The 262,544-nt window shown below is 41.6% G+C and overlaps 5 protein-coding genes across 6 annotated transcripts; 4 read left to right on the forward strand and 1 right to left on the reverse strand.

The window, feature by feature from the left end:
• Positions 1-3,161: 3,161 nt before the first annotated feature.
• LOC311000643 (neuropilin and tolloid-like protein 1) lies at positions 3,162-14,885 on the forward strand (the record flags this gene model as incomplete). The annotated part of the gene is made up of 10 exons (XM_083991383.1): positions 3,162-3,189; positions 3,362-3,427; positions 4,530-4,664; positions 4,740-4,988; positions 9,385-9,426; positions 9,923-10,050; positions 10,965-11,193; positions 12,613-12,726; positions 12,836-12,980; positions 14,360-14,885. 10 exons carry the CDS (start codon positions 3,162-3,164, stop codon positions 14,883-14,885), a joined length of 1,662 nt encoding a protein of 553 aa, XP_083847509.1.
• Positions 14,886-15,861: 976 nt separating this feature from the next.
• LOC311000335 (ATP synthase subunit C lysine N-methyltransferase-like) lies at positions 15,862-18,943 on the forward strand. Its single transcript, XM_083991016.1, has 4 exons — positions 15,862-16,336; positions 17,643-17,780; positions 17,970-18,020; positions 18,152-18,943. The coding sequence occupies exons 1-4, from the start codon at positions 16,022-16,024 to the stop codon at positions 18,371-18,373; spliced, it is 726 nt and encodes a 241-aa protein (XP_083847142.1). The 5' UTR covers positions 15,862-16,021; the 3' UTR covers positions 18,374-18,943.
• A 659-nt stretch (positions 18,944-19,602) lies between these two features.
• LOC311000683 (E3 ubiquitin-protein ligase MARCHF6-like) lies at positions 19,603-46,032 on the forward strand. 2 transcript variants are annotated; one of them, XM_083991442.1, is made up of 26 exons: positions 19,603-19,845; positions 21,431-21,530; positions 22,204-22,277; positions 22,376-22,519; positions 23,116-23,188; positions 23,414-23,594; positions 24,192-24,447; positions 24,938-24,999; positions 25,174-25,206; positions 31,560-31,611; positions 32,195-32,253; positions 32,362-32,442; positions 32,754-32,822; positions 32,978-33,052; positions 33,540-33,674; positions 33,774-33,893; positions 34,746-34,846; positions 34,974-35,111; positions 36,044-36,239; positions 36,993-37,062; positions 37,183-37,364; positions 37,481-37,615; positions 38,932-39,021; positions 39,230-39,362; positions 41,454-41,589; positions 43,374-46,032. In XM_083991442.1, the coding sequence occupies exons 1-26, from the start codon at positions 19,827-19,829 to the stop codon at positions 43,456-43,458; spliced, it is 2,799 nt and encodes a 932-aa protein (XP_083847568.1). In that variant the 5' UTR covers positions 19,603-19,826; the 3' UTR covers positions 43,459-46,032. The 2 variants fall into 2 exon arrangements, with proteins under 2 accessions (XP_083847568.1, XP_083847569.1); XM_083991443.1 differs by having other exon boundaries at positions 24,941-24,999.
• Positions 46,033-53,919: 7,887 nt separating this feature from the next.
• On the forward strand, positions 53,920-64,284 carry ankrd33bb (ankyrin repeat domain 33Bb; the record flags this gene model as incomplete). The annotated part of the gene is made up of 5 exons (XM_083992196.1): positions 53,920-54,414; positions 56,972-57,101; positions 61,405-61,545; positions 61,873-62,036; positions 63,631-64,284. The coding sequence occupies 5 exons, from the start codon at positions 53,920-53,922 to the stop codon at positions 64,282-64,284; spliced, it is 1,584 nt and encodes a 527-aa protein (XP_083848322.1).
• A 7,190-nt stretch (positions 64,285-71,474) lies between these two features.
• On the reverse strand, positions 71,475-214,185 carry ctnnd2b (catenin (cadherin-associated protein), delta 2b; the record flags this gene model as incomplete). The annotated part of the gene is made up of 24 exons (XM_083991674.1): positions 71,475-72,667; positions 75,502-75,578; positions 76,540-76,668; positions 80,840-80,966; positions 81,158-81,242; positions 82,991-83,249; positions 85,672-85,822; positions 86,886-87,059; positions 94,772-94,954; positions 96,499-96,616; positions 104,318-104,504; positions 119,226-119,439; positions 123,243-123,375; positions 134,003-134,059; positions 137,478-137,790; positions 140,994-141,125; positions 142,404-142,648; positions 144,064-144,209; positions 145,897-146,070; positions 146,430-146,581; positions 153,454-153,570; positions 156,445-156,479; positions 188,698-188,810; positions 214,054-214,185. The coding sequence occupies 24 exons, from the start codon at positions 214,183-214,185 to the stop codon at positions 72,404-72,406; spliced, it is 3,717 nt and encodes a 1,238-aa protein (XP_083847800.1). The 3' UTR covers positions 71,475-72,403.
• Positions 214,186-262,544: the final 48,359 nt, after the last annotated feature.

A 262,544-nucleotide genomic window follows, 5' to 3' on the forward strand; every position in this document is an offset into this window, starting at 1 on the left:
GAACGGTACTTACTGTTGTTATGGTCAGTCCTTGTCCTGTGTGATGTCACATGTGGTGCAGTGTTTGGTGTCTCTGTCTCTGTGGTGTGTGTGTTCTCTGCATATTCAGTGGTGTGTACGTTGGGCCTAACATGGTGATGAAATCTAAAGGTGCCAAAAGATACAGTATAAGTTAGACAAGCCATCTGTGTGAACACACCCAGTTTGTTTACATACAGAAAACAGTGCACACAACCACTACACAACCACTACAATAACTTACTTGCGTAGTGTCTCCCTGTATGAAACAGTTGGATTCCCGTCCTCTCTATAATACCCTGCCTCTAACAGCCTATTACTTCTTCGCGCCATGGCTGGAAAATGGTTGAAGACAGAAGTCAAATCAGCAGTGACAGTGACGTCGTAAGCAGACAAGTTTACAACAAGTTCATATAAATAAAACAAGTGTCAAGTGCTGCTCTGTTGTTAACTTACCTCAGAATTACTGAAAATCCAGGTGCTGCTCAAAAAATGAGCGAAATATCATTCTAGGGTGAACTATCCCTTTAAGAAAAGCTGTGCGCTCTACCAAGTAGCTCAATGTCTAAGAGGTGCAGCCGACTGATTTGCAGCTGGAGCCTGTTGCTCTGTTCTGATGCAGGATTCCCTCAGTGTCTTAATGAGCCCGTGGAATGTTCTGTCATTCTATATGCAGGTTAGCTTTACATCACACAATTCAACTGAGCTATGTCTTATTACTGAATTGGAAATATAGTACACTGATCAGGCATAACACTATGACCACCTGCCTAATATTGTGTTGGTCCCTTTTGCTGCCAAATACACAACACACTGTGATGCACTGTGTGTTCTGACACCTTTCTATCAGCAGCATCAACTTCTTCAGCAGTCTGAGCACCAGCAGCTGGTCTGATGGATCGGACCACACAGGCCCATGTTGGCCCTGACCCATGACCCTGTGGCTGGTTCACCACTGTTCTTGGACCATGACCACTGCAGACTGGGAACACCCCACAAGAGCTGATGCCCTGACCCAGTTGTCCTAGTCAAACTGGATCAAATCCTTACAGTCATGTCCATTTTTCCTGCTTTTACATCAACTTTGAGGACAAAATGTTCACTTATACTGCCTGATATATCCCACTAAGCTAAAGTAAGGTATTCCATATTATATTTTTAAGTTCTGATACAGTACTCTAACATGAGGCCTGTTCTGGGGGGATGTACAGGTGAAAGAACTGTTTCAAGATGTTTGCCTTTAGGTTTTTATAGATATTACAGTACATTTTTGCAATTATAGCAATGCTGTTTGACTTTACAGTAAAAGCAACATCTATGGATTTTTATGGGCATATTTGTTCAGTTCTGGTTTTGGGTTGGTTTTTGGACATCTGTCTTTGGCTGGTTTTGAGTTGCTGTCTGGCTGCTTTTGCCTCGTACCTGGCAACCCTGGCTGGCCTACGAAATACAAAACAACTTCTACTGGCTACTGATAGATACCAGATTTGTGGAGCTGATAGATTTAATCAGTGTTGTGTTACCTCATCTATACAGACAGTAGAATGTATTTGCGTTTACATGCACTTCCCGAATTTGTGTTTGCGCATGTAAACACCATTTCCCGATTCCAGAAATCGGGATAAGCTCATATCCCGATTTTGAGAAACCCGATTTGCTGCCCGGAGAACTCCGAAAGAAACCAGGATACTGGAGCATGTAAACACAGTACATCCATGATGTAAACACACTAACACAGTACCCCGATATCTGAAAGCTGCTCGGCCAGCTGACGTAACCGTTACCATAGATACGTTACGTAACAAAATGGCGGCGACAACAAGAGCGCATTCTGGAGCAACGAGGAGACTATTACGTTTGTTTTGTTTGTTTTTTTCATGCGAGAAAGTAACTGTTTAGATCCCCAATGTGCGGCCGGTTTATCCACATGACGGCTGTGTATACGTTTGCTACGACGTTTTTGGGAGGAGTGAAGCTCCGTGTGTGTGAGCTGTGACCGGGACATCACAGAGACAGCAACCCCGTCTCCTGACGTGCTGAGCCGGCCAGAACACTCCGTCACCTCGGGGGAGAAAACCATCGCTGATTAACTTACCCGTAGGTTTTTAGAGGTTAACAGCCGGCTGGTTATATTCTTTTTAGGAGATAAATGCTGGTTTCATTGATGAAATCTAATAATTGTGGCAGTTGCCTTAGTTTGTTTGAATGAAAAGTGAAGCTTCATGTGTATTGGAGGAGCAGCGCTGCTGGAGGCTCTGTCGCCTAACGTGTGGACAGAAATCACCACTTTTACATCAATAAAAGCATGTTTTACAATAAACCGATCAGTCTGCATTACATTTTCTATTCTTTTATTAAGTTATATAACATGGCAGCATTTTTAATTTGTAAATTTTCTGACCTACATATTTCCTAGTAGTTGCGCTTCCTGTTGTAAACAATAAACATGAATGAAACACACATACGCACGTAAGACGCAGTAATCAGAAACCGGGATACTGTATTTATCATGTAGGGATACTGAATAACCGGGTTTCTCTAAGTCCATGTAAACACCCGATAAGTAGGCTACTTAAAAAACCCGATTAAAACCGGGATACTGAAGTGCATGTAAACGCATCAACCACTGTGGATAAGAAAAAAAAACCCACCAAAAGTTAATTGTTTATATAATTTATAGGTATATTCTGAAATAATAGATTTTTAACGCTTGCTGGAATCATGCAGCTGAGACTTTTGTTCCTCGGTAAAAAAAAAAAAAAAAAAAAAAAAAAAAAGTTCACCTTTTCTTTGGATGATGGACTCATCAGCAGCAGTTACACACACACACCCACGCGCGCCTGTGCAGCGGGCGCAGCTTTGTCAATGACCGTATGTATCTTGCGAGAGGATTAATGGCTGCAGACTAAAGGTGGAGCAGAAACTGTGGAGGTTTGTGGCGGACGGGAAGTCAAGTAATCCTCTGAGCTGCGGGGCACACAGAGGGACGGAGAGGGGACAGAGGGACGGACATGTCCAACTCTTAGCTCTCGGATTTGGCGCTTTTAGTAAGGAAGAAGAAAACCTCTCCCCTCACACGGGACACAAACTGATGGACGAGACAGTTTGATGGAGACAGAGCTGCTCATCCTCAGGAAACCGACATGGTGCGCAAACTTCTGCTGCCCTTCGGTAAGTTTACTACTGTTCATCATGTTTCATAACGTAGCTACTGTTCATCACTCGTGGACATGAACCACAGCCCGTGTTAAAGATGCACTTATCTTCAATACCCATATCTTTGACTCACTTTTTAATATAAACTTCTCTCCTCTCCTCTCCTCTCCTCTTCCCTTCTCTTTAGCTTTAGCAGCCAGCCTCATCTCACCTCAGCTGTCTGGTGCTACAACTACCAAAAAAAAAGCTCAAGGTATCACACTGTCATCCCATACACTAGTATGAACATGTGAGATGCTGTCTGTAAGGACACAAGTACAAGTAGCTCAGGAAATTGTATTACACAGTTTATGAAACATATGATGACATTAATTTAAAGATAAAGCATACAAGTTAACCATATATTTGTATATGTATGTTTATTCAAACAGCATACATTTAAAAATCTAATATGCTTATAGGTTTTTCTTATGTAGTATGTGTAAATATCTCTTTCTTAGCATTCTGGGAAATTAGTCTCAGACTTTTGGACATTAGATAATATATTCACAGGCTTTAGAGTGGATACTTCGTCTAACAGTATGTAACACATAAGCACACGTATGTAAGACATTGATGGAATTTCTTTATAGCTCACATAGATCTCTCTTGTAAATGAGACACTGGTAAATGAGACCCTCAATGAGATTTTACATGTACGTATAAATAAAGGTTATACAAAAAAAACATAGACATTCTCTTGGACTCAAGGGTGGTTATATTTTGGGGTCAAAGATCAAAAGGGTCAAGGATACAGTGGCCTCACTCAATGTGATTTTTGTCTTGTGAATGTGATATCCCTGTAATGCCTTGAGGGAATTGAGTCAAGTGTCGTATAAACATCCACCTGAATCGTGGGTAATCTGATGAGAGTTGGATTGTCAGAGGTCAGTGGATAAATCACTGTGAAAAAAGTGAAACATAAATATGTCAAGACAGATAAAGTGGTGCTACAGATTTTCCTACATTAACACAAATCATAATAATCATAATAATCTCTTCTATATATTTGTCTCAGTAAAGGTGAAGTACAGAAAGCATCATTCCCATGACAACTGTGATTCGTAATATCATCATAATGTAATTTTCTGAAAAGATGACTAGATCATGTCTAATCCAAAGTACTATTATTCAGTGATATAATAAATGAGAACTGATCCTCTCACACAGGCCAAATGTCCCATACCAGACAACCAGATTAGACTGATAGATCAGCGTGTTGACAACCGTCTAATGATCACTCACCTGAGGTTAACAGCCAGTCCTCTTTACTAACACCTGCCTGCCTGTCCATTCACTTTCTGTCTGTTTCCCAGTGAAGAACAACTCCGGTGTGACCCCAGCTGGGAAGTGCGGGGCCTGGGTGAAGGAGCCTGACGGAGGGTATTTCACCTCACCCAACTACCCTGAGAAATACCCACCTGAGAGGGAATGTGTCTACATTATAGAGGGTAAGCCTTCCATCTTTTTCTCTCTCAGCCTCTGACTCACTCTGCTGTTTTTTCTCACCTGTTTTCCTCTGTCAGCCTCTCCTCGACAGTGCATCGACCTGTTTTTCGATGAGAAGTACTCAATTGAGCCGTCCTGGGAGTGCAAGTTTGACCACATCGAGGTCCGCGATGGGCCCTTTGGTTTCTCACCCATCATTGGCCGCTACTGTGGGCAGGAAAGTCCGTCCTATGTCCGCTCCAGCGGGAGGTACCTGTACATCAAGTTTGTGGCTGATGGAGAACTGGAGGCCATTGGTTTCTCCGCTCGGTACAACTTCACACAAGGTGAGTGACGGAAGTTACGGCCAGACCATCTAGAGAGGAGAGAGTTCAACATTTTGGCAAATTGGCCCATTGCCTTTAATCGTTACAGTCATAGGTTCGTTACCTTTATTTGCCTGTGCAAGCTATTTTTAGAACGGCGGAGCAGAGCTGCAAGCTGGTCAGAGCTACGCTACAGAGGCTCATGGGATTTCTTGGTTTCCCTCATCAAACTCATCAAATACACAATCCAACAACTCCAAAACACTCTGGTGGACAAGTTGTGACCTGCACATTCACCACGCTATGAGATAATAAAGGGACGTTACCAGACAGAGTTGTTTTTGCCAAAATTTGCCAAAATGTTGAACTATCCCTTTAAGGCTGCACTAATAGTTTTATATTAGATGACACATATAATATCAGAAGTGACTTGCCAACTTCCAGCAAATGATCACCCAACTCTCCAGTTCTTGATTATAGGGAGTGTTTTTTCATCTGTTGTGGTTTTGGGTGCACAACGTCAGGCTCAACTTTGTGTCGAGCACCAAACAGAAATCAGAGTTAGTGACTAGCAAGTGAAGTGACAGGTTCGTCCTGTGCCTGTTCAAAGTGAGGCTATTGATAGTGGCCTGATTGCTTGGCCTGCATCAATCCAGCTTACAGCAAACTCACACTGGACGTTGTACATCGTTGGGTCCACAGTAGTGTGTGGTCAGTCAATCTCATTTTGTTACTGATGGAGTTGGCCGCTCCCCTCCGACAGTTGTCTGGGTGATGACGTAGAAATTGTAGTTGTAGTTCTGCCTTATCCTTTCACATTAGTGTTTATACAACTTCCCTCCTGCAGCGTTTAAAGTGGATACTGACTAAATACATGTTACAGAATTAAGCTCTGTTAACTCACAGTAAAAGCATCTTGCAGGTTGGCCAGTGAAAGGTTTTCAATGTAAAACAGCAAAAAATGGTAACGGTTATGTGAAGGTGAAACTTAACTCCAAACAACAGAGGTTCTGCCAGACATAACAGAACTAGTGAGACCTGACAAAGAGAGACTTTTCAAACAGCGTTGTCTCTAGTCCCCAGGACAGATAAAGTGGTGAGGACACAGCTGAGGGGAGCAGATGTCATAAAAAATCATACTCTGCCCTGCAACCCATAGGACCCCAGCAGTGGACATGGCAGTGCCTTGTTGTGATGCTGCTGTTATCACAACTTGGTTTAGACGTGGCTAATGGAAATGTCCTAATAGTTTGGTGAAATAAACTGCACGCAGTTTGGACTGTTTTATTAAATTTATTTAATGAAGCATCTTAAAGTGTAAGGGATAGTTCAACATTTTGGCAAATTGGCCCATCGCCATAATCCCTATAGTTTTAGGAGTAGGTTTGTTACCTTTAATTGTCGGTGCAAGCTGTTTTTAGAACGGCGGAGCAGAGCGGCGAGCTGCTCAGAGCTACGCTATGGAGGCTAAAGGAATTTCTTGGTTTCCCTCATCAAACTCATCAAATACACAATCCAACAACTCCACAACGCTCTGTATGTATGTTCCGTTATTATCTCCTAGCGTGGTGAATGTGCACGTCACAACTTGTCCACCAGAGTGTTTTGAAGTTGTTGGATTGTGTATTTGATGAGTTTAAAGAGGGAAACCAAGAAATCCCATTACCCTCCATAGTGTAGCTCTGAGCAGCTTGCGGCTCTGCTCCGCTGTTCTAAAAATAGCTTGCATCAACAATTAAAGGCAACAAACCTAATAGGGATTATGGCTATGGGCCAATTTGCCAAAATGCTGAACTATCCCTTTAACAACATCCTTATAATTTACCATGCAGTTGAATCAAGACCTGCCTAAACCAGTTTCGGTTCAAACATTATGATGCTCTTAGCAATTGAACTGCATTTCTTCTATACTACATAATTAACCCGCCACTGTGTTCAGGCCTTTGTGTAGAATGATTTGTAGCTGTAGTTACATGTAGTCCAGCTCCTTGGATAAATAAGGATTCCAAGGTAATTGGTTGACACAGTTGTAAGAAATCAGTGGTCTCACATGTTTAAGTCTCGCTTGTTGTGTAATTTTGTAGTCCGGCTATATGTTGTTATTCTCATCCCAGCTGCTGCGCTGTCTGGCTGGGTGGTGGTGGGGGGGGGGTTTGGAGTATTACTATGTCTCTAAGCCTTCAACTCCTTTCCTTGGCACTCTCTTCTAATCCACTACCCTGTTGTGAGTTTGACATTGTGGGCTGCTACATATGAAACCAGCCACATGTTTTTGCACACCCACTCTTTCTTTTTAACCCTCTGTGCCTCATTGATCTGGTCAGCCAGAGACCATGTTGCCATCGGATTGCACCACCCATGATGCCCATCAACATGTTGCCGTTCACAGCCAACTTTGCCTTTATTCTCATCTCAAATACACACTTTGTGACAGTACTGTGCTGACAGGTGTCTGGATGACCATGTATTACCACCACAAATACACACACCATGCAATCACTGCAGGCAATAAAAACACACGTTAACACATTTTTGCGCTTACAGTGGACACTTGTGTTTCCAGTGCCACAATATAATATACACTTGGATAAGATCAATACTGCAGAAGAACCCTACAATCCCTAATTGGTATAAAGGTGCAGGACGTTGTATAGTGTGTACTATTTAACTCTGCATGTGATGTCATGTAGTTGCATGTTGCAACTTTAATAATGGTGTGGTTGCATGCTGCTGGGGATGTTCCCTAATTTCCATTTGTAGTGCAGGCACACCAGCTGCAGCTGACAAGGGAAGAGGAGGGGAGCATTGCCTCCAACACACACACACACACACACACACACACACACACACACACACACACACACACACACACACACACACACACACACACACACACACACACACACACACACAAGCGCTTGTTTCCTCTAACACACAAGAGTTAATGAAAGCTTGTCTTCAGGGGAATTCAGCTTGTCAACGCTGAGCTGCAGTAGCAGCTTAAGGGACTCCAAGGCAGAGGCTTTATTAACAGCAGATTTTATAGGCCACCTACACAGAAGAGGGCCAAAGATTAATCTGCATCCCTCTGTCCACCATCCACCCTGCCATCTTTCTTTCTTTCTTTTTTTCTTTGCATGTCATATTTCTGTTTTGTATTTGCATTCCTCAAAGGACTGCTGCTAGACTACATGGACTGTTTGTCCATCCGACTCACCCAAGTTTTTTAGATTGCTGTAAGGCAGAAGGTGTTTGTCTTGTTTCATACAGATCTTTTATTTCATGAAATGTTACTGTGTTTTCAGCGCACCTTATTTACATACTTGCATTCACACACAAAGGATGAATGTGAATAATCTGTCCGAGCCTGAAGTAGAAATGTGAGGATTAAGTCCTTGTTGATTTGATTTGAGCCTTGGTTGAGTCCATCACCTGCTCCTCTTACATCACACCTGCTGATCTATAAAAACATTGTTTCTTTTTTTATATACTGCTTTTGATATTCCATTATTCCCACTGAAGTGCGGCTTCTTCCTTCATAACATACCAACCGTAGAGCTTCACAAATAATTTAGAAAAAAACAAACAAAACATTGACATGTGACGTTTTTATCACTAGGTTGTCATTGCCCGTGGAGTCTAATCTTCCCTGAACTAAGCCGGTATATCTGGATTCATAATCCACCTAGCAAGTAGAATCATCAGCACAAAGGTTTAGAACACAATATCTCTTAAATTTTCTGAGTCCAAGTGTGTGTGTGTGTGTGTGTGTGTGTGTGTGTGTGTGTGTGTGTGTGTGTGTGTGTGTTTTGATGAAGGGCATCAGGGTTTCAGGGGAGTTTGAATGAGGGCCCAGGGAATGTGCATAGATTATAAGGCTTGGCCAGCTGTGTCTGTGTTATTTTGTCTTGCAATATGTCTTTAAATATTGTTATTTTTATTGTGTGATTAATTTTCTCTTGCACTCACAGAAATCTGAGGTCAGAGATTTAGTTTTTATCTCGACCTCTTTTCTCCACAATTTTGTTTTGTGTCTTCAGTCTGTGAAAATGGGCTAAAACTGTATTTACACGTGTACTGTGTACATAGAGAACAACACATTCTGGACACATTTTCTATACTATACTATGTAGTTCTATATGTGTTAAACATAACAGATATATAATGTTGGTATACCTAGAACCAGATAAATGGTAGAAAATGTATGTAATCAACATTTACGCCAACTAGTACAAATACTTTCTAACCAATTTTGACATATTTTTTTAAATATCTGTTTTGTGGCATGGGTTATCTTTGCTGTCTTTCAATACATTATGTAGAAAACAAATTGTTTTATTAAAAACATGACCTCTTATTGTTGAAATTATGTCATATCGATACATTTATGTTAAGCAATATTATGTTCTGCTTTTAGACCCAGAGTTCAAAGATCTTGGGGAACTGGCAGCTCTGCCATGTGAGTATCGTACTTACGTTGATATCAGCACATATGTTTGTGCTTTTATGTACATTATTATTATTATTATTATTATTATTATTATTATTATTATTATTATTATTATTATATGTATGTGCTTTTATGTACATACAATTCATCCAGTTTTTTAGGTAGTATGATTTCCTTAAGCATTTTCATGTGTTTTTTTTGGCTTTTTTTTTGCCTTTATTTGATAGTGATGACAGTAGAGATAGACAGGAAAGGGGGAGGCAGAGAGAGGGGGAATGACATGCAGGAAAGGTCTGCCCGACGCGGGATTCGAACCGGGGACGCCTGCGTTGAGGACTATAGCCTCTACATAGGGCGGCCGTCTTAACCACTGCGCCACGCACCGCCCCAGACCTAATTTTTGCTGAAGAGATAATATTGCCAAGGCTCTTTACAGGATCACATTCAGTGACACGTTACAGTGTCAAAACTACGGTAACCTTTAACAGAGAAATCTTCTCCACAGATTGTGAATTTGAGCTGAGTGGTCCCGAGGGCTTCGTAGAATCGGCACAGATAGCCAGGGAGAGCCAGGCGCAGCAGACTGACGCTGTGGACTGCAGGTGGTACATCAAGGCTCCTCCACGAGCTAAGGTCTGGATGCAACAGTTTTTGTTTTTATGGTGTGGTGGTGGTGTTGCTTAACATACTCCTATTTGTTCATAAAATGTTGCTTTGTTGGACGATGACATCCAAGTTACAAACATGTTGTCAAAGAATTTACCCAAATGATTACACGCCGTTGGGTGCTTCTCCTGACAATTTCACAGAGCAACCTTAAAGGGATAGTTCGACATTTTGGCAAATTGGCCCATTGCCATAATCCCTGTAGTCATAGCAGTAGGTTTGTTACCTTTAATTGTCGTTGCAAGCTATTTTTAGAACGGCGGAGCAGAGCCGTGAGGTGCTCAGAGCTACGCTACGGAGGCTCATGGGATTTCTTGGTTTCCCTCATCAAACTCATCAAATACACAATCCAACAACTCCAAAACGCTCTGGTGGACAAGTTGTGACCTGCACATTCACCACGCTATGAGATAATAACGGAACGTTACGAGACAGAGTTGTTTTAGAGGTAAATTCATGCAAAACCACTGATGCACGTTCCCGTCAGGGGCATTTTTTCAGCAAGCAGTCTCTGCATCTGCATCCCTTTAAAACAAAGAAAACAATAAGAGGTTTCACTGATTCTTGAGTCCAGTGGGTGAATGCTTTGGATCAAATGCTGTGTACCAACATTTTTACAACTTTCTACTCAAAAATGCGATAGTTTCATAGCTAAAGAAGACATTATAAGCTGTGCAGCTGCTGCAAGTTTGTATGTATTTCACTGTGGCCTACAAATAGGCAATGCCAAAATACTTGAGTGTTTGCATCAGTCATCATGGTCATTTTAACCTGGATAATTGTTGCATTTGTTAACACCACTGATGATCAGGGAGCTGGATGTGTGAATGCAACGCTCTGCCTGATTTGCTGCAGCTAAACTTGATTCCACTCCCCCACAGATCTACATGCGTTTTCTGGAGTATGAGATGCACAACTCAAATGAGTGCAAGCGTAACTTTGTTGCCATCTATGACGGCAGCAGTTCGGTGGAGCATCTGAAGAATAAGTTCTGCTCCACGGTTGCCAACGATGTCATGCTAGTGTCTTCTGTGGGCGTGGTGCGGCTGTGGGCGGACGAGGGCAGCAGGAAGAGCAGGTTCAAGATCCTCTTCACAACCTTCCACGCACGTGAGTGAAGTGTTGCATTCATCCGAGTCGCAGCAAGCTCTCATCAGCAGGTGTACCGTAACTACCAGTGACAGGTGAAAGTCACAGTTATCTCTGTCTTATTTATGGCTATACATAAACATAAAAGTGTTACCATCTTGAAAAGAAGATAATCCAAATAAACTAATATGATTTTCAGTTGGCATGTCTTTTGATACAGTGGCCAGTGATCACCTTAAAATATCAACTCTTGAATCAAAGCAAATGACAGATGATTGGTAACAGCTCTGGGTTAAGGGATAACGATATTTATCAGGTCAAACCTGCTTCATATTATCTGAAATAAAAAAAACCGTTGGTGTCAAAGCTGAAATCACTGAAATCATAATTTCAATTCAATTCAATTCAATTTTATTTATATAGCACATTTCATACGACAAACTCAATGTGCTTCACAAAAACAAAACAAAGCACATTACATAAGCAATACACGTAAAATACATATAAAAGCACAAAAAGACAAAAAGAAGGTAATGTTGCAAATTAAAAATAATTAAAAACTAAAAGCTTGTGAGAAAAGAAATGTTTTTAGTCTGCTTTAAAAAGATACTGTTGTAGCAGACCTGAGTTCATGTGGTAGGGAATTCCAAAGAGTAGGACCAAAATGACTGAAAGCACACTGAACTGACACTGAAATGAATTAATTTAAAGCAGAAGTCAGTGATCCGGTCGTTTTGGCTAACTTTCCGTCAGCCGATGGAGTTAGCAGTCCCCGCCCTCGTCATGGATCTATTGGTCCTCGTCCCTACGTCACCACATTCACGCGCATCCCTTGGCTGCACACACAGAGAGGACTGCCCCTTTATGCCGTTCTCTCTCCTCATTGGATAAAGGTTGTAGGATACAAGGAAAGTTTTCTCCTGGGCTCAGAGCAGAGCAGAGTGACTGACAGACCCGTGTTTCAGACCAAACACTCTATAGAAGTGATTGCTGTCGGAAGATATAACTATTTAAGACTTAGATTAACACAAATATTCCGCTTACTTCTGCTTTAATTTCAGTCAATAAATATAACAGCTAAAATGTTCTGATGACGATGAGTGTAAAACAATGGTTCATGTCAAATGGAGTGACATAGTGACAAACCCTTGCAGAATTAAGCCCTGACTCTCCAACCCTGGCCTATCACCTCTAAGTAATTGTTTTGCTAATAGCCCATAACTTCAAACTGCTACTCTCAAAAGTTAGCAACCAGCACATAAACTCAGTAGTTGTATTAATATGTCAGTTGGTCAAAGCATGACCGCAAATTAGTGCTGATGTTGCTGTGTGTCTGCTTTTTGCTTTGAAGTGACCAAGAAATCAATTGTTTGTTGTTTGGTTTCACTTTCGGTAACTTCATAGTACAACATTTAATGGTTCTTTCCTTTTGTTTTACAGCTCCATGTGAAAATGATACTTTCTTCTGTCATAGCAACATGTGCATCAACCAGACCCTGGTCTGCAATGGCATCCAGAACTGTGTTTACCCCTGGGATGAAAATCACTGCAAAGGTACCAGCACCCAGGCTGAGGAGCTCACTTCCAAATACATAATGTTTTTGCAAAGCACAGCGGTGGCTGAACCTTCAATCTTTTTTTCCCCGTCTTTTTCCCCGACTAGAGAAGAGGAAAGCCAGCATCCTGGACACACTGGACAACACTAACCTCACTATCATTGGAGTAACCTGTGGCCTGGTCGTCATCTTGCTCATCATCTCTGTCATCATCCAGATCAAACAGCCTCGCAAGAAATACATCATCCGCAGGTAAGAGCTTTAACATGGAGCCTGAAATGTAATTCTCACTGTAAAATCCCCAAAGAGGCTCCAAGTCCCAACATGTCAGCCACCTGCAGCTACAGAACAAACAGGGCATTTCTTATTCATAGAGTTGAGATAGATAGGAATGAAATCACAACAGCAAGGTTACATATGTGAGGGGAAAAGCTACAGAGGCTGTGAGGCCATATCCAACCACAATACATAGAGGGACAGTTAATTAGAAAATGATTACAAGCTACAGAAGAATCTGTTCTGATTAAGGATATATTGTGATTTTTTTGCAAGTGTGGAGGAAATAATAAGGTTGTTCAATATTTACTGTGAGGTACTGAAGATGAGAATGGGAATTACAAACACTCTCCCTTATTTAAAGCTGCATTAACTCTTCTTAGTGTCTTAGCCTCTCTCACATGATTATTTAGTCTAACTAAATTAAATTGTCTTTGGGTAGATTAAACCATCTGTTCATTTAGTTGCTCCACCAAATTAATTTTATAAGATCTTTTCCCCACATAGCAGGTTAACAGTGTCAGGAAAATGTCAAAGGGGAGTGACAACATGATTTTTCTAGGATTTAAAAAATAAACTGATATAAAATAAATAGTCAATCACTCTTGAATTTCAACACTAATCACATGTTGTAGGCTCAAAGTGGGCATCAATAAAAAAGCACAGGACACACTTAATGGGAATGTTTTGTGGTCATTGTAGACATGTCCTGTAAATACATTGTGTCAGTGCAGAGTTACATACATTCATATTTAAAGCAGAAGTAAGCGATCCGGTCGTTTTGGCTAATGCTGCGTTCCAGGCAGGCTTTTGAAACCGTAAATTACAGCTTCAAGTCACAACTTACGACTTTGTAGCGTTCCAGGCAACCCACTCGTGTTTCTCCGACCTGTTTTACCTGTGAAAGTCACTATAACGGCCACTCGTAACTTCCGACCGGTGAACTCGTACCAGATCGAACTGGTACGACTTCACAGGTCAGAAAAACACGAGTTACGGGTTGCCTTGAACGCACCATAACAGTCCTCGTCCCTACGTCACCACATTCAGGCGCATCCCTTGGCTGCACACACAGCCCTGCATGCCGTTCTCTCTCCTCATTGGATAAAGGTTGTAGGATACGAGAAAAGTTTTCTCCTGGGCTCAGAGCAGAGCAGAGGGACTGACAGACCCGTGTTTCAGACCAAACACTCTATGTAAGTGATTGCCGTCGGAAGATACAACTATTTAAGACTTATATTAACACAAATATATCACTTACTTCTGCTTTAATGTGGGATTTTAGAAAAGGTCTCCTGTCTTTAGCTTCTTGATGTGCTTTCCTCAACATTAACTGTTCCTCTTCTTATCCTCAGAGATGACTTCGACCCTGCGCTCCTCCACCCTGGTTTCGAGCCGCCTCATTATGAGCTCTGCACTCTGCGTCGCACCCCCTCCGGTGACCTGACCGACGCCGCCCTGGCCGAGGACTTTGAGAAGTTCCACAAGCTCCGCCGTTCTTCAAGCAGATGCATCCGCGACCACCACTGTGGGTCTCAGCAGGGGAGCGTGCACGGCAGCCGCAGCAACCTGAGCATGAGGGAACCCAACACCGTCAGTGACGGCGGTGCTCTCGCGCCTCCGTTGCCCCCGGTGAACCAGCAGTCGCCGCGTCTCTCGCACCACACCACCACCCCGACGGGGCGACGCAGCATCCTGGTGATGAAGCACAGCTACTCTCAGGATGGGGCAGAGAGGTACAGGCAGGAGGAGGAGGAGGATGACTTGATGATGGATGATGGTCCCACCACCAGCCAGCACCACATGCACCACCATCAGATCCACCACGGCATGACAGGACTGGATCACACGGTCCACCGTACACTGTCTAATGACTTTTAATGTAAGGCAACATGGAATTAAGAAGATGATAATAATGAAGAACTGCACTCTTCTTAAGAGGGATAATGGTGAATTAACAAAACAGTGGCAGAGATAATCACCTTAATTCTTTATGTGGAGGTTAAAACCTGGATTTTAAATGCCTTTTTAAAATTTGATTTAATTTAATTTATTCAAATATATGCTGGTCGTCACAGCTTTTGTTTGTGTTTCTTGGTCACATCTATTTCACACTAAATTCAATTATTACATTGCATATAATTGTAATAGAAATACCCTTTAGCCAAAGAATTTAGTGCAATGATGATGTGAAGTAAACCCTGACATTTCACAGGAATGGATCAAAGAAGGATTTACACACTGATATATTTCCCACCCTTCCTGCTACATCACAGTTTTCCTCTTCTGTTCCTTGTGTAGCTTGAGTTTCAGATTTTCATGATCATATCATATTATTTTGTGAATGAGTGACAGGTTGCAGTGTTTGCTGTATGGATGTGCTTTTAACATTTATTATTCATTAAAAAAATCGGTCCAGACTTTATTAGGGAAACACTGAGCCAGACTAAAGACAGAAGATAATGGGAAAATGCTGGTCAGCGTCAGCACACAAAGAAAAAGAAAAGGAAGAAAGATAACTTTTAAGGAATCAAAAAAAAAAGTTCTATGTGGCTCTGGGAGTAAATGACTGCATTATTTAATTATTTGTTTTGCTTGTTTCGATTTATCTTAATCCGTTTTTTTTCTGGCTGATTCATTTCTGTTTATTTTCTGGCTGGTTTTACCTCTATTTATTTCATTAAATATTTTTCCCTTTTCCATTACCCTGCATGCCATTTAATGCCTACGTGTGTGCATTTATTTTTAAGGTTTATATTTATTTGTACCATCAACTCACCGAGGAGGGAGGACGAGGGCGGAACCATTCTCAGCTAGTTTCTGTCATCCACTCGGGCCCGAAGCGGTGGTGCACAGGTCATCTGTCAGAACAACCACGGGTACTAGGGCAACAGGACTTTTCTTCTTTTTACTTGTTTACCTTTTCTTAGACGCTTTTTAACACAACATAATGGGGAGGTGTGGTTTGTTCCAATAGTTTGACAGAATAAAAACATTAAAAAAAACAACCAAGCGTCATGTCGCAGCACGAGCTTTTCCTGGACTCAGCAGCACAGAGCGGTGCCCAGGAGACCCAGACCCAGGAGACCCGGACCCGGAGCAGCAGAAGCCGGCTCGGGCTGGTCGTCACCGGGCTGGTGGGGGGGTCTCTGGTCGCCCTGTACGCGGGGGCCGCTCCGTTTGTTGCCCCCGCGCTGAGGAAGGTCTGCCTCCCGTTTGTTCCAGCCACCACGGCCCAGGTGGACAATGTGCTCGCCGTGCTGCGGGCCCGGGCCCGGGCGGGCAGCACGGCGGGCAGCCTGGTGGACATAGGCAGCGGAGATGGCAGGATAGTAAGTGAGGGTTCAACATAATGCTGCCCTTCATCCTTTTGTGTTCGCTGTGACTGTGTCCTTTTCTGTTTGTTTATATTGTCGTTTTCCTTTGAATTGAATTGAATTGAAAACTTTATTGAACAACGTTAAACAAGTGTTCAAAAGGATTAAAACACAATAAAGCCCAAAGGCTTATTTCCATTGTGGTCCTGTTTGATGGTAGACAACATGGATTTAAAAACAAGGAAGACAACACACAACACATGGAAAGACACTAGGGCACATAGACATTGAAGAAAAAGAACAAGACGAAATAGATAAGACAAGGGAATTAGGTCCTAAACAAAAACAACAAAACATTTGACAGACATACAAACAAACAATACAATAATCTAGTGCTACACTGCTCTTTTGATTTAATTTATCGATTGGCTAACCATTTTTTTATTGAGGACTTATAAAGAAAGTAGGAGGAGGTAACAGTTTTAAGGTTTAAAGGAAGGCCATTCCACAAGACAGCTGCTGAGTAAAGAAAGGAAAACTTTCCCATACAGCTCTTAAAATCCTTGTAGTTGTATATGCATACTAGTATAGCCTATTAGGCTACTAATTGAGTTATTAAAAGTAGTAAATTCAGGGAAGTATGTAAGTTATTGTACAGGGAGAATGGATGGGACTAGATAAGCTTAGACTTCTTCCCACTTCCTGAACATGTGTTGACCTTTTTTATTATTATTTTGTTGTTATTGTTTATCTGTTGTGTTATTATATATATATATTTTTTTTCATGTTCAAAATAATAATAATAAATTTAAAAATCAATCACCCAAACACAACCTCTGCTGAACAAGTGGTGGTGGTGATGTGGCCTCTTGGTTTTAGGCCGACTGCACACCTCGGTTTGTAGTGTGTCTCAGTCTGTTTGGGATGCGATGGACTCATGTAAGCGAGTCCCTTCTACTCCACTGTTGCTTCTTTTACTGTTAGTCAACTTCTGTTAACCTCTCTGCTGTGCCAGAATTAACAATATTTCCAAGTTTAACAAAAGGTAGCGATGCTTAAGGTTCTTGTCACCTTTATTTAAACATATTACAAGCATAGATTACAAGTAGCTATCTGTTCATTCTATTCATTTCACCTCTACAGTAGTTGAACATACGTTTCCTAGCTTGTGCTTTGTTATTTTCCCATAACAAATCACACCTTTTTTCCTAAAATAAAAAACAAATTCAAACTTACTGGACAGAAAACCTAAAAAAAAAATGCTGCTACAGTTGCTGTTGATATGTTGATGTTAATAACTTGTATCTCCTTGGTCTGGTAGGTGATTGCAGCAGCCAAGCATGGCTTTCAAGCATCAGGCTTCGAGCTGAACCCCTGGCTGGTGTGGTACTCTCGTTACAAGGCCTGGAGAGAAGGAGTCCACCGCTCCACCTCCTTCCACATCTCTGACCTGTGGAAGGTCAGTGATACCTGATTACTATGATTAAGTGCTAAGTATAATATTCTGGAAATCAGCTGTGACTCAGTGAACTTTTGGGAAATTGTCTTGATAGAGAGACCAGCTATTTCTTTGATGTGAGAAAATGTAACCATTTAACATGTCTATGTCTTCTCACTGTCATTCTATTGTTTCTCTTTCTTTTCCCAGGTCAGTTTTGCTCAGTATTCTAATGTTGTCATTTTTGGAGTCCCACAAATGGTGAGTTGTTCTGTTTGTGCTGCAGAAATTCCATTTTAATTATCATAATTTATTATTATTTTTATTTTAAAATATTATAATTATATTATAAATAATTATGTTATTTTGTTTTTTTCTTTCTGTATTTGCAGATGGACCAGTTGGAGCTGAAACTGGCGAAGGAGTTGCCAAGTACAGCCAAGGTGGTGGCCTGCCGCTTCCCCTTCCCTACCTGGGTCCCTGAACATACCGCTGGAGAGGGCATAGACACTGTTTGGGTGTACGATGCCAAGGCATTTCAATCACAGCTGCAACAAGGAATGACAAGAGGGACAGTGCCAGAACAAGAGGACACATCAGATAGAAGCACATAAATAACAACATACTGTATGTTGTCATCGTGATGAATAGGTTTCATATTTTTAATCAATGCAATTTCTACTCCAGGATGGAGCTGGAAGATCCTCTTTGATTATCAGTCTGTCTAGGTTAGACAATATTTAAACCTGAGCCTGAAGTGGCCTGAAGAATTCAACAAACATGTCATATGTACATGTATGTGACACATGTGGTGATGTTGGTGGAATGCAGGTGGTGATGGCCGGAGAAGATTCCTAACTGTAAAAAGTGGTACTGGCCATGAATATGATTGCATTGCATGGTACAAATGTGTCAAGAAATTCTGCAATGCAGGTTTCTTTTTATACTGTGTATGATATCACTTCGCCCTTCCTTGACAGACAAAAGTGTTGCTAAGAGGCTGGTGAATATAAATGTACATGCAGTATCGTATGATGTGAAGTTATTCACGACATTGTGTTGAAGAGAGAACTGCTGTTGTGTGTCCTGCTTGTATGCTTGTGTATTTATTACAGTTTTTCTTCATTGCTAATAACTAAAATTCATTGTCTGAACCAAATCCTCACTGTTCTTAACCAATTTACTGGATCAATCACTTGTTCTATGAAGCCATAAACAGTTTTTTGCAGTAAGACACAGTTTCCAGATCTAACTTCACTTTTTTTTTGCAAAACTAAACACATTTTCAAGTAAAACACACTGTGCACCGTGATGTATAATGGTAAACTGAGGTTGCAAAAGTTAAACACAATTACAGCTTGAACTCAATATGTATACAATTTACAACTGTTCACAGCAAACAGGTCAGAGTGCTCAAGATGATGAAGGTTGAAGTTTGGGGGATATATATATATTATTTTCCTACAATATATACAGTATATATATATATATTTTTTATAATATTGTGAAGTGAAGTAGGGAGAGGAAATCCAAAAACGGTAATTTCAGGAGAAAATTGAGCAACTGTAACAGACCATGTTTTTGTTAATGAGGGGCCTTTTTGTGTCTCACAACCTTATTTTTACAGTCTATGCTCACAACACAAGTCAGAGGTTTGGTGAAAGTAGTTGAGTTTTGTTTATTAGATACAGTTTTGAGAAAATCATAGAAAGAAAGGGGTCAGCAATGCTGTAAGACTAACAAAATGAACATGAAACTTTTTATATACAGTGTATTTACATGGCATGAAGTCGTTCAGCTGACTGGTTGCTCGCGGGTGCCATCTAGTGGTGGAAGCACTGCAGCACAATCACATGTTGCATTGACGATGCCCTGGCCGCTCGCTGATGTTTTATGAATTGAAAATGTCTCTGTTAAATTACGAACTAAATGGTGACACCAAAGATAACCGGAACTTGAACTAAACACAAGCTGCAAATGTTTACTTTTAAATAGATAGCGGTTTTGCTGTGACTGCTGTGACTGTCCTGGGCTGGTCACTGTGGAGCAGCTGTAGCAGCAGTCAAGATGGACACCGCTGAGGAAGGTAGCTAATATTAAAACCTGATTGCCCTAATTGTTTGCGTTAACGGGCAAAAGCGCTTATACTAACTATGCTTGTGTCAAATTTTAACTCACTTTCTACTGCTGTCGCTGTCGGGGACCGGTTCTACATGTTCTCAAACTATGGCCCAAGCTTCAGTAGAATTAAAGAGACCGTTAGCCAATTAGCGTCAGCTAGCCTGCTAACTAGCATTAGCCCACGTCCTTTAGCTACAGCACCAGCGGCTGCAAATAAAAAGAAACATCATGTGGTCTCTGTTGTTAAGCGTTCATAAAACTAACATTATGTCTACCAGCAGTGATTTGTGGTGCTGAAAAATGACAAAGACACCCATGTCACGTTGAAGTAATTTGCAACCTGGCCAACAAGCTAGCACTGGATAAGTTTAATGCAACCGTTATCATAACATTACATCCAGCATGGGAACAAGCTAACGCTACGGTGCAACACCGGTCAGCCCTGCAACCGGACAACACTGGTTTATCACAGTGCACTGATTTATAATCGTTACTGAGAATAGCATCTTCAGTCAGCTCTACTCCTGTTGTTGACATAAATCATGGACCAGTGTTAATGTAGTAATGTTGGACGTGCTGCATGCGGCGTCAGTGTAACGTTAGACTGCTGCAGTTTCCCTGAGCCTGTTCATACTGCAGCTTAGAGAGAGACTGGCCATGAGCAGAGTGGTCAGGTTTCACAAATAGTGCTATTCTTTTGTATATTTCGATCATGACTGAATGTTTATATATATATATAAAAGTCGTCAATAAGTAATGTCGGTATCCCAACTGGTGTTGTGCCTTCATATCCCGGGCCAGTAATAGTTATTTTGGTCATTCTGTGCCAGGTAATCCAAGATTATAGTTTGTCATACAGGCAGAACACGACCTGTGTGTGCTCTCTCTCCACACACAAATCTCTGCGTGTTAATATTTTGAAAGGAGTTGATATGTCCGCTGTGTCATGAGAAGCTAGGATAAAGGGAATACTATGCCTTTACAGAGGCAGCATTTTAACCCCTTTACTTTTTTCATACATTCGAATGTATAAAACAAACAAACAATTGATTTACCACATAAGGACTGTGCAAATTAGAAATTAAAACATTAGGCTAAATGTTTTATTCACAAATGTATTCAGACACTTTGGTGTGCCTCCTTTTTTGTCCTTCCTTGAAACACCACTGGGAGTGTCCAGAACTTGTTTCGGTTCCTTCTGTTGAACACTGACCTAGTTGGAACCAAACACGTGTACATAAGGTCCCACAACAAGTCATGAAGCTAGAGGAACTCTCAACAGACTTCTCAGATTAAATTGCAGCGAGGACAAGGTTAAAATAAGAAACATTTCTAAAGCTTTGAGTGTTGTTTTGAGCACTGTAGCCTCAATAACTGTGGAACAAAAGAATTGAAGTTTGCCCAACAGCAACACTTGAGGACAAGGGCCAAGTCAAACCAAAGTTCAGACTTAAGATGAAAATGGCAGTTCACAGGCATTTGAGTGCAGACTGGTATGCATCATGAAGACATGCTTTTCTAAGTGATGTTATTGTGTTCCTTCTGTGCAGCGGACATCTGCAGGGTCTGTCGGTCGGAGGGGACCCAGGACAAGCCGCTGTACCACCCATGTGTCTGCACCGGCAGCATCAAGTTCATCCATCAGGAATGGTGCGTTCAGTGGCTAAGTTGTTCAGATCATGTGTGCTTCCATTACCTTGTCAGGCCTTTCCCATCAATGTTTTAGCTTTATATTTTTAGTAAGACTGGTATCTGTCTACCTCATCGATTAGTTTGCTTGCTGACATGTGTTGCAACACTTAAAACATTCTCAGCAGAAGTTTGGATTTCTTGGTTTCCCTCATCAAACTCATCAAATACACAATCCAACAACTCCACAACGCTCTCACAGACAAGTTGTGACCTGCACATTCACCACGCTATGAGATAATAATGGAACAATACGAGACTGAGTTGTTTTCGAGGTCATAACTTGTCTACCAGAGCGTTTTGGAGTTGTTGGATTGTGTATTTGATGAGAGGGAAACCAAGAAATCCCATTAGCCTCCGTAGCGTAGCTCTGAGCAGCTCACGGCTCTGCTCCGCCGTTCTAAAAATAGCTTGCACCGACAATTAAAGGTAATGAACCGACTCCTAGTCCTAAAACAATAGGGATTATGGCAATGGGCCAATTTGCCAAACATGTTGAACTATCCCTTAATTTTAAGATGACAAACAATGTACAAACTGAAATTGAGAATATCTTTTGGATTTTTGAAGGCGTGTGATTGTGTGTGATACTGTGGTATATGAAAACATTAAGTTATCTGATTTGTTTTCACAGCCTATTGCAGTGGTTGAAACACAGCAGGAAAGAATACTGTGAATTATGCAAACACAGGTTTGCATTTACACCAAGTAAGTTTTTTTTCTCAGTCTAATAACATTAAGCTTTAATTAGTTATACACTCCTGTAAGATAAGTATCTTATGATCCTCACTCTGTCTTCTCTTCAGTCTACTCTCCAGACATGCCCTCTCGCTTGCCTGTTCAGGATATCTTTGCAGGCCTGGTCACCAGTATTGGAACGGCCATCAGATACTGGTTCCACTACACACTAGTGGCCTTTGCCTGGCTAGGTGTGGTGCCTCTCACAGCATGTAAGTCCCATCATTTCATTGTAATATAGATTAAACAAAAGGAGATTTGATCAGTAGCTATCCTTTTGTTACCTCTGTGTGCTCATTACATAATCCCCAACAGAGTGTGGGCAAAGTTATAGAGAAAAGAAATGATCAGCAGTATTTTACATTTTTAAAAGAACTGAAATCCTCGAACTTGGTATCCCTAGTAAATTCAGCATAGTGTGCACCAACAAATTGCATGTTTTAAGCCACAAATGACTGCTTTTACTGAAGTGGAACTAAGCTTTCATTTGCTTACAGGCACAAAATATTGTTTTTGACAGTAAATGGAAGCAGCGTTTCAACAATTAGTAATTCAACTCGAAAGAGAATATTTGAGTCGACCTGCTGGTTTTCCAGTCAGAAGATTAACTTTTAAATAAACTAGCAACTGAATTTGTTTTTGCTGCCAGGCTCTGCTATCTCAGGTACTATGATAATGTATTCGCTTATGCTGTAAATAAATGATTTAATACAGCATGACATCCAGTAACATTCACGTAAGAGTTGGGAATTTGAAGCATCATTTTTTGTTATTGACATAACCATTTTCTATGTTGCTTTGCTAACAGGTCGTATCTACAAGTGTTTATTTACCGGCTCCGTGAGCTCTCTCCTTACCCTGCCATTAGATATGCTGTCAACGTAAGTTTGCTCTGTCTCTCTCACTGCTCCTACATATCCTAGGTCTCTCTGTTTTCTGTGTCTTACATCTAACTGGAATTGGCTAAATAATTCATTTAAGATTATACTCTGTTTATTGATATTAGCACCTCCCTTCCATCTGTCATCTTTCCCTTTGGTTAGTTCTTTGTATTGGGAGTTGTGTTAGAAATGATTGTGTTTGTGTTGTGTCTTCTGTTCTTTCAGACAAAACCTACTTGCAGACTGTCTCCAGGGTTGTTTCGTGGTCACTTGCACACTGTGCGCCTTCATCAGCCTGGTGTGGCTGAGAGAGCAGATCGTCCATGGTGGTGCCCCCCAGTGGTTAGAGCAGAACCCACCCCCTTTGGTTCCCAACCAGCCCCCAGGCCCTGCACCAGCTAATGAGGTGGGCTCAGTTTTCGTAAACAGACATTAGCTTCCTTTTTGTTTTGTTTTTAGCTGCACATAGAACAGCACAGGTACTTTATTAGATCCCGCATTTATTCTACCACCCGTTGCACTCTGCCACATTTGGCATATTGACAGGTTCCTATCTGTAAAAGATAAGCTAATGGAGTCTATAATTTAAGTTTACATAAGGCGTTACATTTTAGTTTGATTAATGAGTGCGCTGGTATATTTAAAAGGAGACTATTATCACATGAAGTTTGATTATAATCCGCTTTTCTGATTTAGCGAAAAATAATTATAGGAAGTTTAACTGCCTCTGCTCTTTGCTCGTTGCCAGTTTTGTTTTTGCCTGTGTGCTCCGGCCAACATTTCAATCTGAAAAGAAATTCAGGACTGTGAATTTTTATGATAGAGAATGTGTTTGCCCAACTGGTAATCACATTTGTCCGTGTCTGTCAAGCCTGTCCATGTTAACTGCCAAATCCAAAACCGAGTATGGTTTATGAGCAAATAAAGAGCTGGGATATTACCTCATGTCACCAGTTGCTGTAGGGGAGGAGGAAACGTAAAGTCCTTCATTATGACTCCGCAGGTTCCAGGTGGTAACGCTGCCGCCAACGAACAGGCCGCTGCGGACGCCGCCGCCGCCGCCGCCGCCCAGCAGCCTGCAGACCCCGCCGAGCCCGGCCTGGCGCCCGCCAACCCACAAGAAGCCGGCAACCAGGGAGACGAGGCCGAACTCGACGACGATGAAGACGATGATGGAGAGGACGACGAAGAAGAGGACGAGGAGGAGGACGAGGAAGGCAGGGAGGAGGGAGCCGCCGATGCCAATAATGGAGGACAAGGTCAGCGTGAGCATAAAAACTCAGAACTTTGCTCCACTTTAAAATAGTAGTTCTCAGGCTCTTTATACATCCTTCCTAAAGTGGCAATCTTGATTTTCATTTAGATAAGTGTCTTTTAAGTCACCTTTTATCACCAAATGAGGCGGCACAGTGAGCCTATGACCCGCTGATGAAATTATATACAAGTCCTTGCATTTTGCCATTTTATGAACCGCCTGTCTGGTGTGACTCACTCGCGAAAAAGTCACAAGGAAGATAATTCTAACACAAAGTTAGTGGTGTGTGTGTAAGACACTTATTCAAATTAAAATCTCCAAGATTGCCACTTTAAAGATTTAGTGCTTGTACAGCTTTTTAAAAAACTAGCCATTTTCATTTTTCTATACTCGAGTGCATTAACCTTAACCTTTGCGAGAGAAAGCAACCCAAACAGTACTGGAACTGCAGAGGAATATAGGAGTTCTTACACTCTCCAATTCTCCTTTTTCAGAAGACTTGAACTGGAACGCTCTGGAGTGGGACCGTGCAGCAGAGGAGCTGACCTGGGAAAGGGTGGGAATCTGTTTTGTATCTGTTTCCTGCCCTATAAATGTGTGTGATGTAGCTAGGACATTGAGTCTAAGGAAGGTGACCGCTGGTAGGCAGATACATTTGGGCTAAAAGTCTCTGTTACAAGTAATATAAGTATTATAAGATGTAATTGACACTGTTCTCTTCATCTATCAGATGTTGGGTCTGGATGGATCCCTAGTCTTCTTGGTAAGTGACAATCTTTCTACCCAATGTGGCTAACAAGCACTTAATGAGGAACAACTGTGCTTATTCATGCAATAGGCTTTATGCACAGCTCCACTACTTCCTGATCTTGAGCCAGCTCCTTTATTTCCTGTTTTACATTATTGGACAAACTGATTAATCCAGTTGTGTCTGAGCTGTGCATAAAGCCAATTATCCAGTCAGCTGATCATGTGGCAGCAGTGCAGTACATAAAGGTCACACACTCAAACATCATAGGGACTTTTGACCAGGACATGGATGTTGGTATCAGACAGACTGGTTTGAGTACTTCTCTGTGCTGTAATGATGAAGAGTAAGCTGAATGAAAAGCTACAGGAGTTCTCACAGCTTCCTCATACCTGCTTTAGAGTGGGACGAATGACAGACCTGTACACCTACACATCTACACATCTATACAGCGTGGACATGTGTCAATGGATGGAAGTGAACACAACTATGTAAATAAGCCAAAATAAATTAATTTGAAGTTGAGGAAAATGTCAAAACCACATGTACCAAACAACCAGCTCTCCTTACAGTGAAAATAGTAATTAGGTTGTGAAAAAAGTTGTTTTATGCAAATCCTTCCTCCCACAAATGCGTACAACAGAGGTGCCAAGTTAAAAGTGAGCCACGGAGAGTGCGGCTAGTGATGCGGAGAGAGTAGGAGCGCAAGAGCGGAGCTCTCCAGAACAAACCTAAAATTAAACATTTTGGGATAGTGAAGGTGACCAAAAAGCACACAATCGAAGAGGGAATGTCATTGCGTGACTTCTGGACAACAACACCAAGGATTTTGAGATCCAGCACCCGGAAAACTCGGACTCAACCAACGGCGGCTAGTGTAGCCGTAGCAGCTAACATGGCGGAAGACGACACAGATGCCCTGGTAGCCAAGATAAGTGAGGGGGTGTTTGCAAAGCTCAACTCCTGTCTAGACACAAAACTCGACCAAATACTTAAGTCGGTGAACTCAGTGTGCGAAAAAGTCAAAGTGGTGGAGCAAAGGGTAGTAAACGCCGAGGACAGAATTTCTGACCTGGAAGACACTGTGTCGCAGCTCCAAACCCACATTGACCAGAGCGACGCTCGGCTGAACGACGCCATCAACAGGTTGGAAGACCAAGAAAACAGGTCAAGACGTAACAATATAAAGATTATTAATCTACCAGAGCGCACGGAAGGTGATAACCCCAGGGACTTCTTCGAGACGTGGCTGCCAAAAATCCTGAATCTCACGGTGAAAAACGACCGGATCAAGATCGACAGAATGCACCGGACACCTGCTCAGCGACGCATGGATTCTACCAGAGCTAGAACCATATACATCCGTCTCCACAACTTCGCGGACAAACAGAAGATAATGCAAAAGGCACGAAACATGGGCGAGATCACCGTCTCCGGGAGCCGCATCCATTTCTTTGAAGATTTTTCCCCGGCGGTGGAGAAGAGAAGACGCGAGTTCACGGAGGTGAAAAAATCTCTCCAAGCACTCGGGGTGGAATATCGGATGCTGTTCCCAGCTACGCTACGCGTCGCGTATGCCAATAAGATACAACTTCTCAAATCTGTGGATGAGGCACAGAGGTATGTTGAGGAGATGCAAAAAGAAAAGAGATGAATACTAAACAAGAGAGGTTAATGGACACAACATTCAGGTTTATAAACTGTATCATATCCAGCTGAGAGCTGTGATCATATTTATTTCAGTTTTATTTTGAAACAGTGATAAACCAGTTACGTGTACTGTTATATATCACCATATATCTTACACTGTAACAATTTTATTATAGCCTATTTAATTGAGGATGAATAACCAGTATGTGCTTTAAGAACTCCCTCCCTTTTTCTTTCTTTTTCTCTTTTTCTTTTTTTTTATTATTGTTGTTTACATAAAGTAGCGACATTTTGCTATCCCAGGGAGACTATAGCATAGATCTGGAGAGCTCTATCTCATCCTACCAGTGATCTGCCAAGTGCTTAGAAGGAGGAAAGTTAGGTTAGTGATAAGGAAGCTTCACATGCACCCCATAGTGATGTTAAGTTCACAGCAGGAGTGTTCAGTTCTCTTTGTTACTAATCCTGCTGTTAGTGTTCAGTGTTGTTTTTTTTTCACCACCAGAGAGAGATGTCTGTTTGAGCCAGGTAGAACAAGGTCAGAGGATTCATATACTTGGAGTGATACCAGAGGGACAGTGCTTATTAGTGACAGAATAAGGCAATGGTAAATGTCAGATCCAAACAATGTTAAGTTTTGTACATATAATGTAAAAGGGATCCACCACCCAATTAAGCGGAAAAAACTATTAAGCTTCTTAAAAAAGGACAAGGTGCAGATAGCTTTTTTACAGGAAACCCATTTAATAGATAAAGAGCACATTAAACTAAAACGAGATTGGGTTGGCCAGGTTTATTATTCATCATTCTCCTCCAATAGCAGAGGAGTTGCGATTCTGATTCACAAGGCCATTCCATTTGTGCTTAGTTCATGTAAGCAAGATCCTGAGGGCAGATACGTCCTTGTCCATGGTACAATTTATGGCATGCATATTACAATGATGAACATATATGCCCCTAACCCACCTCCTCCTTCATTTTGGACCAAGGTAGCAACAGAACTGGAGGAATTTAGATGTCCTATTACATTGTTGGGTGGTGACTGTAATTGCTGTCAGGATGATAGCAAGGACAGATCCCGAGCAGAAAGATATAGAAATAAGAGCTCAGACACTTCCTTAGCCAAAATGCTAGATGACATAAATCTGATTGATATCTGGAGAGTTCTTAACCCAACAGCAAGGGACTTTACATTTTACTCTAATCCACACAAATCCTATTCTCGAATTGACCATTTCTTCATACCACCACATATTACAGGACAGGCGACCTCATGTAATATAGGTTCTATTCATATTAGTGACCACGCCCCAGTCTATTTAGAAATGGCTATGAGGTGCGATATAGAGGGCCCGCGGAGATGGCGATTCCCTTCATACCTTCTCAATGACAAAGATTTTAAGAAAAAGATGAAGGAGGAGATGGCATTATTTTTTGATAAAAATGATAATGGGGATACAAATCCAGAATTTTTATGGGAAGCTGCAAAAGCTTATGTCAGAGGAATCGCCATTTCATACATGGCACGGCGTAAAAAAGTGTTATCGCTTAAGCAAAGGGAACTAGAAGCGGAATTAAAAACAGCAGAATCCGCTCACAAGTCCAGTCCAACTAGAACAAATCTTATTAAAGTACAGACTGTTAGAGCAGCGCTAAATTCAGTCTTGAATGAAAAAGCTTCCAGATCATTGTTCTATCAAAGGCAACGACTGTATGAATATGGGAACAAACCTAGTAAATATCTGGCACGCTTACTCAATCAGAGACAAAATCATAACACAATAGGAGGAATTAGAGACACAAGGGGGAAAAAACATTTTGATAAAAAAGACATCAATTCTGTCTTTGTATCATTTTATAAAACATTATATACATCTGACAATAACTGCACTAAAGAGGAACTTGATAAGTTATTTTCTAAAATTAATCTACCAACTCTGACAGAGGAACAGCAAAGATACTTGGGAAAACCCATCCAGGAGGCTGAAATATTACAAGCAATATCTTTGATGCGTAGCGGCAAGTCCCCAGGCCCCGATGGGTTACCGGTGGAGTGGTTTAAGGCCTATAAAGATAAACTCACGCCATACCTCGCTAAGACCTTTAACTATAGCTTAAACATAGCTCATCATCTGCCTGAAACTATGTCATTAGCCAATATTTGCCTAATCTTGAAAAAAGACAAAGATCCCGAAGATCCGGCGTCATATAGGCCTATATCACTTATAAACGTGGACGCAAAAATTTTAGCTAAGGTATTGACTTTGAGACTTGAGCCACTAATGCAGACTTTGGTTAGACCGGACCAGACAGGTTTCATAAAGGGGAGGTCCTCCTCTAATAACATAAGAAGGCTTTTAAACATAATTCAGATGGCCAGTGATGAAGAAATGCAGGGCCTGATAGTTTCATTGGACTCGTTAAAGGCTTTCGATCGGATTGAGTGGCCGTATCTTTTTTATGCAATGGAAAAATTTAAATTGGGGACAGGATACATTGATTGGGTAAAACTACTATATCGGTCACACAAAGCAACTGTAACTACCAATTCCTATTGTTCGAGTCCTTTTCCGCTGGGACGTGGGACACCACAGGGTTGCCCGCTGAGTCCCTTAATGTTTGCTCTTGCCATTGAACCTTTGGCTGAGCTAATAAGGTCTACACCAGCTATTAAAGGCTTCTTGATTAATGGTAAAACACATAAAATTTCTCTGTATGCAGACGATGTACTTTTGTATCTGGTCGACATTGACACTTCAATTCCGAGCCTACTTGATTGTCTGCAACAGTTTGGACATATATCAGGCTTTAAAGTGAATTTAACTAAAACTGAAGCCATGCCCGTGGGAGCCCTGGCAGGCTCTGCCCCACCTAGTGGCTTTCCTTTCCACTGGTCACCTAAGGAGATAACTTATCTTGGAATTAAAATCGGTCCCTCCCTTAGAAAATTGATCAAGCTTAATCTTACCCCAGTTACAATGCGCATCAGGGAAGACTTGCACAGATGGGGGACTTTACCTGTGTCCTGGTTGGGCAGGGTAAGTGTGCTTAAAATGAATATTTTGCCTAGGTTGTTGTACCCACTACAAATGCTGCCAAATACAATTCCTAATAGCTTTTTTAGCAATTTAAATAAATTATTTACACAGTTCCTATGGCAGGGCAAAAGGGTCAGAATGAAAATAGGCAGGCTGCAGAGAAATAAAAAGAATGGTGGTCTGGGGGTCCCAAACATATGCTTTTATTATTGGGCATCGCAAATGAGGTATATATATGAATGGGTAAACCCAGATGTAACTAATACGTGGATTGATATTGAATGTAGAAACTGTGGTATGTTGACGTTGAAGGACTGCCCCTTTGTGAATCATAAAAAGGCAAAGCAGGAGGTTCATGATAATTTCATTGTTTTGAATACATTGAATACATGGAGCAAAATCAAGGTCCATTTCAAACTTAAAAACAACTTTTCACCTCTGGCTCCTATATGGAGAAATCCAGATTTTTTACCCTCATGTCAGGACCCAGTATTTAAGGTATGGCAGGAAAAAGGGCTAGACCAGCTTGCCAAATTATTTACAGGAGGAACAATGGAGTCATTTGAGAGTTTGAAGAGTAAATATTCTCTGCAACAATCCCATTTCTTTCGATTCCTACAAATCCGTCATTACGTAACTAGGAATATGCAAACCTCTAGCTCATCTTTCTTGGAAAACCTACTTGTTCAACCTCTACCAAAACGATTTATTTCATGCATGTATGAAGCCTTTGATGTAAACTCAAACTATTCCACTGACCACATACGAAGGCAGTGGCAAATTGATTTAGAATGTCAGATAGGAGAGGATACTTGGACAACAATCATAAAAAACACATTAACCATTCTGAGCTGTAATAATGACAGAGAGAGACAATTTAAAATTTTACACAGACTCCACTATACACCTCTGATGAGAGGCAGGCTTGGTCTCAGCTCTTCTAACTGTAATAAATGTGACAGAGAAATTGGTACCTATGCACATATGTTTTGGAAATGCTCGAAGATACAAATGTTTTGGAATGAGGTTAAGAAAGAACTGGACACTTTGATTGGACATAACTTGGATTTATCACCTCTTCAGTGTGTTCTGGCGGCCAAGTTCCCGAGCGCAAGGAACAACCACAACGCAAAACTCATTGGAATACTCTTGTATATGGCACGAAAAACTATTCTTAAGTTTTGGATTTACAAAGACACTCCTACATTGGATGATTGGTACAAAGAGGTAATGAGTATAATCCCTTTGGAAAAATTGACTTATAGCCTTCATGATAACTTGGAGGGCTTTACAAAGGTATGGCAACCAGTTTTTGATGCTGTGGATCCCTCTGGACTGAGCTTTAATATCCCTCACTGAGTGACACAACATGGATGGTGGTGTATTTATGTGTTTGTTTGTATGTTTGTAAGCTGTTACTTGCTTTGTTATGTTTATTCATAACTGTTTAGTAGCCTGTGCTACAGAAAATGCATGGTTCTGTGGAAACCATATGTAAAGAACAATATGTGCCCTGATTGAACCTTAATAAAAAGAAATTAAAAAAAAAAAAAAAAAAGTGAGCCACATAATCACACGGGTCACATTGATTAGACACATTGAAATATACCAGCATTTCTCTTTAACTACCTCAATGTAATGACTGAAATTAGTGAAACTGTGTGTGTGTGTCCTCTCTAGGAGCATGTCTTCTGGGTTGTGTCTCTCAACACACTCTTCATCCTGGTCTTTGGTAAGTCCAACCTGCTGTGTAGTGAGAAATTGTTGAGCTTTCAGTATATTAGTGTTGCACAGAGATGTCATTATCTGTATCTTTACCTATTAAACCCCAAAATGATATAGATTTTCTACCTTCTCATACTGTGCTTTTCATCAGTTTTTTTCTCTCATTGTTAAAACTACAGACTTTGCACTTCTAACCTTTATTCTAATATAATTTACAATCAAAATCCTCTTGCCAGACACACACTGCTATTAATTAACTGTTAATTAATGCCGCCTCCACCAGAGTGAGACATTAATAGACGAGACATGCCGCCAGACGGAGGCAAACTCATCAAACAGAGATGCTGCAGTGAGGAAGTGTAGAAAATAAAAATGGGCTTTCCTTTATTTTCCAAGTAATAACGAGAACATTCAGATATGAAGAATACTGAGCTCCATCTCATTATCTGTGCCTTTCTCAACATATTTAGATTGGGACACACCCCTGCTGTATATTATTGTATGAAGACTACTTAGTTTAGGTTTAGACATGTTTTTCTGCAGATCAACCACACGATCAGTTCTGACCCAACCTCAATATCTCCCTCTAGCTTTCTGTCCATATCACATCGGACATTTCTCAGTGGTTGGACTGGGCTTTGAAGACTACGTAAGTGCACAGCAAGGCACGAGGCAACACTTGAACTGTCTGATTGTTACTAGCTCTGGGGTTTGTCTTGCAGTTTTGGAATTTATGTGATATTTTATTTTGTTGCAGGTCAAAGCTTCACATTTTGACGGCCTCATCACCACCATACTGGGGTACATTCTTCTGGCCGGGGCTCTCATGGTCTGCCACGTATCCTCTGCAGTGGTCAAATCACCCACAACATTTCTGATAGCTCGTGTCCCTAACCCCTCACCCTGATGTGGTTGTGTTGTTTGAAGCTGTATCAGGATAAGCAGTGTCTTTTCTCTGTAATCCAGTACCCAAAGTAGGTCCACCACTTTATTCTTAATCAAAATGTAAGTTGTCTTCTAGTCATACAAAGAACCTCAAGAGGAAATTTGCTCCAAGCATTGAAATGTTAGGAAGGCTAAATGAGCTAAATGACAGACTGGGTTGTATTGATCTCACAGTTTGTCGGTCCTTAACTGTTCCTCCTTCAGGCTCTGGCTTCGTTAGTGAAGTTCCAGCGGTCGAGGCGTCTCCTGGGTGTCTGCTACATCGTTGTCAAGGTAAATTAAACATTCACGACTGGGATGTTTCCAGAAAGTCTTGTTTTGTTTTTGTTAAACCATCAACATTCAGTTGAAGCAGCAATTAGGCAAATTATGATTACTAGGCAAATTATGAAAATGGAAACTAAATGGTATTTTTGTTTCTCTCACAGGTGTCCCTGCTGGTTGTCATGGAGATTGGCTTGTTCCCACTGATTTGTGGTTGGTGGCTTGACATTTGCTCGCTGGTAAGATTCTTCTGCAGCCAACTGACGCCGTCACTCCAGTTTAATGAAACAGACTGAATGCAGCACACACAGATTTGATGAAAAATAACACATCAGTATTTACAATCATCACACCAGTTCATAAAAGTTTATTTTTAGAAAGCTATTTCCATTAGTGTTAAAACTAGTTCTGGGCATAGATGAATTTTTCCGAAGACACTCAAAAAATGCGTGAAAATAGTATTCAATAAGATTTACTTTGGTGTTTTGTTTTTTATTTTGTTAAACACGAAAAAAGTTGGGCAATCTTACACAGGTTCTGTCTCCATGTGGACTAAGTTCTTTCCTGAACTACCTCGCCCAACTTAGTGAATAGATTAACGTGCGATAATAATGATCTTATAGCACGATAAGGGTCTGGCATTAACGCAGCACGTTAACGCGGTTAATGGCCCGGCACTAGTTAACACACAGACTGACAGAGCTCCTGTCCCTTTGTTCGTTGCAGGAGATGTTTGATGCAACACTAAAAGACAGAGAGCAGAGCTTCAACTCGGCTCCCGGTACCACCATGTTCCTCCACTGGCTGGTCGGCATGGTCTACGTCTTCTACTTCGCCTCTTTCATCCTTCTGCTCAGAGAGGTAACGTAAAGGACTTGAGCCAGTCACAGCCGCTCAGTGAGCTCACAAACTGCTCATCATACTCTTAACTGTCTTACCTGTGGATGTGTTTGTGTGCAGGTGCTCCGGCCCGGTGTGCTATGGTTCCTGAGGAACCTGAATGATCCAGACTTCAACCCAGTCCAAGAGATGATCCACCTGCCCATATACAGACATCTGCGGAGGTTTATTCTCTCTGTGGTGAGTCAGCCGTTCCTCCTCTTCTGCTTTTCATCAAGCCTGACCTTCAGATTTCTGTGCACTAAAAGTTAACATAATCATATTTAGTGAAAATGATTTAGCTGAGACAAAGAGAGAGTTTGAGAAAAGGAAAAACAACAAAAATAATACAAAAGGTCTAAATTAATTAGAGTACATGTAGCCTGCAGGGGCATGTTCCTGTTTAAAGGGTCAGCTCACCCACGTTGCAGATAAATCCTCTGTGGTTTCCCCCTCCAGAAATCCAGCCACAGAGATTGTTCAGTTTCTGCGTTCGCCAAGGTTTCAAAATATCCATCTTTGTCTCCATCCGAGTACAATTGAGCTGATCAAATTGAATTTGTGCTGCTCATATGCTCATATTTATGATTTCATATTTTAAAATGACATTGGAAATAAACTTGTCTTTCCAAAAACTTTCCCAATTCAGTCTCTGGATATCCACATAATGCAATATGTACCGGATCTACTTTCCATTAAACTTATTTTGTGTAAATATATTTGACAGTGTGTTTGTGACTTAGAGTAATGGAAAAGTGCTTCTAGAGAAATATCACTGTTGAAATTTAAAATTTCCATGGTCCCATAAATGCGTGGCAGAGGAAAGTGGATTATGTATTTTACTTGACTTGGATAAACTAGGCCTTAAATTTACTTTAGAAAACTCTAAATAAAGGGGGAAGGGGGGGCACTGATGATTATTGATTATTGTTGAAGGGTAATCTACTGCCTGTTGTGTTCACAGCACTGCTTCTTGTAACTTCATGTGCTGTCCTATAAGAGAACAGGAATTCTACACTTGTGTGCCAAAATGTTATATGTGTGTGTTTCCAGGTGGTGTTTGGTTCCATCGTTTTGCTGATGCTCTGGCTTCCTATCAGAATCATCAAACTGCTCTTCCCAACCTTCCTTCCTTACAACGTCATGCTCTACAGGTACAGATGACAACAGCTCAAGTTACCATTTAAATTGTGTTTAAACATGTTGCATAGGAATTGAGGTGACATTTAGTAAAAACTGAATTGTGTCAAGCTGTGTTTTTTTATTTTGTTCTCCCTGCAGCGATGCACCGGTTAGCGAATTGTCGTTAGAGCTGCTGCTGCTTCAGGTCGTGCTGCCAGCGCTGTTGGAGCAGGGTCACACTCGCCAGTGGCTCAAACGGCTCGTCCATGCCTGGACATTCACAGCTGGATACATGCTGTAAGCCTGAGGCACACACACACACACATACAAGCTGCAAACACATACATATACAAGCTGCAAACACATGCACATACATATACAAGCTGCAAATTTAGATTTAAAATAGCATGGAGCACGGAGGCAACTTTATAGATAAAGTTGCCTTTTAAAGGGGTTGTTCAACATTTTGGCAAATTGGCCTATTGCCATAATCCCTATAGTTTTAGGAGTAGAACGGCGGAGCAGAGCTGCAAGCTGCACACAGCTACGCTACAGAGGCTCATGGGATTTCTTGGTTTCTCTCATCAAACTTATCAAATACACAATCCAACAACTCCAAAACGCTCTGGTGGACAAGTTGTGAGCTGCACATTCACCACGCTATGAGATAATAATGGAACGTTACGAGACGGAGTTGGCGCCGATAGTGGCCGATGGCTGCAGTTTTTTTCCACAGCGCCATAAACTGCTTCTTCGGAGGTAAATTCATGCACATGCATGTTCCCGTCTGGGGCAGTTTCTCGGCAAGCAGTCTCTGTATTTGCCTCAAAAACAACTCTATTACGTTTCGTTATTATCTCATAGCGTGGTGAATGTGCAGGTCACAACTTGTCCACCAGAGCGTTTTGGAGTTGTTGGATTGTGTATTTGATGAGTTTGATGAGGGAAACCAAGAAATCCCATGAGCCTCCGTAGCGTAGCTCTGAGCAGCTCACGGCTCTGCTCCGCCGTTCTAAAAACAGCTTACACCGACAATTAAATGTAACGAAACTACTGCTATGACTAATAGGGATTATGGCAATGGGCCAATTTGCCAAAATGTTGAACTATCCCTTTAAGACAGTCATCATTTCATAGAAATAGAAAAATCCTCAAATCATAATTGTCCCTTTGTGCCCAGTGTCATGTTACAATGATTGTGACGTAATGACACAGCAACTGCCCCACAGTGACCTTCACTCGTACCTACTGGGGGACCATGACGACGAGGACAACCAGCCAATTAACAATCCTCCCGGTCGCCATAACAACAACCGGATCCCTGGCCTGGGGGAGGGGCTTCACGCTGCTCACCAGGCCATTCTGCAGCAGGGCGGTCCGGTGGGTTTCCAGCCGTACCACCGCCCGGTCAACTTTTCCCTCAAGGTGACCACTGCCCTACAGCTCTATTACCCCTGTGCTGTCGTCTCTCCACTGGCTTCCTGTTTGTTTTAGAATTGATTTTAAACTTTTATTGTTTGTTTTTTATGCCATCAACGGCCTGGCTCCCTCCTACCTGTCAGAGATTTTAACTATCCGCGATCATGGCAGGGCCCTCCGTTCTTCCGGCCAGCTTCTGTTAGAGGTCCCAAGCTCTAGATATAAACAGTGGGACGATCGTTCGTTTGCTGTTGCAGCTCCCAGGCTGTGGAACAGACTGCCACCCGACATTCGCACCATTACTGACCTCAGCCTTTTTAAATCGAAGCTAAAGACTTTTTTAGATTAGCTTTTAACTCTGACTAGGGAAGTCCTGCTCTTAAGTGTACTTATTTTTTACCTGTTTTTATTCTACTGTATGCACCTTTAGAGGGCTTTTAACACCCTGCAGCACTAGTAGCACTTTCTTGTGTCTTCTTGCAGCACTAGTAGCACTTTCTTGTGTCTTCTTGCAGCACTAGTAGCACTTTCTTGTGTCTTCTTGCAGCACTAGTAGCACTTTCTTGTGTCTTCTTGCAGCACTGTGGCACTTTCCTGGATTTTTATGTATTGTTCTTTATGTATTATTTTTATGTATTATTTTATTGCCTTGATGTAAAGCACTTTGGGTACCGTCTGGCTACTGTAAAGTGCTATACAAATAAATTTTGATTGATTGATTGATTGATTGATTATTGTTTTGTGTGTTCTGTTGTGTAGATCGTTCTGTTGGTTGTCTTCATGTGTGTGACGCTGCTACTGGCCAGTCTGATCTGCCTCACATTACCTGGTAAGTTGTGGCCGCGAGCAGCAGCTGCTCTGCTCTAATCGTTCTTCCCGCCTCATTCTTCCCGTCCTCCTCTCCTCCTCTCCCTCCTCTCCTCCTCTCCCTCCTCTCCCTCCTCTCCAGTGTGTGTGGGTCGGTGGCTCATGTCCTTCTGGATGGGCAGCGCCATGGTCCATGAGCTGTACACGGCGGCCAGCGGGCTCTACGTGTGCTGGCTGTCCATCCGAGCCGCCACGGTGCTGCTGTCCTGGATGCCGCAGGGGCCGAGCGTCATCATGCTCAAAGTGCAGGAGTGGACGCTCATGGTAACGCAGATCATGTCTCCGTAGTCTCCGTAGTCTCCCAGTGTGTCGAGAATAAAGCTGCTTCCGTCATATATGGCAAACTGTTTGTTTTTATTCTGATGTGCCGTGGGAAACAGATCCTGAAGACGGTCGTGGTGGCCGTCCTGTTAGCCGGCGCGATTCCTCTGCTGCTGGGTCTGCTGTTTGAGCTGGTCGTCGTCGCTCCTCTCAGAGTCCCACTGGACCAGACGCCACTCTTCTATCCCTGGCAGGTAGGACCATGGAGTGTGTACCGTATTTTCCGGACTATAAGTCGCGTTTTTTTTCTAGTTAGGCTGGCCATGCGACCTATATTCAGAAGCGACTTATATATAAACTGTCTTCACAGACAGTCCACAAAGGGTTTCTGATCACAGGGTTTCCCGCAGCGCTTTCCTAAGAAAGAAAGAGCTGCCGCCTAAACTAACGTGTTAAAAAAAAAAAAAAGTAGCGATATTCGCCGCCGACGCCCCCCGTCGGACGATCGCCTTGATTCATCTCCGCATCCTCACACACACATAGTACACACCACAGAGAAGCACGCATGCATAACAGCAGCGCGCTATAGGTGCCGGCCTTTCGTGTAAACAAAGCCCCGGCCATTATATGAGACCCAGCTATTAAAGCAGAAGTAAGCGATCCGGTCGTTTTCGCTAATGCTGCGTTCCAGGCAGGCTTTTGAAATCGTAAATTACAGCTTCAAGTCACAACTTACGACTTTGTAGCGTTCCAGGCAACCCACTCGTGTTTCTCCGACCTGTTTTACCGGTGAAAGTCACTATAACGGCCACTCGTAACTTCTGACCGGTGAACTCGTACCAGATCGAACTGGTACCACTTCACGGTCGGAAAAATACGAGTTTCCTTGAACGCACCATAACAGTCCTCGTCCCTACGTCGCCACATTCACGGCGTTCCTTGGCTGCACACACAGCCCTTCATGCCGTTCTCTCTCCTCATTGGATAAAAACTGTAGGATACGATAAATGTTTTCTCTTCGGCTCAGAGCAGAGCAGAGGGACTGACAGACCCGTGTTTCAGACCAAACACTCTATGTAAGTGATTGCTGTCGGAAGATATAACTATTTAAGACTTATATTAACACAAATATATCACTCACTTCTGCTTTAATTAAATGTTTGAAAAATAAATGCGACTTATAGTCTGGTGTGAATTATATATGTTTTTTTCCTCTTCATGACGTATTTTTTGACTGATGCGACTAATACTCAGGTGCGACATATAGTCCGGAAAATACGGTATGTGCTTATCATACACGGCTCTTGATTATTTACATCTGAGAAATCATTCTGTTCATTTAGTATTTCATCTTATCAGAAGGACTGGATATCAAACCTTATTATTATTCTGGAGCAGTAGTGAAAACTTACATTGACATCATTTGTTTTTGTGCGCAGCAAAACTCACCTCTACTGTCAAAACTCTCCGTTTGCTCTCAGTCTCTCGTTGAAGGACATAGAAACAGCTTTTAGAAACTTGATCCTGACACTGTGTCTTTGGTGTTAACTGTGTGACGTCTGTGTGGCAGGACTGGGCTCTCGGCGTGCTCCATGCTAAAATCATCGCTGCCATCACACTGATGGGGCCCCAGTGGTGGCTCAAAACCGTCATCGAGCAGGTCAGTGACACATCCCTTGAGCTTTGTAGGGTAACTGTCGAGTACTGAAACTCACCTCTTCCAAACTGTCATTTAGAAGAATATTCAAAGAGCTGATCCAGGTTGTGCTGCAGGTAGTTCTTTATTGAGGACTGAATCGGGCTGGTACAGGAATGTGAAATGATGATGTAAAATCAACCTGTCAGCGTCTCCCTCCTCCCTCCTGCAGGTGTATGCTAATGGAATCCGAAACATCGATCTCTATTTCATCTTGCGGGGGCTGGCGGCGCCGGTCATCTGCGTGCTGCTGCTGTCTCTCTGCGTGCCCTACACCATCTCTAAAGGCATCACACCGCTGCTCGGTGAGTCTTAACGTGGGGTTATGTGTCTGGTAACGCTCCCTAACAAGCACCAGCTTTCAAAGTAATGGAGATAAAAGGGGGCAGATTCAGCCCCCCCCCTCCCTCCTTTTCCCCTATTGCCCTCTTCACTTCTCCAGTTTCTCATCCATCACCCACTCTCTGTGAGGAGGGTCACAGAAAACCCTAATGAAGAATAAAACCTCTCAGCTTTTATCATCTAGAATTAAGGATGTTTCATATTCATTGACCAGTTGCATTAATACTGACACAATAGACCATTTAACCAATGGATTTGTTTGACTTTGCTTACATACTATTTAAGCTGCATGTTTTTAAAGGACAATTCCGGGCTAATTCAACCTGGGGTTATAGTTTCCTAATATTTTAGGTCTAAAAGAAGGATTCTGAAGATTTTCTGTTTTGCAGTAGCTCTGTCTGTCCCCGCATCGCCACGGCAGCAGTGAATGGGAGCTGACCGATCTCACGATGTTTAGGCTGTTTACATCCCTCAAAACCGCAATTTTCCCACAGACAGTGTCATGGCTATTCCAACATACACTAAGGGGTTTGTTTACTTCAAGTAAGCAGACATGTTTGTAAACAGAGCTGTAATGCAAAGTCTCGCGTGAGAGTCAAGTTGACGGCTAACGATGTTTACAGGTCGTCTGAAGTGTTCCCGTTTGTTTTATCAACAAAGGAATATCAACGTGTTCGTAGCTGTAAGAGTAACACCTCGTCCTGACGTACAGCGAGCAAGCGAAGCGGCAACGAAAACTCGCGCGAAGGTGTCCTGATGCAGCGTGACGATTCTGTCGCGACTCGCGAGTATATTCTATTGGTTCAGAATCCAAACCAATCCAATTATCGAGGGACGTAAACAAACTTGCGGCGCTATTCTGAGATTCCTGGCATCTCCTGGTTGCCGTTTTTCACATCTTTGAGTGTTTGTTCCTCCTCATATTCTCCTCTCTCTGATAACTTGCTTGTCAACAGGAAGCAGCGTGAACTTATCAACCAATAAGAAGTGTTTAGGGGCGGGACACCGCCGCGAAATGTCGTCCAGATAGAGACAACGCGAGCGATAATTTCAGGGTTGAGCGACATCACTGGACGGTGCGATGTCACTCGCGGCGTCAGGACAGGCTGAAGTAGAAAAGTAGCTACGCATTCTAATCACTTTTCCTCGCTCGCGTCGCTGTCGCATCGCTGCATGTCAGGACGGGGTGTAAGCCTCAGTATGTTTACAGGTAGAATAAACATAAAAAAAAATCTTCAGATTCCTTCTTTTAATATTAGGAAACTACAGCTCCAGGTTGAATTTGCCTGAAAATGTCCTTTAATCTATCCATAGCTTCCTTTCAGAAATACACTTAATTCTTAAACTTACAAATAATGCTTTTATTGGAATACAGGTTTTTTTTAATGCTAATTATGTATCTCATTCAACTCCATAACATTTCAAGACAAATCAGAGAATTAAAGAAGACTTCCATCATTAATAGTTGTCAGTAATAACTAACTGTAAACTTGCCAAATTAAAGAGAACTTGTAGCTTCAGGTTTACTTTTAAACATGAAACGAGTTTGTTTTGCATACAGATTAAATTAGAGACTGTGGCAGATGAGATTCAGACGGAGGTAACAGACACTCTTGGATGTCATCATGCCACAGCGCAGCATACTAATGTTGGCACACGGCTCATCTGAGCAGTGCTTTTTATGCAAATCCGACCCAAGGCACCAATTTCACTTTGTTTTCGATGCCGACTAGAACAACACTCGCATTTAAACAGCAAGTCAGTTAAGAGTTTCCAGCCTCTGTGGAGATGAGGATTTCAGGGTTTCAACCAGTGCCCATGATTGTTTTTTTTGTCTTTGAATCACTCTGTTCCCTGAACTCTATTCTGGACTTTCCTGTTAAATAAAAGTTATTAGCTGTCCGTCATCCTCCTGCTCTGTCCCTCTCCACTCCGGTCTGTTAGCTCCTAGAGACAGGGCAGCACAGACAGTCATTGTTCCACTCATTATTCTGTTTTCTCTTTCCTTCCTTCACCCCCCCCAACCCTCCCTCTCCCTCTCCCTCTCCCTGCAGGTGTGCAGCCAGAGATGCAGACCCTGGTGGAGAGGAGGATCTATCCGTTCCTGCTGATGGTGGTCATACTGTTGGCCATCCTGTCCTTCCAGATACGACAGTTCAAACGCTTATACGAACACATCAAAAACGACAAGTCAGTGCACCACTACATTCTGTCCTTTTCTTTTCAATTTAAAGACAGTAAACCTTGATTTTACAAATGATTTACATTCAAATTATCAAATAATATTGTGAAAAATTGGGACAATTACTACAGTACTAAACAGATAGTACAAGCTGTAGATCAGTTGGCATTCTAGTAAATTATCAGCAGTAGGTGGATGGGGGGTGCTACTGATGGCATATACAGAAAACAATGGTAATGTCTCACTTTCATAGCTCTTGAGAATAAAATAAGCAACAGAGTGTTAAATACATTACAAATCGAGTTACATCTACAGCTGCCACGCGGCAACTTCAACTTTAGCTCTTTTTGTCATTTTAGCCATTTGGAAATGGTTTGTAATAAACATTGATGTGGAGCAGAAAGAGAGTCTCCCCAGTGGGACATGGGGCAGTTGAAGGAGAGGCAACGATGCTGCATGACCTGAATGTGAGCCAAAGCTGTGCTCAGAGTCATAACTCAGTTGAATGTTAACACACACATTAAAACACTGAGCGTATCCTGCACTTTCAGAGGATATCATTAACTCCGATTGATAGTCAATAAATCCATTTAGACGTCATAGAAAAGAGATGCTTCAGAAGTGAGTTTTCCCTACATCCACTGGGTACCGTTAATACAGCATACGATGCTGACGGTCATTATTAGCGTCATTATATTTGTTCCCTAGCTGACCTACTGTGTACTGTATATTAGTGTTAACTGTTTTCATCTGTCAGAAAACCCACTTGACTCATTTTAACACTCAAATATTTAATTTCTCACTTATTTGTTTATTTAACAGGGGCAGTGCACAGCTCTCAGCCATACCAGAGTTAGCTACTAGCTCATTTTCATCTGTAGTCCTCAGCAGGAACAGAGAACATGACGTGTTAAGACAGAAATCTTAACACTATCTAATAAGCACATATGAACACAAACAAATATAAAAACATTGTCACAAAAACAGCCTTTTCAGACAACAACAATAACAAAGTTATCAGCTGAAAGTAACTTTTCCTACGGATAAAATCTCAAAGATCCACTTTACAGGATTTAAGTTCTAGAAGAATCAGTGAGTTCACAAAAAAACAACTTTCAGTCATTGTGGCTGTAATTATTGTTGGGGCTGGGAGAAAAAGACATATTTATTCTTAGAGCATAATTATGTCAAGATCATCCCACCTCCCCTAAAGGTCCTCTCTAATGTCTGAAGTAGGCGTCTTTCACTGATTTGTTCTATTGTTCATAGTCAACTCCATGCTTAGATATTACAGCAATAATTCATGATATGGCAATAGTCTGCTGTTTCATATTCTCTTGTCTCACTGGATATTGTTGTTGTTTTTTCACACAAACCTAAGAACTCCTTTATGAGGAGACAAAATGTGCCATTCCATTATACATGAAATCATTTAAATTTCTCCATTGTTGTGTCTTTGTAGTAGTTGATTACCCTTTAACAGGCACAACACAGAGGGAATGACACATGAACACAGAGTACCACAAACTACTGAGTTGCTGTGCAATAAAAAGAAAGAAAATATCCAGTTTTTGGGGATTTGATTGAGTAGTATGTGTAAAATCCTGGTGTCGGATGGAGATGTAAGAAAGCAAGGAGTATAAAAAAGCAAAGAAATGGCCAATCGCCCTGAGGGTGAAGCACAGAACGAGCCAGACCTACAGAACTATAAGCACTGTAGAGTTGTGTAAATAATGAATAATAACAATAAAAACTGCTTTCTAAAGAGCTGTCTTCTCTGTTTCTATTGCAGATACTTGGTTGGACAGAGACTTGTGAATTACGAACGCAAGACAGGCAGGAGCACGTCCACCTCCTCCTACAGCACCTCCCCGTAGACCTGACACCGCTGTTGGATCAGTGGAGCCGTCTCGCTCGGCCCGGCACCGGGAGCTAAGATCAGCTCCTGCGGTGAAACTCTTTTTGTTTCCTCTCTGCTCGGCTGTCGGCCTCAAACACAGTCTGTAAACACCCGACTGCTCTCTGGTTATTCTTATTCACCGACATCCACTGCAACCACAGGGTGGGACACAGAGGCCACGAGGAGCGAAGACAAAAGACAAGAGAGTCTCAGCTTAATTTCTCAACCAGGTTATTATCCAGCCTGTACAAACTGTCAGCGTGACAGAACAGCAGCACAGGTGACTGCCCATCCTGTCTAATGTGTCCATGTCGGTCCTGAAGGCGGCTGACATTTAAATTGTAAAGGTTTGAGATGAAGTCAGGTCAGTTGAGCATAGCTTTTACCTCAGATTGTGCTTCCCTTTGAATGTTTTTTTGTGAAATGTTGTTTAGGTCACACTGAGTGTCTCTTAAAGGGGACATTTTCTAAACTGCGGGGGAGATAGTTGAACTACAATGAGGACTCCTGTGTGGTTCTGTTCCCATTGTGGATGGGAACAGAATTGATTGAGGTCGTCAGTGTCAAAGAGGAGCGCACACGATGTAGCAATGTGATTGTAGTTCTGTTTTTATTAGATGTGTTTTCCATTGATTTTTATTTTCAGTGTTACATTTCTGGAGTGAGCTGTTAGATAATCCCTCGAGGATTCCACTGAATTTAACACGTAGAAAAAGATGAAGAAGAAAGTGACATTTGAGACACTCTTCATGACACGAGGCTCTACCCTCCTGAGCTTTAAGAACACACAAATCCACCATCAGCAGGAGGAGTGTAATAACCACAATGAGGCGAACTTGTAAACTGGAAAAAAAAAAAGCGTTTCAGAATTTCAGAATGTGTGTGTAACACTTTTAGATTGACATTGATTATTTTATAGAAATGTTAATTCTCAATGAATTTTAAAAACGGATGGGCCGCCTGGTGGCCGGTGGCCTGTTGACACTCTGACCCGTCTTCTTGTGCATCCCAGTAACTGTTTGAGACAGCAGCTCCAAAAAACTGAAAGTGACAAAACTCAACTCCTTTTTATTTGAAAAATAGTAACTCGACTTCAGAAATTTTTATTTTATTTATATAGTAGTTATATCTGGCTGCTTTTTTTTTTACAACTTTCTTTTTTTATTCTTTTTTTCTTTTGCTGTTGCCTGCCGAAACGTCTTGGTCTTGGTTCCATTCAGTCCAGCATGATTATTTGTTTAGCGTTAAAAATGGGATGTGCCATCGATATTGGTAGTAGTAGCCAATAGCTTTGAATGCACGTCATTGTGGGTAGCTGCTCTCCTCACTTGCCCACCAGGATTTATAGGTAAAAATACTAGAAACAATTCTAATTGCATGCAAAATTAGGAACACCCTTAAGTGCAGGATGAGTCATGGAACATTTGAAATTTACTTTTTTTTTTTTATACATTATAATACTCAGATTTTTAAAATGCTCAGATGATAACCTTTTGAAGTGGATCTGGCAAATATCAACAGACAAGTTTAGAATTAACAACATGGGGAAAAAAATATGTTTCATTTCATGGGGCCTTTAAAATAAACTATGTCTTAGATAAAACTGTTTCTAAACCCATATACACAGGTGTTTACTGTCGCACAGCTAACAAAGCTAACATTAGCATGCTAATGAACCATTGAGACTGAAGAGTTGAAGAGGTAATAAGAAGCATGGTGGACGTACCTGTAATAATGATGTACACTGGGAAGATGTTATAAGTTACATTTCACAAAAATACAACACTACACCTCAGATTACGTAAAGTATTATGTTAATAATGTTACTAAATGAGCAGCTAAATCACATTGCTTAGATTAGCATAATGTGATGTCTGCTGCCAAGAGTGCACACTCTGAAATATGTTTTTCCATATATGGAGTTTTAAATAAGTCAATACCACACTTATATTTACAAAGAAAAATCAGTTCAATTAGATTTAGATTGCCCCTTTAAACTGTTGTTCAGCTGTTATGCTCAGGCTACGCTACAGTGACTTCCTTAGCTGGCTGCTGTTAATTAGACCGATCTGCAATAGATTCATGGACATTTCTTATGTCCAATCCTGCTCCTTCTCCCTGCAGGTTAAGGTTGTATTTCAGAGTGATTTCTTCTGATTGCAACAGAAGTGCTTTTATTTCAGGCTGCGCTGAAAGAAACAAAAGGAATGGGTGTCTGTCTGCGCCTTATTATTCCTACAGCTCAGAGCCAAGTGAAGAACAATGTAGAAGTGACAGTTGACTTAAAGAGACAGCACATATCACAAGAGAATCACCTCTTGTTTCAAATAAGCTATAGTTAGATGATTAAAATGAGCTTAATAGTCAAATCAAACTAGCAGAGGCTGAAATATCAGTGAGCAAGAAAAACATATTGAAAAAAATGACCGACAACATATTGCATGTGCGGAGTTTTCAAAATGTAGTTTAGATACTTAAAGGGATAGTTCAACATTTTGGCAAATTGGCCCATTGCCATAATCGCTATAGTCATAGCAGTAGGTTCGTTAACTTTATTTGTCGGTGTAACCTATTTTTAGAACGGTGGAGCAGAGCCGTGAGCTGCTCAGGGCTACGCTATGGAGGCTAATGGAATTTCTTGGTTTCTCTCATCAGACTCATCAAATACAAAATCCCAAAACTCCAAAACGCTTTCGTAGACAAGTTGTGACCTGCACAATCACCACGCTATGAGCTAATAATGGAACGTTACGAAACGGAGCCGTTTTCGAGGTAAATACAGGGTAAATACAGAGTCTGCTTGCTGAAAAACTGCCCCTGAAGGCAACGCACATCAGCGGTTTTGCATGAATTTACCTCTAAAACAGCTCCGTCTCGTACCGTTCCGTTATTATCTCATAGTGTGGTGAATGTGCAGGTCACAACTTGTCCACGACAGCGTTTTTGAGTTGTTGGGTTGTGTATTTGATGAGTTTGATGAGGGAAACCAAGAAATTCCCTTAGCCTCCATAGCGTAGCTCTGAACAGCTCACGGCTCTGCTCCGCCGTTCTAAAAATAGGTTACACTGACAATTAAAGGTAACAAACCTACTGCTATGACTATAGCAATTATGGCAATGGGCCAATTTGCCAAAATGTTGAACTATCTCTTTAAGTTTCACATAATTAAAATGACTTAACAGCAGTGTAGACTCCATATTTCTTCAGATAACATAATGAACTGAACCATTTCAGTCCGATCCAGATTGTACTGTTGAATTCCCTTCTCTCTAAACCAGGCGTTTTGTCTTTCAGTCACTTAACCGGGTTACAATCACAGCTTCAGCAGTCAAAAGGTTATGTTTCATGTTATGTTGGAAGGTTTGATTTTCAGTAGTGCAGGTAGCATTGTATCTTGTGCACACGGTGAACAGGAGTGCTAGTTTTAGGTCAGTTGAGGAGAGATGGGCTGGGAGAAGAGTCTGCTCCTCCATCCTTGTTTGATCCTTGACTGGCTGTTGTGACTCCATGTGGGAGCTGAGTAGGTAGTTGCACCCTGAGACGCTCACTTTGATCAGCTTTGTTTTTCTACCGGGGTCGAGGTTGTTAGTTCTGGCTTGTGCCTGGCTTTTCTAAGGCACGGTATCTGCAGCTGTTTCTCAGGATGAGAACAAGTGGGGTAGCAGAGTGTGTGTATCCTGTCTGGAGGAGTGTGAGGTGCACTGACTTCTGCTCTAAGTGGATACACTGTGCTCTGTTTAACTGAAAGCATAGCATTGTGTTGGCTCTTAACCACCTCTTATTTCCAATCCTCCACTTAGAAAATTTGACTTTATGAGCAATAAATATGAACCTTTCCACATTTCAGTTATGCACTTTTACAGCCACAGCCTCGCCTGCTCAGTAAATGTCCTTATCTTTTCATTCTCACTTAGGTTGACTAATGATGGTTTCTACAGTAGTGAGAGTTCAGGGAAGTGAAAAGATGTTTGATGTGCCATTAACCTGTAGTTTGACTTTTGGCCACAGTGGCAGCTGTTTAGCATGAGGTAGATATCTTTGACTAAAACAGGACTTATTATATCTCACTGATACTTTTTAGATTATGATTTTATAAATATGTGTTTTTAAGATCAACAAACTTTCAGGATTACAAATACATAAGAACAGGAAGTTAGAAGAAAATCTTGGTCTTCAGTGGTTTGTTACACCATGAGCAGCACAGTTCAAGCCAAACCATAATATACACCAAGAGTCCTCGTGTCCTTGTAGATGTAGAACAGATCTGCATGTTGGTGTTTCTGAATCCAGCAAAACATATTAGTACAAGATGAAACATAGAAATGAGAGCATGTTGTAATTAAACTTTGTTTCGCAAAGTAACACAATTTACAGGAATACTTCACATTTCACAAATCCGTCATTTCACTGACACTACTGTCTTATCTGTGTTATAAATATTACAGCAGAACCACGAGATGCTTTGCTTAGCTTAGCTTAATTTAGCTTAGCTTAGTTTATCTTATCTTAGCTTAGCTTGGTTTAGAAACTGGAACTGAAACTATTGAAACAACTTCCCTGGTAAAGAAGTGAACTACCAGGTCCTCTGCAGCTCACTAATTAACAGTCTGTCTTTTTTTTTTTCTAACTAATTGTGTAGACAACAACTGGTAGTTTCACTTGGGGTTTAACACTGGAACTCAGTTTGTCAGACAACCTCAATGAGAATGTTTTTTTTATTTTATTATCTCTCTGTTAATGCGCTAATTCCTTCACACAACCACTACAATTCAATTAAAGATGAAGAACAAGAGTTTGTTCTGAAAAATGTGGGTGGTATTACAATATTAATTGTGACTGAAACAAACAAACTCCAGCCGTTCTGTCAAACTACTTCTTGCTGCCAGCAAAAACTGTCAATCATATCTGTGGTGGTCAATCTGTGATTTCAAATGTTTTCAATCAATTTAGAAAAAAAAAAAAGTAATAGAGGGATTAAGGTGTTTTTTTTTCATGCAAATGTTTTAATGTGCTGCACTTTATTACACAGTTTGCAATCATTTCAGGATCCATTGTGACACAGTCAACCATTGCTTGATTTGTGTGTTGTTATTTTCCCCTCACTGACACTAAGAGATGTCAATATTTCACTGTGGTGACTGCACAATGGGTGTCACTGAACTCAAGTCTAGCATCTTTTTTTGTGTGTGCGTGTGTGTTCTTTAAACACCAGTGTTAGAGGTGTTTTCATTTGGAGTTTGGTTAATATAACTGCTTTTCTATTGATAAGGATTGTGAATAACAGTAACTGTAGTGCTGACAGCAATAGTGCTGCTGTGTGGAATGCTCACATGATACATATTATATATATATATGATGCTATAAGTGACCTTGTAGTATCTTCTTGAACTGAGCTGGACACTTCTGATTTTGGTCTTGAATTTCAATTTCTAAAAGCAAATGATTTCTATTTTTATATGTGCAGAAAGCAGTGGCATGTACTGTAACGTTAAGATACACTTTAAGGTCTATTAATTGTTGGTTCATTAGTATGAAACAATAATAAATTGTTGTAATGAATTATCTGAGTGCCGTGTCTGAACAATTTTCTCTACCAATGTAAAGCGTGTGGGTGTGTGCGCGTGTGTGATAATACTCCCATCACAATAGGTTTTTTTCCTTAATTAAACTTCTACACATTAAAATAAACCCATGACAGTGACTGGTGACTGACTGGTGTTTCATGAGTGTGTGACGCTGCCTTTTGTGTGTTTTGTGGAGCAGAGAAGATTGTCTTGTCAACAGATGCAGTCATCTGTCTTACATTTATCCGCTCAAACAGATGCAGATGCATACAAGTTTTCAGTTTTCCGGTCTGTCAGGTTTTCTGGTCGTCTTCTCCTGGCTGTAGGTTCAGTCAGCTGACCATGAACTCACACTACCTGAACTTTCTTCTTGGCTCTTCTGCCTGTTTCACTGAACTGGATTCAATAAAGTAAATGACTGTACCTGAAATATTTTTTTGTGTTCATTACAATTTTTGGAAAATGTATGTGTTGTTTATTATTCCATCCAATTTGAATGTATCAATATTACAACATTTCCCTAGAAGTGTTTAAAAAAAAAAAAAAAAAAAAGCATCAGAGACCTCTTTCAACAACATCTGGGGAGTCAAATATTTTGTTCTTATTTTTCTCCATATCTGGGTTTTACAAAGGTGTGACTTGGCGTAGTTGTACTGATCTTGGGGGTTGTAGCTTGAATCTGCCGTTTTCTTTTGTTCCTCACCAACCAAAGTGTCCTCCTGTTCAAAGTCAGTCAGTTTCCTCTTGTGTTCACAGTGAGGCAGGTTGCCCCCCCGCTTACTTACTGCTGTAAGCAATTCAGTGGCTGAAAAGATTCAGTGTAGATAACTCACATTCAGTTTACACCGGTTTACACTTCATATATCTGATGAGAAACTGACCACTGATATTTAAATGTAATGTGAATATGTATGTCACTGTAATGTCAGTGTGTTTTGTCTCATAATTCAGCATCAGTTGCTTCAGGCAGCCTGGTTCTGAACTAGGATAATGTCTGGTATGGATGGAAAGTCTACCAGGAAACAGGATGTGGGGTTATTTCTGCTGAATCCAATTACTCCTCAGCTAATGCACAGTCTTAACAGTTTGGGAAGCCAAGTACAGATTAGGAGCATATGCAGTTGAAATAAGATTTCTGCTGTCGAGCTGAATCTGATTTTCCAAACTGTGGTTCATTTTTCACAAGCACAAAGAGATAAACCTCTTCATAGCGATCATATCATGGATCAAATCATGGCTGTCATGTATCCCTCCTTAAGGAGCTCTGAAGAGATTAGTGCTGTGTCACAACTAGTTCTGTTTCTTCTCCTACTCTATTGCGAAACCAGACTTCAAAAAGAGTGTAATTCTACCCCATGTCTCTCAACAACAGATTACTACTTTGCATAATAACTTTCAGACCTTGGACTTGAATAATCATTTACCTCCTTAAAAGCACCAGTGAAGTGACATTTCAAGCTACCAAATGGTGTAATATTGTTCAGGAAAAGCAGAATTTAACAGCTAAAGAAAAGAGTTTCTGCTTTTGAAAACCTCATGTGGCAAACTGTACCTGTTCAAGGCAGTCAAAATAAATAAATGAAATTAAGAATTGAAACAAAAACACATGGAATCAATTCAAAACCCATAGATGTTCAGGCTTATGCTGAGGTTGTGGCAATGTGAACTAGTCCAACTTCAAACCAAGAGAGAATTTTTCAGCAGTCCATGAAAATTCTCGTGATTTTTCAAAGAAAAATGTAAATGACCTCCTTATGGTGTTGATGACTAAAGTCTGTAAGGTTCATCCTCTGGCCAACACGATTATCAGTGAAAAATGGCACATCAATCTATCCAAGTTGGTGATATATTTCAGTCTGGTGGACCGACTGAGTAAAAGACAAACAGCTTGACCAGCAATAAAAACGGATCTTTAAGAAGCTTAAAGGTGTACAGAAAAGAAAATTTAATTTAAGCCCACTCTGGGTCATAAAATGAGTGTAATAACTCATCTATTAGACGATGTAGGCCAAACTTTGTGCAAAATTCTATTTTTGAGTAAATCCGGGATGAAAGTGTGTATTTTTTTTTTCGCATTGGATAATGCAGGCGCACGGATTATACGTCAGCCTGTACACGATTCACCAGCCACTGATATTGGATCCCTAATCCGTCATTCAAGCGTCTGAGACACGCACACACACACGGAGCTCGGCCTCGCCCCAAGCTTTGAATATCCCGCCCGCTCGATAACGACCAATCAAATTCGTTTTCCTTACTCGGGTAAACTCGTGTTGCAGCTCGTGACAACTCGGAGCGACCGGCGCGACAAACAGGACAAACGGCCATTTCTGTACACCTTTAAAGGGATAGTTCAACATTTTAGCAAATTCACCCATTGCCATAATCCCTAGTCATAGCAGTAGGTCCGTTACCTTTAATTGTCGGTGCATGTTGTTTTGAGACTCGCGGGGCAGAGACGTGACCTGCTCAGTGAACACAATGGTCCCCTGTCCCTCAAAACTAATCAAATACACAATCCAACAACTCCAAAACACTCTCATGGGCAGGTTGTGACCTGTAAATTCATTCACACTATGAAATACTCATGAAATATAACGAGACAGAGTTGTTTTCGAGGCAAATGCAGCCGGAACTACATTCCAGACCTGGCTGCTGGGCGGAGTGATTTCAAATGCGCAAGTAGTTATATTATACATGATTATGTCATAGCGTGGTGAATGTGCAGGTCACAACTCGTCCACGAGAGCGTTTTGGAGTTGTTGGAGTGAGTTTTGAGGGACAGGGGATCATACTGTGTTAGCTGAGCAGCTTGCGTCTCTGCCCCACAGATTTCAAAACAACACGCACCAACAATTAAAGGTAATGACTATATGGATTATGGCAAAAAGGAGAATTTGCCAAAAATGTTGAACTACCCCTTTAACAACCAGATAGTTCTTGAACAAAATTCCCCGTCCACAGGAACATTTCAGGTGAAAAATAAAAATAAAACACTGCACACTGACATTACTTTACTGAGATTTGCAACTGGCTTCTTCAGGTTCACTCTATTTCTATTGGGAGTTAGAAGATGTCAAAACTAGAGCCAGAAAAACAACTCCAAATGAATAAGTGGCTGTTTGCCAACAATTATCAACTAATTGACTCCACGGCTCATCTGACCCTAAACGAGTTATTGCATGTTTGCATTTTTAGATCAGAATATAGGACATTTGGATTTTCAGATCTATATGAATGAACCCTAAAACTTGAACATAAAACTTTTAAATTCACTGCTGACCATTTTCAAAGATTTCTATTCAAATTCAAGCCACATAAATTAAGATAGATTATGAAATATTTCACGGCCATTGGATTTGAATGGAAACATTTCATCATTTCATTTGTAGGTAATTGTTCAACTGCTTAACATTCATGTTGATAGGACTTTTATTTATTCCATAAGTACACAACAAGATACTTCCCATCATTCCATCTGATATCCAGTTCAATCCATACAATTTGCTTTAACTGATCCAAAAGTCACTTACTCGCTTATCAAAAGGGATCAGGTGTCACAAGTCATACCATACATTTGAACAAATGCATTGTGCACAACACAAAGTATGTCTCAGACAGTCATGAAATTAGGTCTTGAAGTCTGTGTTGGTTGAGGGCGATCCTGACTCCTCCACTGTATCCTGTAGACAAATGTAGTCACATGGGTGAGGAATCCAATTTGAAACGGCACTGTTAAGTGCAACAGCAGATTAAAGCAGAGCGGGGGATGGGGTCGGCCTGACCAGTTGCACTAATGACTTTAATTCTTTTAGAGAATGAAGATATCTATGTCAGGACAAAACTGACATTGATCTTTCGGTCTTTGTCTACTTTGTTGCATTGATGTTATTCTCTGCATTTGGTTTAAATAAAGCACTTGTTCACTTGCTCATCTTCTTCCATTGTCCTTATGTAGAACATCTACAGATATCAAGATAGATTTTCTTTTTCTTTTTTTCAAAAGTTAAGATATTCCCTCTGAGCTTGTACCGTTCAATTTTACAGTTTCTTGTATTCCAACAGAAAACATTCAAACTCCGCTGTCACAGGGGAGAGGAGCGCAACAGAAGAGTTAGAGCTGGAGAGAGAGCGACTAAAGGGATTATCATGCGTCAGTTGAAGTGAATGTCTCTCATCCCATTGCTGGCCATCATCAAAGGGAGACTAGTGTTTCTCCACAGGGAAACACGGGATTAGTTTCCGTTACAATTTCAAACCAAGACGGCAGCCTGCTCTACTTTTCCGGAGGACAACTTCCACTTTAACTTCTCATTAAGACTTCAAGGATTCAGGAATTCACACTGTCTGTTCGATGCCTTGATTATTCGACGTGACAGGGGCTTTTGATACCGCTGTGGAGACTCACCGTGACTTCTGCAGTTCGTGGATCATGGATACTCAGACTCAATTTGTCAGAAAATGTGACATTGATGTTCTCATTGAAGAGGAACTTCCACATTTTATTGACTATGTTTGGTAATTTCATCAGTACGGAGAGATCATGCATATGATCAAACCTTTTTTGGTGACGTTGTCTTGTGGATATCTGGGGAACTATAATGTCTATAGGAAGCTGAAAATATGTATTTGAATATGACAGATGAATGGCAGCAAGTGGAATGAACTCAGACTCACCCAGTGCTGTTGGTGGCCCTTGACTCTTGGGAAACCAGGCAGAGACAGAAAACGGATAGAACAGCATTCAGTTGTCTGTCAGGTAGGATGAGATACTGTGTTGTGGCGGGCCGGTGGACGTAAATTCTAGGTCCTCTTTGAATTCTGCTGACACCCCACAGGCATTTTTTGGCTTGCTGGGGTCAGGTCGGGTTTAAATGGTGTTAATAACAGAGGAACAAGCTGAAGGTTCAAAGGTACAAAAGAATGGAGTGGCTGGAGGAGTTGGACATTGCAAGACTGAGTTCAGGACCAGTCAACCAGCGCTGGGCATGCCAGTCATGTCCATCTCTATGGTCGACGAAGCTGAGGATGAGTGCGAGGACTCACAAGAGGATGATCACGAGGACTACGAAGTTGATTACACACGGAACTACTGGGAGGATGAGGACGATATCTACCAGGAGTTTGAGGAGCTGGACTTCGAGGCCCTGTCGGACCGCTCGGACATACGGAGCATTGCCTCTGATGATTCCTTCTATCCCCTCGACAGTGCGATCGCCGCTCAGTTGTACCGCTCGCCGAGCCCTGAAACCCCCGAGCCCATCTCCTTCTTCAAAGCATGCTGTGAAAACAACGCCATCATTGTCAAGGTTATGATCAGACAAGGAGTGACCGAAGAGGAAGTGAAGGAGACAGATCGAAACAGAAGAGTAGGTCGCTCAAAGCATTTTGATGAATGTTTGGTTTTCAGCAACCAAGACCAGAGAGGTCTACTGAACCTCAGTGAGCAAAACCCAAGTTGCTCACACTGATTATAATACTTGAAGATACATGATCATTCCTGACTTTTAGTTACACACAATTGACTGTGTGTGGTTTCAGTTTTTAAGATGCATTTGACTACTTAACAGATAGTCATTGTTTTGCAGTCATTTACCTATGCAAATGTTATGAAGTCAACTAGTAATAGGTCTTAGTTGGCTGCACTGGGCTACTTTAAAATGCTTTCATATTGACAGTATATGAGCCAATGAAATCAAACTAAAGTTGGACTAAACCCAGTTTGGAGTCAGTTGATCTTCATACCTCAGAATAGGAATCAGAAGAACCACTGACATCTACTCTCTAGTTGTTGCTCACCACAAAGTCTTGTCAGATCAAAATTCTGACTTGATCTTTAAACACTTGTACTGACTTTATTATTAAACTCAAAGGTCAACTTTGAACCTTTTGAAAAATGTATTCCAAATAAATCTGATGTGTCTGTGGTTTGAAAATATTAAGCAGTGATGTCAAGTTGAGGTACACACACTAAAACATGCCATCACTGGTGTGGTCCTTTGAAGTTTGATTACTTATTTTGATAGCATCATTGGTTAGTGTGATTAGAGTTCAGGTACAGCTGTGAAACCGATGTGGACTCACAGTGTTAGTGCTATAACACTGTTAACTGTGTTGATATAATGATGTGAGTCAGGACACATACAGTTGTGGTTCAGAAAACAAAGAAAAAGATCTTTATGTCTATAATGTAAGCCCTACAGTACGTCAGTGTTTATGATGCATGCAAAAAGTAAGGCATGGTTACGTTATGTAATGAAGCATGAGCAACATGTTGACCCGGTGTGAAGTCAGCAGTTTTTTTCTCACCGGCAGCCTCATCAGGTTTTGCCGAGAGGCCAGCTAATCCTGGTGCAGCTCCACTGAGAGTCAGATCTTGAAAGCGGATTCAGAGCAGTTGGTTAAGGCTCCAGCGACAGATGGGGAGTGTAAACTGAACAGTGACAATGTCAACAAGCAGCTTGTCAGCAGGGCTCAGCTTCTAAAGGGCTCCCTAAGACACTGACCTGAGCACTGGCTAAAAGAGACACTGGATGCTAATAGAGCTGAGGCAGACAGAGGGATTGTCCTGGAGGACTTGTGACAGTAATGTCTTTCAGGACACCTGCTGTTACAACAATGTATACGTTGCCAAGACATCAGATGTTTGCTGTGATACTGAGGAAAACACTGACCTCCAGCCTTTCAGTGGTGGTTTCTATGAAAACAGCTCTGACCGCCCATGCTGGGTTAGAGGATGGAGCAGCCAGCTACATGTACCCTCTTCAGTGTACAGTCCCTGTGGGGAACAATCGACTGGCAGCTTACTCCAAACTGGGTGCCGTATCTAATATCTATTCAGTTAGAACCTACAATAGATGCAAACCTTGGTATTCATGTTGTCAGTGTCAGTGTCAAGAATTTTTTTTTGCAGAAATAAACCAGCTAGGAAATGTAACCTTTAGTCCTAGGGGTGTCTATTGATTTGTCACTTCATCAGGATTTATATTGACATCCTTGGCGTAGTGTCTGATAGAAATGTATTTACTATGAATATGTTTGTTTGAGAGGTTCAAGCTGAGGCAGTGAAATGGGCTACCCTCGAGCCTCTCTCAGTGAAATCAGAGTCTGCATTCAAAGTTTGGGTGAACTGTTTACTTCAGTGTAATAGCTGGTTTGATGATAAACTCTGTGATCATAAGACCAATGTTCTTATTTTCCTCTCTGTAGGCTACTTGTAGTGACACCATGTTGATGAGAAACTTTTGTCATTTACACGACAGGAATTACAAGTGACTGACCTCATTTTACTTCACGTTGGCTCCAAATCAAAGGTGTAAACCACCAGATCCAGTTTGTGTTGAGCTGTGTCCTCAGGCTCTCAGTGATAGGCCTACAGCTTATGTGTCCAAAATACCCCCAATTACTTTCACTGTGCTTTTATCTGCATGTGCTGTAGCTAGATAATACATTAAGCTACGTTCTGCATACAGATTGGTGGGATAACTAAAGCTAACAGTGTGAAAATACAAGCCCTGACCATTTTCATTGGTTTCTGTGGTGACATACACTCTAACTCTGATGTAACAGTCATTACCCTCAGATCAAATCAGCCTGTTACAGTTTGGACAGTTTAGTGTTTGGCCACTGGCCACTCCAGCTGGAAACCCACGTTAGTTTGAGTTAACAGTTTATTACGGTGTCTCTATGTGTTTCGCACACACTGTTAGAAGCGGCCTCTTACCACGCTCCCAGGCAGGATGGCCGACAAGCTTTATTTCTGCTGCAACGGTTTTCTCTTGTGTGGAAATATGACTGTGTGAACCCATAAAAAAAGTTTCACTGTAGCCCGGAGACACAAAAATACTGGTGTTTCTAAAAAGCCGAGATCAATCAGAGACAAAGAGAAAGGCAGAACATTTAACCACTCTTGTTTTTGTGTTTCAGTCTGGCCTCATTGTGGCATGTTACCATGGCTACGTGGACGTGGTCATCGCCCTCTCACAGTGCCCGTATCTGGATGTCAACTGGCAGGATAATGAGGGCAACACCGCTCTCATTACCGCAGCCCAAGCAGGTAAACCCTCCCTGTCCCTGAGCACCTGTATATTCTCTTTAGAGTTTATTCTTCTGTTGCTATAATTATTGTAAACAAATTACACAATCAAGCAGAGCGTCCTTATTAACCGCTGTCTTCAGGGTCATTTATCAGCCCAATTACACCTCTCCTTCAACTGTGTTCTGTAATTAACTGAAATCATTTAGTTAAAGGAAGAGTTCGACATTTTTGGGGAATTGCACTTGAAAAAGCAATTAGATGGAAAGATTGATTCAACTTTCTTGTTGGTAGGGTATAAAACTAAGCTTTTATCAACAGCCTGCTAATTTAGCTTGGCAAGCACAAGCAATCATCTGATTCTCAAACAGATCATAGATTTGCCAAGAGTTTAGCCTGATTAGCCACCACTTTGTTGTCTGTAATCACAGAAGTGAGACAAAGGATGAAGCAATGAGCAAATGATGAGGGATTTGGAATATAATAATGGACACATCTGACCTTTTTTTTTTTTTTTTTTTACTGATTTTACTTCGTTTTGAGACTGAAGCAGCTATTGGTGACTACAACAATGTCACACCTGCTAAAACCAATGATTTGAGCAATAATGTAAAACCAAAAATTCTGAGTGCTGTTACAGCCCTGGAGCTGCTGTTTGTAGCTGCTGCTCAACAAGTATAATTTTCCTTAAATGGTGTTCTGATTGAAGTGGAAAAACTTGTCCCGGACAAAGTTAAAATTTGAGCAGCCTCATAAATAAAGAAAAACACGAGAGAGAAAAAATCAATTCACTATTTATGCACTGAGTGAGTGAAATCCCTGCATGCTGAAGGTAAAAGTAGCAACTCAGTCAAAGCTAATGAAATCATCTGCTGCAAGTATCTATGTGAGTGAGACCATCAAGCAGATGTGCTCTGACAGGGATCCATAAAATGAGATGTGTGGAGATGATGGAGAGTTGAGCTCCTTCTCTTTATCCTCCTTTTTCTAGAATGTGGAACCGTTTTGTTGTTAAATCCAGGAGATACGACTGCACAGACACGAGTTACATGATCCACTGTCAGCTGTTACTGTATCACTGAAATAAGACTGTGTTTTATATAAGTCTTGGTTTTCATAAGAATATATAGATATATTTGTGGTTTTATGAACCAAAAACCATCTCAGTGTAGTTTTACATCTCTCTGGAGCTCTTGTAACACCAAGCTGGACTGATTTCTGAATCATTCAATTAAAATTCCCGGAGAAACCAAATTCTGCAAGGCTGAATGGTAGGTCCAGGTGGGTGGGGCCTGGGTCATGGATGTGAGCGGCGACTGCGTTGTTGTGACATCACAAAGTTACAGAAGTGGCGGCTGGTTTTATGGCTCAGTTTGTGAATACAGACTGTGTGCATTTCTCTGTGGACTGAGGCTCTGATACTTTTAGAGTCTTAATATAGAACGTAAACCTGCTTTATATTCAAAACATGCACATCTGCCGTAGCCTTTTTACCTTACTGTATGTCTACGAGCTATATAAAGGTAACTGCATTTGCTTGAAGTTCTTGAAAGCATTTCACCTTTCATCTTCAGTGTCTTCAATAACCTCAAACAAATCCAGCTGTCTTGAGAGCTGTCTCTGGCCCCCAGAGATACCATGACCTGGACGACTTATGTAATATTACTCATAATCTAATGAGCCAGTATCTAATTTCTCTCCCACTGAGGCATTTTGCCTTGCATGCATTTATATTTCTCTCCCCCCTCTACTTTTGATGCATAATTTACAGTGGTAGAAATTTTATTGCAGAGAGTTGAGTTTCCAAATTGGTCCAAATTAAAGCTCAGAGCGTATTACAAGGTCTGGTGCTCGCAAGAATCACTGTTATTTACACAGCATTGGAAAGTACCATCATAAGTAATTTCATAATGATGCAGCCACGTGTATCAGACACAGTGCCCCGGCCTCTCATCTGCTAACGATGATGAATGGCTCACTGTGGCCTGTGATGAATAGCTGCAGACTACTCTTCATTTTCTGCTTCATTAAAAGAAGTATTGATCCTCTCTCTTGACAAAGTACTTTGCAACACCTCAGGGGAACAGGTGACCAAGACTCCGAGTCCACACACGTACACACACAAAGTGGTCAACTGGTTGAGAAGAAAAACTTTCCCTGAAACCTTTCACAAGGTAGAAAACGTTCAAGACCTGGGGCTTATCCATCTAGGTCAGGTTCAAGAATTAACCGTCTCTTCGCCTTTCCATTCGAGCGTGCCTCTGTCTCTAACAGTGTCTGCATAAAGAACTCCTGGTGCGTGTTAAAATCCTGCATTATGCTCACTTCAAGGAATTTCAGGAGATCAGACTGTTCCATTAGCTGGATTTAGACGTTATTTACTCAGTCAGGTCAGCAAGGAACTCAGGTTGTGAACATTTAAGATGCTGTGCTGAATGGTAAAAAGCTGCACTTTGACTTCAAGTTCCATTAGTCACAAAGTGAAGTTACTCATCCACTCCCCAAAGTGGCTGACAAATTGTGCACCTGAAATCAGGCTGCAACTTCGGCACAGAACTAGTGTGATGGTGACAGTGGCACTAGATGTTATTTAAATTCCCTTAAAGGTTACTGAATGATTGTTTTCACGCATAGTTACATGCATCCTCAACAGTTAGTGCTATTCGGCGATATAAAAAAATATATTTGAGAAACAATTTGTGCCTTCAAATTCAGTTTGCATTCATAATATTACAAGCTGTGTGCATAAAGTTCATATTGATTACACTTTAACCTTTGTTACAGTAATAGGACGGTATAATCATAACAAAATTTTGTTTTAAGGTCTCATTTCCATTTTTTTATTTGACATTTTCATATCCATAGAAAGATATATTTGTGTGCAACTGTCCACTCCTGTCCAGTTGTCTGTATGTGCGTTATTTCAGCAGACACTCCCATAGGTCATAAGAGAGGGCTGAAAAACACATTTTCTTTTCATTCAGGTTGGATGACATATTGATATGTGGTTTTAAACACAAAAAATATGGTTTAACATTTCCTCTTAAAAAACAAAAGAGAATGCACGCACATCCCAAAATCTAAAGGTTGGGTGCCCGACAAAAAAGACCAGACATTTCCTCTTGTCATTATATTAGCTTTCAGAAACCAGATCCTGGTTGGATGGTTGGATGTTGGGTCCTGGCATGGCTGGCTGCTTTGTTGTGACATCACAAAGTTACAAACGTTCTGACAGCTTGTTTTAAGGCTCAGTTTCAGAGTACAGGCTGTGTTGCAGTATTAATATAAGCGTGGGACTTTTAACATGATACCAAAGCGAGCAGGTTGGTGCTTATTACACATTACTCAAATGCTATTGTTAGCATGCTGACAAAGAGTGCGGAATATGTTCACCATCTTAGTTTAGGGTGTTAGCAAAATATAGGCAGCTAATGAGCATTAAGCACAACACATCCTTCCAGAACTTGTGGAGATATTCTGTCTGGACCAAAATAGTGGACTAACCCACTGACACCGACATTACCATCAAGCTGCACCATTGGCACGGATTCAACATTCACTGCTAAAACCCGTCTGTCTTCATGGAATTACGTATACAACTGGACCACAAAGTGGCACATGGACACTATCTCTAATAGGAACAGTAGTGGTGACTGGTGAGATGAATAGTTTGGTTTCTATATTGATGAATGTTTAAAAGGAGGTAAAAAAAAAAAAAAAGGAAGTTAAAGCAGAAGTAAGTGATATATTTGTGTTAATATAAGTCTTAAATAGTTATATCTTCCGACAGCAATCACTTCTATAGAGTGTTTGGACCGAAACACGGGTCTCTCAGTCCCTCTGCTCTGCTCTGAGCCGAGGAGAAAACATTTATCGTATCCTACAGTTTTTATCCAATGAGGAGAGAGAACGGCATGCAGGGCTGTGTGTGCAGCCAAGGGACGCCGTGAATGTGGCGACGTAGCGACGAGGACTGTTATGGTGCGTTCAAGGAAACTCGTATTTTTCCGACCGTGAAGTCATACCAGTTCGATCTGGTACGAGTTCACGGGTCAGAAGTTACGAGTGGCCGTTATAGTGACTTTCACCGGTAAAACAGGTCGGAAAAACACGAGTGGGTTGCCTGGAACGCTACAAAGTCGTAAGTTGTGACTTGAAGCTGTAATTTACGGTTTCAAAAGCCTGCCTGGAACGCAGCATTAGCGAAAACGACCGGACCACTTACTTCTGCTTTAAGCCAATAAGAAGCTTTACCCGTGACATTATATGTAGAACCTCTTGCTTGCATGAGACTGACTTGTCCATGTTTCTGTCTGGTCTGCAGGTCATATATTCATCTCCAATTACCTGCTGAACTACTTCCCTGGGCTGGACATTGAGAGGAGGAACTGTCACGGTTTCACAGCTTTGATGAAGGCTGCCATGCAGGGCCGGCCAGAGTGTGTCAGGGCTCTCATGTTGGCTGGTATGTGTAACTTAAGTGAGATTTTACAGAAGAACATAAACCACTGATGTGTTTCATGTCCGGAAATAAATGGGCATCAATTCTAGAAAACACCATTTTGAATGAAAACCTTTATTCTGATTACAAGCGACAATATTAGCGATGAGAAATTTTGTGATTCATGATACAGGGATATAACTGACTTGACTTGTTCCATGTATTAGATTTTTGTAATGCAAGGGTAGAAATTACTTGTTGTTAAATGTATTCAATCAATGTGTAAACCAAGCAGATTATAGTACAGCTGCAACCACAGACTGTCCTTTAACTGTCCCTAATCATCTTCAGGAAGTGATATCCAGGCACGGGACAATGGTCGCAAAATGACACCCAGGGAGTGGGCTCTCTTTACCGGCCGTCACGAGACAGCCAACCTGATACAAGCGCTGATGTTGAGGCCCTGTGCTGAGCAGTTCTGTGATACCTTCAGTCTGGAGTGGCCCCTGTTGGAGGTAAATATGTTCATTACATCTACAGTCTTAAAGGGATAGTTCAACATGGCATATTGGCCCATTGCCATAATCCCTATACAGTCATAGCAGTAGGTTTGTTACCTTTAGTTGTCGGTGCAAGCTGTTTTTAGAACGGCGGAGCAGAGCCGCAAGCTGCTCAGAGCTACGTTACGGAGGATAATGGTATTTCTTGGTTTCCCTCATCAAACTCATTAAATACACAATCCAACAACTCCAAAACGCTCTCATGGACAAGTTGTGACCTACACATTCACCACGCTATGAGATAATAACGGAACATTACGAGACAGAGTTGTTTTCGAGGCAAATGCAGAGACTGCTTGCCGAAAAACTGCCCTCGGCAGGAATGCACATCAGCGGTTTTGCATGAATTTACCTCTAAAACAACTCAGTCTCGTAACGTTCCGTTATTATCTCATAGCGTGGTGAATGTACAGCTCAGAACTTGTCCACTAGAGCGTTTTGGAGTTGTTGGATTGTGTATGATGAGTTTGATGATGGAAACCAAGAAATCCCATTAGCCTCTGTAGTGTAGCTCTGAGCAGCTTGCTCCGCCGTTCTAAGGCCGTGTTCAGACTGCCAGCCAAAATCCGATTTTTAGCCCATCCAGATTGGAACTGGATGGCTCTTTTTAAGTCTGAACAGTCCCAAATCACATGAAATCCGATGTTTGCAAAACGGATCGAAACCACCTCCAGGAGGTAGTTTCAGATCGCATTTGGACAGATGCGTCTCAGTCTGAACAGCTCCAAACACTCAGATCGGTTTTGACTGTCCGTGACGTCACTCTACGCGGCGCCGTCACTGTGTTACACATAGACATATATATACAGTATATACGGTATATATGTCTATGGTGTTACAGGTCCCGTATGGTCCCGTGAGCTCCAGTTAAATATCAGTTTCCTTCTTGTTACTTTTCTTTTATGCAAACTACCGTGTTGTCGGCGACAGGAGTGACGGCGACGTCGCGCTCCCAGCTCTAGGGTGCTGGAGTTTCCCGTCTCTGTGGCTACACACACATACACACCAGTCTCTGGTACACGTACACACACACACACACACACACACACACACACACACACACACACACACACACACACACACACACACACACCAGGCGGGCTGAGGTTGAAACTAGCGGGTCGTGCGGCTGCAGCACCGAGCAGATCACTGTGCTGCAGCGAGAGTAGCCGCTGCATCCGCGAGGCATCGCCTGTCACATACGGCGTAGCCTCCGCTCTGACGTCGTTGCTACAGCAACCTGTCAGATGGGTCAATAACGTGGCCCAGTCTGAACAGAGCCAAATGCGATTTGGACACTTGCTAAAAACAGTGTGGACAGTCAGCCCTAAAAATCAGATATGAGAAGGAATCAGATTTGAATCAGATTTGCCTGCAGTCTGAACGCGGCCTAGCTTGCACCGACAACTAAAGGTAACGAATCTACTCCTAAGACTAAAGGGATTGTGGCAATGGGCCAATTTGCCAAAATGTTGAACTATCCCTTTAATACTGAATGTTCTTTATCTCCATGAAATACAGATTCAAAGTGGTGTTTCTTCTCCTGCAGGAACTGTTGGCCGAGGCCCAGGAACCAAAGTCGTGCTGGAGGCGTTTGCTCAGCCTGTTCTCCTGCTGGCCCTACAGGTTTTACATGAACAACAAGGTAAACCCTGTGGATGAGGGCGTCCTTCAACACATGGTCCAGGTCACCACCAGTATCTCCAGCCCGTTCATTGCCATAGCTTGCCGCACGGTGTCCCCGGGCAGCCCGCCGGCCGTCGGGAAGCGTCGTCCTGCCGTGCAAGAGATTCTGAGGAGGCAACGTGTGGCGGAGCTGAAGCGTCTGGGCCCGGACAGACTGAACAACTACAAGCTGTTTTTCCAGAACTCGCGGGTTCTTCTGGTTCCTAAAGCGAGGGACCGGAGGGCCAGCCTCCAGCCTCAGCTGCTCAGCGAGGTGGCAGCAGCATCCTCAGTGGCCATGAGAAGGGCCAGCCTCCTCCCACTCAACATGCTGCGGAGGAGCAGTGTGCGGCCGGGCATCGTGGTGCCCAAAGTGAGGCTGTGCAAAGCCCCTTCTCAGATCTTTGTACCAGACAAACTCAGGCGGAGCAGCAACCACAACCAGCTCCAGATACCCAAGTGGGATTACAAGATGAAGAGAATAGAGAGGAAGCAGCGGGAGGAGAGGCAAAGACTGTTACTTCTGTGGAGGAGATGAGGGAAATAGAAGATGAGGACAAAGTAGGACATGACAGAGTACATTTTTCAAAGAGCTGGGTGTGTGGAAACCACGCACATGGTTCTTGCAATGCAGTGTTGAAGCACTTGAAAGACTGACCGTATCAGCTAATTTTCATTTCTGTTTTGTTGACTTTGTTGGATTTATTGCCTTGTTCATTGCCGCAGGAGATACAGGATCTCAGGAAAAAAAATCCATGCACTGTACAGTATTTATAGGTTCTGCTAGAATGCTGGCAGAAAACATTGTTCCATGCTGGCAGCTTAAATGTATGTGACAATGACATGTGGCCAAATGACAAATGAAAATCTGAGGCTTTCAGTATGCTTCAAATGAGGTGACAGAGCTTGTCAGATTGTGCAGTGCAGAAATTCCACTATGAAACAATATAATTTAATAAAGAAGCTAAATATTAATTATATGACTTTTTAATGCGAAAGACTTAAAGCAGAAGTAAGCGGAATGTTTGTGTTAATATAAGTCTTGAATAGTTATATCTTCTGACAGCAATCACTTCTATAGAGTGTTTGGTCTGAAACACGGGTCTGTCAGTCACTCTGCTCTGCTCTGAGCCCAGGAGAAAACTTTTCTTGTATCCTACAACCTTTATCCAATGAGGAGAGAGAACGGCATAAAGGGGCAGTCCTCTCTGTGTGTGCAGCCAAGGGATGCGCATGAATGTGGTGACGTAGGGACGAGGGCGGGGGCTGCTAACTCCATCTGCTGACAGGAAGTTAGCCAAAACGACCGGATCGCTTACTTCTGCTTTAATGTATTCCATGTACTGTGTGCTGCATTCACACTCACACTCACACACACACTCAAGGTTCTGCTTGTACACTGGGTGTCTGCATAAACCAGCAAACACATGGGCTGCGCTTGCTACTCAGCTGATTGACAGGTTGGTTTGGTAGTCAGTCAACCATATGTCAGACACTTCAGAGGAAACATACTGATGTCTTTAATATGGTTATTTGGAATTTGCATTGACACTTTTGCTACTAAAAACTGAACCACTGAAAATCATCATCTTTTGCAAGAGAAGGTGAGAAAATAAAGAAATCAGGAGGGAACACATGAACAGAGAAGAGGTAGGGATTACTACATCCATCTCTCCTAGAAATTAAACTGCAAATGCATTATGTTGGAAACATAATCACTGTCTGGATTATGTTCAGCAGCAGCAGCAGATTTTTTGAATGAACGAAGCATTGCATTCATTACATTCAACAGCAGAGGTGCCAGGAGCTGTTTGGGGTGGACGTTGACCTGGGTTCGGAGTCCTGAGTGCTTTTCAGGTTCTGGCAACAAAATTACTTCAGTAAACGTTAAGGCATACATTTTGTTCTGCATTGTATCTGAAGTCATAGTGGGTTGTTTTTCTTCAATAAACTAGACCATGATCTTTCCCTAACCTCAACCAAGTGCTGTCAAAGTCTAAACATAACCAAATGAAACTTCAATGCTGAGGTCACAACAAGAGGATAACAATTCTGGATAAAAATATACATTAACCCATATGAAATTTGCCAAATATGTAAATTAGCAACATAAATTCTCAATACATTGAAAAAGCATTTTTGCTTTTAGCTAACATTAGCATAAACACCAGTCTAGATGAAACATTGCATGTCCTTTCCTCCCCAAGAACTGTCTCCTGAAATGCAAAGCAATCTTCTTGCTTTTGTATTTCCATCACTTCTTCTTTTCTATTGAATAGGATGCTAATTTGTGTGTCCATAAGTATTCAAGGCCCAGTTAACTCTCTGTAGCGTTCATTTGCCCTGGAGAATGGCACAATAAAATCTTGTCTTTTAACTCTTTCGCGACCATTGACGAGTTAACTCGTCAAAACCGTTTTGTTTTTTTTACAGATTATAATGACTGGTCCCTTTAGCTATTTCATAGCTGTAGGGATCAGTGCCCGGTGCGATGGCCCGTGGCCCTAATTATCCTGGTAAAAATAGCAATAGATAACAAATATTTGTGTTACCCCTCCTCTCTCCATGAAATGTGCGTTTTGGTATGGCGGCCATCTTGATAGAGAAAAAAAGTAAAGTTCCCCCCATGCAAACCCATCACATGACACATCACTGGAAAGCCCAGGATGTCCTCTACAGAATACTATAGAGCTCGATAGGGTAACTCCAAATACTTAAGGAAGATACAGGTGAACAAAATGTCCAGAGGACACACATGCATGGGCCGGGTCTCAGGAGGATAAACAAGAGATGCAGGTTACGGTGCGCGTTTGTGTCACGGTGCCACCAAGACGAGATCTGGGACACCCGGTTGGAGGCTCTGATCTTACAAGGTTGGTTTTCAGCCAAGAGACACTAGATGGAAGTCAGTGAGCCTCCATTCTCCCTGTAACAAATTACATGTAATTTATTTAATCGTCACAATCACACCAAAGCTGTTTAATTAAGGTAAAAATGTAGCATAGTTAAAGAAAAAAAACTTGCATAGTTCCTCTTTAAAAAAGCAGGAAGGTGATGGCCAGTCGCTGGGATGTAAACACAAGGGAGAGAGGAGCTGCGACTGCATCATGGCCAAATCAAGATGGGTGACGGGCTGTCCCAGCAGAATGCCACAGGAAAGAATCACCAAGCGAGAAGCCAAGGAGCTATTAACGCTGATGCAAAGTGCAACAGGTATTTGTGAGGGATGGGAAGGGAAGTGCTGAGCTGAGGAGCCAGCTCGCTCAGGCTTTGTAAGGGCTTTGTGGAGAATTTGAAAAACAGAGCCAAGAATAAACAGCTTAGCGCTTAACTGTGTCTAGTTGACTTCCAAAATAATCACGTAAGATAGTCCACTGTTTGGTGCTACTGCTGTGTCCTGTATCTCCTGCTCTGTGAGTACGAGGGCTGTCATACTCCACTGTGAAGTGGAATTTTGCATTGTAATAAATTTCATGATTGTAATGTTAGTGGTTGAAATAACATTGAGAGGTTTCTGTTCTCCACAACAACAGGTTTTTTTTTTTTTTTTTTACTGAAAACTCTCTGAACAGTGTCATCAAACTGTCTGATGGAGGAGCTGATGAATTTGCTGATGGACTCATCAATGTTGCCTCCTCTTATTACCATCTACTCGGGTTAATGAGCAGTGGATATGTCACACTACACCTGCAGACAACATTCAGCACTGAAATACAGTAAGCTACACCCACATGAAAACAAAATGAAAATTTCAATTTCTTTAAAAAGAAAAAAAAAAAAATCCAAAAATATGTTTGAAAACAAAATGAAACCAAGATCTTTACCAAGGATTCTAAACATGGTTTAAAGCAGGGTTTCTGCATCACCAATGCTGCAGATATATTCTGATAAATGGAAAATGCAAAAAACAATCTCAAGATTATTTCTTAAGATAGAATGATTTAAATGTAACCGTGACTAAGGATACAGGTTACATTTTATCCACTCAAAAAACATGCATCATAACAAGGTAGTACAATTATTTGGAGTGTGTGTGTAATTGATAATTACAAAAGTAAAAATACTTCATGATACAGAGTAGAAGGAAGATATTTGTGACCAAAAATGTATGTTTTAGCAATGACACGGTAAATACAAAATGATTTACTGAGCACTGCATCACTACAAGAATCTCCAGCTTGACCTAAACCCTGGCTGCTGTCAGCTCAGGCCTTTAGAGATGTGTGTCTTGGGAACTGCTCTGACCTAATCCAACCTCGCACAGATAAAATCTGAACCTGTGGTGAGGTGATCTATCTGCACACAGCCGTGTACAACAGGGCAGGCCTCAGACTAAAATGGCTGCCACCCTGACCTGTGCTGCAGTTGCTCTAATGACCAGCAGAGAGCACTCATGGCCCTTTAGCAGCTAATACAGCTGCATGCAGCAGTACACACATGCTCACAGGTTCATACAGGCATGCACACACCTGTACACATTTCTCTTCTCTTCTCTTCTCTTCTCTTCTCTTCTCTTCTCTTCTCTTCTCTGATGAGTTAGGGTGACAGACCATGCTGCCGGCCTCTGCCTCCTGGGTTGGTGGATTGATTCCTGGCTGCTCTGGACCCAGGATGCATCTGAAAGGGTATCCAGTGTAAAGTCTGTTCCAAATTGAATATATGCCAGTGGTGATCTGCTGTGGAGACGACTCCCTGGAGCAGCTGAAAGACAACGCCAACAACAAATGTATCTGATGCTGAGCTCATATCGATACATCGTGCAAAGGAACCCACTAGAACTTGGGTATTGAAACCCAGCTTTGACACTGCACATGGTTAAAGATCTGCTGTTTGTCAGCTCTCAGCAGGGCGTTGGGGTGTACAGTTTCTGTTGGACCATCAAGTTCCCAGCTCAGTACAGTACACAAAGTATAAAATAGAAGATAGATGTCAGCCTCATTATATTTTGCACCGACCCAAAATGCTGCAATTAGGAATCTAACCCTGGAACACAACCTGACTCCACGTTATTTCTAAGAACCAGATCAACTTGTCTTTGAAACAATACATATATTGGAACTAGACTTCAACAAATTGTGACTTTATAAGACAATGCTGCCTGATTGCAGAACAATTCATGCCCCATTTGATTCTATCCTTCACCCAAAACACATTTGCAGTAGTAAATGACAATAAGCCAAAAATCAACTGATATAGTGAAACAGGGACTTGTGGGTCCAGACATCTGGGGGCCTGGAGCAGTTGCCCTTTTGGTGATGCAGTCTTGGTTCCCAGTTTCCAACATTTTCAAGTACAGGTGCTTATTTCCTAAGCCTGAATTTAACAGCTAAATGTCCTCATTATAGACATATTCATACACAAATGTATAGATATACTGCTCTCATAGTTTTGTTGTGTATCATTAGCTTTACTTTGTAGCTGTGAAAATAAAGAAATCCAAACAACTGTAGAGTATTGAGTAGGAATTCGGTGCTGACTCAGACTCAACCTCCTTGGACTCAGACCTGTCTAGGATCTCATGCACATGTGGCAGTGCCAATGCATGTACACATACTTGGATGGTTTCACACTGTTTCCCTGATGGTTTATTCTCCACACAAGGGACTTTTAAGTCACCTTGACTGCATCTGAGCTTTGAGTTGGTGTCTGACTCAGAGGAGTTTTGAAAAATGGTTACTCTCCTTAGAAGAACAACGTACGTACACCAATAACCTTAATTTGACTGAAAAGTGACAGTTCGCTGTGATGGATGAACTGTCTAATTTGAATTTCAATTATTTGTGAGAAAACTTGCAAACTGTTCTTTAGGGGAAGTAAGCGAGGAAGCAAAACAAATTGTGAACATAGAAAAACAGCAGCACTCCTGTTAATATTTGTAAAACATGCACAACCAAAAAAGAAAAAAGAGAGAAGAGAGAGAGAACAAACGACTCCCAAAATCAGAGGCTCTTTGATGGTCTGTTTATATTTTTTGGAGCAGTTGCAATCTGTTTGAGGCAATAGAAAGATTCACAATTCTCTTTTTAAAACACGTTTGGTCTAGCAACAAAAAGGTTACCGATGTTATATCTTCATACAGGTCTTACAGTCAGGTTTTTTCTGCCTAAGGATCACAAGGACATACATAACGTTGTCAGTTTCCAGATGCTCACTAACAAATACAGTACGTCTGTTTTTCATCCAGTGTTTTTCGTGGGGACAGTTGCATCATGAGTCGTTTTTCAAGCATCAGAAGATGACCTCTAGGACTTCTAAACAGCAGTGGGTAGGGAGAACCAGGGTCTGTTGTCACATTTTACAATTTAGCCTTTCTCACTTCAAAGATATAAAATACAAAATAAAAAAAAGATCACCATTTAGTTTTAGATTCATGACAACAAATACTCATGCATTCATGGGTGCAGATTTCGCTCTTTAGCATCATAGGACCAATTGATCAGAGATGGGAGTTTCATGCACGGGAGGAAACAAACCTTATCATTGTTCTGTTGTGTGATTCAAACGGTCACCTGTGACATGTATATATATAGATATTTATAAAAAAAAACCAAAACGGAATAGCTGATAATCAATCGTTTAAAGGGGTGGGACAAACATTTTGTGCACAGTTAAAATACAGACATGTTGGAAACACTTCTCACGGATGTAGCACCTTTTTGGACTTCTTTAGTGACAACGTGGATCCCTGGGCCCTGGTCTACTCTACTCCACATAGCAACAACATTACTACACAAAGTCGACAATTTAGTGTGTTTGACCAGAAAATAAAAATGTGAACAAAATTCCTACATGTAGCTGTTGTTTTTTTGTCTTTTTTTTTTTACAAGTCTTTTTCCATAATGTTGCTGCTATAAGTGACATCCACATCTGCACATAAAAAGTATATATTTATATTTATATAATATATATCCATAACTCTATTAACAGTTTTGTCTACCATGAAGTTAGAATTGCCACCCATCTCTCAGAAAAGTTTTTTTTTTCTTTTTGTACTTCAAACATTGATTATTTTACAACACAGAAATCAACTAATTTTGTACAACTTTGGAGGAAGCGAGGTTCAGCCTGGTCACAGCCCCTCCGTGGGTTATCTTTTTCTCTCTTTCACTCTCTCTCTCTTTTTTTTTTTAAGGTTTTCATTTGAACTTTTCTCCCCAGTCCTGGTGCAGTTAGATGGGTTTCATCCCAGTAAAACACAGTTTAGAAAAACCAAAGCATTTACAAACTGGCATCGTTAGAAGCGTGAGGACGTTTGGCTGAGAGCTTCAGCTGAACTTGGACCCTTTAACACATCCCCTACCTCCTCCTCCCCCAACCCCCCGATGCATTTGTCAGCTGAGGGGAAATAACCCTTGTTTGGCACGGTTATATACATAATGAGCGCAGTTCACAGAAAGGAACGGCTCATGGGAACAAAAACAGGGGGGAGTTGTGGTGTTGATGTGGAAAGATAGCCTCCGAGAAACCAAAGCCGACATTTTGTCACTGAAAGGCAGCTCAGCTGATTGAGCCTCTCTTCAGCGACGTTGGCTGCTGTACCGTCTGAAATCCATCTGAAGGGCAGTATAAGGAGCACCGTGACCAGAAATGATGCTTCAATAACCAATTCATATCCAGTGTTTTACATTAACTACATGTTGACATCCCTCTGTAGCTGTGATATGAGCTCTACAAGTCTGAGTGCAGATACTGTTGTGTATTGGTGTGGATCTTTGGGGGGGGGCAGGGTAAAGTTAGTAAGGAAGTGAGGTCGACCCAGTGGCGAAAGGCCTGACATGACACAGAAAATAGTGCAATGTACAGTACACAATGCTTCTCCGTAAATGTACAGTGTACATCAAATACTATACAACCAGAATCGAGAATTAAAAAAGTAGAAACACAACAAAAGAAAAAAATAAACTGTTACAAATGACAAAGTCCAGAACATCCTCCCGAAGAGGAGGATACATCACGCTGAAGCCATAGAAGAAACAAAAGTTTGTGTGACAGACGCTCTACATGTCCTACAGCTCTGCTTCTTGTGCTTCACATTACTAAAAGCCATGTTGCTATACCACATATGTACAGGTTTCCCCGGGTATCTCTCACACGTTCCACTCACGATCCAAAACCTTTTCCGTCCCTGAGTCCACTGATCTTTCATTTTCCCTTTCATCGTCCTTCTTCATCTCATTTTCTTTCCCCACTTCTTCTATCACACTTTTCCTTCCTTTTCCCTTTCACCACGTCCGTCTCTGTTTCGTATCCAGAGGCCTTCAGGTGCATGAGGTCTTTCTGTCCGCTGGACGTTCTCCAGCAGTTGTTGATCACAAACTAAACACAGAGAGAAAATGCGTCTGTCAGTTTTGTTGGTGGTGTGCATGCACATGCATGGCCGCTCCTCCGTTCGCGTATGGTCTTCGTCCCCCCCCCCCCCCCCCTCCACCCTCTCCCCTCTCCATCAGATGTCTGTGAAAGGAGTGTATTGTCTTTCTTGCGCTCCATCCTCCCCCTCTGCCATCCTGCTACCTATGATGCTACTCAGGAACTACAGGGGAGGATGGGGAGGGAGGGAAATTGTCCTCTTATCATCACTCTTCCACCTTTTTAACTATCCCCTCATCGTCCTATTTTCCTTCATCCGTTCTCTCCTCCTCCTCCACCCTCGTCTCCCCTTACACCCAGGAGTCCGGTGAAGCTGGATAGTGACTGGTCTCATAGTTGAGCTCGCTGTAGGGCCGCGAGGCTGAGTAGAAGTCTACATAGTTGCCAGTGGACTTGAGGCCCTGCAGGTGCATGTTGAGATCACCCTGTGGGGGGCGCCCTCCCACGTGAACCTGGTTCTCATAGAAGGCCTGGTCCTCGTAGGGGCCGGCGTCGGGTGGGGGAGGGTTTTGGAAAGGAGGGTAGGGCTCCGAAGGCAAGCCTTGACAAGAGACCTGTAAAAAAAACATGTCAGAAAGAAGATTAAAATAAGATCATGAATATCCACTTCAATAAGTACAATAGCTGCTAGGATAAAGATAAATAAGGGGGCCCTTAGACAATTTGAGCATTTAGAAGTAATCCATTTAAAAGGGATAGTTCAACATTTGGCAAACTGGCCCATTGCCATAATCCCTATAGTTTTAGCAGTAGGTTTGTTACCTTTAATTGTCGGCGGAGCAGAGCCGTGAGCTGCTCAGAGCTACGCTACGGAGGCTAATGGGATTTCTTGGTTTCCCTCATCAAACTCATCAAATACACAATCCAACAACTCCACAACGCTCTGGTGGACAAGTTGTGACCTGCACATTCACCACGCTATGAGATAATAACGGAACGTTACCACACAGAGTTGTTTTAGAGGTAAATGTATGCAAAACCGCTGATGCGCGTTCCCGTTTTTCAGTTTCAGTTTTTCGGCAAGCAGTCTCTGCATTTGCTTTGAAAACAACTCTGTCTCATAACGTTCAAAATATTGGCAAACTATTATAATGCTCATTACTCTGAAGCAAAAGTAGCACATTTCTGCTGTTTTGGTAAAGGCTAACTGTTCCCCCTCCAGTGTCAAACTAAGGTAGCCAATCCAGACGCAGAGTCTCTGAATGGAATTACACTGATAAAATGTGAGCTGCTGTTCCAACATATTTTTGGTTGTAGACAGTGATCAGCTCTAACTAGCAAACCTGACACATGACATTCCAGTGACCAGCCAGTTCGACAACCCATCGTCCACCTCTGTCAGACCCGACGCAACGGGTCGGGTCGGGTTCTCACCCAAACCCCATGTATCTATCACATCCATTCCTAACTGGAGCTGTTGGCTACTTTCTGCTTCTTTTTCCCATAATCCCTTGCACCACATGAAACCAATTAATGCAGATGAGAGGTGGCAATTCAGTGTATGCAGCTTAAAGCAGAAGTAAGTGATATATTTGTGTTAATATAAGTCTTAAATAGTTATATCTTCCGACAGCAATCACTTACATAGAGTGTTTGGTCTGAAACACGGGTCTGTCAGTCACTCTGCTCTGCTCTGAGCCGAGGAGAAAACATTTATCGTATCCTACAGTTTTTATCCAATGAGGAGAGAGAACGACATGCAGGGCTGTGTGTGCAGCCAAGGAACGCCGTGAATGTGGCGACGTAGGGACGAGGACTGTTATGGTGCGTTCAAGGAAACTCGTATTTTTCCGACCTGTGAAGTCGTACCAGTTCGATCTGGTACAAGTTCACAGGTCAGAAGTTACGAGTGGCCGTTATAGTGACTTTCACAGGTAAAACAGGTCGGAAAAACACGAGTGGGTTGCCTGGAACGCTACAAAGTCGTAAGTTGTGACTTGAAGCTGTAATTTACGATTTCAAAAGCCTGCCTGGAACGCAGCATTAGCGAAAACGACCGGACCACTTACTTCTGCTTTAACAGTTAACAGAGCTCTAACCATGTTATATAAAGTAAGTTATCTCCTGTAGATAGCATGTTTACAAGACCATTAACAGGCAGCACAAAACCTTTTTATACCAATGCCAACATTCTTGCTGTTTGCCAAACAGATATACTTTAGATAAGATCACATCAGATGTCTATTAAAATATGTAAAATTGCAATTGCCCTGATGTCATTAGGGCTAAAACAAAGATTTCAGTCTCCATAACACAGAAATATATATGGGACTGTAAAAATAAGACCTTTTAAGCAACAACTATGATTTATTGTGATGCAAATATTTTTTTGTGGCATTGAATGGACCAACAACCAAAAACAGGGCGGATTAATAGTTAACCAGAGGATTCATGCTCCAAATTGTGATTTATTTTCCTCATAAAATGAGATGTAACAAAGTGCTTCCAGCCGTACTCATACTCAGCCACTCTTTCTAAGCCTTAAATTACAGCGAGTCAGTTCAGTACTATTATTCTGTACAGGTAAGTAATACCGATGTAGTTCTAAATATATTTTACTGCCAGGCAGTAAGTGTCCTTAACTCAATAAGTTTTGGTTTACAGGAAGATGGCTGGCTGACCAGATAGTGGTATCTATCAGTAGTGTCTATTAAATTACTGTGAAACTGCCATGTCTTTAACCAGCCTCTGATACCACTGCCAGAGGATATGTTATGAAAAGCTTTTACTGACAACAATTTAGGACCAAATGCTTGACCCAGAGAAAACCCCACTGCAGTATTCCAATAATATTTAAATGGGTTTCTGTGCAGGTTTATAGTTTGCAAGTTTACAGTGACCTTTATGGACTTAGTACCTTTATGGAATCATTACTAAAAACTATGCAGTTCATTTCAGGCCTTTAAGTTTTGTTGTGCTGTTTCATCTCCATTTAAATATAGAGCAGTCCCCTCTCTTAAAGGTGATATGAGTCACAAAGAGGTAAAAAAAAAAGAAAAAAAAAAAAAGAAGTGATGCAAATGAATGCAATGTTTTTCTTCAGAGAACCTGGGATCACTAAAAGTTGAAATGTAATCACTGACATGCCTTTGGTGTTTTCATTTCTTTCCGTTGGTTACATTTCCTTATTTTGTTACATGAATAATGCCCTCTCCTGGCAGCTAATAGTTCATCTATATGACAGCTAGAAGTGGTAATTCATCACATAAAGAAAGGGACGTCTTTGAGATTAAAGTTATGACATTTCTGCCAGCAGTACAATAAGACAAGTGCTTTGTAAACAACTTTTGAGAAACACAGCATTAGTCAGATACAGTTTGTACACAATGTTGTTATGAATATATTGTCTAAGGTAAAAATCCATAAGAAAGGGAAGGACTTGTTGTACCTGATTATACTTCAGGTCATCAGTAGGTGACACGTACGCTCCTCTGTGTAGTGTTGAAGACCCTCCAGAGATTTGACCTATAGAGACAATGAGGACGAGGATTTCAGATGAATGTCTGCTCTGAATATTAATGTCCGAGCACCTGCTGTGATTATAACAGTAGGAATGATGATGATTAGCTAGAGCTTGTCTGCAAGAATCGACACAATAAAGAACTGAAACCCTCACAGAACACGCAGGATAACAACAACACTGAAACACCGTATTGATCAAAATGTCACTATATAGTGGACTATTTATGTTACGAGCTTGGCAAAGCTCCTAGTGAAGGAGCTCTCTGACCACACTTAATTGATCCTCAGTGGATGTTTGTCAGACTAAAATCTTCAGACAAATACTGACCTACTCAGATGTGTTTGGTCCACATTGCATTTGTTTCTTGTCCATCTGTTTGTTTTGTTTAACTGACAAATCTGAATATTACGTAGGGTGAATTGAACACAGCATTTATTGTTTGTTCACATCAGTAAGATTCATTTTAAAGAAACAGTGTCGACACAGTTTGCTCTCAAACTAAATATGAAGCTACGCAGGAGGCAATAGCTAGCCAGACTATGTCCAAAGTAACAAAATCCATCTGCTCATGAATAAACTTGCAATACATATATTGATTATAACTAATTTTAATTAATCACACGGCAATAAAAGAGTGAAAACCATTTGTTGTTTTAATGAGGGTTACCAGCAGAGTAATTAGTGACATGTGAGGAAGTTACTGAGCCTTTATCCCTCCTCGGTTTGAAGGAAAGGAAATCTATATACAGTATAATTGTAATTATCGAGGTTAAAAGGTTCTGATGGACTGCTTTTGTCATATTTGGAAAGAGCTACGCTACCTGTTTCCACATGCTTCCAGTCTTCGAGCTAAGCTAGGCTAACTGCCTCCAGCCTCCACTCAGATTTAATTGGCTCAGCTACAATCAACAGTTTTATGTGAAGTTGTGATTTGGTGTCAGACATGTAGTATAGATTTCTTACTTGTCATGGCGTCCTTCCGGGATGTGTGTTCGCCCTTGCTGCCATGGTAACTGGCATTGCCAGTTGACTCATAGTCTGCCTTCCTTTCCTTCAGTGCCATCATCTCCCTGGGGGAAGCTGGTGCACTTGCTACACACACAAAGGGAATACCTTTATCCTTAAATCCACCATCAACAGATTATCAATACATGTTGGATCTTTGAGGAGGAGACTAAAAGGAAGGACAAGTATTCGTCCTACACTGGAGTTTCAGAAGGGGGGGGGGCAAAGTAATTGGAAAATGATACCTTTCTGAGCAGTTGAGGCTTCACATTTACCTGCTTGGCTCTCAACAAAAGCACAGCGCTCTGAAGCTCCACTGCTTTCATTATTTCCTCTAACCATCACCCAGGAATGAGAGAAAAATGGGGGCACCGGGTGCTGTTTGTATTGTGGCACTGTAGGTGTGTGCCTTTCTTTACAAATCCTTATCTTTTTGACTGGGGTGTGATTTCAAAGAGGTAAATACTGAGTCATCCCTCCTCCCCACATCTGCTTTAATCTTGCCTCTGTCTTCTCTTTCTCCTACTGTCTGATAGCGTGCCACTCTCTCTCCACCTGCATTTACTACATGTACAGATTTACGCTGACTCTGATCCTCAGTGCCCTCTGTGTTACCATTACTCATCAAAAAAAAAACATACAAAACACAATTAAACAAAAAGATAATACACAAATGAGGGTAGTAGGAGTTCATTCTTATGAGCCATGGTGTAGGAAACCTGGCTATTGTTTCAGCACCGTGTAGCATTTCCTCCAATATTCAACTCATTATCAACAGCCCTTCACATGGAAGCTGCTGGCTATCATGTAGCCTGTTTGTGTGGCTGCATCTGTCTCTTTGTTTCTTCTCAGTTACCCTCTCCATTCTAGCCCAGTCAGCCCTGATCCATAGGCTCATTAATGCCCTGCTAATATCATCTATTTTAATATCGGCACCTACACGGCCAATTATCGCCTGCCGCCACTGTGGAAAACAGCTGTTGTGCACGAGGGCTTTCTACACACTTTCTTTTGTATGTTAAAATTTCCTCAGCAGTAAAATTAGACAAATGGCTTGGTAGACCATCTGTGACTGAGTGCACACTCGTAAACTGTGTAACTAAATTAAACAAAATGTGAAATCAGCTTTCAAACTACAGAATTGATCATTGTTCCTGAGTCAACTGAAAGCCTCATAAATCCATGTTCAGGTGGTGGCACAGGAAACCTATTCAAATACTATTTTGAATGATGCTTTAGTGAGCAGATACATCACGTATCTTTCCAAAGTAAGCTTCTTAGCCATGAAAAGTGTGTGGTCCTAAATGGCAGTTAAAACATCCAACCAACTACTGAAGATCCACAGAGAATGAAGAACATGGTCTTTGTGATCCCCTATGTGATTAATTGTAGCACCACCAGCACGTTGGTATTTTTAGATTTTTGTGAGATCTTGCCAACCACTAGATGGATTGCTATTACAGTTTTTGGTATGAATCATAGTAATTGCTCTTGCATCAAGTCAAAATTCAAACTTTGATTAATTACCGAATATACCTGCAAAACTGATTGTGTCCCCATCAGCCTCAGCTCTACTCTGTTTCGTGCTACAGTAAGTAACAACATGCTCAACGTTATAAATCAGCATTTTAGTGTTGTTATTGTCATCATGAGCATGTTAAGATGGTGATGTTAGCATTTAGCTCAAAGCACTCACTGCCTCACAGAGCCCTGTCTTCCTATTACAGTTGTTACTGTCTGATCAGCAGCAGCAGAAGCTTTCAGCACAGCACACCTCTACATACTGCTAAAATAACTACCCTATACTACAGTATTTATTTAAGTAGCATGCAGGGATGCTAAAGACCTGTTTTGTAAAAAAGTTAGGGTTTAGCTCACTGAGTGGTGAAATATCTTCTTGTATTTCATTTAAAAGTCTTTTTCCTTCGCAGTGGGTAGACAACGAGGCCAATACTTATGCACTCTTGTGGCTTACTTTTGCAATTTCACCTGAAACAGTAATTACAGGGTCAATGCCTTAGGTTTGCCCAGTGAAAGGGTTTTTTTCCTCTGAAAGAAAAAATAAGTATGATTATCTGGTTCACTCTTTAAAAGCTAAGATTATTATTATTATTTTTTTTGCCTTTATTTAACCAGGTCGGTCCCATTGAGACACAATGGCCTGGTCAGTTGTGTGTGGGGAGAACTCCAGGGAGAAAAGTCAGCAGACTTGAATTTACATCTTAATTGTATTTATTTGGATAATTGGAATAAGGAAGTGTTAATTGTTGCCGCATATGGTTTTACTTCAAAACCATCACTTGGTGTCCCTCAGGGACTGAAGTTGCCAACATGATGCTCAGGGCTTTGGTTGTTGACATGATTTTATGGTTTTTATCTCAAGAACACTTTATATCTGAAACATAATTATCTTAACTGCTGAAACTTAACAGCTCAGCGGGCCCACCTGTTGTTAATTAGCTGTGGTTTCCCGACACCTCTACCTGTTAATGATGCAGGTGTTAGAGTAAAACCCAAAGCTTCAAACAGCAAATAAGCTTTTGTCCTATTTTGGGGGGATTTACTCATTTATCGCCTTTATTTTAAATGTCAGTAGATGTCTAACGGTTTTATTTGGTCTTTGCTGTCAGATTAATGTAAAAGCTACAGCAGCACAAAGTAAAACATGCACATCGCGCCTGACAAAAAGCACAGTAATAAATCTATTACATTATAATCTCCTGTCGTCTCTTAATAATCCATTAAACATCATGAATGGCTGAGTGTACAGCTGTCGAAGAGATCCTCCGTGGGTCAATTGGTCCATAAAAGTGACTGAGAAAAGTGGTAGAAAAAACTTTAATAATGGCATTAAGTAGCACTTCCTCCCTACACCTTCGATTTCCATTCACGGCAGCTGCATGGAAGAAATGTTGAATATCCAGCTAAGCAGTTTTCATAACGTCTTGTCATGCTTATGCACTGTTGGCAGCAGAAATTCTCTATTAAGTTATATGAGATTCTTTTATACGGTGAGAAGCAGGGGCAGGGAGAAACTCTCATACCTAAGACGGTCATTAAGTAAGGCTTCAACAGCAAAATAATCCATCACATCACAGGGCGAGGAAAAGGAAAGCACATTTCTTTCTTCCTTCATTTCATTAAACTGTCCAACTACCTATTTCTCTCAAGCACCAATAATAAAATGATACTTAAAATGTTTTATGTACCATGTTTGCAGTGCAGTGTTACATATCTCACATTTGGAGCACGGCTTTTGTTGATGTCTTTGAGAATCTTATCTTATTATAACCAGTGACATATGGAGAACAGGGGTTTACAAGTAAATCTGGCCTAGAACTAATGTGGAGCCATGGCCCATATCACATATAATACACATGGCTGCTTTACTGAACTAGGATTATTTTTTATCATATAGCGCATCATGTGTGTGCCATATTTCAGGTGGAACCACTGAAACTTCCTGTCGGAACCTTTCAGAATAAAAGCTCACAAGATATTGAGATTTATTTTCAGTATTATGATTATTTTGAGTTTTATTCTTCCAAGAATTGGAACTGGGGATTTTCTTTTCATTCTTTAATGATTTATTTTGACTTGTTTGCATATCCTCTTCCTTGTAGCGCTGTTTGATGATGTTTTTGTCCTCATTTCATCTTTTTCTTCTACATGTTCGAGAATAAACTACTACTAAACTAAACCAAACCAGGAACAATAACATGCGACTACCATATGTTATTGTTGGCATGCCAGTTTTGGCCTGTGGGCAGCCAGTTGCCAACCGCTGATATAGATCATGTTCCACGCATGAATGCATGAAAATGAGTCTATTATCATGGTCATCTTTGGTTTCACTGAATGTGGTTATTGCCCCACACTCACTTTCAGAAGCCTGTAAACCCAGCCAAGAATTAGGCTCTTGTGAGCCAACGTCTTTCTTTAGAGTTTTTGGCACAAGTTTAATAAAATTCAAGGATAGTGAACATCAGAGGATATTACCATCAGTCCAGAAATACAGAGGCCTTGCACGGCTCATAGTCAAAGAATAATTTCAGTGATGCAAGGGCGGGAAACTGTTTTAGGAGGTATGGTGCAAGGATTTTACTTGACAGCAGAATAATTTGTCAGTGGCCGCCATGGTGTGAAGGTTAAAGAAGACTTGAGCCGTAGTGAAGAGGTGTTTGTTCGACTGGAATATAGTGATGGCGAGAATTATGGAGGACAAAAGAGAAGGGGAGCGGGAGAGAGGTTGACTCACCTGATCGATTGTTCGGTGAGGTCCGTACGGGAGAGATGGACGGAGTGCGAGAGGAGGAATAAGGTCGCTGCCTGTCTCTCTCTATCGTGGAGGAAGAGCCGACGAAATGGTACTGAGAATATCCATCCTGGGGGAGAGAAGAGAAGACAGGGACAGGAAAGACGAGGGAGAACATATGAAAGATGAGACGTTGTCAGAAATAATGCACTATTTATATGCCTTACAACAACGGCCTTGCTAATTTTCCGTTTCTGTCTTTACTAGCATTTACTGAAACACCAGCGTGAATGAAATAGTCAGTGTGTATATGGCCTTTACCTTTTTGTAGAGGCTGCGGAGGTCTCTGTATTGCCACATGCTGTTCAGGACTTGAGATGCTGCTTTCACCACCTTCGGACTATGTCTAGGAATTCAGCAGAGAGCAAAGACACATGCGGTATAAAGCTCAGGCGTCCCTTTGCTTCGGCTTTTCCTGTGATCTTATTAAACATCACAACTCATAATAATGAAGAGAAAGACACAGAAACACAGACACTAAACCTGAGTGTAAAACATCAGCTCACTGTAAACCCCCTGAAGAGGAAAGACGAGCAGCGACGCAGAACAAAACTTCTTCTTCATCGGCACTTGAATTGGTCTGGGGCCAAATTACATGATTGCTTAGTTGATTGATTGATTGGCCAATATTTCATTCCATGTCCTCCAGGGTTTGACTCAGCTGACTAATGGCTGTGGGTCTAATTGGCTCATGTGGCCTTATCAGTGCCAAGGAAATTAAACTTTATTTCTTCAAGTCATTTTGGCGAACGTTATTGTTTTGGATTCTGCGATTGCAAACCCTGCCCTCGCAGCGATACACAGCAAAGAACTTGTTCTATCCATGGATTTTTTATATTCGGTCTCATTTGGATCGAAGTCGAAAAGCAGATTTATAATTTGACATTCAACCTCGTGTAAGTGGTAAAAATGAGTGGTTAGGACCTGAATCTGAATTTTCGACACCTTTACTATATCAAATATCATGCAACTGTAATGCATGGGAGAAGAGCTTTTAAAAAATGCAGTGGTTAACTTCTAAAAAAGACCTACAGCCTCTGTGCAGTGCTACGTCGAGGCTACGGTGAGTCATTGGAGAGTAATGAGACCGGCCAGGGCTAGCTCGGTTATTGCATCTTTTCTCCAGTAAAAGAAAAGCTGCGATAGAGTTAGTATTGATGTTGCTTTCCACCTCTGGAGACAGCTGCTGTGAGTTGTGAGTAAAGGAGTCAGTCATGGCTTGCTAGCTACAGCGAGTGAAATTCATACAGTTTGATTTGATGAAACCATCTGAAATCAGAAGTAAATGTCTTTAGCATTCATCACATTGGTTTCAATATACATTATATACTATGAATACAGACAAGACACATAAAAACCTTCCAAACTGTAGGGTGATTTAACTCCTATGGAATGTGTACAATCAAAGATTATACTAAACTTTGTAAACTGGCCAAAATGTATTAATCCAGTGTCCAAACTTTACACCTTGTTGCTGCTGCTCGTGCTCGGTGCCAAAGTCTCCCATTTGGGCCCACTGTCGACTGACCAGTAAAACCAATGCTGACAAATGTAGTAAAACAAACTGTCAAAGACTCACCGGTGAACAAACTGACCAAGCTTTGTTATGGTCCTCATTTTCTGTCGACTTGTGACTCACTGCTCCAAAACAAGCTCACTTTCACATTCCTCCGCCCTGTCATGACTGTAGACATGTTCCAGCCATTTCTTATTCCACAGCCAATTTACACACACGCTCCTCTTGGAAAACTCCTCCAATTAGCCTCCACATATTCAGGCCTAAATATCTTTCTATTTAATCCCCTCCGAATTCACCACACGCCACACTGCTCTACTGTCCTTCTATGTGCTAATGCGCAGTGTTTTGTTTCTTATTACTACAAGGTAAGGCACCAAGATGTAAAGCCAGACACTGTAAGGTTTATGGGTACTGTAGTGTAGTCTTTAGATATCAGTTTTTAAATGCCTTTTTATCAAAAAACAGCACAAAAAGAAACATAACTGAGTGCTATCCCATGATGCCACTCTTCCCTACAACCCCTCCTTTTTCCCATAAACCCACTTCCCCAGTCAACACCCTCCCATTCGGCTCACTTGTCTCCTTTGCTGCGGGCGATGCCGATGAGCTTCTCGATGCCGCCGGCGTCCCTCAGAGCCTTTGTGTTCTCCATGTTCTTGGTGATGACCTCGTGCAGCGCGCAGCAGATAGCCGTGATGGTATCGTCCGACATGGTCTTCCCCACCAGGCCGCTGTTGGTGGCGCTGCCTCCGCCCCCTCCTCCACCGCCGGTGCTGTTGTTGTTGTTGCTGCCCCCGGGCAAACGGTGCACCAGGTCCCTCATGGCGTATTTACCTGTGGGCACGGCCGGAGAGAGAGAGAGAGCGGAAATAATGTAAGTTAAAGGGTTTGGAGATGGACGGAGAAGAGGTTAGGGAAATGTTAAGCTACAGTATAGTCTTACAGGGAAGAGATCATTTGTTTTAATATACTTTTTTTTATTTAACTTGAAATCTACAACAGGTTATCTAAGTGGTTGGGACCTTTTCTGGCTCGTGACCTCATTTTGACATCACAAATTTCTGGCGACCCTGTCGATCAAGATGCGCCACCTCGGATATTTTTATATGCTACATTTTATTTGAACTCGATTTAAATTTGAGAAAGTGAAAGTATAGAATACAGTTGTTCAAGACTGTGTGGTGTTTTTAATCATATTTTTTTATCATAGGCTAATTCTTTTTTATGAATTACTAGACCTTTCAGGCGACCCCATTTGAATTCTAGGCGACCCCACATGGGGTCCCGACCCCAAGGTTGAAAAACACTGGGTTAACTATATGACCTTTTGACCTTATTGCAGATTTGCACTGTGCACTCATTCAGAATAGGGCCAGTGGTTATCTTTAGCCTGCAGTGTATCAGTATCTGACCTCCAGGATGCAGATCAGCGTGCATTGGAGGAGCTGAGTGATGAGCTGCTGTGGACGGGCCAACCACAAAAACATGGTATAGCTACTTCAGAAAGTTCACATATCTAACTATCATAACTAATTTAGTTATTTTTATCTTTATTTGGAGCATTTTTTGAAAAGTTCACATATTGGATGGACCTGTCCACAGCAGCTCATCGTTCAGATTCTGTGCTGCTGGTGCTCCTTTCTTCCCGATGATTAAAGGTTAAAGGATCTGTTCTGGCTTCACACCCTAACTACCCTAAAAACAAATAAAAACTGTGTGTGCCTCTCTGCTGCTTGGGAAGTAAAAAAAAAAAAAAAGAACATCCTGGCTCTGTGGCGCTGTCAGACAACTGATGGAAACACGGCCCACGTGATCCAACACCGACTGACTACATTTCCCATGACAGCCAAATACTGCTGTGAGGCAATCTTGTCCACTCTGCTCTCTGCCCCTCATTTCGATTGGGTCATCCCTCTGGGGTGGTGGGGGTAGGGGTACATCCTGCTCCACTGACAGTTCACATCTACAGTACATGTTGTAGAAACCCTCCTGGTGTAGGAAGCATCTACTGTGTTTTTTTTTTCAATTAATATATATGATATCAAATAATACATTAAAACACAAGCAGATTCTCCAACTGATAACACACTCAGTTCAACTTTCTTATTGACTGTCTATGTTTCTGCAATGAACACACAATTATCTGCAGATAATCAAAGCAATTCACACTTAAAAACTAGCTTTTTACTGTAAGCTGTCAAAGAAAACTGAAGAATACTGCTCTATCTAATTATTGCCATGCACTATTGTCAATACAGGCATTATTACACACATGCAAGCAGTGAAAGTGAAGATCTCAATCTGGTGTGTAACATCACAGCAGTAAATCAACAGTTGGCTCACAGTGGACGTGTCTGTGCACACAGTATTGATATCCACTGCTGGAAGCGCAGTAGGCTCAGCTACACAATATGTTGTGTCTCTGATGCGGTTTCATCAAGTAAGGACAGCATCAGTGAGGGCAGGACAACATGTCCTGTCAAAATGTCCGTGCATGTCCTGTGGCTATGCAATGGAAAACTGACATTACAACCTACATAGACTGTACACATGAATGGTTGCATTTACACACACATAGGCCTACATAGCTTAGCTCAGACCCTCGAGCATCAGACAAAGTGGAGGGAGGCATGCGGTTGTTGCTATGGGGACCAACAGAAAGGAACAAAACATCACTTGTCTCCAAAGGAAAATCAAGCATCAAGCGATCAGTCAGAGCGACGGTGCTATCTGCTTAAAGAAGGGAACTATCTGCACACAGAAGACAACCTATTAAAAAGACATTTATCTCTTTTCTTTTATTGCAGACTAAATCCACAAGCCCACTGCTTGTGTGTCGTCCGTAACAGCAGTAATCCTCCACCCAAATGACATTTTAACAGCTGTGTTTAAGGAAAAAAAACAGTGCTGAATGTGTCCACTTTAACAAGTCTCATATTATGCATTAAAGCAAGTGAGTAATTCTGCAAGTGGGTCAAGATAACTGCTCTTGATTTCACTGCCATTATCTTCAATTAAGGCAGAATTAAGCACATTACTCCACTAGTCAAGAAAATAACACTCAACAAAAGTGCCTGAATAAAGTTGATTTGCTTTGGAAATTATGCAATAACCCACTGGCAGGCTATTTCCTATGTTGCCCCCCCCCCCCCCCCCCCCCCACGCCTGACTCTGTGTGCACACGTGTCTGTATCTGTGTGTGTGTTTAGAAATGACAAAAAATGACGATTTCGTTAGTTGTGAACTGACTACTCACCGATGAGCTCCTTGTTCCTGATGTCCAGAGCCATGTTTCTGAGCGCGGTGGCCACTGCACACACCACCCTGTCGTTGTCTATCCTCAGCAGCTCCACTAGGATGGGTAGGCCCTTCTCCTTACGCACCGCAGCCCGGATATACACAGACCACTGGGAGGGACAAGGTCAGGGGTGGAGGTGGGACGGACACAACATCAGAGGTTTGTTTTTGATGCATCCACCAATACTTGAGATTCATATGAGAAAAATTAATTATCACAGCTGCTAATAAACATCACTGCACTTCAAGACATGAAATAATCAATATTCTAGCGTTTGAGGAAAATGAAGAGGGTTAAGTCTTCAGATTAGATCCTCTGGCTCCAATGTACGTCTGTTCACCACTAATCCATCAAGTGGCTGTTGAGATAACTATCTGATTGTGATGAATGTGCTGCTGTGAAACCAAATACCGGTAATAATTTCAAATTTGGATGATGAATTTGATGATTTATTCCTGACCTTTTAAAAAGTGACTCATCAACACACATGTGAATTCAAACAGTGGTACCTGAATTACGTTAAACGTAAAGGTTAGTCTCAAACACGACCAAGATCATGGACTAAGTTGCTTCAAGGAAAACCAAATAAAGTCTGGCACGACCCACGCAACAGGCAATGTGCATTGACTTAATGCAGGCGGTTGATATTTAAAACTGTGTCCTCAGTGACATTTCTGCATGCAAATTTCAATATTATTGAACTAGCAGGCCCTTTTGTTTTGGGGGTGTTTAGGGAGTTGGATTGTCAGTTAGTTTTTCTTCTTTTAATAATTAAAAGTTTCAGAAACACGAACACTGACCTACAGAAAAACATAAGGCTATGAAGCCAGAAAAAACAAATACACATCTTACTGTAGTCTAGTAAAAATCTAATTGTTCTCTGTATAATTATTATCTGTGCACATTAAAACATGATACTGTTATTATAAGGAAGTGTTTTTATTCTGACATCTTTTAGGTTAAACAGCAAAAAAAGTGGTGATTTCAGAGAGATGAGTACACTCATGCATGAGAACATTTTAAAGTGACAGTAGGTGCGATTTTCGATCCCACAGCACTATTTTTTTTTTTGCCCCCTTCAAACTGCCTTTTGGTACCCAGTGGAATTTCAGCACACCTCTGCAGATGCCCTTTAGTATCACAATGATACAGCCACAGTACTGAGTCCTTACCTTCCAGCTGCCAGCAGCCAGGTTCTGCAAAGCCCCAGCTGCTCCCTCCAGGGTGTCTGGGTTGGAACACTCAGACAGCAGAGTGAGGTAGGGCTTGACGATGGTGGGGTGCCATAACATCTGGATGCCTTTCGGGGGCTCCGCCAAGTCTGGAAACGGGCCGACACCGTCCCACTGCGGAAGATGAGACGTAATTCAAGATAGGAAGGCGGTTTGAATTCTGTGCGAGGCGGGGTTTGACAGTGGTGGGGTGCCAGCGCGCTCCCCCTCAGGCAAGAACAGGCAAGAAGCGAGAGAAGGTTTACTATTCATCAGCTGTGTATAGATAAACTGGCATTCATTTATTTGTGCATTTTGTTTCTCTATCTCCTCTGTAATTGAAATCTGACATTTTCTCCTGCATTGATGGTGCGTTTGAAAAAGACACATGCAACAATGTTGGCTCCCAAATACTGAAGGTTTCTTTGTGAACCTGCAATGTATATCATTCATAATTCAGATCAATGGAACTGAAGACTGACTGCAGTGTGTTGAAGAGTAGGCACATTATTTAAAAAATCATTTCCAATGGGTACATTGCAGAGTGTCTTTGAGTGCCTTAGAAAAGCGTTTTATAATGTAGTATGGGCTGCATATTTTCTAGAGACTCTCTGACACTCCTGTCCTTTACATATTCAGATATACAGTGAACATGAGCTACACTTTCACAGGAGATGGATAAAAACGTAATAATATTGTTATATGGAATCATAGATCACCGTTAACATTTTCCTAATTTCTATGGTTCGAATTCATGATCCTGCTCAAGGTGAGATTATGTTTGATTTATAGTTCATTATAGTTAATGATAACTGATATCAGAAATATATGTGGGTTGGCTGTTTTAGACAGAAATTACAATTAAATGTTACATGTCCCTACAGTGAAAAGATTTACTCTCGTACAACAGTATAGCTACTCTGTCGTCCATGATTCATCATACAGTTAGCTATTTCAGCCTAAGTGTTTTAATGTGATATCATGCATGCAGCCATTAAGTGTGCATTTCGGGGCTCTTTATGAGATTCTGTTCGGCTCAACATCAAAAAAACTGGCAACCGACATCAACCACCTGGTGAAGCTAACATTAGCTTAATTAGCTAGCAGGCTACAGCTGTTAAAATCTGTTTGTGACAAGTTTCATCTGGAAAAATTGACAGTTTTGGGCCAGAAATCAATCTGTCTGAATGCAACACCAATGATTTCAATAACACTATGAATTTGTAGCAGTTACTCTCCATTTATTCAAAAGCTAAACTTGGTGTAGCGACATGGGGGAGGGGCAGTTAGCAAACAGTCAATATACAATCTCAACCTACTCCTTATATAAAATAACTTACTGTAAACCATTTTATACCATAAGACACCATCTTGCTTTTTCTTTCTTCGTTTAGCTACATATTTCTTCAATTAGTTATTTATTCCGTGCTTTAGGTCTATCGATGTTCTTGTTGCCATTACATAATTTTATGCAATGTTTAGAAAAAAGCAGCTATCATTCTCTTATCCTCCCTCCATCTGCAGTGACATAATCCCACAGGACAGCTGTCAAGGCCCTGTAACATCACACACTGCATTGAAATTAAATCACACGTTTTGTTCCTCCATTCACTCCCTTCCTTCCCTGTTTATCTTTGACCTTATTATTCTACTACTTCCTCTTTTCCCCTCTCATCCTTTCCTATCTTCCATCCCCCATGTTACCCCCTTATGTTTCCCTCTCCTCTCCTCTTCTTTGCTCTCCTCTGCTCTCCTCTCCTCTGCTCTCCTCTCCTCTCCTCTCCTCTCCTCTAATTACATCACAGTTGATGGAGTTTTGCCCTCTCCAACAAGCTCCCCAATCGCCACTTCATGGTAATCACCCACAGCTGCACTGGAGTGGAGACAGACAGATAGAGGGGTGAGAGGAGGGGTTACGTACTATTATCGCAGAGAGGTTATGATTCGACCTTTTATAGGGTTACTTCTAAGATCACTCATCCCTCTGCTTCTGCCTGGATACACAAAAAGTTCTCTAAGGGTTCACTCAACAAATGGAAGTTAAAAGGCCTGGTTCATCACTACCAATTTTTAAAGTCTCCTTTCTCTGTCTTTGCTAGACATGAAAGAGAGAAAAAAAACAGCATGCAGGGCTAATGAGCAATTCACCCCATCCCCCGGAAGTGTTGGGTTCTGAATCCCCACAGCTTCACTAGAAGTTGTAAAAGACGTCTTCCACTCAACCAGAATGTGATGCTGATTGCTTATTAACATGACAAGAGGTTAGCGCCAACTCCAAGGAAGCTGTTTAGTTTCTGCCAATTCTTCAACTAAAGGAGCGCTCATTTTCTTAACCAAAGGCAGGATGAAACTCTGACTGTTGGAAACAGATGGACACAGCGAGGAGATCCAGAGTGAAACATTAAATCAGCTTGGTATTTTTGAGCCTGAGCACAGGTAGTCATTGTAGAAGCAGTGAAAACTGGTTGAAACGGCAGTTAAAGCCGCGATCCCCTGGTGCTGCTGTCTAACAACCTCGTAGCATGTGTTGATAACATCTAATCTAAGAAGATTCACATTGGTGCCACATCATCAAGCCTTTCTTGATGTACATAATTGGGAGTCTTGGATGTGGTCCTAAATAATCCAGGTGGTAGGTGAACAGCTCTGGCTCTGACATCATGAATATCAAAGAAAGCTGTAGTGCATTCATAAATATTCATTTGAGACTTGAACCGAGGGTGAACTGAGCAAATGTTTTTTAACTGGAAACCTCATAAAGAGACACGGAGGCTGTGTCCCCACAAATACACTTATATTTTACAACACTGAAAAGGAAAACCACACAACGTTTTCGCGCCGTATCAGAAATAATCTCCATCGATACTGCAACACGACCATTCACATTCATGAACACTTTGCATGTGTGTCCTGGAGTGAACAGGAAGCAGATTGTTTACTTTCGGGTAGTTAGCTGAAGACAGTTGTAGCATTAAAATGCAGAATTTAATTGCGCAGCAGGAGCTCGTAAATAAACAGAGTCAGCGTCCCGCATAATTCATTATCCGTGTTGGATTCACCTCTGGTAGTCGTGACTGATAAGACCCAATCAAGAAGCGACTGTGTGTGTCTGCAATGCATTATTGTTTTCAAAGGTCTTTGCTTCTGTCCGTCCAGACTGCAGCGCTATCCCAGGGTTTTCAAATTAAAATGTGGCCAGCTGCGTTTCCAAAAGCGTCTGTTTTAGGGGCTGTGAAGGAGAGTGGATGACAGGCATAAATGTGGCAAAACTAAGCTGTAGCCTGAATTCTCCATTTGGCAAATAAAAACAGATAACTGTCGTTATACAAGTCAATATTTAATGAAAACACATAAAGGTAATAGTAGGGTCTTAACTTGAAAGAATTCACAAGTTAAAAGAGCTATAATTTCCATATCGTTAGATGAATAGTTAATTAGGTTTAATTAGCCTGTTCAGGGAATACCAGCCAATAGCATTAACAAACAAACTATGGCAAACACCTCATAAATTATATATTTGGTGAGTAAACTGGGACTTTTTATGCCATCATTAAAATTATATTAGATGCTATATTGTTGTTAAATGACAGGGAACATTACAGTTTCTGTCTGAACCACATGCTCAGTGACCTGAACCCATTAATTAAATCACTCAACTTTTGGCAAAACCATGAACAAGAACCAAGACCAAGAGCAGCAATTTCAGGTCTTGTTTGTATGTTGTTGTAATGTCTTTTATATGAACATATGTGGGGCCTACAAAAAGATTAAATAGTTTTTGGAAGATATGAAATACCTAAATACTAAACAATTCAGGAGCTACAGGCTCTGAGCCTTGTGTTTTCCATTTGTCTATGCAGTGTGTAATGATGCTCAGTGGTGTTTTATTTTCGATCTGTATGATCTGAAAACTGTTTATTTTGAGCACAAATACGTTTCGCAAGAGGAGACAATTAAGTTTAGTGTTCATAGTTTTGAGAGAAGCATATAAAGTTTCAACAAATAGATAGACTTTCAGAAAGTTCGTTTTTTGTATTAGTCTTGACACTAAATGTTTGTAGGTTTTAATCAGAATTTAGCCAATTAATTTGTTAATAAAACTGAGGACAGTCTCATTTTGATCTGGGCAATTTTAATCAAATTGTTTCCCCCATGCATTTCAAATCTCTAAATTGAGTGTCCTCTAATCATTTTGAAGCTACAGCCATTGCATACAGTCACCATGGTTACTGGTGTAGTTATTGCAAGCTTAGTGGAAAACGCTCCCGGGCTGCATCCTTCAGAGGCTGCATTAGTCCGACTGATTACATCACTGCAGTGTGACCAGGCCGTCATATCTCGAAGACAAATGCTGTCAAGAAATTCAGCCCAACATATCCCAAGATTCATTGCATGCGATGATGAAAGCACATAACCCTGTCAGAGATCCAGAGAATGAGCCTTTTTAAACGTTAGTATTGTGTTTCAGCTTAGTTCAAGAGCTAACAAAACCATGGGCAGGTTTTTGTTGGGAGAAAAGTTAAGTGTTGTCACGGTTGCTAGGCGACAGTGGCCCTCGGCCTCGGTCTGTGACAGCTACAAAGCGCCACATGTTCGTCATTCTGCTCTGCAGGGACACAGCACGGTGACTCTCCCTCTGTAAAACCAGTGCCAAAGCAGCAGAAACACTTTCTCTTTACCATAACATCACCATTCATACTCATCCGCTCAGTGGTTCTCCAAAAAAACACTGTCTCCTCTTCTAAATTTAAGCGAAAGCATTAGATAACTTAGCAAAAACCTTTTTTTCGATGAACATCTAGCAGAAGATTTAGCTGGTGGGCAGCTGACCTTATCCCACAAACATATTCACTCACCAGTGAGTCTGATCTTCTTCCAGCACGGTGCAGCAGTTACATCCAGAGACTCTGTGAACGCTGGAGGAAGCCATAAGCTTCAATGTGTGTTTTATGTAAATACATTTATCCATTTACTTATCTTTCATATCTCTAATTAGTTGTCATTCAGTGGTAAAGTTAGTTTAGTTTTAGTTATTTATGAAGTCTATACTGCAGAAAAGCATAATCAATATGAGCAAAATGACTCAAATGATGCTCGGCCACGTCAGGACCCGTAACACTGAGATAACAACATAACCTACAAGAGCAACAGTTTATCATCCTCCACAAAGACGACGTCCATCTGCCACCTCTGCATCTGACAGCCACGTCCTTCCTTGTCGATGGCTCCTTTGATAAGAGTCGTTCCAGACCCTCTCTCATCTCTCTCCAGCGCTGCAGCGTGCAGGCCGGGTTGAGACTCCAGACAGTCATTTACATGCTTGGCTTTGAATTGACAGATATTTTTCTGCCACTGCTGTTTGCTACACTGCTGGGCAACAAACAGATTCATCTCCTGTGAGATCTGTTTCCATGCATTGTTTTCGTACAACCCGCCGCGACAGCGTGGCTGTAGTTTTCACACGGCGAGTTCAGGAACAACTGCAAAGGAGGATTCTGAGGATACAACCTGCAATAGCCACGAAACTTTACACGTGTGTAGTTGAGATCAAAATGAAGGCCAGGTTCAAAGATGGGTGTGGTCCATCCCATAAAACCTACATTATTAAGAAGGGTCAGCTTCTGAGGCAATACTTTCAGTCCAGTTGAAACATTTCACTTTGGTTTATGCTGCTCATAGCAAACCTGCATCTACTTTTCACTGACATGTTTGAGCCTTCACCGTGGCAGAGCAGACTTACTTTAGTGCTAATGCTGAGCTCGGGATGGGAATAAAAGTATCTCTTCGAACCACAGTCTTAAGTATCCTCCTTGAAACTGTCTGAGGGAGCTCAGGAGATATATGGTATAAATAAAATAAATATTCTTGTAGAGGCAGACAGAGGACAGCAGCCTTCAGCTCAGGCCAGAACCAGTCATGAGCTCAGTAGGATCTTCATCACGAGAATGTTTAAAGAGGACTTTTCCACAGCGGTGGGCACTGCTGCATCTGATGCCAAGTGATGCAGGAACAGATTCACCAATATTGACACCAATTGTTTTATTATTAAAAAGCAGTTTGTGTATTTTCATGCAGGGGAGAGCGGTGTCCTCATTTATCACCCATCCGTCCAGCTGCCACAGGGCGAGGGCGGGGTTCACCCTGGACAAGTCACCTGTCTATTGCTCACATTCACACACACCTAGAGGCAATTCAGAGGTGTCTGCTAACCTAGTATCCATATCTTTGGACTGTGGGAGGAAGCCGGAGAACCTGGGGAGAACATGCAAACTCCACACAGAAAGGTCTCAGACCCGGGGGCTGAATCTCGAGGCAGCGTCGCCCACTGCTGAGTCCTAATATATTTTAATTACTACCTTTGTGAAAGGCTATAGTAATCTTTTAAGGCGTGGCAGATTGCCTAGGTTTGATGGTCAGTGAAGTGCACACACACCAACAGCAGTGGAAAAGCAAATGAGTCCAACATAGAGGGGAGAAATTGAACTTGACCTGACACTGAAATTGATCTCCGCTATGGTATTGATATTCTAAGATGAATCCGCCCACCAATCGTTTTCAGATTCAGAGGCTCAGTAACTGACAGTTGTCTCTCTGTTGTCTGCTAGCAGCAAGGATCTGTAGCTTTGTCATAACCCTGAGCTGAGGGTCACTTTACTTTATTTATCTTATTTTATTTAAAGCAGATATCAGCTTCACGGCCGTTTCGGCTAATGCTGCGTTCAAGGCAGGCTTTTGAAACCGTAAGTTACAGCTTCAAGTCACAACTACGACTTGGTAGCGTTCCAGGTAACCCGTAGCTCGTGTTTTTACCATCCTGTTGTCTGTGAAAGTTCCCTATAACGGCCACTCGTAACTTCCGACCCGTGAACTCGTACCAGATCGAACTGGTATGACTTCACAGGAAGGAAAAACACAAAGTACGAGTTTCTTTGAACGCACCATGAGTTAGCAGCCCCCGCCCTTGTCAGGCATCAATTGGTCCTCGTGCTACGTCACCACATTCACGCGCATCCCTTGGCTGCACACACAGCCCTTCATGCCGTTCTCTCTCCTCATTGGATAACACTTGTATCCCACAAGGAAAATTTTCTCCTCGGGTTACAGCAGAGCAGAGTGACGGAGAGACTCGTGTTTAGGCTGAAATACTTCATGTAAGTGATTGCTGACGGAAAATAGGACTATTTAGGACTTATATTAACAAAAACATTCCACTGATATCTGCTTTAAAGAGACCCCAGGAAATTTGCTTTTGGTTATAAAAGAGTCTCATATTAATGTGGATGAATCTACATTACCGGCCCATTTTCGATAAATATATAGTTTTGTCTTTATAGTTACAGTATTTTGATATTATTATTTAGTGATCGACTCGCCCAGCATTTCCTACTTTTGCTTCCTGGTTGCTAGTTGTCATCGTTTATGGTCGGAACTACGACGGTATCTGATCGTCTCAAACCTCCGATTTTCGTTCTTGATCAATGAAAACGTTCTTGGAAAATGCTTTCGCTTTCGTCCGTCTTGCGTTGGTCCGGAAATGTAGTGTGAAAAGACTTTGCTTTCCGAAACTATTTTTTTTGTATTATTCTTAACTTATTGTTCAGTTGTTGTTGTACATATTTTATCTTTTATGTGAACGTTAGAGAGCTATGCAAATTCCTTGTATGTATGCAGCAGCACACTTGGGCAATAAATCATATTCTGATTCTGATTCATAGCAGGAACTGCGGGGGCTAAGCAAGTCTCTGGTTAGGTACTCCGCCTGGTGGTGGTATTTGGCAAAAAGCTAAAAAATTGAAAAAGAACTGAGAAAGAAAAGAGTTGAAATGTGAAAACACTGCTCTCCTCACCTGGTCGTGTCCCTTCTTTTTCTTCTTCTTCTTGCCCCAGCATCCGGAGCTCTCGGCGTCCTTCCCGCCAGTGTCGCACAACAGCCCGTCCAGCTCCTCCGACCCCCCCTGCTGGCTGTGAGACGTCTCTGCAGCCAGACGGTACGACAAGTTCCTCAGGATGCACACACAGTTCTCTACGGTCTGATGGAGGGGAGGAGAGAGGAGAAGAGAGAAGACAGATAGAGATGAAAAGGAAAAAACAGACGTAGAGATGAAGGAAGGACAGATGGCAGACGGGCGAACAGACAAACACACTTACAATAACACAGTATGCACATATGCACACACAAACTATATGAAGATATTACGCAACCAGACTGTTTATATGTTTCATAAACCCAAAAATACACACACACATCGACTTACACACATCATGTGTGAATTATGTAGACAAACATGCGCACACGCACTAATCCCATTGTTGTTGGTGGCTGTGCAGTCTCAGACTTTGAACTCGTGAAGGATTTTTGCGGATTAAAAACTTCACATCTCCTTGTGAAGAGCCTCCACTCAACACACCAACACACACTCGAGACGCAGCCAAATGCTTACACACACACACACGTTTACACGGGACACACACACAGCATCCAGACGCATGCGCACAAACAGAGTGTGTGCGTTTATGTGGGCCTGTGAGCATCCATGTGAATCTCTCTCTCTCTCGTGATGTTTCTGTGTCACTGGCCATCTGGGTTGAGTAATATATTCTACACTGTAAAAAATGACAGGCCAGGCCAGCTCGGGATTTTAGACTGTGTTTTTACTAATACACACTTTTGTCTTATTTTTCATTACCGTAATTTTCGGACTATTGAGCACACCTTAATATAAGCCGCACCAGCTGAATTTTAAAAGAAAATACATTTTGTAAAGGCCGCACTTGAATATAAACCGCAGGTTTTCATGTTGTTACATGAGATATTTACACATAAAGACGTACACGGAAGATTTCGCTTCTCCGCTGTTTTGGTTACGCTCCTCTCAGCCATGCGCATCTTTAAGACATGCTTTCTTTCAACCTGTGCCTGAAAATCGGCAGTATGGCACCGACACGGCATCAACACGACAGTAAGACACTGCAAAACTAGTGTCTTCTTCGGCGCATAACCTTTCCCCACATGTCTGTCTCACTTATACGCTTCCTGCTAGAGCGCCCCCCGGACGCCCTTAGCCAGTAAAAATCTATAAATTAGCCGCATCGTTGTATAGGCCGCAGGATTCAAAGCGTGTGAAAAAAGTAGTGGCTTATAGTCCGGAAATTACGGTATTCAGATTTTTTTTGCCTCTGTAACTGGTAAAATGTAAAAACTGTAGGCAGAAAAACAACGGAACACTTTAGCTTTAGGTTTTTTTTTATCATGTTTGTGTTGTGTGCAGTTGGAGGTCTCCAAGCTATCATCATTAACATACAAACCCCTGGCAAACAATGTATAGAAATTACTTTGCATATAGAGTATGCAAATACAGTGTGCAAGAGCAAAGATGACTCATGTAAATGTATGTAAATTATAGATAATATGTACTCTGTAATCATTCTGAAACATGTTTGCTTTGGAATAGAGATAAACACACAAACCAGGAAAAAAAAGGGAAACAGGCCACATAGTGTGTGTGTGTGTGTGTGTGTGTGTGTGTGTGTGTGTGTGTGTGTGTGTGTGTGTGTGTGTGTGTGTGTGTGTTACCTTGCTGTCAATCTCACTGCTCCCCAGAGCGGTCTGGATGACGTAGAGCAGAGCGTCTGTCAGGCCCTCACACTCCCTCATCCTCCTGCGGGCCTCCTCACCTGCTGAACTCACATTCCTGTTACACACACACACACACACACACACACACACACACACACACACACACACACACACACACACACACACACACACACACACACACACACACACACACAAACAGAGGAATATGTACCCCTCATTAATGCAGATTCAGAACATCCACCATGCAGAACTTAAATCTTCAAGTAGTTTCCCTCAAGTTTTAAGTGGGTATGTGAGCACATCTGTTTGTCGCAGTATATGGACATGTGCTACTGTGTGTGTGTGTGTGTGTGTGTGTGTGTGTGTGTGTGTGTGTGTGATTGTGTGGCAGAGAGGAGTGTTTATTAAAGATGGGGAGGAGAAGCTCATGCCTTGAGAAACAGCACCAAGCTGCCAAAACTCCATTAGTCACATTTGCTTTCCAGGGTCTTTGATAACAATTATCACCATTTTAGTCCCAAACTAATTTGTGCAATATGACACATCTCAACACTTTATCACAGAATAATGATCAACAAAATACAGTATTACACATATTCATCATCCATTAACTTATATGAAGTAATATCTAAACATCCCATCGGCCTTGTGTTTCTTATCATGTTGATATCATGAGGTGCTGCGGAGCATTAACTGTCAGTGTGGCCGTAATAACAACCGTGCTGTTGACAGGTGTGAGCAAAGGTTGAGGTGTCACATTCACTACATTACTGGTGGCTTCATTAACGCTCGTTACTTCAGCTGAGACATCCGTGCCTTGTCAAGACAGACGGATCGACACAAACAAACACTTGAGCGACTGAGAGGAGGCAGAGCGCCAGAAAACACACTCCAACCCGACATTAGCACGCTGTAACATTTTAATGGCCATATTAGCGCTGCTGAGACTCTGACTCCAAACATGACCTCGTAATCAAACCAGACCATTAACAAGAAGACTGACAGGTCCGTCCTGGCCTCGCTCACACCTTACATTTTACATTGTGTGGAAATAAGAACTTTTACAGTTTTTAGGTTGTTTTTTTGTTGTCCCAGTGTAGCAGCTGACCGTCACTCACGTTGTGTTGTCTCCAATTGTTATCTCCAATTAAATGAATAAGTAAGAACTGGCCAGTATGTGCTGGTAGGCACAAGGTTTAAATGTGGGGAGATTTTCTTCCTGCATAACTAACAAGGTGGAGACATTCATGTAACCACAGTACAATGGTGGATGTGGGGGTGGAAGTCTCCTTCAACTGGTATCTTGTTCTTTTTTTTTTGTGCTGTCAAAGTTAACACAATTTTGGTGATTCATTTTAAACATTTACCGCGTTAAAAAAAATTAACGCAGTTAACGTTGTTTTGTTTACTTCCGGTGGCAGCTGATGCATAGCAGTAAAGCAGCTAAAAAGCTGCTTTAATTCCCGCTGTAGAGCTGTTAATATGTCACTTTATTAAGTTTTAATATTTCTAATGTGAGAAAGTAACCGTTTACATCCCCATATGTGGTCAGTTTATCCACTTGATGCCTGAGAGAAGTAAAGCTGAGGTGATCTACCGGTCAACCTGCGTCATCATCCCGGGGGAGAAAATGAGCCGATTAATTTACCCGCAGGTCTTGAAATATTAAATATTCGTTGTAAGCTTCAGTCTTAAGTGGACAAATGCAATTAATTAATCGATAAATCAATTGCTATTAATCACGATTAATTACAGAAAATTGTGTGATTAATTAGTTGTTGTTTTTTTTATCAATTGACAGCCCTATTTTTTTATTAATATATATTTATTGTGTCTTTGTTGTTATCATTATTATGAATTTATTTCTCATTTTGAGTGAATCAACATTAATATAATGAGGTTGGGTTTTAATGTAACTCCCAGATGGCTTTTTACACATCCACGTCATAAATAATTATATGCAATGTTTATTTCTTCGATTGTGTAAACTGTAATCTGAGCCACTTGTGGCACCTGACAGTGGACACACCTTATTCTTTTGTGGTCATGCATTGGTTTTGCTGTAACAGTTTTAAAGAGGTCCATGGATGCTGTGATGCACAAAATCCAAAAGTGGGGTGACATGTTTAAGTAATAAGATGTGTGTGTGATTTTTAGTTCTATTAAATTACATGAGCATTATGTTTTAAATAACCATTTAAATTTTTCAGGGCATTGACAAGCTCTAGTCAGAGTCTCTGCACTTTTAAATTGAGCGTTGCTGCAAGGTTACCTGAGTACACCCACACACAAACACACAGCAGAGTCCTGATTGAAGGTTATAGTGCTGGTACTGTGCATGCGCTCTATCACAGAGGGTACAAAGACTGTACCAAAACTAAAAGCACTTGAATGATACTTTCCAACCACTTAAGGCATCGCTCTGTCACACATTTCCTCCTATTTGGTTACTACCTGTTAATGGATTCAAATCAATTAACCTCAGTAAATGTGGCATAATTAATCCCTCTGAAGAGTTTCCTTGCAAGACAACAGGGCTGCAGATTATCTCTCATTAAGATCTTTCAGTGTGAAGAAGCTAAATAATGAGGGAGAGAGAGTGGGGCAGAGAAAAAAAATTACACTGCAGGAAAAAGGTTGTGTGTACATGGGGAGCTTGAACAGAAACGGATTAATCCATAGTATAGCACGGCTGAGAGAAAAAGTGCACTGACAAAAATGTCAGTCTTTTGGTAACAACAGGGAGGGATGGTCTGTTTGTCTTTGTGTAATCAAAAGCAGTTCTACTGGACGCCTCCGCATGTGTATGATTTATGTTTTTGTTAGATTGTATTGTGAAGATTTTATTTCTTATGTTCAAAGAAACAATCGTCACACACATTGTCGTTGGCGGGAATAAATATTACCACCACTTCAGGATGACTTTAACTGTGTCTTTTGTAAGTCATTAAGCAGTGTGGTGTCAGGTGCGGTGCACATGCAAAATACTTGTGTGTAAAATATCATGGTGTGTATTTTCCTTTTTGCTCCTGTAGATTTTGTTACCATAGAAACAGCATGGTCTAAGGACAATATGATGGACAATAAAGGAGTGAGTAGCAGCAGATGAAGGAAATTCATATTCTTGATTTCATTCAAGTTAAAGGGCTGAATCGACAATCCATCATGTTACACAAACACAGATGACTTGCATTGTTGGACCATGTTCATAACGGCAGAATGAACCTGCTACCTGGGGGATATAAAATCCTTTGCACGGTGCACAGGTTTCTTTCAAAGCACCCACTACACTACACTTGCTCATTATAAATACGTTTTTATATCCACTGATTTTCCATATGGCTTTGAAAAAAAGGTATTAAATTGCTTTTCTATTTAGTATCAAAATGTTAATGTTAAAAAAGTCTTTGAATGAATTTGATGAACACCACAGAACCTTTGGCTGAAATAAAGAGATTAATTAATAGTCAGGGTAGCTAGCTCTGAGAGTGTAGGCTCAGTGTTCAATGTTACATTCATTCTTTGCAATATAATTAATTAAAGTGTCCTGGACCCAGATAAGTGGTAGAAAACTGACAAATGGATTATCCAATTAAAATAATTAACTCAACTTCCTTCTTCCTCGAGTTTTTTCTAAGGGAGTCTTTACTGGATCTTATGGCTATCCGGTTAAACTGAACTCAGACCAGAGTAGAAGCCTCAGCTGTGAGGCACATAGAAATACTCATGGTCCAGGTGCGGTGTGGGCTCAATCAGCTGGCAGTTCAGTTTTTCTAACCCTAACTATTTCAGAGTTCCAAGACCTTCTTAAATTGAGTGCAATTAAATACCTTTGGCAGAGCTATTTGAAAAAAACGTTTAAGTAAAATAGGTTATGGACGTTTGATTGCACTTATTTTTTCAGGACTTGTTAGTGAATACGTAAGAAAAGAGGTCATCCTTGGCAGTATAAGTAATTAAAGCTACCTGGTCCCAGAGCAGTGTCAGTGACCTTACAGATGGATTACACAAATAAAAAATAATTATTAAGTTTAAGCTAAAATGGACACTACTGCCAGTCAGTAGCAACATGCAGTACATCCAATACCTAATACTGTACTGCAGATAACCTGTTTAGCACATCAGCTAATGGCTGCAGCTGAAAAGCTGCCTCCACCATTGGGAAAGACGAGCTGTAATATTTTGAAATATAGAACATAGAGGCAAAAAAAAGGTTTAGTATTAGGCACCTACAGATCAGTTCAAAAAGCATAACATTAAGCAGTCATGTCAGGTGATCTTTTGATCTGGTAGTGCATCTTGCCCTATGTAGACCTAAAACTAAAACACCTAGAGGTGTGGTTGCTGCTTTCCTTTTGCCATTTTCATGCATTTCCACCTTCTATTGATAGTAATGGTTTTGTGTTTCAGCCTTTAAGCAAAGTAAATAACAAGCTGGGTTAGCCTGCTCTAGTAGCTGCTGATATGTGCCACTCTGCAAATTCAATACGGATCGTTTGTGTTATTCAATACGGATCATATGTGGGTTAGTTGGCACGGCAGCAACATATACGCAAACGGAGAAACAAGCAGCAAGTCAACAAAGGGAGATGTGCATGACGATAAGATGTCCATGTGAAAGTTAGAGACAGCTAGGGGACAGGGCGAGACAGAAGAAGAAAGGGATAAAGGAGGGATAATGTGACTGAGAGAGAAAAAATGAAGTAATAGAATGAGATGAGACGGACTGAGGGAGGGGAGAGTGTCTAAAGGGAAAAGAGGGTGAGAGAGAAAATAAGAAAGTGAAGGGGATAATGGGAGATGGAGAGAGAGCAGGTGGCCGGCGGTATACCAAACCCGCCATGAAATATTCAATCTTTAATCAGACTCCCAGCATTCCCTAACGAGGCGTGAGAAAGATGAATTAGCCCTCTGAGTTTAGGGAGCTGATCCACACAAAGTTATCTCCTGCAACACACACTCACACTCACACATACACACAAACTTAACAGTGCCAGATGTGTGCATTTCCACACACACAGTATTAGAATCGACTAAAGCCTCTGTTAGCTTCCAATATGTCTAGTTTATTCTCACCGAGAGCAGGTGAGGATACATATGGTAGCTGAGATTAATAGACACACATGTCATTAGACAAAGAGGCAAATAGAGGCACAAACACACACACACACACAGGGAGCCAGACAAACCAGCAAACAAGGCTGCACAATTGTCCCTCTACAAAATATGTAGAAATGTCAAACATTGTTCTCCTTTTAAATGTCAAATCAGTCAATGACTGAAATAAAGGAATTGTAGCATAATTAACACAGAGGTTATATTTGACAACATATACTGAAGGTTGGAGGGAATAATAAAGTGACAAGTCTAAATTTGACTTCCTGGCCTTTGAGGTGAGTCACAACGCATGCAGATTTGTTTGTATCTAGGGACACAAAAAATTTACGGACTGTAGAGGCGGAAATTTGGTTCAACGCTTCTTGACTTCAAAAGTTCTGAAATTTAAACCTTTACACATTCCTAAAACGTCTTTGTGCAAAAGTTGTTGACCTATACAGTACAGAACACTTTGCGTAGGTCAAGACACTGGAATAAAAATGTTCACATAGACTAGTAATGAATAGAGTAATAATAATGGAATTGTGGGTAGGTTGGCACTTTCATAGATTGCTTTCAGAGCAACTTCTATTGAGTTCTGCAGAGAGGAAAGTACAGGGGGTCTGAAAAGAAAAAAAAAGCTTTATGGCAGATGGCACGAACACAAAACAATATTATGATGGATTTCTGCAGAATTTCTGCACAAGTTAATACTTCTATACACCGTGAAGCCTTTTCATCTAATTCTACAGAATGGAGAGTTAATACAAGTGACTCTGAACAGTTAACACACATGCTTTCTCTCTCTCTGTCTCTTTCTCTCACACACACTCAGGCTCTATGTAATTATACTGTTAAAGCTGTGAGGTAGCAGCATGATCAAACATATTATCCTTGTTACATTACCCTCAACAAACACAAATAAGTTAATAACGGGCATAGTTACATAAAATATATATTTACACACTCATGTGTTTTGCAATGAAAAGTATAATCAAATGTGCAAACTCTCGTTGTTCTCCTCAACTCTATAAGATTCTTCAGCTCACTGTGGATGATTAACCCCCTGCACAATACCTGCTCAACACCAGTGAATGACCATAGCAGCAAACTGGCACAATTCAGATATTTCCCTTATCTGCACCTTTAGGCAACCGTTTGCTAGCATTTTGCCATATGTTTATATGTCATTATGTCATTGACAGTTTTTCAGCCTAACTGATGGTTTTAAAAGATGAGATGTTTCTAGGAGACTGACTTGGGAGAAGACAATGATGAAAAACAATTGCAATCTCTCCTTCCTGAGTTAAAGCACGTAATAAGGGTCATGAGTATTTCAATAAAACATGTCCATGAAGGTTCTCAGTCATCCAGGTCATCGTAGTCATTAAGTGCTTTAGTTGAAGGCAACTGAAGAAGTCCAGTTGGCTTCAACTTAAGCTCTTAATGACTTTCAATAAAACAGTAATAAGATGTCATAGTGAAGTTGACCTTTGACCATTTGGATATAAAATTATATTTGTGCAAAATTTCAGATATTGTGTTCATGAGAATGCAATGAATCATTAATGTCACCAGTGCAGAAGCTTAAAATCACACTCAAAAACAATCCAACATCAAAAACTACATCACAGTGTAATTATATATACACCACAAGATCATACCCCTAACTACTGAACAGGGCCCACATTCAGTATATTAAAGGGGACATATGGAAATATCACTTTTTGAAGGCTCTTCCACATATATTTGGGTGTTTGTCTTGTCCCCAAAATGTGAAAATTGCCAAATAAATCAGTAATGTGCAGGCTCCCTAGGTTGAAATCCACGTGGTTTTATGAGCTGTTCCCTCAGTTGTCATCCAGTGATGTAAGTAGTTTTTGAATTTGCATAACCCCACCCCTAGGCCTACCTGGGACCGGTAGAAGGGGTGGGGCGGGGCAAGCAGTGGTTCATTTGCATTTAAAGGGACAGACACTGAAACCAGCTGTTCTGAACAGGGCTGTTTAGAGAGGATGAAAAGAGCTGTGATGTTTGATCCTTGGGGTATTTTGACCAAAGCATGTCACAGACATGTCTTTAAGACACCTGGGAACTATTTTAATTTGTGGAAAGGGGGCATATCATGCCTCCTTTAACTGAAAACATCATTGCTCTGGATTGTACAGCCACTGGCTGATTTTTTTCTCATGTCTAACGTGCTGGAGCTCAGTGCCAAAACAGTAAGGAAAAAATATGTGTCAGTCCTACAACTTCCTCTTTGCACTGTATGACTAGCATCATAGCATCATGTCTCAAGTGAGAAAATTAAAAGCCACAGCAGCTCCAAAGCCAAACGGTGAGTCATCTTAAATGTAGCTCAGTCTGTCACTTCTTTGTGTGCGCCGAGGCAGAAATAACACAGGATCCAGACTGCTTTGAACTAAGGGGGACTTGTGGTTGTTAATAGTAGACTGTGAAGAGTGTAACATCTCTGCAAAGTGACTGAGTATGTTCCTCCGGTGGTAGTCGGCCCAGCAGTAACAGTCAGTTAATGTACAGTGGATTGAATACTGAGCACAAAGTGAGTGGTTTTTAAATGTCTGATTTAAAAAACAAGCATGTTGAACGTGTATCTTCAATCTTTTCGTGTTAGATAAATTATTAAATGGAAAAAACAAGAACAACAACAGCAGCAGCAGCAGAGACAGACACTGACCGGAGGCAGCCTGTGGCGTTGCGGAGGACCTGGGAGGAGTGTAGGTGCAGCTTGCGGTCCTCCTGCGTGTGTGGGGAGGTGTCCCAGCCCGAGTGGGGGATGATCACAGCGTTGGTCAGCACAGCCAGGGCGTCCTGGATGATGGGCATTTTCAGGGCGTCGCACGATGATAGATTCCACAAAACACCTGCAGAGGACGGCAAGAAGGCAGAGGTGAAGAACAAAGCGGGAGGCAGACGTGAGGAGAGACAGACACAAAGACAGCTGAAATATTTAGCAGGTTTTAGTGAGCTCCAGCAGACAGGTACTGCTATGTCTTGTGGGGTTTTTGCATGGAAAACATTTTGATATATCACAGTAGAAAAAGCACAGGTGTAAAATAAGAACAGTTTGTCATATGCTGACTCACTGGCTGACTGGGAAACACAGCAATCATTAGTGTTATTAGTGGTCAAACTGGACAGCCACCTAGGGTTCTAGCTTGCCATTCATTTTCAATGTACGCTGGCGACAATGAGCGACCGGAGCGACCGGCGGCATGAGCGACGCAATTTGAGCGACACGATTTGAGCGACGAAAGTCAATTTTATGCAAATGAGCAGCGGCGCGACATACGATAAATTCTGATTGGCTACTCAACAACAGCAGGAAAAACTCTGATTTTAAATTAGAATTCAGCTCTATCAGTCTGACAGTGATTAAAAACCTTCCTATGTGTCTTGGTCACATGGAAATGCAACCCCATCTTGTTTCCATGTTGTTTGGCTGCTCTCCTTCCTTCATAGACACATTTTTAAAGCTTTTCTCTGTGAAGGTGGAGTCACCAAATATCACACACTGAGACTGACACGGCAGTGGTCATCCAGGTTAATAACAACCTCCCTGCAATAGTTTGACAGGCATGAGAAGGGTTGTCAGTTTTCCTGAGAGACCTGGATCATCATGAGATGGTGCAGAGCAGAATCTCTCCATGACATAAAGGTGCATGTCAATAAATTAGAATATCATGGAAAAGTCCATTTCCAGCCGTTCAAGTCAAATAGCCCCAACCAAGTATTGAGTGCATATAGATGGACATACTTTTCAGAAGGCCAACATGTCCTTATTAAAAATGCTTTTTTAATTGTTTTTTGTTGTTGTTGTAATATTTACATTTTTTGAGATACTGAATTTTAGATCTTCGTTAACTGTATGCCGTAATCATTACAATGAAAATAAATTAAATAAATAAAGACATGAAATGTTTCATTCTGTGTGTAATGGATCTATATAATGTATTAGTTTCACTTTAATTTGAATTACTGACATAAATAAACTTTTCCATGATATTCTTGTTTATTGAGATGCACCTGTATCTTCAGCCTGTGGTCCATCAGTTGGCCACAGCTCTATCCGTCTTAAAGACAACTGGTATTATGTGTGCAGATCTCACGACAAAATAATAGCTGTGGATTCCCTGCAGCAACCAGTTAGAGCGAAGGCAGTTGACCCTGCCTGGCCCTGCACGAGTTTCCTGTTAAACCAGGTCAGAAGTCACACAGCATAACAGAGGCCACTGACAGGTTCTCTCAGCAGCTCTAACTACTGGAAAACCAAGTAATACTGATTATATAAACTAACATTTACTATAAGTCAAGCTACAACTTGCACAAACAACACCACCACTGAAGAGGTCGGCTGTGACACTGGGTGCCACTCACCACACAGGTTCAAGTCTTGATGAACCAGAGCAGCAGAGTGGCCGCCGTCCATTTATAGACATGACTGAGAGGATTCTGTAACAGGTCTGCAACATCTCCTCTTCACTTAAAGCCTCACTGATGTTGACCCCAACAAACACAACACAACAAAATCCTAAAATTCGATATTCAGGAGGACTTTGTAAAGTTGAACCTGTGGATTATCCCTGCTGCATGTTTACTGCCTGGCAACTAGTTCAGTGCACTGTTATTGATGGCCAACAGATACAAATATCATGGTTCCATCATAAGCTTACCTTTCAAGACAACACAGAAATGAAATTGAAAAGGCCTGAGCATTTTACCCAACCTTAAAGGGATAGTTCAACATTTTGTCAAATTGGCCCATTGCCATGATCTCTATAGTTTTAGGAGTAGGTTTGTTACAGCCGTGAGCTGCTCAGAGCTACGCTACAGAGGCTCATTATGGGATTTCTTGGTTTCCCTCATCAAACTCATCAAATACACAATCCAACAACTCCAAAACGCTCTGGTGGACAAGTTGTGAGCTGCACATTCACCACGCCATGAGATAATAACGAAACGTTAAATTCATGCAAAAACACTGATGCACGTTCCCGTCGGGGCAGTTTTATGACAAGCAGTCCCTGCATTTGCCTCGAAAACAACTCTGTCTCGTAACGTTGTGTTATTATCTCATCGTGGTGAATGTGCAGGTCACAACTTGTCAACAAGAGCGTTTGGAGTTGTTGGATTGTTTATTTGATGAGTTTCAAGAAATCCTCCGTAGCGTAGCTCTGAGCAGCTTGCGGCTCTGCTCCGCCATTCTAGAAATAGCTTGCACCGACAATTAAAGGTAACAAACCTACTCATAAGACTAGGGATTATGGCAATGGGCCAATTTGACAAAATGTTGAATTATCCCTTTAAAACCTGATTTGAGATTCAGCCCAAGTCAGATGTTACTTTTCACATCTGGACCAAATGTGTCACACACAAAGAACATCTTCCAGCCATGATAACAGCCAGAATCTGCCCTTATGCGGACATAATATGACCCAAGACAGAGGTATCATCTTGCTACTGGGAAGACTGAGCAGACCTACACACCAGTTGTACACCTGCTTCGCCAATTACTGCCCTGCATCTCACACAGTGACACATTTCAAACGTTCTCCTAATATTTCAAAACATAACCTTTCATTTATTGCTCCAGGTTGCCACAGTCTAGCTGTAATTAATAGATAACGAGGTAAAACAAATTTCGAGCGGTGAAACAGTAAATCACTGAGACAACATTCAGCTGCACGTCGCTCCTCATCTTAATCCTCACCTGAATTCAACACACAGCGACCAGCCAACTAAGAAAATGGAGTGAGTTGTCTCTCGCCTGTTTCTGTTCACTCTTTTTTTTTTTGCAGTTGACCACACACACACACACACATGGACAGAGCTCTGTTTGAGCCTTTTGAGAAAAGGACAGTGAGGGTAAGAGGCAAATAATCATCACATTTTGTTGGAAAACACTTCGGCTTCTTGAGTGGTTTGACACACACACGCACACACACGCTAACCTTGAGGATCTATACAACACATTTCTTGTTGACCTTCGTCCTCCAAAGTGTCTACATCCTAATCTATGTACTCCTATAATTATATGTTTGTGTCCAGCGCTGCTCATATCTGCACTTATCTGCCCCGTCCTTTGTTGTAATTACAGCTTCAGCAGCTAAAACATCCTATCCTTATATCTCCGTGTATGTGAGCTATGGTGTCCTCTCTTTAGCGTTGCATAGTTCACCCTTGGCTGAACAGCCACTGTGTAATTACAGCCTCTGTTATCTGCCTTTGCGGGTTTGTATGAATTTGTACTCGTGCGTGTACATGTGTTTGTGTTGTTGTGTTGCTCTCGTGCATCTAAGCCCCCTCGACAAATCAGTCTTAGCTCCGCCAGTGTTTGGACTTGGTGTGTTTCTGTGCAGTGTTAAGGCGGTGGTGTCTGTTTGTGGTCAGAGGGAGTTTCTAAATGACTGGCTTCTGGCCTCATGACGGTAATTAGCTGGGACCGTTGTGTCAGCAGAAGTGTCTTCTCTCTGTCTCGTCTTATCTGCTGCTCGAGAGGCCAAAGAAGGCGTGCTGTGTTTTTGATAGCTTTGACATTCAACGTGACACGTAATAATTCCAGCTGACCTTGAATTCCACATTTGTGAGTCAGCAAATGTTGGTGTCTCTTTTCCTCGCACGAACAGTATCAGAAATGCGATAGTCCAATGTGAGTTTACGTCGTTTTTCTTTCCAGGAATATTTCAGCAAATGAGTTTGTTTGCATTCTTACATGTCTTATCTTTGTGTGTATGCTGTTAGCTTAGATATTTTAGCCTAACACTAGCATGACCCAACGCAGGGGAAACAGGGACAAAGTGCCACTGCTTCAAACTCCAAAAAATGTCTCATTTACACGCTTCTGAAAATACTCTCTATTTTTGTAAAAAAAAAAAAGAAAGTCATCTGGGCTTTGTTAAGTTATGATGAACTGGGTGGGGCGGGGCAAGCAGTGGTTCATTTGCATTTAAAGGGACAGGCACTGAAACCAGCCGTTCTGAACAGGGCTGTTTTGAGAGGATGAAGAGAGCTGTGATGTTTGATCCTTGGGGTATTTTGACCAAAGTCTTTAAGACACGGGAACTATTTTAATTTGTGGAGAAGGGGCATAATATGTCTCCCTTAATGCTGTCACTTGTTTTTGGATGGTTTCACCACACAGCATGTGCTAATCCACTTGCTTAGTGGTCATTGACCTCTTGGCGAAACGGTTAGCATCATCGCCCACGGTGCAGGAGACCCGGATTCGAAACCCGCTCAGGGCAGGCCAGACAACATCAGTCACACACATACACAGACACATTAACTGCTGAATGAAGCAAATTCCACCACCAGGACAGAAATATTGTTCTTGTTCTGATCTTGTAATACTGAGGAAAGTATATGAAATATATATAAAACAAAAATCCATGTGCACTGAGAGAGTTCTTCTCCCCATCCCAAACTAACAGTCAGTTAAAAACATAACCTCATGGAGCTCATTAACACAGACACAACCTTTTTTTTTCTCCAGGTGCTGATTACAAACACAAGGACAGTTTACTATGATGGAAATGAGAAATCTTATCCTACAAATTATGATCTGTTTCTCTCACATTGCCCATATCTTGTCAACATGCATGCTAATGTGTATCTGTCTTTTGTAATATGACCAGAAATCCACCCATTTACTGTCTATACTGTTTGTCTACCGGATATGACCAGAAATAAAATCACCAAAATTGAAAAAATAAAATAAAAAATCCATTACAAATGAGCATATAAAACAAAAAATACATTTATTGTAAATTTATATTCCTGCAAGTAGCCCCTAAAAAGCATTTGTTGCTGCAGTTGTTTTGGTTGCCAGAGTACTGTAAGGAAGTAATGGTGTTCGGTCCTAAAAACCTCAAGTAATAACCATGTATTGTATCTGGCAACATGTGATCTATGAGACATGATGTCATCCTGCATCTGCAAGAAAAGGGATGTTTTTTTTTTATTATGTGGAGTAAAGGCAGCTGCTGTGCAGAGTATGACATCATCTGGTTTTTTATCTTTGATCTGAAACACACACTCACACAGATCATCCTCTCACATTAATGCACACACACACACACACACACACACACACACACACACACACACACACACACACACACACACACACACACACACACACACACACACACACACACACACACACACACACACACACACACACACACACACACACACACACACACACAGCCATGAATGTGTGATGGATGAAGGAGGTTAATTGCCTCAGCCTTACATCATGAATGGCAGCAGGAGGTTATGAATGTCCTGATACGGAGGGAGGGGAAATGAATATGCTGGCTACCTCTCTTTGTCTCTGAAGCCATTGTCCTTCTCCTGTTTGTACTGTACTTTCACTCCCCCGTCATATTTTCCTCCTCTGTGACACTACAGCTCATCTTTTTTTTTGGTCATGATGTATTTTTGAGTGACTCCTGTCCTTGTATGAAGTTAGCCTGGGGGAGTTGCGCTGAGGATCATTGGTGTCACACTGTGACAGCTGTTTCTGCAGCTGGAAATGCCCCCATTCACAGTTTTATTCTGTATATGACACAGATATGACAAGCGACAAGTGAACAGTTACTAACAACTACATTAAACTGTTGTGTTGTTATGTTCTCTGTGATCTGATGGAAAACAACCTCCACACAGTTATTCAATCTACTGATATAGAATAACTGTTTAGTTATTCAGTATGAGGTCAGCATTATGTTGCAGGTGGAGGGGTATTTAAAATAGTCTGCACTTATATATAGCACCACTCACACAAGCCACTCATTTCCACAGCACATCATCCATGCATACTGCATTTTCTATCACACACTCACAATACATTGGGGGCTACATGGAATTTAGTTTTGCCCGAGGATGCATTGACATGCAGACAGAATGAGCTGGAAATTGAACCACCGATCTTCTAAATAGCGTAGGACCCTCTCTTCTCCCACAGACACAGACACAGCCTCCAAACTGTTTTAAGGTCTGTATAATCCTCCTCTTGTATTTCTACAGTGTTACACTTAAGTCTGTGTGTGTAGTCTAAAGGTTTTCACAAAAACAAGAAAATCTTTGTTATCTGGATGTCTATTCAAAAATGACACTGCACAGTTATGATATGATGATACTTTTGTTGAGAGAAACTTAATTTGAAACAATCAGGTTTCTCACTAATTTATTACAGTGTCCTTAAACGAGAAAACTCAGCTCTACTTTTTGTTTTTGTAATTAGGTGACCACTGATCACTTTTAATTGCTTGGTCGACATGGGGCAGCACCTTATATCTAATGAGCTTCAGCTCAGGGTGCAACTATTTTCTTCTTTTTAATCAACTGGCTTGTTTGGTCTGTGGAAAAGTATGTGATTGTTATCTTTTGTTTATTTTGTGTGTGGTTGTTGTTGCATTCATTATAGTTCCCTTCTTATTCTATTTTAATGTTCCATGTCATTTGTGATTGAAATATTTGCATAAATGTTGTTCATAAAACAATAAACTATTAATCATAAAAAAACATAATAATGAGTTTAATTCTGGTGAAAAAAATGTTTACCTGTATTTCAGCAGACGGAGCCTTAAACTTTTTTTTTCTTTTTTGGGGGGGAAGCTGCATTAAAACTCCTTTTTAAATGAAGTGAAAATAAGTTAATGAGCAGAGAGTAACTCAGGGGAACACAGTTGCTCTATGTTTGTTTAATTAACTTTGCTTGTGTAGCTTGTTAGCTTTGCATACTCCAGCCTTTTTAATTTGGTGATGCACAAATGCACTGTCATCTTTTTCCTTTTCCTTAATGTTTTCTTTTCTTTTCTCTTTGTTGTGTGATTTAAAAGTAGACTATCTCTTTCCACATCTTTTGGCTCTGATCACAATTTTTTTATCAGTATTTTGAGCAGACGATAAATGTTTAACTATTGCTTTTAATCCTATTAATCAAATGTTATCAAACTAATTCACCAGAGTTGATGTGGTAAATAACCCACATCTTCATATTTTACATTACTTTTTAACCTTACTTTCCTCTATCATGAGGTCGCTCTCCGTCTCTTTGCTCTCCGTCGGCTGAGCTGAATGAGCATTGTGACTGTGGATCACATCCACACTGTGCAGAGTCACAGTGTGAGTCTGACAACTTCCATATCTGCCTCTGAAAAGCTGACACCGATGTGAGCAATCCAGGCCTGTCACTTACAATGATGTGTGGTGCTGTGACTGGATGAGAAAGTTGCATTTGTAATGACATGTGAAATCACAGCTACTGACAGCTAGTGGGTTTTGAAAAGGGAATAAAGAAGTTCCAGAAAGGCCTGAGAGTCAGAGAGGGCAGATTATCGTGTTTTCTCTTCTCTTCTTCACAGTCACCTTCACACTTGGTTACACAGGTGTCATGTGTGGAATCGACAGGACTTGTCTGTGAGGTCAACAAACTTAAAGAAAACCCATCAAATCGGTTTCTGTAATAGTCTGTGATCTCAGATTATAATTCATTCCTTTATCAGTAGTTTATACATCAGCTGCTGTAAACCAGGAGTAGATCGATGCTGCTGTCAGTGTTTCTGCTGACATCGTCACAGCATCACATAGTTTCCTCCAGGCCAAAACAGTGAAGCCCAACCAGCCGGAGCTACGAGGACGACCTGCTGTATGGTCAGGTCACACACACAGTTTTAAACTCTTGGAATCAGGTGAAACTTTGTGGGAAATCTTGGCATGTCATAAGAATCGTTAATACAGAGTGATTGTAAGCGAGGGCAGACAGGTCAGACCTGAGGTCTCAGCAGTAGGTCGACCTCTCTGCGGAGATGGCCACTAGCGGGCTGCACGGGCCTGGAAATTTAAGCCCGTACCCGGCCCGAGCCCGAGACTCTCAAACCCGACCCGAACCGAGCCCGAATTAATACATTTTACCGTGGGCTCGGGTCAGGTAGCCATGCTCTAATGGCCACGACCTACGAGGTTGGGGGAGCGAAGGAGCTGAGAGCAGACAGCACATCAGGGATTCACAAACTCCCTCCATTATGAAGAACAGAAAAGAATTAGGCTTTTCTTCTCTTGAGCTGTCTTTGTCAGAGTGCTGCTGGACATCATCCTTCACATCCATCCATCCATCCATCCATCTCAAACCATGTATAATGTTTCTGGAGGTGTGTCTTTTGGAAGCACAGTGTCCGTCACAGTTCATTGAAGGAGGAGTGAAGCTGTTCTAGAGGCTCATGGTGGATCAACATGTGACTAAACATCACTGTCTTGACAGCACCGGGCCTATTCTGAAGGGATTTAACTGTAATCTGTCGTTTCCATAACCTTGACACAATAAGCTTGTGAAGCTCCATCACTTGGTTTCTATGTTTCTGAACACAATGAATATCTGTCATTGCAAAGGCAACTTATACTATGTCTCATGACCATCATCAGCAGTTTTATACAGTTTCATTTTTATGTTTCATAACTGCAGACAAACTAGCATCCAAAGTGTCAAACCACATTATGGCACTGAAGTGGGATCTCTTTAGCTTTGCTCCAGTCCCTCTGGATGTCCTCCTCTCCATCACTGTCTCTTGGCTGTGCTGAGGAAAGACGGTGCTGTCTGATTATAGTGATCTATTTTCTTCTGCTTGTCCAGGGTCAGCCTTGGGATCCCCTAGCAACGCTTTTCAGCTCTTCCTGAGGGATCCTGGGGTGTTACCAAGCCAGGTGGGATATGTAATCTCTGCAGTGAGTTCTGGGACCAATCTCTTTCCAGTTGGACGTTTTCAAGAAGACACCCATGAGCCCACCTCGACTGGCTCCGTGCCATGTGAAGCAGCGCTGCCTCTGTCTCTCAGGTTGAGCTCAGCCTTGTTCTCTCTCCTCTGTGAGGACTGGAACAAAGATGGACGGGTTAACGGAGAGCTCTGCCTGCAAGCTCAGTTCCCTCTCCACCACAAAGGTCCAGCACAACATCCACATTTCTGCTGATGCTGCACTGTAGATTCTCACTCACTTGGTGAAATACAGTATCTCTACATCTAAAGAACTGAACTAGGAAAAGTTTTCTTCTGCTGTGTGCTGCAGAATTAATATCTGCTCTTTAAAACCAGCTCCCAATAATCATCTTTAGCTCTGATCAGCAGTTATTAAACTAAATAGAGAGAGAGAGAGAGAGGGCAGCAGCCTTGTTTGTGCCTCTTTTTTTGCCATCAAGCAAACTGTACACGTGAGAGAAAGAGTGTGTGTGTGTGTTTATGTGTGTAGTATGTAGCTGAATCTGTAGCCAGGCAGGCAGGCAGCTTGACTTCCCACTGTGATCCTGATTCAAAATGCTCACCAGAGAGCGAGAGGAAGAGCCAGAGAGAGAGGAGGAAGGGAGACAGAGAAAGGCAAAGAGGACGGGAAGGGACGGGAAGAGAAGGGGAGACCAATTACGAAAACCTACCCACAGAGGGACGCGAGCGTGAGCGAGAGAGGTTGAGAAAGGAAGAGGGAGAGAGAGAGGGAGAGTTATTTCCTCTGGGTCTTTGAGAGAGAGGGGAGAGGAGAGCACGGTCTGTCTGCGTCTGGTCGGTCGTTCAGCTGATTAATTTGTGACAGGAGGGATTTCTGTGCTCCGTGCCTTGAATTGCTGCTCTAATTTATATGGTAATCTTCTTTAAGACTCCAGCAGCATACAAAAAACCTTTTATTTCCATCTCCGCTAAGCCTAAACCCTTATCTAGACTCACTACATACATATAAATATGTGAACGCACCGACCACATGTGGTCATCTGCGGCCACAAAATGTGATTGCGTGTTTGGGGAAATACGAGGACACCTCTCGATTTCACTTTGGCTGATGAGGTTTTCCTGTGCGGGGAGATCGTTTAGCCTGTGTTAGTATTCATGGCTGTCTCTTATTACCACCAACAGCTCTGAAAATGTTTGTGCCTCACCAGAATCTCATGTCACCCTGATAGGAAGTGCTGCTGTAAATAATTAGGGAGAGAGAGAGTGCATGAAGGCTCAAGGGCAGTCTGTGTGGGATACAGGGAGAGTTTGGTTTAGGGAGAGTTTGCAAGGACGGATAAATAATGTGGAGGTAAAAGCTTAGCCGGACACTCGCTAATGCTAAGCCTTTGTCCACCTCATGTGGGAGGGAAGGGTACGATGGAAGAGGTTTCCCTTTTCAAGACAGCTAAAACTCTGCAAATTTAAATACAGCTCTGTAACCGTCAAATTCAGGCTTAATTACCTTGACTTTGGCTGTTTTATCAGACCCTTATGAGAGCTTTTAGGAAAAATCATAATTGCAGCTCTTCTTGAGATTCAATGGCAGACAGGGGTGAGTGCAGATGCTGCAGGTAGGATGATAAGGAGATATGTAAACATGAAACATCTGTAAACTTCCACTGCCCTCTCCCCTTTCTAGATCAGACCACAACCTGGTGCATGTCCCTCCCACCATCGGTCCAAGCAGCAGCCTGCAAGGAGGTGGCCACGGGTAGCTAATGAGACTCTGCAGGGATGTTTTTAAGACCACAGACTCAGGAGATGATGTCAACTCGATGACAGGCTGAATAACAGAGAGCATGAACTTCTGTGAGGACACAACGGTATTTCCTCCAGGACGGTGCAGCGTTTCCCAATCGTGTGGTACCTGAAGGAGCTGCTACTCTTCAGACCCATGAAATGCACTGTAAAAAGCAATTCGCTAAAATTACTTAATACTAGTGAAATGATTTGCAGAGATGCAGAGAGATAATTTTTCTTGACAAGAAACTTTAAAATATGCTGGTTCAGTCTGGAAATAAGTCAACTATGCTCTGTTTCAAAGCTTTGAAACAAGTAGAAAATGTTGGTTTTCTGATATTAGACACGTGACGCAGGCCACTTTGCCTCCTGATGGGTTCTTATTGGTCAAGACGAGCAGTTGTGAAAGCACCATGGGCAATGAATTACAAGTGTGACTGACCTTGTTGTCTTTGCTAGCAGCTGTTGTGAGGTTAACTTCTGCATTTTAATGTAACCACTGCCTTTGTACTTCGATCATAGCATTGTCTACAACAAAGACAACCTGCTTCCTGTTTACAGCGACGCTTATTGTACACGAATGCTCACGTGATATGCATTTTCAGTTGTGTGATCATGAGCCTAAACAGTTATCGAGATCAGGATGGTTTCAGTTTTAAAGTGCTGTTTTAAAATAAAAACCTATAGGGGTGTGGATGTAGCCTGTCAGCATGGAGGCTCCTGTTCCTTTAAAACAACTTAGCCGCCCTGTTGAGAGGAGCCTCTACAATATCTTGGATCACTGACTGCCTGACAGATAGACCACAGTCTGAGGTCTAATTTTGCAGGCATGTGTGTGTGTGTGAACGTGTGGTCAGCACCACAGGATCACCACCAACACATTGCAGCGTGTGCTGCAGTGGAGAGGAGGTAGAGCACACACACCTGATGGACCCCTGTGTGGCTCGGTGTGCCACACAACAACCACCCGCTCCTGACCAAGCAGATGTCTTGGAGGACAGTGTTAAACACAGTTCCTGGTAGAGAAGGTGGAGGTGGTGGAGGGATACAGATACCCTGGAGAGGTACACGGAGGCTGTCACAGGACAGGACAGGGCAGACTCTATTCTTTTACCAGTGTGTTGTGTGCTCAGCTTCAGAGCCAGTGACACTGACCACCAAACTGAACAAACTGATCAGGATGGGGCTGTCTCTGTGCCTGGGGAACTCTCTGGAGTCCTCGGATTTGCTGCTGTCCTGCTGCTCAAGCACTGTGCAGCACTTTCATTGAGAGACTTCTTCACCTCTGCTGATGAGGAAGTCTTTCCTGTCATCACACCATACAAAGGTTCGGTAACCCTTTAATTTACAGGCTGTTAATTGCGTGATATTGTCAAAAAATAGCCAAGAAATAACAATTAATTGCATCTAAAAATAGCCTAAACGGTCTATTTCATAGTAATGTTGAGAAATATAGCAAATAACGATTGATTGCGTAGTAATAGCCCAGAAATATCAGTCAATTGCAAGGACTTGGTGGAGAAAAATGTTGGCCTTACCCAAAAATTCAAAGCATGAATGTGAAATATTTTGCCTTTATAAAAAACATGACATACTATGACATTGACTGTTATTTGTAGGCTATTTCTTGACATTATCACGTACTTAACAACCTGTAAATTAAAGGGTTACCAAAGGTTCTCTCCTCAAACTGGGCCCCTCCTCTTGGGCTCAACTGTGTCAGGACCGCAAAGGAAAGGCCAACAACAGGAGCCTCCAGTATTATGTTGTAATGAGCAGGAGGGCCGTTGTGGTGAGCTGGGAAGATGGTGTTAGCGGTGGATGCTAACAGCTCCCGCTAGCCGAAGTTAGCATTGAGCTAGCTCACCACAACACCCCTCATACTTGTTACCACTCGAGGCCTTTGTTGTCGGTGACATCCGGGTATCCGTCCGCGGCTCCAGCACTTCACTCAGACAGTTTTTTTTTCTTTGCGGTCCTGACTGCTGCTGCTGAGAGAGAGAGACATGCTAGCACTTGCTAACATCCGGGACAGCAGCCCTGAGCCCTCCTACTCTGCTGCACGTAGCTTCACCGTCACTGGAGAGAAAACACTCTCCGCTACATATCTCGCTCTCCACCCAGAAACGTCCCTGACACAACAAAGCACAAGACCAAAGCACAAGACCAAAATACAGGCAGGGGGAGGGGGCGCTGCAGTGCAGACACAGCCACCACCACACAGGACTAGAAGCCCATAGGTGGTGATTAAGACGGATTTCATTTGTATGAGTCTAGCGTTTATTTTTGGGTAAAAAAACTCCAGACTCAACCTTTAAATGCCAGAACTTCAAAAATACTGGAATTTGACACAATCTCTTTAGCTACATTATGTTTATTGTCAACATTGTGGTTGTGTGGAAGTAGACGTGCTTTATCCACACACACACACACACACACACACACCAGCATGACCTCTACATGACCACTTTGTGTGTTGCTACGTAACGGGCGCACTATTTCTTCCATTGGCACTGAATCTTGGCACTGGCCCTGTGTCCTGAGGTGAGGAATCCTTCATTGAGGACATAATTAGTGGTCACTGCTCTGAATATTCTGAACAATTTAAGTGAATATTTACTGTAAAATCTTGAGGACAGTCACAGATTAACAGTGATGAGAGAGAGACTGATTCAAAACTATGTCTCCCTCACACCATGCCTCATTATTTGAAAATGAATTGTATGATTTCTACATTCAGGAAATGAAAATCCTGTCCCAGAATCATAAACAACCAAAATCTTGGTTTCTTATCAAGCATGGACGTGCTCATGCTCCTAACAGACCTCCAGAGGAGATGCTTTCATGGTGTCGGTAAGAAAAATCCATTTTTCTCATCTGGTTCCTGGATTGGAATAAACTCCCCAGGGGATTCTGGACATAGATCAGTTTGAGTGAGAGCGGTACTCCTCCTTTAGCTCTTTCATGTCTCATCCCACTTCAGGGGTGAGAGTTATTTTGCTATGGCCATGTGTGTGAACGTACATTAGAGAAGAACTACATAGTTATACACAGCAAAAGTGGTTTGAAAAATACTGGTGTAGGCTTCGCTGGTGAGTTTACAACCCAGACCTCGGTCCTTTGTGGGTTTAGAATAGATCCTCCAGCTAATGAATCCTTCTCAGTGTTTACTGAGGGAGAACATGAACCTGCAGAGGATACTGTACAATGTAGCCTCATTTGACAAGTCAACAGACAAGTCAACAGCATTTGATGAGTGCTGGGAAGAAGGCAGTGGGCAGAGAGGAAACAATTATCTTCTGTGTGTGTGTTTGTGCTCAAGCGTACATACCATCCAGTGTTTTTTGTGTGTTTGTCAATAGTTGATCTTGTTTATCTGCATGCGTGTGGTTGTACATGGGAGGGACCATGTGTGTCGGATGTGTGATGGAAGTAGACAGTATATGCAGGAATGTATGTGCACATTTGGTCTTCAAGGAACAATTTTTTTAAAGGTTTGCTATTGATACATTAAGAATTGACATTAGCGAGTAACGTAGTTTGTTGTGTGCCAGCAATGGAAATCATATTGCAGCAAACAACGATGACAGAACCTGAAGAATATAAGTATTTGGCTCAAAGATCTCAAGATAACTGATGAGAGTACAACTGTTGAAAAAGCATAAACCTTAAAGGGGACCTGTTATGCTTTTGCAGGACGTGGAAGTGCCATATCATGAGGTACTGTAGGTGTGTGTTGAAGTAATCCCCAGGGGCAGTTTCCAGGAGCGTACTGAATCCGATCGTTTCAGAGCGAAGCAGGAAAGAGCCAGAATGGAGGAGTACACAGACAGCTCGTATGCTGTAAGTATGGAGGTTTTTATTGATCGAAACTTGCAATAGTGCTGCACTGGGCTCCTGAAATGAGCATAATAGGTCCTCTTTAAACATGAATTTGTTAAAAAAAAAAAAAAAAAAAAAAGGGGCCAGAACACCATTCTGATAGAGTTGGTAAGTTGGCAGGTTAGTTTGGAAGTTCAAGGTTGTATGGAGAGGTTTGATTATATTTTTCCTTGGAGAAGAGAGCAGACAAAGGTTCTTTCTTACCTGTGAGCAGCTCTCGGATCTCTACGTCCGTGGTCTTCCGGAGCAGTCGGACCAGAGCAGGTATCCCTCCGCAGTTCTTTAGGGCGATCTTGTTGTCGTCATTGGCTTTGCCGTACACCAGGTTTCTCAGGGCTCCACAGGCACTGCGGTGGACGTCGGTCATCCGGTGGTCCAACAGGTCCACCAGCAGCTGGATGCCACCCTGCCGCCGGATCTGAGGACGGAGGAAGGGATTACTGTACTGTACTGTACGCTGAAGGCAAGAGCCAATTAAAAAATAACAGTGATGATGTGCTTTGGGGGTAGTTTCCACTACAACATGCCTGCTGATGTGTATAGACAGAATGCAGTCGCTGAAAATAAGAGTTTGTTTACTTCTGAGAGAAAAAACAATTTCACTCCTTGAAGTGGTGGTATTAGAAAACCAAATTTTTTAAAGTTATCGTGTAAATATACATTTTTTCACCACAAATGAAAATAAACAGGGTGCAGCAGCTACTGTGGAACTGATGCAAGATTTATTTAAATGCCAGCCACTGCACTTTCTGTCCCTGCGTGTCCCTACTTTCAAACAAACAAAGACAGAATGTAGGGCATGCTGCCTCCTCTCCAGAAAAACAAAAGACATTTTAGGAGAAGGAGACTGTTCAGAGACGCTGCAGTTAGAAGGTCGTGTGCAGAGTTAGATAAAAGCCAATTTCAGCTGATGCACTCCAACTGGATGCTGATTGGAAACTACTTGTTAAAATAGATGTGTGTTATGATGTAACTTCACAATGACTTCACTTGTAAGCTGTTAAACCTTTTCTCTTTCCGCTGCAAAGAATATGTGATCCACCTCCGGCCTTTATCACCACAAAGGTGCATTGCCTGACCATCTCCAATCACACCATCCAATCAGAGGTTTCCCTCTTATGAATATGTTTTCATCCTTGAGCTGCTTTCATCCCCACCTCCACTATGGACCATCCTGCACTGATCTTCTTCCTGCCTAATGTTCTTCTTATTAGACTCTCCTGATTGTATCTTAGTATTTTGTAACAATCAAACTATTGTGTAATTGTAAAATATTGTTGTAAAATTAGTTTATGGAATTACCTAACAAAACAAGAAATATGACTATGCTGAATAATGAAAAAATGATCATTGGGGAGGGTGAAACACATCTCTAGTATTTCATTTATAGTGTTGATCAAGAAGCAGATATACTGTATTTCTGGTTTTAGGAACAATAACCATCTCAATGTCATTTGACATCTCCTCTCTCAGATTGGCTCATCAGATCAATCTAGTGAGCCTGAATGATCAAAGAAAAAAATATGGCAGAGAAACCAAATCCAGCTACCGTAAGTTGAAAGTTGGGTCAAGGTGGGCGGGACTTAGTAATTGATTAAGAGTCTTTATTGCTTTGTTGTGATGTCACAAAGTTACAGGAGTCCTGACAGAGTTTCTCAATACAAAACTATGCCCATTTCTCCCTAGACTGAGCTGCTTCTTCTTTTTTCTTTTTAAAAAAAATTATTACCCTCTAATGTTCCATCACTCTTAACTTGCATTAGTATAAGACAATAAGTCACGCACAACAAACACATAATTACAGTGTATTCAGTACTGGGAGACTCAACAGGCAGGAGCCCATTTATATCTCACAGCATCCAATCTTTTATTTTACCATTCAGACATGTCTCTCAAGGGCAAAAAACAATTTGGCCTATGAGTAGTTTTGGCAGCCTTGCTCTAAATACTCCAATACTTCACTCTCCTACAGTCTCGGCATCACTCATCTTTCTTATCCGTCTCTCTCGCACTCTATATTTAATGCCTCTTGGCTGATTGCTGTTTGAAGAACTTTGTTTGCACTCAGATCCATCGTCTCCATGGGGATTAATAAAGTCGAATTCGGTTGAATTGAGTTGACATTGAACAGACAGACGGAGCAGTCTTCTCCGAGACACGGAGTGATGACGGCTCCAGAGGACAGGAGGGTCGGGCTGCAGGAACAGGCCTGTATTCACGGTCGGGTTAAGTGAGCGTAATGAGGAGTTAATGTCGTCTAATGTGGAGTTTGGTGGAGATCAGACATCTGCACACATGCAGGATGGAGATTCCCTTGAATAAAGACTTGTGAAGCGATTTCACACACATGCCACACACTCAATAAGACCTTCACTTGTTATGAGAAATAAAGTCCATGTGATTGCCTAACATTTTTTTTTTTTTTTTTACCTTTTGTAATATTTTACGTCTTTTAAAAGTGTCGTCCAACCCTCATGGATAAGTAATGTAGCCAATAGTATTTTTCATTTTATGTGTACTGTACTGTTTTCGTTTATGGATTAAAGGGATAGTAGCATTTTTTTTAAGTGGGGTTATATGATCTACAAAAGTACTTTAATTGCAGTAGAAGACTCTCTGGACTCCTCCCGTTAGCAACGCCAGCCCATAATAGCCCTGCCCAGAGATTTACAACATACATTGTTGTGAATGGACCCAAAGAAACGGCCTATTTTCGCGGCCTAAAAGAGGTTTTACGTGAAAAAAAATTCCATTGTTCCATTGTTCGCTATAATATTTATTTATGATACTTTTTTCCAGCCCTTCAAAGTGCAGGAAAAACATAGTTTTTATTTGGACCTAAACAACTCACGTATCCCTCCGCCCAGGGTTAGCGCCCAATGATCAGCAGTTGGTTAGGTCCAAAAAAAAAACTGTGTTTTTCCTGCACTTTGAAGGGCTGGAAAAAATTATATTATAGCGAACAATGGAACTGTGTATTTTTTTTTCAGGTAAAACCTCTTTTAGGCCACAAAAATAGGTTTCTTTGAGTCCATTCACAACACTGTATGTTGTAAATCTCTGGGCAGGGCTATTATGGGCTGGCGTTGCTAACGGGAGGAGTGTAGAGAGTCTGCTACTGCAATTAAAGTACTTGGGGGCTATTTGTAGATCATACAACCCCACTTTAAAAAAAATTAAACTATCCCTTTAAGGAGACAGTGGTTGAAAGCCTTGCAACATCACTTTCAACTGGCTTTCTCATTACGTGATACTGTACATACTGTATATTATATATATATGTAGGTACTATCTAATTTGTGAATTAATTCTTTGTAACAAGGGGTAGACCATATAAGTTCGCTTCTTTCTACCCCCTTTCATTCAAGAGTTACAGTATTGTCACTGTTTATTTTATTTTTTGTTTTTATGTTTGACAAATGAATGAAATAAATAAATAAACTAAACTAAACTAAAACTATTAAGTTATGCTACTGTAAATAAAACATGTTTTTAGATTTTGTTCAAAGAACTCCCACAATATGTACATGTAGTACTTTCCTTCAGTCATATCATTTTATGTTGGCACATAAAACTAAATGTGAAGAACCCCCCCCAGTGTGTTACTGAGATATCTCATTCACAAGAATGAAATAGGCAGAGAGACAACCTGTACACATAATGCCATCAGTCATGGCTGATGGGTGTGTGGAGGCTTAAAACCATTGAGACTATACAGCAGTATTATTGCTACATTTGTCGATCATTTCATCCAGTCACACACACACACACACACACACACACACACACACACACACACACACACACACACACACACACACACACACACACACACACACACACACACACACACACACACACACACACACACACACACACACACACACCCTCTTTATCAAGTCCTGATTCACTGTATGGTTCTTAAAGTTCAAAAGTTCAGTGGCAGTCTATCTCAGCACAAAATATCTGCATGTTCATATGAATACTGTATGAAACCGGGGTAAAGAATGAGTACTATATACTATGTAATACTAGTACTATATACTATGTACAGTATATACTATACTGTGAGTGTACTGTAGGTGGCTAACTTTAACTCTCTGGGCAAAAAGAATTAATGCAGTTTTTATGTCTGTGTATTCGCAAAAGTGCGAGTCGGAGGCCCTTCAAGTCAATCTGACCGTGTTTGAGTGGGTGTGATTTTCCTTCAGGGATCAATACCTCTGATTTGATCTTGTTATCTCCAAAACAGAGGTGCTGGAGGTAGGCAGCAGCGTTGGACTGGACTGATGGGAACTGATGCTGCAACATCTGGATCACCTCTGGCAGCTCTGGATCCCTCCAGCCAAACTCCCTACAGAGACACAAAGAGAGAAAATACAGCGTTGTGATGTGAGCAGCGATAGAGGTGTGTGTGTGTGTGTGTGTGTGTGGATGAGTGTTACTAGGCACCTTGCCTCCCTACTGTGACCCTGATTTAAAATGCTCACCAGAGAGAGAGAGAGAAAGAAAGAGCGATGGAGGGTGGGGGAGGGTAAAAAATGAAGAAGAAGGATAGGACAGTAAATACAAAGATCTTTCTCTTATTCTTTTCTTTAGATTATGTTGAAATTATCTCCAACTCAAAACCAGAAGCTGTTCATTTGGTGTCACCTCATTCAGTATCTGCACAGGTAACTTCCATTATTTTTTGACAAAATGTATACTATTTTTTTTTATCTAAAAAAAGGGTACATATCAAACCTACTGACAATGATCTTCCAAATGTGTGGCAACAGTTCAGGGAAGGACCAAAGTCAGGTTTTCAAAATATCATAATGTGCATGGCTTTGTTAATTACTGATAATCTTTTCTCAACACTAACTCTACTCATATATTAAGATAAACGCAGGACACATTCTTTGGAAAATAGATCTAATATCAGTGTATACTATTTGTTTTATTGTGGCAATTTCCCATCGGCCCTAGGACCAAACAAGGTTGCCAAATCATGCGAGACGTGTCATGCAGAGATTATAATTGGAAAGTTCAAAAAGTGATATTTTGACATCCATTCCCTCTGAGGTCAAATGTAGCATATGTTGCATCTTAAGAAGAATTAACTTCACTGGTAAATTAAAGTCAGCTATTCTCTTTTTGTTAGTTGGCACGTGGCTCATGCACCTGATGCTAAACATCATCAGTGAGCTCCACTTTGCATTGTCATTGGAAGGTGAATCACAACAACCAGCCATCTTGGATTCGCTGTGAGAGCCTCTTCCTGCTGTGATGATGAATCCCTTCTTCTAACTGGCCCCAGCAGCTTTGGCTTTAGTGTGTGCCGGTGCTTTTGCCTCAAGGCACGCCCTGGGCACACGTGCAGACATACACTCTGCTCTCTAACCCTATGAGTGTGTGTGTGTGTGTGTGTGTGTGTGTGTGTGTGTGAGAGAAAGAGAGAGATGGAGAGAGAGTGAAAGAAGAAACACAGATGATTAACGTGGGAAAGATGTGAGAATGGAGTCATGGCATTGGCATCAGATGGAGGGATGAAGGTAGGGAGGCGGAGCTTATTGATGGAGCTTATCAGTTGCCAACGGCAAACTAAGTTTCCTTGACAGCAGTGGTTTCCAAGGACCAACTCCACCTGAGACTACACCTTTTTGTTTTTATTCATCCTTTTTGTTTTTATTCATCTCTTTTTTTTTAAATTTGACTTAGCATCACTAAACGTGAAGGTGGAAGGAAGGAGGAGGGGACGCTCGCTCTTCAATTTTGCTATAATTTTGCTTAAGCATGTTCTGCTGGTTTTCAATACAGTCTCCACATGCACTCCCTGCTGTTAAATCCTCACTTTGCACATTTTGATTTGAATTTTTCTGACAGCTGGGAGAAGTTCAGGCTCCATACACAAGCCCTGTTTATGTGGAAGCCATTTCTCTTTGATGTATCTTATTCTTGATGCAGCAACAGCCCAATGTCCCTGTGGAGATAATTTCAGTTCAGTCTAATCTAACACACACACACACACACACACACACACACACACACACACACACACACTGGCAGGTTTGCACAAACACACAAACACACACACATCGAGAGCTGTAGGACAACTCAGTGCGCAGCTTAGAGCGGCATTAGCTAACGCCAAGCACATACACACACAATCCAGCACACTAATATAGCAGTGAAACACACACACACACACACATGTACACACACTCAGTGACTTGCATACACACCCAGCCATCAAAGGCAGTGCCAGGATTAGAAAGCTTTTGTCTCTAAGTTTCATAATGGGCCAATGGGATAAACCCAGTGTTTGAAAAATGGGGAAATTGGAGACAGAAGGAAGAGAGAATTATTTCAAAGGTTATTTTTTCCTCTCTCTCTTTGAAATCCTCTCTCTTTAACAATTTTCTTTTTTTCCACATACCCTCTTGTCTCAGTGTATCTCTGTGTTTCATTTCTCACCCCTCCCTCCAGGCATTTCCCAACACAAACACACATACACAGCATTAACATAATAATGTTGGGATAAAGCAGCGGCATGTGCCTCAATAAATACCATCAGAGATGACATGACCTTGTGTAGGTCACCGACTGGGTTAATTGAGCGATACGACATCTAAAGTCACGGCTGAGTGAGCTGTCAGATCTCTGTGTGGACATGTGTATTTATATATTTTTCCTTTCACGTTGTAATTAGAGAGTAGGACATCAGCAATAACATTTGTTGACATGAAGCTTCTTCAATCAACACTGCAGTTAAGTGAAGGAGTTAAACAGATCCACTGGTATAAAGAACAAACATTAAACTGTATTTAACTTAATAAAAAGGCATCGGAATGAGATAGAAGTAGGAGACACAAATATTTCTCACAGCATCAATGTTTAGTTTAACATCAGCCTGAAGGTTGTTAATAACTGCTCCAATTATTTTCAGAAATACAGAAACTGGGAACTGCTGATTGGTTTCTTGTACTGACTTGAAACGGTTCTAACTTATCATTTGAAGTTTAAAAGATTTAAGAGCTTCAGGATTAAACTCTCAGCACTGTGGTGAAGCTGACCTCATACCAACATCCTGGCCTGCACAAAACAACATCCCCACCTACTACTATTATTAATGATATTTTACTACTAAGGTTGCTGTGTATTTATCATAAAGGATATAGCTCCATGTTTTTTCCAAGCCTGTTTTAACCCCTTAAAGGGATAGTTCAACATTTTGGCATAATTGGCCCAGATGAAATATTGACGGAGGTTACGAGACAGAGTTGTTTTCGAGGCAAATGCAGAGACTGCTTGCCATAAAACTGCCCCTGACGGGAACGTGTATCAGCGGTTTTGCATGAATTTACCTTGAAAACAACTCTGTCTTGTAATGTTCCGTTATTATCTCATAGCGTGGTGAATATGCAGGTCACAACTTGTCCACCAAAGTGTTTGAGAGTTGTTGGATTGTGTATTTGATGAGTTTGATGAGGGAAACCAAGAAATTCCATTAGCCTCCGTAGCGTAGCTCTGAGCAGCTTGCGGCTCTGCTCCGCCGTTCTAAAAATAGCTTGCACCGACAATTAAAGGTAACAAAACCTACTCCTAAAACTATAGGGATTATGACAATGGGCCAATTTGCCAAAATGTTGAACTATCCCTTTAACACCCACTGGCCCGTCAAGGGCCCAGCGGGTCCGGCATCAATTAGAAGCAACATGACCCACAGGACAGTGGGTGTTCAGAGGTTAAAGCAATTCTTACATTCCTGTACAACCATTGAAAGAGGAATGTCTTGGACTGTGCAAAGATCAGATCTTTATGTGAATCTAATGTAGGAGACAGGATATGTGTTACACAGTTATAGTCAAATCAAGCGTGTATCTACCAAAAATGCAACCATTTGGACAGAAGTCGTGTCCACAGATACAGGAGAAAGGGATTTTGAAATAATTGTAAATATGGGTGATTTCGTCATCTCAGACTCACATTAGGTTTAGAATGGACTGCAGATATCATCCATTGGACTCACACTGGGAAGGAGTTTTATGCTCAATGTGGAACAATTATAATGAGCAGTAACTATTTCAATATGGATGAGTATTTTAATAACCTGAATGTAATCTAAATGTTGATCTAAATGTCTCCACTATTGGGCCTTTTCACAAGTAATAATATGTTAAATAGCAAGCTACAGTAAAGAACAATACTTTCCGTATCACAACCACATTATGAACTCCTCTCCCTTTTATCAGTTGGGTATTGAACCATAGCAAATGTCACTAGAAATACAACATTGTGATTTTAAAAAGAAATTAAATCCATTTAATCCCAAGGAGGCAGAGTCAGCAGTCAGCACAGGTCTTTACAGAGGTGTCGACTCCACACAGAAATCCTCCTGAGCAGGGTTTTTCTGAGCCTGATGGAACAGTCACAGCCTCAGAGGGAAAGTGGTGCATCGCAGCAGATCCCACTCAACACCAGGCCTCAGGCTGTGATGCTCCGTAGGCGCACACGAGAAAAAAACAAACGCACACCCAATGAACTCTACGCACAGACTTGATAACTGCGTAGCACAATCTGATAAACTGAACGTACTGTTGACATGTTGTGTAACATTTTACTGTTTGGGGATTATCTCTGAAACAGACTGACGCTCGAAGAGAATCCACCTAAAGTTGAAATAATCCAAATAAAATGAAGAGACTGTCTTCCTTACTGTGCGTGCTCTGCCCCAGAAAGCTGTGCTATAACGGTTCATTCATTCACTAACTCTACCCTGAAGCCGTACTAGTTTTTACTCAGCATCCCTCCCTCTCTCTCTCTCTCTGTCGCTGTATTTGTGTGTGTTTGACTCGTTCCAGAGAGAAGCGAACACAGGAGGATATGGTGCGCCCAATCCCAAACAATGTGTGACAACATCACAGCAGGATGTGCAAATAGAACTGAGCCATCTGTGAACTTTGGGCAAAAGTGTTCACTGAGGGAATGTTTGCACTGTTTTAGTGTTGGAGCAGAGCGGTGGATATGCAGGATATTTGAATAGCACTGAAAAACAAGACAAACCTACATAGAAAAATGTTTTATACTGGTATGTGTGTATCTGTGTTTCAAAGCTTCTCAGTTTATGTTTAAATGTACTCGTAGGAGTGTTGTGATTATCTCACTATACTGATTAACCTGACAGTTGTAAAGGGGCTACAGTGAGTTACTATTGGAAAGTGATAAGAGAGGCTGGATTTAGCTTGTTAGCATGCTAACTTCAGTAGAATAAAGGTCATTTTTAGGGACAAAGGTTAAAGGGATACTTCATCCAAAATCGATAATTCACCAGTTGTCTACTCCCCGTCATGCCAAGGAAGGGTTTGGAGAAATTTTTATCAAAGCGCTTTTGGAGTTCCAGGGGTGGCAACGGATTGTCATATAATGGCGGCGGATTGTGCTCAGTTCCAAAACACACACTATGAAACATCGAAATACCTCCATGGCTCTCGCACAATGTGCCATTATATGACAATCCGTTGTTTTGATGACTCTGAACCCTTCCTTGGCATGACGGTAAGTAGAAAATTGGTGAATTATCGATTTTGGGTGAAGGATCCCTTTAACACTTACAAAAACCTCTTGCAAAGCTGGGTAAGGCTAGATCTATGTAAACGCATTTACCAGATCAAGTGACTATAAATGTGTTATCCTTAGTAAATTGGTCTATCATGAGAATAAGGAAAGAAAATTTTAATCTAATTCCTGCATTACTAATGTATTAACACCATTATTTCAGTTCCACAGACAGAGAATGAGGCGAGAGCCATTGTAGGTTCAAATGTGTCACTTTTCTTTGGAATAATATGTCAAAGTTACCTGACCTTACCTTTAGCCCTGAGCTCTGAGTCTAGCCTGTATGTTCTGAAACCTGTCACTGCTCACAAAGCCTCCCAATGCTGTGAGCAAACAGAAATGTTGAGCTTTTTTCATCTGGACTTTGGCAGCCGGTGGACTTAGCAGTGATTCAGCAGGTGTTCAGTCGCAGATACTTTCACTTAAGGCACTTGAAGTAAAGTGCTGACCTTAATGTCATCCATTTCTTTTCTTTCTCCATCTGCCACTTTATGTTTCCTATAAATACATCTTTTTCTTTTGTTTACCGGTGTTAATAAGCCAATATAAAGAAGAAAGGAACTGAATAAAGGAACTGAATAAAGTCCTTGGAAACAAATACATTTGCTGATTTCCTGAATTGTGCATGTGTGTGTGGGTGTGTGTACATCTCTGCCATTGTGTATTGTGTGCTACTCTGGAATCCCCCGAGAGAGCTTAAAGTGTCATTTGGCGACTCAGTGGACTGGGACAAAGTACTGACAAACTGTCAATCCACTCGTTGTTTCAAGCCAACCAGGTGGGCTATCTCGTATCACCACTCGTCTAGGCATGTGTGCGGACGCAATGTGTGTTTCTGTGTGCGATAGTGTCATACGCAGCCAAAACATTTATACCACAATGCGACGATACCGGGCTGCAGGCAAACCCAACAATTAAACCTGGTAAATAAATAAACTCTCCTTGAATTGTGTATTCAGAAAGCAGGGCGAGGTGCTGTAATGTGCGGGCTGCAGGCAGATAATGCTCACTTCTATATCAGGGTGAATGGATTTCCTGTGAGTCAGGGTTTTTAGTGGAATACAGCGATTTGAAACCACAGAACGAACTATGCGATTTGTGTCGGGTATATTTGTGTGTGTGTGTGTGTCGCTATCACTGCAGGACTCTTGGGGGTGGGGACTGAGATGTGTCTGATGAGTCATTCCCCGCATGACAGGCGGAAACAGAGACAGGTTGGTAAACCTGAAGAGTAAACTGATGGAGGAAGAAAAGAGGCAGAAGAAGAAGAAGAAAAAAAAGAAAGTTTAAAATAAAAAGCCCAAAAGGGAAATGACTGATTTTGCAGCAGGACATCTAACAACTGTAGGTAGCTGATTAACAACAGAGCTACTTCAGTCCATTTCCAGTAACCGTCAAATACAGTAATAGAACAATGATGCATCTGTGTGTTTCATAGCAAAAACTGATCTCAGACCAGCAGTAGCAGACCACCGGGGATCTGTTTACAATATGTTCAACTGATGGATGCAGTAATTAGCACAGTAACTGATTAATGATGGACAACACTGGTTACACTCAACAGTCCATGTAATTGTCCTTGCAATGATGTCGTAGCATGAGTTCACTCTGTTTTCTTTATCAGCTCATTTCTCTCTCTCACTCTCTAGACCCACAAGTGTCATCTGTTTTTTAGTGCTTCACACTGAATAGACTGTATGGTCATTATACTTTCATGTCCACTATCTACAAACTCAGATCTGACCAGCTATAAAAGATGAAATTTGTTACGTACAAAGATGTATGAAGGCCACCATACAATTGAAAGTAAAAGAACCAAGTAGCAAATCCTAGTAAAATCCATATATTTTGAAAAAAAAAGGAAAAAGAATCATAATCTTTTATGACTGATCAGAAGTTATATGGAAAAGTTATTACGAAAAAGTACCTGTGTGTGGTCAACCATAATGTGTGTTAGGATTGGACAAGATAAAGACAAACACTGAAATAATATTAGATTGTATTATGTCTGAAATATTTTATCAAGTGGTGCCGGATCAATGTCTTACTAATAATTATGATGAGCTGACCAGATGACATGATTCCCGATAACTGGATGTGTTTGAAACAGTAGCTGCAGGAGCTAACAGCATCAAAGGGTTATTAAATGATATGTCTATGTTATATGTCTCATGTCAAAGCAGTGAGTGAGTCTTAGTCTATAGCATGTAGAGGACTGACCATCTAAAGTCAGGGTAAGGGTTAGATGTGGACACAATATCTTTCCTCCCATCTCACAACAGTGTGGTTCTGATCCATAAATTCCCATGAACGACCTGACTCGCCCTACATCGTTCTCAAATCAGTCGGCTTTTGATGGTAATATGTATATTGAACTATACACAGATGTTGAAATTCTGCCTTAGAATATTACTTCAGCAGTTTGCCCCTGAGCGTTATCAGGCAGCAGTCACAAGTGAATGAGTAAATTATCCTGTGATGAATCATCTCAAATCCGTCAGAGTTGTCCTAATAATCACCTTGGTCAATGTGTGTGACGATGAGGAGATTGTACTGTGACACCTCTTTAAATAACTTATAACATATTTATCAAATTTACATTTTTACAAGCCTTTTAGTTCTGTACAAAATACTGTATATACTTCATTTCCTCTGGTGAGGTCTTTCACACTGCCTGAAGGTAACCCATTTATTTCACAAAAGAACCCTATAAAGCCCTTAAAGAATCAGTGTGTATTTTCTCATTGAACTGGAGGGTTTTGTATTGATTGGTCAACACAGAGGTTCGGCCTGTCACTGCTGCTGTGTGTCATTCTATTGAAAAGATAGAGAATGTTCATGTTCACTTTCCATACACCAGAATAATGTAAAAAAAATAATCCCATCAACGCATAGAAAGCCACCTACAGTATACTATCTAGACCTGTGTGTCGTGGTGACACCACCTTGACCTCAATGTGGGAAGAAGGTTAGAGTGACCAATGAATAGGTGGGACAAGAAAATGGAGGGAGCGATTGAAGTTGAAAGAAAATTAGATAAGGAAAAAGAGAGAGAGAGAGAGGGGGAGAGAGGGGGAGAGAGAGAGAGATAGTGTGTGTATCTGTATGCCTGTGTCATCCAGACGGTATGATGGTATGGCTGACTGACTGGCCCACTGAGGCTGGAAGAGATGAACGAAAGGTCAGAAGATGTCAGGCAGAGCTGAGAAACACACACACACATCCATCCACACACACACACACACACATCCATCCATCCACACACACACACACACACACACACACACATCCATCCATCCACACACACACACACACACACACACACACACACAGATTCATACTGTGCTTATGAGCATGAAATAAAATGAGGCACTCTTATGGTCAGGTCAGATCCTGTCTAGCACAAATCTTTCTTTGTGCTTGCAGGAACGTTTCCAGAAATTACCGGCGGCCTGAAGGAGGAAGAAGTGCGGAGTACATAAGAGGCTGTTTCCACAGTAACGTACCTTGATCTTTGATTTGCCAGATTGTGCCAGTGTGTGGCTCGACAAATCAGCTGTCAGAGGCATTCACACAATAAAGGTATTATTCAGGAGCCGGCTGCAGAGAGCATCAATATAATGAGTGATTTTATTCATTTAGTCTTTATCCACTTTGTTTTTGAGTCAGACATTCGAGTGTGTCAGTGGGTCACTTTGGAGTGGATGTCTTCATTTAGAAAACAATAATGAAAAATAACCATTTAACAACAAATGAAGTTGACTTTTGATCACAAAAACTATGACATAATACAGTTTCCTTTAAAGTGTCCACTTGTACGTTCTCTCTGCTGCCAGATGTGGTTGTGCGATACACAAAAAGCTTTTCCATAACTCAGCCACATTCATACACCACTGATACATTGTGGACAAGTTTGGGTGCGGTATCTTGCCCAATGAAATACAGACCGGTGGAGCCGGGAATCAAACCTGTGACCTTCTAATGGCCAAATGAGTCACAGCCATTTACATGACGAGGCGTTATACTACAGATTCTTAGCAGTGCTTTGTCCTCCAGTGATTAGTTGGGCCTTGGCTACCTGGTTAGCAAGGTTTACCATTCATTCCATGTAGTTAAATATGGCGTCCTGTTCTGAATCAATGCACAACACGGTATTCTCAAGTTTCCTTAAACGCAGCAACATCCCACCCACGTGCAGACTCTTCTGGCTTACATCAGGAGGAGGGGAGGTGTATGGAAGATACATGTAGCAACCCTATGGTTAGCATAGTAACTTTAGGAAAAGAAAACGACGATATGATTGATACAAGACTTAACGGGGTTTCTTTAGGTCAACAGCTCCGGGTGAGTGAAGGAATGAAGATTAATGTTGTTGAACTTCCAATCTAAGTAAACTATAATACCTGTAAATGCTACTGTTGGCTATATGGTCATTTACAGTTATCTCCTCAAAATCATAATAATCTGAAACTATCGTAGTATATTCTGACAGCATTCTCAGCTGCTGTATGTTAGTTAGTGCATCCACAACCCTGCTGATGTTAACATATCATTATCATGAGCCATACAGTATGTGCAGTAGCCATACGGTACCTTAATGATATGTTAATGATATGTCTCTACCTCCCTAGGCATCTCTGGTAGGAGTTTACCATCTACCGTTTACCGTCCACCATCTCAGTCTTCCTCTTGATTTGTGCTTAAAAATGACACTTTCTCAAAGTCTGGCAGAGGATTGCCCTAACATTTCAATACCACTAAATCACAAATCAAAATTAACACTGAGCAAGCCACATGAATACAACGCTCAAAAAGCACGTTGGAAAATCACCAGGACAGACGATGGAAACAAACAAAATGACAATACAAATGATATAAATCAGAGTAGAGTAGATAAATGAATGGAGTGATGGATGAAAGCCCAAGGAGAGAATGAGGAATATTTACAATCTGAAAAACAAGACCCTCTGGTGAGCCATGATAGAATAAAATAAAAAAAAGATAATTACTTTAAATTTTAATCTATCTTAAAACGTATTAGACTTTCTAAATAACTTGTGTCTCAGGGTTGTTGGGTCACAGAGGACGTCAATATTATGTAAAACTGTAATTAAAAGTCCTTTTGAAAACCAGTATTGTCATCTAGTGTCGAATTCAGATTCATCCATATTATGCTACAATAAAGATCATTCCTGTTAATTACAGCACTATGCATAAATGGGTGACAATACAAATGTGAAATGTCGTCATGCTGCCTTTAACAGTAACATTAACATCTGCGTCTGTTGGTGTCATATCGAGAAGATGGAGAGATTCAGTGAATGAGACAAAGGTAAGATAGATAAGACAGAATGTATATATGTATAAATAAATAGTTGGATTACTTTGTCATTCTTTGCTCGGCTTGATTTTGATTCCACACAAGGAATTCGGGGTCGTACCTATCGAGGGGGGACAGGCAGAGAGAAACAAGAGAGAGGTATATGTTGGCTGTCTGGCAACAAATTATTCCATAACCAAGTAGAAATCAATATATAGATAGATAGATATATAGCCACTAGACTCGTCTTTCTCTCTCAACACTTGGTTATCAGGCAGCGGTGGAGGAGGTGGGCAGGGTGAAGGACATGCACTTAGAGCAGGTGGTGGGGAGATGGTGGGTATGTCAGGTAAAGAGAGGGTCTTTCCTAAATCCTTTCATACACCAAACTAATCTTTGTTTTTTGTCTTTTTTGATCGCATCAATTTACTTTAGGTAACAAAAAATACACTGTTCTATAATGATACTGCAGTGACATCCCCACTTTGCCTGGTAGTCAACTTAGCTGTTGAATGATAAACAGATGACAACACCACCCGTCTGTAATTTATTTAATTTTTTTTTTCCACGCAATTGAAGGTGAGCATCTTTATCTCAGGAAAGCAGGACTTGTACCACAGAAGCTTAATGGTGAGTAAATGACAAGCTAAGCTGCTAAGCCTGTAGTATGTAGGCTATGTTCGATTTAAACAAGGTAATAATACAATGATGTAAAGTGAGTATTTTTAGTTACTACTTTTCCTTTTCCCTCCACATTAACCAAGGTGCTGGCAAATCATGATTAATACAGTTGCTCTTCTGAAATAGGTTGAATAAGTCTGAAGCTGCAGCTCATCTTCTGCGCTCAGTAAGTCTTATTTTAAAAATCCAAAGATTTCAATCCAATCAATGAAAGTTTTTTCTTTTCCTTAATATGCTGCAAATTTCCTATATTTCATACAATGATAGATTATATACACCTACTGGGGCATACAGGAATAATACAATGCAAATGATTGCACCATAAGCACTCAGCTAAATTGACCAACTATAATCTTCCAACAACTGGGCCCAGATGTGGGGATATTCTACTGTATATATTTTTATAATTGTCAACAAAGTCCATGACAAAAAATAAATAAAAATCAATAATAAAATAATTATTTTCTGTGTAGTCACAACCTGGTGAAGCTAATTCCTTTGTGCCACAGACTTTAATTGTTGTACAGAAACAATTCAATGCACATCACTGAGCCACTGGTTCACATTACAATGAACATGGGCACTGTGCTTTATCTCAGCCGCACATAAACTGCTCCGGTGCTGTAAATACCCACACGAACCCAATGTGTATTAATCCACAGATGAAAATATCTCCAAGTTACAATTATGTCTGCTAAAAACTACAATGCCCAGCTGTTTTAGGAAAGGAACGAGCCAATTAAAAAGAAGAAGAGCAATACAGCAAAACAATATATCTGTGACCAGTTTTTTTTTAATTGGGCTGAGTGCTACAGACACAGTGGGGAGGCCAAAACATTGCTTTTTTATTTTATTTTCTCTCTTTTTTTCATTCTTTTTAAAAATGGGATTTGTTGTCATGAAAAAAACAAACAAACATAACATAACATGTAATAAGATACTCTTTGAGCTACAGGACAGCAGCAGCACAGCGAGCCTGTAACCAGTAAAACTGGACATCGGTTCCTGTATGATTATAATGATGGGGGACCCTCCCTTTAACACAATGTGGACGACAGGCTACTCAAACAGCACTGACTGTGCATGGTGTGAATGTAAAGCAAAATGCCATGCATCACAAGTCAGTCCTTTCAACGTAGCAGTGCAGATGTGTGGATGCTGGAAAAGCTACACAACAACGATGCCAGAGCTAAAGAGTGAACAAACAGATAATGTGAGTGCAATGTGCACAGAGAAATAAACACTTGGACAATGGGTGGAGGAAAGAGTGATGGCAACAATGACCAAAGACATCTACGCTAACAACACACTCCTGTGTTCCCAAATATTACCATATAAATGATAAAGCATTTCAGCACAAAGTGATTTCCTCATTAGAAATAATAAATATGTGAGAAAACATTTAATATATTTATATATCCTGCTTACACCTGAGCTGAAGTGTCACAAAGAAAGACACTTCAGCTTTAATTAGGCTGCTTGTGTCTTTGGCAGCTAGTCTGTGCAGTCATTAGTCAGAAAGAAGTGGCTAACAAAGAGAAATCCAAGACACAATTGGCGTAGTGTTTCCAACTTGATTTTAACTAGGACAAAAGAATGATAAAAGAAAAACCTATTATGCTGTCTCTGTCTGTGTCTCTCTCTTCCTCTTTATGTCTGTCAGTGCCTCTGTCTCACACACTCACACTCGTACACAGAGCTCTCTCGGTTTAAATGCAGACTTCATGCAGACTTTCCACATTAACTGTGTCTTCCTACTGCACAGAATGCGAGCGATTGTCACTGACAGAGAGGTGCTTAACTCCTAACAGCGTTGGCAAACTTTTAAATTGGTGTGTGCAGGCATTGATAGGGTAGAGTGAAGGAGCCCCAAACACCAGGCAAACCAGAGAGGACAGTGAAAGATGTGGCGTGATGTGTGCCTCATACTAAAGCCCAGATTCAGCACCAGACTGTCAAATCCTGACAGTCAATTATCTATTGAGGTGATACGAAATGTTTGGTGTTACCGTGGATTGTACTTAAAGGGATAGTTCAACATTTTTGGCAAATTGGCCAATTGCTATAATCCCTATAGTTTTAGGAGTAGGTTTGTTACCTTTAACTGTCGGTGCAAGCTATTTTTAGAACGGCGGAGCAGAGCCGTGAGCTGCTCAGAGCTACGCTACGGAGGCTAATGGGATTTTTTGGTTTCCCTCATCAAACTCATCAAATACACAATCCAACAACTCCAAAACGCTCTGGTGGACAAGTTGTGACCTGCACATTCACCACGCTATGAGATAATAATGGAATGTTACGAGACAGAGTTGTTTTAGAGGTAAATTCATGCAAAACCATTGATTCGCGTTCCCGTCGGGCGCAGTTTTTCGACAAGCAGTCTCTGTATTTACCTCTAAAACAACTGTCTCGTAACGTTCCGTTATTATCTCATAGCGTGGTGAATGTGCAGGTCACAACTTGTCCACCAGAGTGTTTTGGAGTTGTTGGATTGTGTATTTGATGAGTTTAATGAGGGAAACCAGGAAATCCCATTAGCCTCCGTAGCGTAGCTCTGAGCAGCTCACGGCTCTGCTCCACCGTTCTAAAAACAGCTTGCACCGACAACTGAAGGTAACGAACCTACCTAAACTATAGGGATTATGGCAATGGGCCAATTTGCCAAAATGGTGAACTATCCCTTTCAACTGGTTCAGTGTGAAAGCTTAAAGCTCTCCAAGTTACTGATGTTGCTATGTCTTTGATTTGGTGAATCTGGCCCTCAGTAAGTTCAGTGAAAGTGGAAAGGGAGCAGAACAAAGGGCTTCATCAACAAGCCAGAGCTGAATCCAAGTGAAGTAAGTGCTGTTTCTCCTCACCTTGGATCCTTCTGGATGCTGTCCACAGATGGAGACCTGCCCAGGGCCGCCTCAGGGGGAAGGGCGGGGCCCGACTTGCTGTAAGGCGACTCAGTGGACGGACAGAACTGCAGAGTGCGGTACGGGTTGGCGTAGTCGGCGGCCCCGCCTCCTGTGGCGAAGCTGCCTCTCTGAAAGGTGGAAGTGGCACTCTGGCTTCCCGTTCGCTGCAAGGGGATTGGGTCGACACCGGGGGAGGGCGGGGCTAAAGCAGGAAGAGGAGCGTAGGGACAGAGCAGATAGTTGAGGACCTCTTGGTACAACTGGTTCACCACTGGGTTAGATGTAGCCGAGGAGTGGCCGGGAGTCGGGGACGAAAAAGTTGCAACCAAACACGAGGGTGCACGTACACATACACACAAAATGAGTAAAAAGCAACAACAACACCAGTACCAATGGAACAAAACAGCACAGAAGAAAAAAAAAAGCAGAAAGGGAGGAAGCAAAAAAAAGTAAATAAATGTGAGCTTACCAAATGAATTCAAGATTTTCATTTGGATGAAGAATCACAGACAGACTGAGGCACACATGCATCATTAAAAGAAAGAATTTTTGAAGAAAGAACATGTGAAACTTGAAGGCACCTGTAAAACAATGTACTGTATTAACAGATCACACATATAAAATGTCCCCAACTGCAGGAGCAAAAACATGTTGGCTCCTATGACAACCTCCCTTTCATCTTCAGTATGGTTTTTATGAAGGTTTACCGATAGCATGGTCCATTATATGCAGCTAAAGCCAGGACAGGAGTCACTGCTGGTTGACTGACAACCTCATGTTGGGAGCGATAGACCCCAGAAAGTCACTGTGTCTGGATCACTGATTCAAAAAGGCACAGCATTCATTCCAAGTGGTTGCACTGAAAAAGTTTTCAAGTCCTCGATGAACTTTTGTGGTTTTGAACCCACAGAGCACACGTTGCCCTCCTGTCAGCTCCCTACACAAATGGATGGCATACAGTATTTTGGGAGAAAAAAGGTTTTTGGGTCAGTGCGTGCTACTGTATGTGACACTGTGCTACCCACATAGATTGGGTATGTACAGTATAGTGTGTAGTTGTCTTTTCTGTCTTTTCTACATGTTTATGTAGATTGATCCTAATGAGCTTGACCCTCCATCCACCCGTTTCTAGTGTATTTTACCCAACAACAGCTATTAGGGAGAATTCAAGCAAGTGTATGTGACAAAATGACCAATTAGTCCTTTAAAGGCATTAGCCTTTCAGTTTATATTCTCCTTAACTGTATATGCTATAAACAAATTAGCACTTTCGGTATTACATGAATGTAATTGCCATATGGTTGTCATTGGGGTTCAGGAGGTCTCGAGGGTGTAATCAAACCTCAGGACCAGCAGAAACTCCTTCGTCACTCTCAGACAGAGAGGAGAATTCAGTTGAGGCAACGTTAGGGCAGTTACACCAGCTCTCCGTGGGGGAGGTGAAGTGGGTCACTGTGTGTGTGTGTAACTAGATAACTGCAGGGACCATGACTAGGCCGGAGGAGATTCACCTGTGCGGTGAAGTCGGCTGTGAAGTGTTGTCTGCCTGTTTCCAACTCTGTTTGTCATCTTGAAACTGTTTGAACTGACCTTGAAACACAGCCAGGCTTCAACAGCTACTTTGTGTAGCATAGAAAAAAAAGTGAGAGGCAGATCTATTGAAGCTATTGTGTTATTTTTGACGAGCGAGTTTTTGTGTGTGTTTTTGTCTTTTTCAGAGTCGTGACTGACATTCAAAGACATAAATGTTATTTCGGCCAGTGTGAGCAAGAAGCCAGCAGGAAACTGAAACTTCATACGGAATTATTGGGGTGAATCTCCCCTCACTGAAACAAAACCTTCAGGAAAAAGTGTGAGATTTTCTTTCATATTCCTCCTCTTTGTGTTTTTCTCTCAACCAAACCAGCGGCACAGCGTCAAAAACATTTTAGGACACGGTTGATTTGCTTTGATTTCAAAGCACCCAAGCTAACGCCCGTGGGATTAATTGAGATTAATTTTCAGCCTTGAAACTAATTAGTTAACAGACTGTGACTGAGAGACAAATTGCCATTGAGACCCCAATTGGATTTGCCTACCTGATCTGGTAAATAGCGCTGCGTGATCAGATGGTAAAAGGAAGTCTCTTATGTATAGCAGCCTTTAATATAACGCAGCACTATTACAAAACACCTAGTTTTTTAAGTGGCGACCGAGCTGTGTCTATTTCTCTTCTGCCTGTCTGTACTGTGAAGCTTTTCTTTGATCCATCACTTTACTCTGGGTACCATGTGATGTCTGTGTGTACTCTGATTTTTAAATTTAGATGGTTCAGTGGGTGAGTTACAGCAGCTGCAGCTATTTCTGGTATTGAACCATTTGAAGACTTTTTAACAGTCTCACTCTGATTCTCCACATGTTAGGCTACTAGTGGTTTCATCGTTTCACTTTCTGCACCATCCTCATTCCTCTAACTCCTTCTAATGAGGCACCTTTGTAAAAATCTGACATACAACTATTTATCTTTAATAAGCTTATATAATCCTTATTTAATCGTGATTTATAGGAGTTTGAAGTTTAAAATCCTTGTTATTGTTGTTTATCCCACTTCAGCATGAAACATACAAAGAGCACTCCAGCAGCTTAGGAATGCAATTCCACAAAGTTGTGAAGTAAAGAAATAAATAAATAAAAATGAAATGGTAAGTATCAAAGTTGCTGACGTCCCTTGCTGCAAAAAACGGGATCCTACAATTCCCATAATGCAACCACATAGCATTAGAACTCTGCCTCTGAAATGAAGTTAGCTATAAGTATTTCTATTTCCATACCCATGCCAAGAAAACTCTGATGACATCACTAAGGTTGTCCTAACAGATCCATTCAAAACATCAGAGGAAATGAAAGAAGAGTTGAGTGGCTCTCTTTGTGTTAAAAACAGCAGCATTTGAAACCTTAATCACACATGGTACATTACATTACTGACTACTGCATGTGGAAAATCTGTAACGCTTCATTTATTTAGGACTGATTATTATGACTTCATCATTTAATGACTGCAGGCAACCCATATTACTTACAAACACTAATGTTACTAATACTAGGGCACTCTTCTTCTGACTCATCTCTCTTTCTCATTTTGCTCTAAAAACCTTCTTCTCACTATCATTTAACCAAGTTTAAAGAAGTCCAACCTTCTTGTGTCCACTGCTTGTGTCCATCCTATTCCTCGGTTACCTCTCATACTTCTCCCTCATTTTGTTCCATCCCAGCGAAACACCTTAGTTACAAATCTGCAATCGTCCTCGGTATTTGCTGTTAGACATTTGCTTTCTTCTCTTCCTCTCTGTGAATCCTCCTTTATATTCCCTGTGTCTTATGAGATTCAGTGATTTAGACTCTAGGCTTTTAGATCTCACTTTAACTCCTTAAACAAATAACCTTCCGTTTTATGTCTTTATTTCCCCTCAGCCACACATCTCAATGTCTTCTTACCTTGTCCTCTAAGGTTGGGTTTGGTGTAGACTCTGTCTTCGTAGATGGGGTCGATGTGGTGTTCAGGGGACTGCAGGGGTCGAAGCTCGGAGCCCAGGTGACTGTGCTGGCTGCTGTAGGAACCTCTGGAGCCTGGAACACACCGAGCACGCAGAGGTGAGATACAGTGGTAGGTGAATTGATGGATGGATGGAAAAATCAGTGGATGTATCACAATATTCTCTGGAGATATCAACGTAACCAGTAAGTGCAGGAAACACAGAGAATACAAATTAGAGAGCAAATGAAATTTAGGCCACTGAAGTCAGTATTGTCTTTTAAATGACTTCATAAAACATTTATAGAAATGCTTTCATGTTTTACGCTCTTTAAACTTCAAAATGGCACAAGTATCCATTCATCATCAAAGAGCATCAGGCTGCTTTTTGTTGGAGTTACAAACACCATAAAAATAAAATAAGCAGTTAACCAGTAATTTTACAGGAAAAGCTCAACTCAGAATCAGACATGTTCTTGTAAACATGGCAGCTCAGCTAACCCTAACCCTGAAAAAAGAAATCTATGATGTTTCAAAAAATACAGACAGGTGAATATACAATGAGAATTAGTTTTCATGTCAAGCTAGCCAGGCATGTATTTTGATACATCCATGTACGTATTTTAATACATCCATAATTATTGTTCAATAAATATAAATATATATTCCTATGGATCATTGCATTAACTTCAACAAAACTTCAATTGATTATGTAAAATATGGGACCTTTAAAATAAAGATCATAGATTTTCTTCCAGATACTGATATCACAAAGTGTCAATGCATAACTCTTTCAATGGGCCTGTTGAACATGGATGAATAGCGTCTGCTGTAGAGTAGTTTTAAATAACTTTTTATTTGATAAGATCAACTACATAAGTGACACTTTTCTTAAAAGACAAATCCACCTTTGGAGGAGGCCTGAACAAAGCCAAACTCTGTCCTGAGTTAACTCATGAACTGTTCAGAAATTCACAAGGACATCTGCACAAAGATACATTTTAGATAAAAACTTGAGCCAATTAAAATTCACTCGACCTTTAACTTTCACAAACTAATATAATAAAATGTATGACCCTTAAGAAAACTTCTAATATACACTCTCAATGAAAAATATGTGTTAATAATTGGGAATTTCAATAAATCAGAAAGTGAGTGCACTAATACACTAGAAGACACTATCTATAAGAGTGGTCATGTGTACTCACTCAAACGTATTCAGTGGCAGCTGAATAGTTCTTTTGTTCTTGTTCATCCTGTGACTAGAGAGCACTGCCTACATTATTAACTTAAATCAATTAAATACAATAATAACACAACACTTCACACATTCACACATTAAAAAGTAATAATAAAATGGTCTTGACCTCTACCTGCCAGGCTACCAGGCCTTTGCAGGGTTGCGTTGGCGTACAGCTCGTGGGAAATCTTGTAGCTGTCGCCTCCGATGTGATGCAGCATGCGCTTGGTGGGTGACAGCGTGGCGTAGCTTCCCACCGCCGAGCTGAGCTGGTGGAGGGGCGACGAGGTGTGATTCCCACCTGGGGAGGCTGCCATGGGGAGGGGCGAGGAGGAGCCGGCCGCACCCGATGCTACCATGTTGATGGGCGATGAGGTGCTGCGGGAGGAGGAAATACACACAGGTGTTAGAAATTAAGATTTAGTTTGATTATTGCTCATTGTCCAGCATGAACAGAGTCACAGTCCCATGGATGGTCGGGCAGTGGATGCACACATGAAGCAAACTCAAATATCCCTATGCGTGCTTATTGAGGCATATGGTCAGTGTGCACGGCCATAAACTATCACAGTCTGTGTGGACACGGTCAGGGGCAGATGACCAAATTTATAGTCACACAGATGAACCAATACAAAGTTTGATCAAATACTAGTGCACTAAAGCCTCCATTCTAGAGCTGCAACAATTAATCGATTCATCACACAATAATCGATTATTAAATGAATCGTCAACTATTTTGATAATCGAATAATCGGTTTGAGTCATTTTTTTTTAAAGAAAAAAAGTTAAAATTCTCAGATTTCAGCTTCTTAAATGTGAATATTTCTGGTTTCTTTGTTCCTTTATGGTAATAAACTAAGTCTCTCTTTGGTTTGTGGACAAAACAAGACATTTGAGGACATCATTTTGTGATTTGGGAAACACTGATTGACGTTTGTCAACATTTTTTAACACTTTATTGACCAAACAACTAATCGATTAATCGTAATCGATAATAAAAAATAATCGTTAGTTGCAGCCCTACTCCATTCAGTGCACAGAACAACATAGTTCCTAAATATCTGCAACAAAGAAAAACTCTGGACAGACCAAAAAGATTTCCTTGCTTAAATTCAGTAACTTGTGAGATCACCACATTCAAAGTAAAAAACTAAGGCTTTGGAGCAAATGGTGAAAAGATGGGAAACTATTCAGATGTGTGGTGGTTGAGCCATAGTAAATGATGAATGGACTGCACTTACATAGCACTTTTCTAATCTCATCAACTATTCAGTGCATTATAATACATGCCACATCCACCCAGTCATTCATACATTCATATGTCAGACCCACACACACAAAGATGGAACAACCATCAGAGGGAATTTAGTGTTCAGCATCTTAGCCATTGAGACTTCAAGCTGGGGATCGCACCACTGGCCAAGCAAACAGCATACACTATATCTGCTCTAGTGCTTGTTAGAGCACTATTGAGACTAGCTCTAGCTTTTTTTTTTATAACATAGCAGGCTGAGGCATTATAAAGTGTAAAGTAAAATGTTTTCAAGTATGAGCACAGGGGTCTTACATCGCTAATACAAACACACAGCTTCTGTTCTGCAACAGGCTAGAGAGTGTTTTTCAAAGGCAGAACTCTCAGCACCAGGTGAAGTCACTGTTGAGTCACTGGTATTGATCAACAAGCTCCTGCAAATATCTTCTTTTGAGCTCAGGGAGCAGTAAAACTCTTATGTAATGTGCTCCTAACAATGAGCCCTCAGTGAATCAATTGATGAGACTGAAATCGAACCAACCTGTAGGACTTGGCGAGTCGGCTGGGTGACTGTTTGGGCGAGGACACCCTCTGTAGCGTGGCGTAGCTGGGCATGTCAGAGGAGGCTGATCCTAGGCGCTGCAGCTTGGTAGGGGATCCCACTGCCTGCAGAGGGGAGCTGACACGCTGTAATGGAAGAGTTGTACTTCATTAAAAGGGAATGTCACTCACTTGAAATATTCATCCACTCTACTTATTCATACCATTATTTTCAGAGAGATGAACAACTCCCCCCGGAGCTGGGAAACCAGAAAGCAGAGACTCTAATCTGTGATAACATCGCGATGAGGAGCTCGGAGTTGTTAGACCAAATGTAAAGGGATGACTCCAAACTTTTAGAACCAAATGAACTTGCTGCGAGCAATGGGCCGCCAAATGAAGTTTCCTCAGGATCCTAAACATGCATTTTCATTTGGTTGCCAAATGAGGAAATAAGTTGAAGAAATATTTGCAAGGTCCTGCGGTTACAGAGCCGAAGGTACAATTTTAAACACTCCATTAATTTGTATGAGCTTGGTCAAGATGTGCGGAAGTGAGGATGCTGCCAATTTCTGATACAGCGTAACAGCGCTGTTAAATCTTTTTTTAAATGAATTCAAAGACATGATTAACACGGGACTCTTAAAATCCTAAGCTCTGAGCCTGAAAAATGAATTCATCATGGAGCAGCAAAAGAAGCAATAAAAGAGTAGATCATCGCTCAAAAGGCCAAGATTTCAAACAAGTTTACTGCATTGTAGCTGCACTGATGACTGACCCCATATAAGAACTGCTTGCAAATCACATACAGTATTCCCATTGTACTAATTGCCATAAAGATGTAGGACAAGCCTTTTCCTTCAGTTGCTGCCATGAAAGCAGGGAGTTGATGACATGATTGGATTTAGAGTTGTTTCCACAGAATTGAGGTACCATGTGTTTATATTGTACAAAGCAGCTCTCAACACCACAGCACAGTCGGGAGTTGTAATCTTCTGCTCTGTTAGGTCAGTATATACTCAACAACCGGATTGATTCTTAATTCCATCAGCAAAGCACAAATGAGTCTTTTTTCTATTTATTATTATTTATTTATCTATTCTATTTATTTGTATATTTGACAGCAGCCAAATATCTTCTGGTTAGGATGATTTTCTTGGGTTTAGCCATAAAAGCTATGCTGCATTTATTGTCCAGTAGGGAAATCTGTAATCTGGGACATGAATGTGGGTCGGTAATGGTGTTACATGAACATCCTTTTCAAATCCAGCAGACAAACCGAAAAGATAAATAAAGGCTTTACATTTATTCTATCTTTGCAATCTGCGGATATTATAAGCTTGAGAGACAGTTAGGTAATCACTGAGAAAGTGTTTAACACAACAGGTTTGTTGTATCCACCTTTAGATCTACAGTATGTACAACAATGCTGTGGGTACAGATGTCATTTCAGGATAATGCAGATGTCAGAATGTAAGTTTAACGCGCTAAAAGTACCAGACAAAAAGATGTAAAGACAAATTAACAGTGTGACCTGATGGTGGCAATAGAAGGAAAGTAAGGGATTCATCCTCTGGGGATGATGGGCATCTGAACCAAACAGTGGAACCTAATGGTGATGCTGCAGCAAAACCCAGGGGATCAGTAGAGTAATTCAAAGACAGAATCAGAGCACCGTGGATACTACAGCTGTTGCCCTCCACAATGCAGCAACAGCAACTTTAGAACATTTTGGTCTCATCTGGTGAGAGAAGTGGCGCTACAGACCAGAGTGGATGCAGAAAGCAGCAGACCACAGCTGAGGCATCACAGTAATCTCTTTGAGGATTTGTACCTGCGCAGGTAGAGTGGCACAGGAGTAATACATGGGCGGTCCAGTGGGTGCAGATCCTCCGTCTGTGGGCATATGGAAGGCGCTGCCTTGTGCCTGCTGGGCAAATGAGTCTCTCTGGGACTGGGAGGGAGAGTCTGTCCCCACTAACTGGGCAGCGGCACGGCTGGATGTCACCTTGAAAGGGAACAGAGTGTGGAGAGACATGAGAGAAGTGAGGAAAGAGGAGACCAGGCAACAAGTTAGTAGAAGAAAGAAATGCAAATGGAGGAAGATGGTGGAGGGAGGAGGGAGGGAAGAGCAAGGGCACAAAGACTGCTACAAGAAATGGTCTGGCTGAGAAAGAGTGAGAAGATTAGGGGAGCACAGAATGTGACAGGAGACAGGCATGAAGAGAAGGAGAGTGTGTGAATGGAGAGAGGAAGGATAAGGAAGCAGAGGGGTGGAGGAAGATGGAAATAAAGGAGAGAGGCGTAGACAAGGTGGAGAAAGTGGAGGAAAAAGAAACCCTGCGATGAATTCATGCGTGCTTTTACCTGATTGTAGCTGTGGACTGCCCCTCCGACCTGCCCACTGCGGCCTGTGACCGTTTCCCCAAGTGCCAGAGCTTGGTTACTATGGTAACCGGCTGCTGCATAGGCATCCTGGTTGTTGAGCTGCAGAGCACTTTGGGACAGGAGTCCTTGTCCTTATGCGAAAAAGAAAAAGAAAAAAATGACTTAGAATTAGAGTGTTAAAAGGAAATGAAGACATTAAAGTGTCACTTCTTTAATGTAGATTCATAAATGTTCGATGTGGAGGAGGAAGCTGACTTTGGAGCTGGAGAGATGCAATGAGAGGCTGTATCAGAGTTTGAGACCTGAAATCTCTGATCATTGTCACCGTAAGATTTCGTTTCACTCCTGTCAAGTTGCTTTTGTGTAACTTTTGCCTCTCATTGTGTAGAGTTTGTTTGTTGCCTTGAAAGCCTTTTGTAATCCAGTTTATGTTATAACATGCATATTTTTACAGCATGTTTTTCCTTTAAAGGGATAGTTCAACATTTTGGCAAATTGGCTTATTGCCATAAGCAGGAGGTTTGTTACCTTTAATTGTCGCTGTAAGCTATTTTACGGAACGTTACGAGACGGAGTTGTTTTCGAGGTAAATTCATGCAAAACAGCTGATGTGCATTGCTATCAGGGGCAGTTTTTCGGCAAGCAGTCTGTGCATTTGCCTCGAAAACAACTCTGTTCCGTTGATATATCATAGCGTGCTGAATGTGCAGGTCACAACATGTCCATTAGAGCGTTTTGGAGTTGTTGGATTGTGTATTTGATGAGTTTGATGAGGGAAACCAAGAAATCCCATAATGAGCCTCCGTAGCGTAGCTCTGAGCAGCTCACAGCTCTGCTCCGCTGTTCTAAAAATAGCTTGCACCGACAATTAAAGGTAACGAACCGATTGTGGCAATGGGCCAATTTGCCAAAATGGTGAACTATCCCTTTAAGGGAAAAGAATGAATGTGAAGACAACAAATACAACTGCCTCAGTTTGTAAGCGACCTTGATAGGACGAGAAAAGACTGAAAACTGAAATAGATTGCAACAGAATACCTTGCCCTCCTTTTTCTGAGACACCCATTTGCTTTTTAGCCACTTTGTTATTCAGCCTCTCTCCTCTTTTCCTCTTCTGCTCCACGACCCTTGAATCTCACCCTGTTCCTGACCTCCATTTAAAACACACTCCTTCACTGTCTCCCTTTCTTCCCCTCTCCCTTTCACTTCCCTGACCACTCTCCACTACACGTCCGCACCACTCCATATTTCTTTATATAATTCAGCAGCAGAGGCAGAGAGAGCGTTGGAGTGAGCCCAATGATCACAGACTGTAAATAAAGACGGACGTGGCCTCCGTGACATCACCCGTAGATCTCTGAAGAGAGGTTTTAAAGCTCAGAGTGGACCATCCCACCGCTGCCATCTTGCTTCTTGCAAGGCGGCTGATACTGCTGAACTCACAGTTAATTCACAAATGCGCTAGAGGAGGGTGTAGGTGTGTGGTGCTGGGATGTCAGTGCATGCTGGCTGGTGACAAGCATACCTTCACTCAACAGTGTCAAGCAGCATGTCATGCAGAACTTTTAGATGTCATAAAATGTAAATGTGTGAGTTTTAATACATTTCTCCCCCGAACACTTGTCATGAGGGAGGGAATTAGCCACAAATCAAAACTGTTGCTGCTAAACACTTAGGTTACACTCATTAACATGATGTGTCTCATTAATTTAATCTGTACACAAATTGATGTGTTAAACGGCAACTTTTTGCTGATGTCATCACCTTGACAACCAGTCCAATGCTAGCTTACATGGCAAAACTGAAAAACTAACCAGCCATTCTCTCTCTTTAGGCAGAGTTGCAGGATCCAGTCACACAAGCATCGTTTGTCACTGACATTTGTTATTTGAAAAAGCAATTCTTTTAATGGATAATCTCATGGAAACAAAGTCAATTTGAGCTTTTCATGCAGAGCTAAACTTGGTAGATTCTGCCATTATGCTTCCTGTGGATCAAAACTGGGTTGATGTGGGATCTCCCTCAAAAAAGTGTTTAAGAGTTTAATTTTTTCCCCTTTGACAAATTAAGCGTAGCGTTAGTTCTGGCAGGCCATGACGTCAAGCTCTTAATCAGCACAGCGTAACTGTCTTCACCTGTGCAGATCAGCTGATGGCTCAGTTGACTCCCCGTGGCTGCTTCCTATTGGGTAATTGCATTCAGAGCGCGCTATTTAAACTACTCTAGCCCGACATCACCTCCCTTGCTGCTGCTGCTTTCTCTGCCGGCTTTTTTGCAACCCACCTCCACCCCAGCTCCTCCTGTCATTGTATCTTGTTGGTTGCTCTGCTCTGTCTGGGTTTTCTTTGCTGCTGCGCTCCCTGCTTATGCTGTTCATTATGGCTCGTGAAGGGCAGGGAGGTGCTCTTCCTGCCTCAGGCTTTCCACGCAAGCGTGTGGAAGAGCAGGGGGTCCCAGAACAGTACCATACCGCCAAATTAAACTGTGCAAGTAAATAAATATTATTTTGACATAGTGGTCCTGACAGAACTCCAGTTTGACCAATAAGACCACTAACTACATAACTGTAGCATGTAATGAGTGATGTTGCTGTTGCTGCTATTAGTGCTCTGACATCTCTTTTTACATACAAGTGGTGACAGACAGCCAGCTTAGTATACTGGATGTCGACAACTCATTTCTGTTGACATTGTGACAAAGACACAATATACTCACTTACAGTTTCAGGTGAGCCTGTGTCACAAGAGAGAACTAAAGGAATAAGCCACCACATTTCAACTATAACTATCATGGCAGACACATTTATTAGGCTATTATTATTATTTCACATTTTGTGAAACACAGTATGGCTAAGCCTGGTCCACAGCTCATTAACTACACTTTGGTATATTATTTGTCAAATGTAGTAAAAAATGTGAAGTGTGAGAACCACTGACAAACTGCTGTGTAACGCTCTCCAGTGAAGCTGTTTTTATGACTACAACTCTTCCACTTCCACTTCCATTCAGGCCCTCATCCAAAATCTAACAAGGGTCGGTCGGCCAGACTCCAGCTGGACAGTCAGCGACCACTGAGCAGCAGCCGGTCGGCCATCACATCAGCCGCTCAGCTGACGGGAACTTCTCAGTTTGTAAATCAGGCATCAATTGGGCATTGTTTCTCATTACTCTAAAAGCAAGTGCCTCTGTACTCACCTGTTGAATTTTACATTAGCAGTCAACTTCTGAATGTGGATGTAATTTATTTTGTCTAATTACCTGATGTCAATTTGTTATGAAACTCTACAAATGTTCACATCTCACGATGTTGTAATAATTCATGTCCAACACCGTAACTAATTTACAGCAGGTTCAACGAGGAGCCGATCGACAATGACACACACACACACACACACACACACACACACACACATACAGCCTCATTCGCAGCCTTTTAATTTGCACATACATAATTTCATAATGCAAACAAGCAAACTTTGGCACAAACAGGCCACATGTAATTGAAAGGGCACAAACATATTGAAAAAGGATTTATAGCATGTTTTGCAGACCTGGGAAACTGTGTATTTGCTTGGATGGCACATAAAGTTTGAAGTGAATTTAATTTAAGTTAATTGAATCATTTGAGGCGGACAGGAGGGCGGGAGCTGTTCACCGCGCGGGAGCCAAAACGCTCCCATCCCTCTTATTAAAGTCCTGTTAAATTTTTGATGCATCCTTGATTTATTCACTTTTGGTGATGATAGCAACGATGTGCCTCATCAACAGCTTTAATTACAGAAATAAAACATTTCCCCCCCCAAAAAATGTCACTTTAAACATGACGTCCCCCAGTAACACTTTGCTCCAATAATGCATAAATTTAGCAGCAGTGCATATGCAGCCACTTTTACAACTGTTTGCCTTTTTTCCTCCCTGCACTGGAGAATAACTTTAACTTCACTATACCGGCTCTAAATAGGCCTCTAAGTTCCTAGTGCTTAGCATTGATGCTCTTAAAGGACTTCCTGAGCTGTCCCCCATCAAAACCTTTAATCTCTACTGATGCTAGCAGTTGAGGAATCAAACCAAGAGCAGCAGAGACAAGATGGAGCTCTGCCTGTTTGTTATTGTTAAAGACAAGAGAAAGGAAGACCAAAGTGTGCCAGCGGTCAATATCCACTGCATGGAATAGATAAAAGTCAGCACCTAATGGCAAGCGCAGCCAGTTTTGATAAGAGCGTTAGAAGAAATAAAGCTCAAACCAAAGAGAAAATTCACTTCAAGAGCAGCAAATGGCTCCTGTAGGCAGTGGAGCTATAGTGATCACGCAGTATTGAAAAAACGATATTAAGCTGAAGTTACTGTGAGTTCACTAGGTCAAAGCCTCCGTGTCTAAGAGAGACTCATCTTGGGGGGAGTAAATACAGAGAGAGAGAGAGAGAGAGAATGCAATGAAAGAATCTGTAACTCTAGATGGATTCACACACTGCACACATGCACAAATCCAGATTTATGTGTGTGCGCATGTGTGTGCAAAGCCAAGGGATGTTTTCCACAGTTTCAGTTTGCCACTTTAGGTTTGTTTCATATGGGTAGTAGAGCCTTTAGGGAAGTGAAGGGCCTCATAAATACATTATCACTCAGATGGCAAACACTGAAGGCTCCATTGAGTCCATCTGAGGTGAGTGAGGGAAAGAGTGTGTGTGTGCTTGTGAGGAGAGAGGTAGGGTGTGTGTTGGTGTATAAGAAGGCCTCTGCCTGTGCCCTTATGGTTTCAGAGTTCAATGCACACACACACACGGCTCTCTCACTCCGGCTCAGTGATTGCATGCATGAACACACACCACATCTGTACATACCTGCATGCAGTGATTTATTTCTTCTTAAGCCAGGCCATTTTGCTCACCATTGCTACACTTCAGTTGTACACTAGTTGTCTATTCCTAAATTCCAGTTTGAGCTAAGTGCACTGTGTCTTACACACACACACACAACTGCATGCACAGGCCTCAAATAGCTGCAGCCAACAGAGTCACTAACACACAGATTAACATGCAAACTGGTAAGCAACGCCAGCATGAAGAGTAAAGACACTCAGTGGACTCTGCTGCTGTGCTGCACTAATCTGCTCAGCAGCTTGAGGAAAGGATGATGCTGTGTGTATATGTACCGTATACATAGTGTGTTGTGTGTGTATGCGTAGAGGTGTGTGCATAACCTTAATATGCACTGTAGCCTATGTGTGAAGCTTAGGATTTGTCTTTGCATGCCTGCAATAATATTTGTTAATAATAACCCCCACCCTCAGAGAAAAAAAAAAAATAGAAACTTCAACTGTTGCTGAATATTAACACCTTCCATGAGTTGGTGGCGTTTCTTCTTTTTAACATCTAGTTGATGATTGTGGTTAGAGAGCCTTAAGATGAGTGAGTGTCCTCACAAAGACAGAAGTATGACTGTGTGTGTGTGTGTGTGTGTGTGTGTGTGTGTGTGTGTGTGTGTGTGTGTGTGTGTGTGTGTGTGTGTGTGTGTGTGTGTGTGTGTGTGTGTGTGTGTGTGTGTGTGTGTGTGTGTGTTCATCAGTGCCTCCCCTCTCTGCACTGTGAACAGCAGGCCAGCTGACACCTCAGCAAGGATGGATTAGCATATCAAACTACTGGCATGTCTCTGCATGCCTCCTGACACCTTCTTCTCTCCCATGGGGTCGACTATAGAAAAGACACGGGTCATGCTTCAAGATGCAGCCGGCAACTGCCTCCGAGAAAAAAAAAACATGGTTCAACTATACACGCTGACAAATTGTCGACAAAAACAGAGCGTTTGACTGCTAAAGCGTCAAATATTTCTTTCAGAGGCGCAGGGAGCATATATATGGATTTTCAACATATATATTCCTCCAGTGGACAGAAGATTCTGCTCCATGTCTGTATAAATGTATAAGGTATAAAGGTGGATAAAAAGTTTTTGCTCACATTCTCATTTTGTTGACTGCTTGCCTCTGGCTGGCTAAAAAATTAGGTTGAGACCAATTTAAAGTAATAAGATACAATATATTTTTAAATCATTTTATTTTAACATTAATAAAGTCATTTTTTCCCTTCTTGCTTTGCCAATTACATATTCAGACTATATCCACTTCCTGACAGTGTTTGCATGTAGCCTTCTGAACCTTTCATATCTACTGTAGTAAAAGTGGAGCAGAGAAACGTTGATTTACATTCAAGGTACAGTATAACGTTTTGATGGATAAACATTCACTAAAGGTGAAAAAACAAAGGGCTTTCACAAATTCTGAGTAACCCAGATGTAATGAAAAACCAGTAGAAAATCAATTTAAAGGTGACATATAATGCCCCCTTTCCATAAATTCATAAACCCCTTCTACCGGTACCAGGTAGGGGTGGTATAATGCAAATTCAAATCCAAGTTACATTACTGGAAGACAACTGAGGGAACAGCTCATAAAACCACATGGATTTCAACCTAGGGAGCCTGCACATTAAAGTTTTTTTTGTCAATTCTCACATTTTGGGGGCCGGAAGGCAAGACAAACACCCAAATATATGTTAAAGAGCCTTCAGAAAGTGATATTTCCATAATATGTCCCCTTTAAAGAAGAATCATTCTGGAGAAACTAACAGAGATGTGATACAGATCTTATGGAGTACCACTCCTTCATGTGTCTTAGTTGGTTTGCTTGGTTGTACGTTTGGAAATAGAACAGATGACAACATCAGGTTTCACATTTGAGTAGACCAATCTAATAGGTATGATTACTGAGTGAAGGGCTGAACACACTCCTTCCAAGTCATATTACTCATTATTTTATTGGAGGACCACTTTGTGCATCACATTATCTTGTTGAATTCAAATACATTCCACAAGTTAATTAGCCAAAACCTGGGGACTCCACTTCCCCTCCAAGCACTTAACTTTACCTACTGTCCTCTAAGCTCTGTTTTATCTCAGTCAAGAAAGTAAAAGGTGAAATAGTTTCCTCTTTTCTTTATCATTGCTCTTACTGTCGCCTGTTGAGGTGTCCTGCGAATCCAAGATTCCAGATTCCTGGAGCGATCGGATGCAGGAGTCCACCAGCTCTAGACCTGTTGTCAGCTCCTCCTCGATGTCCTTCTGTCCATCTGCACGTGCACAGACAAAAACAGGAAACAAACCTGAGTGGAGAGAAAGACATAGCTTCTCCCGCTTCCTCCACACTGCTCCTCTACAGCAGTGGTTCCCAACCTTTTTCTTAAGGGACCCATATTTTTAATATTGAAAACTTTGGTTTCTCATTCTTTTCTCATTGTTCCATGCTGTTTTTCAAATTCATTGTGACTGATATTGCCCTGCTGTATATTATGTATTTAATGTTTTAAAACTGTTGATATTCAATCATCTATTGATATAGGCTTATAATTTATTTGTTTAAATACACAAATAAATGTTAAAGTGGCCCTTGAATTTAGTTGATTTTGTCACATATATGAATTAAATGCTTAGCCTACTCATTTATTTAACATTTTAATTACATTAAAATTATTGAACCCCTTAAAATCAAGAGGGCTTCGCGACCCCCCCTGGATCTTTGGCGCCCCCCTTGGGGGGTCCCGCCCCCCAGGTTGGGAACCACTGCTCTACAGTATGTGTCCATAATGTGGGACTCTAGCTACAGTCGTGGTTGGATTAACCCACAAGGGCAGCCAGAGACATAAATGACTTATGGGCCCCCACTGACCCCCAATTTCTCCAGCTCCATATCCATTGTGGATGTACCCATTAACCTTCAAATACCCATCACATATAGCACATACCCTAGATGCTGCAGGGAAGACGGACTATACTGCCACAGGGTTACAGTATGAGGAATGATAACACCAATTTATTTAATAATATGTGTCTAATATGCTCTATCAACTGAAATTTGCATCAAATCATTGCAGTGCAAATATGACCTGCCAGACTTTCCTGGTGCACGTTCAACTAAAGCAAATAAAGGCTAAAGAAGGTCGACAAATTAACTGTGCTCACTATCCACCTCAAGACCATCCAAACATAGAATACAAAATAACAGCGTGATGAAGTCAATCAAATTAACCTTTCAGCTTTTCCCTTTCAATGCGTTGTTTGAAAGAACTAAGGCTCAGGGTGTTTCATTAATGGTTGTTATACAACCTTGAAGCACTAACAAGCTTTACTATCATATTGAAAATCTATGGACATTCAAATCTTTTCAAATGGCTTCAAGCGTACAGCATTGCTTATAAACAATGACATGATGATGATTGTACATCTGGGCACCTATAGGACTTACATTCATAAAACCTAAGGATATAGAAAAGTGAGGCCACGGTTCAAGCATTAAACTTCTATGTTCATGTAGCTCCTTCTGTTGTGGTGACGTATGTGGCACCACCTTGACTTTACCAGGCATTCAGAAAGTATTCAGACCCCTTCACTTCTGTTGTAGCCTTTTACTGAAAAAAATCACCTCACTGATTCATTCTCAATATCTCATTATGACAAAAACATAATTTGGAATAATTTGACTTAATCTCTATTTAATCAAAAGAGGCACATGAGTGTTCAGATTTTTCTGACACTGGGTTTCTTCCATTTCTCTCGATCATCTCTTACATGTTTCTACTACACCTGTGGTAAGTTCAGCTGATTGGACCTCAGATGTAAGGAAAGATACACAAAATAAGCTGCATGGGCTAATTACAGTTTTCCTTGCAAACATTCATTTCAATAAATTAGCAAAACCCCTGTTCTCATTTTGTCATTATGATATATTGTTTGATTTTAGCACATGGCTGCAACATAACATAATGTAAAAGAAAAAGAACTACAGTTGTTCGAAAAGCTGAAGGGTCTTTGTCTGTCAAAGGGGGAAGAGAAGGATTGATAACTTGTCCGGTTCCTTCAGGTTACAGGAGAGTCTGCCTTGGAAGATAAAACTTTAAAAATGAGCAGCATGAATCTCTTATCAAGGGATGGCGAGAGATGGTGCTAGTGGAAGGCTTGGTGAGTGGATTTCGGTGGCTGATTTTACTGACTTGGACTGATGCAATTGCAGACTGATATTGATACTGCTGGTGAAATATTTCCAGTGCTGTCTGCAGCATTACGGCGGATTTACTCTCACCCTCACGCACAAAAGCCAAAACTCATTTTCAAACCCGTTTGATCCTGAAGTGATGGGTTTTTAATGATCCCTGACTGACGACGAGATCAGATGGTCTGATTGGAGTGAGGAAAAGTTCCTCTCCTTCGTGACAGAAGTAAATCTAGTCTCTCTGAGGCAGCGAGGTCGTGCTTAAAAAGGGCTGATGGAGGACGACCACAGCAGATACTGAAAGCCTAAGTTGAGTGTGAAACGTTTTGACCACGAGCCTCGGAGCTGTCTTGTGTTTAGTCACCTCTTTGTTGGCAGAGGTCACCAACCCTGCACCCACATAATCAATCTACTCTCAGCAGCATGCATGTCTCAACGGGCCTGACAAAGAGGGGAGAGGGAGACCTAGAAGTGTCATCCATGTGTGGTGGTTTTTCAGCTAAACTGCTGTCAAAGAAGATGTCAAGCCCAGAGAAGTGTCTTAATTTGACTTTGTAATTGTCTAAAGGCCTCACACTCATTGATTCCTCATGGAGAACACTTCCCATCTGGCACCACAAATAGGTTAAACTAAACACTGAGAATTATTTGCAAATGCTGGTTGACCTTTACTCGGCTGTCAGATGGGATAAAGTTTGTTTGGGGAATTTGAGAGACAGATTTTTTTTCCCCCACTTTTTTTCGAAGAACAAATCTTTTTTGTTTAGGTCTGTGCAGAGAAGGGACTGCAGCAGCAGCCACCATAGTTCTTGTAAAGGATTGCATCAATAAACTCTAAATGCCTGATGTTGGGATTTTTTTTTTTTTACAGTGGCTACCAATGCAATAAACACAGCCGGCAATGCAAACAATAGAGGACCAGACAAAATGTGTGAGAGCATTTAGGAGGAAATATTACCTTGGTTGTTCCAGCGAAACTTTTCATCTGCTGAACTGCAAGAGACAAACAGCAGGAAACAAACAGAGTTAGAAAGGTTGTTTGTTGTTCAGGAAACAAAACTTTAAATTGTAACAATATTTCCTTCATGCCTCATATGACACTGCCTCTTTTTTATCATCAAAGTCCATTTCATAGAATTGCAATAAAACAAAAACAGGATGGGGAAACACTGCTTTTAAATGAGTTGAAAATGTCCTGCTTTGTGTAAAGGTTGATGTGTATTTCTTTTTTGATCATAAATCAGGTTTAGGTTCTATATTAACACTGTGAAAGCATCAAAGCCTCAGTCCATCGACAGACTGTTCAGATACTGAGCCTTATAATGAGCCGTCTAAACTTGTGTAACTTTGTGATGTCACATAGTAGCAACTGCATTCAGCAGCTTCAGTGCTTAATTGCAGTCTGGTATATTTTTTCAATTGGAAAACAAATAGCCAATCAGAAGACAGGCTCGGAGCCTGAAAAACACATTGAGGTGTTTACAGAGTCTAAAACTGCCATATCATTTGTCCAAGTGAATAGGAAAGTAGTCATTTAGACGCCACTATCGTTGTATGACAACTTTTAAAGCCCACTTGCAGATGACAAACCATAAAGTGCTGTGGTTTGTTGGGAAATTTGTTGGAAATTCAGATCCAATTAGATACTTTGCTAGTGAGCTGAAAACAGGGTTGTTTTCCTCATCAAACAACAGTGCTATCACAGTAAAAATAAAACAAAATAAAAAAATCAGGGAGCATAAAATGATTTGAGATAAAACTGTGTCTAAAAGGGCAGTGAGAGCTGCTGAGAAAGAGACAAGCAGCCAGGAGATGAGTCTTTATTTTAGAAATAGCAACAAGAACATGACGAAATACCACAAGAATGCAGTGAGCACACAAGAAAAAAAAATTACTCACACACACACACACACACACACACACACACACACACACACACACACACACACACACACACACACACACACACACACACACACACACACACTGTACACACACAGCGAAAGACACACACGGACCAGCTACTAAAGTGCTCAATAAGTAAGTGACCAGAAAATAAACATGAGACATCTCCTTTGATTCAAGCCAGTGCCCGTTATAAGGAAGAGATCAATCAATTCTTTTCAATTTCTTATCAGTTTTTTGTTGTGGAAGTTATTCAGTGGATTTAATGTGATATATTGTGTGATAAAGAGGGACAGAAAATGCAGATCAAGGAGGATTATAGCTGTGAGACCGGCTGCAAAAGAATCATTATAAGAGTGGATCTATACTGTAGCAGACATCAAACTGTTTCATCAATCCTCTCAGATGAGCTCAAACTGGAGAGAACATCCTCAACAATCAACATCGTGTGTAGGCTACTGGTTTGTAGTTTTATAGCTTTCCTTACAATTAAATATATTGCCAGTGAACAGTTTTATTCATATGATGTTACATTTATCAATCCTCATATTTTTTTTCCTGATAGCTTTACCGTACTCATGTTAGCATCCTGCTGGTTATCATATGTTGGTTGTTTTTTGCTCTGTATTTCTGGTATTTCTCTGTTCTCCACCCACCTTCCTATCTCACTAAACTGTTTATTAACACACAAGTGGAAAGCTGCAGTACATCACAGGAATCCAGGATGATAATGAGACACATGCACAGAACCACAATAGCTCAACTACTTAAAAAAAAAAAGTTGTAGAAAGTTGAACTTTTAATTGCTCTTTTCTTGTGTTATCAGCTATAGCGAGGCACAGTAAAAAAAATGGTCCTAAAAATAGCTACACAGAGTGTATTGAAGTTTGCAATAGCATTGTGTCATTTCAATTTCCGTAAGTTGTGTTTCAGTTGTATACTATTATATTTGATGTTTCAGGTTCAATGCAATAGATGGACTCAGTAGGTCGGAAAAAGATAGGCTGGATATCAGCCTATGCCCACCTATTACACCACCACTGTATATTTAGCTCAGCAGGTTGAACCTACATGAACCTATACCATCAGGAAAGTCTATGGGTAAATCAATAAAAGCTAACATTAGCCACACTGATGTAAATTGACCACAGGCACAGTAGCCTACAGTACAGCTAACTAGCAAGTAGCCTACAGCAGATCAGTTTCAGCTTTACATGATGACGCACATTAGTCCAACACACTGATTATATCATAGTTCTTGAGGCACTCTGGGTAAAATCATCACGGCTAAGTTGCGTTTTGGTGTAGTGCTCTTCAGTGCTCCTCTGATGAACATCAGGCCCTTCATTTTTGAGATTTCCTGGGGAAAGCGACATGTCCACTTCTGCAGCACGTCCACTCAAGTAGAATGAGTGTTGCATTTAAATGCATCTCACAGCCACATCTCAACCGGTGAAAGACTGACAACATGTTGATATGATTTAAATAATCAAAGGTTGGTCAACGTTGCAGCTGTGAAGGCCTGCACATACTCTACAAAAACTGAAACATTTGTGTTTGTTGTTCCCAGGGCTGCAAGACCTGGTTTGGGAGTTCTTGCAGCTTGTTCTTAACACATCATCTGCTGGGCAGAACTTTTTTCTTGTATGGTCTCCAACAACTTATGTGTGATTATACTCAGAAATTTGAAGTTTCTCAGAACTAACTTTGCTTTTGTTCTTGCCACCTTGAGAAAACAAACAAATTTCTCTGTTCTTGCGGAGCATGTACAGGCCTTGAGCCTTACAAAATAAATGCTGTGAAGCTAATGGTAAAATAGACACAACTCTCATGACTACATCAGGGCTCTCAAGTCTCACGCATTTGGCGTGTGACACACGCATTCCCACCCGTTCACACGCTCACACGCCACACATTGTATTTCTCACGCATTTAAATTACCACGGTGACGTCCACCAGTCGCTTTAACAGTGGAACAGATTTGAGGGCGCACTGATCACACGAGAGAGGTGAAGAGACAACAACACTGTTACCTGTTGTAGCCTACTGGCCTGAGCCTGTACCATCGGCGACCAGTGAGTAACGAGTCAAAAAGCCGCCGACACTGATCACTGCCTGAGGAGTTTGAAAGCAGCCTCTTAACTTCATGGACGCAGCTCAAACCGACCACTGGTGCCTCAGCACGGCGACCAAGCTTTGATAAACACACCGGATCCGCGCCAGTTTACAGTAGGAGCTTAATTAAAAAAAAAAAAAGGGCTCATCGCGGTGGAGCGGAGAACAGCGGAGTTTCCTCTGCTGCAGCTGATCAGCTGACATGTGGTCAAGACGAAGCTGTCACAGTCACAGGTGTCTCTCATCTCATCTCATTATTATAGACTTCAACCTCAGACTGTTCTGACCGTCCCTGAACATCACACAGGGACAACATGGAGCTGCCTGTGTGATTGGTTACTGAGTTTTAATGTTAAAATCAGGCTGCGTTCAACTAATCAGTCAATGCTACTGTGATTTATACAGTAATCATAGTGGCAGGAAAGACCATTGCATCTGTATCAAATATTGTGTTGAACAAGTTCAACTTGAGGAAAAATGTTTAGGGTGTTTTCACTGTTCCTAAATGTAAAAATGGGTCACATTGGACCCTCAACATTATTTAAAGGTTAAATAATGTGTTACTTAAACATTTTTCATTGTGCTGTGCTCTAAAAATAAACTAACAAATACTAGTGTAGAGTCCTGTATAAGTGCCCAAAATAAGTGATTTGAGGGCATCCTCCCCAAAATTTTGTGCGCGCTGTGCGCGCAATAGCACATTTGCATTCACTGTGCCCCCTCCAATTTTTGGGTTGCATGACGCCCGTGGTTAACTTATTCCAGTCATAAATCATAAATATTTTTGTTTGAATGAATTTATGCGTCATTTGTCAGACATCCATCCCCACTTCAACCAAATCCCCGCTGCCGCTGGTAAAATCTCACTCTGAACTCACTTCAAAACTTGAGAGCCCTGCTAGCTAGAGCTAGCAGATTGTTAGCTTAACTTAGACTGAGAGAAGTAATTTGAGAGAATAAAGAACAAACTAACAGTAAAACATAACACACTGTCTTGTTTTTAGCCTAGTAAATACAAGTTGTAGTTTTTCCAGGTTGGACTTTTCTCACATTTACTATCTCTAAGCTAAGCTAACTGGTTTTAGCTTCATTTTTACAGTAGCATTCATGTTCAGTGGTCTATAGATATTCTCGATCATCCAGGTCATAGTTATCTCTGGGCAACAAATTGAATCGAAGGCAACTGGACTTGTATACTGTACAAGCCCAGTTGCCTTTGATTCAGTTTGTTGCCCAGAGATCTTGGTGGAAAAGCTAGTGTGTCTGTTTCCTGGAATATTAAACTATTTCTTTAGGCTAAACAAACAACTGCCAGGTAGCAATATTGTCTGTTGTCAGTTCTGCTGCATGATTTGAAATGAATGAAATCCTCCATATCTCTAACCCAAAGCCTTCACAGTTAAACCTGGCAATGAATGCTATTCACTCCCTGCAGACACAGAACAGATGCTATTAAATCATCCCATTGATTACCTCCATTTTCCGTGTGTATGTGTGTGTGGGGTGTGTGACGGATTGTGAGAGGGAGCCAAGCGGTACATGTTAATGGGACCCTCTGTCAGCAAAGCAGACTCCTCATTCATCAGGTGTATACCAAACAATACACCCACACACAAACACACATAAACACGAGCTATATATAGGCTAACACATATTTTACTACACAAACAACACAAATGACTCACACAAAGCAGGGGAGCAACGAAAGGCGTTCACCCATGTCAGAGAGGATGAAGTGTGTTGATATCAGAGGAATGTCTTGGACAGAGCAGGATGATGAGGGTTATTATCACTGGTCTGGGTTCAGCTGATGACACAGACTGAGTCAATGTTTCCTTAAATGTGTGTGGCGAATGTGTGTTACATACAAACAGTCAGGATGCAATGTACTATGGGTAAAAGTAGTCTACAAGCTGAGCACCGCTGCATCAACAGGAGCAAGAGCTGGAATATAAACCAGTCCAGAGGGTTTCAGATTTCTGAGCTACAGGGATGCACAAGAGTTTGTTCATATTATCAGGGAGATCAAAACAGAGCAGACGTGGCAATACCAGGGAGAGGCAGGAGGGAGAAGAGAAGAAGATGGTAGACCACATGGCAGTAAAATTATCTAATATAATTGAACAGTACTGTATAATGAAGTCAGGGTGTGATTCTATTGTCAGTTTGCCATTTGTCTCTCAGTCTTGTGCTGTATAGGCTGTAGCAATAAGTCACATAACCAATTATGCTGATTGACAGAAAATTAGTCTGCAACAATTTAGATATGATGAAGTATGTTAAGTGACATCATGAAAAGTTTGCAACCATGCAAGCAGCTCTTAGAGGCTGCAGAGCTAATACAATGTTACCATACTGTAGTTACAATGCCTATCTTATTGTAGCATGTATAATGTTAAAGCAGAAGTGAGTGATATTTTTGTGTTAATATAAGTCTTAAATAGTTATATCTTCCGACAGCAATCACTTACATAGAGTGTTTGGTCTGAAACACGGGTCTCTCAGTCACTCTGCTCTGCTCTGAGCCCAGGAGAAAACATTTATCGTATCCTACAGTTTTTATCCAATGAGGAGAGAGAACGGCATGCAGGGCTGTGTGTGCAGCCAAGGAACGCCGTGAATGTGGTGACGTAGCGACGAGGACTGTTATGGTGCGTTCAAGGAAACTCGTATTTTTCCGACCGTGAAGTGGTACCAGTTCGATCTGGTACGAGTTCACCGGTCGGAAGTTACGAGTGGCCGTTATAGTGACTTTCACAGGTAAAACAGGTCGGAAAAACACGAGTGGGTTGCCTGGAACGCTACAAAGTCGTAAGTTGTGACTTGAAGCTGTAATTTACGATTTCAAAAGCCTGCCTGGAACGCAGCATTAGCCAAAACCACCGGATCACTCACTTCTGCTTTAATATTTAGTAACTAGCTCCAAGCACAAAATGCAGCTGAGGTTAACTGGAGTTGGTTTTGCATTGAATTGGTCATAAAGCAACACATATTGAAAAAAAAATGAATCATGAAAAAACAGGGGATCAGCAAAGTTTTAATCCATCCTCTCAGACTTATAAACTTCTAATTTCAAAATTTTACTACGATCCATTGAACAGCTGTTGAGATATTTCACTTATAACCACAAATGTAAACCTCACGGTGATACTACTGTACGATGCATTCTCTAGAGACCACAAATTACAAAATGTCATGGTAATCTAGCCAATAATTTAATAAATAGTCATAAATATTTATTTTAAAAAAACAAAAAAACAACAACCTTATGGTAACTGGGAAAAGTCAGTGCAGTCTTTTTCCTCTGGGGACCATGAATGTTTGCACAAAATGTCACATCCATCCAGGATACCTCAGTCTGAAAGAACAAGCGGTGGACCTACCGACACTGCCAAAAGCTACATTGCTAGTGTGGCTACCTGTTATTTAAAAAACACTTGTGACTTGTGATATTTTGATTTCAGACTTTGATCTGAAACTCCTCTAAGATTCTGAAACTGTAGTTGTGAATTGACCCACCAACCTCCTCCTGCTCCTCTCTGCCCACACATGCTGTCTTCCTCCTCTTGGTGACCAGGTACATCTAATCAGACCTCACTATCTGACACAGCTCATTGACCTCTTGGCTCAGGAAACACAGAGAGTTAGTTTTTTTTCCCATTGAGTCTCTATGGCGCATCAATGAGATGTGACAGAATAATTAGTGGGCCTAGAGAGAACTAATTGACACTAGCGTGATCAACTCACCAACTGCAGGTCACGGCATGGCATAGCACTTCATCACCGCTAATGATATAACGCTTGTGTGCATGTGCAGGCAGGTGTGAGTGTGGTTAGTCTGTGTCCATAGAAGACAGCACACGTGTGCACATCAGGGATCAACATCGGGTTTTGTGTTTGGGTGTGCAAAGCTCAAATATTAGAGTAAGAGCTGGAAACCACTAAAGAGCTTTAAAGGTCATTAATGAAAAAAAGACTTTCACATTTTATTGTGCTCATCTTCTGCTTTGCACACAACACAAACCTATTGCATAATCCTAAATAACATAACCACAAGTGAAGCGCGCTGTTGTTTACTGCAAGACTGTTCTACTGGATTATCTCAAAACGCCTCCAGCTATTTCTACAAGCTGCAAACACTGACCTTGCTAAATTAGGATGATAACATTAGAGGAACCTCCCCTCAAGTGTGAAAGTCAAACTAAGAGACGCCTTGTACTCATTTACAACATCACTGGCTAAAAATTGATTAGCAAATAGTAATTAAAGTGTTTCTTGTTCCACAACCTCTTTGAAATTCAGTGCGATAATTGATGGCTGTAAAAACAAGGTCTTATTCTCTCCTACAGGCTGTCACCTCTTGACATATGTCCATAAAGTACATGTTATCTGTAAGGTGATATATGCATGTGTACTTACTTTGATAGACAGAGATACAACTTTATATCAAACATTAGTACATATATAGTATGTAACATAAAAGAAGCAGACATACATGTTGGCCTTCACATTGTAAAGAAATCAACTAATATAGAGACAATACTAAAATGGAACATATAACTCTCTCTCACTCTATTTAGCTACCTACTGACTATTGAATCTTTAAAAACAGTTGATCAAAATATTAATATAAAGACAACTGGGTCTCCACCAGGTAAGGTGTATAAAATAAACCCTGAAAGCTACAAAAACTTCCATTAGACTGTATGACTCCTCACTTATTTGTGGCCTCCAGCCATTTATGGACTATAACCCGAATCTTCACAACAAGTAGGTATATATATGTCAAGATAAGAGGCCATATGAGCTGCAACTCAAATTGAGTATATCATAAGAACTCTCTATTGCACTACTTTAGGTCCAGTTATGACAATTTTGGTTAAAAGCACCACTTCATAACGTCATTTTCAGTTGGATAAAAGAGCAGATGGGAGACATAATGTTCTGTAATTTTAAATAATGATCAACTCTTGTCCTGTTCTGACCTGTTATTTTCAGTCGCTTTATAATGTGTGCATTTGGGCTATTTGGTTCTATTCCTAGAGAAAAGCAGGTAATGTTACAAATCAAACCGCTGCTCTCTGACCACCTCATCTCTCTAATCCATCGGTCTGCTGCATTATAGGATATAGGAAAATGGAAAAAGTAGAAAAGGATGGAGAGTGGCAGGGAGGCAGTGAGATGGAGATGGAGGGAAAGAATAGGATGCACAGGCAGGCTGTGGGGTGGGGTGGGGATAAAAGAGACACACAGGGAGTGGTAGAAAATGAAAGTGGGAATATAATACAAAGAGAGAGGGAGGGGGAGAAGAGGAGTCAGAATATAGAGAGGGAGAGAGAGAGGGAGCTCTGCTAAATCCAGTGAGGGGGACTTAAAAGCTAACAGATAGCAATGAAAATCCTGTCATTTTATCCACCCAATAAACACATTGTGAAGCCAGTCCATATAATCCATCTATTTCCATGCCCTGCATATTATCTGTTATCTGTGCTGACCACAATGGCCGGCCCTCTTGTAGACAGAGCCGTCAGATAATAGAGCCACCCATAAAGAAAGAAAAAAAAAAGAAGTCTTTTTAGCTCTTGTGTCAACACTAATTTAGATTCAAAGGCTAAAGCCACCACCATTTCACAGATTTTACATAAAAACAACAGAGTCCTCAAAGGCTTTTATAATAAAATAGACCCAGCGGATGACTTTTGAAAATGTAGATTATTTTTCATGCATAAATTTAATTCTGACATTAATCAATCAGTCGTCAGCTGCACAATATTCACAGTCACCTTCAGCTGCTTGATACACATCTCAGGCAATTTGATTCACGCTCTCTCTCTCTTCACAGCCACTGACACTGCACTTTTCAAAAGCCAATAGTCATGTAAATAAGGTCCACATTAGCATGAAAATGTGTCATTTACTCAAAGTTTTTTTTAAATTTATTTATCATTTAAAAATGCGACCATGCTCTGTTATTCCCAAAAGCCTCATCGATATTCATTCTCTTCATTCCTTTCACCATCAATCACCGCGGCTTGATTTTGGTTTTATGCATAATCATGCATGTTGGCAGTGGTGACTCATGCTTCAGCCAAAAACCACACCAATACTAACATTAATTTCTAACATGAGACAGACAGCTAAGCTGACAAATTGAAGAAAGAAAAAAAAAGCTTGAATAAACAAGCAGGGCAATGATGGGTATGACGTGGATCATATTCTATGGCTCTCTTGGTCACCAGGGGCCATATTACAGAAAAGACCAATATATGGTTGGATTTTTTCCCAGGTCGGTAGCACAGAAGCAAATCCTGGATCAATGTAGGAATCCTATCTTATCTCACTTCATCCCATCTTATCTCAGGTCAGGAAATCCTAGATCCTAAATCCAACATCAGTTATCAATGTTTATGTCTGTTACCTAGCAACCAGCGGGACTTCTTTCATCTCACAGAAGTGTTTTTGTAATCCATAGAATTTTTTATTTAAAGTTAGAAAATGGCCAATTCAAGAATCCATAATGGCAGCCCAACCAGTGGAGCCCCATAGTACCTGGTTGTAGCTGTTTGGCTGCAGGATCATGGGTCAGGGCTAAATGTATCTATTAATGAGTGTTAGCATTGCTCTGTTTACACATCATCATCATAATATCAAATGAATGAATGTTGCACACAGTTTGAATGCTGAATAGTCTTACTTTTAATCCTATCAAAATGTTGAATCCCAAAGTCGCTGTAACTCTTTGGCCCTGTTCAGACCTGATGGTCCGATCGCCACTTGCATTTAAAATGCAACTCCACATCCGTCTCCAGTGACCACGGATCTCATTTCCCTGCTCTATATGCAAATAAACAGGTATGCATTGTTGTTTTTAGCCAACAAGCGACGGCTCCATTGTCAGTGTGTTTATGAGTGTGTGTGAGAGAGCAGATCAGGTGTACACACATTGAAATATGGTTTTATCCACTTGAAATTATAAAATATTTCAGGTTTGTTATTAAACCGTGACTGGACTTACGAAAGGAAGTCAGTAATAATAATAATAATAATAATAATAATAATAATACCTTTATTTGAATAGGGACAGTGCATATGAATGTACAATAGTAAATATGCCAGATTATAACAGTGTAGTTAATTTACATCCGCAGTCCCTAATAAATCAAACTGAAGTGACGTAAAATCATATGTAACCCTTCAATGTGTCCATTTGCATTCAACCTGTGGCTACCTTTCATACCTGAACACAGAGCTGTCCAGTCAGTTCAGGGGTTATTAATAGAAGACCTCTATTTTACATACAATATGAAAGGTGTTAAAATTAAAAACTTCAATCATTCAGAACTTCAAGTTGACTTCCAGCTCATTATTTAAGAGGTGAATACTTTACAGGGTCTCGTGTACATACATACATACATTCTAGCACAAAGGATCTCAGTGGGGATCCTTGCTATTGCCATGTTGTACACAACTCCCATTCACCTTCACAGCCTGTTTCCTACTATCCATTACAGTCAGTATTGATGAACATCATGCAACCTATTATTTAGTATCCCAGTATTGACCTGTGGGGCAGCGTGGCGGTGCACTGGTTAGCACTGTCTGCTCACAGCGAGCACACTCCACTCTGGGTCGCAGCAGCTGGGGCCTGTCTGTGTGGAGCTTGTATATTCTCCTTGTGCCTGCGTGGGTTTCTCAGTGATCCCAAATATAACCTTAACCAGAGCAGGAGCAGGTGTTAGGAGCTCTCTTTGAAAGCATATACTGTACTGTGAAATAGTAAGAAGCCAGTTTGCTACAGAGAACCAGCGTGTAAATGTCACTGTTTTTTTTCTTCTTCCAACGGTGGGAATGATAGCAGTGTGCCTGTCAGGAGCTCCGCAAAAACTGCCATAAAACGCAACACAAGACAGGCAGTATCGCAAAGCTTAAATGACTTCAAAGAGACCCATAATTCACCGGCTGATCCCAGTGGGAGCAGGAACTACACCGCGGGGCTTGGCTGTAAATCACATAAACAATAAGTCATACAGCGGCTATAAGCTAGCTTAGAGTGATCTAAAATGATAGTAGCCTTTTGTCCGATTCTCCATCCAACTTTAAACCTTTGATCTATGATCCTGCATTAGGTGTGTAGCGGATGCCGTGGCCCATTCTTTTCCAGTCAAGTTGAACTAATTAGGCATTCAGCACTACAGTTTCCACTTTCACTCTTGAAGTGCTCTCAGACAGGGGGCAGTTACTTCCTGCTGCCACCACGTATACCGAGAAGGAAAACCATGCAGGAGCTGGAGCTTCATTCCAGTGATGAATGAAGACTGGTCACTCATGGGAGACACAGATCTCTGCATTTCAAATAACCATATGTCACAAAGGAGCCTTAGAATACCTATATAAAGCGCAATGATAAAGATAAAACTTGGTGCAAACATTACTGTTTAAACCTAAAAGAACTGCATTTTTAGCAACTTGAGGGCATTGGAATCAAGGTGCACACACAACATTTATATATCCTCACCCATGGTGATAAGGTGAACATGTTGCCAAACACTTGCTTATTTACACATCCATTCGTGAAGGAGAAGCATTATCCTTGATTTAGAACTGTGTTCTTGGCCAGCTTGTAAATGTAAGTCCAATACGCCCTCTCTTTTAGCTCTGCTTTTTGTTTCTCCTAAGCCCAGAGGGGAATAGCTGGTTCTTTAGCTGATAAAAGCTCCACTCTGTTCACCATGTAGTCAATAACTGTGTTTGCCAGCTGTGAGCAGGTGGTGTGCCGTTGGCTTTTAAGCTTCCTTTCAACAAGAGAAACCGCATTGGTAAAGCTGCAGGCCGGACAGCTAAACAATCAACCAGAACTTGGTACAAAGTGTGAGGCCTATATACAATATGTTATGATACGGTACAATACAATGTGATATGGTACAGTAGGGTATGGTAAGGTGTTATATGGTATGATATGGCACGATACAGTACGATAAGGTACCATATGGTACGATACGATATGATACAGTACAGTATGGTAAGGTACGGTACGGTACAGTACCATACGATATGATACGATACATCTGGCCTTTACATTGGCCAAATGCCTGTGTGTCTTCCACAGCCCAAGTCCAGCCCATTTACAGGATGATTCTCAGATGCTACTTCCACATCCTGAGAAAAAATTCCGGCAAAGATGCACAAACTCGTCAATCAGTGTCAGCAGGAATCTTGCCAGATGTGAAGTACACCAGCCAGATGGGTGTATACTGAGCCAGAGGTTTCATATTTGCTAGAGCTGCAGACTACGGGTGATAATTCGCTCTCCTCCATCACTGTGAGACCTTGGTCACCAAACCTTCGACTGTGTCAATTCATACATTATTATTAGATACAGAACACCAACATCGCTGCAGTTGGTAGCTTGCTCCCCTATAATGATTAAAACAACACAGCAGGTGTCTGTTGTAGCACAGAAGGCGAGTAGTTAGACATGAGACTTATTGACAGGCTCTTCATATGAGTCCACGATGAGCAGGTAACATCAAAGTTGAACCCTGAAGCATTTGGAGGCTTGATATTGCAAACACAATAACCTGACACCTTTCACATTGTAGATGCTGTGAGAATAACAACAAGATACACGCTGAGTCCAGAGATGCTGCTGTTATTGAAATGGGACTTTCCTGCTGTTGTACCATAGGTGGCAGGCATTCCTCCAGAAAACAGTGCAGACACATCCCACGGCGGCCATTGTGGACCTTTAATTACGGTCTGGGTCGGAAGACGGACGATCCCAGTGTGCTCTGAAACTACGTGCTTTATCTCAGCCACCCAGTCACCTGACTTCTTACCTAATTACACATTATACTGGAACAATGGCGAACTGTTGCCGCTTTGTCCGCGCAGTATCTACCTCAGCTGTATCTCATCTCTCAAGAGAGGAGAGAATTCAATGGGTTGAAAATGTCAACTGCCTCGGGAGACTGGTGAATAGTACAAATCGGAGAAGGGCCATGTAGTGCATAATGCATTGACAGGATGGCGTAATGAGACGGTAGGAAGGGCCTAAGATGCATGGTCTGAGCCTCTGTGCAAGCAGAGGGGGGGTCTTCAGCAAGATACTGACGCCGGTGCCGGTGGTTGGACGGCCACGACCGATGAGTCGGCACTAGATTCTTTGGACCTTGGAGATTGGACTAGTAAGTAAACAGCTACCAATGCTGACATTGGCTATGTCCAGCAAAACTTACAAATACCTCCTCAACAAGTGCTTTTAATTGCTGAAGAAACACTGACAAACGATGTCCACTTCCTAATATGACAATCCATCATTTAGGCCAATTAACAAAAGAGAGAAAACTTTGAACTACAACTTCCCAAGTTCTGAGACGATGATGATGCAAGAAGATCTTGGTGAAACTTAACACTTGTAACTTGAGGGGAACACATATGGGGTGAGATTTATGTGTATGTGTTAGCACCAAAGCGACCAATGTCGACATCTGACATCGTGCCCATGGGCTTGTCAGTCTTGTTGCAACACATACTCCCTCACTGTGAGAGAAGCAGAAGAAAAAGCAACAAAAAAGAATTCAACTTTGTCGAATTGCAAATGCAAATAAAATAATTCCAGTCGCCAGCAGTCCTGCAGCAGATTATTATCACCAAAGGAAATATTTCTTTTGACTGAATGCAGAGCATTCTGTGCCTGGCTGCAACTGATAATGTGAAATTCTGTTTTGTGAAAATCTCTGCATGAGCTGAAAATTGGAGCTAGGACAGCGAAGGTGAAGTGAGATATCAGTCTGGTCTGGGTCTGATGTACAGGAATTTCGGGCAAGGTGGAGTAGAGCCTGATTTTACTCCCCTCTGCCTTCCAGAGAGAGAGAGAGAGACACGAGACCCTTTGAAGCGAGTGATTAAAGCGCAGCAGGATGAGGTGCAGCTCGCTATTTCTGTTACCCGCGTCCACATGCTCCAAACAAATGGTTTGGGAGAAAGAGAGGAAGGGAGGGAGGGAAGCAGAAGTCTCCTGTGACCCAGTAAATTGGTCAGATTGACTTCCTAGTCTGCCAGTGAGGGAGGCGGCCATTTTGACTTGGGGCCAGAAGTTAAATGAGAAGTGAGGAGGGAGGCATGTTGTTTCCCTGTGTGACACCAGCCGGTCTTTCCAGAACCATCCTGCGAATGGTCCAGAGACAGATAACATCCCCGGAGGTAGCTGTAGCGTACATCGCCTGGCAGATAAATAATCCATGTGCCAAAAAACTCGCAAACGCTGCCAGTCACTCTGGGGGGGGGGGGGGGGGGGGGGGGGGGCAGAAATATTTCTTGACAAACACGATGTCAAAAATGATTGGCTGTGATACATCTCTCTCACGGTGCTGTATGGGCAATCGAGGCTTCCTTTCGAACGGAATTAGAAATGAGGCTTCTGCATGAGTACAAAGAGTCACAAAGGGAACAGTGCTTCAGGACTTCACAGTGGCGCGATCGGGCGTCTTTTTCAGCCGAGCACCGTTCAAACAAAAGCTGATGTGTGCCGACTTCAGTGAGCCAGCGCTCTCTCCGCGTCTCCTCCCCTTCGTTTCCAGTTATCAAAAACGAAATATTGGGCCTGTCAAGAGCTATAAATAAGTGTGATTGTCAATAGACAAACGCTCCCTTTGGGACAACTGCTCAGAGACCATTTATTAAAGAGATGGCACTTCTCCCCGCAGGGACAATGGAGGGAGTCGGCCCTACAACACACGCTGACAGACCCCCTCGTCTCCTGGTTTTAGGGGTCAAAAAGGCTTCGTCAAGGGAGGAAAATGTTTCACAAGCTCCTGCAACATTTCTGCAGGGAGTCTGTGTCCCCAGTGTTGCCTCCAGGACAGGTCCTCCTTAAAGGGTTAGTTCAACATTTTGGCCCATTGCCATAATCCCTATAGTTTTAGGAGTAGGTTGGTTACCTTTACTTGTCGGTGCAAGCTATTTTTAGAATGGCGGAGCAGAGCTGCGAGCTGCTCAGAGCTACGCTACGGAGGCTCATTATGGGATTTCTTGGTTTCCCTCATCAAACTCATCAAATACACAATCCAACAACTCCAAAACACTCTCGTGGACAAGTTATGACCTGCACATTCACCATGAGTGAACCATGAGTGATGACTTTGATGAGGGAAACCAAGAAATCCCATTAGCCTCCATAGCGTAGCTCTGAGCAGCTCGCGACTCTGCTCCGCTAAAAACTAATATGTGACACAACCCTGAAAAACACAGTGTACTCGCAGTGTGGTGTGTGTGTTTTTCTCTGTCCCTCTCTCCTGAATGACAAGCCATCTACTGTCCTGCTGGTTACATGTCAAATCAATATGCTGCTCTGGACCTGGCCTGTTGTACACACACACACACCTACTGTATGACAGACTATCAGCAGCCGGGTGCCAGGTCTCCTTATCAGCATCGATCGGGTCCAGCTAAGCCACTTTAGCGGGGGTGGCACGAGTCCAGAGCTAAATTAAGGAAAACATCACTTTGTAGCCAAAATGGCTGGCGATCACTCCTCGGCGCCCATTGTGCCGCTGCAGCTCACTCCCAGGTGCGCTTGGCTTTCAAACCGTCATGACTGCGTTTAAGGAATTAAGTTAATTAAATTTGGCTGTCAACAGTTTCGTCTCATGGAGTGGTGTATGATTTTCTCTTTCGCTCCCATTACCCACATGTGGATGAGGCAGCTTGAATTGGCAGGAGGCACAGAACCTGTTTGATGCTGTGAAACCACGCTGGACCTGTGACACCCACGCCTGCTCCCTGATTGGCTCTCGTCAGCCTCAAGTACCGGTGGTGACAGCAACTTGAACCACCAATTAAAAGCAGTTAAATTCAGCATTTCACCACTACAGCTGCCTATGCTGCTCTTCGTTCACTGCATTTTGTGCAACCGATCAACTGCAGCTGCATTTACCGTGCGCCCCTGTCTGTATGTGAACCTGTGTCTGTCTATGTGCGGGCAGAGATGAGATATGGTGTTTTTTTTAATAAGCGTTTCACCATCTCTCATCTGTCAGCTGTCAGCCTCTCAACCTGCCGCCTCTCTCGCTTGCGGGCGCACCGCACGTAAACACACGTGAGGAGAAAAAAAAAAAACTTTTTTTTTTTTCTGTTAGTGAGAAACACTGATCAAGCTGTGCGTACGCACAACTCTGCGCAATATTCCATTGATAAATCACACCGGACCCAAGAATGGTGCAGACATGAACACACCTCATATTCCACCCCCAGAATGCCTCAGCACAACCATATGGTCAGCACGTGCATAATTAAGTAGCCATGTGCGCTCTGTGGAGCGCCAACAAATTAACAACAAAGACAACGGGCGGAGAGCGTGATTCACCCGGAATGATGCTTCGGCGGACCTGCCCTCGCTTTTGAGGTCGGTTCTTTTACAGTCTATGGGTCGGTTGTGAGAAAAGTGCCTGCTGTCCAGACAACTGTGTTTTTAATTTTTTTTTTTTTTTTTTCTTCATCACGCGATCAACCCAAATGTCTTCGCGATCGACGTAATGAGCACCCCTGGCCTAAATCATAATGTTAAGCTAGCAAAACAGTTGAAGATTTTTTTTTTTTTTGAAAATTTGCCAAAAACAGTGCATTAACATGCATTGTATTTTGTCAGTCTAACCAATAGGAGTGTGAGCTTCAGAGCAGGCTGCTTGAATATATACTGGTGTGTGTTAATTGCATGTGTGTGCATCTTTGTGCAGAAATCTTCCAGTGTGCGTCTCAGTGTGTATGTTTATGGACTAAGACGGTTCTAATCGGAGCTTAACTGTGACAGTCCCGTCTCTGTGTTGCTGGCAGATCAATAATACAGTCGCAGATGACTGTTCTAACACAGCCAGTTAGCGCACGCACACACACACACACACACACACAGACACAAAGTGTGACAGACAGAGCCAGTCTGTCTGTGTCGGTGGAGGATATTAGGTTTATTAAGAGTTTCTGGGTCTCAGAGTGACTCATGCTCGCTCAGTGTGTGTTTGCATGTGTTTGTAGGGCGGCAGGTTAAAAGGGTTTATCATGAGAATGGCCCAACCAACCACCAACCAACCCCCCTACTCCCTCTCCCCCTTCCTTACCTTCTGGTTCATTCCTTGTTATTGTGTAGACTCCCCATTTCTTTCTTGTGTTCAAAGTGTTTTTTATAATCATGACACCAACAAGAAGCCGCCACACTTCAGCTAACTATGAGTGGTAAATGCAATTCAAATACTGTTATTTTCGCTTGAAATGTGAGTCAGACCTGTGACTGGTGAGGTTATCTGCCATCATGATTGTCAGAAACCACTACTGTGCAGGCTATTATTGCAGCATTATCCCATTCTCGATATTAGATACTGAATGACATTTTGACAGGGTCGTTTTGTGAGTTTTCAACATTTCGTTTCAAAAAAGCATTTGTTGTATTCAGCACGATGACACCGAGCTGTTTCCTCTTCTTTAACTGATATTTCTCCAGACAGACAAACACACTTAGGAAGTATTATACTGAGTGACACATTAAAGTGTGTGATGGGAAACTGTGATCATAGAAACTGAAAAACAAATAAAGAGGTTGTTTAATTACAAGTTGGGGATCAGTTTATATGCTTCTCCACTGATCACCTTCTCACTACGCATTCAGACCTCCTCACTGCCAACATGGCCATGGCAGAGCAGCCCACTCTTTAAAATGGCTTTTTCAGAAACAAATAAGTAATAATACAGGGTGTTTTAGTGGGGCTTAATTCTCAGACGGAAATGTAATAAATCAAATTACCGCAACAATCACAATGTCTCCTCGGGTCGGTCTGGGGTGCCCAGGGGTACTTGACTGCTCTGCCTGGCAACAGTGCAACAAAACCTCTCCACCATTATTGAAAAAACAGTAAAAATAATTTAGTTGAGTCTCACAACCAGAATCACAGTGTGTGAAATTGCACCGAGTTTCCTTGCTAGATAAAAGCCGGTGTTGTATTCCTGTACAGGAGTCTGGAACAAACAGCTATACTCCGGGCTGATGGTTCTAGTGCTTTTGAAAACACATAAATGCGGAACTAGACTAATTTCCGCGTCCCTGTCCCATCCCTCTGCTCTCTGCTCTCCATCCTGATCATCTGGAAGAGTCTGGTATAGCTCTCCAGTCTCCACTACGACTGACCTTCTCCTTTCTCCCTCCTCTCCTCCCCACACTCACGCCATCAGATCAATAAGTAGAGTTCAGAATGGATCACACCAAACGCTGGTGTTTAAAATGTAACTTGCACCTTCTTTCCTATTTCCTCTCCCTCTGGCAGATCAATACCAAGAACACAGGGATGAATGCGCCGCTGTCATCATCAAGAAGTCAGTCTCTTTCTGGATCAATAAAGGTTTAAAAATCCTCATCATCTGTATCATCAACAACACTATCATCATCATCACACTCGCTTTATTTCCACATTTCTTTGCTAATAAAAACATGGATATTGTAAATAATAATAGCTATGTTATTCACTACACATAGATCATGTGACCATAGGCCTGCACATCAGCACACGTCAGAGCTCACATAGACCATCACAGTAGTCCACGCCTTGCATGCTGGGAGGGACCAAATCCACAGCGTGTAAGACGGAACAGAAACATACACAGATCAGATCGTTCTCAGCTCTTCCTGGTAACACTGTCTTTGTGTGCTGTATGATCTCCGCTCTCTGCAGACTGCGATTAAATACTTATCTGTTTCAACCTTCGCCTCCTCCACTTTGTGTCTTGCCTCCCGACCTGGGTGAGATCCACACGAGCGGATCTCAACAAATGGGGGCTCGCCCGTGTTAAAGGGGGTGCAAGGACAGTGGATGGACCATTCGACCTAAAAGCTTTTCTTCATGGACAGAGGATAAGGACACAAGCCGGCACATAAAAGGTATGCAGAAAACCTGTTATAACGAATTCTGCATATTGACTATCACTAGAACTGTGTCCTGTCCAATGTACATGTAAGTAAAGTAGCAAAAGAATCAGAAAAGTATTTTTAAAAAAAACTTAAAGACAAAGGTAAAGAAAATAGAGACATAAAACAGCAGACGATAAAACCTTGAGAGTGGCGTAACTCCACCTGACGACCCGACGGGGTCCAGGAGCGGTTGATACCGCGGCTGGGTTGGATTCCCGGGGGTGAGGTCCCCTAATTCTACTTGTTGATATCATTCTTGGAGAATTATCAACATTTAAAAGCAGGTTGAAGGCCCTAATATCTTGGAGATATTTAAAGTATCTATTGGTTGAATTATTGCGGTAAGGGTGAAAGGCCCGGGGAGGAAGAACAGGCTTCCAACCCAAGCACGTCTGTCTGTCTAAAATTAAAGGGTGCGAGGCCCGTAGGAAAAACAAAATAATTTCTTACAAATACTTCTGAAGCATGCACAGTTTGATATACCTTTGTGAAAGCGCTGAAATTTATTTTTTTCTATGAAAAAGTTCTAACTTGTCTGTGTTGTTGGAGTTATTGTGAGCAATATATGGGTGGGGAAGAATAAAACTCTGAGAAAACTCGTTGTGTGAATATCCATTTCGCTCAGCGTCAGCAGTGTATGGTCTCAGTGGCGGGGTAACCTTGCGGTGTTAACAAACGCCACCAGTTCACTGTTGTTTAGGGCAGCGAGTGCGTAAAAGCCACTCTGCAGCCCAGCTGTGCGCTTTGGAGGCTAAAACACCCAGTTGATAAACGGTGTGGGGTATGAGTGTAAACTTTGCAAAATCCTTGTGATTAGAACACCCAGAGTGAGACCGGGTCACTATAGAGTGATCTAGAAGCTTGTCTCCTGAGGATTTGCAAGGGGCTAACGCAGCTATCACTTAATTCCCTGCAAACGTACCAGCTGTGGAGCTCAGAGTCTAGATAAAATATGGATGGAGAATTTGATACAGAAATGAATGGCAGTGGTTGGGGTCCCTGGCAGACCCTCTTAGTTCAAGTAGACACCACTGCAGACGCCCTAGGCGCCCTCACAAAACAGGGCAGTAGAGAAAAGAAGGTTGAAAAAGCCAAACAAAAGATGCATACATTAATCACTGATATGGGGAAAACATTGCAACATCGAGAGCCTTTACATACTCTCTTAGTAGCTAAAGTAAAAGCAGCAACAGAAAAAAAAGAAAGAGGCTGCAGAGCAGGGAAAGACAGCAAATTGGTTTCACAGGAATGGGTGGAAAAAGGAGGAGGACGCGTGGGAGGAGGACTGTCGAGGTTGGTCTGAGTTGGCTATCTGCTGGCAAGGGATGAAACACAAACACAGGAGTCCAACTCCCTCCAAAATGGTAACTGCACCTGACATCCTCTCATGCTCGCCCACATGCCCACCTCCATATGCACTAAACCCACCTGGCATGTTTCCCACATATAGGATTGGTAAAGGTACCATGCATATTATGCCCGTAGGTGGGCCCACATTAGAAGATGAGTTAGATGACGCCGACCAACAACGCACGGGGACGGCCCAGTTATACCCCACTGCTGAGTTGCATGCACACCAGGCCGTACACACTAACCCTTTCACGTCCGCCCATTCACCGGCTGCGCCATTACACCCACAGTCGGCTCCGCCCTCCGTCTTTACCCCCGCCTTTAACTCGTCTCCACCGTCCATCACCGCGTCGGCTGCACCCACCGCCGTCTGCCCAGCATCGATTGCACCCTCCCAGGCGTCATCAGCCGGTTCACAGCCCCCACCGTTTCAAGATAGGGTAGACAGAGCAGGAGTAGAACGAGAGCAGAAAGTGCTATTGGAGGCAGAACAGACAGAACACTATGAAATGCTGATGGAACACGCAGCTAAGCTACAGGCTACGACTCCAGAGCTGTTAGAAAGAGAGAAATTAATGAAGTCCCTGTCCCCCGCCAGAGATAGAATATTGCAATATGTTCCCGATGCCCAGCGCGGCGCTACGCGTTCAGGCATGCTCTATACCCTACCCCCTCCTCCTCATACCATTCTTCCTTTAACCACGGTCCCGGGGAGTCAACAACCAAAATACAAGTCGTTCTCGTTCGGTGACCTTCAGGCTCTGGTCGACAAACTGCCCCCTGTCACAGATGGAGGCAGTTTGTGGCTCAGCAAATTGGACTCCCTGACAGCAGGACAAACATTGGCCTTAGGTGATTTCCGCGCGGTTGCCGGTAGATGCATGACCTTAAGTAACAAACGAGACATAGAAATGGACGCTCAAACCATCAGGCTCCCAGACGACTCCCCACTCACCAACCACATAAATAGCATAGGTACAGCTATGCGCGCGCAATTCCCTCTGCCTAACTCTACAGCTATGCCCAAAATTCGTTGGGATCCTAAACAAAATCCACGTCAATTCCTGAACGCCGCTAAAGATATGTGGACGAACCAAACAGGACATTGTCCTAAGAATTCGGGCTCCCAAACTGAGTGGTACCGACAGGCTGTATTGAACGGCCTCCCTGAGTCTGTGCAAGACACAATGAAAAATAACCCTGACATGTTAGGATGTGACTCCTCCACGTGGGAGAAGCACCTCGTGCACCACCTCACTATCTTTCAAGATAAGACACAGAAAGAGGAAGAAGAACATTCTGACCTCCAAGCTCAGCTACTTAAACTGCAACTAGCTAAGGCCAGGGATGACGTCAATGATAAGAAAAAGAAAAAAGAGCAAGTTAAAGTAATGATGTAGTCAGCACAGGGACCGGAATGGGATGATCATCTTGTTTTTCCTGACATGAATCCTACTCCCCCGTGGGAGTCGCAGCCGCACCATAGGGGAGGTAATAACATGCGTAGGGGAAGGGGAGGCTCACGGGGTGGGGGCCTGAGAGGAGCTTACAGGGGGAGGTCACAGAGAAGAAGCCTTGCTTGTTTCCTATGTGGAGATCCGTCCCACTGGGCGAGGGAATGTCCACAAAACAATGACAACCAGCAAAGGGGCGGCCGTCAGCAGAGGGGAGGCTTTCAAAACAGAGGAGGCAGGGGTAGACAAGATCCCCAACCCACCACAGGGGGAGCTACTGGGCAGTTCCCCCACCTATTCGAAGAGTGACACACCCCACAGAGAAGTCCTGAGCAACACTTAACGGCAGAACCAGTGTTGCCAGTGGCGGTCAACCACGACACGCTGCCATTTTTAGTGGATACAGGTGCTACTATCTCCACTATACAGACTGTACAAAAGAACTTGCTCTCATCTAAAGTCATCACAGTCATGGGTTTCTCTGGGGTTCCTACTACTCTGCCATATACCAAGCCTCTCACCACGCAGCTGGGGAACCAGACTGTGCTGCACCCCTTCGTGGTCTCTCCTGATGTCCCTTCAAACCTACTGGGCCGAGATTTGTTGACCAGACTGGGAGCTAACATTCTATGCTCCCCTGATGGTCTAACTGTCTCGTTCCCTGATGGTACCCAGATGAACTGTAACAGCACCAACACAGCACGCTCTGGACAATACCTCATGTCTCCTGTAGTGGACATGTCGGCAGACATCTACTGGGGCTTACTACATAGTGAAACACGAGAGCATGGCGGGATCCTGTCGGCCTACCTACAATGGAAGCCCTGGATAGCCCAGCTACACCCCTACGTGGCCCCTCCTGATCCTCCGCATGTTACATTGTTTTATGATAGACAAAACACAGAGTGGTATGAAGAACAGTTCAGCAGTCAGATAGAGGGTACTGATTGGAGTATAGCCACAGACAGCATCTATGTTGCTCCCATAGGTGTAGTAGCCACTGTTAACCTACTACCTGCACAGTTACAATGGTACATGATGGAGGATGAGGCAGCACCACATGTCTCCCTCGCTCTCCATCCTGACCACCAAGCTAAAGAATTAGGTTCTATTGTAAAAACTGCAAAACAACAGACAGATTGGAAACAGCTGACGCCACAAATAATGTATTCCTCTACTGCTAAAACATATAAAATACAGGTTTCTTGCACAGATCAGGCACTCATGGAACATGTTCAGATCTCCCGCCACCACGGCCGTGAAAAGACAGATCACCCAGATTCCGCCGCCATGTTGGACTCTCTCCCAAACTCTCTGTGGGCCGCTGGTCCCACTGATGTGGGTTTGGTAGACTGCCCACCTGTCACATTTTCTTTGAACACCACGGATCCAATCTGGCTTCCTCAATATCCGCATAAACTACAGGCCGAACTCGGTATTGCAGACACCATTGAGGGGTTGTACAAAAAGGGGGTGTTGATTGACTCACACTCTCAATGGAACACACCCATCTTACCTACGGAAAAGAAAGGTACTGGCAAATATCGGATGGTTCAAGACCTGCGTTCCATTAATAGTGCATTACGTACCGCTACGACACCGGTCCCAAACCCCTACGTTGCTCTCAGCACTTTCTACCTTGATGTTTCTGGAACACCACACTGGGTTAACGGGGTGTTGTTCCAGAAAAAAGGGGGAGAGAGGAAAGTATTAATGTACATAGTATGATGATGATCTGTCCAGAGAAAGACATTGACACAGATATAAATGAACATGGTCCTGATGGAAGGATCATTTTACCGCCAGGAATCAGAGAAATAGCACTAAAAGAAGCACATGGGGTGGGGCATGTCGGAGCAGCACAGATGGTGAGAAATTTGGAAAATTGGTGGCACCCTTTTATGAAACAAATGTGTAAATATCATGTAAATACTTGTCCTGAATGTACGATGTACAACGCCAGACCAACGGTCAGACCCCACCCTGGACGTTACCCTCTGGAAACAAAAGCAGGAAGAGAAATTATCATAGACTACACAGATATGGTAAACTCGGTTCAAGGTTGTAGATATATGTTGGTATGTGTTGATGCATATACAGGTTGGCCAGAGGTTCTTCCCACAAGGAGGGAAGACAGTAAGACGGTGATAAAGTTCCTCATTAATCAGTACATTCCAAGACATGGTTTTCCGGAACGAATTAGGTCTGACAATGGCACACACTTTAAAAACCATGATCTGCAGAAGGTGGAGGAGGTACTGGGACTCAAACACAAATTTGGGTCTGTATATCATCCCCAGTCACAGGGAAAGGTTGAAAGGATGAATCAGACCCTTAAAAGTAAAATAGCTAAAATCTGTGCCCAGACCAAGATGAACTGGCTGGATGCACTCCCACTGGCACTTATGTCGGTACGTAGCTCAGTGAATCAGAGTACAAGGTTCACCCCATTCGAGTTATCTACTGGAGGAATGTTTCCAGGGCCACAAACAAAGCTCGTGGGGTTAACTTTGAATGATCAGTCTCTAACCCCAAAACAGTACTTTCATGCTCTGTAGACTCTTGTTTCAGAATACGCAAAGCAGGTTGGTGAAAACACTGGAGGAGAAACAACGACAACTCCCGACTCCGAGTGGGTACTGCTGAAAGTGACCAAGAGAAAGTGGACAGAGCCACGCTGGACAGGTCCGTTCCAGGTAAAGGAGCGCACCTCACACGCCGTTCGGCTGAACGGCAAAGGAGACACGTGGTTCCACTGGAGCCAATGTGCAGCAGCTGAAGCCCCCGCCAGAACCCTGGGGGAAATCCGAGAAACACTGCGTGAGCAGAACAAAGGAGCAAAGTCCACCGATCAACAAGGGGCAGAATAATCCCCTGGTGGCAAAAGGGTGAGGTAGTCTAACCAATACCCCTAGGGAGGAAGTGAAATAGCGTTCCTCTCCAACAAGTGGTGTGCCAAACCACCAACCAGGATCGTCGAGGCGCCCAGAAGAACATGCCGCTCACCTTCCTCATCATCTGTTGGTTTGTGGTAATGTTGGTTTTTGCTTGGGGTCTCCACCACCTGTACACCACAGGTACAACTACATTATAATACCTATAGCATTACATCTTGATGGGTACATTTTATCTTCTTGTCATATTTTACCTTATTATGTTTTAAAAGTACTGCGCATATTGCTAAAAGAGTTGTGTGACTGAGATACATAGAGAGTTTGAATCTGTCTTGGGAGTAACCCTGCCCTGGACTACTTGTTGGAAAATTCTCGTCACTGAAGGTTTTTACTGCTTGCTAAAATGTTACAATATGGGAAATGGAAACCTCTGTTGGGACTCAGTGTCATATCTCTTGTTATAGTCACATTGATAGGTCTGTGATATATCTGAATGGAATAATAAAGTGAATGAGTGTTGATTTTTTGCTTACAGCTCAGTTTCACAGAGTGCCTTATATGTGGTGTTGGTTTTGAGGTTGTTTGAGATGTTTTTCTTTTCATTTGTGTGATCTCTGTTCAGAGATCAAAAGGGGGATTGTAAATAATAATAGCTATGTTATTCACTACACATAGATCATGTGACCATAGGCCTGCACATCAGCACACGTCAGAGCTCACATAGACCATCACAGTAGTCCACGCCTTGCATGCTGGGAGGGACCAAATCCACAGCGTGTAAGACGGAACAGAAACATACACAGATCAGATCGTTCTCAGCTCTTCCTGGTAACACTGTCTTTGTGTGCTGTATGATCTCCGCTCTCTGCAGACTGCGATTAAATACTTATCTGTTTCAACCTTCGCCTCCTCCACTTTGTGTCTTGCCTCCCGACCTGGGTGAGATCCACACGAGCGGATCTCAACAATATGAATTTGAGTCCAAATAGTGAAAAGGGAAGGGGATCAATAAAAGTATTGATCTTTCAATATCAATGCCCTTTTAATGTCAGACAGAAAAAATATACTCAAAAAGTCCTTTCCTCTGAATATGAATATATATTTTACTTTTCTTTTATTTAATCAAAACTTTTAGAACTTTTCAAAATACCAGACAGGTCACCAGAAATGTAGTGAACGTTAAGGGGCAGCGGCTGACAGGTACTGGCCTTTAACTAAAAAGTCTGTCTGTATTTCATCCAGGAACAATGATGACATACCCACTCAGAGCATTGGCATTTAGAGAGGAGCGTGTAATGTGATTCCAGCTTTTGCAGTTTGTGGCAGTGATGGAGAGAAAGTAGTCTCAAATGTTCATCCAACGAAAAAGTAAAGGAATAAATCAACAGAAAAACTAAGGGACAATCGATGCTTCACTTATCACAGTCAAGACTGTGAGTTTTTGTTCTCAACCCTCTTTTCCAGAGGTTTGCATCTAGCAGTGATTCCTGTGAGGTTATAGTCATGAAAGGGGATTTTCTTCACCATACACCATAATTTTCCAGTCACCCACAAGACCTGTGTTGCTCAGTCTACCAGGTAATTTGCCATTTTGAGCAGATTTGAGAAGCATATATATCACACACTCTCTCTTGGGATATTGCCATACTCAAATAAAACCAGAGACTTGGTATCTATCATCTATTATACTTATTCTGAAGTGAATGAGCTAGCATTAGGCCAGAAAAAATATATGTGTGGATTAGATGCATCTTAACAGATTTCCCCACCTTACATCTTTCAATATGCATGTAATAATGTAACTTTTCCCTTTACAGGCTGGATTCAGGTCATCATACTGCCCTAATTCCTAATTCCTCTATGACACGTGCTGAACTTAATGAGGTTTTTAGCTAATTTAACAACATGACTCTGCTGGTAAGGCCAGACTGACAAACCACAACAAGTTATTTTAGATACAGACATCCATTCTGAGGATAGATCCTACTGACTGTGGTGATTTACTCATTAAAAACCAATAAGACCTAGCTTGTAAAAGAAATGACTGATGTGATTTTTTTATGGGATGTTCTACATAGAATTATAATGCTGTCTTCAGGTTCAACAGGTGATAGTGTAGCGGATGTGCACTCACTCCACCCATAAAACACGTGCTAACCAACCCGCCAAGTGGTTGTCAACCTCTTGGCGAAGAGGTTAGCATCGTCGCCTCCGGTGCGGAAGGTCGTGGGATCGATCCCCACCTAGGGCAGGCCGTGAGAAACACAACGCAGAGGGCCAGATCGACATCGGCTACAATAGCTCTAAGTGGAGCTGCCCCACTCTGCAAATATCTATGTGTGTGCATGTGTGTGTGCTTATGGGACACAGAGGGAAATCCACAGCGCCTTGAGTCTAAGCTGGCAGCCGACCGTCCTGACAGCTTCTGGGTAATAGGCGCTCGCTGGGCTCGCAAGACGGGTCGCATTTTCCCGCCAGACGAGCGATGGTGGGTGTCGCCGGGCCAGCCAATACTTATGCACACATGCATTCACCGCTCCGCAGCCAGGCATGCACGCATCCGATTACTGGACAAATGTCACAGATATGCACAAGCCAAAAGAGGCAGACAAATAGCCTGCCCCGGGAGGTGGCAGCTCCTCGGGCCAGCAGAGTGGAGTGGCAACCGCAGTGCCACCAGAGCTAAGATATCTGTATCTGCAGGGCGTGTGCTCGCTGTCAGAGGTCCACTTGGATGATTAGATAAAGGGACTGTATCCAGGGAGCACCGACGGAGACTACACAGAGACACCAGAAGGATTTTCTGGGGTGTTTCCTCCTCAGTCTAAAATCAAAGGCAGAGTAGTTTATTATTCATAGCTTTAAATTCATAGATTGCAACTGCCCATGGTGCAGCTGGTTCAGATCAGAGTCAACCATCTGCTTCAGTGCTGGTTTTTTAAAATGCACCAAAACCACTGCCTTAAGCAAGACCTGTGTCTGTGTCTTCATATGTGCAAACAAACCAAGTGAAACACCAACAGGCCCAAGAACAATAAGTCTGTACTAAGCTGCTCTAACAGCCTGACCTTGTATCTGGATCAGAGAAATAGTTGGCAACTTGAAGAGAGGTCAGATAGTGAAGCGATGTGTGTAGACAGGGCGCTGTAAAAATGTGGGAGTGGGCGAGAAAATACAAAAGAATAAAAAATAACAGAGAAGGAGAAGAGGCAAAGGCCCCCCTAATGAAAAAAGAAAAAAAAACAATCAATTTATTTAGTGAAAGCTGGGAAGTGAGGAAAAGCTTTATAATAGCAGCTCAGGATTTAGGCATTTAGGCTATTTAATTTCCATAATGAACAAAAGTTATGAAATACTCATGAAAAACCTAGCACCTGTTGCTCTGTATGTGACAAATCGAGTGCAATATTGGTATAAATACTATAAAAACTACACAGACCATTAATTTTTAACTGCTAAAGGCACCACACTGTTGTGACCGCGGGGACTTGAGGTTGAGGATGTGGCTGTGACAATAGAAGAGTGGTTCAACAGTGAACAATAAAACCATAATCACTGTAATTCCTCCACTCATTTCAGTGTAAGACCAGATCGAGGAACCACAAAAAGTATCACTCCCAACTTTGGCATTTGGTCCTTTCACTGATGAGCCAACATATGTTGCGCTCTTCTTTCCACAGACAAATAATTGTCTGTGCCTTGACTGATAGAGCGACACACACACAGAGACACACACTGGATTTGTGCTTTTTGAAGTGATAAAGCAGCAGCATATGCTACTGAAGATACTGTGACCTGTGGAGACTGATTAAGACTGGAAACAAAGGCAGAGCTGAAGAACTCATTAGCACCTCTGAAAGTCTTTATCCTCACAACACAACAGGGGCAAGTTCCTGAACTCCCGGCACCCCCACAGCTACACAGCTGCAATTAACACTCATTTATAATTCAACTTTTCTGTGGTGGTTTAAACTGACTATTGAGGACAGATTACCATTGAATCAGGAACCTCATTGATTACTTGTTATTATAATTGTAAAATGAATCATCAAGAATATGTGATTCACATTATTCACATATCAGTTATCTTTGGGGAGTCTCTACTTGTAACACAGAAATCTGTACTTTTTCCTCCATTGCAGTTTTCTTCTCACAATATTTTCCACTTTCCAACCTTGGAGTTAATGGAGGACAAACTCATCATGAAGTCACCCTGAGCACAGTGACACTGCCCTGTTCTCTATTGCATCTATCATGCACAAACATTTACCGAGGTGTCTGGAAACCCCACATGGCTATTATACCGTCCCTGGTCATAACACTGTTGGTCAAATTACATCTACTGTGCCAGACTGGGCCTGTGGTTTGTCTGGTTGGAGAAACTTTAGCAGCTCCTTGGGGACAGACATTATCTGTGTGTGAAGGGCTCTCTGAGAAACTAATGTAGCTTCCCAGCAAGTGAAGCAGATACAGGTTTTAAATCATTCTTTCTTTCTGTCTCGAGAAAGAAAATGTCCTCCAAAATTGTACATGTATTGTGCTCTCTAATGAACTTTTGAGGAAACAACCTATATCATTTAAAAAACTAATACTTTATTTGTGTTCACATTTTTTCTCCACACACAGTTATGCTGCTCTGTAAAAGTAAAGGGGGACTGGAACATATTATATAATCCTATCTTATATATCCTGGTCTTTTCACAAACATCCAGTGCCACAGGGCAGGGACACAATGTCACAGTGGCTTACATTATAGGCTAGCTGCTGTGGATATTGCCAGCATTTTCAAATAAAAAAGCTTGCTAGGAAACAATGAATTAAAGTTTAGAAATAAAAGATATAAATAGAAGATTATTAATCTACAGTACTTTTTCATAATAGACAATTGACAGTACTGTAGCTGGCTAACATGATACAGACCCATTAAAATCATTCTTGCTAGTGCTAATCACCTTTCCCACTGCAGCACGGATTTGAAACATGGCGATGCAAAATGCATGCGGGCCATGCTAATGTACCGCTAATGTTATCTTTGATCAAGAAAAACTGAGCAAAAAACCACTTCCCTAGGCTACAAAATAGATAAATGGATTCTAGCTGCTAGCTAAAATGCTATGCACACTTTTCAATAAGCTTCGCCACCAATGCTACCAAGATAAATTCTTGTGTATGTATTGTAGCAGCCGATTATTAAATGTTGGCCCTTTTGTTCACCAGGGAAAGCGGTAATTAATAAAACTATACGGGATATCCACAATACAGATGTTCCAGAGGTAATTACACAATAAATTCTATCACACTTTAGGCACCACAAAGCTCCTGTATATTGCCTTGGTGGACGTGTTTGTATTTTGCCAAAACCATTTGTCCATCTGGTAATTACCTCTAAGTCAAACAAAATGGATGGCCTATAAAAAGCAATGGAAGACAGTGTAATCCACAAGACGCTGTGCCCCTCGCTAAATAATAAACCCATCTAATCGAGTTAGCAAGATGGCAGCCTTTTATTCCAACTGTGTGCAGCTGGGTGATGAAGTGGAAGATGGGTTTTTTTGGACTCTACACCTCTTACATCTCCCGTGCCACTGCTGCTTTAAATACAGCCCGTCGACAGCACTGAAGAGCTAAATGCACACAGCGGTTAATTAGACTTGTGAATGAGTCGATTTTAGACCCGTCTTCCCACTCTTTGTTGGTTCACCCCTAAAACTGAAATGAGAATTACAATGCCAGCAGATGAGTAATTAGTTTGAGACGGATGGAATCCCCGCTCGCTCTGCAGAATCAAAGAGGAGAAAAGATGATGGATTGTTTGTGGCTATTTGTGTGTGTGTGTGTGTGTGTGTGTGTGTGTGTGTGTGTGTGTGTGTATGCGTGGAGGGAGGGTGAGACAGAGCGATGGAGACCGAGGCTTTAATCGTGTTACATTGTCGTGAGAGGCAGGCTAAGTGCATTACCACTATTGTGTCGGGAGACCTGTTGTCACATTGAGACTGCTATGGAATGTGTAGAGTGTGTTCTTTGGGTCTCAGGGCAGAGACCGGGCTCGTGTGTGCAATAGATAATACGGCGGTCTCTTCACATGCGTAGTTTATTTCTTCCCTTTGGTAAAAAAAGAAAAAAGAAAAAGAGAAGTGATGCCCTGAAAAGAATAATGGACTCCTGTGACAGCTGCACATTGCACAATTCTTTTGAGAGGCAGTTGTTTGTGGTTTTTAATGGACAATAAATAGCACATTATGCTGGCAGAAACTGGGGTTTGTTTTCTGTGTCATCAGACCTGAGTCGAAATTCATTTAAAGCAGCTGCTTTGATCTATCAACCTACAGAGCAATGCTGACAGACTTGGCTTGATTATGCAGAAAAGGAAAGGCATTTTGTTCTCTAGCACTCCAAAGGGGGGGGGGGGGGGGGGGGGGGGGTGGACGAGATAAAAATCTAGAAATGTGCATGTTAACGTGACAGAAGGTGAAGACAGAGGCAAGAACATATGTGTATAACCTATCTTTGGCTCATATTGAAGCATCCATTATTTGTAGGACGAAGTCTCTGAGCATTAGTTGGGTCACGTGATCATATCACTTCTAGATTATCTCTAAGGTGTCAGTGTGATTTCTGTCAAGCTCAAAGCTTCAAAGCTCAAGCCTTTTAACACAAAGGGATCCACTCCTATAGACTGTGACTATTACCACTGGAGTTCATGTGCAGTTAATGATGTCTTCATCCCATTCAGTGTTTTATTGTAGGAATTCATTACATTTTCACTTAGTCATTTGGCAGATGCTTTTATCTAAAGTGACTTACAAGTGTCGAAGCTTCAGTGCAGTAGGACTTTAAGTGAAATTATTATAAGTACTACATTATATTATATAGGCAATACATCAAATTACAGTACAATGTCACTTTAAAACAGGGTATTTTTCTGACATTTTTGTGTTTACAACAGAGTAAAATTATAATACAGAAGAAGATATAATCTGACGCTAACTATGTAAGATTTTTTTTCTCATTTGTCATCAATTAAGATTCAAAATTACTGCATTAATTTCTAATTGATGATAACATTCCCCAGGTTGACTTCAGAGATAAACTCTGCCATAGCAGGCAAAAGGAAAGCAAGATATACCTGCTCCACTCTGACTTCAAAAGCAGGAAAATTGTGTTTTTGAAATGAGGTTTGAAGTTGAAATTAAAATAAATAAGAATAAAGAGGTGTATCGTGACCAGCTCTGAAGCCAGTCACCTGCAAAGTATGCTGTGCATCAAAGACACACACAACCCTTACAAGTTAAATGTTGAGAAACGCTGCAATGATTTAAACTTTTACTTAGACTGAACTGCTGAGAGTTCATTCTAGCTGTGAGTTTAAACGCTCTAAAACCAGTCGCCTGCATGAGCACAGCTGACACACACGAGCAGAGTACGGAATAGGAGCTGACGGGTATGAGACACACACACACACACACACACACACACACACACACACACCCACACACACACACACACACACACACACACACACACACACACACACACACACTCACCTGATGCTAGTCATGCTTCCAGTCTCAGAGCCAAGCTTGCATCTCTCCAGCTGACTGGCAACAATCTGTCGTTCGGCTTCCAGCTCCCTGGTCAGACGTTCAAACTGCAACTCCTGCAGACAAAGAGAGAGAGAGAGAGAGAGGGAGAGGGGGGAGATGGAATGTGTCAAAACAATCTGTGTATTTATTTACTGTCACAATTACCGTGGTCCTGATCATTATTTTGGCTGGGTTGTCTCTGACACATTTGTAATTGTTGTGAAATGGACTCTGCAGTCTGTGGTGGGAGAACACAGCAGATATCAGCAGGTCTGCCGGTTGCACCCTGCCAGATATTCACTGAGAAGAGTTTGATACTGTAAATGTGACACCAAAACTAAAGACATCACAAATGTGACACTTGTTACACTGCAACAAGGAAACAAGTCAAACAACAGATGAAGTTTGGAGGGTTCTGGGAGAAGAAATGTGTTGTTTTCTGGAGGTGTCAGAATCACAGTAAAGCATTAGTCTAATGCTTCCCTGACAAATCACCTATCACCCAAAGTCCAGGGATTTGCATCCTGTTGTTACCATGTTGGGGTAGATATGGGGTGAATTCCAGTTCCTATCTTAAAGCAGAAGTAAGCGATCCGGTCGTTTTGGCTAATGCTGCGTTCCAGGCAGGCTTTTGAAACCGTAAATTACAGCTTCAAGTCACAACCTACGACTTTGTAGCGTTCCAGGCAACCCACTCGTGTTTCTCCGACCTGTTTTACCTGTGAAAGTCACTATAACGGCCACTCGTAACTTCTGACCCGTGAACTCGTACCAGATCGAACTGGTACCACTTCACAGGTCGGAAAAACACGAGTTACGGGTTGCCTTGAACGCACCATAACAGTCCTCGTCCCTACGTCACCACATTCATGGCGTCCCTTGGCTGCACACACAGCCCTGCATGCCGTTCTCTCTCCTCATTGGATAAAAACTGTAGGATACGATAAATGTTTTCTCTTCGGCTCAGAGCAGAGCAGAGGGACTGACAGACCCGTGTTTCAGACCAAACACTCTATAGAAGTGATTGCTGTCGGAAGATACAACTATTTAAGACTTATATTACAGTTTTTTTCGATTGCTAACAAGCAGTGGTCGAAACTGAAGTCACATGTTCAAAACTCTTAACACAGCAGCATTTCCATCAGGCATCTCAGCTAAACAGTTCATCTCTTCCCCAAAACGGTGCCTCACCAACAAAACACTTCATACATGTCTCAAAATAAGCTCCTTCAACCACAACACTAGCACATAGTATCACTGTGGAAACAAACACTGTCACTCTTAGCACACTGAACTACAAAACGCTAACAACAAAGAACATTACTTCAAATTAATTTGATCTTTGAAGTTTGAATGATTTTTTTTTTCAAAATCAGTAAATCAGTTTTATTATAAAATAAATACTGCAATATCTTTGCACTTTGAGTGTTCTAGATAATATATTGCAACAAGAATGAATCAAGAATGCAGCAATTTACGTCAAGAAAATGTATTTTCTCTGTGCCCTTGCATAGGTACTAAGGGACCTTACAAAAAATAAAAAGTTTACTGTAAACCATGTGATCCATATTTCCAAAGAAAAAACAACCAGAACCCCCCCCCCCCCCCCCCCCCCCCCCCCCCCCCCCCCCCCCTCACACACACTTTTTATATGGTTTCTAATGAGGCGAAACACAGATCACCTGGATCGGTCTTGAGCTGGAAACTAACCTCACCTGTGTTTGGAGTTGCATAATAATTGTATTTATGTTATTCAATAAAATATTTTTGATTTGACATTTTATATATTTCAATGTTCCTGCAACAGAAATTCCCCACGCCCCCCCATCCCCTCCCTCCCTCCCTCCCTCCCTCCCTCCCTCCCATCATTCTGTTTTGATTGTGTTTTTAACTGTTTTGAACAAAGTGTGTTAGCATTTGAAAAATGTGCTGTAAAAGTCTAGTGTTTTGCAGGTGGTGAACTAGTAACTGAGAAAAGAGTCCATGAGTTTTGGTGACTGTGGTCACTGAATGCATTTAGTGTGAAAGCAATGAAAAGTGCTTCACAGTTTGGTCCACATGGACTTGTGTTTTGCAAACTGTGTTAAGAGTTTTGAAAATGTGACTTCAGTTTCGACCACTGCTTGTTAGCAATTGAAAAAAACTGTAACACAAATATATCACTTACTTAAAATTTGCACTCCTGTGAAATGCTAGTGCTGTCCCGATTCTCAGAATGTTAAATTGAGGGACCAGTTTAAGGGCTGCATTATCCCTCAATATTGAGATTCTCCAACACCACCCTTGAGAGCAAAGGCTACCCAGAATGCAGTATTTTCTTTGTTTTTCTTCTTTCTTTCTTCTTTGTTCTATTATTTACCTCATTATTGCATAACATTTATTTTTTGTGTGGACAAGCCATGTTGCTATCGTTTAGTTACAAAATGGCAATTGTTCTTGGTGGTAATGTTGTTGTTAAGTTGTTTAATCAAGTTACAGTCTACGTAAAATGTTTGCACCGATAATGTTACAGTATAAGACGACCAGGCTACTGTCAACTCCCGTAGCCGCAGAGTTATCTAACCATAGTTACAGCTGGTGTTTACCTTTCAATAAACTGTGGTATGCTGTGACTTTCAGCTGAATATGTCTGTGGTTGTGGTATTTATACAGATTATTTGTTTCAATATCAACTTATAACTAACTCAATTAACTTATAGGCTACAAAAAAACTAATAACTTAAGTAATAAATGACAGATAGTCCACAACAATTTCAAAAACATGGACCTGATGGACCCGTCGATGATAGCTGCGTTTGTGGCTTATGATTAAACTGCAGGGTTAAAAAAATAAATAAACTAATGCCAAACCTTCCACAGTCTGAAGACGTATCTGCATTTAAGGGGCGTCCCATTTCTAAATCACAAATAGCCTTTAACACTTGGTTTTGAGATTGATGGTTAGGATAGGAACTGGAATTCACCCATGAAGAGAAGGTTGTCAGTCCCATCGTTTAAATTAAAGAACCAATCTGTAGCTGCAGTTTAGCGCTCCCTGCAGAAACGCTGTTGGATTTTTATACACAATCTCCTCTTCACAATGCATGGCCTAAATTTAAATAAAAAACCTATAAAACTGAAAGTAGCAGAGGAGTGCATTTCCTAAAACAAACCATTCTTGTGAACAATGGGCCACGAGAGCTGAGTTTCCATTCAATATAATTTCACACATTTTACATGAATCTCTAGAAAATCTGCAAATGAGAATGCAAATAAGTGTTCATTTCCATCAACCACTGTTATGCATTATTAAGCGTTTCTTCATTGAGATAACCAGCTGCAGCAGAGGGCATTAGATGATATCATTATCCAATCAAAACTCCAATGAGCACATACAATGTGGAAACCATGAATATACTGTTTGTTTTTATTTAATGTATTCATTTAAAGGCTGTTAAGGCCTCCTCCATCACACACAGACTGATGCTTTTGGTCACATTCATCCATAAACCGTTCCAAGATTCAACATTTCCAGTGATATTAAAACTTTGAATCTCTGGTGTTTCCATGAATAATATATGCACAAACTTTTACTGTACATACCCAAGTATTCATAACAAGTTGTGTGCTCATGGGGAGGCCTGTAATTGTTTATTACCATATTCAGTGTGCACAAAAGACACACACACACTGTTCTTTATCATTGATTCTCCAAGTCTCTGGACTCTACTGGAGGTATGACTGTTTTTTCTTTCTTGCACAAGTTCCATTGTTTTTATGCCAAATCAATGTTGTTTGGCTGTGTGATAATTAACCGCTCATTACTGGATAGAACTCAAACAACTCAAAAACTCAACATATAGCATCTGTGTCTGGTGCAGCAATCATTATGACTAATGTCAGCATTTTCTGCAAAGTGATTTAATTTCAATAAACTAGAGACAATCTTATCACTAATATCATCACACCATCCATAATGTGTCAACATGTTGACATTCCAGCCCATAGTACTTTGTTGTAGGCATTACTACATTATAACATGAGTAGCCGCAGTGTGCTTGGATCAAACCTCACCCATCTCTGGACTTATTTAGATCTCACCTATGTGACGCTTCTTGACTCTACAGTACTGTATCTTCCACAGTGTGACATATTAACACCTGTTCAAAACCACTTGTGTGGGGTGTTCCTGTTACAATATGTGCCTCCAGGACCACATTGCCATGACACACACACACACATTCAAGGTAAAAATAATATCAACCCTGCTGTCACGGCTGGTAATCGCTTTAGAATGGTTGATGTAATGAGTTGCTGCTCCCTGGGCAGCGTCTGAACACAGAGAAGAAGCTATTCTATCACAGAGCTCCTCTAAACACTTCAGTGGTTTCAATTTTAAGTAGGTGGGATGGACCTTCATGCATCTCATTTGGTTTGACGGGTATAGCCACTGACACATACATTCATATAGTACTGTATCTATGTACAGTATGTGCACATACTGTATGTGTGTACACATATGTAAATGGAAACATGTGTGATTCTACTGTGAGAAATAAGAACAGGGCCAATGCAATGCTGAAATAACCAAACAAAAACTATGCTTTTGCAGCCAAAATAAGCTACATACAGTGACGAGTAATACATCAGTCAACTCTGTTTGCATAGACACGGTCAAAGAAATGGCTTTTAACATTTGAAAAAGCCTTAAAATACATTTCCCAGTACGAAGGAATATTAATGCTGTTTATAGTAATTAGACAGTCTTGTGCCTGAGAGCAGAGTGCCGGTCTGTGGGAGCTTGAACACTGATGATACCTGAGGCAAATCCAGGCTCTCCACCATAATAATATAATTTGATTATAATGAATTTTCAATGTAAATTGCAAATTTCACGATAATTAAACCACATCTTCTATTAATAGTCATTAGACACACACATACACACACACACAAACACCTATAAATATGCACATGCTCGCAGCTTGCACACGCAAGAATAAATGTGTATTGTAGATGGTGTACACATTGAGAACACACAACTTCAACACAAGTAGATGGACAGTGAGAGTCACCAGCGTTACATAAAGTTTCCCTTTGACGCCATGAAATTTCCAACTGTCGTATAGGTTCTGCTGCAAAACTCAAAATCCAACTTGAGCTGCTGCTGAGTGTGAATGCAGAACAGTCTGTTGATGTTAACATGCTGTAATGCTCACACACAACACACAACACACAACACACAACACACAACACACACACAAGCTGCCATGAAGTCTCTCACGACTATGAATACTATTAAACAGCCAGAGAAACATGATGATACATAAACATGTTTACTCTGCTGGGGTGGATGAAAAAACATGGCAGCTCATCAGAGGGAGTAAAAGGAATAAATAAATTAATAAATAAATAAATAAATAAATAAATTCACCTGTGCTGAGATCAATTTAATGAGCTGATAATAAAAAATAAAAGCCTGTTAATAAAACTTAATTTTAAAGTTACAGCATTAAGTCACTGATCTGAGTTCAGCATCTATGATCTCATCACTTCAAGTCTGATTTTGAGGGTGAACAGAACATCAACATGTCGACTTTGAACCCAAGAGTCCTCATACAACAACCATCCGCACACTCTGCCTTCATTTTGATCTCGACTACACACCTGTAAAGTCTCGTGACCGTGTCTCACACAGCAGACAAAGACCTGCAAAAAAGTCCTGAAAACCACACGTGTGCTGGCTGCTGTTACAGTACATGTCTCCGGGGCAACATTTTGTCATGATGACACATACAGACTCACCAGGTGGAAACAATACCAGCCATGCTGTCGCGACTAGTAACAGCCCTTTGATGCAAACGCAGATGAGCCACCGTGCTACAAAGCCACATCTCAATTTACATCTCAAACATCCGCTGTGTGCTTTTCCCTCTGCCGTCGGACTTTTTTTTTTTTCCTCAGTCAAATCAATCTAAAGCCTCATCAGCTGATGTAAAAACGAGTAAAAAAAAAGAAGAAAAAACAACCTACTTTGATGAAACATCACTACAGCAGATGAAAGAAAAGATGAAAAGCCTCTTCTGTTTTTTTTTCTGTCTTCACTTATTTGCCGCCTGTTTGCGGCTGAGTCTGAGAGGTGAAGCAGGCTGACTAACTAGCTGGATGGAAAGTCGTGAGAATTTGGTTGTAAGGCTACTCGAAAACAGCCAAACAAAAGCACCTCCCCTCCTCCTCTTCTGCCCTTCCAATCTCTGCTCCCTCCAATTCAAGGCTGACAGGCAGACACCTGTTACTGCAGAGGAAGGAGCACACAGAGCCTGATGGGATGGATTCTCCTGTGGAAACGGGTGAGAATCACTATAATAAAACTACAGCAGAGAGGAGAGCACACACACATACCTTCACATGGACCATCATTTACACAGAGAAACCAAAAAAAAAAAAAAAAATCACAGGGTATATCGCGCCTTCCTTTATCGCTCCCCCTCCGGTCAAAAAGCGTCAACGCTCGTCTCCCTCCTCCAAAACACTCATCTGTCCCGGGTCAGGACACAGCGAGAGAGAGAGAGAGACTACAAGTGTCACTTGAGCCGACTGCAACTCAGCCCTCTCTCTCTCTCTCTCTCTCTGTCTCTATGTCTCTTTCTCTGTCCCTCCTCAGGGGCCATGGAACACACACACACACACACACACACACACACACACACACTGTGTTCACTGAGGCACAAAGGTCCCCATGGCAACGGAGCATTTAGAAGCCCCGTGGCATTATTTATGCAACGTTGTATCACAATGGGCCCTCCCACCGGCCGACCCTGCCAAAGAAGCCGCTGCTCGCCAGTCACTCTCTGCCTCTCTCTCTCTCTCTCTCTCTGACCAGACCATCTGCAGCCCCCCCCCCCCCCCCCCCCCCCTCCCTCCCGCCCCGCTGCCCTCTACCTCTTCCCTCCTCCTCCTCCCACCCACCCATCACTATGAAAAGCAAGGAGGGATTTTGGAAGAAGGGGAGAGGCAGGAGAGACAAAAGATGGAAGGGGAGCAAGATGGAGGGAGGCGCACACACACACACACACACACACACACACACACACACACACACACACACACACACACACACACTGAAACCATAGACTCATGCCGACACACACACACACACACACACACACACATGCCTTCACACACTCACAGGCCATATCCACATGCCTACACACACACACACACAAACTCTATGTATTCTGCCTCAGTGAAATTCTATGGGCTGAAACAGGATGTCAGGAGTGTATGGGGGCAGAAAAGCAAATTAGCTGCAGTGAATTCAAGCACACAAATACAAAAACACACACACATACACATACACACTTAACGTACAAAAAGCTGTGACATGTCAAGACTTTTTTTTATACTAATGGCCACTTCTAGATAATTCTAGTGATAATTTGAAAGAATGTGAAATTGATCTTATATAGTGCAATGTAGCAACAAGTCAAAGCCAGGGCAGCACTTATACAGCAATATGTAGATGTGAAATGAGTGCTGTTGGAATCAGCAATAAGCTAATTGGGAAAATGAGTCATGGAGAACAAGAGCCAACTGTTGCCAGTGCCTTCAAAGAACAGGAGGCTAGAGCCGTCCTGCACCTTTATGAGGTGCCGTCAATGCTACAGAAACCTCTTACAATACCATAATGAGTTTTTTAGAAGGGGCCTGTCTCTGAATACAAACTGTTGCACAAAAGACAGATCAAGTTAGCAGCATCCCAGCAACCTTGCCAGAAACTGTCATAATAAGCCAGTCAGGTTGGTATCATGCAGTGACTGTCTGGCGAAGGCAATAGCCTGTGTGATGTAAATCACCCATGCACGGTTGTAGCCTATCATAAAAAGCCCATAAGGTTTTGACTGTCAGCACGTCATTGTAGTTTATATTCTACCTAGATTTAGCCTGGCTTTACCGCATTAACTGTAACATGGCACATGCACAACTGAAGTGTGTAGTGACTCACATCAAGTAGCGACATCTTCCATTAGCATGTTACCAGGCTCACCAGCTACATGCTAACTAACTAACAAAGAACAAAACAATATAAATGTCTGTTTTATAGCACGGTATCAACCAAAATGACCACAACAGAATTTATTTCTGTTCTATTGAGGCAACGAACACTAACTTAAACAACTCAAAAGTAAAGTGCAATCAGATCAGAACAGCAATAATAGCAAAGTTAGTTAACTGCAATGGAATTTTCTTTTTTGGGGCAAGTCCAAGAAGCCTATAGAGAACCAAAATAAAAGACTGCAGTGATAAATCAACCGCACACAACCATCTCTTATACAATCTGACTCAAAATTCAAACCCATGTCTTCCCAACAGGTGTCACCGTTACTTCCTAAAGAACCAAGAATCCCTGTGAAAATCTTCTTCAGCCCTCGTCCACATCTAAAACCTCCATTCTCCCTGAGTGACACTAACTAAACCAACATCCCAGCAAATACATGCTGCATGCAAAGCTCCGGCCTGCCAACCAATCACTGTAGACATAGTAAATTCATCCATAGCAACAGGAAGGACCGTGCCCCTTCTCTCACATCCTCTGTAAAAGTTGCTCTCAGCAGCTTTGTGAAAATATGACAAAAGTGTATGCATACAGTAATCAACATTCAAAACTCAGCTAACAGAATATCTAGTGATTATGGGCCAAGGTTTACATGCAGAGTGGAGTTTGTAGAGCTGCCATGTTTTAGAAGAAGTGAACTTTCAGAATCAAATTATAAGCTGACTGTGTTTGATTAAACTTCAACCCTTCACTGTAAGAACTGAATCACAATCCCAATAACCAGAAGCACTCACTCGCACTGACTTCAGTACCGCAATCAGTGAATTTGTTTATCAAATTACGTTGTAGCTCTGAAAGATTTCAACCACATTATTGTTTGTTGAGCAACCAATAAAAGTGTTATGTGGTGTGTTACAGCCGGTCACAGAGATATTGACTGAGGTTCTTCTTATTTTGTAAAGCAGTGTAAAGCGCTTTGAGTGGTCCGAGTGACTAGAAAAGCGCTATATAACTGCGAGTTCATTTTACAATTTACCATTCTTTTTCTTTATCTAAACCTATAGAGTGTATGCTGTAAAGATTGTAAAACCCTTTGAGGGGTATTTGTAATTTTGTTCTATACATAACTATAATTGCCTTCCCTTGACGTGTCCCCAGGTAGCTATCATGTCACCAGTCAGCTCGTCAGCTCTGATAGTTCCCTAACAAGCCCCAAAGAGGGTTCCGAGTAATATATTTAATCACAGCACTTAACTACCTCTATACAAGCCTTTACCACTCACTATAATTGAACGTTAATTTTCATTTTGATCTGTAGTTGTCTCTCATTGGTTAGATAAGCATACAGTATCTAAAAATAAGAGATAAGTTAACAAGGCACAAATATTTCTTACCCAGATGCAGTCGAATATGAAATTCAAACCCATGGCTTCCCAGCAGGTGTCACGCTTTTTTTTTCTCCCCCTCAAACACCAACTTCTTCAACCACAGTCATCACTTTTCCTTGTTTTTCCTTTCTTTCATCCTGAATTGTCCACTTCTCTTTTCTCTGAGTGACTGAACCGATCATGGCATCCCAGCAAATACACGCTGCATGCAAAAGCTCCAGCCTCCAGTCATTTCTTTATTCAAATTTGGATTGGCTCAGTTTACACGGCTGTTTGGCTGCAGACACACCGACCACAGGTTTAATGGCACGGTGTCACATACACAGCATCTCCCAACATGCATGCAAGTGTGTGCTGTTTGTGTGTGCACTGCAGTGAATAAAGTGGGGTAAGAGCATTTAGATTTTATTCCTATACCAGCAGGCTGCACTAATTATCAGCCTTAAATAGGCACTCCGCTGATTTAAAGCTGTCTATCGTCATGGGGAGTGCTACTCAGCATGAGCAGCTGCATGAAGTCTTCTTGGCTCTGAAGTAGCATTGTCAGTTCTCTGATGATAACCCAGATGATGTCATGGGGGTTATCACTGTTTATACATTCATAACTGAAAGCCTGAGTTATAAACTGGGGACATAGACTAATTAACAGTTAGACAGACAACTCAGCCTCTGATAATAGTTATTTTTCTTAACCCGGGTCTCCCAGCTTTATGGAAGAACAATGCTAAATCAGTGGAAATGGGTCACTGGAGTAACATAAAGGGTGAAAAGCTTCAGTGATAAAGCTGAAGAAAGCTGCATTTCCTTGTGTTCTCCCACCGTAACGAAGCTGGAAACATTCTGAATTTAAATGCACTACGACAGAAATAAGTAAATGTCACCGGCGCTCAGGCTAAAGGTGCTATGCTACTTGCTACGTAGGAGCGGGTGGTGGTGGTGATAACGGTCACTTCAGCCACAAGAGGTTAGCGTATACAGTATACCCTCTGGGCTACGTCGAGGGCAGACAGCATGCTACAGTGACTCTCAAGAAAAATCAATTTAGCCAGTTAGAGTTAACAGAAATAGCAGAAAAACAAGAGTTAGAATTGATCTTTGCTAACATTAGCAAGTTGAAACTTTATCGTGAGTTTAATGATCCTGATGATGACCATTTCTGAAGCATGCTTTAGAATTAGATTTGTAATGTTTTTGTTCTACATACTGTGTAGCATTGATCTCTATTTCATTTATAATGTCATTAAAATACACATTGACTTGACATGTGTAATTCTTCACAATGATACCACAATGTTACATCAGCTCTATAGTTCAAAGGAGTGTTGCAGCAGTTGAGTGTTGTGACTCAATCAAATTAGTGGAATTACAAAAGGCAGATGAAAAACAGAAAAGAGCAGAAATCAAAGCAGCAGTCGCTGTAATATCCTGATTTCTAGTCTTTTATGTGAGTCAGGTTGTGATGCAGCTTCTCTGCTAAAAGTCGGACGTTTCTGAACACAAACCAAGACGAACCTGACAACATCACCATGGGGAACTTTGTCAGGCCTGACACCACCCTTCTGTGTTCAAAGACTGAAGACAGGAACTCCTGTGATAAATAAACTGACATTTATGTGTAAGTGAGACCAACAGAGGTGATGAATAATAAATGGGCAAGTATATATATATAAAACAAACTTTATGGTTTTATGGGCTTACAATTGAAAACTCACTGGCTCATATCAGCTTAAAAAATGTTACTTAGATAAAACTCACAAAACTGAGACAACATTTTCCAAGCATCTTTTTAGGTTGGCAAAACTTCTTTGTCTTTTGAGAAGGAAAAACTCAAACAGATTATTTAATTATGGGCAGATTATTGACATAATATAATGTTAGCCTATTGTATACATTTTATATAGAACATGTTGCCTCCACTGTCTCCATATGAAACTGTTCAATGGTTAAAAATATAATAAAAATAGAAAATAAAAAATGGATTCCATCATGACAGATGTAAATGTATGTGATTATGCAGGTGTGAAGTCAATATCACCATCAACAGATCTGGTCCCTGTCTGTTTTTCCCTGTTTTTACTGAGAAGCATGCACGTCATGCATGAAAAATGGACGAGGCACTATATTTCTGGAGGATGTTATTGCAGCTGTGAAGCGTGAGACAAGCGTGAGATGTGCATATCATGCAAGTGGCAACCTCTGAGGCAGACAGACTGTGCCAAAACCTGTAGTTCCTCGAAGGACCACTTGAGGCAGGCTCCAAGAAACAAGTCAGGCCCCTTGTTAAAATGTCCAACTTTACAGCAGAAGATTCCAGACTGATACAAATTAACATTTTGGTTTCTAGTTTCCTCCTTCATTACAACTGAGTGGGAGTGCATTTCTTATTTATCTCACAACCTTTTGGAGGAGTCTTCATGCACATTTCAGTCAGATAAGATGACTGTGACAAATTGACATGTGGACTGGAGCATCATGGGAGTCTTCATGTAGAACTGACCTCAACAAAGAATCTATACTGCCAGCAAAACAAGATTAAACTGGCTCTGTATAGGAACTTGATATAAGCACCAACTTCTTGCAGAATTTACACCAGGAACAGTGGATCAGATGTGACTCAAACAAATAAAAAAAAAACATAAAATGATAAGTCATTAACATTTGGGTGTTAGGAAATGCCCCAGTGAAGCAGTTCAGGCCTGTATCGGTGTGCATGCATGTGGTTGTATGTGTGTCAGTAATCATTGCTTGACAAGTAAAAAGGACAACAATTAACTATGTCCTAATGAGCAGGTTCTACAATTAAGTGCTTGTCAGCTGATTGTATTAGTAAAGATTCAGCTCTGATGTGAGCCTATTAATGGAGACAGGCAAAAGGAGCGACAGAGACTTAATGCAGCCACTAGCTTACAGGAACAGGCTGCCCCCTGAAAACCCCATTAAAGCAATTAGTAAAGTAAAATAAATGACTGTAGGACAGAGTTAGGCTACATGGGGAATAGTTGGTGTGTATGTGTGTATATATGTGTGTTCCCTCTGTAGCTGCCTCCCCCTCTCTCTCTAGTGTAAAGCGGTCTAATTGTGCCCCGTGGTGTCCGCTTGGCATTTAGTTGTTTCGTCGGAGGGGGCTGCTCAATGAGAAAATGTCAAGGTGGCTGTATAAGCTAAGACCACTGCTGTCTGGAGCTATTGTTTTAGGCTGGGAAATTATTAAGTACATCCAGTCAGTAACAGTATTGTCCCGGAGGCAGAGGAAAACAAGTCCACAAGAGAGAGAGAGAGAGAGAGAGAGAGAGAGAGAGAGAGGTGAAATGAAATAAAGGAAAGGAAAACCACGGCAACAAGGAAGACAGATTCAAGGAGATTTAACGCTCTGCCGATACCAAAACTACTTAACTGTTCATCCCAAACCAGACAGATTTGTCTGTTTTACGATATCGGCGGCTGTAGATCTGGATTTTAATTCCCTCCCTCACCACCGTCTGTGTTTCCAACCCCCCCTCAAGGAAAAACAGTGCTACAATTGGTTTTAAGCACAGGGTTGGACGAATCAAAACTATGAACAACAGAAACATAAAGTCATTGTGCTGCAGAAGAGGGAAACTGCTCTCCCATAGCATCCAGGGAGAAGTGCTTATTTAGACTGCGGGGCAAATGAGAACCTACAGGATGTTAAATGCTCAGTCAGGGCAAACTAGGTAAACATCTAAAGGGCAAGAGTTCTCAGGAGTTTTCTTGACATTGTTGCTTTAATACCTTCGCAGCACCCTTGGTGTTGGTATTTTTATCTCGGTTTATTGCCTGTTGCTGGGAAGATTGCCAACACTACCCCTTTCCGAAACAACACATTGTATCTGCAGGTGCTGTGTTGGAAAAAGAAGGAAAATGAGCAGCTCTGTCAAATGAAAGCTGCTCCATTCTCAGTGGAAATGGTTTCACCAGAGATGGAGAACAAACTCTTGAAGACAGGCATTTCTTAATCCCCACCACTTGGCTGTACCTGTGTTGTTCTCAAGGAACAACAGTCACGATAAGGCGAAAGGTCCCTGCTCGGTTTTATTCATCAAGATGCTTTGGTTTGTGTTCGCTATAATAGTTGATCGGCTGATTAGTTGGCAAACAGAAACTTAATAAGCAGCTATGTAAATGAAGGGTTGATTATGTGAAATAGTTCCCAAGCTTATGAGGCAAATGTTTTCTGGAGTCAATCTTTGTGTCTTATTAGACAGTGAACTGGAACTCAAAACAAGACATCTGAATATGTTTTGTCAAATTTTCAGTGATGGGTAAAGGCTTTCACATCTCTCAACCGTTTCTTTCTTGTTTTGCACACAGCAATAGACGTGTAGATGTTGCATCAGAATGAAGCCTCTGGTTGTTTTTCCTGGTAAGAAATAACAATTTAATCTTAAAACTGTTACAGATTCATCAGAAAAATCATCTTAACAAATTGCTGCAAGATGTGTGAGAACAAACCAGGATGATGTGACCTGACAATCCAGTCCAGATCCCTTTAACAGGATTCATGATCTCATCTCAGACAGTCAGGTCCATTATCATCCCTATAACACTTAACACTTCAGACATTACTGCCCAATAGAATCAAAGAGTCATTCAAACTCTGACATACATGTAAACGTGTGTGTAGAGTTGGGTTTGTGTATTTGAAGATCATAGCATGGCTAAAGCTCCAATACAAGATGTTGCCTCACAAGGCTGATCAATAAAACAGGTCAGGATGAAAAAAATAAAAAATAAAGCGAATTATTCATTCGGCAGCTTTAAGTGCGCACATTTCTTTCAGTGACGTCAAAGAAGTCAGTTTGCCACAGAGGCCAGGCTTTGATCAAGCGCAGCTATTAATATGCACTTTTTCTAAGTGTATGAGGGATGCACTTTTACTGCAGACGATGTGAGATGAGAGAGGAGCTGGAGACCGGCTGCCGATTTTAGTTCTGTAAGAATTCTGTACTCTTGTTCTACAGAAAGTTTAACACCTCATGTGGTCGACACTCAGTTCCTATAGCACACGCACACACACTTTCTCTCTCTCTGGTCTGCTGCTGCGACTGGCTGGTCAGTGTCATGCTCCAAAACACATCACACTGTGGTTTAAGGGCGTTTTCACAGGCGTGCAAGTTCAATTCAGCCTTTTCATTGTTTTCCTGGTTGTTTTTTATTTTGCACATTTATTCTATATGGCATTTTCCTTTCCATTCTGTCCATTAATGTGTGTGAAACAATTTTTTGAGAGCGACCACAGTTCATTAGCATTACTTATTTCTCTTATTGGACTGACTAATGGCATTTGGGCTTCTCTTTAAAAATGCTTTAAAAACTTTATAAGTTATATATTAAAGGCCTGCTCTAGGACAAATGTGTAATGCAATATAATGCAAGAAAAGTATAACAATGGAGTAATGATTCAATTTATCAAATTAAAAAGAAAGCAAATAAATATAAAATATAAATAAGGTTTAAAGATTTGAAAGAAATCTTTAGCTGCTGCTTAAGTTATGTGTCCTGAGACCATGTTAAATTAAATAGTTACAGTTTTGAAGATGGGATGTGGTCCATATGCTAGACACACATACATATATTCAAATAAAACCTTTGATTTTCAATGTTGTGCTTCTGTGGAAGGAGAAGTTGGAGAAGGTAGGGAAAGAGTGAAATTTGTTAGATATAAGTCCAATGTGTTCATTAATGCATGCTTCGAAATCCTGGCTCAGTCTTTGCTGCTGCATCTGTGTCTTTCTTCATTTGCCTGTAATAAAATAATCAACACCCACCACTACCACTAGACTTAGGCTCATCAAATATAAAGGGTGGTATCTTTTCCTTTGCAGTGTCAACCGTCTGCTCGGCTCTCTGCATAATAAAACTGGCAGAGCTGAACTCCTTATAGTCTGGAGCGCTAGACACTGCTGCTGAACACAGCCACAAACACACACACACACACACACACACACACACACACACACACACACACACACAAACACACACACACACACACACACACACACACACACACACACACACACACACACACACACACACACACACACACACACACACACACACTACTGCCTGGCCATCTCCAGTCACTCCTCTTTCTCTGGCTGTAGCAGGTTAACTTGACAGTGACATTATATGACAAAATGTAAGAGCCCCTTGGTCATTCTGGGGCCAACCCACAATGCATTGCTCTGCCTCCTGTTAGCACTTTACAGTTTGCGCTTTATTTGACATGTGCAAAAAACACACTTAACATATAGCTAGTACAGTTAAGTATATGCCCATGTAGCATTGAATGAATACCTAACTAAACCCTGCTCCAAAGAGCTATTGTCCAGTAATAGCTTAGCAACCGTATCTAGGCATGGTAGCACTGACACACACTTTTCTGTATGCTAAAGTGGCTTAAGGGATGGATTTAACAGTGTTTATCTAATCTAATGCAGGTTTATTAAAGTCACCCTCAGTATTAACATAATCCAGAGAAAAGAAAAGAGAAAAGGAAAAAAAGCCTTATTCATGACGAGTGCACCTGCTGTGCAGCATTTCCTCACTGTCGAGGTTGTGCGCTGTGCCACTAGTGTTACATTTGTCAACCACCTGGGTTAGCCCTCAGCCTACAAGCCTTTCTGTTGTAATGCTAAAACTGAAAGCATGTGTTTACGGAGCCAAACAGGGTTATGTTCGAACAAAACAACAGTCTGATCTCACACTTTTCCCTCCAATACAACATTTTCTTTAACACTGTTTATCAGTTGGTGAGGATGCTCTGATTCCCACCCTTTATCATTCAATAAGTGAGCTAAAACAATGACATGTTAGCCAGAGATGTTTCTTTCAACAATCAACTGGTAAGCTAACATTAGCTTAATCAGGTAGCATGCTAGAGGCGATTAACCTGCCTGTTAACGTTTATTTCAGTAGACAAAAGAGACCTGCTGTGCTTTTGTGTACCGCCTGAATCACTACGGGTGTTGATAGTAAATCGGTAATTGTAGGCTACAGTTGAAGACCTGGATGGCAGCTAAAGAGGAAAAAGCATTGTGATGTGTAACATAGGCTATCCATAGGCTACTGTAGCTACAGAAGCATCGTGTACTGTAGCAGAAAAGAAACAGTTTGTCCTATGTGGCGCTCTGGCCTCCAGTTTTCATTCATCTGGAACAAATAGTAGAGGACTTTATCAAATGCCAAAAAAAGTGTTTTAGAAGCATTTCTTATGTCTTATGTCACTCATGGTCTAATCCACACACTGACCCTGAAATGTGTGGCACGTACCTGAGTCTTTTATTTTCCCTCTGCTGCACTTAGAACAGCACAATCTCCACAGACTTATGTTGATTACAGGTTGTGAACTTTTCATAATGACCGATCAGAGCTGACGGTGTCGCTGTGAGCTGTCTGGTTCAAGTGTAGGCAGATTTTTCCCCAGTCTGCCACGGGGGCGGGCAAATAAAATCAATGAATCAATACATAGAAACAAAGCGGTTTTCTTCCTGTATAATCCCCATGCAGCCCACTCGAAGAACTATTTATATCCAATAAATTTTTTGCTGTCAATCAGCCTGGTGGAGACAATTTGTCTGGCCGCCGTCCCTTCAGCTCCTCGGGGGCAGCTGCCGACAGAAACACAGCTTGTTCTCAGGCTGAGCGGTGGTTGGAGTGTGTGCAGACTGGGAGGACTGAAGGCTTGTATCTGTTAATGTGGAGACACAATTCTTCCAAAAAATCTCTCCCCCTCCATTCCGAACCCTGAAATTTTCATTTTTCCGTATGCTCCCTTGCATAAGAGATAAAACAAAATAAATAACGGATCCACTTTGAAACCACTTCTTATGAATATATAACTCTTTGAGGGGAACTATATTTGATCATTTAATGAGTTATGATGATGCTAAACAAATCTTAATTAATCCTCTATAAACAAATGAAGAGGGGGAGGCAGCCATTATTATCACAGGGCTGCTGTTGTAGGAAAACACTAAAAGAGCTGACAACAATTAACATTACCTTGATTATCTTTTTTAGCTATTTATCCTATGTTTTTGTCACATCACCAATCATAGCCACTGGAGAGTACTTCAGCATTTGTGCTTTAAACCAATTATAAATGTGTGTTAGTTGCACAGTTTAAGCAAGGAAAGAAAATGTGAAATGTAAAAGAGTAACATCCATAACACATCAACATTTTTATGGCGATACTGCGGGGGGAAAGTAAAAATGAGATGAGTTTAATTAGACTTGGAGAGAGAAAAAAGATATAACTTCAATTACCTCAGCCTAAACTGCTTTTGATTTGGATTCATATGAGTTGTAGGTCAAACCAGAGAGAAGCTGTTTTCCGCTGCAGTGCCAATTAGAAGTGAACGGTTCCACAGAGCGCCATGATTCACATTAATTATCCTGTGGCTGAGAGGCTGCAGAAACACACTATTCTGCCTACAAACTCAGATTTGATAACCAGTAGAAACCGCGTGTAATGGATTTTCTTCTTTGTGTTTTTTTTTCCCGTTGGTTGGATTCACTCCTGTCTGCTACTTTCTCTCTCTCTCTCTTCCCTCTTATGAATTCTCTTATTTTCATCAGGTTTTCTTCTCTGCATCCCTCATGTTCTCGTCTCTGATGAGGCAGCGCATGCAACATCTCTTTTCTGAAGTTACTTATGTTCAGCCAGTGTTGTGGCTTGTAAAAACACAGCGGGAGGTCATGTTGCCAGCGTAATGGAAATGAAGGCTGCAGCAGTGATGTAATGTACTTTCAAGTTTGGGGAATAAACACAACAAGAACACATGGATGCTCTCTAACGGGGATCACAATAAGCTTTAAGCTTTTTTTTAATCCCAGAAAATTTTAATTGTATGTCAGGTTTGGTGACTGCGGTCTTATATTTGTCAAGTCAAATATATTTAACTGGTTATTACCTTACGCAAACTGCACTGCATTCTTTCAGTTTAGTTGTGTATTTACTACATATGTAAATGAGCCCAGCTGCAGTTCATTGTTTGCAAGTGTCTGATGCCGGGCTGTAAAAGACATGTATTGTGCATGTCTGCAAAAGCTCTCTGCAGCAGGATCGTTGGTTTAAGAGAGTTCTGCAGGAGGAAGATTACATGTGAGTCGCAGACGAGTGTTGTCGGCACAACAAAACAATCTGTGTTTAAATTAAAGAATGCTTTCATGAGTTATGATAATGTGCAAGTGGGAGGTTTTGTGTGATTCTCTAAAACTCCTCTGACTAGATGTTCATTTTAAAACTCTGTCGGCCCCATTTAATAAGAATCGAGCTGGCTGCTACAATCACATCTCAGCAGAATGATGATCACACTAATCTGGCATTTCATTTCTGACAGTTTGACTCAGAGGTCTGTAACCAGTCTGGACTGGACCTGCTGAGAACCATTTAGAGGACTGACATACCAGGATATATCAGGACAATATTGTACACAGAGTTCCTGTAAAATGGTTACTGGTATGTACTTTTCAAAGGACAGAGCGGTTATTTTTCTTCTTCAAAAAAAAGACCAACACTAACAATGTGTCAATTGCTAACAGCTAATAGCATCAATACAGATATTGTACTTAGAATGGGTCAAGGTGTTCTCATGTAATGCTGCCAGCTGAAGATCTGCTAGTGCCAAATACACAGGTAACAGCTGAGAATCATGATTTGGTCAATACAAGTAATAAATGGTCAAAATAGCTACTAAATCAATTAAGGTTGAAAAGAAGATACAGGCACTACATTAACAGATTTGCCATGAACCATTGGAATATGAATATACTATGTAGCACATCCTATAGTATAGTAGCCCTGCCTGCCCCTGGAACAGGCAGTGACACATTTCACTCAAACCAACACACCAAAAGTTTTTTCATTTCATTTTCATTTCAAACCTTTATTTATTCAGGGAAGCCAATTGAGAGCAAGCTCTCTTTTACAATGACGCCCTGATCACAAATATAGAACAACACACACAACAGCAACACCAATCAACACACACAACAGTGACACCAATGAAGCATCAAGCATAAGAGCAAAAATAAAACACAATTATAAACAGTCCACAGTGTAATCATCGGGTGTCAGATTTTAAAGATACCTTAAGCAGACACAAGGAAAAACAACTTACAACTTATGGTTGAGGGTCTCAGCTTCAGGAAAAGCAAGTACATTCAATATGAAAGACAAGGTCTAAAAGACTCCTGAAGGACTCCACAGAAATAAACTGTTTAAGTTTTAGTGAGTCCTGCAGTTTATTCCACTTGTCTGGGGCAAAGAAACGGAAAGCTTTCTTTCCTCCCTCTGTATTCACCCGTGGAATATCTAACCTAATGTATGATGCTGAGCAGGTGGGTCTAGGACATCAAGTAGGTTGGGAGCTTCCCAATCAAAGCTTTATAAATAAACAAGTCATACTGATCCTCAGGGACCATAATGGAAATTTCAACACAATCCATCACACAGTTGTTGAGATATTTCAGGTTGGACAATTTACTCAAAACAGGAGCACTGTGTATTTGTTGGGGACTACTTCCACTGCAGGATGGTTTCTTAGTCTAGTAACCAGAGATGGCAAAAGTACCCAGAGTTCAGAGCTGATTCTGAAGGTGTGGCGGCTTTTATTTTGCTGTGGCGCTGCACCACGATCAATTACATTAATTATGTAGCGGAAACCCTGATATGTATATAAAAAAGTAACAAGCCTTTTTGGGGAAATGTAAGGAGTAGAAAGTACCAATATGTGTGTTAAAATGTAGTAAATATGGACAACTACAACTCTAATGTTTAGCACCGCAGACACAGCAGAAGAGAAACATGGAGTTCCTTAATGAGTGCTTTCAAACTAAATAACGTGTGTTGTTTATGTTGCTATGTGCTGACAGGATAACACTGTTTTGAAGATGTTTCTTAAACACACCTTCATGTCTTTATTTTTAAGTACTGTTGCTGGGCTGCAGGACAAATGACAGCTAATCAATACTGCGCCACTTTCACTTTATCCGTCATTCAGGAAGACAATATCTTAGATTTTTCAAAGAGGCCACATCATCTCTCACATGGGAAGGAACCTCTTTCAGAGCCGGTACTTAACACGGCGCTTCCACAACAACAGATGTGTCGACGGCGGCAGAGATGATCAACGATACGAGGACAAAAGCTGACAGATGTGATAAATACAGCGTCGAATGGCTAATCAATCTCATGTGGGTAGAAGGAAGCGGAGGAGAAACGGCAGCAGGGATCTCCTGATGTGAGTCAGCAGAGGCAGCATTTACACGTGTGTGTGTGTGTGTGTGCGTGCATGAGTGTGTGTGTGTGTGTGTGTGTGTGTGTGTGTGTGTGTGTGTGTGTGTGTGTGTGTGTGTGTGTGTGTGTGTGTGTGTGTGTGTGTGTGTGTGTGTGTGTGTGTGTGTGTGTGTGTGTGTGTGTGTGTGTGTGTGTGTGTGTTTGAAGTTCTTTTCTTGGTCTCTTATGAGAGACCCACACTGCCAGAAAAGCAGCCTGGTAACAAACACTGGCATCGGCCCAGACAGATTGAAAAATTACAGAGTGAAAAAACAAGTTTGACAGGAAGTGACAAATGACTGACTTAAAAAATAATAATAACTTCAATGTATTTCGGGCGCATGAAATGTAATGAATCCTGCTTTAGTGGAAGCAGGTTGGAGTTGTAGCAGTTCGCCCACACTTGGTTCAGATGGCTGACCCTCCCTCCATCCCTGTCGGCTCCTCTTCAGCCTGCTTCTTTTTACACATTCTCATCAGAAGGGGCCATTACCATGCCCTAGATCATCTGTAAGTGTGTGTGAGAGAGTGTGTGTGCATGACCTGTGTATGTGCATGTGTGTGTGTGTGTGTGTGTATGACCTACTTAGACTAGGAATGGTCTTCCAGAACATTGTAGTAACTCAGAGTGAGGCTTTGGTCTCAAACATGCAGAATCCATCATTTCTTCTACCCTCAGCATTTCCACAGGCTATCTTTAGCTTCTGAGTAGTTTTCTCCACATCCTATAGTACTCAAGGACACACACGGTGTCCACAATATCAGGTATCCACACCCACCCATGTACACATGCACACATAGCCCATATTCACAGCAGTGCTATCTACTGTTACATGAGTGCTATGTCGCGGGTGTAAAGCCCAAGCTGTGGGGTTGATGATGGACAGTATCAAAAAATAAAACAGACCATTATGAGTGAAGGAGCATCTGACATAGAATCTTTTATAGGCTACTCCAAAAACATTGGAGTTTATGTTACCCACAATGCAACCCTACTGCACAGTATATAGTCCACTGTATACAGTAGTACAATCTGCCTTGTTCAACTGTTTATAGTGCAGGGCAATGTGTGTGAGGATCATTAATGAAAAATAAATGTAAATATTTGCTTTGCAAGTTGATTTACGCCCTTAAATTTTCTGCTTGTACTCCTAAAATGTCAGTTAGGGGGCCTCTGTGCTCCTACTAGTAAAACATGTTAGTCTGGAGCCCTGCAGTGCACTGCAGAACTGCCACACTCGGGAGGTGTTACACCACACTGACCAGGCTGGACCATCATGCATTGTGGCGTGTCTTGTGAAAACGCTGCAGAAGAAAGTCAGCTCTCTAACAAGCTAGCTGCTAACATTAGCCACTAGCTGACGTGATTTTGCATGGTGAGCATAACACTCCTCAGATACTCCTCAGATGTCTTCTTGACCGTTCTGTGAAGCTGTCTCCTCCTCTGTCTGAGCAGCAGGGGTTCAAATATTATATCAACTTTACATACTGGGGGAAATGACTTACACAGAGTCAAGATTGCTTTGTAGATTAAAATGTATAATCGCTGATGGAAGAGTGAAAACCGCATGTCAGTCAAACAAGATTTCATAGAATGTGATGTACATGTCTTGCCTCATGTGATGCAGACTCTCTGGTGTTCATGCAAAAGGGGATAATAATAAGCATATAGCCCAACAGCTGCCCTCAAGCTTTCTTAGATCAAGAACCCTTAAACTGACACAAATTTGACAACATGCCCTCAGGGTTATTTTGACGGGGGGGTTTTGTTGTTGTTTTTTTATGTCTTACGATAAAATGTTTGAAACCAGACATCACTTGGTCAGTCTTAGATTCAGGTGATTTATGCTGGTAACGACTAATATAGTGTCAAGCCTCAAACAGAGGTGAAGAACAGGCCACTGATATTTGGAAAGCTCACTTTTAACTCCACACAAAGACACACACACACAGGGACATAAACTGGGGACATGAATCAGATTTCAAACAGCTCCCTCTGTTGTCTGCACTCCCGTTGGAGCTTAAATACACGATGAGATCTCATCCTGACATAAAATGTTGTATTTATTTGTGTTGATCGGTATTTATCCTACGGGGGCGTAAACTGAATGAAAGTAGTTTTTTAAATACAGTAGTAGTGTGACTCTGGGGGTTGGCACTGTCAGCGCAACCGTCCATCTGTTCAACACTTTGGTCCAGATTAAAATATCTAAACAACTTCTGGATGGATTAACGTTAGATTTGGCCGAGGCGTGAAGGTTTTCAGTGGGTAAACCCTGATGACTTTGGTGATCCACACCACCAACAACACCAGCAGGTTGAATGTTACTCTTGTCCAGCACTTCAGTTCACCTCTTCCCCCCAAGCCAGTGTGTTGCAGCACCAGCTTGGATATCATTATCGCCAGCTTGATTACCATCACTACTTGGATTTAAACACTAGTGATGCAGAGATGGCTCATGTCATCTGTCTCTGCATGCATATACAAATCCAGCTGCTACCCACCAGAACAAATTATTGTCTACGGTTTACAGACCCGCACCAGATCACACATTATCATTACTTCTCTGTGGGATATTACATATTACATAGAAGTCTTTTTAGAGTAAAAGTTCTCCTTTTGGTAAAATGAATATAAAAGCGACAATATCCTAAAAATTAAAGCAGATATCAGCTTCACGGCCGTTTCGGCTAATGCTGCGTTCAAGGCAGGCTTTTGAAACCGTAAGTTACAGCTTCAAGTCACAACTACGACTTGGTAGCGTTCCAGGTAACCCGTAGCTCGTGTTTTTACCATCCTGTTGTCTGTGAAAGTTCCCTATAACGGCCACTCGTAACTTCCGACCCGTGAACTCGTACCAGATCGAACTGGTATGACTTCACAGGAAGGAAAAACACAAAGTACGAGTTTCTTTGAACGCACCATGAGTTAGCAGCCCCCGCCCTTGTCAGGCATCAATTGGTCCTCGTGCTACGTCACCACATTCACGCGCATCCCTTGGCTGCACACACAGCCCTTCATGCCGTTCTCTCTCCTCATTGGATAACACTTGTATCCCACAAGGAAAATTTTCTCCTCGGGTTACAGCAGAGCAGAGTGACGGAGAGACTCGTGTTTAGGCTGAAATACTTCATGTAAGTGATTGCTGACGGAAAATAGGACTATTTAGGACTTATATTAACAAAAACATTCCACTGATATCTGCTTTAAGATTCTGTCTCTACTACTTCAAGAACACAAACAATTCAAAAGCTTATAATATCATTCTGCCCAGAATAAGTTCAGCTGTACAAACTCAAGAAAATGAAAAATGTGTTCATATCTTAGAAAAATGTGACCAATATTTTTCTCATTTTGACCCATCCGCTATTAATTACAATGTTATTTTTTATGACTCTTTGTGCACAGTCTGCAGTGCCTGTGAATATAACTACATTCTGATACAAGATTTAATCATCTGAAAAATGGCTCAGTCAAACTTATGCAACTGTTGCTCAACAAAAGTGCAGCAGTGATGATTCACTCTTCAGTTGCTCTCAAGTCAGTAGTTCACTTCATTTGGTCCAGACTAACAACAGGTCACATAGACAGTAACTTCTTCATATTCTCTTAATGAGCAATAGAATACATTTCATTGTCATTGCACATGTACAATGGCCATTACACTATTTAATTTGATGTATATATTTAATTTCCTTAAGGCTGAAGACTGGCAGATGAATTGGCTAATCAGGAGACCGGCTGTGAGAGTGGATGGTAAGTCCAGGTGGGCGGGGCTTATAGCCTGACTGAGAGTAGTGACTGCTGCTTTGTTGTCCATTTCTCTGTGGACTGAGTGCTTTGATATTGTCAGAAGTATTAATAGAAGTAAGACCGGATTTATCATTAAAAAAAGACACAGAGATCTTCCTGTATACAATATGGGACCTGTAAAGACGAGGAAATGTAACATAGGCGACATCTGATCCACTCTTCTTCCACATGTCAACACATGTGCAGGATGGATATATGGATACACCTTCAAGCAAAAGAGATCTTAGGTCTGAACAGCTACGTATGTATTTAGGATTTTTAAAATAGGCACATACAGACACATCCTGCAAGTGATGAATATTCTAACCTTCATTAATATATAATGAACACCAAACACAGTCTCGCTCTGAAACCTAATGTTAGCTTTACTGGGAAAAAAAAAAGAAATCAAGGTGGAAACTTTGTCTTGTCTCTTCACTGGCACGTCACATGGAGTGTATACCCACAAAACTGCTCGGACTTTGACAAAATGTGGGAAATGATGCATCCCACCACATTTTCAAAAATGACTGTGAGCGGCTGTAGCCCGAGGCTTTCAGATCTCAACAGATCAAAATGTGGTGACATTTGTGACACATTAGCTCAGATGCGGATTCCATCATTCCTGTTTACTGTGTACTGTCGCCTTGTCTCACCCTGTCAGGACAGGAGGAAATATCTTTTTTTTTTTCCTGGTATTCATATTTCATTAATGTGACAACCCTATGTCTATGTCACATTCACACACACACACGTATACGTATACACCCACACACACAAACACAGTTTAAGTTCTAACCTGTTCTTTGACGGAGGCGAGGATGGCGGAGGTGGTTTCAGACTCGGAGCCATCTCCGTTGGAGGCATTGAGGACGGGGCTCAACATGGTGGCAGCTCTGGCAGTGTCAGACGCCACCTCAGGCACTGGCATTCCTCCTGGAAAACACAGGAACATGCAACTCTTTTACTATTAGGTACTCTGACATGCCACCGTTTAGGCTGAGCGGCTGTCACACCTACGCTCTCCTACACTCGTACTCACAGGAAACACAGATATGGTCAGTACAGAGAAAGAAGAGGTGGAGACACACACAATGCTGTAGCATGACATAATATCACTGAAACCCAAGCTGCTGTCGGACGTTAGAAATCCATTGCAATTTCATTTTGGTATGCTAAGTATTAAATCACAGATTCTAACATTTTGACCAATACTAACTGATGTATTCTCTAATTATTTATACAGTATTTACATTTTCTCTGACTTATTCATGTTCAGGGTCATGGGACGCTGCAGCTTTTCCCAGCATGCATTTGGCAAAGGGCAGTGACACATCCTGGACAGGTGCACCAGTACATTATGTAACATGAAATCTAGGCCAGAGAGAAGGGAAAGTGCAGACAGAGACAGAACTGGTGGTGGTCTGGCCTGTGAATAACAGTGATCACAGATTAAAGAAGTACTCATTTTGTAGTAGAAATGTAGAAACATATGTATGTGCAGAAAAGACAATTTGTACATGTTTCAGCAAAGTATTTAAAGGCCTATTCACCTTTGTGATTTGAATCGCTCTAAAAAAAAAAGGTACAGTAGCCATCTGGCATACGTTACACCGGTACAGTTTGTATGTGAGGTAGTGTGTTGTACAGTTCGTGCTTGTGTTGCATGTGTTCAGTGTGCAGCCCTCCAAAGTTGTTAAAAATAAGAATTTATACTTTTTAATGTCTGTGACACATTCAAACTCAACCTCACATAGAAGGTGTAGTGGTATTATGCCAGTGAAACATCTTCAGGTATTCCCCCCATTCTCTTTTTTTAAGCTGATAACTGTGCTTCGCATAAAAGACTTGGCAAGACGCCGAGTCTTTACATCTTATATAGAGCTGTGTGTGTGTTTCCTGGCAAAGTAGTCGGCTAATAGCCATGAAGAAGCAGTGCAATAATGAAATCTTCTAGACCAGGAGTATCAAACATATGTCCTGCGGACCAAAACCACTCACCACTCACACGTGAAGTTCATGTGGTTTTTCTGTAAGGGTCTAATCCAGCCTGCGGGATGAATTTGTCAAGTGTGAAAATGTGAAGTGTGAAGAGGCATAATATTGTTGTAATTGCACTTATATTTCTCAAGAAATTTCAAATTGTTCATAATGTTAAAGGATAGTTCATTAACTGTAAACTACTCGTACTTTGCTGCACTAAACAAAGGAAAAAAAATTGAGTTATTTATAGGTTATTATGCTATTATTTAACCGGTCCTGCCCACTTGAGATCACATTGTGCTATATGTGGCCCCTGACCTAAAATTAGTTATAACATTGATAACCCATCGCACAGTATTGTCAAACTTCCCTAAACAGTCACTATTTTTTATGCAAAAAGTGCATTTGTTGGGAATTACTTCCACATGTGGATTAATATACAGTACGTTTGAGTTCCGGTGAATATCCCCAGCAGCAGGACAGAGTATGTGGGATTAACTCAAAATAAACTGCCGTGTGAATGTTAGTAATAGCACAGCGCTGAAAGGACGTGTCATCCAGGGTAACAGTGTGAGTATAAGTGTGTGCTTCACTGATACGTCTTGAGCATTTTTTAACACAACAATGGCGGTCTGCAGCACAGAGGACTAAGATAAGCCAGGCTTTGGATACACACACAATATTTGTTAGCGGGATCAGTTCATTGTTGGTTTTGTCTTTTCGTGTTATTTGTCGACAGTAAGAAAACATGGAGCATTTCCAGCCTCAGCCCTTACGGGGCTGCACCGACAGATGTCCAGTGACGATTCTGCATTGTTTGTGAAATGAAGACAAAGAATCTGTAGTCAATTAAGACTTAAGATATGCACATTCATAACCTAAACAAGACAGTGTGATTTTAACATCAGAGGCACAGAGACACACATTGTATCCATGATTTGAAACCTGGCATGGGAACAACTACTACAAATAGTTGCTTTGACAGCACTTGAAGCACTGGTTGTACTGATAGTATGTCAAGTAGTAGTCAAGTTGTAATGAAGCTATAGCAGCAATAGGAACAGGAGTAAGCAGCAACCATAACACTATCTAGGATTAAATTATCAGCATGAAACACGTGCTACATCATTTGCAAAACCTATTTGAAAGCAAGTATCAAAGTCGTGGCATAAGGAGAAGTGGAATAAATAAACACAAACACACACACACTCTCTCACACACACAATTCACATGTTTGGTGCCATGTGTCATCCCGTATTTGACCAAGCGTAGGAGGACACGGGCTTCACATGTGCCATGTAATCCTGATGCAGCACAGAGCTGGTGTAACGGCTGCATCAGCCAGCTTTTACACACCGATGAAAGGCTTGTCACCACACACACACACACACACACACCAACTTACATGCATGCACATGAGAGAGGCCGGCTGTCGGCATGAGGCAGCATTAGCATGGCAGAAGAAAAAAAAACAAAGTGAAGCCCGTGAGCAGAGAGGAGGGACGAGAGCGGAAAGAAGGGAGGATGGAAAAGGTGAGAGGAAAAGAGGAGTGAGACTGACAACACAGAGGGTAGAGGAGGAGGAGGAGGAGAAGGAGGAGGAGGTGAAGGAGGTAAGGAGATAAGCGAGATACTAGAGGAAAAAAGAAGGGGTTTGGAGAAAAGACCTGAAGAGAAAAAATAAATATTCTTGCATGCTGCTCTAGGTAACAATCTGTGGTCACTGAATGCTGCTAATATGGCTGACCTGGCTCTGCTTGTCTTCCATTTTGGAGCGTGCACTCTTCATCTTTACCTATTTTCATCACCACCCATCTCTTCATTCACATCTCTTTCTCCTTTTCTCCTCCTCCTCGTGCATCCTCCCTCCTCCCTCTTGTGTCTTCTTTTCCTCCTAACTTCCTCCTCTCTCGTTCCCTCTCTCACCCCGTCCGCCTCTCTTCACTTGACCTATTTCGGTGTTTCCTCGTCTTTTGAGCGCATTTCTGCTTTATTAGGCAGCAGCACACGGCAGAGGGAAGACAGGAGGAGGATGACCCAAAGGTTGCTGGTTGGATTTTAACCTACAACAACACAGAGCGGCACCCGAGGGCGTCTCGTCACCCCCGCCCACCCGACAACATCCACTCTGAGCACCTCGTAAACACTCAGCAGCTGATCTGTCCTTGTGACACCGCTACATGCCTCGTCTTTACACCATCACCTTCTTCTTTTTCTGGGTTGTCATCATCACTCATCCTCCCTCTCCACTTCTCCTCTCCCGTCTCCATGCCTCCTACCACTCACACAGCGTCTCCTCCCTGTCCCCCCCCCTGCTCTTCCTGTAATCACATCACAGTGTCATCACTCACATTATCACCTCCACTCATCCTAATTTGTCTCCATCCCTCTATCTTTTCTGAAGCATACAATATCAAATCCCTCTCAGACACTCTCGTTCTGCCTTTCTCTGCTACCAGACAGCAGCAGGTCTTGAATCACAGTAATTCACATTTGCATGGTTTCCCTGACTGACACATGCTCACCTACACATATACTATACTTTCTGTCTGGAATGTGTAATGAGCTTGAATATTCAGTGTCTGTGGTTTTCGGTCTTAATTGCAGGTTAGAGACACTGAAATCCCTTTAATTTCCCAAGATTCCCTTCAATAAGCTGCTTTAAATAGGCGACATCATCATGGTTGACTAGAACTGGAATGGAACTACAAGTATTGTAGTTATATGCAGTGTCACACAAGTGGAAAAGAGTTTGTAAGGTGAGCGCACTGGCTCAGTAACGACACAGCAACATTTCTCTATCTAGACTGGTGCCTGAGAGAGAGCTGGTCCATTTTTTAAATATCTAGGTTCTTCAATTTATATCTTCATTATATTAGTATAACCTCTGAGAATACTATCAGAGCAGAGACTTTGGTTATAGTTACAGTATATAGCCCAAATGTAAAAATAAAAATCCTTAATAATTCAGATCACACGACTGTTCTGAAAATTTTAAAAGTATTTTTGCAACATCTACCTCAAGCCTAGACAGACTGACACTTTACTAATGGATTCTCCCTGTTGTCATCCTTCAGGATCTGATCACATAACGCCATTTATACAATGTATGTGACGGCCACATATTCCATTATTGCAGCTGTAAAGCAGTGGCAAGCCGCCATGACAAGCAAGGTAAGCATACTGAACCAAGTAAAGCTAAAAATAGACAACATTTAGAACAATACCAAAGTGAAAGTGATTTTCTGCTCATCTTGAATAATCTGCTAAAGCAAACACACGGCAGTGCTGAGAAGTCCATTTATTAATTATTTCCTTCCGTTATTTATTTTTTTTCCTTTATGCATTTAGTCGGCCTTGAAGTCTAGGCTCTTCTCATCAGGATTGCACAAACAGCACCAATTTTCATCTTTGTCCTCATTGTAAATTGTTTCTTTTTCTCTTTTTGAAGGCAGAGTTCTGGAGCAGGAACACAACCTGCAGACTGAGATTAAACTTCAGGAGTGGGTGACAGAAACTCTGGATCAGCAGCGTTACCTTAAAACCAAAAGAATAATCACAACATTGCTTCCACAACAAAGGTAGTTTCAAATGTATCCAGCACCTGTTTTAAAAAGCACTGTTTCCTGGTAACTACAACCTACATCTTTTTAAACCTACTTTACAACTGTAACAGTTGATCTGCTTTGTCTGTTGGTGCAACACCGTGGTCCAGATGAAAGAGCTCAACAGATGCTGAATGGACTGATGGTCTGATTACAGACACTGATGCCTTGTAAGGATGACTTAGGCTACTTTGATAGGCCTAAACCTTTAACTTTCTTAAGACTAACTTTAGATGATGCCAAGGTAAACACACTTGAGTTTAAGCACTGTCATGAGCTGTACACGTGTCCCAATTCAGGAGCCACATCTTTAAGGGATGCAGTCTACGGTTAGCCTGGCCATCACCAGACCTCATCTCAATGCAGACTGAGATTCGCTCTGGGAAACACCGTTCATTTTTTCGTATTTGAGGCGCGGTACATGAAAGCCCAAAGCTGTTTATTGGACGCTACGAATGTCCATCAAATGCGTCTGTACGTAGCTTATAGCCAATCGTGTCCATCATACCCGATGACGTATGTAGAGCGACAGGAATCTGTCATACAGTCTTGCTTCCCCCTCCCCCGTTCTGTGATTGGCTCCCTCGTTGAGGGAAAAATTGGGTCCACGGGGTCCAGGCTGACTTGCGTGGGTATACCCAGGCTAGTCTACGGAGGCCACCATGGGCCACGTGACATCCTCCAAATGATGCAGTGAAGGCTGCAGCAAAATGACAAAGTCTGGTCTACAGAGGATTTTCCCTTTGTTTCACTAGCTGCTGTGTACAGTTCCTGTCGCCTTGCATCCTTGTCAACACATCACTTATTTTCCACAAAAAACTGAGGTTTCAAAATTCTTGTTTTTGTTTAGCTACTACTTCTATTTCCAAAGTATAATGCTGTTGTTGGTGCTTTCATTAGTGATTGTTGGAATATGTTGGCTCATGAGGGATCCACCCATTGGATCCGCTCCTGAATTGGGACGAAGCTATAGCAAGCATGTTAGCATGCAGAGGTTAGCATTAGCATCTAGCTCAGCCCTCTGCAGTTTCTGTTGTTCCCTCCCTGGCTACATGATTATGTTAGCTGTCGATACACCGCCGCACCACCATTACAAATTCCTCTATAGGTTGCTGCTGAGCTAAGTTCTGTTTCTGCATCGTGTATGAATCCTTCAGTTTTGTCTGAGGGGCATCCATATGCATGAAATATTTCACATGTTGGTACATTCGAGCCTGAACCTGATCAGAGAACCAGATCAGAGGCTGGAGAAAACTGCCCGGCGGCCCACTTTGACTGTGGAACAAAACAGGGAGAAGCACTGGTTTTTGACTGTGCAGACAGGGCAGGCAGCCAAATATAGGTCAACTCAACAGACTGTGTCCAAGCCCTCATCACACAACTGACCAGTACAAAGCAGCTTTCCCCAATAACAGCCGTCAGAACTAGGTTATAGAGGCCCACAGCACAGCTAGAGACAAGACTTTGAATATGGATTAGGCCTAAAGGCTTTATTTTACTGAAGTATAATCTTGGATTTTTAGGTCTATATTTCAGCGCCGTAATGCAGGGGTATTTAGCCCTGCATTTTCAAAGCAGTAATCTCCGATATTACTGTAACATTGTAAACGCAGATCACCATGCTATGATTGACATGACTGACATGGGGAATACTGAGCTTAATCTTTTGACCCTTTAAGCTCATCTGTCAGGTCTGAGACAGGCATGTTTTGGTGAAGACAGAATCCGTCACAGATCGGCAGCAAATCAGCTAAATGTCCATAAAGAAATGTTATTTTCCTGTGTGTGTTGTGTACTTGCATTTTTGTATACGTGTGCGTATAGAGCACCCGAGCATGTGTGTGTGTGTGTCTGTGTGTGTCTGTGTCCCCTTCTGGGACTTGAGTGTTTGTTATGTGTTTGACGGGCAGTCCCTTGTTGCCTCATTAAAACTTACTGCAGTGTTTTGTTTTGGCTTCACCAGTCATCTGTCCTTTTGTCTAGACCCTGTGCCCGCGCTTTCAACATAACAAGACTTTAACACTCACATTAACAATGTAATTAGCACTGTCTGTGTCTCATTGTGTATTTAATAAGAGCCAGCATCATGTTCATGGGTTACCTGTAAGAGCTCTGTGATGGCACGCATGCTTTTCTTTTAACCTTGCATCTAAAACAGGCCAGTGAAGTAAACAAACCAAATTAAACACGGGGTATAGGGGGGAAGTTTGTATGTAAATCCTCTGATCTGTGTTCTGCATTGACACAACAGAACAGCTTTGGGTGCAAAGAACTCCACCAAGCGTATAATGGCACCTTTTAAGACGACAGTTAAATTAAGTTGAGCAGATTTTACTGTTGGCTCACTACTGAGGCCAGGTACGGTGTACTCCATTAAACTAATAAAAACGAACAGCAACAGTGTTGCCTACAAAATATTTTCACCACTAATTTGCTTTGCCAATTTTGGGGAAAAAAACAAAACACAATTGCCTAAATAACAGGTTCCACTGTGGAGTCTGTGACCTGCGTAGTGCTGCAGAGCAGAACATTCTTTTTTTATTACTAGAGGGTCTCTATTTTGTTTTACTCATGCACACGCACAAGGACACACATGCATATGCATGAGTGTACGGCTGACAGGAGACACAGTTCCACACTGCCAACGATTTTTTCAGCCATTCCTCTGATTGACAGATAGTGGCAATGTGCCATGAAATGCAGCAATAAGCCAACTAGGCAGGGAAACAGAAGACTACTATCTAGTGAACATGGACGTAAACAATGCAGGATTTTAAATATTCAATCAATCATATTCATAAAAATCGTCAAACGTTGAGGTGTGGGAGGCTGCTCGTAACGATGAACGCCACATCATGCCAACCAGTTGTCGTGGATGCATCAATCTGAGATGATGGGATCAAAATGCCACTGACAAGGCCGTAGAAAGTAATGGATGGTGGTGACTTGATGAGTGTCATGGACCACTGATGTGATATGCTCTGGGGTGACAGTGAATAGGTCAAGCTGGATTAATTACAGGTCTTAAAAAGTCTAAAGGTGGTTTCGCACTAGGGGCCCGGATCTGAGAACACTTGACCCCAAAGTTCAGTTCTTTTTATAAGCGTGAACACAAGAGTACCATGCACCGGCACGTTTCACAAACCATGCCAGAGTAGCTTGGAAAGGTGCATGGTCTCTGGCACAGATCATGTGTACTCAGGCACGGTACAGAGGAGATGTGAAAGCAACCGTGCCCAAACATAGAAGTGGGTTGTTATTGACCATTGTAGTGGCGCGGTAGATGTTGAAGCAGGGAAGTTGGCACATTGGTTGTTGTTGATGTCTCAAAATGTAATAAAAACAGGCAGTAGTGGACTCCATTGTCTACCTGCATCACACACTGATCAGAACTTGCTTCTTCTTTGTTGTGGTAATGGCGGACTTAAAACCCACTAGGTGCCTACCGCCACACATGTTCATACAGTATACTTGTGCGTCAAACAGGGTTAACTGTGTGAAAGCTGATCAGCAGGGGAGAGGGGAGCAATCGAAACAATCGGACCTAATATGAAAACACCCTAAGACACTGGGGATTTGAAAATGTGCCACTTGTTTGAATGGTGTCAGGTTCTGTCAGAATCATAATGGACTATTTTAAAAATGGTGGGAAATGATACTGTCAAGTCCTTTCCACAAAGTCTTTTTCTTATCAAAACCTAGAGTTTGGATTATCCATCACCTGCTCCTGACAGTGAAGTCAGAGATTCAGGTGTTCATGTAGCCTCTAGAGTGCAGAGTTAGTTATCAGGCTTCAGACTCTTATAGATCCTTTACTTTTCAAAGCTGCATTCTTCAATCCAAACCAGTGTTTACTCAGGTCTAACTGACTCCACACACCTCTCTCTACAGTTCTTTTTTCCAGCAGATGCAGTCTGTGCAGGTTTTACTTCATTGTCATCCCTCAGAGACTTTAGGTTTTAGATACTGACTATCGATATTCTTTCCCTGGCTCTATTGGGGCTTTTCACTGAAGACATTAGTGTGTCATGACAGGTACAGTGTAATAAAATCAATACGGCGCAGTGTGCACGCTGACTCACTGTTGCACTCGTCTGACCATGGCAGGTCAACATGTCTGCTGTGAAACCAGGGCTCACTGTAAAACCAAATACCAAAAACACATGGAAATAAAACAACTTTTCACTACAGGAGTGTCACTGGGTGATAATGACAGATGGCCATACCGTACAAGCATCATTGAGGGTTAATCACCCATCAACTAAATCTATGCAGGTTAAAAGTCCAGATGCTAATGGACATTTAAGTGCACACACCAACACAAACCTCTACAGCAGCGCTGTGATATAGTATAAATCCCTCTGAACGTCAGTTTAGGAGCAGCTCTGATGACAAATTAGGAGGCAATTGGCCATAATAAAAATCTATTATTTAATAAAAAAACGTATCATTAAAAGCATCACGGCACAATGATGGCTACATTACAGGAAACACTCGCCAAACACCTTCAGCTGCTGTTGTGTTGTTGTTTTACTGTCTGATTCCTGGTTCAGTGAATATGGAACACAATTCAATTGAGTCTGAATGATTACATTTTCATTTCAAACAGCCATATCTATTTTGGGCACACACGCTAATGATGCTCATTGATGTTTGCTGGTGTGTGATAAAAAAAAAGTGGTGCTGATTATATAATAAAAAATACCTGTATGATGTTCCAAGGACAACTAAAAACTTAAACTACAGCACGTTGGGCGTTTCACTTTGATTTTTCTTTTCTCTTCTTTTCACAGCAGAGTCATGCTTCACATGCATGCATGCTAATTACCCAGAAGGAAGAGCAATCATCAAACAATGCAGTGTAAATATGGAAGGAAGTGGAGTGACAGCAGGTGTTATGGAAGGATTCGCCTGCTGAGGGTTGACAGACGCTTGATGACGGTTTTTAAAGTTTTGAAAACCTTCAGGCTAAAAAAAAACAAAAAAAACAGCTAAATATGGCAGACTCGACTTGGTGACAAGCACATCAGCACATAACAAAAGAACTGTGAGATATTTAATTTAAACTCCAGTGCAGAGCATAAATGCTCAGAGATGAACAAAAAGAAATATCTGGTCATTGCAAATTTACAGTAGATAGATAGATAGATAGATAGATAGATAGATAGATAGATAGATAGATAGATAGATAGATAGATAGATAGATAGATAGATAGATAGATAGATAGATAGATAGATAGATAGATAGATAGATAGATAGATAGATAGATAGATAGATAGATAGAAGCTTTATTTGTCATTGTAAAAGAAAATACAACAGTAAAGGGATAGTTCAACATTTTGGCAAATTGCCCCATTGCCATAATCCCTATAGTCATACCAGTAGGTTCGTTACCTTTAATTGTCGGTGCACGCTATTTTTAGAACGGCGGAGCAGAGCCACGAGGTGCACAGAGCTACGGAAGCTACTGTATTGGGATTTCTTGGTTTGTTTCCCTCATCAAACTCATCAAATACACAATCCAACAACTCCAAAACGCTCTCGTGGACAAGGTGTGACTTGCACATTAACCACGCTATGAGATAATAACACAACGTTACGAGAAAGAGTTGTTTTCGAGGTGAATTCATGCAAAACCACTGACGTCGGGGGCAGTTTTTCGGCAAGCAGTCTCTGTATTTCAACATCACCCGTGGCCATGGCAGGTGATCAGGTCAGCTCCCTCCAAACCGATGGCCTTATTACCACCTCAGAAAGCAACGCCCCTACTGTAACATAGACTCGCCTGGTGGATGTGGGTGTCTCCTGCTGTCAGTGGCAACAACAAACAGCCACACAAATGCTGATGAGCCTGGGGAATAAGATTACTTTAACGTGACTTACTGAAATATTTTGTATTGTTGTAGTTTGTTAAAGTCTCCTCGCAACCACTATCAAAGTGCATCTATCAGGCTGAACAGATATCAGAAAGTACCTAGTTATTATATGGTCAGTGCAACATTGGACACCTCTTTTGTCAGTGTTGCTGTGATACCACTAGAAGGTGATGTTACCTGCTATGATCATCTTCCCTGAAATCCAAGCAGAGTTTAAACATTTAGATATGCCTTTTGTATCATCTTTGAAAGTCCTTATTGCAAATAAAACTCAAGCAGAAGATACAGTATGCTGTATCTTCTTCAGTACCAGAGACAGAAATACCAGAGATAACTGAACAGTTGAGTTTTAGTAGCAATCTGTGTAAAAAAAATTTGAAAACTGCAAAAAAATCTTTCCATATTGAAGAACATAAAAGTTCAATTTTTTATACAGCAGGTCTATGACCCATTTTGTTACTGTATCCGAGTGTGCAATGATGCTAAATACACATGTACAAACTCTTATGTAGACAAACTGAGCATTAAAATGAACTGTCAGGACTTTTGTAACCTTGTGATGTCACAACACAACAGTCACCGCCCCTCAGCACAGCTCTCTAGGGTCCAACCTAGCAGGATTTCTTCCGACAAACAAAGAAAAAGTTACCGAGTGCTCACAGGTGAGGGGTAGACTCCAGACAATTTGTTCAGGTGCTCATGAAGTTAAGACAGTCCAAAAAAGCGTTTCGCTTTTGCTTTTTCCTAGCAGGATTTCATTTCTAGTTATAACCTGAAACCTACTGCTTTATTTGTATTCTCATATCGCACACACACACACAAAAAGTCAAGTAGCAAGTCGATCAGAAGAACGGCTCGGACTCTCTCTTCTGATCGACATGTTGCTGAGCAGCAGGGAGAAGCCTGAGAAAGGAGATGGAAACCTACACTGAGATGATATTGGCTCCTAAAAACAACAAATATGTCTTTGAACTGATAATAAAACTTGAATAACAAGTGCAAACTATATGAAATATGAGTATTCATGTAATCCCTTTAGGATGGCCCTTAATAACGGTGAAACTCCTGAACTTAGTAGTCTTGAGTCAGGTAAAAATTTCCACTTGAGCTCAACACACAATTGCTATGAATTCGCAGAGTGTGTTTAAGCTCCCCAGGAGACAAAACTTCTCTGCTATGACTCATCGAATGTTCCACTTGTGCCACCCTCAGGCCGATTTACCAGCTCCAGACACAAGACTGCATCTCATGATCTAACAGACGGATTGCCCTGGAATTTGCTGAACATGTTCATGTTATATTGCCAAGGACATTCCCTGGTGACACTCTCAGGATAAGACTTATTTTTATGACTTCAAGGTATCAAATACTAGATTTTTTTTCAGCTGTATGGATAAAACATCACGCGTTAAATGAAGTCACCTCTAGACTCCAGAGGTCTTTACACTGCAACTATGGAAACACTTACAATAAGTCATAGGACTAACAGTGAATCAGAGGGATTCAGAGGCTGATTAAGAAAACAAAAATGTCTTCATGTCTTTAAATGAAAAAGACAGTGAGGCACTGAACTGCAACATCTAACAGTGAGAATCTAAAGGAAAAAGAACATTCATTCTCAGAGCAGAGCTAAGACAACATCATAGCTTTCACTGCTCCCGGAAATGCTAAGTAGTCAGGTTGCACCAAAGCTCTGAATGTAGAATAACAACAGCTGTGATTTTACTGGCTTTCAGCTGACTCACTGAAAAGTTCAATCAGTGTATATATAGTATATCTTTTTTATATCAAAGCCTCTTTGTTTCTTTTTAAACCCTTAGACATATAGTAGAATAAAATAAGAATTAAATTCAAATCCAGATTTACTGTCGTCTCTGATCGAAGTCATAAAAGCTGTGTATTTACTACACCCGCTCACAAAGGATCCTGTTGGACTGTACGATCTGCGGGGAAACTGTACATTGTTACACAGTTTTATGACTTCACAGTTCGACTGTTGAAGGCTCCAGTTTTTTTTTCTTTTTCTTTTTCTCTGCGCTAAATTTAAACTTCACACGGGTTAAAATAAACATCCAACAGTGGAATTCAATTAGCTGTGTTTCTCTGTCTCCAAGTCTGCTGTTTTAATTAGTGATGCCAGTGAAGGCGCTGGGGTGCAATCTCTCAGGAGGCTGCTCTCTCCATCTCTACCTGCTTACACACACATACACACACACACACGTATGGCTCACATTCAATGTCCATATGCAGGTTCTCCATTTACAAGTAATTATGACATGCATGGGGGAGTAAAGTCGACACAAGGTCATTACATGAGATATTTTCTTTATATGGAAACAAGCAGCTACTGCAGGAATCTTGTGAAGGAACTTCTACTCTTTTTTACACACTTTTCTTTGAGTTAAGCTAAACTAAGATAAGATAAGCTAAAACAAGTTAAGCTAAACTAAGCTAAGCTAAAGTGAGCTAAGATGAGCTAAAGTGAGCTAAGATGAGATAAGACAAGATATTTTATTGAACCCAGTTATGGGGAATTTACCTGTCACAGCAGCAGAAGTAGAACAGTAGGGCCTAAAGTTAAAAATATATATAAAAAAATATATTGATCAAAAATATTTAGGAAAATATCTACAGTTTTGTACAAATTTGGAGAAGAATACAATGTTGCTTTTACAAAGGCTGAATATTCCACAGTGTGGAGGGGTGTATATAAGAATTGACTGTATGTATAGTGTGTAGGTATAGTGTATGATAGTCCTAACAATTGTAGCTACTTTTTTTGGTGAGATGCAGCCCTGTTTTTGAAGGCTGATAAATTCAGACAATGTTGTGTGAAACTTCTCTAAGACATCAAACACGGACATCCCATCTATGAAGCTGATTATGCCATTACGGGTTGTGTTGTCTGGTTTCTAGTTCTGTCATTTTTTTTTTTCGTCTTTTCTCCCTGAGTGTTTCTTGTCAAGAAAGATGTTTTTGTAAGCCTCTTGAGATTTTTTTTTTCTTTTTTTCTTTCCCACCTGAACCATTTTATCTGTTTCTTCATTTCCTACAAGGGGAAATAAAGCAGAGATAAATCCCTCTCTTGCCTTTCCTCCAAATGTCTCTTCAAATGTCTCTTTCACACACAAATGCACATTCACACAAAACAAGCCTCTCCTTGTAGTTATACTTGTGAGGACTGTGAGAAATCAAATTCAGGGAGCCTTTAAAGATCTGATTAGAGTTCAAATTCAAATTCACTCATGGTCTCCTCAGGTAGAGAAATCCTGAGGAAATCATTTTCAAACTGATGCCATATGAATGTACTGTATGTGTTGATCCAGGGACAGAGAGAGAACTGAGGCATATTGATGAATATATCTTATGTTTCCAAGTCATCCTCTTAGTTTGGAAAACCTTGAAGGAATCACTTCATTTCCTTCCGATCTCAAATAGATAAAGGCGTGTGTGTGTGTGTTTGGCCTGTATGTAAAAGAAGAACACTCGTACAGTATGTCACTCATTACCGCAGACTCATAACACCACAAGGTTGTATTGTACACAGTGAGAACTCACGCAATTTATCTCATTATCACTCACTGACTGTTCATTTAGCTGAATGACAAATCTCATTACACAACACTTAGGGATGATACACATCATCTGGCTGATGGCTGACACAACTTAAACATGAACATGAGAACAATCTGGATTTTGTAGTTAATAATACATAGCTCTAATTAATAGTGGATTAATAGTGGTTACATTGTGATTTAGCAACTTGTAAACATGACAATGCCCTGATGCACAAAACCAATTCCATTAAGAAATGCTTTCCCCATTGGAGCCGTAGTTTGAATGTCGAGAGCCTTGACCTCAAGTCCCTGCAAGCGCCTCTGGGCTGAATTGTAATGCTGACTACAAGCCTGACATCACCAGCTAACAGTGTCAACTGAATGTGGCTGCAGCCGCTCCAGCTCCATCACAGGCTTCTGTGCACAGCAGGTCAATTTACCGCTGCAGCAGCTTTCATCTCTTGAATATATGCAAATGTTTACTGGAAAAATACATGTTATTCATATTTAATTATGCCTTCATTATTAACTTTGTTTTCATATACATGTAGCAAAAATGTTCTTTGCCTCATCAGCTCTCTGAGAAGCGGAAGAGGAATATCTGTGGTTTTCTTCTGCTCTTGTACAGATTGCAGGAGATGTAGGCTACTGTATACATTCATAATATGCTTGTGAAAGAAAACTGTTACTGCGTCTCGGCTTCTGAACCATATTTTAGTGCAGATCTCAGGATAGTTGAAATGATGAAGCTGCATTTAGGGGACATGAGGAGGACTAATGTTGCAAACCACTGCAGCCAAGCTTGGTTATGAACTTTGTGGAAAGCCTGGAACCAGAGCAGCACTGGTGGCTGTGGCAGCAGATTCAAAATAGGAGTTTGCAAAAACTTAAAGGAAAGATCAATATTTGTTGTTGTTTAGTTTGTGTAGTTGCGAAAAACACAGGTCCTGCTGCGTGGTGCCTGTCTGCTGAAGAAACAAGTCATACAGCTTCACTGTGATTGGCTGAGAGTGCTGAGATTCCATGGGATACCCCTGATGGCTAACTAATGGAACAATCATCCACTCATTCACTCACTCCCTATCCCCTGATATAGTGACTACATCATGTACACGATGTAGGGAACGACGGGAGGAGAATTCCGATACTACATGGTCATTTTCTGAATGTGGATGCGTCAGCTGATGCGCCAGGTGTTGCTGTGGTGTAAGCAGACACGCAGAGAATCATGTAAACAAACCGCACACATAAAAATAAAATAAGAAAAACCGCACTACAGGAACATTTGAGGATGTGATTCTGCGGGGTTGTGTTTCTCGGACAACAAACTGTTGAAATATCGGAAGTTTCGTTTGGTCAACTACTGTTGTGTGTCCCGACCGTGAGCTGTAACAGCTCCCGTGTGAACTGTGGCTATTAGCTTAGCTCGTAAACTTCTATTTACTACATATTCTACTACAGTTTCTTTATCAGATTAATTTAATGCTGCATGTTATTGTTGGGATGCTGCTGCCCAACTCCTGCTCCTTAGGCGAGGTAAACGGAGCCAAGGCAAATACGTCAATACGAGGAGTTTATTGGTAAAAAACCTAAAGAAATCGTAGCTAACATGCTAATTATCTTGCTCTTTTTCTCTGGCAAAACACGACCGCATTGCATTGTGGGATACGGGAGTAGAAAGTAGTGTACATCGCTTGTTCACTCAATTTTGCGGTGCATTGCATCCACCCACTGCATTCAAAAAGACGTTATCATCCACCTTGCTTAAGTACCAATAGCAAAGTGAATCATTTTGCATGCACGGAGCAGACATCTTATTAGCGCACATACGGATACACTTCTCATGACTCTCAAACATCATGTAGTCAGTCATTTCCAATTTAAAATGAAAGAAGGAGCTGCTCAGTTTCCCATATAAATTATGCCACTCTAACGAACAGGGGAATGTAGCAATTCAAAGCTTAAGACATTGAATCTTTCATGTAGTGTAATGGCATTCACTAGAATGGACTCTGCTACTTAGAGCTCTGTTTTAGCTGGAAAATATCAATCAAATAAGAATAAATAATGGCATTAACTCAGGCATCAGTGTTGTTTCTTGTTACCTTTGAAAATAGAGTGGGGGAACCTGATCCACCTCTTTCCACACAACCTCCCAGTGGACAGTGGACAAAAGTTAAAAGAGGAGGAAAACAAACTGTTCACTCAAAGAGTAGATCCTCATCTTCATTACAAAGTAGCCCTTGTTTCACGCTACATCTCCATCTTCAAACAACAAGCCAGAGCAGCTAAAAATACAATCAACATCATGAATTATACATTTTCCAGAGATCCTCTGGGTGAGCTGCGTTCGCGAGCGGCTCCACCACATGTGTATAATTACAGAGGTTACAACGGGCGGTGATAAACACAGCGCAGAGACAAATTAAAACTTGCACTACCCTCCTCCGCCCACATGGGAATTCAAAACATGCCATGACAGAAGCATCATGACAAAGCTGTTTGTTGACGGGGTGAATGAAAGTTTCAGGCTGAGGCGTTTCACAGTCGACCGTGTTGGTCAAACTGCAGCGCTGCCTGTGCTGAGAGGAAAAAGCTGCCGCAGCATTTGTTAGAACGGAGTTCCTGAGGGTTTACGTGTTCACCAGCGAGGAAAATACAAAAGGCTAGAGTTGTATTAGCAGAGGGTGTCTAATTATTGTAAAGCCACAGGTTCAATTCCTGTGTTTCAAGGAACGTATACCCAAGACACTAACACTGAGACTGGGTCTAAACCCGACCAATACTGCCTGAGGCTGCTGAGCATATGCTTCAACCATACTGCCATGAGAACAGTGTGAAATGGAACTGATCTGTTAATGTATAAGATGTATGATGAGACTCCATTATAATTCAGTGTTAACAATTATCACTGAGGGTCACAGCCAGGCTGAATCAGACCTGACACTGGGAGAGAGGTGGGGACACTCTGGATAGGTCACCAGTCGATCATAGCACTAACACATGGAAAGGTCCAGCCATTGACACATTCTTGCCAATTAAGAGTGGCCAGTTAACCTACCTTGCATGTGTGGACAGTGACTCTGAGTGCAAATTATGAATGAATGACTTCCCCCAGGGCAAAAGGGAACTGAGGTGTTGCAGGCTTTGAAATGTCTTTCTTTATTTATAAAGAAAAAAAACCTAAGCTGCCCAAATATTAAGTATAATATTTACTCTATATTATAATCTGAAATGTAGAAAGGAGTTAAAGTATAAAGAAGCACAAAACGGTTCAAAGTGGTTAGGGTAGCCAAAATAAAACTATTAAAGAATAGGACTATTAAATGAAATTATGTTCATGTGAAAACACATATATAAAACAACTAATCCCTCACTGTCTCACTTCTCATTCCTGAGCACTGGTATAATGAAATGACAAGCCAATGATGGAGAATAAATTATGAGCTATCAGCTACCATTAACTTAATTCAGGTAACTAGAAACCTGCTATTATTAGCATACATCTATACTTGGCCCAGTCTATATATCAAGTAATGCTTTCTACATTCATTCAGACTGCACAACGCAACCATTGAGAGGAATTTCTACTGTCACATTTAGCCATAAGCACAGAAATCTCTGGTTTTGTTCTCCATTTTCCTTTTTCCACAGCTGAGCCCTATTGAGATAACAGGCTAGCTAATGAGATAGTTATCGCGGCTCTATGTCGCATGGCAACAGGAGTGACCTAATGCCCCTCAAGTGCTCCCCCTCGTGAACACTGGCATGTCCTGTCTTACAACACAATGGGAAGCTGAACACCGCTGCTGCTAATGACTTTGTGTTGTTATCCTGTAAAAACAACTCTTATCAGTAATACATCTGATTGTTGATGAGATATTCAGACCCCAAATGCCAAACTACTGATGGTGGATGAATTAAAAGTGAAGAGATTTATCCAACGGGAATCTTGAATAGCGGCACAAAATCGTAACGATTCTCATGAGGACAGATAGAGCAGTAGCCTGATCTGAATATTGATTATATAATACAGAGTCGCCTACAGTACATTAGATTATATATTTTACACTGATAAAGTATGCACTTATAGTATTATTCTTACATAGTTCATATTTTATATTTTTAAAGTATAGTATCCCAAAATTCATGTCAAAATTTCATTCAGCTTAGTTTTCAAACCATCCAATAGTAGATCTGGACCAAACTAACCAAGCAATTGACCAATAGACCAACTGTCATTCCCAGTCCTTGCCAGCAACAAGATTAGTTAACACTTTCATCAACAGGTGTGTATTCAGTGCTTTGATGTATAGGCTATGTCAGTGGGTAATGCAAATGGCACAGCACCAAGAGAAAATAAAAGCAACAGGCTTTATGCACAGCTCCACTACTTCCTGAACTTAAACAAGCTCCTTTATTTCCTGTCTTTACATTATTGGACAAACTGATTAATCCAGGTGTGTCTGACTCTGACCTCAGTAATCACAGCAATGGATTAATCAGTTTGTCCAATAATGTAAAACAGGAAATAAAGGAGCTTGTTTAAGTTCAGGAAGTAGTGGAGCTGCGCACTGTGAAAATAATATACAATTCAGGATTTGGGTGCAAAACTAACTAGCTGTCTACTTTAGCAGAAGTGTAGTGTACTGTTCAGTTTCAGGCATCCTGCTCATTGCAGATTCAGTGAACCCTGAGCCAACAAAGACAGTGATGTTTCACCCCTGTAAACCTTCACAAAAAAAGACAGAACATCTGCAATATCTAAACATCTGTTCTATTTTACATGCATGGTACAGTAATACTGTAGAGGTGTGGAGCCACAGTAAAAAGGGGCAGAACATCACTTCTTTAATAACTCAGGATGTGGGTGGTGATAGTGGTGATCTTATTTTCAATTTTTAGGTTCAATGTGGTCAACATATAGAAAACCAAAATAAAACGTATAGAAAACCAAAATAAAAGCTGCTATGTCATAATCTTGACAAAGCACAACATATTTTTTGATGTAAACAATAACTTTGCACACAAAAAACTTGGGATTCCAATTTTTTTAAAAGTTGGATTACACCGTGTTGGATTAGATTCCAATTTTGATTTTTACAGTGCACTTTACTGTAGTATTCAGTATGCATAGTATAGCCTTGCACTCATATATCATAACATATACACTGAATAAATTTGAAAAAAGCTGACTATAGAGGAATGCAGCCTCCAGTACAAAGGCTTCCCATTACTATTCTCAGGACTGTGAGCATCACCATTACCAGCCCTGAGCACTACTAGCACACTGGCTAGCTACAGTAGCGCCATGCATAATACATCAGCCTGACTTTGAAGGGCTTTTCTCAGAAGAAATGACATCACTGAAGAAATTGCTTATGGAGGGCAGCATCAAAGGGGCACAGCCGCCCTCGGCCTCTGCCTCGGACCATGGCTAAAGCTCCACTCCAAGCATGAGAACAGTGGTATCAAACAGCAGAGATGACTGTGGTTGGGGCTGCAGGACACGGTCAGAATCAGTGAAATGTCAAGAAGCATAGATAGACCATTGAAAAGCACGCACAAATATAAGCTTTGCTTCTTCAGCATTATTTAAACCGCTGAAGTGCAGTATGTCTCAGCAAAACCAAATAAAGATGGACTTTTTTTTTTTTCCATTTTTCTCTTATTTTTGTGACAGGTCAGGACAATTTCTTACAATTTTCCAGCAGATCTCTTCATGGGTCGCATGCCGTAAAAAGCGTGTAGGTCAGGCTATTGCTTTATCTAGCATTTAGCATCAAAGTTTTCCTCCAATATTGGCCTGAATTGGCCTGACAGGGCTGGCATGTTAGAGAAATTCTGGGTCACATCACTCTAAAACATCAAAAACAACACAGTGGATGCTGTCAAACGATGAGTGTTCCCCAAATATTCATCCATCCATCAATAGTCACAGTTGACCTCATGACCCTTATTAATTTAGCTCAGCAGTGGCCCGCTATATCTAGTGATGGGCCGTCACACGAGAACCAATTTATTATTTTCAATCTCTTTTGAATCTTACTCACAGGTCACAGCTTCGTCTAAACATAATGCTGCAGAAATGAAATGAAGCTGCGCGCCCTCTTTGCTGTGGCTTCTTTTCATTTTATCTCCAGCGGAACAGGACATGCTGTTGTGTTCCCTGCAGCACTGATACATTTTTAGCAGTTTGTGCAAAACAGTGCTGAGCTACAGATGGGTTTGAATAGTCACAAAGCGACAAGACAAAGCCACGACCAGCGCTTTCCCCGAGCATCTGTTTAGCTCAGTGAAAATTAAGAAAAGTGAAGGCCAGTGGATGCAGACGCGATGGAAGGGGACTTGTGCATGTGCGCATATCTGACTGGAACTGTCCGATGCTATTGGCATTAAATATACGTGTATCCTGAAAATTGGGTGCAATTCCTCTTTAGCCAATGAAAAAATGATGCCAGCTCTGCCCTGGAGTGTATGTGGTGTGGCCGCTTTCTCAATCTTTCTCTTTCTCTCTTGCAGTGCTATAAATAGTGGAGAGTGCTGCTGTCTCTCATATTTCATGTGTCACTGGCTCCCACAGTCAGTGGTGAATGTTCACAGCGTATATAAAGCCTCTTCTTGCCTCCTTCTGCATTTGTTTCCACTTCATCTCTCCGCTTTTCTCTTGTCTAATATTCTCTCTCCCTCTCTCCCCTTCCGGCCTCATGTGACACGGTACTAGGCCCTCATGTGTAAGGCAATTTAAATGTAAGAGAAAGAGTAATGCATGTTCAAACATTCAGTAAATCTCACAGGGAAAACAATGGTAATGTGACCTTCTTATGTCCTGTTTCCTGTTTTTTGAATATGTATATTAAAAAACAAAAAAATAATGACGAATATGAATTAAATGTAGTGCAGAACTGACATGAAAACCCAAAGCTAAGCGCTATAACCAGGTACCATGGTGAAGGGCACGTGCACTAAAGCCCTGTTTACCCACCTTGTGCTTGTTGCTTGGCAGCCCAGCTGGATAACTGGTAACCTGTCATTTTAGCATCAGGCGACTGATAGATAGAATAGAAGAATAGATAGCACCCCACTCCCTCTTTTAGGTGCTTATCTTTTTTCACTTTTCACCTCTCTAAAATGTATATTTGTCAACGTGGAAGTGAGGCTCAGTGAATTGGAAATGCTGGTCCTTAGCATGGAAATCACATTTTTAGCTACAGCTAGCATTTTAAGCTATGGTTAAAAAAAATGATGGCCTGGCCTTGTAATAATCCTTAATTGAGTTTACTTATGTTGTATAGGCTACATAGCGTTCTACATATTTGAATTGATTGCTTTAATAATAAGTCGCCACTATAGATAGTGTATTTCCGTATAATAGCCTACTATAATCATTATAGGATATTGACAGATGGTGAATCACTTGTGACATTATATCAATATGGTAATTTAGAATATAGGGTAATAATTAATGCATAATATGATCATAAATGCCTTCTGACTTGATAATTCAAATCATTTTGAATATGTTTTTGAATTTCTTGCTTTTGTTGTCACTGCAAATCCATAATCAGAATCACGTGAAGCCAGTCAGTCAAGTAATCAAACTCCTGGAAATGCACCACAACCCCCTACATGAACAATGAAATAAAGAATGAGTTGATTGGCAATCAAATGTGGTGAATACTTGGTGCATTATGTAGGAAAGGGAGTTCAAGCAACATCCATATCCAGCCTAATAACATAAAAGTCCTACCCTGCAGATTTATCAAGCTTATCACTGTCTTATCAACGTCTTCCATTAATTACGCTGGAAATCAAGTTAACTGAGGACACCACTATTACACTACTGCAGATCAATGAGATTCTTTCATTTAGCCTGAAGCCTAACATAAGGACATAATGTTATTTTACTACAGCAGCTGAAAGTAGAGCAAATAAGGAATTCCCAGACTAACTTGCATACTGGAGCACATGGAGAGCAGCATGTTAGCCAGCAGAGTGAAAAACTCTGAGGGATTTGACCCATAGCCAATAAACTGCAAAGTCTCTTCATCTCTCAGTCAGACACAATGCTTAGTCATCAGCAAGATGCTCGGCTCAACCTGACAAATCCCTATTAGTCAAACTTAAGAGGTCTGAGAGAAAATATTTTCTTTGAGCTATGTGCAGAGGCTCATTCTGTGGTCTAGGCCGGCCTTCGAGGAGGCACTGTGACATTTTCAATCAGCGGCTGCCAAACACTGGAGCCATTTTTTGCCTAACTGGGTCTGGAGATAAAGCAAAAAAAAGTCCCACATGGCTGACTGTCAGCGTCCAATGGCTGATTCCTACCAGTTGTAACAAGTACAAACATCTGTGATTTCATTTCTTCTATATCTTGCTCTATTTCCCAAGTGAAATGTCCTGTTTTCTTTTAGACATCAAAGCTGATTAAAATACTTCAATCTTCTCCATGTCCCAGATGAGCCCATAAAAAAACACAATTTCAACAAGTTCAATCTTCATTCTAATGATTTACCAAATGTGCATGGGTTAAATACAATCAAGTGATGCACAGTGATAGTAAATGATAAAAGACTACTAGACTCATTCCCTCAGAGCTGGGTTATGGTGGGTAACCCAGGCCAGGCTGATCAATAATAGAATTTATTTCAATTAATCCCAAATACAGAGCTGTGCTCAAACAGCATGGGCGTGGCCCTGTGAGCCGGGGGTAATTTCACAGGGAGTGATTGGAAACGACATGCTCATTATTTACACTGCTTATTTGGTGTCTGAACATCTCATAACAAGACCTTTACAGCTAATTACTTTTGTTAATGGTGTCACGTATAATATAACTAATTTCCAAAAAAAATCTTTTTACTTATCCTGGATATAAAAAGGGTGTTTAGCAGGCATTTTCAAGGCCATTAATTATAATAGATCAACAAAGGTAATGATTCATAACTTCTTCAAGCACAAAGGGTCTTAATGTTTGCAAGTGAAGGTCTAATCCTGACTATACTCTGGTGAGAAAAAGTGAAAACTGCTGTTGAGGTTGAAGAATCACAGATGTGAGAGATACAATATGTTGCTGATGTTTAATAATGTTTGGCATGGTCACAATATTATCATCATGGCCTGTAAACATGATGATATTTACTGTACTAGTTCAGTTGTATTCAGACCCCTTCACTGTAAAGTCAGAGAGCTGAGTCACAGAGCTGAGTGATACAGTTACACCACCGGTCAGCTGATGCTGGACTTGATTTGACAAGTCAGGGACATGAGCGGGGCATCCCAGCACATCCACAACTGTTTTCAACAGAAAGGGGAGAAGGGCCTTAGTTTACCTCAACACTGAGTGCCAGGTCTTTGATTTACTTGCTCTATCTAACATGTGCAACTGGTTCTAGTATTTTAGAGTGAAGGCATCAGCTGTTTAGGTTGTGTTGATACAAACACAACATTTTCTGTAAAATTTTTAAATTTAAAAGCCTTTTAATATTTCAATGGACAGAAATCCATCATTTCTTTAAAGAGCTGTCCTGCAGTAACTCTGGTTGCCAAACGTGCTTTAACTTTATACTGAGTTAAGTGTCTGAGTAGCTACTTGTCATGTGATGTGATGGTTTTGGTGTTTTCCTTTTTATTGTTAATACATTTGCAAAATGTTGTACAATTCAGGGTTAGGGTTAGCTTTGTCATTATGAGCTATATTAATTGTAGATTGATGAAGAAACTGCAACATAATGATTTTTTGAAGTGAAGGGGTGTCCTGAGAAGGGGTGTGAATACTTTCTGAACATATTTGCAAATGTCGATGCAGTCAAACCTATAACTATCACTGTTTGTTATTACTATGCTGCTATAATCTTAGATGCATCTAAATCTACTTTAAAACCTTTTGATGAGGCTGTTGCAGGCCTACACACTGTGGAATATACTGTCACAAACAGAGAGGACCCTAACACAGGAATAAACTCACTTTTGTAAACTTTGTCATGTGATTTGTGATTAAATAAAACTTAAATAGTCAAATTAAATCAGTGGTTGCTCGTACTGTAGGTGCTCACATTCACAGCTCATTCACTTTTTTTTTTTTTTTTTAGCTGGCAGATGATTGGTAAATTGAGCGTGTTGCTGCTCTCCCCTACTCACTGAACAAAGTCCATCTATAGAGCCAAAGCCACATGAGAGCAGAGTCACCAACACTGATGACTCTTTCCAGACAGAGAGAGTCATGTTCTGCCTAAAGGGCTGCCAACAGACGCTCAAAGGGGTCAAACATGTCACAGAATCTAGTGATCACTTATGTAGCAATAATGGAGTCATTCTCTGCACTCTGAGTGTCTTTAGAACATTTTATGGCAAGACATCCAATAGCTAGTCCAAAAAAACACAACATCTCATCCATGTCATGTTGGCAGTAGAGGAAAGGTTGATGCATCCTTCAGGGAACATGAATGTTTGTACAAAATTACACTGAATCCACCAAATACTTGCAGAGAACTTTCTATTTAGACCAAAGGAAGGAATGGCCCTGTTGACCTGCATTTCTATCATGTATGATATAATCTGAGTTTAGTTTTAGGAATAATTTCATCTTGTTCCCATGCAGACACATACTATGACACATTTTCTTCAGTACGTGTATCGCCAAGGACGATGGACCTTAAACCAGCAGGAATCACAGTCTTACGTCTATGAAAGTTGCACTTCAGCTCGTCCGGAGCCAAAGTCACTGCTCCAGTGTACAAAGCAGCTAATGGGCATAGTGAGGCAGTCAACTAGAGGAGCAGTGTTGCTGCCTGAAATCTTTGGTCTGCAGCCGCATGAATGGGACACCAAAGTGCTGAGCAAACCTTTAAGATAAAGAGGAGATTAGTTGCTGTCAGGGCGCTAGCTGGATGTGAGTACGGTGAATGAAGAGGCATTAAAGCCAGACAAAGCTGGGTACACTGGCCAGACGCCACTTCCTCTGCTGCACGCGTACAGACACACACACACACACACACACACAAACCCACTCACACACACACAAACCCACTCACACAAAACCTGCAAGCAAGCAAATGCTTGCACAGGGTGAGAAATTAATGAGGGTTTGGGGCACTAAAATGCCCTTTAAAGTTTAAAAATTGCTTATGAAATAAAACCTGTCAGGGGAGAAGAATAGATAGCACCCCACTCCCTCTTTTAGGTGCTTATCTTTTTTCACTTTTCACCTCTCTAAAATTTAAATGGTTGAGTGGTCATTTTTTCCACATGTAATGGCCACTTAACGTGATTTTTTTCCTTTTTTTTCGTAACCGCATTAACGGTTACCAGAAGTGTTTTTGGTCAGTAAAACAATCAAGGACACAGCCCGAAGCAAAAGACTACACTGATACCACGCCGCAAAAGCACGGTGTCAGCAAAAAAAGGAAGCAAACAGCAGGGTAAAAAAACTAAACAATGGAGGTGTGGAAGGTGGAGAGGTAGGGGACAAAGGAAGGAAACACTTACAATTTTCCATCAATGGGAGAGAGGTTGGAAAAATTTTGGTGCTGTAATTTGCCAATTTGTAGAACAAAGGTGCAGTATATTGTGTTAATCTGTGCTGAAAAAAGCAAAAAGATTACAGTACCAAAGCTTAAAAAACACACACCAATGGAACAAAATACACCTCTGTAAAAAATCATTAATTTAACAACATGATGGAAATTCTCTCTCTGTCTATGTCTGTGAAAAATCAGTATCCACTGCCAGCTCCAGAGAACACACGCAATAAAACAGAGCCGAGTGAGAATTGTTCTCATCAAGGTGATAAGTGATGAATGGATGCTTAACCACCACAATCTGTCTATTTTTTTTTTTTTTGTACTTTCACAGTTGCAAAAAGCTCTGCAGGACATAATGGCTTTCTCTCAGCAGCTTCTATGGAAAAGAAGAAGCTCATTTGTAATTATGTAGGCCCACTTAAACATAAAAGTTCATAAACGCTAAAGGCATATGAGAACAAAGAGCAGCTGTCAGGCTGCAGCCAGTCCTCTATCGCCCACCCAGTCAAAGACACACACAGCACACACACAGGAAAAAAGACAAGGGCATGCAAAGTCACCCACTTGGTAATGACTACAGAAGGATTTTTAAACCCCCAGAAAACAACAACAGTGTTGACTGAGGAAAAGAGAAGGGATGCCTAATTAATTATAAGTAAGGCTGTATGAGGCAACAAGAGTGTTTTATATTTCTGCAACAGTTGAAAAAACTACATACTGTAGCCCTGGTAATGAATTCAAGAATGTGCAACAATTAATCAGGTTTGTATGTATTCAATTTTAAAGGTTATAGCTACAACTTTTTCATCAAAACAATTTTTTTTTTAAATAATACATCCACAGAACGTCTAGAGGGGCGCAGAATAAAAGTGCAGATTTTTTTTAATAGTATATAAATAATTATTTTATAAATTTTGACGGGTCCAGAAAATATTTACATCTGGTTAAGTTGGCAACGTCAGCATGAAATGATCTCTGCGCCAACAGTATTAGTACATTGATAGCTCCTGATAGCTCTGTGGAGAAATGGCATCGTGCTAATGCAAATGCTAACTAACGGTCAGCCGGTATAACATGTTTGGTGCAGGTGTGATGCTGCAGGTGAGTTAGTGTGAAATGATTCAGATGTGTTTCCAACACTGGAGCTGCTGCTTGATAAATACGGTTAGCGTTAGCTTAGTTTTAGCTACTAGCCCCTCCCTATAGGCTACCTGGCTACCAGTACAATGTCCGACGACTACGTGGCCTCTCGTCAGACACGGTCGGGAGAAAGGAAGCAGTGGAACACATCACCTCGACTACTGCCGACTACACAGCAGCCTGTACGTTCTGCGCTTGCGCGAGATGCAGTAAGTCTCCCTAACAGCGGGTGGCACTAGTCTCGTGCCAGTAATCCGAAACATGAAAACAGGAAATGACAACGGAGAAACCACAGAAGAAACCATGGAGATTAAAACAAAGTGTACATAACATTAGCTTGTCATTAGTTTTGAGAAGACGTTTTGGAAAACAAAGCTTGGCAGCAAAATGATCGCTCCGGCTGAACTTGTACAGTAGCTAACACCTTTAAATAACAACCTTTATGTCACATGCACCATGTGAGGGAAGGTATTTAGCACAGTTTCATGTGTGGAATAACATAAGTTACTTTAGCACAAATTCACTGTTATTTGCATGTGCAAAGTACACTGTGGAAAATATCTAACTTCTATCTAACCGTGCATGCTGCCTGTCCATAGTGCCACATTCCTGTACTGTACCACTGAGACTTCACAGGTGGCCACAGTGGACAGTGGGTGATGAAGGTGTAGGACATTTGCGATGCACCATCCAGTCATTATCAGGACCAACCCCTTGACTTTTTAAACCTGCAGTTTGTTCCTTTTTATAATGTTCTCCAGTTGAAAATATGAACCAGACATGAGTTAACATGAAGAGGTGTTGGCACTGAACAGCCTGCCAGCAGCGTAATGATGCATTTCTCCGCGAACCTCGAACCAATCATGGATGGCCAAAGTCAGGGGTGGGACCTCACACCTGTCAATCAATACATTACCACACTACGGCTCTATATATACTAATACTCCTCTCATATGATGGCTTCAGGCCAGTATTATCTGCTGGAAGATGCAAGTTCCCAATTCCTGCATTAGCTGAGACCATGAACAGCTGCTGATAGCATCGCTGGCGGAACAGCAGAGCTGAGAGAATCAGCAGAGCCAACAGAAAATAATCTTTTAAACTGATATATTTGTGATTTTGACACAAATTGATTTCACTCCGACACATCCAATAGTGCCAAATATAAAACTGTCCATTTGACACATGGTTCACACAGTGGCTTGAAGAAAACATTTGAAGTAAGGCATACATAAAAATATCATTTTGATGTTGTTTTGATAGTAGTATTTAGAGAATGCCAAGCGGTGCACTCACAGCCAACAGCCTCAACACTGTACAGAAATATAGAGTTTCCAAATTAAATCAAGCTGCTGTCACACTGTGATACAGATGTTACAAACGTATCACTCCAACCCACCACTCACACTCTACAGGCTATCTGGGCGTCGGCCCTCGCTGACCTCTCCTCACACACAGAAAGAGTCATCACCATGACAGCCGAGTCTCGCTCATTATTCCCAACAAGGGTCGTCCTTGTTAGAGCCCAAACTGCCGCGCCGCACCTGGTTGACATCACAGCACAAAAAAAAAACCGAGTCCCTGTTGCCAGGGCAACCACAACTTGGCAACCGCAACTTGGCAACGTCCCACTCCACAGGGGATTGATTGGGTGAGCAATGCAGTGAGAGGTGGATTAGGAGGAGTATTATTGTCTCCCTGGATGCAGAAGGACACGTGGGGGTCTGAGCTTTGCCAGACACTGAGAGGACGGTGAACCCGCTGAAACAATGATGACAACCGAGGCCTGAACTTGGATTAACACCGAGATGAAAGATGCATCTCATTTATCCATTACTCATTAATTTCCTAATGTGCCGCTACAGTGGTGTTCTTTTGGCTCGACAGACTGAGTTTGATTCCATGTGTAAAATGAACTAAATGGCATTATTCAGCTGAGACAGATATGGGCACATTTTCACAAGTGTCTGTTTAAAGCACACACCAAATGGCTGCCATAGTAAATATAGGTGCAAAGCGATTCTGCAAGGAGAGCTTTCCTGGCTGTAAAGTGCACACTCAACCATCAAGTGAAATGAACAAAACTCAAGTGACAAAATGATGTGTCCGACAAACAACCATTACCCTCTCCATAGCTCCCGCTCCGCTCCTCTCTCCTCTTAGTGCAGGAGAGAAGAGGGAAAACCACTCAGTGCCCGAGACAGGGAAGCAAAGTGCAGCTGTTATTTGCCATTATCCATTAGCGAAGCAGCCGGACCTGCGAGTAGAAGCTGCAGAAGAGGGAGGAAGCGGCCGGTGGTCGTCAAGTCACCTGAGTTCTGAGCCTGATCGGGGCTGTAGGTATCAATATGATGTTCAAACAGTGGAGGTCAACACCGAACTGAACAAAATATCTGGCATTTCATTACACTACGATGACTTTGCTGAAATAAAATAATGAAATATCATTCCATGACTCCACCAGCTTTACACCACAGGTTGCTTTCTGTATCACTACATTCTCCCAACTATTGAACGTCAGTATTCCTCTGTATAAGTGCACCTATACAATGCACCAGCTGAGTAATAGAGAGCTGCTTGATGGCGAGATGAGGCGGTGAAAATATTCATATACTGACTGTTTGCGATATCTTGTCTGATGTTTTCAGGTAGGTAACCTACAGTCACGGCGCGGTACGGCTTAGCACGGCTCGGTTTAGGCGCTTTTCCATTACAGCTGAGTTCTGATAGTTCCTCCTCGGTGTGGGTGGGGTCGCCATATCGTTGTCTAGCTCTCTTGTTTCAATCCTCTCGTCAGCTCCAATCTCACTCGTCTGCACCTGGATGACGGACCACGGCGTGGTTTTCCTCACAGCAGATCAGTGGTCGTTGTTGTCTGTGTGTTTTTAAATTAGCGGGTTTGATTCTCGTGTCAGTAGTCGCGCTGTCAGTGGAAGGCAGTTGGCTGACGTCATGTTTTAGTATCGTTTCAGCTCGCTTGGAACCCGGGCTGAGGCGTTACCAAAGAAGTGTCAGGTACCAGGTACTAGGGGCAAGTGGAAAAGCAAAAAAAATGAGTAGAAAAGCGCTATAAGTACATCTCTCAGCTTCTGTGCCTAACATTTCCTGCAGGTAAATACACCGACTATAGGTAAGTACCTCACATAACTCTGTGTCAAACACCCAAGCTATCACTTTAAGTATTTGGATAGTTACACAATCTTTTTTCCCCACTCTTATAGGTTCTGTGCTTCAGCACATTCAGTTTGAAATGGTCTCAGTTTAGTGTTAAGTAGATGAACGTAAATAGAGAAAGAACTCAGGGTGATATAGAGCCGTTTAACACAAAGGGGCCAAATTGCAAGGGTTCAAAAGTAATTGGACACTTGACTGCTCAATGTTTCTCAGGCGGCTGAGTGTCGTTTCAAGGTTAGCTCATGCACAAAGAGCTGACACGTGGCTCAGAGATGAGAGAGTTGAGAGCTGATGAGAGAGTTGAGAGCTGCCATTTGGATTTAGGTGGAGGTGTCAGTCTAACATGAGGAGTAACGAGGTGACAGTGCAAGTGATGGAGCTAATAACGACGTGGAAAAAGAATCAGCGGTAACAGATTTGCCAACATAAACAATTAAGTAAACCAAAAAAGGCAGGTTTATCCAAGAATACTCCTCAATGGCAAATGGCCTGGTAATCTGAGAAGCACAAGTCTTGCAGACAACTGGAAAATCATTTTCATGGTGAAGATAACATGACTACACAGCAAGCCAAGAATGCTCTCCGGGGTGTAGGCGGACATGTCTCCCTGTCAACAATCAAGAGAAGACTTCATGACTGTAACCTCAGAGATACAAACCTCCATGGCCAGCCTCGGAAACAGAAAGGACGGCCTGTAGTTCACAGAAACACACACAAAGAAGCTAAGTTCTTCTACGGACTTATGAACCTTAAATCAAATATCAAATATATCAAAATGATGGAGAGCGCAAAGTGAGGGAGACAAAAGGAACAGCTCATGACCACAAGTGGCTGCCTCATCTGTCAAACTTGCTGGTGGTTCTGTTTTAGCTTGAGGATGTATAGTATGGCTTCCATTGGAACTGGCATTTACTGATGGCGAGGCAACAGGGCAAACGCAGAGGTGTGCAGGAGCAGCAACATTTCATCATTCAGCAAAGGTTACAATCCTAAAACTACAGCAAAGAACAGCAAAATATTTATATATATATTTTCTTTTTTTGGTGTTTGCACTTCTATAAAACCAGACCAAAGGCTAAGACTGGAGGTGGCAGCAGCACAGGCCTTGGGAGAGCGTCACAGCGGAGATACGAAACGTCTGCTGATGTCTGAGGCTCCAGGCTGGACGAGCAGTGTGACATCTGATAAACTGCCTTCAAGTGGTGTCACTTGTAATGCGTTGTGTGTGTCTGTATAGAATATCCATGAGCTGCATCACTGGGGGCGGCATCAAACACACTGTTGAAGCCTTGAACAGAAAATATGAGTTATTTCTTCCCCAGAACACAAGTTCCATCTTCCTTTGTGAATCCTGGAGGTAAATCAATATTCAATTCAAAAAAACTTTTTTTTTTCCCCTGTTATGTAATTGAAAAACCAGGAAATGTATTGGAAAGTAATGATAGTTGTATCTGGAACTATTTTATTATCAGATAATTGAAATCTATTTATGTATTATAAGTATACTGTATAAAATACATTTAGTTAACCCTTTAACCTAAGTGTTTATTGTCTTATATTTGTGGTACAGTTGATAAGCTGGGCATGCTATTAACTGACTGACAAAACATGAGTCATCTGCAAGTGTTTTTTTTATTGCAATTATGACTGATAAGGAAATATGATTAAATGACATTGCAGGCAGCGTTGGATCTAAAATTGAACCATGCTGCTCTCTCAGCATTAATACTGTTTATAACCAGTACAGTCATAAAACAGAGCAGGAGATGTGCATTGACCTGGCTCTCAATCCCAGCGCATAACATCAGACTACTGGACTATGTCATCTGATGTGTCATTGGTATGTTGGTTTCATTGCATCATTTTACCATCACAATTATTTCAGTGTCGGTGTAACCATCTAAGCCTGCACGGTTCATCTGCTGCTGCGTTCCTACCCTGAACGGTTCACGGGATTAAAGAGGTTGTCGACCAGGGAACCTATCGCTATCTTCCCTATCGACTCACTGAAGGGGGGGGGTGCCAGCTGTGATATGAATCAGATGCTGCCATGATTGGAATACAGTGACCTGGTAGATGCTCTGTCTATGTCTCTCTCTCTCTCTCTCTCTCCCTGGCCACATGTCTCTTTCTGAACAAGGTTATCAGCAGAGATTATCAACTAAGGACAATGAAAGGCTCATTCACATATAAGTAGTAAATGTTTGTGGCTATAAAAAGTATTTGCCCCCCTGATTGTTTTATCTCACGAAGGACTATAGATGTTTTAAGACCAAATAAATTAACTGAAATAATCACATATTTGCATACTTTGTGTGCACTACAGCTACTAACTAGAGCTGATATTTTCATTAGCAGTACAATCATTACAGTCTCACACTTGTTGGAGTATTTAGATGATTATAATTATTTACAGTACTACTAATAATATTACCATGACTACCATCAAGAACTCCCTGGTTGAATGCAGCTGCTTCTACTATACAATCTGCTATTTGCAGTCTGCAGGGGCTACACCAGATAACATTAACAGCTCGGGGAAAACAACTTTAACTTTGAAGTTGCTAAAGCGTGTTAATGCTGCTGCAAAAGTGGGCCATACAGTAGGATGTTTCATACTAATTAAATATTAATCAAACCCCTATATACTGTATATACATTATCTGTCATGTCCCTGATGGCTAGATTCAACCAGTGGAAGCTGTAGTTCTTTCTCGCTGCACTTATTCTTGAGTTATTTTAGCAGTTCTTTTTGTTTTTTCATTGTCCAGCTAGTTCAGATTTAACATTAGCTGTCTATTAATAGATAGTTGTCCGTTGAAAAGCGGATTGCCACCTCTCTTTTATAGTATTGCTCCCAGATCTCAGCAAACCTCATGATGGCACAAACTGGGAAATCAAGACCCAGATTGTAACAGATTGGAAATTTAAAGCAGCGTCTGTAAGAACCGTCGGCGTTATTTTTGTCTGTCGCCTTTGTGTTTTAGTCTGCTGAGACAAATTAAACGCAGCATCCAAATTATACATTCATTTTGATTCTGGGTCTTGTGTGCAGAAAGCAGTAATCCATATCTCAGATAAGTCTCAGTGAGAGGTTATTAAGAGTTTGTCCACATCACATGTATCATCTTCTTAATATAAAAACTTAATGAAGCCTGTTGAGGCTGCAGCGGCCGAGGAGAGTCTTTGGAGAAGGATGATAACGCTCTTAACACTTCTCTGAACCGTGGCGGTGAGCATCTCTTCTTAGGACTTTTCACCAAGGACTGCAGTCATGGGGTTACTCCTCTATTCACCATGAATCTTATGCAATTAGGTGGGTGATGGAAGTTGGGGAGGTGGGGGGCGGGGGGGGGTGCTCTGGGGTACTGTTATACCTCAGAGTAGCAGGTGAGTATACTCCTAAGAGTCCTGGCTTCCTGTTATGTGCTGTGCAGCAGGGTGTTATGGGAACTTGTGCAGCAGCAGCAGCATCGGCAGCAGCACTCGGGAGAAAGAAGCTCTTTGATCAGTTAAATGTTGTGTGACGAGAACACTGGCTGGATGTTTCACCTGTGTGTGTGTGTGTGTGTGTGTGTGTGTGTGTGTGTGTGTGTTAAGTGCTCTGAGCTTCCGCTTTGAGATGTCGCAAATCTGGCTTGTAGCAGTCGGTAAACACGAGCTGTTTGTGTGCACTCTGGCAGGCCAAATGAGTGGCGGAGACGAGGAACTCAAACTGTGATCACGCTCGCGCCACAGTGCATTCAAACGCTGATAATCTGGGGTCATAAGGCCCGAGTGGGTAAGGCAGTGGTTCCTAAATGGGGGGGTACACACTACAGGATTCTTCAAACCTTCACAGATTAGGAGACCACACACTTTATAGATCATACAAGATCTCTCTCCTCTGATCTTATAGTGTGTGGTGTGCACAGAGAGCCTAAACAGAAGCAGGAAGTAACGTCGCCATGGGACCTCGATTCGGAAAAGTCTCCATCGTTGTAAGTGAACGGGAGTCTCAAAGTTTTATTTCATGATCCGATTGAATTGTGCCATGAGAAGAAAATATGACCTACCTGTTTAAAACATCATGTTTCATGCTGCGAAATCAGCAGTTTATCGTAAAACGGCAACAGAAGAATGTATTTTTGTATTTTTTACAACAAACTGCTGAATTCGCTGCATGAAACGTGATGTTTTAAACAGGTAGAGGTCATATTTTTTTCTCATGGCACAATTCAATCGGATCACGAAATAAAACTTTGACCCCCGTTCACTCACATGGAGACTTTTTCCGAATTGAAGTCCCATGGCAACGTCCCATGGCGACCGTTACTTCCTGCTTCCACTCCGGCTCTCTACAGTATAAGCAGTGAATTGTCAACAGAGTATCAGCTTCTTCACGCTCAATATTCCATATCTTGCGTGGTCAAACGTGACTTCAGTGTAAACAAACATGGCGGACAAACAGGAAGATGCAATGGTTGTTAAAACACACACAAAAACCAAACGGCTATGGAAAACGTCATGGAGACGGTAAATTGTCTGTAACAACATCTATTACACGTCTGTCCGTCCTGGGTGAGGGATCCCTCCTCTGTTGCTCACCCTGAGCTTTCTCCGATTTTTTTTTTGCCTTGCCTAAATAAAAGTCAGTCAGCTGCTGACTCAGCTCGCGTCTTGATTGGCTGTTGGTCCGGTACACGTGACATTACACACTGTGCGTGCTCGGCTCCACTGGGAACACCATACACACTACAGGATTTCTAGTCGCAAATATTAAACATGTTCATTATTTACTATCTCTCCTTCCGACGCCTTCCGAGCTGATCGGACTGGACCAAATCGCTCTGAACACACCCCACACCACAGGGAAATCAGACATGATGTTGTTTGCAAACATCAGATAATCATTAGGCCTTTGCTGGCTTTGATCGTAAGGGCGACATCGGCCTGATTATCCTGTAGTGTGTACCCCTCTTAACACAGTTGTCAGAGCCCACTAATGCATCCAAAAAAAGTTTTAAGTTGCCTTGAGATATTTAACATTTCCTTTTTTTTTTTTACTCATCTTTGATTTATTTTGTTGTGAAATATTTGATTGTTGTATCTCTCCAAGTCCCTAAAAACTACATTAATGTGTGAAGGTAAAATCACAATAACCATCTTGCAGGACACACTTCTGCTTCTTGCAGAATGATAGATGAAAACACTGATACCACTATCATATCAGTCCACAAAATAAAAGTCTACTGAAGCCACAGCGCAGTCACAGTTTACTCTACACACAGTCAGAACCCTCTGCCAAGAAATAGTTCCTGCTCATAACCCCTCATATAAAACCACACGTTGTTGTTTTTACAGTCCGGTATTGTACAGATCAAGCAAACAGGAGGCATCATGTTAAATATCGAGCTTCATTTCATTGTATATGTTTTGTTAACTTGCTGCTGGCCGTAGCTTTACGTATCCATACGGATCTGAGAGTGGTATTGATCTTCTCATCTAACCCTGGGCAAGAGCGTGAATGAATGTATTTCCCTGTAATGTCAAACTGTTCATATAGAAAAGTTGCTGGTAATGGAAAAATCACTGCTTTACAGTCACCGGCATTTTGGCTGTGGTCCCACCGTGATTTAATTGGTTCTTAGTGTTCAATAGGAAGTTTCCATTAGTCCAGAGGCAGGAAGCAGAGGTCAAAAGAGAGAGGGACAAACGAGCATCAATTCTGCGCTGCCACCTCAACGAACATGAACACATCATCATCATCATCTTCCTCTTCTCCGCTGCCTCATCCACTGACCTTTGTCATGTTTCCCCACTCGAGCCTGATGGGAAACATCTGCTACAACACACACACTGCACCGTGCACAATACACAGATCAATTCAGAAACAGCCTGTTGATAAGCAACTTAATAAGAGATGTCGCTGTCAGCCGTAATCTCTTCCGCCGGCCCTAATCACACGCCCCTCTCTGGCCCGCCCCAGCCCCCTCGGTGTCCGTCACATTCAACTAGTTATTAGGGCTGAGTGAGTCCTCCATCTTGGGAGTGGAGCTGTGATGTACGTGCTATAGGTCATGAGAGAAAACACAGGAATTAACTTTAAAGGAGGCTTGAGGAAGCTGCCACAGCCTCCACAGGGACGGCTGATAGCTGAGGCTGATTCACTGGTGCCATCGGCCTCGGTGTCGGCCAGGTCACACAGCAGAAACCCACAGACAATTAACAGGAGCAAACATTATCTTGCTCTCTGTTGAAACACAGTTGTCTTGGCAACGTGATGAATGAGATTAATTACTCTACAGTGGGGAGGGAGGAGTAAAAAGCTTGGAGCTGATCAGAAACACACTGAGGTGTTGTTGTTGGATGATCCATGCAGGAGCTGGAGCACAGAGGCAGGCAGCAAGGTGCTCTTCATCCGCTCACATGCCTGATGATGATGGCTGGGGAGGAGGGGAGGGGGGGGGGCAACGCGCTCATCGTCCGCGCACAGGCAACACAAAGGCGGCGCAGGCGGTCACGATGAGCCGCTGTCACCCGCTATAATCTTACGAATATCACCCATATTTAGGTCAATCTGTAAGTAATAGCGTTTTCGCATCCGCCAACCTGCCCCCCCCCCCCCTCTCTCTCTCTCTCTCTCTCTCTCCATCGCCATCCCCTCTCCTCCTCCTCCTCCTCCTCCCCCCGACCCCCACACACCCTGGCCTCGGATGGATGCATGGCGACTCTAGCTGAAATGGGGGGTTTCCATTTTCAGCGCACGATCGATGCAAGCGCACCACAGCGATTTAGCGCAGAATAATAATAACACGCACACACTCTCTCTCTCTCTCACACACACACACAATCCGCACCACGCCTCGGAATAAACTGACATAAAATGGCATAAAAAGAAAGAAACATCTGGCACACACTACGAACAAAACACAACATCCAGCCATATTCCCAGCAGGCTGACATATTCTTAGCATTTTTTTTTTTTTTTTGTCATGCATTTGCACAGATGGGAGGTGTGAGACGAGCGGAATGAGGAAACTGACATTGCGCCTGCTTACTGTAAAATAAATTCCCTCGGGGGATGGAGAGCCTCTCTCTTCCCTCTTGACTCCCCTCCTTTCCGACGTGCGAATTTCCCGAAATTCAGACCATGCAAAACAGGTAGTCAGTCATTCCACCCTCCGAAGTATTTGGTCCGGTTGTGTGAACGGAGAAGGCGAGCCAGCATCAGACAGAGAGGGAGGGAGGACAGAGCCAGCTGTGGGGAGGAAGTGAGGAGAGGAGGGAAGGAGCGGCCGGCCGGAGCACTGCGCACAGGAGAGGAGGCTGGGAGCGCGCTCTCTCTCTCTCTCTCTCTCTCTCCTCTCGCACTCACTCACTCTCTCTCTCTCTCTCTCTCTCTCTCTCCTCTGGTTCACAATGCAACAACCCCCCCCCCCCCCCCCCCAATCCCTGCCAGACAGACTGACAGACGGCTGGGGTACCAGTGCCAGCAGCGACACCAACCGGTGATGAGAGGGAGTAGATATACGGTATAATATGGGTGGTGATGAAAGTCAAAAAGAGGCAAAGTGTTGTTACATGGCTGATGTGTGTTACTGTTACTGGCCCTACACAACTTCATGTAGTAGGATAAACATAACAGTCTAAGATACATTCTAATTTGTTGTGCTTTTCAAATATATAATCATATTTCAAGGAGTTATAATATTTCAAGCATTATGAATAATTTTACTGAATACTTGAAGAAGGAAAAAAAGGGCTTTCGGGTGTTATTAAAGGCTTTATTTTCTGAGAAAAATGTATTCTTTTAATGTCTGTTCTGAGATGATGACCCTCTTTTATAGAAGCTTCATTGAATCTGTTCTTATGCCCTGTGTGGTTGCCTGGTATGGAAACCTGACTCTGGCCAATAAAAACAGGCTCGCCAACCTTGTTAAAGTGGCCAGTAAGGTTACAGGGAGGAGTCAAATGCAGCTTACTGATATGTACAGCAGGCAAGTTCTTAGGAAGGCTCCCTTGATTCTGGAGTGTGTGGATCACCCCCTCCAGTCAGTCAGTTTGTATTGTTGCCCTCAGGCCGTCGGTGGAAGGTGCCTGCTCTTCGCACCAAGAGATTTAAGGTTTCCTTTGTCCCCACGGCCATTCAGTTGCTAAACAGTAGATAATTAATTGTATGTATATACAGACTGTTTATGGCTGTTGTAACCTGTTGCATTTGCACTTTAGGCCCCTGCTGTTTATTATTTATTTGTTTGTACAGTGTACATTATTGGCACTTTTAATCGTATTTTATCTTGCAGTAGGTCCTTTTAATCTGCCCATGATGATACGTTATATGTTACATGTTATTTGGTGTTGTCTATTTGTGTGTTTGAATGTGCGGATCTTCCTGGCTGCAAATCAATTTTCCCTGTTTGGGACAAATAAAGACACTTTGACTTTGATGTCTGTTTTTGCTATTGCTATGTTGCTAATGTTGGCACTTCTATATATTGTTCACAATTAAGCTTCACACTTAGTTCTTTCAAATGCCAATTTTAACTTTTTTTTGCTTATTTTTAGGGCTGTCAAATGATTCTTTTTTTTTAATCGCGATTAATCGCATTTTTTCCATAGTTAACGCGCGATTATTATATTAAATATTAAAAATATAATATGGGGGGCATGGAGCGGTGCGGAGCATTGCGGATCTGTGACCGTAGCGGGGACAGCTCTGACACTACTGTGAGGCTGACCGCTGGTGAGTGCTTTGGAACGGGGGCGGAGCTCATGGCAGCACCCTCTACTCGTTGAAAACAGCTGATACGCGCTTTCACGTCGGAGTCGTCAAACCAGAAACGTTTGTAACAACACCGGGGAAAAAAAGTAGCCAAGAGGGTTTGGAAAGTCGTCAAATTTAGTGAGAAAGTCGGCAACACTGCTCAGAGCGATTGGCTCCGGTACCGCTCTCATTCTTCTTCTTGAAGGTGCTTTACCGCCACCTACTGGACTGGAGGTCCCACACACCAGTCCAATAGAGGACAAAATGGGCCACGATTAAAAAAAATTCAATGCATTATTTTTAAAAATTAATCGCATTGCGATTAACGCGTTAACTATGAGGGCCCTACTTCTTTTACTTTGACTTGTTTTTTTCTATTGAAGGTAGCTTGTTAACCAGCTAGCCCGGTCTTCACTTCTCTGACCTCAAGTATCAAGTCTCAGGGTTTGCGACTTAAAGGAGACATATAAGGCTATGTCCCTTGTCCACAAATTAAAATAGTTCCCAGGTGTCTTAAAGACATATCTGTGACATGCTTCGGTCAAAATACCCCAAGGATCAAACATCACAGCTCTTTTCATCCTCTCAAAACAGCCCTGTTCAGAACGGCTGGTTTCAGTGCCTGTCCCTTTAAATGCAAATGAGCCACTGCGCAAGCCGCCCAACCCCCCGGTACTCACAGGTAGGGGTGGTATTATGCAAATTCGAAAACTAATGACATCATTGGATGACAACTGAGGGAACAGTCTGTAAAACCACATGGATTTCAACCTGTGGAGTCTGCACATTACTGATTTATTTTGTCAATTCTCACATTTTGGGGGCCAGAAGGCAAGACAGACACCAAAGTATAATTTCCATAATATGTCCCTTTCAAGTCGAATCGAGTCTTGAGTCTTGAGTTAGAGTGCCCATCTCTGCCGGCTACTGCTTTGGTCACTGTGGTCATCAGTTCAGCATGAGAGGATGAAGAGATAGTGCTGCTGCGAGGACTCTAAATGCAGTGATGGCCGGTGCTCTTTGCAAGTGACCATCATCACAACCACCAGCAACACCTGCCTTCAGCAAGAAACTATACTTTCAGTGGTAGAAAAATGTTACACAGAAGTACTTTGGGTATCCTAAATAGCAGGGACTGTATCTTTGATTGACAGCTGAGGCAGCTATTTAAAACAATATGTGACCCAAAAAGGAATATCAGCTACAGTCAGCCTGATAGCAATGATACGGCAAAATGTGGTGTGCTACTTTTTCAGTCATCTTTTTCCTACCTACTGTCACAATGTGAGGCCACAACAATCATATCTCAGTGGGCACCAGGACACCAGTGTGAACAAACTTGTGCTGTTGCATATAGCTTTTTGTAAACAGCCTGTGTAGTGTTGACCAATGAGGACCAACACACATAGAATCCAGACAGACCAACCTTGACATTTGCAGTCGGTAAGTTTTCAAGCTGCCCGGTGCGCTATAGCAAATTTCAAAGCGGAGCAGTTAGCTTTTTTTGGGGGGGGGGGGGGGGGGGGGGGGGGGGGGGTGGATGTTTGTTTGGTTTCCCACTCAGCAAATCAAGATGCCCAGACAAGACATGCCCTTATTTGTAGATAAGAAACCATTAGCTCGGAAGTTAATGGGATGTCGTTCAAAGTCTGTGGCTCTCTGTGTTGTATGACTGACTTGTGTTAACCGGTGTCACAGTCAGGCCGTGATAGATGGAGCGGAGACATTTCTGCTTTATGGAAATACTGCTTCACATAAAATTTGATTAGCGACATGCAAAGAGAGAGAGAATCAGTTGCATTTGAACTCATTGATGCACAAACAGGGGGTGCACATTAAAAAGTCTTTTTGAAGACACAGTGAAATGAAAAATAAAACTTCTGAGGTGTAATCCTCCATCCCTGAGGGCTATTTTGTTCAATTTTAGTGTCCAGAAATATCTGTTTTTGAATCTTTTTACATCAAAATCCCTCTTTCTTCTTCTTCTCGGAGAAATAACTCATCTTGAGGGCAGATATACATCTACCCAATGAAATGAGATCTGAGGTCTTTGTAAATCCCACTCATCTTAAAGCACACTTGCTCATTAGCCACTGTTGCACTTAAACAGACAGGACTTTGTCTTTTCTTTAGGATTTTGGTCTTATACCTTCTTGTGTTCATTTTCAACTAGAGCTCATTATCATCATTATCATCACACACAAACTGTGACAGACTAACATTACATAATAGACAGACAATAAAATAGTTTATAATAGTTTAGTTTATCCTCATGTACATGCTTCATCTCGTATGTCTTTATGACATTTTTACGGTCCTAAATATTTCTAGGTCACAACAGCAGCAGGTAGAGATCGGAGCAGAGACCGGTTTTCAGCCGGTGAAGACGTTGTTTACGTTTCTAAAGAATGTAGTTGGGGGCTAATTAATCTCATTTTACTCTCGTCCTCCTCCTCTGGGTCTGTTACAGTGGGTGAGAAAAAGGCCGGCAGTCCTCTGAAGAGCCATATCCACTTTTTACGATCTAATGACATGCTAAGGATTTGATTTCGTAACTGAACACCATCCGTCGTCTATCGCTCTAGAAAATAGGTCACTGTGAAAATAACAGTTATTAATCGCACAATAATTGATAAAGTATAACTTGTGAGTCCGGAGCTGCAGCTGAAGCTAAATAATTGAGAAGCAGCAGAGGCTAAGTTCCTGCTGGGATAAAAAAAAAAAAACCTTTGAACCGGCCCGACCGAGGTTCAAATCCCAGGTGGAGCGTATCTGCATTAAATTCAGGTGTTGCCTGTAACTCAGGAATCATCTGGGAGAGGTAAGTGTAAAAGTGCTCACCTAACCAGATGTCACAGTGTACCCCGAGTACTGCATATGGCAAAAGCCCAAAACCCCCAGGGTATCATCCCTGGGTGTTCCTGCCTGCAACAGAGAGGGGAAACAGGGAAATTGCTTTGTGTCAGATTGCAAAATCTAAAGCTTATGTAATGTGTTAACACCTCTTATGTACTCCAGAACTAACCATAACATTGCAACTCTCAGTCTCTTTAACATCTCCGTTCCCAGACCTATAGCCCCCTTTGTGAAACTTGGCTGGAAAGAATACAATAGACGCAGCCACCAAATCAGGACAAAGCCGTTACTAGAGGGAGTTGGAGCACAAAGGGAAACTGGAAAAAGTTTGTAACCCAGTTGAACCGAGCCCTGCATATCCTCTGACTCTTTTCTATCTCCGGCTCTATCTATATTTGTCCCTCTCCCTCTCTTTCTCTCAGTTCCTCTTTGTCTAACATTTCTTTGTTCAGTCAACTGTAAGCTATTTCCAAATGCCACAGTCAATGGCATCAATGGCAAACTAAATCTTGCACACATTGTTCTCGCGTGCACTGATTGCTTCGCTGCACAAGAAATGACTTTGAATGTTCTGATCATGCACACGCATCTCAGCCAAAATGTCATATATTGACGGTGGAAGTAGGAGCGGTTTTAGCTCGTTCCGAACCTTTTAAATGTCTCTACGTGTGAATCCATGTATTTGCGTTGCATCAATTTACATTTTGAGAGGCTTTATACGATCAATCTTTAAGTATTTGTTCATTTATTTGCTGTATCATTCTTGGTATACTCTCCTTGTGCTGTTTCTTGCAGTATACTCCATTTGAGCTATTCTTATCCATTGCCTATCCTCCACTACTCTAATGACCTGACATCTCCGCGGGGATCATTAAAGTTTCATCTGACCTAATCTAAAAATTGAATTCCCCTTAAGCAAGGCACTTGTCTGCTCCAGTGGAGCTGCTCAGTGTCCGTCAGTAGGAAAATGTGGATGTATCATATGAGATGCTGCTCGCAGGTGTGGGTGTGCGTGTGTAAAGCACAATGCTGCAGGGAGGAACATGCTCATTTAAACCTATGTTAACACTGAAGAATACATGAACCCGTGGGTAATAGATTGAAAGCAGAGGGTGGTGATGAGACAGTCTGGTGATTATGCTGTTGTGTGGCTTTTGAAACTGCCGACGAAAACAAACACAGCACCCACCTAAACCAGACTGGAGCTCAGTGATACGGAGTGAGAGTGAGACACAAACATATCCATATCTGTTCAGTGTCTGATCACAGGTCTTTGCTTTTACCTGGTATTCAAGTTATGATATGTAACTTTTCAATATTAAAACTGAAAAGATACTGTAACAAGACCTGTGTAGCTACAGTGTCTAAAAAATCATCTTTGAAATAACAAGATTATTTGTCATACAGGCTGAAATCAAAACCCCTTAAAAATAAACTTTTTCCAGATTTATTTTACGAATTTATCCTTTCAACATCAAACTAATGAAAAAAATGGTAAGAGTTCTGAAAATGTATTAAAAAAAAAAAAGAGTGAAAAGTCACCAATCTGCTAATTTAATACTTTGATTAATTCAATTTAATTACAACCATCAGTCTCAGACATGTTGCAACCAGCTTTGCACACCTGGATTGGGGAATATTTACCCATTCTTCCTTGAAGAATTGTTCGAGCTCAGTCAGATTTTGTGGCGAGTGGTGATGGACTATACTGTATCTGCTCAAGTCCATCCTCAGATGTTCTATTGGATTGAAGTCAGGACTGTGAGTTGGCCACTTTAGGACTTGTTTAGGATCATTGTCGTGTGGTGAATGAGCTGCACATCTTCAGCTGTCTGCAGAGGGACAAGAATCTAAGTGTACTGGGCAGCATCCCCACCAACCACCACCATGCTTTATGGATGGATTGGTTTTTGCCAAACATTGCGCATGGAGTTCAGTCCAAAATGTTCAATTATAGTCATAGCCATAAAAAGTGTTTTGTTTTGTTTTTGAATAGCTTAAACAAGACTGAGTGTGGCACTTCAGAAAAGGTTTGACAAAAGGTTCAGGGTTTTGCAGGGCGGGATGACTTTCTATACTGTATATTTTTACATGGTAATTTTACTTAATTGATATTTTTCTGCTTTATTCCAAATGTTTTCAGCCAAAACTACAATCTGTAATTGTATTCACAGTGACAGTCTGTTTTATTTAGTCACCTGAGAGTGATACAATATTCCCTGTGCACATGCATTAGTGATGTGGTTGAATGCCAGAAGCTCAAATGTGACTTTTCACCCAGTTTTAAGCCACATACGATTGTATATGTAACAGTGTTGGTGAATCATAGATTTTTTGATGTGAAACTCTACAGATAGTTCAGCTCCTGGTAATAACCTGCCAAACATCTGTTTCATAAATTAGAAACGACTGAGACTAAAAGGTTAGCTGCAATCTCAGCTCCCTGACCTCCCCTGTCCACTGAGCAGTGTCAGCGAATCACTCCATTTAAATTTGAAGCTGCTTTATTCAGTGTTTTCCTATTTGTGTGATGTGTTTGTTGTGGAGAGAAGACCTGTGTGAATAATTTAGCTCCTGGTAAAAACCTCCTGGACGACACTGAAGGAATCCAAACAAAGAGAAGCTGACAGCAGACAAACACAACGCCTCCCATGATCCCACTCTACATCGCTCGTCTTTGTTATTGCCTTGATTGAGGCCACGGCAGAGGTAGAAGTTACATATGAAGTCTGCTCAACATTAAATGATAGCCAAGAGAAGTTTTGATCTTATTTAATTCCTTTTCATTACAAATATTTCTGATGTGACAGAATCGACATAGACATCTGAAAGTGACCAGCCGGGCCCGTGCTTTTAATTTGGCAGTGACCTTCATGTTAACAGATTTCCCATTTACCTAATCACTTTATATCACGTTTATTGCCGCTGATATTCCATTATTAAATTATAAACATAACATTCTTATTCTCATTTGTACTATAGATGACATTTTAGCAGAAATATGTGAATGTGGAGTATGCATGCTTCTTGTTTAGTCTCTAAATCTGTTTTTAAATTAAAGTACTGCTCACTCCTTTGTTTCAGGGGAACTTGTGGCTTTATCAGAATTTCTGAGGCATGGTATGAGGTGAACTATGGCTGGCTGATTTGCATCAGACACCTTTAATTTCCTCCCCTGCTGCTGCTCTGAACAGCATCAGCCCTATAATAACTCCACTGCATCACTCCATATAATAAGATCAACATAGTCTGTCAGTAATATAGGCAGATATGAAGCGGCATTCTTTATTGTACAGCGAGGCGTATGTATCATATGGAAATAAAAATATTGGGATCTTCTTATCAACATGAAGTCAAATTTATTTTTAGTAAGAAGCCTTATCTTTCTTTTGGACTAATATCTTTTCACTGGATGATGGATTAACCTATTCCACCTTTACCATCCAAAACCTCCAGTAAACTAATATGCGCTATTTAAAAAAAGATGTCCTCCTGGTCTTAATTAAAATTTATAAGACAAAACGAGTCAGATTAATGCTGAGATTATTTCTTATCTCTGGAGCAGCTCCTCCGAAATTCTTGTGTAGACTCAGGTCTGTTCAGGTTACAGAGGAGCCACATCTTCTATAGTGAATAAAATATGACACATCCTTTTTTCTGTAGAGGCAGCGTGTAAAGAAATTCCTCCCTCTGAAGGTTAACCTTCAGCCCCTGTCAAAAAGACAGGAAGAGGCTCCAGGCAGAGAGAGTCTTTGTCAGTGGGAGAATGAAAGCTCTAATGTTTACTGAAGATACTGTAGGACGGAGCTGTAGGTTTTATGGACCCACTCCAAACTGCCACAAACCATACATCTGTCTAATGGGAGGCAAAGCAGTTAGAGATCAGCCTTAAACAGGTCATCCACATTACTGCTTAAAAAGAAAGCCAGGCTTGTTTTCTCGAGCACCAGGCACTTATAAAATGACCTTTTCAAGCATTTCGTATTATTGTATTTTTACTGCACTTCTCATTAGCATGGACAGCCCATTAAATGCTTCATGATGCCTCTCTGGTAGTTAGTTGTTATTTGGTTCCAGGTCAAGTGCTCTTAAGGTTATCAAAAGCTATGCTGAACTAATGCAACAATGTTAGGATATTTTAGCCTGCTGTACCAAACGCAGAGACTGCTTGCCAAAAAACTGCCCCCGACGGGAACGCACATCAGCGGTTTTGCATGAATTTACCTCTAAAACAACTCTGTCTCGTAACGTCCCGTTATTATCTCTAGCGGGGTGAGTGTGCAGGTCACAATTTAGCGTTTTGGAGTTGTTGGATTGTGTATTTGATGAGCTTGATGAGGGAAACCAAGAAATCCCATGAGCCCCTGTAGCTCTGAGCAGCTCGCAGCTCTGCTCCGCCGTTCTAAAAATCGCTTGCACCGACAATTAAAGGTAATGAACCTATTATGGCAATGGGCCAATTTGCCAAAATGTTGAACTATCCCTTTAAATGAAATGCTAAATTTCAAGATATTGTTGAATACAGCGTTGATATGTTAGTAGTCTACTATCTTACCACCTCATTAGGACACTTGAATCAGCTGCACTGTGAATATACGGTTATTATAAACAACAATGTTACCGTCATCATCTGCTATGCTGTGATACATACACACATATAGATATTATAACCAGCCCAGAGTTTATGAAGGAAATAGCGATGGGAATGAATGAGTAACAAAAATGTTTGAAAATTAAAATCTCAGACTTTCTTTTAATCACTGTAACTCATTCCATTCACACAATTACATAATTATAGTTGTTCTTACTGGGTAACCATTTAATTGTTGTATGTAAATTTATTCCAGCTATAGGAACTTCAACTGTGCTTTTTTATTCATTTTTTCATTATACCAGTGCAAATGAAAAGGCAGGGGAAAAAGAAAACTTCATACATCCAGACATAACGTCTTGAGCCAAAATATATATGGTAATGTGTTTTTTTTTGTATTATTTCATCATGTAATTTCCAATGTGCAGGTTGTTGTGAAGGCATTAACCCTGAGGTAAGACTACAGGGAGGTAACGCAGCAGAAGGAGTAGACACAGTCAGTGAGTGAGTGAGATGTGCCTCTGTGGACTCTGCTGCCACCAGCACAGATCCAACAGTGAAGTGGCTGCACAGCGTCTGAAGCTGCAGCGATCTGATATCAACTCTAATCAGAAACCTCTCCAAACCTCCCAGGTGTGTTGTGCTGAAACCCTGCACCACAAGCACAAAGAAGAGAAAGTGTTTCCACAGCAACACAGTCTGAGACAGGCTATTAAAGGTCAGGCACTGATTACAACTTGTTTTTATGTTGTTTGTTTTTTTGGTTTTTTTTCACCTTTTGTTTTATACTGACTCACAGATAACCAAAATGTAACTATCTTTCAGCATCTTAGTTCAATGAAACAGCAAAAGAAAAAAAGTGAAACCAGCGAAGCAGTAGTGATCATCACCACAGAAGAACTTTGATGAAGTGAAGTGTCCGTTCCTCCATTATTTATGTTCCTTTAGTCTGCAGGGTCCACAGATGACACAAATCAAAAGGGTTTCTCCACAAAAGTATTTCAAGTAATGAATATTGTCATGAGTCCCTCGCTGACTATATGGAGCCGATTTATTCATGGCACTTCTGAGGCGAGGCTGAACGTGTCCCACCTCACCGATAAGAGGCTGCAACAGGGACATTTTTTGAGACAGAGCAGGATCAACATAGTTTTGGATGATATAAGACGGTGCTTTGATATGCTGTCGACCATTCAGGATTAATGAGTGTTTTCCCTTAAAAAGTTTGATAGGGGGCCCCTGACACGAAAGGAAGTGGTGATTTTCATAGTTTGTGTTATTATTGTAATTACACACTAGTTTAGGTTGGGTTTCAATCTCATACTAAAGCACATTTTAGAAAAGAAAAACAATGTTATCTTTCAGGTTATATCTCATAAATGAATTTTGGCCTTACAGGTGTTCTGTTATAATCTTGAGTATACAAATGTATGCAAATTAGATTTATGTTTTTTTTAAGTTTATGTAAGAGAGCCACATTCCTTCATAGGGACAAGAGCTCCACCCTGTGGCAAATATGAGTATCACAAAGAGTTATGTCCCTTGCTTGTCTTGTTTCCAGCCTCACTTCACATCATCACAGCGGAGCTCTTATCCTCCTGTGTCACTGTCTCTAACTATTTTGTACAAATGTTTCCTAAATGTGTTTTCCCCTCTCGATCCAGACTTGATGTAACTTAGTTTGGCCCTGCTCTGGAGGATGGATAATATAGAGTAGAACCCTTCTTAAGAGCCCCTTAAGAACGATCCAATCTGGGAAACGCGGCCAATGACACTGCTGCCCCACAAACAGCCTGCTGCCTTGGTTTCAGTCCCACCAGCAGCATCCACCTGCAGGCTCCAGGTAGTTAACATACTGTATTTCCTCATCCCTTCCATATACATTAAATGAAATCCTATTCACAGGAAGCGATGAGGTCATTAATTCATTTTTGATGGAGTATGTCTTCGTTTAAACTGGAAAATTGGTCAATCCTGCACTGAAAATAGACAAATACATTTGATAAACACCGTGGATGGTTGTAACATTTCTGACATTTCTGTCTGTATCTTGGAGCTCTTTGAACCCAGTGTGTTCAAAATGTGATACAAACTAGTTACATGTGTCCACTATTAAAAGGTGTAACTGCTATCTCTGCAACACAAACTGAAAATGCATGGTTTAGTCCCAAACACAAGGAGTGAAATGTTACAATTCACCCAACAGTCTGGGTCTGTTAGTTGTAACACACCCTGGGGT

Source organism: Trachurus trachurus (assembly GCF_905171665.1).
Source record: "Trachurus trachurus genome assembly, chromosome: 17".
NCBI classification, from domain to species: Eukaryota; Metazoa; Chordata; class Actinopteri; order Carangiformes; family Carangidae; genus Trachurus; species Trachurus trachurus.

Coding starts and splice junctions, on each gene's coding strand:
- LOC311000335 (XM_083991016.1), top strand. CDS start 16,022: ATGTCGCAGCACGAGCTTTTCCTGGACTCAGCAGCACAGAGCGGTGCC. Junction 16,337..17,642: donor GCAGCGGAGATGGCAGGATA/GTAAGTGAGGGT, acceptor TTGGTCTGGTAG/GTGATTGCAGCAGCCAAGCA. Junction 17,781..17,969: donor ACATCTCTGACCTGTGGAAG/GTCAGTGATACC, acceptor TTCTTTTCCCAG/GTCAGTTTTGCTCAGTATTC.
- LOC311000683 (XM_083991442.1), top strand. Junction 31,612..32,194: donor ACTCTTCATCCTGGTCTTTG/GTAAGTCCAACC, acceptor ATCTCCCTCTAG/CTTTCTGTCCATATCACATC. Junction 32,823..32,977: donor TCTGCTACATCGTTGTCAAG/GTAAATTAAACA, acceptor TTTCTCTCACAG/GTGTCCCTGCTGGTTGTCAT.